General features: G+C 43.0%; 4 protein-coding genes across 6 annotated transcripts; 2 read left to right on the top strand and 2 right to left on the bottom strand.

Annotated features, from left to right (window-relative positions):
* Positions 1–35,575: 35,575 nt before the first annotated feature.
* LOC124290110 (adenomatous polyposis coli protein-like) lies at positions 35,576–131,976 on the bottom strand. Its single transcript, XM_046726805.1, is given in 16 exon segments — positions 35,576–37,902; positions 37,904–38,239; positions 38,242–41,342; positions 41,345–46,138; positions 53,057–53,158; positions 53,515–53,781; positions 58,423–58,540; positions 59,199–59,356; positions 60,365–60,569; positions 61,734–61,823; positions 63,651–63,836; positions 65,947–66,055; positions 66,663–66,825; positions 82,737–83,007; positions 122,384–122,413; positions 131,958–131,976. Coding segments are annotated over 14 exon segments (10,416 nt in total). The 5' UTR covers positions 82,978–83,007; positions 122,384–122,413; positions 131,958–131,976; the 3' UTR covers positions 35,576–37,356.
* A 16,536-nt stretch (positions 131,977–148,512) lies between these two features.
* On the top strand, positions 148,513–173,323 carry LOC124290111 (lysophosphatidic acid phosphatase type 6-like). Its single transcript, XM_046726806.1, has 11 exons — positions 148,513–148,818; positions 149,051–149,182; positions 150,396–150,526; positions 150,964–151,052; positions 153,435–153,593; positions 157,156–157,226; positions 160,802–160,902; positions 162,682–162,771; positions 168,784–168,952; positions 171,650–171,785; positions 173,212–173,323. The coding sequence occupies exons 1-11, from the start codon at positions 148,579–148,581 to the stop codon at positions 173,277–173,279; spliced, it is 1,386 nt and encodes a 461-aa protein (XP_046582762.1). The 5' UTR covers positions 148,513–148,578; the 3' UTR covers positions 173,280–173,323.
* Positions 173,324–187,833: 14,510 nt separating this feature from the next.
* On the top strand, positions 187,834–189,072 carry LOC124290112 (stress protein DDR48-like). Its single transcript, XM_046726807.1, has 3 exons — positions 187,834–187,943; positions 188,179–188,730; positions 188,814–189,072. The coding sequence occupies exons 1-3, from the start codon at positions 187,834–187,836 to the stop codon at positions 189,070–189,072; spliced, it is 921 nt and encodes a 306-aa protein (XP_046582763.1).
* Positions 189,073–198,676: 9,604 nt separating this feature from the next.
* On the bottom strand, positions 198,677–206,045 carry LOC124290109 (alpha-latrocrustotoxin-Lt1a-like). Of its 3 annotated transcripts, none has more exons than XM_046726802.1 (4): positions 205,456–206,045; positions 200,157–200,228; positions 199,634–199,774; positions 198,677–199,217 (listed from the first exon to the last, which is right to left on the bottom strand). In XM_046726802.1, the coding sequence occupies exons 1-4, from the start codon at positions 205,991–205,993 to the stop codon at positions 198,817–198,819; spliced, it is 1,152 nt and encodes a 383-aa protein (XP_046582758.1). In that variant the 5' UTR covers positions 205,994–206,045; the 3' UTR covers positions 198,677–198,816. The 3 variants fall into 3 exon arrangements, with proteins under 3 accessions (XP_046582758.1, XP_046582759.1, XP_046582760.1); XM_046726803.1 differs by having other exon boundaries at positions 199,694–199,774; positions 205,456–206,043; XM_046726804.1 differs by lacking the exon at positions 199,634–199,774 and having other exon boundaries at positions 205,456–206,044.
* Positions 206,046–250,087: the final 44,042 nt, after the last annotated feature.

Below are 250,087 nucleotides of genomic sequence, written 5' to 3'. Positions count from 1 at the left end.
ATTAGTTTTTCAGCTTTATTGAGACCCTGAAATGCATGGCGACATGTGTTAGACAATAAACCGCAGTCATCACCGACGGACAGCTGATACAATACATGGCTTCTGTGGGAAAAGTTCTTACAAGACTTTTTGTTGCTTCTGTAACATTTCTATCTAAACCCCGGCAAGCATGAAACATATATGAACGTTTCTCGCAATAATGAAAGAAAGACACATTGTCAGTTAATCACATGCAGTTTGACCTAGTCTCGGTCTGAATACCCTGTCTGATTCTTTTACCGTTGGAAGACACAGTCACGGTGGAAAGGCATTGTCACGGTGGGAAGACATAGTCACGGTGGAAAGGCATTGTCACGGTGGAAAGACATTGTCACGGTGGAAAGGCATTGTCACGGTGGTCACGGTGGAAAGGCATTGTTAGGGTGGAAAGGCATTGTCACGGTGGTCACGGTGGAAAGGCATTGTCACGGTGGGAAGACATAGTCACGGTGGGAAGACATGGTCACGGTGGGAAGACATGGTCATGGTGGGAAGACATAGTCACGGTGGGAAGACATAGTCATGGTGGGAAGACATGGTCATGGTGGGAAGACATGGTCACAGTGGGAAGACTTGGTCACAGTGGGAAGACTTGGTCACAGTGGGAAGACATGGTCATGGTGGGAAGACATGGTCATGGTGGGAAGACATGGTCACGATAGTAACACATCCTCATGGTGGGGAGACATGGTCATGGTGGGAAGACATGGTCACGATAGTAACACATCCTCATGGTGGGAAGACATGGTCATGGTGGGAAGACATGGTCACGATAGTAACACATCCTCATGGTGGGAAGACATGGTCATGGTGGGGAGACATGGTCATGGTGGGAAGACATAGTCACGATAGTAACACATCCTCATGGTGGGGAGACATGGTCATGGTGGGAAGACATAGTCACAATAGTAACACATCCTCATGGTGGGGAGACATGGTCATGGTGGGAAGACATAGTCACGATAGTAACACATCCTCATGGTGGGGAGACACATGGTGGGAGAGACATGGTCACGATGTAAGACATCCTCATGGGGGAGACATGGACATGGTGGGAAGACATGTCATGGTGGTACATATCACGATAGTAACACATCCTCATGGTGGGAAGACATGACATGGTCACATCCCTCATAGTAACACATCCTCATGGTGGGAAGACATGGTCATGGTGGGAAGACATAGTCACGATAGTAACACATCCTCATGGTGGGGAGACATGGTCATGGTGGGAAGACATAGTCACGATAGTAACACATCCTCATGGTGGGAAGACATGGTCATGGTGGGAAGACATAGTCACGATAGTAACACATCCTCATGGTGGGAGACTTGGTCATGGTGGGAAGACATGGTCACGATAGTAACACATCCTCATGGTGGGGAGACATGGTCATGGTGGGAAGACATAGTCACGATAGTAACACATCCTCATGGTGGGGAGACATGGTCATGGTGGGAAGACATGGTGGGAAGACATGGTCATGGTGGGGACACATCCATCATGGTGGGGAGACATGGTCACGATAGTAACACATCCTCATGGTGGGGAGACATGGTCATGGTGGGAAGACATGGTCACGATAGTAACACATCCTCATGGTGGGGAGACATGGTCATGGTGGGGAGACATAGTCACGATAGTAACACATCCTCATGGTGGGGAGACTTGGTCATGGTGGGAAGACATGGTCACGATGGGAAGACATCCTCACAGTGGTGGGGTCAGACATGGTCATGGTGGGAAGACATGGTCACGATAGTAACACATCCTCATGGTGGGGAGACTTGGTCATGGTGGGAAGACATGGTCATGGTGGGAAGACATGGTCACGATAGTAACACATCCTCATGGTGGGGAGACATGGTCATGGTGGGAAGACATAGTCACGATAGTAACACATCCTCATGGTGGGGAGACTTGGTCATGGTGGGAAGACATGGTCACGATTGGTCATGGTGGGGAGACATGGACATGGTCACGATGGTAACACATCCTCATGGTGGGAAGACATGGTCATGGTGGGAAGACATGGTCACGATAGTAACACATCCTCATGGTGGGGAGACTTGGTCATGGTGGGAAGACATGGTCATGGTGGGGAGACATGGTCATGGTGGGAAGACATGGTCATGGTGGGGAGACATGGTCATGGTGGGGAGACACACATAGTAACACATCATGGTGGGGAGACATGGTCATGGTGGGAAGACATGGTCATGGTGGGAGACATGGTCATGGTGGGGAGACATGGTGGGAAGACATGGTGGTGGGAGACATGGTCACGATAGTAACACATCCTCATGGTGGGAAGACATGGTGGGAAGACATGGTCACGATAGTAACACATCCTCATGGTGGGAAGACATGGTCATGGTGGGGTAGTAACACATCCTCATGGTGGGAGAGATGGTCATGGTCATGGTGGGAAGACATGGTCACGATAGTAACACATCCTCATGGTGGGGAGACATGGTCATGGTGGGAAGACATAGTCACGATAGTAACACATCCTCATGGTGGGGAGACATGGTCATGGTGGGAAGACATAGTCACGATAGTAACACATCCTCATGGTGGGGAGACTTGGTCATGGTGGGAAGACATAGTCACGATAGTAACACATCCTCATGGTGGGGAGACATGGTCATGGTGGGAAGACATAGTCACGATAGTAACACATCCTCATGGTGGGGAGACTTGGTCATGGTGGTCATGGTGGGAAGGTCATGGTGGGGAAGACATGGTCATGATAGTAACACATCCTCATGGTGGGAGACATGGTCATGGTGGGAAGACATAGTCACGATAGTAACACATCCTCATGGTGGGGAGACATGGTCATGGTGGGAGAAGACATGGTCACGATAGTAACACATCCTCATGGTGGGAAGACTTGGTCATGGTGGGAAGACATGGTCACGATAGTAACACATCCTCATGGTGGGGAGACATGGTCATGGTGGGAAGACATAGTCACGATAGTAACACATCCTCATGGTGGGGAGACATGGTCATGGTGGGAAGACATGGTCACGGTGGGGAGACATGGTCATGGTGGGGAGACATGGTCATGGTGGGAAGACATGGTCACGATAGTAACACATCCTCATGGTGGGAAGACATGGTCATGGTGGGAAGACATAGTCACGATAGTAACACATCCTCATGGTGGGGAGACTTGGTCATGGTGGGAAGACATGGTCACGATAGTAACACATCCTCATGGTGGGGAGACATGGTCATGGTGGGAAGACATGGTCACGGTGGGGAGACATGGTCATGGTGGGGAGACATGGTCATGGTGGGAAGACATGGTCACGATAGTAACACATCCTCATGGTGGGGAGACATGGTCATGGTGGGAAGACATAGTCACGATGGTAACACATCCTCATGGTGGGGAGACATGGTCATGGTGGGAAGACATGGTCATAGTGGGGACGATAGTAACACATCCTCATGGTGGGGAGACTTGGTCATGGTGGGAAGACATAGTCACGATAGTAACACATCCTCATGGAAGACATGGTCATGGTGGGAAGACATAGTCACGATAGTAACACATCCTCATGGTGGGGAGACATGGTCATGGTGGGAAGACATAGTCACGATAGTAACACATCCTCATGGTGGGGAGACATGGTGGGGAGACATGGTCATGGTGGGAAGACATGGTCACGATGGTAACACATCCTCATGGTGGGGAGACATGGTCATGGTGGGAAGACATGGTCACGATAGTAACACATCCTCATGGTGGGGAGACATGGTCATGGTGGGAAGACATAGTCACGATAGTAACACATCCTCATGGTGGGGAGACATGGTCATGGTGGGAAGACATAGTCACGATAGTAACACATCCCTCATGGTGGGAGACATGGTCATGGTGGGACGAGACACATCCTCATGGTGGGACTTGGTCATGGTGGGAAGACATAGTCACGATAGTAACATGGTGGGGAGACATGGTCATGGTGGGAAGACATGGTCACGATAGTAACACATCCTCATGGTGGGGAGACATGGTCATGGTGGGAAGACATGGTCACGATAGTAACACATCCTCATGGTGGGGAGACATGGTCATGGTGGGAAGACATAGTCACATCCTCATGGTGGGAAGACACATCCTCATGGTGGGGAGACATGGTCATGGTGGGAAGACATAGTCACGATAGTAACACATCCTCATGGTGGGGAGACATGGTCATGGTGGGAAGACATGGTCACGGTGGTAAGACATCCTCATGGTGGGAGAGACATGGTCATGGTGGGAAGACATGGTCATGGTGGGAAGACATGGTCACGATAGTAACACATCCTCATGGTGGGGAGACATGGTCATGGTGGGAAGACATAGTCACGATAGTAACACATCCTCATGGTGGGGAGACATGGTCATGGTGGGAAGACATAGTCACGATAGTAACACATCCTCATGGTGGGGAGACATGGTCATGGTGGGAAGACATAGTCACGATAGTAACACATCCTCATGGTGGGGAGACATGGTCATGGTGGGAAGACATAGTCACGATAGTAACACATCCTCATGGTGGGGAGACATGGTCATGGTGGGAAGACATAGTCACGATAGTAACACATCCTCATGGTGGGTAGACATGGTCATGGTGGGAAGACATGGTCACGGTGGGAAGACATGGTCACAGTGGTAAGACATGGTCACGATAGTAACACATCCTCATGGTGGGGAGACATGGTCATGGTGGGAAGACATAGTCACGATAGTAACACATCCTCATGGTGGGGAGACATGGTCATGGTGGGAAGACATGGTCACGATAGTAACACATCCTCATGGTGGGGAGACTGGTCATGGTGGGAAGACATGGTCACGATAGTAACACATCCTCATGGTGGGGAGACATGGTCATGGTGGGAAGACATGGTCATGGTGGGAAGACATGGTCACGATAGTAACACATCCTCATGGTGGGGAGACATGGTCATGGTGGGAAGACATGGTCATGGTGGGAAGACATGGTCACGATAGTAACACATCCTCATGGTGGGGAGACATGGTCATGGTGGGAAGACATGGTCACGATAGTAACACATCCTCATGGTGGGGAGACATGGTCATGGTGGGATAGACATGGTCATGGTGGGAAGACATGGTCACGATAGTAACACATCCTCATGGTGGGGAGACATGGTCATGGTGGGAAGACATAGTCACGATAGTAACACATCCTCATGGTGGGGAGACATGGTCATGGTGGGAAGACATAGTCACGATAGTAACACATCCTCATGGTGGGGAGACATGGTCATGGTGGGAAGACATGGTCACGATAGTAACACATCCTCATGGTGGGGAGACATGGTCATGGTGGGAAGACATGGTCACGATAGACATGGTCATGGTGGGAAGACATGGTCACGATAGTAACATCCTCATGGTGGGGAGACATGGTCATGGTGGGAAGACATAGTCACGATAGTAACACATCCTCATGGTGGGGAGACATGGTCATGGTGGGAAGACATAGTCACGATAGTAACACATCCTCATGGTGGGGAGACATGGTCATGGTGGGAAGACATAGTCACGATAGTAACACATCCTCATGGTGGGGAGACATGGTCATGGTGGGAAGACATAGTCACGATAGTAACACATCCTCATGGTGGGAGACATGGTCATGGTGGGAAGACATGGTCACGATAGTAACACATCCTCATGGTGGGGAGACATGGTGGGTGGGAAGACATAGTCACGATAGTAACACATCCTCATGGTGGGGAGACATGGTCATGGTGGACATAGACATAGTATGGTGGGATGGTGGGACATGGTCATGGTGGGAAGACATGGTCACGATAGTAAGACATGGTCCTCATGGTGGGGGAGACATGGTCATGGTGGGGAGACATGGTCATGGTGGGAAGACATAGTCACGATAGTAACACATCCTCATGGTGGGGAGACATGGTCATGGTGGGAAGACATAGTCACGATAGTAACACATCCTCATGGTGGGGAGACATGGTCATGGTGGGAAGACATGGTCATGGTGGGGAGACATGGTCACGATAGTAAGTACATCCCTCATGGTGGGGAGACATGGTCATGGTGGGAGAGACATGGTCATGGTGGGAAGACATGGTCATGGTGGGAACACATGGTGGGGAGACATAGTCACGATGGTCATGGTGGGGAGACATGGTCACGGGGTAGACATGGTCATGGTGGGAAGACATGGTCACGGTAGGAACACATCCTCATGGTGGGGAGACATGGTCATGGTGGGAAGACATGGTCACGATAGTAACACATCCTCACGGTGGGGAGACATGGTCATGGTGGGAACATGGTCATGGTCATGGTGGGAAGACATGGTCACGATAGTAACACATCCTCATGGTGGGAAGACATGGTCATGGTGGGAAGACATGGTCACGGTGGGAAGACATAGTCACGGTAGTAACACATCCCTCATGGTGGGGAGACATGGTCATGGTGGGGAAGACATGGTCACGATAGTAACACATCCTCATGGTGGGGAGACATGGTCATGGTGGGACATGGTCAGACATAGTCACGATAGTAACACATCCTCATGGTGGGGAGACATGGTCATGGTGGGAAGACATAGTCACGATAGTAACACATCCTCATGGTGGGGAGACATGGTCATGGTGGGAAGACATGGTCACGATAGTAACACATCCTCATGGTGGGAAGACATGGTCATGGTGGGAAGACATGGTCACGATAGTAACACATCCTCATGGTGGGGGGAGACATGGTCATGGTGGGAAGACATGGTCACGATAGTAACAGACATGGTCATGGTCATGGTGGGAAGACATGGTCACGATAGTAACACATCCTCATGGTGGGGAGACATGGTCATGGTGGGAAGACATGGTCACGATGGTAACACATGGTCATGGTGGGGAAGACATGGTCATGGTGGGACAGGTCATGGTCATGGTGGGGAGACATGGTCATGGTGGGAGACATGGTCACGATAGTAACACATCCTCATGGTGGGGAGACATGGTCATGGTGGGGAGACATGGTCATGGTGGGAAGACATAGTCACGATAGTAACACATCCTCATGGTGGGGAGACATGGTCATGGTGGGAAGACATAGTCACGATAGTAACACATCCTCATGGTGGGGAGACATGGTCATGGTGGGAAGACATGGTCACGATAGTAACATGGGGGGGAGACATGGTCACGATAGTGGGGACATCCTCATGGTGGGAAGACATGGTCATGGTGGGAAGACATGGTCATGGTGGGAAGACATAGTCACGATAGTAACACATCCTCATGGTGGGGAGACATGGTCATGGTGGGAGACATGGTCATGGTGGGAAGACATGGTCATGGTGGGAACATCCCTCATGGTGGGGAGACATGGTCATGGTGGGAAGACATAGTCACGATAGTAACACATCCTCATGGTGGGGAGACATGGTCATGGTGGGAAGACATGGTGGGAGACATGGTCACGTGGGATAGTAACACATCCTCATGGTGGGAAGACATGGTCATGGTGGGAAGACATAGTCACGATAGTAACACATCCTCATGGTGGGGAGACATGGTCATGGTGGGAAGACATAGTCACGATAGTAACACATCCTCATGGTGGGGAGACATGGTCATGGTGGGAAGACATGGTCACGATAGTAACACATCCTCATGGTGGGGAGACATGGTCATGGTGGGAAGACATGGTCACGATAGTAACACATCCATGATCATGGTGGGGAGACATGGTGGGAAGACATGGTCACGATAGTAACATCCTCATGGTGGGGAGACATGGTCACGGTGGGAAGACATGGTCACGATAGTAACACATCCTCATGGTGGGGAGACATGGTCATGGTGGGAAGACATGGTCACGATAGTAACACATCCTCATGGTGGGGAGACATGGTCATGGTGGGAAGACATGGTCACGATAGTAACACATCCTCATGGTGGGGAGACATGGTCATGGTGGGAAGACATGGTCATGGTGGGAAGACATGGTCACGATGGGGAGACATGGTCATGGTGGGAAGACATGGTCATGGTGGGAAGACATGGTCACGATAGTAACACATCCTCATGGTGGGGAGACATGGTCATGGTGGGAAGACATAGTCACGATAGTAACACATCCTCATGGTGGGGAGACATGGTCATGGTGGGAAGACATGGTCACGATAGTAACACATCCCTCATGGTGGGGAGACATGGTCATGGTGGGAGAGGTCATGGTCATAGTCACGATAGTAACACATCCTCATGGTGGGAGAGACATGGTCATGGTGGGAAGACATAGTCACGATAGTAACACATCCTCATGGTGGGGAGACATGGTCATGGTGGGAAGACATAGTCACGATAGTAACACATCCTCATGGTGGGGAGACATGGTCATGGTGGGAAGACATGGTCACGATAGTAACACATCCTCATGGTGGGGAGACATGGTCATGGTGGGAAGACATGGTCACGATAGTAACACATCCTCATGGTGGGGAGACATGGTCATGGTGGGAAGACATGGTCACGATAGTAACACATCCTCATGGTGGGGAGACATGGTCATGGTGGGAAGACATGGTCGATAGGTGGGATGGTGGGAGACATGGTCATGGTGGGGAGACATGGTCACGATAGTAACACATGGTGGGGAGACATGGTCATGGTGGGAAGACATAGTCACGATAGTAACACATCCTCATGGTGGGGAGACATGGTCATGGTGGGAAGACATGGTCACGATAGTAACATCCTCATGGTGGGGAGACATGGTCATGGTGGGAAGACATAGTCACGATAGTAACACATCCTCATGGTGGGGAGACTTGGTCATGGTGGGAAGACATAGTCACGATAGTAACACATCCTCATGGTGGGGAGACATGGTCATGGTGGACATAGTCACGATAGTAACACATGGTGGGGAGATCATGGTGGGAAGACATAGTCACGATGGGAGACATGGTCATGGTGGGAAGACATGGTCACGATGGTAAGACATCCTCATGGTGGGGAGACATGGTCATGGTGGGAAGACATAGTCACGATAGTAACACATCCTCATGGTGGGGAGACATGGTCATGGTGGGAAGACATGGTCACGATAGTAGAGACATCATGGTCATGGTGGGGAAGACATGGTCATGGTGGGAAGACATGGATAGTAACACATCCCTCATGGGAGAGACATGGTCATGGTGGGAAGACATAGTCACGATAGTAACACATCCCTCATGGTGGGGAGACATGGTCATGGTGGGAAGACATGGTCACGATAGTAACACATCCTCATGGTGGGGAGACATGGTCATGGTGGGAGACACATAGTCACATGGTGGTGGGGATGGTGGGAAGACATGGTCATGGTGGGAGACATGGTCATGGTGGGAAGACATGGTCCGATAGTAACACATCCTCATGGTGGGAGACATGGTCATGGTGGGAAGACATAGTCACGATAGTAACACATCCCTCATGGTGGGGAGACTTGGTCATGGTGGGAAGACATGGTCACGATAGTAACACATCCTCATGGTGGGAAGACATGGTCATGGTGGGAAGACATGGTCATGGTGGGAAGACATGGTCACGATAGTAACACATCCTCATGGTGGGGAGACATGGTCATGGTGGGAAGACATAGTCACGATAGTAACACATCCTCATGGTGGGGAGACATGGTCATGGTGGGAAGACATAGTCACGATAGTAACACATCCTCATGGTGGGGAGACTTGGTCATGGTGGGAAGACATGGTCACGATAGTAACACATCCTCATGGTGGGGAGACTTGGTCATGGTGGGAAGACATAGTCACGATAGTAACACATCCTCATGGTGGGGAGACATGGTCATGGTGGGAAGACATGGTCACAATAGTAACACATCCTCATGGTGGGGAGACATGGTCATGGTGGGAAGACATGGTCACAGTGGGGAGACATGGTCACGGTGGGAAGACATGGTCACGATAGTAACACATCCTCATGGTGGGGAGACATGGTCATGGTGGGAAGACATGGTCATGGTGGGAAGACATGGTCATGGTGGGAAGACATGGTCACGATAGTAACACATCCTCATGGTGGGAAGACATGGTCATGGTGGGAAGACATGGTCATGGTGGGAAGACATGGTCACGATAGTAACACATCCTCATGGTGGGAGACATGGTCATGGTGGTAACACACCTCATGAAGACATGGTGGGGAGACATGGTCATGGTGGGGAAGACATGGTCATGGTGGGAAGACATGGTCACGATAGTAACACATCCTCATGGTGGGGGAGACATGGTCATGGTGGGAAGACATGGTCACGATAGTAACACATCCTCATGGTGGGGAGACATGGTCATGGTGGGAAGACATAGTCACGATAGTAACACATCCTCATGGTGGGGAGACATGGTCATGGTGGGAAGACATGGTCACGATAGTAACACATCCTCATGGTGGGGAGACATGGTCATGGTGGGAAGACATGGTCATGGTGGGAAGACATGGTCATGGTGGGAAGACATGGTCACGATAGTAACACATCCTCATGGTGGGGAGACATGGTCATGGTGGGAAGACATGGTCACGATAGTAACACATCCTCATGGTGGGGAGACATGGTCATGGTGGGAAGACATGGTCACGATAGTAACACATCCTCATGGTGGGGAGACATGGTCATGGTGGGAAGACATAGTCACGATAGTCACATAACATCCTCATGGTGGGGAGACATGGTCATGGTGGGGAGACATGGTCACGATAGTAACACATCCTCATGGTGGGGAGACATGGTCATGGTGGGAAGACATGGTCACGATAGTAACACATCCTCATGGTGGGGAAGACATGGTCATGGTGGGAAGACATGGTCATGGTGGGAAGACATAGTCACGATAGTAACACATCCTCATGGTGGGGAGACTTGGTCATGGTGGGAAGACATAGTCACGATAGTAACACATCCTCATGGTGGGGAGACTTGGTCATGGTGGGAAGACATGGTCACATGGTGGGAAGACATGGTCACGATAGTAACACATCCTCATGGTGGGGAGACATGGTCATGGTGGGAAGACATGGTCACGATAGTAACACATCCTCATGGTGGGGAGACATGGTCATGGTGGGAAGACATGGTCATGATAGTAACACATCCTCATGGTGGGGAGACATGGTCATGGTGGGAAGACATAGTCACGATAGTAACACATCCTCATGGTGGGGAGACATGGTCATGGTGGGAAGACATAGTCACGATAGTAACACATCCTCATGGTGGGGAGACTTGGTCATGGTGGGAAGACATAGTCACAGTTGGGAAGACATAGTCACGATAGTAACACATCCTCATGGTGGGGAGACATGGTCATGGTGGGAAGACATGGTCATGGTGGGAAGACATGGTCACGATAGTAACACATCCTCATGGTGGGGAGACATGGTCATGGTGGGGAGACATGGTCATGGTGGGAAGACATAGTCACGATAGTGGGAACATCCTCATGGTGGGGAGACATGGTCATGGTGGGGAGACATGGTCACGATAGTAACACATCCTCATGGTGGGGAGACATGGTCATGGTGGGAAGACATGGTCACGATAGTAACACATCCTCATGGTGGGGAGACATGGTCATGGTGGGAAGACATGGTCACGGTGGGAGACATCATGGTGGGGAGACATGGTGATAGTAAGACATGGTCATGGTGGGAGACATGGTCATGGTGGGAAGACATGGTCATGGTGGGAAGACATGGTCGGTGGTGAAGAAGACATGGTCATGGTGGGAAGACATGGTCATGGTGGGGAGACATGGTCATGGTGGGAAGACATAGTCACGATAGTAACACATCCTCATGGTGGGGAGACATGGTCATGGTGGGAAGACATGGTCACGATAGTAACACATCCTCATGGTGGGGAGACATGGTCATGGTGGGAAGACATAGTCACGATAGTAACACATCCTCATGGTGGGAAGACATGGTCATGGTGGGAAGACATGGTCATGGTGGGAAGACATGGTCATGGTGGGGAGACATGGTCATGGTGGGGAGACATGGTCACGATAGTAACACATCCTCATGGTGGGGAGACTTGGTCATGGTGGGAAGACATGGTCATGGTGGGAACATGGTCACGATGGTAACACATGGGTGGGGAGACATGGTCATGGTGGGAAGACATAGTCACGGTCATGGTGGGAGACATGGTCATGGTGGGAAGACATAGTCACGATAGTAACACATCCTCATGGTGGGGAGACATGGTCATGGTGGGAAGACATAGTCATGATGGGGAGACATCCTCATGGTGGGGAGACATGGTCATGGTGGGAAGACATGGTCATGGTCACGATAGTAACACATCCTCATGGTGGGGAGACATGGTCATGGTGGGAAGACATAGTCACGATAGTAACACATCCTCATGGTGGGAGACATGGTCATGGTGGGGTGGGGAGACATGATAGTCATGGTGGGGTGACATGGGTCATGGTGGGAAGACATAGTCACGATAGTAACACATCCTCATGGTGGGGAGACATGGTCATGGTGGGAAGACATGGTCACGATAGTAACACATCCTCATGGTGGGGAGACATGGTCATGGGTGGGAAGACATGGTCACGATAGTAACACATCCTCATGGTGGGGAGACATGGGTGGGAAGACATGTCACGTGGGAAGACATAGTCACGATACATAACACATAGTCACGGTGGGGAGACATGGTCATGGTGGGAAGACATGGTCATGGTGGGAAGACATAGTCACGATAGTAACACATCCTCATGGTGGGGAGACATGGTCATGGTGGGAAGACATAGTCACGATAGTAACACATCCTCACGGTGGGGAGACATGGTCATGGTGGGAAGACATGGTCACGATAGTAACACATCCTCATGGTGGGGAGACATGGTCATGGTGGGGAGACATGGTCATGGTGGGAAGACATGGTCACGATAGTAACACATCCTCACGGTGGGGAGACATTTGTTATCAAGCTCAGAGTGTACGGTAACCCCACAGTGGTCAAACACTCGTCATGTTACACAGGAAAGGAGAATTTTCCTTAAACCGTGTGGGTACATGTCTGTTTAGATTATTTCAGGTAAATCTGTTTGCCGCCGGGTTGATACACCACATCAAGATTCCTTGTTTGTAGAGGAAGCTGATCAGCTGCATGGCCGCACCGGCCTTGCAGAGGAAGGTCAGCTGCAGCCACGTGACTGTCACCGGCCTTGTTTGTCAGCTGCAGGCAAGGATCAGCCGTGCAGGCAGCAGGCAGCACACGGGCAGATGCGGCCGTCATGGCCGTGACTACCGGCCGTTACACGGGCAGATGTCCGGCTTGTTTGTAGAGGAAGAATCAGCTGCAGGCAGCACACGGGCAGATGTCATGGCCGTGACTACCGGCCTTGTTTGTAGAGGAAGGATCAGCTGCAGGCAGCACACGGGCAGATGTCATGGCCGTGACTACCGGCCTTGTTTGTAGAGGGAAGGATCAGCTGCAGGCAGCACACGGGCAGAGTGTCATGGCCTCGACTACCGTGCCTTGTTTGTAGAGGAAGGATCAGCTGCAGGCAGCACACGGGCAGATGTCATGGCCGTGACTACCGGCCTTGTTGTAGAGGAAGTCAGAGGAAGGATCAGGCTGCCTTGTTTGTAGAGGAAGGATCAGCTGCAGGCAGCACACGGGCAGATGCCGTCATGGCCGTGACTACCGGCCTTGTTTGTGTTTGAGAGGAAGGATCAGCTGCAGGCAGCACACGGGCAGATGTCATGGCCGTGACTACCGGCCTTGTTTGTAGAGGAAGGATCAGCTGCAGGCAGCACACGGGCAGATGTCATGGCCGTGACTACCGGCCTTGTTTGTAGAGGAAGGATCAGCTGCAGGCAGCACACGGGCAGATGTCATGGGCAGATGTTGTAGAGGAAGGATCAGCTGCCGCAGCACACGGGCAGATGACTACCGGCCTTGTTTGTAGAGGAAGGATCAGCTGCAGGCAGCACGGGCACGGCAGATGTCATGGGCCGTGACTACCGGCCTTGTTTGTAGAGGAAGGATCAGCTGCAGGCAGCACACGGGCAGATGTCATGGCCGTGACTACCGGCCTTGTTTGTAGAGGAAGGATCAGCTGCAGGCAGCACACGGGCAGATGTCATGGCCGTGACTACCGGCCTTGTTTGTAGAGGAAGGATCAGCTGCAGGCAGCCCACGGGCAGATGTCATGGCCGTGACTACCGGCCTTGTTTGTAGAGGAAGGATCAGCTGCAGGCAGCACACGGGCAGATGTCATGGCCGTGACTACCGGCCTTGTTTGTAGAGGAAGGATCAGCTGCAGGCAGCACACGGGCAGATGTCATGGCCGTGACTACCGGCCTTGTTTGTAGAGGAAGGATCAGCTGCAGGCAGCCCACGGGCAGATGTCATGGCCGTGACTACCGGCCTTGTTTGTAGAGGAAGGATCAGCTGCAGGCAGCACACGGGCAGATGTCATGGCCGTGACTACCGGCCTGTTGTAAGGGGGGTTAATCTGAAGTTAATACGTGTACAGGAATGGCACCTTGTATAACTTTATACTAACTTATTTGGTAGATACATGCAGCGTTGTTGACCTGAATAGGTTGCTTCCAATCATATACATGCCTGTTAGGCGCTAGAAGGTTATAGTCACATGACTTTATCCAACCGGGTACCCATTTTCTGCTGGGTGAACAGAGGCAATTTGAACAAACTCACTTGCCTAAGGTGAGACCACATGTGTCACATGTGCTTCGTTGTGGGGCAGGACTGAAGTCCTAGAAACTCTCAGGAGTCAAGCTGCCAACACGGTCACCCATCCAAGGGCTGTCCGAGCTCGACGTTGCTTAACTTCAACTGATTCGTGACCTGAGCTCTGTACACGAGTTGTTTCAAAACGTATCTGAAAGCGGAGTTGTAAGATAAATGGTATCTGACAGAGACGAGTACAGTAATCTGTTTGTTGCACACCAAAACAATCTCACAACTTTGGATCAACTCGAGGCAGATTGCATCTTTTCTCATTGTAGTGGCGCAATGATACATAACAACGTTATGAATAAACTCAGTGACGTCACACGGCTTACTATTTAGTACACATACATACTGTAACCCTCCGCAAGAGAGTACCAGTCATGTTTGTGCTTTATTGAAGAGTGTTTGTCATTAAACTTAACCTTTGTGCTCGACTGTGACATTGCGGAGGTTACGTTTCACAGTTGAAGGGAAGCTGATGAGGCGGCTGACTTAAAAATTTGTGTGGTGGCGATTAGGTGCCTGTCTCTGAGTGTGTGGGTTCAAATCCCGGATGGGACTCAACCCAACAAAAGTACTAGAATCTGTACTTTACTCAAAAAGAGTAATCCCAAATATAACATATGTTACGCTTGACCACTTTCTAAATGGCATTGTGTAATCACACGCCGTAGTTTGATCTTTGTGCCATGTAAGCACGGCGTACTACGGTCAACACAACGGTGCAGTAGGGTCAGTTAGGGTCTACAAGTGAGAACTAGGATCAACCACGGTAACAGTAGGGTCTTGGCATTCAAGCTAACCATAGATATATTTTAAACATGTTGAAATTTGTTTGGTCTGACCAAGGCCAAATTATGGTTTGCTGAAGTTCAAAGTACGGTCATAACTACGGTGATCTACGTTGAACTACGCGTATATACGTCAATACGTCTAACCAATATACGTCAATACGTCTAACCACTATACGTCAATACGTCTAACTAATTATACGTCAATACGTCTAACCACTATACGTCAATACGTCTAACTACTATACGTCAATACGTCTAACTACTATACGTCAATACGTCTAACTACTATACGTCAATACGTCTAACTACTATACGTCAATACGTCTAACTACTATACGTCAATACGTCTAACCACTATACGTCAATACGTCTAACCACTATACGTCAATACGTCTAACTACTATACGTCAATACGTCTAACTACCATACGTCATTCTAAGATGCCTAGCGGTTAGAACAATCGAAAAAAATACATTATCAGACAATAAAGGTATAGTTTTTGATGACGTAACAATTGAATGACGTTATCCGTCACTGCGCCATTCCAGTGTGCCCCTCGTAATCGAACCATTTTACATTACGTCACAATGTAAGCGACGTCACGATGCATGTCAGTTGTCATCGCCTCGTACGGCCTCCTACAGTAAACTACACCGTTGCATCCAGTTTCTTGGTTTGCTGTTGCTTCACGCAGCTAACATCACTGGTGGAAACATTACGTTTATGTTTTTACGACGGTTAAAATGTGTCATTTCGACTCACAAGTTTTCAGCGACACGGTAACGTTCGTAATGTTTACATTCCCTATACAATGCAATTGTGGAATGTCGCTTGACTACTCAACTTCCTCTGGATGTACTGATCTAAACTTACGCTGGTAGTAGAAATGCAACGTTCATATTGCCCCATATGGTTTACGTTAATGACAGATGTAATTAAAATAATTCAGAGAAGATATTTAATCCGAAAGTAAACCGTCATCAAACTGTTATCATTTGTTTTTTCTGGTAACGTTCGTCTTAACGTAGGGGGCAGACACATCAATAGAACAGCGCGCCAGTTAGCCCTGTGCGAGGATTCTTAATTTAGGTCACCGACACCGTCGTTTGTTTTCTGCCTTAAATTAATCGTAATTATCTTTAGAAAGTATTAAATTTGGCATCTTAGAAAAGAAATACACTTCGCCCTACCACCATGTATAGTGTAATAAAACACACTTTCGCCCTGAACTATTATAACGTTAAAGCACTCGGACGCAAGCGTCCTCGTGCTTTAACTATAATAGTTCAGGGCAAAAGTGTGTTTTATTACACTATACATGGTGGTAGAGCGAAGTGTATTTCTTTAAATACGTTTAACTACGTTTAACGTTGTGACGGTGAGTGGTCCTCAGGTCACGAAGCAGTTGAAGTTAGCAACGTCGAGCTCGAACAGTCCTTGGATAGGAGACCGTGTTTGGCAGCTTGCCCCTTGAGAGTTTCTAGGACTTCAGTCCTGCCCCCACAACGAAGCACAAGGAAGCAAGTGAGTTTGTTCAAAATTGCCTCTGTTCACCCAGCAGAAAATGGGTACCCGGTTGGCTAAAGTCATGTGACTATAACCTTCTAGCGCCTAACAGGCAGCTTGGGTTATCCAGGGTAATAATAATCAGATTCTGATTACAGCGTCCAGTGAGATGGATACTAGGCGCTATATATTATAAAATGAATTATTATTATTATTAACTAAGGTGAAATACAGGTCTACTGCGGTCTACTCTACTGCGGTCTACTCTAATGCGGTGTACTACTGCGGTCTACTCTACTGCGGTCTAGTCTACTGCGGTCTACTCTACTGCAGTCTACTCTACTGCAGTGTACTACTGCGGTCTACTCTACTGCGGTCTACTCCGGTATACTCTACTGCAGTCTACTCTACTGCGGTGTACTACTGCGGTCTACTAGGTTCATCCTCCACTAGCCAACTACGTGCGTGTCTGTAAGATGTGACCGTCGCTTGATGTACTCGTCACTACTGAGAATACTATTCAACTTTTAACACTAAACAGAACGTTTAAACTAAATACTTTACTACGGTGTATAGTTTGCAACTTTGCCATTTGGTCCGTCGTTGGACCAACGTCGCGTGGCGGAACTTTTATTCAAGGGACGCAACTCCAAACCGTTAGCTTTTCCTCGAGGGCGCAATGCTTTTCATAAGCTGGTTCCCGGCTAACTTTGCGCGGGCTAACGTTCGACAAAGCTAGGAGCCGGTATAGGCTACCATTTAAAACGCTCTGCTCGTTTATTTGACGTCACATCCGGATTGGTCAAACTGGATTCCGTCGCGATTAAAGATCTGGGAATCATAAGACTTGAAAAGTGAATGTTGTGCGTGAATTGCGCTTACATGGTCCTGTATCTGCGTATGTCTATAAAATTACATAGAAATGTAGAATATTAGGTTTCCTATCCGTTGGTATAAATATAAGTGCACCTACCTCAGCGGTTTGAGAAATAGACACTGTTAAATTTTTGTTATGCGTTAAAAAGCAGTAAATATCTCCGCTTTTGATTGTGTATTGATGAAAGCACTGTGCTACGATTTTTTTAATTTGGCATCGTTACGGAAAGTGTGAGCGAAGAAAATACAGCCTGATATCCGAACGACATAAGTATATATGAAATGGGTTTGTGTGCTTATGCATAACGTTATACGATCAATCTTAAAAATGACTCGCAAGAAATGTCGAAAAAGGATTTTGTTCTATGACGTCAAACGACGACAGAGAGGCCATACACGTATAAAGATAAGGGGTCATACCTCCGACATGCTTAACACTAGGTCAATGTAACTCAGAATACTTGGAGAGAATTTGTTCTGGATACGGACGCTATATTTTCGTTATAGTTTGTTCACCATGAACCAAACTATACTAAGACAGAGTTCCACAATGTGAGCGGATATGTTTTGGTAGTTGCACAATTCATAAGGAAAGATGACAAAGCACTACATGAGAAAGCACGTAATAGCGATTTGGATGGCCCTATCTGATATATAATTTAGTTCTTAGATTCCCATATTCTCCTGTTTGTGCAGATGTATTTTGACTAGTTTTGCATCATTATTAATAAAGTACTAGCCATATCTTCAAATGTAAAGAAATTACTGAATTTAAAACCACTGGATGCGGAAGTATTTTGTGATGCAGTTTCATAGGATCTGAAAGGTGAACGTTGCATTGGATCTACGGTCCTTCAACCATAACATTATGTTCAGATGTAGAATACATTTAGATCTGCTGACACTTGTCTAAAGGTAGGAGATTTTGTTTTCAATTGCAACACTAACATTGTCAATTTCCTATTAAAAGTATGTTCAAACCAACTAATTATCAAACGTTCATAAATCTATAAACCACACAGTGTAAGATCTGAATTGTGATGATTTGTTTACATTTTAAACAAGTAGAGTTTGCTCCGCCTTCGTTTTCACACCTTATCTATATTGCTCAATTTCATATAACCACTTTGTATTGATGACAACCCCATATTGCTTAAAAAGCCTACCCATGTTGATTTTGGTGAAAATTGATGAACAAAGAGTTTGCCGCGGTGTTGATGCAAAGTTTTCTTGTTGCTGTACTAAAGTGTCTTCAGGACACATTCAGCATTTTCTAAGTGAATAATTCAATACTTATATATCGCCACAAAATATTATAAATTCATTTTTCGACTTACTACTGATTTTGTGCCAGTGTTGGGCCTGTTGGCACACCTACCCACTCTAAAACATGTATACCTTTCTAACGTCATCCGCGAGGAAAGTTTGGAATATTTGCATTACGAGATTTAATTTGTATCCCTGGCTCGACCGATGTCCACATGTATAAATTACCTGCATATTTGTCTTGTTCATACATCAGATATGATTTTATTCGCTCAGTTTTCTGACAAGCTTATAATAAAAATCTTTGTCGCATAGGGAAATTAGGGTGTGTATTTGAAAAGCGACGATCTGTTCACGCAAATAAAACGATTATTTACGTTTACTATTATTTCTCGTGAATATTGATATCAAATATGTACAATAAGAAAGTAAGAATTTTGAAAACGAAGTTTCCAAAAAATAAGAACAATTTATATTTTCAAAGGTCTTTCAAGCGCCTGCATGGCCGATTTTTTAAAACGATACAAAATGTGTTTTGGACGTCTTAAGATGAAGGACAGCGCGGCCGTCTAAAAATAGCAACTAATGGAAAATGACATAACATTGTCAATGTTGGCTTTTCGTAGGCCTTCTCAGCCATCGTCTCTTTGGCCTATACCGGCTCGTATATTGCGATATGCGAGACGGGGCCCAGCTTATGCTTTTCACACCTCCTTTCGAGCAGACGACGAAACATGATCACAAGCTGGGGCAGGAGGACAGGGTTCCACGAATATATAGCGGTAACTGTTTCATTATGTGTGTTTATTGTGTTCAATTCTATTTCCGAACTGTGCCCGTGGAAAAACAGCTATGGTTCTTTCAGAAATATCAACATGAATGATTATTTTCTTGAAATTGAAAACAATAAGTTCACGAACTTCATGACCGAACCCCAACAGGTATACCTGTCCATCAGTGGTCACAATGGTGTCTTGCAAAATGTAGCATTCCAACATCTAAAGAAATTCGAGTTTGTCAGTATCACTTAGTTCGTCGTGATCGGGAGAGCGTGTAAGTTCCAAGTTCCACACCCTACGCCGCGCGTTACAAGTGTAAAGTCCCGGGGGCGCGTTGTTCAGCAAAAGTTTGCAAGCTTCGCTGCGCTACGCTGCCTGCTTTCCCGTGCAACGGACTGCTGTGTGAGCGCTTCATTCAATATGGCGTCGTCCAATATAAACACATCACCGATACTAGCCACACTTTTGGCACACGAAGCTGCAGAAGATATTCCATGCAATGATTTTGAATTGTATGCGCAACATTAAAAACTTGTCCCTATTGGTCACAGAAGAGCAGACAAGTTTTCTCTGTTACCTTGCAGAATGACATGCCGTGACGCCATTTTGAATGTCGCTCGCTTACGCAGGAAGCACCTCTCTCAGTCGCTGCACGCCGAAGCGCTGCGATGCATGCAGCGAGGCGTTGTTCAGCCAATAGAAGCGCAGCGCTGCACAAACGTATCGGCTAAACAACGCCATCCGCCCGGAGCTTTACCGCAGTAAGCCGAATCGCGAGTTCATTTTTCGATCACCGAAGATTGGGCTTGGGGATCTTTTGGGGTTTATTTAAGGGCTTCATGACAAAATTAGTGTATTAACTTTAAGCAATATAAAATTACCACTGTGAGCGATGGTTTACACTCACGTTGTGCACTAGATCGATGAAGTCTGTCAGTCTACAAGTTATGAAAAATATATTCGGTCAATACTTTCTTTTCACATATCTAAGCTATCATACTTTTTAAATTTCCCGAACATCTAAATCATCACAAAGTTTTGCTGTATTGTATTCTATATTTAAATAACCAGTCAATTGACATACAATAAAGAGGTAAGTTTACTTTTATACATATCCTCTAAAACTGACACCAGTGACATCATACTCCCATAATGCCTACATTTGGCGTCCGTCATGGCGTCCAAACTGCCAACAAAAATATAATTTCCGTAGGCATACGTGCTGCCAACAAAAATATTGTAGGCAGCGTGTAGAATAATGGAACAGCCCAATTATCAATGAAGAAGAGGTGTGTCGTTTGGAGTAAGGTAGTAATAGTTATTTGCTTTATTTAATGTCGCACGCACAACTAAGGTATTGCAGCGACGGGGTTGTACACTTATTAAGAAATGAGGGGAACAAAAAATAGAAATTTTGAAAGAGTGGTGCTACTACAAAGAAAAAACCCAACAACTGAGTATTAAGGGAAATTTGAATTGGATGCTGAACTATAAAGGTACAAAAAAATATGAAATAGGTAAAGAGTATTAGAGATTTTGAATTTAATATAGATGTGGTGTAGTAAATGGCTATTGTTATTGTATTTTTTAACCAACCCATATTTAAAAACGTATTTATTAATGAATAATGATAAATATATATAAGGTTAAAAAATGAACTTGATAAAAAGAGAGAACTGATCTAAAAAGTTGAAAGAACATTTATACATATTTATAACAATGTTTAAAATGGTAAAAAGTGGTATTATTGTTTTTGTTGCTAGATTGTTTGGTATAATTTTGTATGAATGAGACATTTAGTGAGTGGTTTAATTACTTTGGGATTTGTTAGAATGTGCTTGCAAACAGAAGAGTACTACTGGTTTTGGTATCTACATACCCCAAAAAAGCCTTAAACAATCCTATAATCTCCCGGCAAACTCCAGTATCATCACAGCAGAACTCGCAGCCATAGTTCAGGCCTTGCAAACATCTGACCAAACAAACACTACCATCTGCATTTTTACGGATTCCTTAAGCTCCACACAAGCTCTCAAAAATTACTCTACAACAATAAGACCATAAGATCTAATAAATAACATATACAGAGAATACTATACCACCAAAACAAAAATAATCAAATACATTTTATCTGGGTTCCGTCACATATCTGAGTCCATGGCAACGAGGTGGACTTCCTTGTCAGTTGTGAGTAATTGTGAAACCAGTAAAAGATTTTTCATGATATATCCATGTCTCCATGATAAGACAGAATTCTCAGAATGAATAAACCAACCAACACTTGTCATTTTTATACTTCTGTAGGCACAAAGGGAAGACACCACAGAACAGGTCAGTTCATTAACCAAGTAACTGGTCAAGTTCATTTTAGCAGGGGGTAGAACAGGTCAGATCGGTGTATTCCCATTAACTTCACTTCCTGATCACTGGACCCTATCATGTAGTTTTAACCTGTAGGCAGTTTGGAACTGTAGGCAGTATGGGAATACACCTAAGTTCCTATTTCTTGCTACGATACTCTTCCCATGCATATTCCAAAGGTATTGAGCCATTGCAAGCAATGAATAGACGGATGAATGTTGGAAAATGTCATAAAATGCTACGCAGTGTAAAATCGAAATTTGTCTTTGTTTACATTTCAAACAAGCGCAGTCTTTCGAACACAGCGTTCGTTTTTACACCCAATGTTTCATCACATTTTATCTAGACAATTGGTATTGGTGACAAAGACCAGTTGCAATTTGATTCTAAAATGCATGGGGAATTCAGTGATGCATTTTTCGAAGCTGAATATGAAATATACGTGATGTAATAGGCGTCTCAATACCGGCCTTCGCGAAACTTGATTTTGTAAACACTATCCAATATGGCGGAAAGCGCTCTGCTGTGTTCGTGTAAGAGTATTTTAGAAAACATCCCAACCTATTCCAGATTCATCAGCAACGTTTCAGAATTATCATTAGCGATTTCTTGTAAAACTGATATCAGTGATCATGAATATGTTATTTTTGAAATTCAAACCTCCCAGTAATTATCTGATTTTCACATTTCAAAACATACAGCAAATAACCATGAGAATTGCGATTTCGTTCTGTGTCAAAATGGCGACATTTTCAATGAAGCCTATTTTGAAAGGTCATTTTCAGCCCTTGAGCTTTGTCTAAAATAATAGTGGATGGTATCAAGAAACAGGAAATTTCCCGCTGAATTCGAAACTGTGACGTGTATTTGTTTGCATGAGATATCTTGATTTGTATTGGACTTCAAAGTGAGGGTTGAAGGGGAGGGACATATATGTCCCTGTGGCACCCAGGGGGTTAATAGTGAGTGAGTTTAGTTTTTCACCGCACTCAGCAATATTCCAGCTATTAGGCGGCGGTCTGTAAATAATCGAGTCTGCGCAATTGGGAACCGATGACGTGTCAACCAAGCCAGCGCATCCTGACCACCCGATCCCATTAGTCGCTTCTGACGATAAGCATGGGTTACTGAATTCTAACCCGGTGTAACGGGTCATACTGTTAATACATGGGATTGTTCATTATTGATTATATTAAAAATGTGACAGTCTGTGCAATATTACCGGTATATACCGGTACAGTATCTCGCCATACGATTATCGCGATATGGTTCAGATTCTGCAATATATTGGGTCATCCAGAGTTAGCTCCATTTGAATTATCTGCCCTTGATTTCCGTAGCAAACAAATGTGCTCTAAAAGTGCCAAATATACTTTTATTTCTGTTGGTTTCATGTAACATTTTACAAGTGGAAGTGTCATTATAAAGGGCTCCAAAATTGCCAAATACTAGTAGTCTATCAAATACTTTACGTTTTGTGGGTTTGATTGGTTTCATTTGTAGGAATTAAGTGGCCTCAAATGGACCAATATTGATTTGGGATTTATTAGGACAGTTCACAGTATTTTGTTATTTTTGTTTGTTTCACAATGGTATGTCTATGATATCAATTTATCCTACAGGCCTGAGTCTTGTAGGACTGTATAATGACATTCCAGTCAAGGATCTTAGCTACTGGAGGTCACAGGGGTGGAAATAACTTTAAAATTGATAGTGTACTCCGGTACAGTGGCTCATGTAAAATCACTTGCCCTGATAATGTTTCCACTATACCGACCGTTTTCTTGCTGATTTTTTAAACAAACAACATAATTACCATTGAAAAGTCAACCGGACACCGGTACAGTGTGATATACAAATTTGCTTGCCCGACAGAAAAAAACACCGGACTTGGACGTCGGGCAATGGGTTATTTCCATCCCTGGGTCACATGCGATTTTAATCTCAAGTAGCTCAACTAAATCTTGTTTTTGTTTCATTTGGGAATAGTTCATGTCAACACACTGAATCTGAATGTATCACACACAGTAACAATAATTACATACTGCACTGAAGTACATTCTGTTTAAGCAAACAACACTGACTATGAAAATCATGTTATACTATTACCTTTATCATTATGTTCACAATACGTCGGTGCAACATATTCCACATTGAGGCTCTATAATATTTTATATATCTATAAACGATTGGCATACAGCCATACACAATGGGGACGGGGAGCCTGAAAGCATGGTGTAGTCTGTCTCACAGTCCCTGAACCACATTATTTTCCCTACTGCCAAGCCCTCACTGCAGTGCTAAAGCCCTAAATAAAGCAAGTCTAGATCTCCTCAGATTGAATCTCTGGTCTCCCTGGGGCTCCTTTTCAATTTAAATGGGCGTGTTTGTTACTATCAGTGAGTGAGCGAGTTGAGTTTTACGCCCTCAGCAATATTCCAGCTATATGGCGGCGGTCTGTAAATAATCGAGTCTGGACCAGACAACCCAGGAATCAACAGCATGAACATCGATCTACGCAATTGGGAAGCGATGACATGTGTCAACCCAGTCAGCGAGCCTGACCACCCGATCCCGTTAGTCGCCTCGTACGACAAGCATGGGTTACTGAAGGTTCATTCTAACCCGGACCTTCACGGGTCTTGTTACTATCAAAATTATATATATTCAGAGACTAAGCTATAGTCTAGTGACCTGGCTGCAGTGGAATGTTCTTGCCAACTGACCTTGTGAAGCCCCCCATATTGGACATACAGATGGCCCTGTTTCGTTGCGTAAGTCTTGGCATATCCATGGTGTTTGTTTGATTACTGCATGCTTGCTCTGTCCAACATCGGCTTAACTGCCACAATTGTACACATGCAATTGACCATTGTCCCTCAATTACGTTTTCGCGTTTTGAAAAATGCATAATTTGTTCGAGGTTTGCAGACAGCTGCGTCATCGGGGCCATGTCGCGTTTTCGTGAATGTTTTCTGCTTCTGTACCAGCGTTTTCATATTTCATACAGTTAATTAAAAAGCGATAACTTTCTCTTGCCCGGTAGTTTAGATGAGCACTATGTAAGATGAGACAGATATAATGCACTTGTATCTTTCGGGGGGAAAATGCAAGTCTTTAGAAGAAATACTTGTATAAATCATTGTTTGACATATTTTCAGGCAAATGCAAAACCAGATATTTTCTAAAATTAAACTAGCAGCGTAAATATATTTTTGTTTTAAATATACCGAGCAATGACACAAGGTTTTAATGTTTTTCTATAGTCTGATATTTTGAAGAGTATTCGTTAGTTTCAAGCATCTTTCCTTCAATATACACCTTGATCCTGGGACCCTCTGTGTTAACTAGAGTCAGCCAACAGCAGGGACCCTCTTGAGTAAACATGGAGCCAGCCACTAGCAGGGACCCTCTTGAGTAAACATGGAACCAGCCACTAACAGGGACCCTCTTGAGTAAACATGGAGCCGGCCAACAGTAGGGACCCTCTTGAGTAAACACGGAGCCAGCCACTAACAGGGACCCTCTTGAGTAAACATGGAGCCAGCCACTAGCAGGGAACCTCTTAGTAAACACGGAGCCAGCCACTAACAGGGACCCTCTTGAGTAAACACGGAGCCAGCCACTAACAGGGACCTTCTTGAGTAAACATGGAGCCATCCACTAGCAGGGACCCTCTTGAGTAAACATGGAACCAGCCAACAGCAGGGACCCTCTTGATTAAACATGGAACCAACCAACAGCAGGGACCCTCTTGAGTAAACACAGAGCTGGCCACTAACAGGGACCCTCTTGAGTAAACATGGAACCAGCCAACAGCATGGACCCTCTTGAGTAAACACAGAGCCGGCCACTAAGTGGGACCCTCTTGAGTAAACAGGGAGCCAGCCAGTCGCAGGGACCCTCTTGAGGAAACATGGAGGTAGTCATTAACAGGGACCCTTTTGAGTAAACATGGAGCTGGCCACTAACAGGGACCCTCTTGAGTAAATATGGAACCAGCCACTAACAGGGACCCTCTTGAGTAAACAAGGAGCTGGCCACTAGCAGGGACCCTATTGAGTAAACACAGAGCCGGCCACTAACTGGGACCCTCTTGAGTAAACAGGGAGCCAGCCAGTAGCAGGGACCCTCTTGAGTAAATATGGAACCAGCCAACAGCAGGGACCATCTTGAGTAAACAGGTGGCCGGCCACTAACAGGGACCCTCTTGAGTAAACATGGAGCTGCCACTAACAGGGATCCTCTTGAGTAAACATGGAGCCAGCAACTAGCAGGGACACTCTTGAGTAAACACGGAAGTAGTCACTAACAGGGACCCTCTTGAGTAAACATACAGCTGTCCACTAAGATAGACCCTCTTGAGTAAAGATGGAGCCAGCCACTAACAGGGACCCTCTTGAGTAAACATGGAGCCGGCCACTAACAGGGACCCTCTTGAGTAAACATGGAGGTAGTCACTAACAGGGACCCTCTTGAGTAAACATGGAGTAAGTCACTAACAGGGACCCTCTTGAGTAAACATGGAGCTGGCTACTGACAGGGACGCTCTTGAGTAAACACGGAGCCAGCCACAAAGAGGGACCATCTTGAGTAAACATGGAGTTAGCCAGAAACAGGGACCATCTTGAGTAAACATGGAGTTAGCCACTTACAGGGACCATTTTGAGTAAATATGGAGCTAGACACTAACAGGGACCCTCTTGAGTAAACATGGAGCTGGCCACTAACAGGGACCCTCTTGAGTAAACATGGAGCCGGCCACTAACAGGGACCCTCTTGAGTAAACATGGAGCCGGCCACTAACAGGGACCCTCTTGAGTAAACATGGAGCCAGCCACTAGCAGGGATCCTCTTGAGTAAACATGGAGTAAGCCACTAGCAGGGACCCTCTTGAGTAAACATGGAGTACCACTAGCAGGGACCCTCCTGAGTAAACATGGAGTAAGCCACTAACAGGGACCCTCTTGAGTAAACGTAAAGTCAGCCACTAGCAGGGACCCTCTTGAGTAAACATGGAGTCACCACTAACAGGGACCCTCTTGAGTAAACATGGAGTCAGCCACTAAGAGGGACCCTCTTGAGTATAGGCCACTGGAGGGACCCTCTTGAGTAAACTGGAGTAGGGACCATCTTGAGTAAACATGGAGTCCAGCCACTAACAGGGACCCTCTTGAGTAAACATGGAGTCAGCCACTAAACAGGGACCATCTTGAGTAAACATGGAGTTAGCCACTATACAGGGGACCCTCTTGAGTAAACATGGAGTCAGCCACTAACAGGGACCATCTTGAGTAAACATGGAGTCAGCCACTAACAGGGACCCTCTTGAGTAAACATGGAGTAAGCCACTAACAGGGACCCTCTTGAGTAAACATGGAGTCAGCCACTAACAGGGACCCTCTTGAGTAAACATGGAGCCAGCCACTAACAGGGACCCTCTTGAGTAAACATGGAGTCAGCCACTAACAGGGACCCTCTTGAGTAAACATGGAGTCAGCCACTAGCAGGGACCCTCTTGAGTAAACACATAGCCGGCCACTAACAGGGACCCTCTTGAGTAAACATGGAGTAAGCCACTAGCAGGGACCCTCTTGAGTAAACATGGAGTAAGCCACTAACAGGGACCCTCTTGAGTAAACATGGAGTCAGCCACTAACAGGGACCCTCTTGAGTAAACATGGAGTCAGCCACTAGCAGGGACCCTCTTGAGTAAACATGGAGTCAGCCACTAGCAGGGACCCTCTTGAGTAAACATGGAGTCAGCCACTAACAGGGACCCTCTTGAGTAAACATGGAGTCAGCCACTAACAGGGACCCTCTTGAGTAAACATGGAGTAAGCCACTAGCAGGGACCCTCTTGAGTAAACACAGGAGTAAGCCACTAACAGGGACCCTCTTGAGTAAACATGGAGTAAGCCACTAACAGGGACCCTCTTGAGTAAACATGGAGTCAGCCACTAACAGGGACCCTCTTGAGTAAACATGGAGTCAGCCACTAACAGGGACCCTCTTGAGTAAACATGGAGTACTAGCAGGGACCCTCTATGAGTAAACAGGAGTCAGCCACTAGCAGGGACCCTCTTGAGTAAACATGCCCTCTTGAGTAAACATGGAGTCAGCCACTAAGGGGACCCTCTTGAGTAAACATGGAGTCAGCCACTAACAGGGACCCTCTTGAGTAAACATGGAGTCAGCCACTAGCAGGGACCCTCTTGAGTAAACATGGAGTCAGCCACAGCCACCTCTTGAGCAGGGACCCTCTTGAGTAAGTAAACACAGGAGCCAGCCACTAACAGGGACCCTCTTGAGTAAACACAAGAGCCGGCCACTAGCAGGGACCCTCTTGAGTAAACACAGAGCCAGCCACTAACAGGGACACTCTTGAGTAAACATGGAGTCAGCCACTAGCAGGGACCCTCTTGAGTAAACATGGAGCCAGCCACTAGCAGGGACCCTCTTGAGTAAACATGGAGTCAAGCCACTAGCACAGGGACCCTCTTGAGTAAACATGGAGTCAGCCACTACCAGGGACCCTCTTGAGTAAACATGGAGTCAGCCACTAACAGGGACCCTCTTGAGTAAACATGGAGTCAGCCACTAACAGGGACCATCTTGAGTAAACATGGAGTTAGCCACAAACAGGGACCATCTTGAGTAAACATGGAGTCAGCCACTAACAGGGACCATCTTGAGTAAACATGGAGCCAGTCACTTACAGGGACCCTCTTGAGTAAACATGGAGTTGGCCACTAACAGGGACCTTGATCTTGAGTAAACATGGAGTTAGCCACTTACAGGGACCATTTTGAGTAAATATGGAGCTAGACACTAACAGGGACCCTCTTGAGTAAACATGGAGTTGGCCAGAAACAGGGACCATCTTGAGTAAACATGGAGTTAGCCACTAACAGGGACCCTCTTGAGTAAACATGGAGCTAGACACTAACAGGGACCCTCTTGAGTAAACATGGAGTCGGCCACTTACAGGGACCCTCTTGAGTAAACATGGAGTCAGCCACTAACAGGGACCCTCTTGAGTAAACATGGAGTAAGCCACTAACAGGGACCCTCTTGAGTAAACATGGAGTAAGCCACTAGCAGGGACCCTCTTGAGTAAACATGGAGTAAGCCACTAACAGGGACCCTCTTGAGTAAACATGGAGTAAGCCACTAGCAGGGACCCTCTTGAGTAAACATGGAGTCAGCCACTAGCAGGGACCCTCTTGAGTAAACATGGAGTCAGCCACTAACAGGGACCCTCTTGAGTAAACATGGAGTCAGCCACTAACAGGGACCCTCTTGAGTAAACATGGAGTCAGCCACTAACAGGGACCCTCTTGAGTAAACACATAGAGTCAGCCACTAACAGGGACCCTCTTGAGTAAACATGGAGTAAGCCACTAACAGGGACCCTCTTGAGTAAACATGGAGTCATGGAGTCATGGAGCCCACTAACAGGGACCCTCTTGAGTAAACATGGAGTCAGCCACTAACAGGGACCCTCTTGAGTAAACATGGAGTCAGCCACTAACAGGGACCATCTTGAGTAAACATGGAGTCAGCCACTAGCAGGGACCCTCTTGAGTAAACATGGAGTCAGCCACTAACAGGGACCCTCTTGAGTAAACATGGAGTAAGCCACTAACAGGGACCATCTTGAGTAAACATGGAGTCAGCCACTAGCAGGGACCCTCTTGAGTAAACACATAGCCGGCCACTAACAGGGACCCTCTTGAGTAAACATGGAGTAAGCCACTAACAGGGACCAAACATGGAAGCAGGGACCCTCTTGAAACACCCTCAGGGACCCTTTGAGTAAACATGGAGTCAGCCACTAACAGGGACCCTCTTGAGTAAACATGGAGTCAGCCACTAACAGGGACCATCTTGAGTAAACATGGAGTCAGCCACCCTAAAACAGGGACCACTCTTGAGTAAACACATAGTCAGCCACTAACAGGGACCCTCTTGAGTAAACACATAGTCAGCCACTAACAGGGACCCTCTTGAGTAAACATGGAGTCAGCCACTAACAGGGACCCTCTTGAGTAAACACATAGTCAGCCACTAGCAGGGACCCTCTTGAGTAAACACGGAGTCAGCCACTAACAGGGACCCTCTTGAGTAAACACAGAGCCGGCCACTAACAGGGACCCTCTTGAGTAAACACATAGCCGGCCACTAGCAGGGACCCTCTTGAGTAAACACAGAGTCAGCCACTAACAGGGACCCTCTTGAGTAAACAGGGACCCTCTTGAGTAAACACAGAGTCGGCCACTAACAGGGACCCTCTTGAGTAAACACAGAGCCGGCCACTAACAGGGACCCTCTTGAGTAAACATGGAGTCAGCCACTAACAGGGACCCTCTTGAGTAAACATGGAGTCAGCCACTAGCAGGGACCCTCTTGAGTAAACATGGAGTCAGCCACTAACAGGGACCCTCTTGAGTAAACATGGAGTCAGCCACTAACAGGGACCCTCTTGAGTAAACACATGGAGCCGGCCACTAGCAGGGACCCTCTTGAGTAAACACAGAGCCGGCCACTACAGGGGACCCTCTTGAGTAAACATGGAGTCAGCCACTAACAGGGACCCTCTTGAGTAAACATGGAGTCAGCCACTAACAGGGACCCTCTTGAGTAAACATGGAGTCAGCCACTAGCAGGGACCCTCTTGAGTAAACATGGAGTCAGCCACTAACAGGGACCCTCTTGAGTAAACATGGAGCCAGCCACTAACAGGGACCCTCTTGAGTAAACATGGAGTCAGCCACTAGCAGGGACCCTCTTGAGTAAACATGGAGTCCGGAGGCAGCCACTAACAGGGACCCTCTTGAGTAAACATGGAGCCAGCCACTAGCAGGGACCCTCTTGAGTAAACATGGAGTCAGCCACTAGCAGGGACCCTCTTGAGTAAACATGGAGTCAGCCACTAGCAGGGACCCTCTTGAGTAAACATGGAGTCAGCCACTAGCAGGGACCCTCTTGAGTAAACATGGAGCCGGCCACTAACAGGGACCCTCTTGAGTAAACATGAGTCAGCCACTAGCAGCCACTAACAGGGACCATCTTGAGTAAACATGGAGTCAGCCACTAACAGGGACCCTCTTGAGTAAACATGGAGTCAGTAGTCACTAACAGGGACCATCTTGAGTAAACATGGAGTCAGCCACTAACAGGGACCCTCTTGAGTAAACATGGAGTCAGCCACTAACAGGGACCATCTTGAGTAAACATGGAGTCAGCCACTAACAGGGACCATCTTGAGTAAACATGGAGCCAGCCACTAACAGGGACCCTCTTGAGTAAACATGGAGTCAGCCACTAACAGGGACCATCTTGAGTAAACATGGAGTCAGCCACTAACAGGGACCCTCTTGAGTAAACATGGAGCCCTCTTGAGTAAACATGGAGTACTAACAGGGACCCTCTTGAGTAAACATGGAGTAGTCAGCCACTAACAGGGACCCTCTTGAGTAAACATATAGCCGGCCACTAACAGGGACCCTCTTGAGTAAACATGGAGTAAGCCACTAACAGGGACCCTCTTGAGTAAACATGGAGTCAGCCACTAGCAGGGACCCTCTTGAGTAAACATGGAGTCAGCCACTAACAGGGACCCTCTTGAGTAAACATGGAGTCAGCCACTAACAGGGACCCTCTTGAGTAAACATGGAGTAAGCCACTAACAGGGACCCTCTTGAGTAAACATGGAGTAAGCCACTAACAGGGACCCTCTTGAGTAAACATGGAGTCAGCCACTAACAGGGACCCTCTTGAGTAAACATGGAGTCAGCCACTAGCAGGGACCCTCTTGAGTAAACATGGAGTCAGCCACTAACAGGGACCCTCTTGAGTAAACATGGAGTCAGCCACTAACAGGGACCCTCTTGAGTAAACATGGAGTCAGCCACTAGCAGGGACCCTCTTGAGTAAACACATAGTCAGCCACTAACAGGGACCCTCTTGAGTAAACATGGAGTCAGCCACTAACAGGGACCATCTTGAGTAAACATGGAGTCAGCCACTAACAGGGACCCTCTTGAGTAAACACATAGCCGGCCACTAACAGGGACCCTCTTGAGTAAACATGGAGTAAGCCACTAACAGGGACCCTCTTGAGTAAACATGGAGTCAGCCACTAGCAGGGACCCTCTTGAGTAAACACTAACAGGAGTCTTGAGTAAACATGGAGTAAGCCACTAACAGGGACCCTCTTGAGTAAACATGGAGTAGGAGCCACTAACAGGGACCCTCTTGAGTAAACATGGAGTCAGCCACTAACAGGGACCCTCTTGAGTAAACATGGAGTCAGCCACTAGCAGGGACCCTCTTGAGTAAACATGGAGTCAGCCACTAACAGGGACCCTCTTGAGTAAACATGGAGTCAGCCACTAGCAGGGACCCTCTTGAGTAAACACATAGTCAGCCACTAACAGGGACCCTCTTGAGTAAACACACTAGCAGGGACCACTAACAGGGACCCTCTTGAGTAAACACTTGAGTCAGCCACTAGCAGGGACCCTCTTGAGTAAACATGTAGCCGCCACTAACAGGGACCCTCTTGAGTAAACATGGAGTCAGCCACTAACAGGGACCCTCTTGAGTAAACACAGAGCCGGCCACTAACAGGGACCCTCTTGAGTAAACACAGAGCCGGCCACTAACAGGGACCCTCTTGAGTAAACACAGAGACGGCCACTAACAGGGACCCTCTTGAGTAAACACAGAGCCAGCCACTAACAGGGACCCTCTTGAGTAAACACAGAGCCAGCCACTAACAGGGACCCTCTTGAGTAAACACACAGCCGGCCACTAACAGGGACCCTCTTGAGTAAACACAGAGCCGGCCACTAACAGGTACCTCTTGAGTAAACACAGAGCCGGCCACTAACAGGGACCCTCTTGAGTAAACATGGAGTCAGCCACTAACAGGGACCCTCTTGAGTAAACATGGAGCCGGCCACTAGCAGGGACCATCTTGAGTAAACATGGAGCCAGCCACTAACAGGGACCCTCTTGAGTAAACATGGAGCCGGCCACTAGCAGGGACCATCTTGAGTAAACACATAGCCGGCCACTAACAGGGACCCTCTTGAGTAAACATGGAGTCAGCCACCCACTGTCACAAGTAATTTCTTGAAGGAGAAAAAAACAATTGTCTTAATATGGTCAATAAATAATTTATTTGCAAAGTTGATTCTAGTTCTAAAGTTGCCATGGTAACAACAGTAAACAGGATTGTATAATTTTACAGAATGTTTGTACAAAACTGGTGACAAGAAATCACAACACAGACCATACAAAACACCAGGCTGAACAGTAATCATGTTCATGCAGTTGGGCTAATGTTGCCATGGAAACAAGACCTCACTACCAGTGTTGATAACCAGACCTGGGTATAGAAGTGATCTCAACAGTCGGCATACACGGATAACACTTAGCGAAACTTGCAGGAAATGTCAACATGTTACAGCCACTGACTGGTGTCTCATGCATTCCCCATAGTGTATATACAGAACATGGAGGAAGGGGCGTTGGGAACACCTTATGTAAATTCATGCAATTCAAATAGAATAATAGGTTTTGGTGAGTTGTTCTCTTCAGATTTGATGTCAAGATTCTTGAGGGGGTCACCTTGGTATGAAGACTATTGTTAACCTGGGGACTTGGTATCAAGACAATTGTGAAAGTGGGGACTTGGTATCAAGACTATTGTTAAAGTGGGGACTTGGTATCAAGACTATTGTGAAAGTGGGGACTTGGTATCAAGACTATTGTGAAAGTGGGGACTTGGTATCAAGACTATTGTGAAAGTGGGGACTTGGTATCAAGACAATTGTGAAAGTGGGGACTTGGTATCAAGACTATTGTGAAAGTGGGGACTTGGTATGAATCTATTGTTAAAGTCTGGACTTGGTATCAAGACTATTGTGAAAGTGGGGACTTGGTATCAAGACTATTGTGAAAGTGGGGACTTGGTATCAAGACTATTGTTAAAGTGGGGACTTGGTATCAAGACTATTGTGAAAGTGGGGACTTGGTATCAAGACTATTGTTAAAGTGGGGACTTGGTATCAAGACTATTGTGAAAGTGGGGACTTGGTATCAAGACATTGTGAAAGGGGACTTGGTATGAAGACTATTGTGGTGGGGACTTGGTATGAAGACTATTGTGAAAGTGGGGACTTGGTATCAAGACTATTGTTAAAGTGGGGAAAGTGGGGACTTGGTATTAAGACTATTGTTAAAGTGGGGACTTGGTATCAAGACTATTGTGAAAGTGGGGACTTGGTATGAAGACTATTGTTAAAGTGGGGACTTGGTATGAAGACTATTGTGAAAGTGGGGACTTGGTATCAAGACTATTGTGAAAGTGGGGACTTGGTATCAAGACACCAGTGAAAGTGGGACTTGGTATGAAGACTTTGTGAAAGTGGGGACTTGGTATCAAGACTATTGTGAAAGTGGGGACTTGGTATGAAGACTATTGTGAAAGTGAGGACTTGGTTTTAAGACTATTGTTAAAGTGGGGACTTGGTTTTAAGACTATTGTTAAAGTGGGGACTTGGTATGAAGACTATTGTTAAAGTGGGGACTTGGTATGAAGACTATTGTGAAAGTGGGGACTTGGTTTTAAGACTATTATTAAAGTGGGGACTTGGTATGAAGACTATTGTGAAAGTGGGGACTTGGTATGAAGACCATTGTTAAAGTGGGGACTTGGTATGAAGACTATTGTGAAAGTGGGGACTTGGTATGAAGACTATTGTTAAAGTAGGGACTTGGTATGAAGACTATTGCACATGTACCCTGATTACTGATGCCCCATAATGACTGTAAACTGTAAATGCTGACCCCACACAAAACTAGAATCACTCACTTCTGCCCCTTTGTCGTACAAAATCAGAAACTAAAAGTACAATTCAAATACTGAATATTTCCAACTTGTTCTCTAAAACATCAAACCAGCAGCCTGTGAACATCCCCTGCCTGAACTGCTATCTCACTCCAGGACATTCTGGTGACAACACGGAGCTGCTACCTCACTCCAGGACATTCTGGTGACAACACGGAACTGCTATCTCACTACATCTTGTTGAGGAACCTTCACACCTACAGCAACTCTGGGGAGTTTTGTGAGTAACGACAAACTTGTCACAGCACTCATGTTAGAACAAGTTGAAGTGACGGCAGAAGCCGATGGTGACCAGAAAGAGGGGTGTGGGTGGGTCGGTGGGGCTGATGTCAAGTGACAGAGTGGGTATGGGGGCTGCATATTGAAATATTTGTGGGACTTGCCATCACTTAAACACAAACATTGACCAGAAATGTACACAGAAAATGCATAACTGTATTTATTGTGGGGAGACTAGGATCAGTTGTTATCTAGTGTACATCAGTAAAGAATGTGACAAATGGGTGTCAGGCTGGTTATTCTGTGTTGCTAAATGTTAGGTGTCTCGGGGACAAATTTTCACAACAAATATTTAACAAAGCAAAGACAATATTAATCCACAATGAACATCCTGATGTGACGCTCAGTGTCACAATGTTAAAAAGACTCAGGATTACACAATGTTACATGATCTGGGGATTCGTCAGCTAGATGTGTCACTGAGTGTTACAATGTTTCAAAATCTTAGGGTTCCTTCAGCGAGATGTGTCACAATGTTACATAGTCTTCAGATCAATTTGATTTTAGAACCTCCACAACACATAGCATATTAATTTGATCTCCAGACAGTGGATCTCCTGCCTTATTAATGCACAGGATCTCCGACCACATTAGCGCACAGGATCTCCGACCACATTAACGCACAGGATCTCCTGCTTTTAGCACAGCTGTCTCTCTTCAGGATAGCACCTTCATGTCAGCTAGTCTCACTACGTTCTTCACATGCAAACACAAGAGAATGACACTGCAGCTGTCACTTGTCACGGGTAAATACAGCTGTCACGTCACTACAGCTGTCTTATGTCACTACATCTGTCTCGTGACTACAGCTGTCTCAGATCACTACAGCCATCACGTCACTACAGCTGTCTCACGTCACTACAACTGTCTCACGTCACTACAGCTGTCTCACGTCACTACAACTGTCACTATACTACAGCCATCACGTCACTACACTTGATGAGGGCTCAACTACACACATTAAGGTGATAATGTACATGTTCAGGGTATATACACGGTTATATACAGGGTATGTACAGGGGCACACTATGTACACTTGGCCATTGTCCACCACGGTCACCATCACACAATAAATTAACACACGGAAGCAGCAAGCAGAAGGTCCTGGTGGCAGAACACATCATCAGGAAAAGCTGAAGCGTTGTCCTCCGAGACATCAGGGACTTATAAACAGCACAACACATGCACTAAAACACCACTTGATCATTTGTGTAATACATAAAGCCAGTAGCCGATCTGCCAAAGAATGTATCTGTCCACATAGCTGAGGACCACAGTTCCCACATTCTGCCTTATCTGTACATACAGCAGTCTACAGGCAGAGGCTGGCAATGTCATTCCACTGGCTAAGGCAATAATCAGCAGAGACACACAGTAACATACAGGTGTCCCTCAACTAGAGTGACCGTGTCAACAGGTGTCCCTCAACTTGAGTCACTGTGTCAACAGGTGTCCCTCAACTTGAGTCACTGTGTCAACAGGTGTCCCTCAACTAGAGTGACCGTGTCAACAGGTGTCCCTCAACTAGAGTGACCGTGTCAACAGGTGTCCCTCAACTAGAGTGACCGTGTCAACAGGTGTCCCTCAACTAGAGTGACCGTGTCAACAGGTGTCCCTCAACTAGAGTGACCGTGTCAACAGGTGTCCCACAGGCATTGAAGTATGTCACAGGTAACACAGTCACAGGTAACACAGTCACAGGTAATACAGTCACAACTTCACACAGTTGTCACCATACATGGTCTTTTGTTGTCATCCTCTACACTGTTTTCATCGATTTTCATTGAGTTATTCAGATATGACTGTCTTCGTCTTGCCAACAACATTTCAGTTTTGGTGGCGTGTTTAGAACCCAGAGTTGGAAGACCTGATCGTTTGTTGTCTGTGATCACGATGTCGGTAGTGACCTCTGACCTGTTGTTCTGGACCACTGGTTGTTGTTCTGGTTTTGGGGCAGCTGGTGGGCTGTAGTTAAATGGGGGAACTATTGCCGAGGGGCTGGTGCGGGACTCCTGCCAAAGAGTTCCTGCCTTGGGGTTTGCCAGCAGATTGCGACAGTTCTCTGTCAACTTGGCATCATCCTTGCTCTTCTTGTCCTTTCCCTGCTTCTGAGAACCGGAAGATTTTGCTAAGGCCTGGTTTCTTTCCAAACAGAGTTGACTTGATGCTTTGAGCAACAGACTTCCCTTCTTTCTTGGAGCTTTTGGATTTTGATTTTCCATCCTTCTTGCTGTCCCGCTTGACCCAGATCTGTGGCTCCCCTGTCGGGGCCGAGGTCATCTCGTCAGGGTACCTCCGCCACACGTTCCCCGGCATGCTGTCATCACAAGATTGGTTGACAATTGTGGACAAGGAGCTGGGCACAGACCGACAGGTTTCGTCTGCATTGGGGAGAGTAAGAGATCCTTCTGCTCGCTTCTTCTTCCAAGTTCCACTGTTCACAGGCAGGGAATGCATTGAGATGTCATCAAGAGAGTCGACAGAGCAGGAGAGGCTCGACATGCAGCTGTTATCGTACAGGAGGGTGGAGTCAGACTTGTCATTGATCCCATTGACAGCCACATGGATGCTGTCAGTCGTCTCGCAGTGGTTCAGCTGGGTCAGTGATGGACTTTCTTGGAAGGCCGTTTTAAATCACATTCAAGGTCATCCTCAACATCCACAACATCAGAGGAAGGGACACTGCCAGCATCCAGGTCTGCAGAGATTTTGTCATATGTGCTACTTTTAGTTATACCTTCTTTAGGAACTTGCTCAGTAGCAAGAGAGTCTGTTCGTTTGGGTGGTGGTGGCTTATTGGTTCTCGGCTTGCCACTAGGTGCTGGGAGGTTGCTGGGCTTTGGAGGGGAGCTCTTGGTCTTGGCTGCTGCTGCAGAAACAGGAAGTCTGGAAGCTGTTGCTGGTGGTGGAGAGTCTCCATCCTCTTTCTTCCAAAGAGTTGCAATCTTACTTGGCACCTGCTTCTTCCCGCCTACCGGTGGCTTCTTGTCAGAAGTGGGTGTGGCAACCTTCTTGTCTCCACCCGCTGAGAAAGTTTTGTTAGGCGATGCTCCCTCACTCTTCCTGCCTCCGACACTGGTGTTAGATGGACGTCGTCCAACAGGGGTTGTAGGTCTGGAATTAGTTTTCAGACTTGCATTACTGTCAGATTTCTTAAGTTCTGATTTGCTCTCTAGTCTCTTGAGGTTGGAGGCAGAGCCCCCACGGTTGAGGGAGCTTCCGCTGCTGGTTTTGCAGAGGCTGGACCCGCTCTGGGTTTTGGTGAGGCTTGTTCCACTGCTGGTCTTGCGCAGGTTGCCACCACTCCCAGACTTATTCAAGTTGCTCTTGCTGTTACTTCTTGGAGGAGTTGTCTGCCCCTGGACTGGACGAGCAAGGTTAGAAGGCTTCTTACCAGCCAAAGAAGTATTTGCTGTTCTTTTCACTGAGCCTGACCCATCATTTCCATTTCTCTGCATCTGAATTTGTTTGTACCGTGCATCATAACCATTTTCTTGAGGGGTGTCTACCATGAAGTTGAAACTATCCAGTGCTTTACTCCAAGCCTCGTTTTGGCTTCCTCCAGAATTCCTATTAGAACCTCCAGAATTACGCTGATTCTGAGATGGGGATGTTTTCTTTTCTCTCATCTTCACAGATTCTGAATTGGTCTTGTTGGCATTGTGGTCCATATCTATAGTAGGTGCACTCACAGATGCTGTGTCCTTAGTGAACGTCCCCTGTTTGATGAGAGGTTTTGGTCGGTCGGTCTTAGTCTTCGCTGCATTGTCTTTAGAAGACTGTAGCTTGGACTGGGGACTGGTTTTAGCCAGCGGTGACCTTGGAATGCTGGATGCTGAGTTGCTCCTGTTGGTAGCTGCTGGGCTGCGAGACTGACGTCTATTAGCAGCAGTTTTGTTGGGTGTGCTACTGGCACTTGGACCCTGGGTCTGAGATCGAGGAGACACTTTCTTTAACCCTGTGGTCTGGTTCTGAGGCTTGGCAGCTGGAGACCTGCTGTTGGTGACAGGGCGTGCACTGTGTGTGCTTACTTCTGATCTGGTTGTTGATGTCGATCTAACCGATGATGTAGACGACCTGCTGCTGTTGGTGTACAGAGGTTTTCTGCGTCCTCTCACAGCTGCCGTGTTCCCCTTGGGTGGTGTTCGGTTCAAATTCTCTTTGTCAGGTTTCACTATTTTTGGTCGTTTCTGTGATGCTACTGATCCCTCTGTCTGTGAGATGGTGGATCCTGAATACTCACTGACTTTCTCCGATGTGTTGGACCAGGACACAGACACCTCCGATGCTGTGTCCGAGGTGTAGTCATTAGACACAAGTGACATCGTCTCGTTCTCAATGAACATGTCATCATCACAGACACTACCAGACATCTGGTTGGTGGACAGTTCAGACACAATCAAGCTGGCATTTTCTTCAAGTAACAGAATATCTTCAGGTGAGATTTCTTCTTCAAATGAGCTGGAGGTGTCTCGATTGTTCATGATTGTCTCATCGGCCAGGACGTTTCTGACAACCGTTGTGTCTGCTTCGTTCCCTGACACCTCAGACTCGTCCATAATTCCGTCGTCTTCTGTATTGAGATCCTGCGGGAAGGAGGTGTCCATCACATCATCACAGCTGCCCTGGGACTGGGTCAGAGCCATCTTCATGATGAAGCTGTCGTTTAGATGGGACTTCTCACTGTCGATCTTCTCTGTCATGGAGTCGGTGACTGCTGAGTCACAGCTCGCCGTGAGCAGCTTCTCCCGCAACGCCCTCGCCTCCTCCAGCATGCGGTTATCATATGATACAGTCGTCTCCTCCAACGTGTCAGCAGACTCACGAAAGGGCCGGTTCATTTTGGCGATTTCACTGTTAGAACTGTCTTTCTTGGCCTTGACAAAGTATTCGCTGTCCTGTGAGTGGGACCGCTTCCAGCCGAAGCGTGAGTTGTGTTGTGAGGACTGCGTGTGCCAGGAGCTGGCTAGAGATTCCTGAGTGCTGGAGGAGTGAGACACCCGCTGTATTTCCCCAGCATCTGAGCAGCTGTAGGACATAGCCTTGCTCCCGGGCTTCTTGAACACACCCTCGTCCATCGAGTCATCGGACCTCATTTCCAGGGACGTACTCTTGGACAACTTCTTGTCACTCTTAACTTTACCCCCAATTGAACGTCTAAACTTGTCCTCCCCACGACTGATCCGACTCTTTGGCATGGCTGAACTGATACATTCATCTAGTAGCGCCTGTTCTGATGGCGTGGGGTCAAAGGCTGTGGATTCGATGCTGAGCTCACTAAGAGAGCTGTTCCGAGAAAACACAGTTGGAGTGTCCTCCACCTTGAAAGGCACACGCTGGTCTGTGATCACAGTGGTGTCTGATGTAGGTTTGTTGGGCTCGGGGCTGTGTAGAGAACTCAGTGAGGAGTTTCTGGAGAAACACATGGGAGTGTCTTCCATTGCATACCGCTTACAGTTATCCTCGCTGTCCTTGGTGTGGTCAATGATGACACTGCTCTCTTCACTGGACTGCCCCACAACATGTCTCTCTTTGGGGATGGAGCTGGAGCTGGAGCTGACTGTGTCGGAAACCTCATCATGCTTCTCCACCAGACCCTGCATGTCTCCGCTCAGCATGCTCAGCTCGCTCAGGGAATCGTTGCGTGAGAATACGAGAGGTGTGCCTTCTACCTGATACACTTGTGGAGAGTCCACCGAGTCCCCCTCCATAGAACACAGTCATCTATCTGACCTTGGCTAGCCGATGTCATATTGGAAACCTTATGTGTGTCAGACGCCCTGAACCTGGCTGTATCATCCACAGAATCAATAGTCAGATCGCTGAGTGACGTCGCATTCGAAAAGTTGAGAGGAGTCCCCTCAACAGCATAAGACTTCACGGTATCGGCCGCTTCACAGGACTTGGATGTCGCTTGTGGTTGAGTGGCAACACTTGATGTTCTCTGTGGTTGGAAGGTTGCGGGAGCACCAAGCAACTGTCGGACTGGAGCAACTTGAGCTGCTGGGATTTTAGAAGATGAGGAAGGTGGTGAGTGTTTGATGAGTGGGACAACTTGGGATGCTGGTTTTTGGTTGATATCTTCAGCACCTTCGGCCTGACGGTCCATGTCTAAACGTCGGGCTACTTTACTTTTCGGCATGGCTGCTTGAATGACCTGTGACACAAGCAACTCCTCAGTCTCCTCACAGAGGGAGCTGTTGTCAGATGTGATGTCAGAGGTTATGTCCTCCACTGCGGGTGCTGGGGACTGCTTTATGGAAGTATCGTCAAACGACAGTGAGCTCAGGTCACTCACTGAATTAGCATTGGAGAAGTTGAGAGGCGTTCCCTCTGTGGCGTATGTCTTGACTGTGTCAACGTTAAAGTCTGGGGAGTAACTGTCTATGTCTGCATGACTTGGCTGTCTGGGGGTGGACTGCTGCTGGGCATCGCTCACATACTGCAGGTGATGTGGTGTGGAGACAGTTGGCACAACAGGAGGCTTGTTGGGTGTGAGTTGAGGCCGAGCTTGAGGCCCAACAGAGTGGGGACCTCCTGTCTGGGGGGTCTGTGGAAGGCGATTGTTTTGAGGACCTCTAGGTGTTTGAGGTCCCCGATTTGGTCCTCCACGGGGAGTCTGTGGTGATCTGGGAGCAGGCTGAGCTAAATGTGATGCTAGTGAAGATTTAGTTGTGCTCTGAGCTATACGGGAACCAGTCTTCCTGTCTTCAGTTTTACTAGGTGTCAGTGGAATAGTCTTACCTGGAGGACTTAACTTCCCGCCAGGAGATTTTGGGTCTTTACGTGGGAGTTTGTTGACAGCTGTGGGAGATTTGGAAGCTTGAGCTGTGATATTTGTCACTTTCGTTGGAAGCTTGGATTTCGTGGCTGACCCAAGGTTATCAATCTTTGGCACACCAGACTTCTTCTTGATTGCATTGTCTGACGAGCTTTTCCTCATCTTGCGGCTTGAGTTATTTGGCACTGGCATAGCGGAGCTGATGCACTGAGCTAAGATGTCCTCTTCTCCCTCAGACACCTCCGACATGGAAGAATTCTCTTCATTTAAATGGTTGGAAGCCTTGGTGTCTTCAGATGTACTGTCATCCTGGTTGAGGTCGGTCTTCTTTCCTACAGCCTCGTCATCGATGGTCAGTGCACTGAGCATGCTGTGTGTGTCGGACATAGTGGGTGGTGTGCCTTCGTCTGCATATACCACCGGGGCCTCCATCTTGCTGACCACAGACAGGTTGTCAGCAGCTATCAGGGCTGCCAGGCTGGACACAGGTTGGGCAACATCAGAATCACAGACAATCTCCTCGGTGAAGTCTTCTGGTTTCTGCGCCAAGTCTGCCTTTTCTTCCTGTGGTTCTGGTTTTGGACTTGTAGGCATTGTTTCACTAGGGGAGTCAGGGAGTTCGCTGGGAGACACAACCTCGCTCGCCAGCCGACTGTACTCACTGATCACCGAGCTGTGCACAGATTGAGTATCAAAACTGCTGAGAGACCCCAGTGAGCTGCAGCGGGAGAACATGAGTGGAGTCTCCTCCACGTGATGGTGATCATCAAATGTCACTGTCTTGTGCTCCTTCTCCACAACTTCTGCCGTCCCTGGTGTGGTAGATCCGGCTGTTCCAGGAGTTGTAGATCCGCCTGTTCCAGGCGTGGTAGATGAAACTGTCCCAGATGTCTTGATTGTCTTCCTTGCCTCTGAGTTCTCGATCACTGACGCAGACATTGCCTCTCCCTTCTCCGATTCCTCTATGCTGGAAAGAACAAGGTGATGGCGGCCTCCATGGGACTCAGGCAGATCCCGAGCTTCACTGCTGTGCAGGCTGCTGAGAGAACTGACTCTGGAGAAGCAGACTGGTGTCCCCTCCTCGCAGTATGTCTTTGGCTGGTCCATGGGCACATCCCTGGATGTTGGGGAGTGGAAGGACTGCTCCAGTATCGCGTCTGCAGCCTCGCCACCGTCAGGGTTGGCACTGCTGGCGTCCACTGCCACCACAGTGGGCCCTGTCTCAGCAGGATTAGATGCACAATTCGGCTCTTCAAATGTGTTGCTGTAGTCCTTTGTTTCATCCTCTGCTTCTTCACACTCTTTCTTAGGCTCTGCTTCCTCTTTGTATTGAATCTTGCCAGTGAGATCTGTGAGTGACGTAGCCGTGGACAGGTAGGGTGTCCCTTCCGTGCAGAACGTCTTAACCTGGTCATCAGTGAAGAAACTAGGCATATACTCATCAAGTCTCTCATTGGTCCTGCGAGCTTCTTCCAGTTTGCAATCGGCACAGTGTGGGTCAGATTCCTCATATGGTGTGCTTGAATCTGTCTCAGCTTCCTGATATCGTACATTGTTTTCAGGCTGGTGATATCGTTGACTGGGATCTGCTTCTTGATATCGACCATTGTTTTCAGCCTGGTGATATCGTTGGCTGGGATCTGCTTCTTGATATCGACCATTGTTTTCAGCCTGGTGATATCGTTGACTGGGATCTGCTTCTTGATATCGACCATTGTTTTCAGCCTGGTGATATCTTTGGCTAGGGTCTGCCTCCTGATATCGTACACTGTAGTTAATTGGCTGGTCCTGGAAAGTTTCCTCTACATTCTCCGCATACCTGAGACTGAAGTTGGTGGGCTGATCATCCATGTCGATGTCAGTCTCAGCGTATGCTCCATACTGGGTGGGGATGCCCTGATGTGCTCCGACATTGCGGTGACGAGGCTCATAAACGTTGCGGGTGTTGTTGGGAGCTGGGAATCGGTTGTGCACCATGTTCGGCATAGCTCTTGGTACCATTGTGGAGCCAACAAAATTTCCAACTTTGACCTGAGGTCGATTATTAAGCTGGTCTCCACGACTACCGCCAGCACCAACATCCTGGTATTTTAGACTGTAGTTGATTGGCTGTTCATCCCCTTCGGCCCCTGTGTCACCCACGTCGACATTGTTCCTCTTGGGGCCGATATACATTTCCTTAGCATTCGGAAGGTAGTTGAAAGGCTTCTTACCAAATTGTTCAATGAGGCTTCTTTGAGGACCATTGAAGTTTCCTGCCTTGATCTGAGCCGACTGATATGCCAGAGCACGAACATTGCGAGGACTTTGTTGGGATTCAGGTTCCACCGTTGAATTGGCGGGTAGACCAGCATGCATTGCAACTTCCTGCATCACCTGGAGTATCCGACTGTTTGGTGCTCCGCCCACTCTGGTTCTATCCACAGCACCGCCGTCTGAGTTGAACCTGTGCAGTCCTCCTCCGTCCCGCTTCCTCTCCAGGCTGCCAGCCTGACGTTCGTGCAGTAGACGCGAGCTCTTGGCCAGCATGGTGTGTGCCCGCGAGCGGTCGTGGGAGATGTCGGAGTGGGTGCTTCCCACGCTATCCTGACTGCCAGATCGTGCAACCCGCTGCGGAGAGCGCAGTTTACCGTCCACTCCTGCACTGTCGGTACTTCCTGATCTCGGGAACATGTGACCTCGCATCATTGGTCGGCGAGGTTCTGTGTCAGCAACTGGGAAAACCACAACGTTGTCACCAGAGTAGCGGCGTGTGTAGGCGTTTTCCTTCTTGGTCTCAGTTGGACTGTTTCTCGGACTCTCGACATTCTCGCAGGTTTCTGCCAGGTTTTCATCCAACTCTTGTTCTAGCGCTCGGACTTTCCTGGCATGAAGGCCTGGACGGTTGGATCCCGAGATCCTGTCAAGATCCAGATTCTTCATAGCTGGCCGAGCTGAGAGCAGATTCTTGAGGGCAGCAGCACTTCCCATGGATATCATCTTGTGTTTGGAATGAACCAGGTTCCTCAGCATGCTGACCGCACCCATCTCCCACAAGGCTTGCTGGTCCTCCTGGCATCGAGCCGACAGGTTCCACAGGGTCCCACAAGCATTGCTCACAATCGTCAGACTCGTGGAACGCAGGTGCTTGAGCAGGAGCTGCAGGCAACTGTGTTGCCGTAACACCTTGCGGTAGTCCTCCCTCACGGCGATGTGGCTAGACACGTTGCGCAGGATTCCGCCGCCGTTCTCAATGATGGCGAGAGTCTTGGAAGGGCTCTTGTAGGTGAGCATACTGACCAGGAATTCCAGTGCCCCTGACACGGCACAGATGTCCGCCTTGTTCTCGGTGCAGTGAGCAGACAGGTTCCACAAGGCACTTAGAATACTCTTGAGAGTGGACTCCTTCTTCACTTGCATAGCTGCTGCCATCAGTGTGGTCACAGCGTTCACCTCACGGAGAGTCTTTTTACTGGCAAGGTCGGCACGCCAGGACAAGTTGCGCAGCACGCTGGCAGCTACCTGACACAGGTCTTCATTGGGTGAGCCAAGCTGGGCCACCAGGCCCTCCATCGCGCCCTTCATGGAGCACAGCAACGCCTTGTTGGTCCCATCACCGAATGTCAGGTTGGTCAGGGCCATGCATGCGTACCGCCTCATCGTGATGTTGTACTGCTCAGTGGTGGGGCCGTGGGCATCGTGATCCACCTCCAGCAACTCAGCTATAGCCTGTAGACCACCTGAAATAAAGACAGTAAATATAGAGGTGGAACCATCTGAGGAACAGATTACTGTAAAAACCATCTAGAAATTGTTTAAAGTAAAATTGATATTTTTATAAATTTTTCTCGTCATGGATCATTGTACAAAATTGCCACATAAATATAAATAGTACACATGTTTATCATTTACTAATACCCAACAGCTTTCTTATATTTGAAAATTTTCCGGACTCCACCAAAAAAGTTGTTTAAGAAACTATCATCATTGAAAACGCAAAAGTTGTTATCTGTCGCGGCGGGGTGAAACCGCAGAAACGGAACAGCCACTATCTCGTCGTGCACGGGATACACATGCCTGATGAAAAATGAAGTTGAATGCTGACGTGAAACAGTTGATGATTAAAGTGTACGATTTTTTCCGTGCTGAAGCCGAAAGGGGCAAACCATTTTATGCCATTAATAAATTCCGTAAGCGGGCAGCAAAAGCTTTAGGAGTATCAGCAAGGGTACTGACAAATGTTCTGGAACACAAACATTGTGAGGGTGATGCGAAGCAGGTAGGGGTCGTGTCAAAATCACACAAATTAAAACATTTGGACAACTTTCAAAAGAACCTTGTAAGGCAGTCTATCAACAAGCTCTATTCTGAAAACAAATACATGTCGCTGAAAATTTTTAAAAAGCATTTGAAGCAAGAACACAACCTCAGAGTATCAAAGTACACACTCTGGCGACTCTTACACTCTTTCGGGTATCGTTATAAGAAAATTTCGGGGGAGAATAGGTCAGTACTCTGTGAACGCCCTGATATCGTTCGCTTGAGAAATAATTTTCTCAGGGTTATAAAGAAGAAGCGCGAGGAAGGGTTCGAGCCAGTGTACTTGGACGAGACCTGGGTCAATGCCTCGCACACTGCCAGCAGTCAGTGGGTACCCGATGGGGGTGATAAGGGGTCACGTAGAAAGCTGCCTCTAGGGAAAGGAGAGAGACTAATCATTCTCCATGCTGGTTGCTCCAGCAAAGGCTTTCTCCCAGGCTGCGACTTGGTATTCAGGGCAAAGTCCACAGATAACAGAGACTACCATTCCGAGATGAATGGTGCGGTTTTCCTCGATTGGGTTAAAAACAAGTTGGTACCAGCTCTACCAGAGAAGTCTTTTATCGTAATGGACAATGCCCCATACCACAGCGTGCAGGACCCCGACAGTAAAGCCCCGACATCGAACAGTCGAAAAGGTGATATGATATCATGGCTCGACAAATTTCAGATCGCACGGCCTTCAAAGGCAACGAAGCCTCAGCTATATGAGATCATAAAAACCCACAAAGGTGAACCTTTCTACAAAGTTGACAGTTACATAAAAAGTAAGGGTCACGATATTCTGCGACTTCCACCCTATCACTGTGACCTTAACCCCATTGAAATGATATGGGGTATTGTCAAAGGAGATGTTGCCAGATCAAACACAACTTTTAGATTACGTGACGTAGAGGTTTTGGTTAAGGAATCCCTTAACAAAATCACGACTGAAACTTGGCAAAACTGTGTCAACAAGGTAGCTAACGTCATTGAACAAGGTTACTGGTCTCGGGATGGCTTACAACAGGCAACTGTGGCACCACTTGTCATCCCTTTAAGTCGTGACTATGACACTACGACGGACGAGGAACCGACAGGTCTCCCGGAATAGATTTTGAGATGTCCCCCGCCATGACTGGCTGTTCCGTTTCTGCGGTTTCACCCCGCCGCGACAGATAACAACTTTTGCGTTTTCAATGATGATAGTTTCTTAAACAACTTTTTGGTGGAGTCCGGAAAATTTTCAAATATAAGAAAGCTGTTGGGTATTAGTAAATGATAAACATGTGTACTATTTATATTTATGTGGCAATTTTGTACAATGATAAAATTTGCAATTCATCGGTCCGTTTCTGACTCAAACGGACTGCAAAAGCAGCCCTCCATAATTGCTGGTATAGAGCAATTTCCGTGCAGAGCCAGTGTTGACGCCAGTGCTCTGACTTTGTGTGGGTTGGAAGCTCTAGGAGGTTCTAGTCCTGCTGCTTTATAGGCTCTCAATATGACAGCTCTCATCCAGAACGATATCGTCGTTCTTGAGACTTCCGCTGATGTCTCTGTTGATAATGGGATGAACAGGTGCTTGAATTTTTGTCTCCTTGTCTCAGTCTTTTGAAGATATATCTTCAGGGCTCTGACCAGACACAAGGATAGGTCTTCTATATCCTCTGGGCTGAAGATTGCACATAGCCCTGGTATGTGGAACGGTCTATCTGGCTGACCAGGTAGTTGGTTCTTGGCAATGAAATCCCATCTAAGTCCTAGATGAACTGCAGCATGTTGCTCCGTGTCGAATCTGGTTCGACCAAAGTCCAGCGCATGTATCTCTGAAATTTGAGCTGCCGTGGTTAGCGCAAGCAGGAACAGAGTCTTCTGTGTCAGCAGCTCGAAGGTAGTCTTGTCTAGAGGTTCGTAGGCATCACTGGTAAGATGACGTAGAATTACATTCAGATCCCAGGCCGGAGCTCTGAACTTCTTTTGCTGGTCCTCCAGTTTAAAAGATCTCAGCAGAGCAAGTAATTCTGGTACTTTCGTCAACTTGATGCCTGTTTTCATGGTAATCACTGTACTGATGGCGGCGAGGTATGTAGATAATGTCGAACCTTTCAGATGTCTGGTCTGTCTAAGATGACACAGGCATTCCTACACTTGTGGATGAGTAGCTTTCATCGCAGTGAAGCCTTTCCGCCTTGCATAAGTCTCAAACTTCAGCCACTTGTCATCATACAGGTTATGAGTAGATCTGCGTAACGCTAGCATTACTGCCTTGGCTGCCCTGGCGGAGTATCCTCTTTTCTTCAAACATGTTCTGATACAGATGTATGAGTAGGTTAGGCCAATCTGTTAACTTGATTGTTGGACTTCCGAGATCTTCTATTAGGTCTAGGAACCATACTCTCGCTGGCCAGTATGGCGCGACCAAAGTCAGTTGTAGCACCTGTGTCTGTTTGATCTTCAACAGTACTTTCGGTAGTAATATCGGGGGTGGAAATGCATTAGCGTTTAGTCCTTCCCATGATATGTTCAGTGCATCTGTTGCCCAGGCTAGAGGATCTGGAACTGGTGAGACAAACGTCTGTAGTTGTTTGTTGAACCTCATGGCAAACAGGTCTATGCATGGGGATCCTATTTCCCTTATGATGAGCCGGAATGCTTCTGGATGGAGTATCCATTCCATAGGTGACGGGTGCAGTGGTCGGGAGAGAGCGTCTGCATGTACGTTCTTGGCTCCCGGGTATGTGACACGCCTTTATCCAGATGTTTGCTTCCTCCGTGATGGGGAACAACTGGAATGTGAGGTGTAGCAGGCTTGGAAACCTTGTCGATCCTTGCCGATTTATGGAGAATGCCACTGTAGAGTTGTCCGTGTGGACAATCAGCATTTTGTTGTTCCGTGAGCTCGACCATAGTTGTAAGGCGTTGATCACGGCTTTTATCTCCAGCAGATTGATGTGAAGATGCTGCTCTATTTTGGACCACCTTCCTGATGCAACTTGATTGTTGAGATGCGCACCCCAGCCCTGTATCGAATCGTCTACGTAGAGATGTGTGTAGAAGGCCGGCTCTTGTAAATAGGTCCCTCCACAAACGTTCAACCTGTGCGTCCACCACTGTAGATACCTCTTGAGGTTGTCTGGCAGCAAGATAGGGTCGACGCTGTCTAGATGTTTTGTCAGGAACCGTTGCAGCGGTCTTAGTTGTAACCTTCCTGTGCGAGTCAAGTCCTGCGCCGAGGTTAGTAGACCAAGTGGAACTTGCCATGATCGTAGTGTTAACGGAGCGATGACTGCTGGTGGAATCATGGCTTGTATTTTTACCCAACAATTGTCAGGGACGACAATACGATTCTGTGTTGTGATAAACCTTATCCCCAGAAAGTGCAAATCTTGTTTTGGTTCAAACTCTGAGTTCATAAGGTTCACCAGCCATCCTAGTTGAGTGAGCAATTTGATCGTGAAGTTCAGCTGTAGTCGGGAGTCGACTGGCATCTTGGTGAACCTGAATTCCATTGTCCAAGTAGAAGGCATTGCGTAGACCTCGATGATGTAGAGGACTATAGGCTTGGTTACTCGTGTGAATAGCCACAGAGCAGAAGATATTCCAAACGGTAGGACATTCCATTGGAAGTGCTGCCCTCTGAATAGGAATCGTAGATACTTTCTTGATTCCTGATGTATCGGGATGTGTAGGTACGCATCCTGCAGGTCTATGCTGGCCATGTAATCTGCTGGACCGACGAGTTGTCTGAGTTGAGGAAGGTGGATCATTCTGAACCTCTCTGGTTTCAGTAGATCTGAACTCCTCCTTGGAGTTCTTCTTGGGTACTAGAAAAATTGGGGTATATAATCCTGGAGTGAGATGATGCTGATCTATTATCTCTACTGCCTCCTTCATAAGTAGTGAGTTGATGGTTTCTTGTAGTTTGTCTGCCTGTTCCTCTGCATAGTTGAAGACCATTGGGCTGAGGGTTAGCGGAGGTGTGGCCTTGAGTTGTACTCTGTATCCTTCTCTCAGTACTTGGGAGACGTAGTCATCCTCTAGTATTCCCCAATTTTTCCAGTACCTTTGTAGACATCCACCCACTGTCGACGGTTTTACAGGAACGGCTGGGGGTGGAAGACTCCAGTCGTTCCAAACCTTGATATCAACATCTAGTTCCTCTGGATCCTGTGGGAGTGCAGCCTCTCCCTGAATTTCCTCTGTAATTTCCGGCTGGGCGACGAAAAGATCCTTTGCCGCCTCTGAAGCTGGGGTACTTCTTCTCCTTTGCTTTCTGTATGCCGGAATATTTGGACTTGCTGTTATACTTTTGCGAAGTATGACGGATGATGTTGGCCAGAGTATCTATGGATATTATCATCATAACTTCTCTAGAGTCGTGCGTAGCTTCTTTAGGTGCATCGTCTATTTGTCCTCCAAAGATAGTAGGCGCCTCCCATGGAGCTCTCAGCAGCGGTTGGGTGAATCTATCACTCCATGAACAGGACGCAAGTAGCCCTTGTCTGGGTCGTAAAGTGAGACCTGCAGATATAGATGCCAGATGGTCCGATAAAAAGTATTTGTCCTTCTGTGTTATGAGGGCCAAATATATCATTCTATCCTCTTCCGAACTTGAGTTCTGGAACTTATTGATCAATGCTTCATTGATGGCTCTGGACCTGGCCAACCCGAGTAGGATCTCCTTGTAGCAGTATCAAGTTGAGATAACTTTTTATCTTCCACTTTATACATCTTGTTTCGGGAGTCGTTGACTAACTTTATGTTATCATCCCATTCAGGCGCCTTTATAAATGGATCCATATGATGTAAGGGGAATCTCTTCACATTAAATGATGGCAGATGCTGACTCTGGTATTTGGATGCTTTCGCGAAAGCTGTGTGTAGGTTAGAGGGTACCTTGGATATAGGTTCAATCGGAGGGATAGTGACTGAGTCGAAGTCGTCGTTATGCATCACATAAGTGTAGACTTCATCTTTATCCTAAGAAGGAGACTCCAAGTTCAACCCGTTGGCAATCCACGCTGTAACCTCTGAGTCTGGGAAGACGAAGTCTGCTTGCTGATCCAGAGTCTCCTGATTATTAGAGCTAGGGCTCTGCGACTCATCCATCTGCGAACCTGTATCCCTTCTCGAACCTTCATCATCCTTTCGCGAACCTCTATCTGAAGATTCCTCCGTATGCGAACGTCTATCTTAACAGTGCTCTCTTAGCGAACCTCTATCTGTAGATTCATCTCTTCGTGAACCTCTGTGATGTGAGCTATCTCTTCGCGAACGTCTGTCGCTAGATGAATCCCTTTGCGAACTTCTGTGATGTGAGCCTTCTCTTTCGTGAACCTCGTGAAGAGTGACTTCGCCAACGTCTGTGAGAGATATGAGATCTTGATCTAGAGCGGCTATGTGTAGGAGATGGATCCTTCAATGTTCTCGAATTTACAATCGAATGTACAATTTTTTACATATAATACATAGTAGTTATTGCCAAATCCATACACAGCGTAATTTTGAAGAATAGGACCTAAATAAAAAGGACATAAAGCCGTATAAGGGACTCCAGTGCTCGCCCAAGTGGATGGGAGAGAGTGACAAGTAAGGCTGGTCACATGACTGTTTGCGTGGGAAAAGGGCAAAAGGGATGTAACTTGTGGGTGAGTGTATTTTTACGGATTCAAGTGTTCCACTACCATTCGAAAAGGAAAGGGAGATAAGCAAAAGATCATGAGTCAGGATAAGAAAAAAATTATACAATAAGACCATCTAAAAAGTTTAGTTAGACCACACAGAAAGTACAGAGAGATCATCTGGAATGTCATGTTGGACCATTTAGAATGTACATTTGGACCATAGAGAAGGTACAGTTGGGCCATAGAGAAGGTACAGTTGGGCCACATGGAAAGTACAGTTGGACCATCTGCAATGTACAGTTTGAATCATCTAGAGTGTACAGTTAGACCAAAGAAAATACAGATAGATCATCTTGAGTGAGTGAGTATGGTTTTACTCCGCTTTTAGCAATATTCCAGCAATATCACGGCGTGGAACACCAGAAATGGGCTTCACACATTGTACCAAAGTGGGGAAATGAACCTAGGTCATCAACGTGACAAACGAACGCTTTTAACCACTAGGCTACCCCAGCGCCCGAGATCATCTAGAAAATGGACAATGGACAATCCACAATGAACAGTTAGGCACAGTACAGAGGACCATCTGTGTTTACTCTGCGACCATGTGATGACTGACTGACTGAGGTTAGTTTTACGCCGCTTTTAGCAATATTCCAGCAATATCACGGCGGGGGACACCAGAAATGGGCTTAACACATTGTGCCCGTGTGGACCATGTGATGACCTTACCCAGAGTGCAGATAGCGTGGCGGTGCTCCTCATCAAAGGACAGCTTCATGAGTGCAGCTATGGCTGGGCCAGGATGGTGGTCAATGTCGGAGGCTCGTGCAGCTGCAGCAGGAAAAGAATGCATTGAAATGTCTACCCACAGGGGAATGTCTGCCAACAGGAGTATGACTACTGACAGGATCATTTCTACCAACTGGAGGATGTCTACCCAGAGAAGGATGTCTACCCACAGTAGGCCACCTCTCAACACAAGTAGCCCACCTCCAAACAGAGTAGTCAACACAAGTAGCCCACCTCCCAACACAAGTAGCCCACCTCCAAACAGAGTAGTCAACACAAGTAGCCCACCTCCCAACACAAGTAGCCCACCTCCAACACAAATAGCCCACCTCCCAACACAAGTAACCCATCTCCCAACACAAGCGGCCCATCTCCTAATACAAGTAGCTATAGCCTACCTCCACTTCCTGGCTTGTTGTTCTTTGGTTCGTCTTCCTCTTCAGAGTTATCTCCCCTTAATTGGTCACAGTGAGCTCGTATTTGTTCCAGAAGCCTCAGCACACGGGCTTCTCGCCGTCCGCGCTTGTCATCAGGGTGAGAATGAACAATGTTGTGCAGTGCCGCAGACGCACGTGCTCGGGCGGCTTTACTTCCTCTTGTGTTGCCGAGCAACCCGGAATCCTTGTCACTCCCATGCAGCAACTGTATCAACAACGGGAGACACCCTGGAAGCAGTAGAGCGTGAAATCAGCAACATCAACCGCAAGATCATACAGCAGCAGTAGAAGCTGAGAAGCCATCAGACAGCTGATGACAACTACAGCTGTTGACAACTACAGCTGATGACAACTACAGCTGATGACAACTACAGCTGATGACAACTACAGCTGTTGACAACTACAGCTGTTGACAACTACAGCTGATGACAACTACAGCTGATGACAACTACAGCTGTTGACAACTACAGCTGTTGACAACTACAGCTGATGACAACTACAGCTGTTGACAACTACAGCTGATGACAACTACAGCTGATGACAACTACAGCTGATGACAACTACAGCTGTTATTAGACTGAGGTCTCATGTTTAATGCTGACTGCCGTCCGAGTTGCACACTGTTCAGTTACTGACACAACAGTCACCCGACTATCTCACGGCTATACAGCTAGACTCTCCAGACTGTCTCATGGCTATACAGCTAGACTCACCAGACTGTCTCATGGCTATACAGCTAGACTCACCAGACTGTCTCACGGCTATACAGCTAGACTCACCAGACTGTCTCATGGCTATACAGCTAGACTCACCTGACTGTCTCATGGCTATACAGCTAGACTCACCCGACTGTCTCATGGCTATACAGCTAGACTCACCCGACTGTCTCATGGCTATACAGCTAGACTCACCAGACTGTCTCATGGCTATACAGCTAGACTCACCCGACTGTCTCACGGCTATACAGCTAGACTCACCCGACTGTCTCATGGCTATACAGCTAGACTCACCAGACTGTCTCATGGCTATACAGCTAGACTCACCCGTCTCATGGCTGTCTCACTGTCTATGGCTATACAGCTAGACTCACCCGACTGTCTCTCATGGCTATACAGCTAGACTCACCCGACTGTCTCATGGCTATACTAGACTCACCCTCGACTGTCTCATGGCTATACAGCTAGACTCACCCGACTGTCTCATGGCTATACAGCTAGACTCACCCGACTGTCTCATGGCTATACAGCTAGACTCACCCGACTGTCTCATGGCTATACAGCTAGACTCACCTGACTGTCTCATGGCTATACAGCTAGACTCACCCGACTGTCTCATGGCTATACAGCTAGACTCACCCGACTGTCTCATGGCTATACAGCTAGCTAGACACCCGACTGTCTCATGGCTATACAGCTAGACTCCCCAGACTGTCTCATGGCTATATGGCTATACAGCTAGACTCACCAGACTGTCTCATGGCTATACAGCTAGACTCACCAGACTGTCTCATGGCTATACAGCTAGACTCACCCGACTGTCTCATGGCTATACAGCTAGACTCCCCAGACTGTCTCATGGCTATACAGCTAGACTCACCAGACTGTCTCATGGCTATACAGCTAGACTCCCCAGACTGTCTCATGGCTATACAGCTAGACTCACCAGACTGTCTCATGGCTATACAGCTAGACTCACCCGACTGTCTCATGGCTATACAGCTAGACTCACCCGACTGTCTCACTGTCTCATGGCTATACAGCTAGACTCACCTAGACTCACTGTCTCTCATGGCTATACAGCTAGACTCACCAGACTGTCTCATGGCTATACAGCTAGACTCACCCGACTGTCTCATGGCTATACAGCTAGACTCACCCGACTGTCTCATGGCTATACAGCTAGACTCACCCGACTGTCTCATGGCTATACAGCTAGACTCACCAGACTGTCTCATGGCTATACAGCTAGACTCACCCGACTGTCTCATGGCATAACACAGCTAGACTCACCCGACTGTCTCATGGCATAACACAGCTAGACTCACCTGACTGTCTCATGGCTATACAGCTAGACTCACCCGACTGTCTCATGGCTATACAGCTAGACTCACCCGACTGTCTCATGGCATAACACAGCTAGACTCACCAGACTGTCTCATGGCTATACAGCTAGACTCACCCGACTGTCTCATGGCTATACAGCTAGACTCACCCGACTGTCTCATGGCTATACAGCTAGACTCACCAGACTGTCTCATGGCTATACAGCTAGACTCACCTGACTGTCTCATGGCTATACAGCTAGACTCACCCGACTGTCTCATGGCTATACAGCTAGACTCACCCGATTGTCTCATGGCTATACAGCTAGACTCACCAGACTGTCTCATGGCTATACAGCTAGACTCACCCGACTGTCTCATGGCATAACACAGCTAGACTCACCCGACTGTCTCATGGCTATACAGCTAGACTCACCCGACTGTCTCATGGCTATACAGCTAGACTCACCTGACTGTCTCACGGCTATACAGCTAGACTCACCCGACTGTCTCATGGCTATACAGCTAGACTCACCCGACTGTCTCATGGCTATACAGCTAGACTCACCTGACTGTCTCACGGCTATACAGCTAGACTCACCCGACTGTCTCATGGCATAACACAGCTAGACTCACCAGACTGTCTCATGGCTATACAGCTAGACTCACCCGACTGTCTCATGGCTATACAGCTAGACTCACCTGACTGTCTCACGGCTATACAGCTAGACTCCCCAGACTGTCTCATGGCTATACAGCTGGCACCCGACTGTCTCATGGCTATACAGCTAGACTCACCCGACTGTCTCATGGCTATACAGCTAGACTCACCCGACTGTCTCATGGCTATACAGCTAGACTCACCCGACTGTCTCATGGCTATACAGCTAGACTCACCCGACTGTCTCATGGCTATACAGCTAGACTCACCTGACTGTCTCACGGCTATACAGCTAGACTCACCCGACTGTCTCATGGCATATACAGCTAGACTCACCAGACTGTCTCATGGCTATACAGCTAGACTCACCCGACTGTCTCATGGCTATACAGCTAGACTCACCTGACTGTCTCATGGCTATACAGCTAGACTCCCAGACTGTCTCATGGCTATACAGCTAGACTCAGACTGTCTCACCAGACTGTCTCTGTCTCATGGCTATACAGCTAGACTCACCAGACTGTCTCATGGCTCTACAGCTAGACTCACCCGACTGTCTCATGGCTATACAGCTAGACTCACCCGACTGTCTCATGGCTATACAGCTAGACTCACCCTGACTGTCTCATGGCTATACAGCTAGACTCACCAGACTGTCTCATGGCTATACAGCTAGACTCACCCGACTGTCTCATGGCTATACAGCTAGACTCACCAGACTGTCTCATGGTTATACAGCTAGACTCACCCGACTGTCTCATGGCTATACAGCTAGACTCACCCGACTGTCTCATGGCATAACACAGCTAGACTCACCAGACTGTCTCATGGCTATACAGCTAGACTCACCTGACTGTCTCACGGCTATACAGCTAGACTCCCCAGACTGTCTCATGGCTATACAGCTAGACTCACCAGACTGTCTCATGGCTATACAGCTAGACTCACCCGACTGTCTCATGGCTATACAGCTAGACTCACCCGACTGTCTCATGGCTATACAGCTAGACTCACCCGACTGTCTCATGGCTATACAGCTAGACTCACCAGACTGTCTCATGGCTATACAGCTAGACTCACCAGACTGTCTCATGGCTATACAGCTAGACTCACCCGACTGTCTCATGGCATATCACAGCTAGACTCACCCGATTGTCTCATGGCTATACAGCTAAACTCACCCGACTGTCTCATGGCTATACAGCTAGACTCACCCGATTGTCTCACGGCTATACAGCTAGACTCACCCGACTGTCTCACGGCTATACAGCTAGATTCACCCGACTGTCTACGGATATACAGCTAGACTCACCAGACTGTCTCATGGCTATACAGCATGACTCACCCGACTGTCTCATGGCTATACAGCTAGACTCACCCGATTGTCTCATGGCTATACAGCTAGACTCACCCGACTGTCTCGTGGCCATACAGCTATACTCACCCGATTGTCTCATGGCCATACAGCTAGACTCACCCGACTGTCTCATGGCATAACACAGCTAGACTCACCCGACTGTCTCATGGCTATACAGCTAGACTCACCCGACTGTCTCATGGCTACACAGCTAGACTCACCCGACTGTCTCATGGCTACACAGCTAGACTCACCAGACTGTCTATGGCTATACAGCTAGACTCACCAGACTGTCTATGGATATACAGCTAGACTCACCCGACTGTCTCATGGCTATACAGCTAAACTCACCAGACTGTCTATGGATATACAGCTAGACTCACCCGATTGTCTCATGGCTATACAGCTAAACTCACCAGACTGTCTCATGGCCATACAGCTAGACTCACCAGACTGTCTCACGGCTATACAGCTAGACTCACCAGACTGTCTCATGGCTATACAGCTAAACTCACCAGACTGTCTCATGGTTATACAGCTAGACTCACCTGACTGTCTCATGGCTATTCAGAAAGACTCACCTGATTGTCTCATGGTCAATAGCTAGACTCACCTGACTGTCTCATGGCTATTCAGCAAGACTCACCTGATTGTCTCATGGCTATATAGCTAGACTCACCTGATTGTCTCATGGCTATTCAGCAAGACTCACCTGATTGTCTCATGGCTATATAGCTAGACTCACCTGACTGTCTCATGGCTATTCAGCAAGACTCACCTGATTGTCTCATGGTCAATAGCTAGACTCACCTGATTGTCTCATGGCTATACAGCTGTCCTGGGAGCTGGACATTGCTAGGAGGGTACGACTCATATCGTCCTTGTCATGTGTGCCCAGCATCGACAGTAGTGAGTACACCATCTCCACCTGGTGGCACAAACAAACGTGACATTCACGAAGTGACATTAACGAAGGTGACGTACACAAGATAATGTTTACCAAGGTGATGTGAAGGTGATGTGACGGAGATTGTTGCCATGCACAAAAGTTGGGGAAGTGATGTCTACCTTGGTGCCAAGTCTATGCTGGGGAAGTGATGTCTACCTTGGTGCCAAGTCTATGTTGGGGAAGTGATGTCTACCTTGGTGCCAAGTCTATGTTGGGGAAGTGATGTTTACCTTGGTGCCAAGTCTATGTTGGGGAAGTGATGTCTACCTTGGTGCCAAGTCTATGTTGGGGAAGTGATGTCTACCTTGGTGCCAAGTCTATGTTGGGGAAGTGATGTTTACCTTGGCGCCAAGTCTCTGATGGGGAAGTGATGTCTACCTTGGTGCCAAGTCTATGTTGGGGAAGTGATGTCTACCTTGGTGCCAAGTCTATGTTGGGGAAGTGATGTCTACCTTGGTGCCAAGTCTATGTTGGGGAAGTGGTGTTTACCTTGGTGCCAAGTCTATGTTGGGGAAGTGATGTTTACCTTGGCGTCAAGTCTATGTTGGGGAAGTGATGTCTACCTTGGCACCAAGTTGCTGATGGGGAAGTGATGTCTACCTTGGTGCCAAGTTGCTGATGGGGAAGTGATGTTTACCTTGGTGCCAAGTTGCTGATGCTGCTCGGTCCGGTCATCAGTGGGGGCAGCGGCAGAACTGTTTGTGCTGCTGGTGTTTGTGGAGTTGAAGCTCATGACGCTTGCAAGGTCATGACCTCTGAGGTCGGGGATCACTCCCTCTTCTCCATTCGGAAGCTCTGTAAGAAAAAGTGACAGATCTCAGACCTAATCAAATCCTTGAACAAACCCTTGTATACAGACACCAGTCGGAATCAGATCCCCGAACTGGCCACTGGATAAAGACACCAGACCTTAGCCACACCTGCAGATACAGACCTGGGACCCAAGCAGATCCTTGGACAGACCCCTGGAAACAGACCTAAGAGCCAATCAGATTCTTGGACAGACCCTTATATAGGTATATGGAAGACAAGGTGTATAACTTACCCTTCCTTATTGGCCGGGACCCGTGGTATATGAAAGACAAGGTGTATAGCTTACCCTTCCCTATTGGCAGGGACCTGTGGTATATGGAAGACTAGGTGTATAACTTACCCTTCCCTATTGGCCGGGACCCCATGGTACATGGAAGACAAGGTGTTAAACTTACCCTTCCCTATTGGCCGGGACCCCATGGTATATAAAAGACAAGGTGTTTAACTTACCCTTCCCTATTGGCCGGGACCCGTGGTATATGGAAGATAAGGTGTTTAACTTACCCTTCCCTATTGGCCGGGACCCGTGGTATATGAAAGACAAGGTGTATAACTTACCCTTCCCTATTGGCCGGGACCCGTGGTATATGGAAGACAAGGTGTATAGCTTACCCTTCCCTATTGGCCGGGACCCGTGGTATATAAAAGACAAGGTGTATAGCATACCCTTCCCTATTGGCCGGGACCCGTGGTATATAAAAGACCAGGTGTATAACTTACCCTTCCCTATTGGCCGGGACCCGTGGTATATGGAAGACAAGGTGTTTAACTTACCCTTCCCTATTGGCCGGGACCTGTGGTATATGAAAGACAAGGTCTATAGCTTACCCTTCCCTATCGGCCGGGACCCGTGGTATATGGAAGACAAGGTGTTTAACTTATCCTTCCCTATTGGCCGGGACCCGTGGTATATGAAAGACAAGGTGTATAGCTTACCCTTCCCTATTGGCCGGGACCCGTGGTATATGGAAGACAAGGTGTTTAACTTACCCTTCCCTATTGGCCAGGACCCGTGGTATATGGAAGACAAGGTGTTATTCTGGGAGATATTGGCCTGCAGGATGTCTGGATTTTCCTGGATGATGACGTCAGACGTCTGTGTTGCTATGCTGATCATGACAGACCCATGTGTCAAGCCAAACACGGACTTGTCACTCGTACGAGCGTTGTCGCTGCCAGGCTTTGGAACAAATATCTGAAGGAAACATTATCAGGACAGTCAACATAGGGAAAAACACTCAATTTCTCACACGAATTTCAATCACCAATTACTGGCAATCCACATCCACATGTGAGTTAAGGTTTTACATACGCCACATCAATATTATTTCAACCATATCAGCATTATTTCAGCCATATCAGCCTTATTTCAGCCATATAATGGCAAGACGTGTACACAAGTTCATCATTAACACAAAGTCACACACAGCAACTTCCACATACATACTCCAACATCTCAGTTCTATTTACAATTTGAAAGGGTAGGCTTCAACAACACTATTTACACGGGCCTAAAGCCCAAACTGAAAACAACATCCACTTCTAGTGATTAGGAGATACACATACTGTGTCGGAAAGTCAGAGGCAAATAACGAAATTATAATAGCTCTAAATTTGATCTAACACCAAATGCATAACGCAAGGTTTTTAATAAAATATTAAGTGCTATTATAATTTTGTTATATACCTCTGATTTTCTATAACAGTGAACACAAATTATACATAGGACAAAGGACATATTGGTAACAGTCAGCAGGCAGTGACGAGATAGAGAGGGCACAGGGCAGTCTTAGGACAGAGGGCAGTCTAAAGAGGACAGGACAGACTAAAGAGGACAGAGGACACAGAACAGTCACATGGCAGAGAGTAGAGGACAGAGGACACAGAACAGTCACCTGGCAGAGAGTAGAGGACAAACATTCCAAAGAACACAGGACTGACATGTGACAGAGGACAAAGGAGGGAAGACATAGGATACAGTTAAACACAGGTCACAGAGTCAGACAGAGCATAGAGCCAGACACAGATCTACGACACAGAACACAGAGTTACGACACAGAACACAGAGTTACGACACAGGTCACAGAGTTAAACCAAGAGTTAGACACAAGACCCAGAGACAGACAAAGGACTCAGAGTTAGATACAGGACACAGAGTTAGACCCAGGACACACGACACAGCGTTAGACTCAGGACACAGAGTTAGACCCAGGACACACAGTTAGACCAAGAGTTAGACCCAGGACACAGAGTTAGACCCAGAGTTAGACCCAGGACCCAGAGTTGGACCCAGGACCCAGAGTTAGACCCAGGACACAGAGTTAGGCCCAGGACACAGAGTGAGACACAGGTGACTTACCTCTCCACACAATGCTGTATTGGTGGCCACGTCCTTCACACAGCTGGGATTCTGACCCCGCTCCAGACTCAGCTGCTGCTGCTTGAGTAACTGAAACAATAGAGCTGTGCTCAACTGGCTTCATTCAACAAGAGATGTCAGTCGGTCACCATCTGGCTGGAACTGTCAGTCGGTCACCATCTGGCTGGAACTGTCAGTCTGTCACCATCTGGCTGGAACTGTCAGTCTGTCACCATCTGGCTGGAACTGTCAGTCAGTCACCATCTGGCTGGAACTGTCAGTCAGTCACCATCTGGCTGGAACTGTCAGTCAGTCACCATCTGGCTGAAACTGTCAGTCAGTCACCATCTGGCTGGAACTGTCAGTCAGTCACCATCTGGCTGGAACTGTCTGAGTGGCTGTCTGTATGCATGTCTGTCTGTCTGTCTGTCTGAGTTGCTGCTGTCTCTGACTGAGTGGGTGTCCGTATGTATGTCTGTCTGTCTGTCTGAGTGGCTGTCTGTATGCATGTCTGAAAAGGCTAGTTATGGGCTATATGTACTGATATGTGTGAAAGGTTTGACAGTGGTTTAATAATAATAATAATAATGCTAATTTTTGTGCCTAGGATCCAACGTAATGCTGTTCTCTGGCGTTACATTATTACTCTGACGGAATTGTACTTTCGCGCAACTGTATAGGTCCGTACACCCGCTTCTCAGGCACCCATTTTCAACAGCTGGGTGGACCGAGTACAATGTGGACGAAGTGCCTTGCCCAGGGACACAATACAGTATTAGACCCAGGTCACAAATTTTGGGGTCTCCACCAGGATTCGAACCCGGGCCTTTGGTGTGAGAGGCCAGCATGCTAACCACTACACCACTGTGCTCCATTATGTAGTGCAATTGTGCAAGAAGTTGTAAGGGCTGTGGCTGGGGGGTCGGGGGAGTCGTGTGCAAGACTGACTGACTGACTGAGTTTGGTTGTACGCCGCTTTTAGCAATATTCCAGCAACATCACGACGGGGGACACCAGAAATGGGCTTCACACATTGTAACCATGTGGTGCAAGATTGAGTGTGTGGTGACATGAGTGGGAATTCTGTGAGATATCTGTTGTGTTGTGTCTTACTCAGTGGTTGTGTATTGTGTAGTGCATGTTGTGTTGCATGTGTTGTGTGAGGTGAGGTGAAATTGGGTTTTACGTCGTGCTTGAGAATATTTCGCTCATATGACGACGTGCATGCTCGTGTATGTGTATGTGCGGCTGCTTGTACTAGCCCAGACTTATGCTGGTTTTATAGTGCTGGCCCACTGAGATACCATGCCGCAGTGAAGCATGAATACCCCACTCAGACACATTATACTGACTCCGAGCCGACCAGTCCTTGTTGTACCCATTAATGCCGAACGCCAGGCAGGGACCAACAAGTACCATATGTTAACGTCTTTTGGTATGGCGCGGTCAGGGATCGTACCCGCGACCTTCCGCTCCCCGGGCGGACGCTCTAACCACTACACCATGGAGGCGGTCGCATGTGTTGTGCATGTTGTGTTGCATTGTGGGTTGTGTTGTGTTGCTTGTGTTGTGTTGCATGTGTTGTGTGGTTGTGTTACATGGTGTGTGTTGTGTGGTGGTGGTGCTGTGTTGTGTGGTTGTGTTACATGGTGTGTGTTGTGTGGTGGTGGTGCTGTGTTGTGTGGTTGTGTTACATGGTGTGTGTTGTGTGGTGGTGGTGCTGTGTTGTGTGGTGGTGTTACATGGTGTGTGTTGTGTGGTGGTGGTGCTGTGTTGTGTGGTTGTGTTACATGGTGTGTGTTGTGTGGTGGTGGTGCTGTGTTGTGTGGTTGTGTTACATGGTGTGTGTTGTGTGGTGGTGGTGCTGTGTTGTGTGGTTGTGTTACATGTGTTGTGTGGTGGTGGTGCTGTGTTCACCTGCTGCTCTCGATGACGTTGCTGCAGCATCATCATCTCAGCCTCAATGTTGCGTATCCGCTGCAGCCTGGCTTCCTGTCGTTGAGCGATATGCTCACTTGTCCCAAACTTCTCCGTCATGGCTTCCTCCAGCTTCTTGGCTTCGTACTCCACCTGGCGGCGGGTCATGTCCGTCTGCAGGTTGTACTGAAAAATCAGGCATCACAATATTGTCTTATAAGATCAACACCATTTATAAGAGTAACCTCAAAATCTGTCTCTTTAGGACTTTCTATCACTTGTGAGAACCCATGAAAAAAACGCCCATGACGTTTTGAAGTGACTTCCTTTAGTTTGTAGCGCCATGACTAACCACTCTGAGTTAAGCGCAGTATAAGTGCACAGATTATTATTGTCTTGTAAGTGGACTGACTGACTGACTGACTGACTGACTGACTGACTGACTGACTGACTGACTGACTGACTGACTGAGTTTGGTTTTACGCCGCTTTTAGCAATATTCCAGCAACATCACGGCGGGGGACACCAGAAATGGGCTTCACACATTGTACCCATGTGGGGATTCGAACCCGGGTTATCGGCGTGATGAGCCAACGCTTTAGCCACTGGGCTACCCCACCACCCTGTAAGTGGAACACCCGGTATCGGTATTGTGGTGCGAGGTAAATGATAAATAGAATGATTTGTGATTGTTGAAATGAAACAAAAAACAACCGTTTCCTGTTATCAGAGCTACAGATAACATTTTGGGTCATTGAGTTATGTACTCGCTTGTGTTCATCTCAATTGGGTATCCTAATTTTCCTTTGAGTAACCAAATAAATTGTACTCACCTCACTCAAACTCAATTAGGTATTTTGCCATTTTCCATTAATTTTTAAAATATAATAAAGTTTAAATGTTAGGTCTTGTTATTTATATTTGATCTGTAATATGAGAAACGATAAGAAAGACTGCAAGTTGTCAAGTTCATGTCCTGAAATACAACCTCTCAGTATACCTCAGTTATATCTATCCACCAGTATGCAAGCTAAGATTTGACATTTTTGTACAAACACATGTAAGATCACATTCATTGAGTATTTACCAAAATTCAAGCGTACTTGTACGCAAAAGATTCAATAGCAATTGAGTTTTCACATAAATAATTGCGTAATTTACAAAGATAAGCAGCTTGTCTGTATCTGTGTGTTATCTAACTGTCATTCTGCGAACATGGTGTTCACACACCACTGAACAGTTTGGTTGACAACTGTATGATGACCCCTCTACACACATGGTGTTCACCACCACTGTTGTCCTGGTGTTGTTGACAACTGTATGTGATAACCCCTCTACACACATGGTGTTCACAACCACTGTTGTCCTGGTGTTGTTGACAACTGTATGTGATAACCCCTCTACACACATGGTGTTCACAACCACTGTTGTCCTGGTGTTGTTGACAACTGTAAGTGATGACCTCTCTACACACATGGTGTTCACCACCACTGTTGTCCTGGTGTTGTTGACAACTGTAAGTGATGACTCCTCTACACACATGGTGTTCACCACCACTGTTGTCCTGGTGTTGTTGACAACTGTAAGTGATGACTCCTCTACACACATGGTGTTCACCACCACTGTTGTCCTGGTGTTGTTGACAACTGTATGTGATGACCTCTCTACACACATGGTGTTCACCACCACTGTTGTCCTGGTGTTGTTGACAACTGTAAGTGATGACCTCTCTACACACATGGTGTTCACCACCACTGTTGTCCTGGTGTTGTTGACAACTGTAAGTGATGACTCCACTACACACACGGTGTTCACCACCACTGTTGTCCTGGTGTTGTTGACAACTGTAAGTGATGACACCTCTACACACATGGTGTTCACCACCACTGTTGTCCTGGTGTTGTTGACAACTGTAAGTGATGACCTCTCTACACACATGGTGTTCACCACCACTGTTGTCCTGGTGTTGTTGACAACTGTAAGTGATGACCTCTCTACACACATGGTGTTCACCACCACTGTTGTCCTGGTGTTGTTGACAACTGTAAGTGATGACTCCACTACACACACGGTGTTCACCACCACTGTTGTCCTGGTGTTGTTGACAACTGTAAGTGATGACACCTCTACACACATGGTGTTCACCACCACTGTTGTCCTGGTGTTTAAGAATGGAGGTTACTTCAGAGTGATATTCTTATCTATAACAGGGTCTTCTACTAGAACCAAGAGACATGGAGAGTAGGCAGGCACAGCTACATGATACGAGATTCTCCACAAGGTGTGTCAAACTTACCGTTTCCGAGAGTGGAAGACTCTCCAGTTTCTGTGACAATATCTCCAGCTGCTGGAAGAAACGCTCTCTGAGACTGTCTTCTGTCTGAATCTCCCGCATCAACGCATTCCTGCAAACATATCTCACTGTTCAACACATTCCTGCAAAGATATGCCACTGGTCAACACAATCATGCAAACATATCTCCCTTATCAACACATTCCTGTAAATATATCTCCCTAATCAACACATTCCTGCAAATACATCTCACTGATCAACACAATCCTGCAAAACAAATCCCACTATTCAATGTTTTCTTGCAAATATATCTCACTGTTCAACACATTCCTGCAAACATATCTTCCTGATCAACACATTCCTACAAACATATCTCACTGTTCAACACATTCCTACAAACATATCTTCCTGATCAACACATTCCTACAAACATATCTCACTGATCAACACACTCCTGCAAACATATCTCACTGATCAACACATTCCTGCAAACATATCTCCCTGATCAACACATTCCTGCAAACATATCTCACTGATCAATTATTGGTATAAAGATATCTCTCATAGCAATGCATTCCTACAATAATCTCAGACATGAACATTCCTGCACAAACATCTTACATGTCCAGGTATTCCTGAACATATGACAATAATGTGTAACTGCAATCATATTACATGTTTCATGTAATTAGAAATGTTGCTATTGTGATATATCTCACCTCTCTAGGTCGAGGTTGTGCAGCTGGGCGTAGATCTCGTGTTCTGCATGAGTGAAATGGCCGTTGGGGGAGTTGACCTCAGACTTGAGACATGTGACATTGTCCACGGCATCGGCCCAGCTCTCGTTGTCATCACGCTCACCAAGGTCGTCTGTACTTAAGTCTGGAAGGAGAGACAAACAAGCTGTAAACATCATCAATTCATGCATTACAGGAACAAGTATCCCAGATGCCGGAACATCAGATCCCCCCTTAGATTACAGGAACAAGTATCCCAGATGCCGGAACATCAGATCCCCCCTTAGATTACAGGAACAAGTATCCCAGATGCCGGAACATCAGATCCCCCCTTAGATTACAGGAACAAGTATCCCAGATGTCGGAACATCAGATCCCCCCTTAGATTACAGGAACAAGTATCCCAGATGCCGGAACATCAGATCCCCCCTTAGATTACAGGAACAAGTATCCCAGATGTCGGAACATCAGATCCCCCTTAGATTACAGGAACAAGTATCCCAGATACCGAACATCAGATCCCCTTAGATTACAGGAACAAGTATCCCAGATACCGGAACATCAGATCCCCCCTTAGATTACAGGAACAAGTATCCCAGATACCGGAACATCAGACCCCTCCTTAGATTACAGGAACAAATATCCCAGATGCCGGAACATCAGATCCCCCCTTAGATTACAGGAACAAGTATCCCAGATGCCGGAACATCAGATCCCCCCTTAGATTACAGGAACAAGTATCCCAGATGCCGGAACATCAGATCCCACTAGATGTCTGTTGAGACAGACCATGAGACCAACAGGACCATTCACTGTCTGGACAGCAATCCATCAATCTCTAGGATCTGTATCTATAGCTAGTTACTGATCGTAGTTTGCAGCAATCCATCAATCTCTAGGATCTGTATCTATAGCTAGTTACTGATCGTAGTTTGCAGCAATCCATCAATCTCTAGGATCTGTATCTATAGCTAGTTACTGATCGTAGTTTGCAGCAATCCATCAATCTCTAGGATCTGTATCTATAGCTAGTTACTGATCGTAGTTTGCAGCAATCCATCAATCTCTAGGATCTGTATCTATAGCTAGTTACTGATCGTAGTTTGCAGCAATCCATCAATCTCTAGGATCTGTATCTATAGCTAGTTACTGATCGTAGTTTGCAGCAATCCATCAATCTCTAGGATCTGTATCTATAGCTAGTTACTGATCGTAGTTTGCAGCAATCCATCAATCTCTAGGATCTGTATCTATAGCTAGTTACTGATCGTAGTTTGCAGCAATCCATCAATCTCTAGGATCTGTATCTATAGCTAGTTACTGATCGTAGTTTGCAGCAATCCATCAATCTCTAGGATCTGTATCTATAGCTAGTTACTGATCGTAGTTTGCAGCAATCCATCAATCTCTAGGATCTGTATCTATAGCTAGTTACAGATCGTAGTTTGCAGTAATCCATCAATTTGCAGGCTAGGCTACTCCACAGATTCAGCTTATCCTGTCACAATGTTGTGTACAAAAGTGGTGATATATCTAATGTTGTGTACCTATATAGTGATATATCTAATGTTGTGTACATATGTGGTGATATATCTACTGTTGTGTACCTATATTGTGATATATCTAATGTTGGGTGCCTATATAGTGATATATCTAATGTTGTGTACAAATGTGGTGATATATCTAATGTTGGGTGCCTATATAGTGATATATCTAATGTTGTGTACATATGTGGTGATATATCTAATGTTGTGTACCTATATTGTGATATATCTAATGTTGGGTGCCTATATAGTGATATATCTAATATTGTGTACATATGTGATGTTGTATCTAATATTGTGTTCATATGTGGTGATATATCTAATGTTGTGTGCCTATATTGTGATATATCTAATGTTGTGTACCTATATTGTGATATATCTAATGTTGTGTACATATGTGGTGATATATCTAATGTTGTGTGCCTATATTGGGATATATCTAATGTTGTGTACCTATATTGTGATATATCTAATGTTGTGTACATATGTGGTGATATATCTAATGTTGTGTACATATGTGGTGATATATCTAATGTTGTGTACCTATATTGTGATATATCTAATGTTGTGTACATATGTGGTGATATATCTAATGTTGTGTACATATGTGGTGATATATCTAATGTTGGGTGCCTATATAGTGATATATCTAATGTTGTGTACATATGTGGTGATATATCTAATGTTGTGTACCTATATTGTGATATATCTAATGTTGGGTGCCTATATAGTGATATATCTAATATTGTGTACATATGTGATGTTGTATCTAATATTGTGTTCATATGTGGTGATATATCTAATGTTGTGTGCCTATATTGTGATATATCTAATGTTGTGTATCTATATTGTGATATATCTAATGTTGTGTACATATGTGGTGATATATCTAATGTTGTGTGCCTATATTGGGATATATCTAATGTTGTGTACCTATATTGTGATATATCTAATGTTGTGTACATATGTGGTCATATATCTAATGTTGTGTACATATGTGGTGATATATCTAATGTTGTGTACCTATATTGTGATATATCTAATGTTGTGTACATATGTGGTGATATATCTAATGTTGTGTACATATGTGGTGATATATCTAATGTTGCGTACCTATATTGTGATATATCTAATGTTGTGTACATATGTGGTGATATATCTAATGTTGTGTACATATGTGGTGATATATCTAATGTTGTGTACCTATATTGTGATATATCTAATGTTGTGTACATATGTGGTGATATATCTAAGGCTGTGCACATATATTGCTTTATATCTAATGTAGTGCACATATATTGTGTTATATATGTTGTGTACCTATATTACGTTATATCTAATGTGTACATATTTGATGTTATATCTAATGTTGTGTACCTATATTGTGATATATCTAATGTTGTGTACATATGTGGTGATATATCTAATGTTGTGTGCCTATATTGGGATATATCTAATGTTGTGTACCTATATTGTGATATATCTAATGTTGTGTACCTATATTGTGATATATCTAATGTTGTGTACATATGTGGTGATATATCTAATATTGTGTACCTATATTGTGATATATCTAATGTTGTGTACCTATATAGTGATATATCTAATGTTGTGTACATATGTGGTGATATATCTAATGTTGTGTACCTATATTGTGATATATCTAATGTTGTGTACCTATATTGTGATTTATCTAATGTTGTGTGCCTATATTGGGATATATCTAATGTTGTGTGCCTATATTGTGATATATCTAATGTTGTGTACCTATATTGTGATATATCTAATGTTGTGTACCTAGATTGTGATATATCTAATGTTGTGTACCTATATTGTGATATATCTAATGTTGTGTACCTATATTGTGATATATCTAACGTTGGGTACCTGTATTGTGATATGTCTAATGTTGGGTACCTGTATTGTGTCGGGTACTGACGGCCTCCATCTTGTCACATCAGACATGGTGTATTCTCCCAGTATCCTCCCAGTACTCCCCAGTATTCGGTCTCTTCTCTCAGTAGCAAGCTATGTGTGTGTCCACAACTCCATGCTATACCATCCTTATCACACGGCGCCAGTATTACACCTGGACACAACTGCTAGCCTTAGTCATTCCTACCCTGGCATTCCTCTTAGAATATACGACCTTCACCTTGACCCCTGACCTGACAGTAAGCCAATGAAGAATGGCTGGGGCTAGTTCTGCTGCTACTGCTGTAATAGCCTGGCTGCTGGCAGTGTGAGTGAGCCACCATTACCTCGCTATAACGCTGGCACAGGCCAACAATAGATGCCCTGATATAGCACAGACTTAATGAGCAGAGGAGATGGAGACATCCAATATGGCTACACAAGAGATTTGTATTACTGCCTGTACTGGAGAAAGACATGGGTACAGTGACACCGCTGGTCTGGCCAACACTGCTGCTGTAGATCCAATATTAATCAGTGTGTGCAGCGTCCATCTGTCAGCCATATCTTCATGCTGCTACACTGACAATTGATTCCCTCTGCCACAGGGTAGGGGGGAGGGGGTGCTCTTTAGGTGAGGCTAACAATATAGGACAATCAGTGGCTCAGTGGAGGGGGCACAATCTGAGGGGAGGGGAATGTAAATACTACAAATTATATATTCAGTTGGTTGAGGGTAAAGGCAAGGTGTGAGATCTTTATTAGACTAACACCTAGTCTCTGAAATAAACATATTTCAGGGGGGGGGGGGTGTGGGTGTGTGTCATAGTGAAAGAAATAAATTATAATGAAAAGGAGCCCTGAGCCTTTCTTCAAGCTGTGGAAATCAAAACTTGCCACATTTTCTAGACTTGTATGGGCTTTCTTGGATATATTTGCTTCAGGGTCTGTACGACAGACTAGATGTTTATGTGATACCCACACAATCCACTAGGTCCATTGCAAAGTATATCATGAAAATCAGTGAAAGTCTGTGTATACATTTAGTAATCACCTTTAAGATGTTGTTTCTGTCAAAGTAGGTTGGCATTGATCACCAAATTATAAAAATGTCATGTCACCCTCCATCAAGATTAAATATCAAGTTATCATTGATCATTGAACAGTTGAAAATAGTGATATTACCTGCAGAGGGTCAACCAATATTCTTAATTATTGGTGAAGTATTTTTACAAAATTCATAATTTACATCACTTTTTTATTTTGGTTCAGCAATATTCAAACAGCTGATGTGTGTACATCACGTAAATCAAGTCTGGACCAGATAATCCAGTGACTAGGATCCATGGACATAGTTGGGATGTGATGGCATCAGTGAAGACACTAAGCCCCCCCACTGGAACCCATCAGGGGATGCTGAAGAGTAGCTCACACCTGGGTCTTCAAGCACAGGTTGTTCAGGGTTTTACGCGACACGGAAATGTGCATCCAGTACAAAAACGTATGGAGTAGACATGTGGATATATTGTGTCCCAACTCCTGCACAATGACATTCATTGTAGCAGATTCTCCACAAGAAATATAAAGTTTGTGCTATTAAAGTAGCTGTTACATCTTACAGTTCACTAAACCACTTAAAGCACTTAATGTTACATCTTACAGTACACTACACTAAACCACTTAATGTTACATCTTAAACACTAAACCACTTAATGTTACACTAAACACCCACTTCTTAATGTTACATCTTACAGTACACTAAACCACTTAATGTTACATCTTACAGTAAACCACTAAACTACACTAAACCACTTAATGTTACATCTTACAGTACACTAAACCACTTAATGTTACATCTTACAGTACACTAAACCACTTAATGTTACATCTTACAGTACACTAAACCACTTAATGTTACATCTTACAGTGCACTAAACCACTTAATGTTACATCTTTAGAATGTTACATCTTACAGTACACCCCACTTGATTTACAGTGCACTAAACCACTTAAGCACTTTAGAGGACCCCTTGATTTCCTGAAGGGACCCTTGACATTAGACCTGGGTATTCCTCTCCACCCACAGTTTTGTTGTGCAAGTAAACCCTGTGTTGATACCACTGAGTTAATGAGGCTAGGTTTATGTAACTTTTTCTGACTCTCTCATCTGGTAACCCATCATATATGCATTGATCACAAACATCAGTCGAAGCAGTGACAGCTGGAAAACAAATTGCCTGAATATGTCTAAAGTGTATCTAGAACTATTGATAATTTAACCCTTGCAATTTTTTTAATACAAATGTAATGTCATAAAGAGCAGACCAAGACCAATACTGATCATCAGTCTATACCATCAGCTGTGACCAACACACTGTCCTGGGATATTACACCATGTGACCCTGTACTGGGATTTAACATAAGTGACCTTGTACACTGTACTGGGATATAACACCATGTGACCTACACACTGTAGTGGGATATAACACCATGCGACCTACACACTGTACTGGGATATAACACCATGTGACCCTGTATACTATACTGGGATTTAACCATGTGATACTGACCCTGTATACTATACTGGGATTTGAGACCATCTGACCCTGTACACTGTACTGGGATATAACACCATGTGACCCTGTATACTATACTGGGATTTGAGACCATCTGACCCTGTACACTGTACTGGGATATAACACCATGTGACCCTGTATACTATACTGGGATTTGAGACCATCTGACCCTGTACACTGTACTGGGATATACCATCATGTGACCCTGTATACTATACTGGGATATGACACCATCTGACCCTGTATATAACTGTACTGGGATATACCATCATGTGACCCTGTATACTATACTGGGATATAAGACCATCTGACCCTGTACACTGTACTGGGATATACCATCATGTGACCCTGTATACTATACTGGGATATGAGACCATCTGACCCTGTACACTGTACTGGGATATACCATCATGTGACCCTGTATACTATACTGGGATATGAGACCATCTGACCCTGTACACTGTACTGGGATATACCATCATGTGACCCTGTATACTATACTGGGATATGAGACCATCTGACCCTGTACACTGTACTGGGATATACCATCATGTGACCCTGTATACTATACTGGGATATGAGACCATCTGACCCTGTACACTGTACTGGGATATACCATCATGTGACCCTGTATACTATACTGGGATATGAGACCATCTGACCCTGTACACTGTACTGGGATATACCATCATGTGACCCTGTATACTACACTAGGATATGAGACCATCTGACCCTGTACACTGTACTGGGATATACCATCATGTGACGCTGTATACTACACTAGGATATGAGACCATCTGACCCTGTACACTGAACTGGGATATACCATCATGTGACCCTGTATACTACACTAGGATATGAGACCATCTGACCCTGTACACTGAACTGGGATATACCATCATGTGACCCTGTATACTACACTAGGATATGAGACCATCTGACCCTGTATGTACTGACCCTGTGACACTGAACTGGGATATACCATCATGTGACCCTGTATACTACACTAGGATATGAGACCATCTGACCCTGTACACTGAACTGGGATATACCATCATGTGACCCTGTATACTACACTAGGATATGAGACCATCTGACCCTGTACACTGAACTGAGATATACCATCATGTGACCCTGTATACTACACTAAGATATGAGACCATCTGACCCTGTACACTGAACTGGGATATACCATCATGTGACCCTGTATACTACACTAGGATATGAGACCATCTGACCCTGTACACTGAACTGGGATATACAATCATGTGACCCTGTATACTACACTAGGATATGAGACCATCTGACCCTGTACACTGAACTGGGATATACCATCATGTGCCCTGTATACTACACTAGGATATGAGACCATCTGACCCTGTACACTGAACTGGGATATACCATCATGTGAGCCAGTAGAGAGACATCATGTCACCCTGTACACTGTACTGGGATATAACACAGTGACTGTACACTGTACTGGGATAAAGCACCATGTCACCCTGTACACTGTACTGGGATATAAGACCAAGTAACCCTGTACTGGAATATAACACCATATGACCCAGTACAGAGACACCATATCACCATGTACACTGTACTGGAATTTAACACCATATGACCCAGTACAGAGACACCATATCACCATGTACACTGTACTGGAATATAACACCATATGACCTAGTACAGAGACACCATATCACCATGTACACTGTACTGGAATATAACACCATATGACCCAGTACAGAGACACCACACCACCATGTACACTGTACTGGAATATAACACCATATGACCCAGTACAGAGACACCATATCACCATGTACACTGTACTGGAATATAACACCATATGACCCAGTACAGAGACACCATATCACCATGTACACTGTACTGGAATATAACACCATATGACCCAGTACAGAGACACCATATCACCATGTACACTGTACTGGAATATAACACCATATGACCCTGTACAGAGACACCATATCACCATGTACACTGTACTGGAATTTAACACCATATGACCCAGTACAGAGACACCATATCACCATGTACACTGTACTGGAATATAACACCATATGACCCAGTACAGAGACACCATATCACCATGTACACTGTACTGGAATATAACACCATATGACCCAGTACAGAGACACCATATCACCATGTACACTGTACTGGAATATAACACCATATGACCCAGTACAGAGACACCATATCACCATGTACACTGTACTGGGATATAACACAGTGACTGTACACTGTACTGGGATATAACACCATATCACCATGTACACTGTACTGGGATATAAAACCATATCATGTACACTGTACTGGGATATAACACCATATGACCCAGTACAGAGACACCATATCACCATGTACACTGTACTGGAATATAACACCATATGACCCAGTACAGAGACACCATATCACCATGTACACTGTACTGGGATATAACACAGTGACTGTACACTGTACTGGGATATAACACCATATCACCATGTACACTGTACTGGGATATAAAACCATATCATGTACACTGTACTGGGATATAACACCATGTGACTGTACACTGTACTGGGATATAACACCATGTGATGCTGTACATTGCTATGGGATACAAGTGTAGAAGTGAGCACAGCTCACATGTCCCCTGCTTCCCACTTTGGGACATGGAAATGACTGATATTGATATATATATAATGTGACAAGGATCAGCAGCTCACAAGACTTTCTCCTTGCCTCTACTAAATTTTATATACATGTTAGATAATAGTTTTGCCATGCACTGATTACAGTAATAATTTATGGAAACATGATTTTTTTGTGTTTTCCGTGGAAACCTGACATACAACTGAACTTGACTGTCTCATGTTGCACACAATGAAATAGACGTAGATGAAGATTGTTATTTTTTAGCACATGGCATATCTTACGGTCATGATTAACTTGTGTATTAAGTTTGGTGAACCTAGCATGTAAACTTTAAGAGATATGCTCCGGACAAAACCACCAAACACATTTGGCACTAAGTTGTGTTTCCATGGAAACAGCAAAAAAAACCAAAATTCTGAAAAATCTTTAAAATAGCAAAAGGCACATCAATGGGTAATGATTAACATATGTGTGAAGTTTGGTGGACCTAGCATGTAAACTTTAAGAGATATGCTACAGACAAAGTTTCAGGAAGGGCAGACGGATGGAAGGACAGAATAAACGCTGTATACCCCTATTACCTCATTGGGGGGTATAATAACACCATGATACCTACAGAGTGTACTGGGATATAACACCATGGCACCCTCACATTACACTGGGATATAACACAAAGTGATGCTGTACACTGTACAGGGATAAAGCACCAAGTCACCATGTACACTGAACTGGGATATAACACCATGTGACCCTGTACACTGAACTGGGATATAACATCATGTGACCCTGTACACCGTACTGGGATATAACACCATGTGACCCTGTACACTGAACTAGGATATAACATCATGTCACCCTGTACTGGGATATAACATCATGTGACCCTGTACACCGTACAGGGATATAACACCATGTGACCCTGTACACTAAAGTAGGATTTAACATCATGTGACCCTGTACACTGAACTGGGATATAACACCATGTGACCCTGTACACTGAACTGGGATATAACATCATGTGACCCTGTACACTGAACTGGGATATTACACCATGTCACGCTGTAAACTGAACTAGGATATAACATCATGTCACCCTGTACACTGAACTGGGATATAACACCATGTGACCCCGTACACCGTACTGGGATATAACATCATGTGACCCTGTACACCGTACGGGGATATAACACCATGTGACCCTGTACACCGTACTGGGATATAACACCATGTGACCCTGTACAATGTACTAGGATATAACACCATGTGACCTACACACTGTACTGGTATATAACACTATATGACCTACACAGTGTACTGGGATGATATAAATAACCGTATCCGTTGAAAGTCAGAGGTGTTATACGTTTGCCACTGCACCTGAGTGTAGTGTCCAATGAAGTAGCGTACATGTAGCAGACAAGAGAATAGCATTATCACATGGCATAAACTGTATATCTAACATATCATAAACACATAGCATAAACAAGTGGTAGAAAGTTGATATGAATAAATATAGATAGTTTGCAGTAATTATGTTAAATATGAGCAGAGGTGATACAGCCAGTGAACAGGGCAGGTGTCCCCGGGAGAATAACACAATATGACATACAGAGTAGAGTGAGTGAGTGTAGACAGCGCTCAACCCCCACCCAGCCACCCCACCCTGACTAACACACTGACATAAGAAGGGGAGGTGCAGGTGCCCCCAGTGAGACAAGAGGTGTCGGTGCAACAACAACAGCAGCAGCCTTAAACACGGCAGCCCACAGGCCGCCCAGGGGCAGGAGTGAGAGGAATTACCCACCATTACGATACCGCTCCACTTCCCCATCACACTCCACGTCCTCGTCCAGGGAACTGTCCGAGGAGGAATCGGAATCGGACATTACTGCAGACACTGATCTACATCATTCTTAGCCAATGACAACGCTCCTTACAAACCCAGCACGGCGCCACGGATCAATTACTGAGTGTTAAAGCTGAATGGGCAGTGAGTGAAGTAACGATGTAGTATGACACACAGCAGCGGCAGCACCGCATTGATTGGGGAGTGAGGCTTGCTTCCTCATTGTGGAGATCAATCCCAGCAAACTGTCTCCATCATCAACCTACATCTCCCTCATCAGCCACACCTCCCTCAGTCATCCCCCTCGGCAATCCACAGCTTCATTTAGAACACATATCTCCAACATAGTACGACACTAACACAGTATATCCACTAGCTAGTCACTGACATTAACACAGTATATCCACTAGCTAGTCACTGACATTAACACAGTATATCCACTAGCTAGTCACTGACATTAACACAGTATATCCACTAGCTAGTCACTGACATTAACACAGTATATCCACCAGCTAGTCACTGACATTAACACAGTATATCCACCAGCTAGTCACTGACATTAACACAGTATATCCACTAGCTAGTCACTGACATTAACACAGTATATCCACCAGCTAGTCACTGACATTAACACAGTATATCCACTAGCTAGTCACTGATATTAACACAGTATATCCACCAGCTAGTCACTGACATTAACACAGTATATCCATCAGCTAGTCACTGACATTAACACAGTATATCCACCAGCTAGTCACTGACATCAACACAGTATATCCACCAGCTAGTCACTGACATTAACACAGAATATCCATCAGCTAGTCACTGACATTAACACAGTATATCCACCAGCTGGTCACTGACATTGACACAGTATATCTGTTGGTAAGTCACCGATTTTAACACAATATCAACAATCCAAAAGCAAATCACTGATATCAATGATATATCTACGAGTCAGTCACTGATGACAATATATCCACCAGCAATCCATGGTATCAACAATATATCCACCAGCAATCCATGGTATCAACCATATATCCACCAGCAATCCATGGTATCAACCATATATCCACCAGCAATCCATGGTATCAACAATATATCCACCAGCAATCCATGGTATCAACCATATATCCACCAGCAATCACTGGTGTATCTACAGAATGCTGACTGTTCTGTCCAGATTCCTCCAGATAAGTTCCTGTGGCAGTACCGTACTGCACTGTGAACAATAGAACACACATCAATGATCAATATGTCTCTGTGATCTAAGTGTCACATCTGTGACTGTGTGATCTGTGCCAGGTGGAAGACAGGAAGAGCCTCCACTACAGCTAGGAGTGCCAGTGTGTGAGTTGTCCATGAGGCAACTGGCAACTTTCTACACCAGAATATACAGTGTGTGGGTTGTCTGTCTGATTCACCAGCACATGGAGCTGCCCAGCTCGGATTACACATATTGCACAAGCATCTGTCCAACTGTTAACAGATCATCAGCACACAGCAGTGCTCTACACAGAGAACACTCCACACACAGGAGGTAGTGCAGGTGTAATAGAATACTAACGTTATACACACCAGTAATACATCCTCTACATGGAAAATACCAACTTTATACACACCAGCAATATGTCCTCTACATAGAGAATACCACCACTGTATGTACACCAGCAATACATCCTCTACATGGAAAATACCAACTTTATACACACCAGCAATATGTCCCCTAAGTGGAGAATACAAATGTTATACACACTATTAATACGTCCTCTACATGGAGAATACCACCACTGTATGTACACCAGCAATATGTCCCCTATGGAGAATAGAATACCACCTACATGTATGTACACTGTATGTACACCAAATATGTCCTCTACATGGAGAATACCACCACTGTATGTACACCAGCAATATGTCCTCTACATGGAGAATACCACCACTGTATGTACACCAGCAATATGTCCTCTACATGGAGAATACCACCACTGTATGTACACCAGCAATATGTCCTCTACATGGAGAATACCACCACTGTATGTACACCAGCAATATGTCCTCTACATGGAGAATACCACCACTGTATGTACACCAGCAATATGTCCCTCTACATGGAGAATACCACCACTGTATGTACACCAGCAATATGTCCTCTACATGGAGAATACCACCACTGTATGTACACCAGCAATATGTCCTCTACATGGAGAATACCACCACTGTATGTACACCAGCAATATGTCCTCTACATGGAGAATACCACCACTGTATGTACACCAGCAATATGTCCTCTACATGGAGAATACCACCACTGTATGTACACCAGCAATATGTCCTCTACATGGAGAATACCACCACTGTATGTACACCAGCAATATGTCCTCTACATGGAGAATACCACCACTGTATGTACACCAGCAATATGTCCTCTACATGGAGAATACCACCACTGTATGTACACCAGCAATATGTCCTCTACATGGAGAATACCACCACTGTATGTACACCAGCAATATGTCCTCTACATGGAGAATACCACCACTGTATGTACACCAGCAATATGTCCTCTACATGGAGAATACCACCACTGTATGTACACCAGCAATATGTCCTCTACATGGAGAATAAAACCTACCACCACTGTATGTACACCAGCAATACATGTCCTCTACATGGAGAATACCACCACTGTATGTACACCAGCAATATGTCCTCTACATGGAGAATACCACCACTGTATGTACACCAGCAATACGTCCTCTACATAGAGAATACCACCACTGTATGTACACCAGCAATATGTCCTCTACATGGAGAATACCACCACTGTATGTACACCAGCAATATGTCCTCTACATGGAGAATACCACCACTGTATGTACACCAGCAATATGTCCTCTACATGGAGAATACCACCGCTGTATGTACACCAGCAATACGTCCTCTACATGGAGAATACCACCACTGTATGTACACCAGCAATACGTCCTCTACATGTGAGAAAGCCAACTTTTTGCAGGACATTATTGGGATCATGAAGGTGATTACTGGGATCACGAAGGTGATTACTGGGACCAGGAAGGTGATTACTGGGATCACGAAGGTGATTACTGGGACCAGGAAGGTGATTACTGGGATCACGAAGGTGATTACTGGGACCAGGAAGGTGATTACTGGGACCAGGAAGGTGATTACTGGGACCAGGAAGGTGATTACTGGGACCAGGAAGGTGATTACTGGGACCAGGAAGGTGATTACTGGGACCAGGAAGGTGATTACTGGGACCACGAAGGTGATTACTGGGACCACGAAGGTGATTGCTGGGACCACGAAGGTGATTGCTGGGACCAGGAAGGTGATTACTGGGACCACGAAGGTGATTACTGGGTCCACGAAGGTGATTGCTGGGACCACGAAGGTGATTACTGGGACCACGAAGGTGATTACTGGGACCACGAAGGGGATTACTGGGACCATGAAGGTGATTACTGGGACCACGAAGGTGATTACTGGGACCAGGAAGGTGATTACTGGGACCAGGAAGGTGATTACTGGGACCATGAAGGTCCTGTGTGGTGTCCTGGAGGACTCTATATATTTCGGGTCAATACTTCAGCACCTTGAAGATCAGGATGCAACCTTCAGGATAATATATAGTTTTTTTCACTTGAATTCCATTACAGTGCATACCGTACACACATTTCAGCATCACAAATAAACCCTATCGCACACAATGTGCACTAATGGAAATATCCATGTTTTCTCAAGGTCAGATGTCAAACAATAGGTCAAGGGCCCAACCATACCTGGCTGTTTCTCAAGGTATGATGTCATCAAAATAGGTGAAGGACCCAACCATACCTGGCTGTTTTTCAAGGTATGATGTCATCAAAATAAGTCAAGGACCCAACCATACCTGGCTGTTTTTCAAGGTACGTCATAAAAATTGGTCAAGGACCCAACCATACCTGGCTGTTTTTCAAGGTACGTCATAAAAATTGGTTAAGGACCCAACCATACCTGGCTGTTGCTCATGGCAAGGCTTGAGAGGTTAACCTATTTGCACCAGGTGTAACCTGAGGTAAAAACCTAGTTGCACGAGCCAAAATCCAATTGCAATGTAGTGTGTTAAAACGTCAGAGGTTTCGGTGCACATAAACATATTTCCATGATGTAGTACCCATGAAACCATAGCAACACAGAGACTCAGATGATCCCTGTTTACAAGAGCTGTCATAGCTGAAGCGTGTATATGAACAGCAATATTTCAGTGCCATCGCTATTCAAAGTTTAGAAGAAAACTGAGCTGACATATTTATGCTGATCATGTTAGATTTATTGTTGATTTATTTCTCAAAACTTGACTTCCACCTTGTGCAAGTTGAGACTCATAACTAGGTAAGGAACAGAGCACTAAATTGAGACCTGCAAGGTGAAATGTCATAAAAAAGGTCAAAAACCAAACAACGCCTGTCAGCTTCTCAAGGTCAGAGAGAGTGAGTTAGTGTCATCATTGCCATTGAACAGTATTTCAATCACTAGAGTGACAATAAGTTTAAAACAATATTCGCAGCAAAACATGCACATTCCCAATCTAATGTACCACCCTCCCCTCTGTGGAGTTAGAGCTGACAGAAAGGCTGTACTTGACCCCTCCACACCCTAGTATTCCTGTACTCACCCCCTCCACACCCTAGAGTTGCTGTACTCACCCCCTCCACATCCTAGTGTTCCTGTACTCACCCCCTCTACACCCTAGTGATGCTGTACTCACCCCCTCCACACCCTAGTATTGCTGTACTCACCCATCTACATCCTAGTGATGCTGTTCTCACCCCCTCCACACAATAGTGATGCTGTACTCACCCCCTCCACACCCTAGTGATGCTGTACTCACCCCTCCACACCCCTAGTGATGCTGTACTCACCCCCTCCACACCCTAGTGATGCTGTACTCACCCCTCCACACACCCTAGTGATGCTGTACTCACCCCATCCACACCCTAGTGTGTTGGCGCCTGCCTCACTCCACTGCTGTGCTCACCCATCCACATCCCTAGTGATGCTGTTCTCCACCCCCTCCACACCCTAGTGTTGCTGTACTCACCCCCTCCACACCCTAGTGTTGCTGTCTCACCCCTCCACACCCTAGTGTGTGTTGCTGCTGTACTTATCCAAACCTTAGTGTTGCTGTACTCACCCCTCCACACCCTAGTGATGCTATACTCACCCCCTCTACACAATAGTGATGCTGTACTCACCCCTCCACACCCTAGTGTTGCTGTACTCACCCCCTCCACACCCTAGTGATGCTGTACTCACCCCCTCCACACCCCATGTTGCTGTACTCACCCCCTAGGTTGGTGCTGATGCTGGCGCCTGCCTCACCCCTCCACATCCTAGTGATGCTGTACTCACCCCCTCCACACCCCATGTTGCTGTACTCACCCCCTAGGTTGGTGCTGATGCTGGCGCCTGCCTCACCCCCTCCACACCCTAGTGATGCTGTACTCACCCCCCAGGTTGGTGCTGATGCTGGCGCCTGCCTCACAGGGCTCCTCCCCCTCCTGGTACTCGCACTCACTGTCCTGCATGGCCAGCTGGATGTGGGAGAGGACATCCTTCATGTTGGATGCCTCATTCTCCAGCTTCGTCAGGTGACTCGAGTTGTCCTGCAGCTCTCGTCTCAGATGGGAGTTCTCGGACTTCAGACATTCCACCTGCTTCAGCAGCTCGTCATACGACGACAGTGACATGACGGCGGAGATATGACCTCGTATCACATGCTGAAATACACAGATATACCATACTGTCAGTCTAACATGGTGGAGATATGACCTCGTATCACATGCTGAAATACACAGATATCAAACACTGTCAGTCTAACATGGTGGAGATATGACCTCGTATCACATGCTGTAAAACATAGCTATCAAACACTGTCAGTCTAACATGGTGGAGATATGACCTCATATCACATGCTGAAATACACAGATATCAAACACTGTCAGTCTAACATGGTGGAGATATGACATCGTATCACATGCTGTAATACATAGCTATCAAACACTGTCAGTCTAACATGGTGGAGATATGACATCGTATCACATGCTGAAATACACAGATATCAAACACTGTCAGTTTAACATGGTGGAGATATGACATCGTATCACATGCTGTAATACATAGCTATCAAACACTGTCAGTCTAACATGGTGGAGATATGACCTCGTATCACATGCTGAAATACACAGATATCAAACACTGTCAGTCTAACATGGTGGAGATATGACCTCGTATCACATGCTGAAATGTACAGATATCAAACACTGTCAGTCTAACATGGTGGAGATATGACATCGTATCACATGCTGTAATACATAGCTATCAAACACTGTCAGTCGAACATGGTGGAGATATGACCTCGTATCACATGCTGAAATACACAGATATCAAACACTGTCAGTCTAACATGGTGGAGATATGACCTCGTATCACATGCTGTAAAACATAGCTATCAAACACTGTCAGTCTAACATGGTGGAGATATGACCTCATATCACATGCTGAAATACACAGATATCAAACACTGTCAGTCCAACATGGTGGAGATATGACCTCGTATCACATGCTGTAATACATAGCTATCAAACACTGTCAGTCTAACATGGTGGAGATATGACCTCATATCACATGCTGAAATACACAGATATCAAACACTGTCAGTCCAACATGGTGGAGATATGACCTCGTATCACATGCTGTAATACATAGCTATCAAACACTGTCAGTCCAACATCGTGGAGATATGACCTCGCAGATACACCACACTGTAATTTGATTTCGGATTATCTCATACATTGCAATACATTTTCCTGAACATTAAGAATTTACTGCCACAGAATCAATTTGCAAACATTATTTTGGGGAAGATATGTATGGGGATAGGTTCTTGTGTATTATCAGCTGGACTAAGGGCCAGGTTCATGTGTATCATCAGCTGGACTAAGGGCCAGGTTCTTGTGTATCATCAGCTGGACTAAGGGCCAGGTTCATGTGTATCATCAGCTGGACTAAGGGCCAGGTTCTTGTGTATTATCAGCTGGACTAAGGGCCAGGTTCATGTGTATCATCAGCTGGACTGAGGGCCAGGTTCTTGTGTATTATCAGCTGGACTAAGGGCTGGGTTCATGTGTATTATCAGCTGGACTAAGGGCCAGGTTCATGTGTATCATCAACTGGACTAAGGGCCAGGTTCATGTGTATCATCAGCTGGACTAAGGGCCAGGTTCATGTGTATCATCAGCTGGACTAAGGGCCAGGTTCATGGGTATCATCAGCTGGACTAAGGGCCAGGTTCATGTGTATCATCAGCTGGACTAAGAGACCAGGTTCATGGGTATCATCAGCTGGACTAAGGGCCGGGTTCATGTGTATCATCAGCTGGACTAAGAACCAGGTTCATGGGTATCATCAGCTGGACTAAGGGCCAGGTTCACGTGTCTCATCAACTGGACTTAGGGCCAGGTTCATGTGTATCATCAGCTGGACTAAGGGCCGGGTTCATGTGTATCATCAGCTGGACTATGGGCTTGGTTCATGGGTATCATCAGCAGGACTAAGGGCTGGGTTCATGGGTATCATCAGCTGGACTAAGGGCCAGGTTCATGTGTATCATCAACTGGACTAAGGGCCAGGTTCATGTGTATCATCAGCTGGACTAAGGGCCGGTTCATGTGTATCATCAGCTGGACTAAGAACCAGGTTCATGGGTATCATCAGCTGGACTAAGGGCCGGGTTCATGTGTATCATCAGCTGGACTAAGAACCAGGTTCATGGGTATCATCAGCTGGACTAAGGGCCGGGTTCATGTGTATCATCAGCTGGACTAAGAACCAGGTTCATGGGTATCATCAGCTGGACTAAGGGCCAGGTTCACGTGTCTCATCAGCTGGACTTAGGGCCAGGTTCATGTGTATCATCAGCTGGACTAAGGGCCGGGTTCATGTGTATCATCAGCTGGACTATGGGCTTGGTTCATGGGTATCATCAGCAGGACTAAGGGCTGGGTTCATGGGTATCATCAGCTGGACTAAGGGCCAGGTTCATGTGTATCATCAGCTGGACTATGGGCTTGGTTCATGGGTATCATCAGCTGGACTAAGGGCCGGGTTCATGTGTATCATCAGCTGGACTATGGGCTTGGTTCATGGGTATCATCAGCAGGACTAAGGGCTGGGTTCATGGGTATCATCAGCAGGACTAAGGGCCAGGTTCATGTGTATCATCAGCTGGACTAAGGGCAGGGTTCATGTGTATCATCAGCTGGACTAAGGGCTGGGTTCATGGGTATCATCAGCAGGACTAAGGGCCAGGTTCATGTGTATCATCAGCTGGACTAAGGGCAGGGTTCATGTGTATCATCAGCTGGACTAAGGGCTGGGTTCATGGGTATCATCAGCTGGACTAAGGGCTGGGTTCATGGGTATCATCAGCTGGACTAAGGGCTTGGTTCATGTGTACCATCAGCTGGACTAAGGGCTGGGTTCATGTGTATCTCAGCTGGACTAAGGGCCAGGTTCATGTGTATCATCAGCTGGACTATGGGCTTGGTTCATGGGTATCATCAGCTGGACTAAGGGCTGGGTTCATGTGTATCTCAGCTGGACTAAGGGCAGGGTTCATGTGTATCATCAGCTGGACTAAGGGCCAGGTTCATGTGTATCATCAGCTGGACTAAGGGCCAGGTTCATGTGTATCATCAGCTGGACTATGGGCTTGGTTCATGTGTATCATCAGCTGAACTAAGGGCCAGGTTCATGTGTATCATCAGCTGAACTAAGGGCCAGGTTCATGTGTATCATCAGCTGGACTAAGGGCCAGGTTCATGTGTATCATCAGCTGGACTAAGGGCCAGGTTCATGTGTATCATCAGCTGTATTGAGGGCCAGGTTCATGTGTATCATCAGCTGGACTAAGGGCCGGGTTCATGTGTATCATCAGCTGGACTAAGGGCCGGGTTCATGTGTATCATCAGCTGGACTAAGGGCCAGGTTCATGTGTATCATCAGCTGGACTAAGGGCCAGGTTCATGTGTATCATCAGCTGGACTAAGGGCCAGGTTCATGTGTATCATCAGCTGGACTAAGGGCCTTTTATCTACACTGATATACAAATAATTCATGTTATTATTTTGGGGAATCAAGGTATGTTGTGACAGGTTTGAGTGAATATGTTGATACTGATCAATCCAATGAAGGGCAACTATGACCCTCCATCAAGCAGTGAGTCAGCTCTTATGAATCTTGTGGTCCAAGGTAATTACTCTGTCAAGTCACCAAGTCCTGCTGGTAGTGGACATGTCAGGCCAGCCACCAGCCAATCACAGGGAGCGTTACAGACAGCTGGCCAATCAGAGTTGGTGAAGGTGGGATGGAGAGATAAGATGAAGGTGTTCTGACTGACAGTGTTATTCCCTTGGGTGCAGGGTGTGAAATGAACAATTTGACTCTCTGATGAAGAAACAGTGTGAGCTGATGCAGCAAGTGGGGGGCCATCTCAACAGCTGCAGCAACAAGTGGGGACCATCTCAACAGATGCAGCAACAAGTGGGGGACCATCTCAACAGCTGCTGGAACAAGTGCGGACCATCTCAACAGATGCAGCCAAAAGTGGGGACATACTCAACAGATGCAGCAACAAGAGGGGACCTATTCAACAGCTGCTGTTACAAGGGGAGGGGGGGGGGAGCAATCTTAGCAGCTACAACAAGAAGTGAGGGACCATCTCAACAGCTGTTGCAACATGTGGGGTACATTGCATTGAGTCATGTACCACCTTAACTAGTGAGTGAGTGGGCATTGTTTTACGCTGCTTTTAGCAATATTCCAGCAATATCATAGCAGGGGGCACCAGAAATGGGCTTCACACATTGTGGGGAATTGAACCCTCGTCTTTGGTGTGATGAGCGAACAGTTTAACACTAGGCTCCATCATGTCATTATCACAAAAAATGTGCAAACGTCATTGGTGAAAATGTAGTTTTGAGATGCCCCCCATAGTCTGGCTGAGATGTACAGGTCATCTGATGGACGGCCTGGCACCGGAAGGCTCATTCATCACAGGAATTCAACATTCATTTATACAGGGTAAAAACTCAAGTGAAATCTGTCAGTTTGGTTCACCATGGTCACTAGACATCAGTTCCGGTCTGATAATTCCAGGAATATAACGATTCTTTAAAACAAATACAACTGTTGAAAGGTCTGTGTTATACTGCATAACATTGTGTGAATCTGTAACTGTACACCATCGTGTAGATCTGTGTTATACTGCATAACATTGTGTGAATCTGTAACTGTACACCATCGTGTAGATCTGTGTTATACTGCATAACATTGTGTGAATCTGTAACTGTACACCATTGTGTAGGTCTGTGTTATACTGCATAACATTGTGTGAATCTGTAACTGTACACCATCGTGTAGATCTGTCTTATACTGCGTAACATTGTGTGAATCTGTAACTGTACACCATCGTGTAGATCTGTGTTATACTGCATAACATTGTGTGAATCTGTAACTGTACACCATCGTGTAGATCTGTGTTATACTGCATAACATTGTGTGAATCTGTAACTGTACACCATCGTGTAGGTCTGTCTTATACTGCATAACATTGTGTGAATCTGTAACTGTACACCATCGTGTAGGTCTGTCTTATACTGCGTAACATTGTGTGAATCTGTAACTGTACACCATCGTGTAGGTCTGTGTTATACTGCGTAACATTGTGTGAATCTGTAACTGTACACCATCGTGTAGATCTGTCTTATACTGCATAACATTGTGTGAATCTGTAACTGTACACCATTGTGTAGGTCTGTGTTATACTGCATAACATTGTGTGAATCTGTAACTGTACACCATCGTGTAGGTCTGTGTTATACTGCGTAACATTGTGTGAATCTGTAACTGTACACCATCGTGTAGGTCTGTCTTATACTGCATAACATTGTGTGAATCTGTAACTGTACACCATTGTGTAGGTCTGTGTTATACTGCATAACATTGTGTGAATCTGTAACTGTACACCATCGTGTAGGTCTGTGTTATACTGCGTAACATTGTGTGAATCTGTAACTGTACACCATCGTGTAGATCTGTGTTATACTGCGTAACATTGTGTGAATCTGTAACTGTACACCATCGTGTAGATCTGTCTTATACTGCATAACATTGTGTGAATCTGTAACTGTACACCATTGTGTAGGTCTGTGTTATACTGCATAACATTGTGTGAATCTGTAACTGTACACCATCGTGTAGGTCTGTGTTATACTGCGTAACATTGTGTGAATCTGTAACTGTACACCATCGTGTAGATCTGTCTTATACTGCATAACATTGTGTGAATCTGTAACTGTACACCATTGTGTAGGTCTGTGTTATACTACATAACATTGTGTGAATCTGTAACTGTACACCATCGTGTAGGTCTGTGTTATACTGCATAACATTGTGTGAATCTGTAACTGTACACCATCGTGTGTAGGTCTGTGTTATACTGCGTAACATTGTGTGAATCTGTAACTGTACACCATCATGTAGGTCTGTCTTATACTGCATAACATTGTGTGAATCTGTAACTGTACACCATTGTGTAGGTCTGTGTTATACTGCATAACATTGTGTGAATCTGTAACTGTACACCATCGTGTAGGTCTGTGTTATACTGCATAACATTGTGTGAATCTGTAACTGTACACCATCGTGTAGGTCTGTGTTATACTGCGTAACATTGTGTGAATCTGTAACTGTACACCATCGTGTGTAGGTCTGTGTTATACTACATCACATTGTGTGAATCTGTAACTGTACACCATTGTGTAGGTCTGTGTTATACTACATCACATTGTGTGAATGTGTAACTGTACACCATTGTGTAGGTCTGTGTTATACTACATCACATTGTGTGAATGTGTAACTGTACACCATCATGTAGATCTGTCTTATACTGCATAACATTGTGTGAATCTGTAACTGTACACCATTGTGTAGGTCTGTGTTATACTGCGTAACATTGTGTGAATCTGTAACTGTACACCATCGTGTAGGTCTGTGTTATACTACATAACATTGTGTGAATCTGTAACTGTACACCATTGTGTAGGTCTGTGTTATACTACATAACATTGTGTGAATGTGTAACTGTACACCATCATGTAGATCTGTCTTATACTGCATAACATTGTGTGAATCTGTAACTGTACACCATTGTGTAGGTCTGTGTTATACTACATCACATTGTGTGAATCTGTAACTGTACACCATTGTGTAGGTCTGTGTTATACTACATAACATTGTGTGAATCTGTAACTGTACACCATTGTGTAGGTCTGTGTTATACTACATCACATTGTGTGAATGTGTAACTGTACACCATCATGTAGATCTGTCTTATACTGCATAACATTGTGTGAATCTGTAACTGTACACCATTGTGTAGGTCTGTGTTATACTACATCACATTGTGTGAATCTGTAACTGTACACCATCGTGTAGGTCTGTGTTATACTGCGTAACATTGTGTGAATCTGTAACTGTACACCATCGTGTAGATCTGTCTTATACTGCATAACATTGTGTGAATCTGTAACTGTACACCATTGTGTAGGTCTGTGTTATACTACATCACATTGTGTGAATCTGTAACTGTACACCATCGTGTAGGTCTGTGTTATACTACATCACATTGTGGGAATCTGTAACTGTACACCATCGTGTAGGTCTGTGTTATACTGCGTAACATTGTGTGAATGTGTAACTGTACACCATCATGTAGGTCTGTCTTATACTGCGTAACATTGTGTGAATCTGTAACTGTACACCATCGTGTAGATCTGTCTTATACTGCATAACATTGTGTGAATCTGTAACTGTACACCATTGTGTAGGTCTGTGTTATACTACATCACATTGTGTGAATCTGTAACTGTACACCATCGTGTAGGTCTGTGTTATACTACATCACATTGTGTGAATCTGTAACTGTACACCATCGTGTAGGTCTGTGTTATACTGCGTAACATTGTGTGAATCTGTAACTGTACACCATTGTGTAGGTCTGTGTTATACTACATCACATTGTGTGAATCTGTAACTGTACACCATTGTGTAGGTCTGTGTTATACTACATCACATTGTGTGAATCTGTAACTGTACACCATTGTGTAGGTCTGTGTTATACTGCATCACATTGTGTGAATGTGTAACTGTACACCATCATGTAGATCTGTCTTATACTGCATAACATTGTGTGAATCTGTAACTGTACACCATTGTGTAGGTCTGTGTTATACTACATCACATTGTGTGAATCTGTAACTGTACACCATTGTGTAGGTCTGTGTTATACTACATCACATTGTGTGAATGTGTAACTGTACACCATCATGTAGATCTGTCTTATACTGCATAACATTGTGTGAATCTGTAACTGTACACCATCATGTAGGTCTGTGTTATACTACATCACATTGTGTGAATCTGTAACTGTACACCATTGTGTAGGTCTGTGTTATACTGCGTAACATTGTGTGAATCTGTAACTGTACACCATTGTGTAGGTCTGTGTTATACTACATCACATTGTGTGAATCTGTAACTGTACACCATTGTGTAGGTCTGTGTTATACTACATCACATTGTGTGAATCTGTAACTGTACACCATTGTGTAGGTCTGTCTTATACTACATCACATTGTGTGAATGTGTAACTGTACACCATTGTGTAGGTCTGTGTTATACTACATCACATTGTGTGAATCTGTAACTGTACACCATTGTGTAGGTCTGTGTTATACTGCATAACATTGTGTGAATCTGTAACTGTACACCATTGTGTAGGTCTGTGTTATACTGCGCGTAACATTGTGTGAATCTGTAACTGTACACCATTGTGTAGGTCTGTGTTATACTACATCACATTGTGTGAATCTGTAACTGTACACCATTGTGTAGGTCTGTGTTATACTACATCACATTGTGTGAATGTGTAACTGTACACCATCATGTAGATCTGTCTTATACTGCATAACATTGTGTGAATCTGTAACTGTACACCATTGTGTAGGTCTGTGTTATACTACATCACATTGTGTGAATCTGTAACTGTACACCATCGTGTAGGTCTGTGTTATACTACATCACATTGTGTGAATCTGTAACTGTACACCATCGTGTAGGTCTGTGTTATACTGCATAACATTGTGTGAATCTGTAACTGTACACCATTGTGTAGGTCTGTGTTATACTACATCACATTGTGTGAATCTGTAACTGTACACCATTGTGTAGGTCTGTGTTATACTACATCACATTGTGTGAATGTGTAACTGTACACCATTGTGTAGGTCTGTGTTATACTACATCACATTGTGTGAATGTGTAACTGTACACCATCATGTAGATCTGTCTTATACTGCATAACATTGTGTGAATCTGTAACTGTACACCATTGTGTAGGTCTGTGTTATACTGCGTAACATTGTGTGAATCTGTAACTGTACACCATTGTGTAGGTCTGTGTTATACTACATCACATTGTGTGAATCTGTAACTGTACACCATTGTGTAGGTCTGTGTTATACTACATCACATTGTGTGAATGTGTAACTGTACACCATCATGTAGATCTGTCTTATACTGCATAACATTGTGTGAATCTGTAACTGTACACCATTGTGTAGGTCTGTGTTATACTGCGTAACATTGTGTGAATCTGTAACTGTACACCATTGTGTAGGTCTGTGTTATACTACATCACATTGTGTGAATCTGTAACTGTACACCATTGTGTAGGTCTGTGTTATACTACATAACATTGTGTGAATGTGTAACTGTACACCATCATGTAGATCTGTCTTATACTGCATAACATTGTGTGAATCTGTAACTGTACACCATTGTGTAGGTCTGTGTTATACTACATCACATTGTGTGAATCTGTAACTGTACACCATCGTGTAGGTCTGTGTTATACTGCGTAACATTGTGTGAATCTGTAACTGTACACCATCGTGTAGATCTGTCTTATACTGCATAACATTGTGTGAATCTGTAACTGTACACCATTGTGTAGGTCTGTGTTATACTACATCACATTGTGTGAATCTGTAACTGTACACCATCGTGTAGGTCTGTGTTATACTACATCACATTGTGTGAATCTGTAACTGTACACCATCGTGTAGGTCTGTGTTATACTGCGTAACATTGTGTGAATGTGTAACTGTACACCATCATGTAGGTCTGTCTTATACTGCGTAACATTGTGTGAATCTGTAACTGTACACCATCGTGTAGATCTGTCTTATACTGCATAACATTGTGTGAATCTGTAACTGTACACCATTGTGTAGGTCTGTGTTATACTACATCACATTGTGTGAATCTGTAACTGTACACCATCGTGTAGGTCTGTGTTATACTACATCACATTGTGTGAATCTGTAACTGTACACCATCGTGTAGGTCTGTGTTATACTGCGTAACATTGTGTGAATCTGTAACTGTACACCATTGTGTAGGTCTGTGTTATACTACATCACATTGTGTGAATCTGTAACTGTACACCATTGTGTAGGTCTGTGTTATACTACATCACATTGTGTGAATCTGTAACTGTACACCATTGTGTAGGTCTGTGTTATACTACATCACATTGTGTGAATGTGTAACTGTACACCATCATGTAGATCTGTCTTATACTGCATAACATTGTGTGAATCTGTAACTGTACACCATTGTGTAGGTCTGTGTTATACTACATCACATTGTGTGAATCTGTAACTGTACACCATTGTGTAGGTCTGTGTTATACTACATCACATTGTGTGAATGTGTAACTGTACACCATCATGTAGATCTGTCTTATACTGCATAACATTGTGTGAATCTGTAACTGTACACCATCATGTAGGTCTGTGTTATACTACATCACATTGTGTGAATCTGTAACTGTACACCATTGTGTAGGTCTGTGTTATACTGCGTAAACATTGTGTGAATCTGTAACTGTACACCATTGTGTAGGTCTGTGTTATACTACATCACATTGTGTGAATGTGTAACTGTACACCATTGTGTAGGTCTGTGTTATACTACATCACATTGTGTGAATGTGTAACTGTACACCATTGTGTAGGTCTGTGTTATACTACATCACATTGTGTGAATCTGTAACTGTACACCATTGTGTAGGTCTGTGTTATACTGCATAACATTGTGTGAATCTGTAACTGTACACCATTGTGTAGGTCTGTGTTATACTGCGTAACATTGTGTGAATCTGTAACTGTACACCATTGTGTAGGTCTGTGTTATACTACATCACATTGTGTGAATCTGTAACTGTACACCATTGTGTAGGTCTGTGTTATACTACATCACATTGTGTGAATGTGTAACTGTACACCATCATGTAGATCTGTCTTATACTGCATAACATTGTGTGAATCTGTAACTGTACACCATTGTGTAGGTCTGTGTTATACTACATCACATTGTGTGAATCTGTAACTGTACACCATTGTGTAGGTCTGTGTTATACTACATCACATTGTGTGAATGTGTAACTGTACACCATCATGTAGATCTGTCTTATACTGCATAACATTGTGTGAATCTGTAACTGTACACCATCATGTAGGTCTGTGTTATACTACATCACATTGTGTGAATCTGTAACTGTACACCATTGTGTAGGTCTGTGTTATACTACATCACATTGTGTGAATGTGTAACTGTACACCATCATGTAGGTCTGTGTTATACTACATCACATTGTGTGAATCTGTAACTGTACACCATCATGTAAATCTGTCTTATACTGCATAACATTGTGTGAATCTGTAACTGTACACCATTGTGTAGGTCTGTGTTATACTGCGTAACATTGTGTGAATCTGTAACTGTACACCATTGTGTAGGTCTGTGTTATACTACATCACATTGTGTGAATCTGTAACTGTACACCATTGTGTAGGTCTGTGTTATACTACATCACATTGTGTGAATGTGTAACTGTACACCATCATGTAGATCTGTCTTATACTGCATAACATTGTGTGAATCTGTAACTGTACACCATTGTGTAGGTCTGTGTTATACTACATCACATTGTGTGAATCTGTAACTGTACACCATTGTGTAGGTCTGTGTTATACTACATCACATTGTGTGAATGTGTAACTGTACACCATCATGTAGATCTGTCTTATACTGCATAACATTGTGTGAATCTGTAACTGTACACCATTGTGTAGGTCTGTGTTATACTACATCACATTGTGTGAATCTGTAACTGTACACCATTGTGTAGGTCTGTGTTATACTACATCACATTGTGTGAATGTGTAACTGTACACCATCATGTAGATCTGTCTTATACTGCATAACATTGTGTGAATCTGTAACTGTACACCATCATGTAGGTCTGTGTTATACTACATCACATTGTGTGAATCTGTAACTGTACACCATTGTGTAGGTCTGTGTTATACTGCGTAACATTGTGTGAATCTGTAACTGTACACCATTGTGTAGGTCTGTGTTATACTACATCACATTGTGTGAATCTGTAACTGTACACCATTGTGTAGGTCTGTGTTATACTACATCACATTGTGTGAATGTGTAACTGTACACCATTGTGTAGGTCTGTGTTATACTACATCACATTGTGTGAATGTGTAACTGTACACCATTGTGTAGGTCTGTGTTATACTACATCACATTGTGTGAATCTGTAACTGTACACCATTGTGTAGGTCTGTGTTATACTGCATAACATTGTGTGAATCTGTAACTGTACACCATTGTGTAGGTCTGTGTTATACTGCGTAACATTGTGTGAATCTGTAACTGTACACCATTGTGTAGGTCTGTGTTATACTACATCACATTGTGTGAATCTGTAACTGTACACCATTGTGTAGGTCTGTGTTATACTACATCACATTGTGTGAATGTGTAACTGTACACCATCATGTAGATCTGTCTTATACTGCATAACATTGTGTGAATCTGTAACTGTACACCATTGTGTAGGTCTGTGTTATACTACATCACATTGTGTGAATCTGTAACTGTACACCATTGTGTAGGTCTGTGTTATACTACATCACATTGTGTGAATGTGTAACTGTACACCATCATGTAGATCTGTCTTATACTGCATAACATTGTGTGAATCTGTAACTGTACACCATCATGTAGGTCTGTGTTATACTACATCACATTGTGTGAATCTGTAACTGTACACCATTGTGTAGGTCTGTGTTATACTACATCACATTGTGTGAATGTGTAACTGTACACCATCATGTAGGTCTGTGTTATACTACATCACATTGTGTGAATCTGTAACTGTACACCATCATGTAGATCTGTCTTATACTGCATAACATTGTGTGAATCTGTAACTGTACACCATTGTGTAGGTCTGTGTTATACTGCGTAACATTGTGTGAATCTGTAACTGTACACCATTGTGTAGGTCTGTGTTATACTACATCACATTGTGTGAATCTGTAACTGTACACCATTGTGTAGGTCTGTGTTATACTACATCACATTGTGTGAATGTGTAACTGTACACCATCATGTAGATCTGTCTTATACTGCATAACATTGTGTGAATCTGTAACTGTACACCATTGTGTAGGTCTGTGTTATACTACATCACATTGTGTGAATCTGTAACTGTACACCATTGTGTAGGTCTGTGTTATACTACATCACATTGTGTGAATGTGTAACTGTACACCATCATGTAGATCTGTCTTATACTGCATAACATTGTGTGAATCTGTAACTGTACACCATCATGTAGGTCTGTGTTATACTACATCACATTGTGTGAATCTGTAACTGTACACCATTGTGTAGGTCTGTGTTATACTACATCACATTGTGTGAATGTGTAACTGTACACCATCATGTAGGTCTGTGTTCTACTACATCACATTGTGTGAATCTGTAACTGTACACCATCATGTAGGTCTGTGTTATACTACATCACATTGTGTGAATCTGTAACTGTACACCATCATCTAAATCTGTCTTATACTACATCACATTGTGTGAATCTGTAACTGTACACCATCGTGTAGGTCTGTGTTATACTACATCACATTGTGTGAATCTGTAACTGTACACCATCGTGTAGGTCTCTGTTATACTGCGTAACATTGTGTGAATCTGTAACTGTACACCATTGTGTAGGTCTGTGTTATACTACATCACATTGTGTGAATCTGTAAGTGTACACCATTGTGTAGGTCTGTGTTATACTACATCACATTGTATGAATGTGTAACTGTACACCATTGTGTAGGTCTGTGTTATACTACATCACATTGTGTGAATGTGTAACTGTACACCATCATGTAGATCTGTCTTATACTGCATAACATTGTGTGAATCTGTAACTGTACACCATTGTGTAGGTCTGTGTTATACTACAACACATTGTGTGAATCTGTAACTGTACACCATTGTGTAGGTCTGTGTTATACTACATCACATTGTGTGAATCTGTAACTGTACACCATTGTGTAGGTCTGTGTTATACTACATCACATTGTGTGAATGTGTAACTGTACACCATCATGTAGATCTGTCTTATACTGCATAACATTGTGTGAATCTGTAACTGTACACCATTGTGTAGGTCTGTGTTATACTGCATAACATTGTGTGAATCTGTAACTGTACACCATTGTGTAGGTCTGTGTTATACTACATCACATTGTGTGAATCTGTAACTGTACACCATTGTGTAGGTCTGTGTTATACTACATCACATTGTGTGAATGTGTAACTGTACACCATCATGTAGATCTGTCTTATACTGCATAACATTGTGTGAATCTGTAACTGTACACCATTGTGTAGGTCTGTGTTATACTACATCACATTGTGTGAATCTGTAACTGTACACCATTGTGTAGGTCTGTGTTATACTACATCACATTGTGTGAATGTGTAACTGTACACCATCATGTAGATCTGTCTTATACTGCATAACATTGTGTGAATCTGTAACTGTACACCATCATGTAGGTCTGTGTTATACTACATCACATTGTGTGAATCTGTAACTGTACACCATCGTGTAGGTCTGTGTTATACTGCGTAACATTGTGTGAATCTGTAACTGTACACCATTGTGCAGGTCTGTGTTATACTACATCACATTGTGTGAATCTGTAACTGTACACCATTGTGTAGGTCTGTGTTATACTACATCACATTGTGTGAATGAATCTGTACACCATTGTGTAGGTCTGTGTTATACTACATCACATTGTGTGAATGTGTAACTGTACACCATCATGTAGATCTGTCTTATACTGCATAACATTGTGTGAATCTGTAACTGTACACCATTGTGTAGGTCTGTGTTATACTGCGTAACATTGTGTGAATCTGTAACTGTACACCATTGTGTAGGTCTGTGTTATACTACATCACATTGTGTGAATCTGTAACTGTACACCATTGTGTAGGTCTGTCTTTATACTACATCACATTGTGTGAATGTGTAACTGTACACCATCATGTAGATCTGTCTTATACTGCATAACATTGTGTGAATCTGTAACTGTACACCATTGTGTAGGTCTGTGTTATACTACATCACATTGTGTGAATCTGTAACTGTACACCATTGTGTAGGTCTGTGTTATACTACATCACATTGTGTGAATGTGTAACTGTACACCATCATGTAGATCTGTCTTATACTGCATAACATTGTGTGAATCTGTAACTGTACACCATCATGTAGGTCTGTGTTATACTACATCACATTGTGTGAATCTGTAACTGTACACCATTGTGTAGGTCTGTGTTATACTACATCACATTGTGTGAATCTGTAACTGTACACCATCATGTAGGTCTGTGTTATACTACATCACATTGTGTGAATCTGTAACTGTACACCATCATGTAGATCTGTCTTATACTGCATAACATTGTGTGAATCTGTAACTGTACACCATTGTGTAGGTCTGTGCTATACTGCGTAACATTGTGAGAATCTGTAACTGTACACCATTGTGTAGGTCTGTGTTATACTACATCACATTGTGTGAATCTGTAACTGTACACCATTGTGTAGGTCTGTGTTATACTACATCACATTGTGTGAATGTGTAACTGTACACCATCATGTAGATCTGTCTTATACTGCATAACATTGTGTGAATCTGTAACTGTACACCATCATGTAGGTCTGTGTTATACTACATCACATTGTGTGAATCTGTAACTGTACACCATTGTGTAGGTCTGTGTTATACTACATCACATTGTGTGAATCTGTAACTGTACACCATCATGTAGGTCTGTGTTATACTACATCACATTGTGTGAATCTGTAACTGTACACCATCATGTAGGTCTGTGTTATACTACATCACATTGTGTGAATCTGTAACTGTACACCATTGTGTAGGTCTGTGTTATACTACATCACATTGTGTGAATCTGTAACTGTACACCATCATGTAGGTCTGTGTTATACTACATCACATTGTGTGAATCTGTAACTGTACACCATCATGTAGGTCTGTGTTATACTACATCACATTGTGTGAATCTGTAACTGTACACCATTGTGTAGGTCTGTGTTATACTACATCACATTGTGTGAATCTGTAACTGTACACCATCATGTAGGTCTGTGTTATACTACAACACATTCTGTGAATCTGTAACTGTACACCATCATGTAATTCTGTCTTATACTACATCACATTGTGTGAATCTGTAACTGTACACCATCATGTAGGTCTGTGTTATACTACATCACATTGTGTGAATCTGTAACTGTACACCATCGTGTAGGTCTGTCTTATACTGAATAACATTGTGTGAATCTATAACTGTACACCATCATATAGATCTGTCTTATACTGCATAACATTGTGTGAATCTGTAACTGTACACCATCATGTAGATTTGTCTTATACTGCATAACATTGTGTGAATGTGTAACTGTACACCATCATGTAGATCTGTCTTATACTGCATGACATTGTGTGAATCTGTAACTGTACACCATCATGTAGGTCTGTCTTATACTGCATAACATTGTGTGAATGTGTAACTGTACACCATCGTGTAGGTCTGTCTTATACTACATCACACTGTGTGAATCTGTAACTGTACACCATCGTGTAGGTCTGTGTTATACTACATTCCATTGTGTGAATCTGTAACTGTACACCATCATGTAGATCTGTCTTATACTACATCACATTGTGTGAATCTGTAACTGTACACCATCATGTAGGTCTGTCTTATACTTCATCACATTGTGTGAATCTGTAACTGTACACCATCGTGTAGGTCTGTCTTATACTACATCACATTGTGTGAATCTGTAACTGTACACCATCATGTAGGTCTGTCTTATACTACATCACATTGTGTGAATCTGTAACTGTACACCATCGTGTAGATCTGTCTTATACTGCATAACATTGTGTGAATCTGTAACTGTACACCATCATGTAGGTCTGTCTTATACTGCATAACATTGTGTGAATGTGTAACTGTACACCATTGTGTAGGTCTGTGTTATACTACATCACATTGTGTGAATCTGTAACTGTACACCATCATGTAGGTCTGTGTTATACTACATCACATTGTGTGAATCTGTAACTGTACACCATTGTGTAGGTCTGTGTTATACTACATCACATTGTGTGAATCTGTAACTGTACACCATTGTGTAGGTCTGTGTTATACTACAACACATTGTGTGAATCTGTAACTGTACACCATCATGTAAATCTGTCTTATACTACATCACATTGTGTGAATCTGTAACTGTACACCATCATGTAGGTCTGTGTTATACTACATCACATTGTGTGAATCTGTAACTGTACACCATCGTGTAGGTCTGTCTTATACTGCATAACATTGTGTGAATCTGTAACTGTACACCATCATGTAGATCTGTCTTATACTGCATAACATTGTGTGAATCTGTAACTGTACACCATCATGTAGATCTGTCTTATACTGCATAACATTGTGTGAATCTGTAACTGTACACCATCATGTAGATCTGTCTTATACTGCATAACATTGTGTGAATCTGTAACTGTACACCATCATGTAGGTCTGTCTTATACTGCATAACATTGTGTGAATGTGTAACTGTACACCATTGTGTAGGTCTGTGTTATACTACATCACATTGTGTGAATCTGTAACTGTACACCATCATGTAGGTCTGTGTTATACTACATCACATTGTGTGAATCTGTAACTGTACACCATTGTGTAGGTCTGCGTTATACTACATCACATTGTGTGAATCTGTAACTGTACACCATTGTGTAGGTCTGTGTTATACTACAACACATTGTGTGAATCTGTAACTGTACACCATCATGTAAATCTGTCTTATACTACATCACATTGTGTGAATCTGTAACTGTACACCATCATGTAGGTCTGTGTTATACTACATAACATTGTGTGAATCTGTAACTGTACACCATCGTGTAGGTCTGTCTTATACTGCATAACATTGTGTGAATCTGTAACTGTACACCATCATGTAGATCTGTCTTATACTGCATAACATTGTGTGAATCTGTAACTGTACACCATCATGTAGATCTGTCTTATACTGCATAACATTGTGTGAATCTGTAACTGTACACCATCATGTAGATCTGTCTTATACTGCATAACATTGTGTGAATCTGTAACTGTACACCATCATGTAGGTCTGTCTTATACTGCATAACATTGTGTGAATGTGTAACTGTACACCATCGTGTAGGTCTGTCTTATACTACATCACATTGTGTGAATCTGTAACTGTACACCATCGTGTAGGTCTGTGTTATACTACATCACATTGTGTGAATCTGTAACTGTACACCATCATGTAGATCTGTCTTATACTACATCACATTGTGTGAATCTGTAACTGTACACCATCATGTAGGTCTGTCTTATACTTCATAACATTGTGTGAATCTGTAACTGTACACCATCGTGTAGGTCTGTCTTATACTACATCACATTGTGTGAATCTGTAACTGTACACCATCATGTAGATCTGTCTTATACTACATCACATTGTGTGAATCTGTAACTGTACACCATCGTGGTAGGTCTGTCTTATACTACATCACATTGTGTGAATCTGTAACTGTACACCATCGTGTGGTGTCTTATACTGCATAACATTGTGTGAATCTGTAACTGTACACCATTGTGTAGGTCTGTGTTATACTACATCACATTGTGTGAATGTGTAACTGTACACCATCATGTAGATCTGTCTTATACTGCATAACATTGTGTGAATCTGTAACTGTACACCATTGTGTAGGTCTGTGTTATACTACATCACATTGTGTGAATCTGTAACTGTACACCATTGTGTAGGTCTGTGTTATACTACATCACATTGTGTGAATGTGTAACTGTACACCATCATGTAGATCTGTCTTATACTGCATAACATTGTGTGAATCTGTAACTGTACACCATCATGTAGGTCTGTGTTATACTACATCACATTGTGTGAATCTGTAACTGTACACCATTGTGTAGGTCTGTGTTATACTGCGTAACATTGTGGGAATCTGTAACTGTACACCATCATGTAGGTCTGTGTTATACTGCGTAACATTGTGTGAATCTGTAACTGTACACCATCGTGTAGGTCTGTCTTATACTGTGTAACATTGTGTGAATCTGTAACTGTACACCATCGTGTAGGTCTGTCTTATACTGCATAACATTGTGTGAATGTGTAACTGTACACCATCATGTAGATCTGTCTTATACTGCATAACATTGTGTGAATCTGTAACTGTACACCATCATGTAGATCTGTCTTATACTGCATAACATTGTGTGAATCTGTAACTGTACACCATCATGTAGATCTGTCTTATACTGCATAACATTGTGTGAATCTGTAACTGTACACCATCATGTAGGTCTGTCTTATACTGCATAACATTGTGTGAATGTGTAACTGTACACCATCGGGTAGGTCTGTCTTATACTACATCACATTGTGTGAATCTGTAACTGTACACCATCGTAGGTCTGTGTTGTTATACTACATCACATTGTGTGAATCTGTAACTGTACACCATCATGTAGATCTGTCTTATACTACATCACATTGTGTGAATCTGTAACTGTACACCATCATGTAGGTCTGTCTTATACTTCATCACATTGTGTGAATCTGTAACTGTACACCATCGTGTAGGTCTGTCTTATACTACATCACATTGTGTGAATCTGTAACTGTACACCATCATGTAGATCTGTGTTATACTACATCACATTGTGTGAATCTGTAACTGTACACCATCGTGTAGGTCTGTCTTATACTACATCACATTGTGTGAATCTGTAACTGTACACCATCGTGTAGGTGTCTTATACTGCATAACATTGTGTGAATCTGTAACTGTACACCATTGTGTAGGTCTGTGTTATACTACATCACATTGTGTGAATGTGTAACTGTACACCATCATGTAGATCTGTCTTATACTGCATAACATTGTGTGAATCTGTAACTGTACACCATTGTGTAGGTCTGTGTTATACTACATCACATTGTGTGAATCTGTAACTGTACACCATTGTGTAGGTCTGTGTTATACTACATCACATTGTGTGAATGTGTAACTGTACACCATCATGTAGATCTGTCTTATACTGCATAACATTGTGTGAATCTGTAACTGTACACCATCATGTAGGTCTGTGTTATACTACATCACATTGTGTGAATCTGTAACTGTACACCATTGTGTAGGTCTGTGTTATACTACATCACATTGTGTGAATCTGTAACTGTACACCATCATGTAGGTCTGTGTTATACTACATCACATTGTGTGAATCTGTAACTGTACACCATCATGTAGGTCTGTGTTATACTACATCACATTGTGTGAATCTGTAACTGTACACCATTGTGTAGGTCTGTGTTATACTACATCACATTGTGTGAATGTGTAACTGTACACCATCATGTAGATCTGTCTTATACTGCATAACATTGTGTGAATCTGTAACTGTACACCATCATGTAGGTCTGTGTTATACTACATCACATTGTGTGAATCTGTAACTGTACACCATCGTGTAGATCTGTCTTATACTGCATAACATTGTGTGAATCTGTAACTGTACACCATCATGTAGGTCTGTGTTATACTACATCACATTGTGTGAATCTGTAACTGTACACCATTGTGTAGGTCTGTGTTATACTACATCACATTGTGTGAATCTGTAACTGTACACCATCATGTAGGTCTGTGTTATACTACATCACATTGTGTGAATCTGTAACTGTACACCATCATGTAGGTCTGTGTTATACTACATCACATTGTGTGAATGTGTAACTGTACACCATTGTGTAGGTCTGTGTTATACTACATCACATTGTGTGAATCTGTAACTGTACACCATCATGTAGGTCTGTGTTATACTACAACACATTGTGTGAATCTGTAACTGTACACCATTGTGTAGGTCTGTCTTATACTACATCACATTGTGTGAATCTGTAACTGTACACCATTGTGTAGGTCTGTGTTATACTGCGTAACATTGTGGGAATCTGTAACTGTACACCATCGTGTAGGTCTGTGTTATACAGCGTAACATTGTGTGAATCTGTAACTGTACACCATCGTGTAGGTCTGTCTTATACTGCGTAACATTGTGTGAATCTGTAACTGTACACCATCGTGTAGGTCTGTCTTATACTGCATAACATTGTGTGAATCTGTAACTGTACACCATCATGTAGATCTGTCTTATACTGCATAACATTGTGTGAATCTGTAACTGTACACCATCATGTAGATCTGTCTTATACTGCATAACATTGTGTGAATCTGTAACTGTACACCATCATGTAGATCTGTCTTATACTGCATAACATTGTGTGAATCTGTAACTGTACACCATCATGTAGGTCTGTCTTATACTGCATAACATTGTGTGAATGTGTAACTGTACACCATCGTGTAGGTCTGTCTTATACTACATCACATTGTGTGAATCTGTAACTGTACACCATCGTGTAGGTCTGTGTTATACTACATCACATTGTGTGAATCTGTAACTGTACACCATCATGTAGATCTGTCTTATACTCCATCACATTGTGTGAATCTGTAACTGTACACCATCATGTAGGTCTGTCTTATACTTCATCACATTGTGTGAATCTGTAACTGTACACCATCGTGTAGGTCTGTCTTATACTATATCACATTGTGTGAATCTGTAACTGTACACCATCATGTAGATCTGTCTTATACTACATCACATTGTGTGAATCTGTAACTGTACACCATCGTGTAGGTCTGTCTTATACTACATCACATTGTGTGAATCTGTAACTGTACACCATCGTGTAGGTGTCTTATACTGCATAACATTGTGTGAATCTGTAACTGTACACCATTGTGTAGGTCTGTGTTATACTACATCACATTGTGTGAATGTGTAACTGTACACCATCATGTAGATCTGTCTTATACTGCATAACATTGTGTGAATCTGTAACTGTACACCATTGTGTAGGTCTGTGTTATACTACATCACATTGTGTGAATCTGTAACTGTACACCATTGTGTAGGTCTGTGTTATACTACATCACATTGTGTGAATGTGTAACTGTACACCATCATGTAGATCTGTCTTATACTGCATAACATTGTGTGAATCTGTAACTGTACACCATTGTGTAGATCTGTCTTATACTGCATAACATTGTGTGAATCTGTAACTGTACACCACTGTGTAGGTCTGTCTTATACTGGGTAACATTGTGTGAATCTGTAACTACACCATCGTGTAGATCTGTCTTATACTGCGTAACATTGTGTGAATCTGTAACTGTACACCATCGTGTAGGTCTGTGTTATACTGCGTAACATTGTGTGAATCTGTAACTGTACACCATCATGTAGGTCTGTGTTATACTGCGTAACATTGTGTGAATGTGTAACTGTACACCATCGTGTAGGTCTGTCTTATACTGCGTAACATCGTGTGAATCTGTAACTGTACACCACTGTGTAGGTCTGTCTTATACTGGGTAACATTGTGTGAATCTGTAACTACACCATCGTGTAGATCTGTCTTATACTGCGTAACATTGTGTGAATCTGTAACTGTACACCATCGTGTAGGTCTGTGTTATACTGCGTAACATTGTGTGAATCTGTAACTGTACACCATCGTGTAGGTCTGTCTTATACTGCGTAACATTGTGTGAATCTGTAACTGTACACCATCATGTAGGTCTGTGTTATACTGCGTAACATTGTGTGAATGTGTAACTGTACACCATTGTGTAGGTCTGTCTTATACTGCGTAACATCGTGTGAATCTGTAACTGTACACCACTGTGTAGGTCTGTCTTATACTGGGTAACATTGTGTGAATCTGTAACTGTACACCATCGTGTAGGTCTGTGTTATACTGCGTAACATTGTGTGAATCTGTAACTGTACACCATTGTGTAGATCTGTCTTATACTGCATAACATCGTGTGAATCTGTAACTGTACACCATCGTGTCGATCTGTCTTATACTGCATAACATTGTGTGAATCTAACTGTACACCATCGTGTAGATCTGTCTTATACTGCGTAACACTGTGTGACTCTGTAACTGTACACCATCATGTACGTCTGTCTTATACTGCATAACATTGTGTGAATCTGTAACTGTACACCATCGTGTAGATCTGTCTTATACTGCGTAACATTGTGTGAATCTGTAACTGTACACCATCGTGTAGGTCTGTCTTATACTGCATAACATTGTGTGAATCTGTAACTGTACACCATCGTGTAGATCTGTCTTATACTGCATAACATTGTGTGAATCTGTAACTGTACACCATCGTGTAGGTCTGTCTTATACTACATCACATTGTGTGAATCTGTAACTGTACACCATCATGTAGATCTGTCTTATACTACATCACATTGTGTGAATCTGTAACTGTACACCATCGTGTAGGTCTGTCTTATACTGCATAACATTGTGTGAATCTGTAACTGTACACCATTGTGTAGGTCTGCAACAAAACATTGGGTCGGTCTGCAAGTGTACAATATCGTGTGGGGCTGTAACTGTACAACACTGTGGGTCTGTAACTGTACAACATGGTGTGTGAATCTGCAACTGTACAACATTGTGTGGGGTTTCCAACTGTACAACATTGTGTAGGTTTGTAACTCTACAACATAGTGTGGGTCTGTAACTGTACAACACTGTGTGGGTCTGTAACTGTACAACACTGTGTGGGTCTGTAACTGTACAACACTGTGTAGGTTTGTAACTGTACAACATTGTGTAGGTTTGTAACTGTACAACACTGTGGGTCTGTAACTGTACAACACTGTAGGTTTGTAACTGTACAACACTGTGTGGGTCTGTAACTGTACAACACTGTGTGGGTCTGTAACTGTACATCACTGTGTGAGTCTGTAACTGTACAACACTGTGTAGGTCTGTAACTGTACAACACTGTGTGGGTCTGTAACTGTACAACACTGTGTGGGTCTGTAACTGTACAACACTGTGTGGGTCTGTAACTGTACAACATTGTGTAGGTTTGTAACTGTACAACATTGTGTAGGTCTGTAACTGTACAACACTGTGTGGGTCTGTAACTGTACAACATTGTGTAGGTTTGTAACTGTACAACATTGTGTAGGTTTGTAACTGTACAACATTGTGTAGGTTTGTAACTGTACAACACTGTGTGGGTTTGTAACTGTACAACATTGTGTAGGTTTGTAACTGTACAACACTGTGTGGGTCTGTAACTGTACAACACTGTGTGGGTCTGTAACTGTACAACACTGGGTCTGTAACTGTACAACATTGTGTAGGTTTGTAACTGTACAACACTGTAGGTTTGTAACTGTACATCATCATGTGGGTCTGTAACTGTACAGCACTGTGTGGGTCTGTAACTGTACAACACTGTGTGGGTCTGTAACTGTACAACACTGTGTAGGTTTGTAACTGTACAACATTGTGTAGGTTTGTAACTGTACAACACTGTGGGTCTGTAACTGTACAACAATGTGTGGGTCTGTAACTGTACAACACTGTAGGTTTGTAACTGTACAACACTGTGTGGGTCTGTAACTGTACAACACTGTGTGGGTCTGTAACTGTACAACACTGTGTGAGTCTGTAACTGTACAACACTGTGTAGGTCTGTAACTGTACAACACTGTGTGGGTCTGTAACTGTACAACATTGTGTAGGTCTGTAACTGTACAACACTGTGTGGGTCTGTAACTGTACAACATTGTGTAGGTTTGTAACTGTACAACATTGTGTAGGTTTGTAACTGTACAACATTGTGTAGGTTTGTAACTGTACAACACTGTGTGGGTCTGTAACTGTACAACACTGTGTGGGTCTGTAACTGTACAACATTGTGTAGGTTTGTAACTGTACAACACTGTAGGTTTGTAACTGTACATCATCATGTGGGTCTGTAACTGTACAGCACTGTGTGGGTCAGTAACTGTACAACACTGTGTGGGTCTGTAACTGTACAACACTGTGTGGGTCTAACTGTACAACATTGTGTAGGTTTGTAACTGTACAACACTGTAGGTTTGTAACTGTACAACATTGTGTAGGTCTAACTGTACAACACTGTGTGGGTCTGTAACTGTACAACATTGTGTAGGTTTGTAACTGTACAACATTGTGTAGGTTTGTAACTGTACAACACTGTGTGGGTCTGTAACTGTACAACACTGTGTGGGTCTAACTGTACAACATTGTGTAGGTTTGTAACTGTACAACACTGTAGGTTTGTAACTGTACAACATTGTGTAGGTCTAACTGTACAACACTGTGTGGGTCTGTAACTGTACAACATTGTGTAGGTTTGTAACTGTACAACATTGTGTAGGTTTGTAACTGTACAACACTGTGTGGGTCTGTAACTGTACAACACTGTGTGGGTCTGTAACTGTACATTTCAACACTGACAGATCCCCCCATACCCCACTGTAGGACAGATCATCCCACCACTGTAGTACAGACCACCCCTTCCACTGTAGGACAGACCACCCCTTCCACTGTAGGACAGACCACCCCCTCCACTGTAGGAGAGATTCTGTAAGATTCAATCTTCACAGACCACCCCCACCACTGCAGGACAGATTCAGTAAGATTCAATCTTCACAGACCACCCCTTCCACTGTAGGAAGATTCAATCTTCAGACCACCCCTTCCACTGTAGGACAGACCACCCCCTCCACTGTAGGACAGATTCAGTAAGATTCAATCTCTGTAAGATTCAATCTTTCAGTAAGATTCAATCTTCACAGACCAACCCACCACTGTGGGACAGGGCCACCCCCACCACTGCAGGACAGATTCAGTAAGATTCAATCTTCACAGACCACCCCCACCACTGTAGGACAGGCCACTCCCACCACTGTAGGACAGATTCAGTAAGATTCAATCTTCACAGACCACCCCCACCACTGCAGGACAGATTCAGTAAGATTCAATCTTCACAGACCACCCCCACCACTGTAGGACAGGCCACCCCCACCACTGTAGGACAGATTCAGTAAGATTCAATCTTCACAGACCACCCCCACCACTGTAGGACAGATTCAGTGAGATTCAACCTTCACAGACCATCCCCACCACTGTAGGACAGATTCAGTAAGATTCAATCTTCACAGACCAACCCCACCACTGTAGGACAGATTCAGTGAGATTCAACCTTCACAGACCATCCCCACCATTGTAGGACAGATTCAGTAAGATTCAATCTTCACAGGCCACCCCCACCAATGTAGGACAGATTCAGTAAGATTCATTTTTCACAGACCACCCCCACCACTGTAGGACAGACCACCCCGACCACTGTAGGACAGACCACCCCCACCACTGTAGGACAGATTCAGTAAGATTCAACCTTCACAGACCACCCCACCAAGGTCCCTCCACTATACATGATGACTGTTTGTTGAGATAAAGGAGACAGCAGACGATTCCACACAAAAATCAATACAAGTCATTATAAAGAAAGTCACATGACCTCCCTCTGGACCCCCAGCAGAGCACAATCAATACCACACAGCAGGCCAGTTGGAGTAACCTCCCTTTTCCCAACATCCCGTGAAATCAATACACAACATGACAGCTCGATTTACCTCCCTTTAAAGAGCACACACAGAGCAAACATCATGATGACATCATATCAGTATCACCCAGTATTCATCTGTATCACCCAGTATTCATCTATATATTCCACTATTCATCTATATCACCCAGTATTCATCAGTATCACATAGTATTCATCTGTGTCACCCTCTATTCATCAGTATCACCCAGTATTCATCTGTATCACCCACTATTCTTCAGTATCACCCAGTATTCATCTGTATCACCTAATATTTATCTGTATCACCAACTATTCATCAGTATCACCTAGTATTCATCTGCATCACCTAATATTCATCTGTACCACCTAGTATCCATCTGCATCACCCAGTATTCATCTCAATCACCCAGTATTCACCTGTATCAACCACTATTCTTCAGTATCACCCAGTATTCATCTGTATCACCCAGTTTTCATCTCTATCAACCGGTATTCTTCAGTATCACCCAGTATTCATCTGTATCACCCAGTTTTCATCTCTATCAACCGGTATTCTTCAGTATCACCCAGTATTCATCTGTATCACCCAGTTTTCGTCTGTATCACCCAGTTTTCATCTCTATCAACCGGTATTCTTCAGTATCACCCAGTTTTCATCTGTATCACCCAGTTTTCATCTCTACCAGCCGGTATTCTTCAGTATCACCCAGTATTCTTCAGTATCACCCAGTTTTCATCTCTATCAACCGGTATTCTTCAGTATCACCCAGTATTCATCTGTATCACCCAGTTTTCATCTCTATCAACCGGTATTCTTCAGTATCACCCAGTATTCATCTGTATCACCCAGTTTTCGTCTGTATCACCCAGTTTTCATCTCTATCAACCGGTATTCTTCAGTATCACCCAGTATTCATCTGTATCACCCAGTATTCATCTGTATCACCCAGTTTTCATCTCTATCAACCGGTATTCTTCAGTATCACCCAGTATTCATCTGTATCACCCAGTTTTCATCTGTATCACCCAGTTTTCATCTCTACCAGCCGGTATTCTTCAGTATCACCCAGTATTCATCTGTATCACCCAGTATTCATCTGTATCACCCAGTTTTCATCTCTACCAGCCGGTATTCTTCAGTATCACCCAGTATTCATCTGTATCACCCAGTATTCATCTGTATCACCCAGTTTTCATCTCTATCAACTGGTATTCTGCAGTATCACCCAGTTTTCATCTCTACCAGCCGGTATTCTGCAGTATCACCCAGTATTCATCTGTATCACCCAGTATTCATCTGTATCACCCAGTTTTCATCTCTATCAACTGGTATTCTTCAGTATCACCCAGTATTCATCTGTATCACCCAGTTTTCATCTCTACCAGCCGGTATTCTTCAGTATCACCCAGTATTCTTCAGTATCACCCAGTATTCATCTGTATCACCCAGTTTTCATCTCTAACAACTGGTATTCTTCAGTATCACCCAGTATTCATCTGTATCACCCAGTTTTCATCTCTAACAACTGGTATTCTGCAGTATCACCCAGTATTCATCTGTATCAGCCAGTATTCATTTGTATCACCCAGTTTTCATCTCTATCAACTGGTATTCTTCAGTATCACCCAGTATTCATCTGTATCACCCAGTTTTCATCTCTAACAACTGGTATTCTTCAGTATCACCCAGTATTCATCTGTATCACCCAGTATTCATCTGTATCACCCACTTTTCATCTCTATCAACCGGTATTCTTCAGTATCACCCACTATTCATCAGTATCACCTAATATTTATCTGTATCACCAACTATTCATCAGTATCACCTAGTATTCATCTGCATCACCTAGTATTCATCTGTACCACCTAGTATCCATCTGCATCACCCAGTATTCATCTCAATCACCCAGTATTCATCTGTATCAACCACTATTCTTCAGTATCACCCAGTATTCATCTGTATCACCCAGTTTTCATCTCTATCAACCGGTATTCTTCAGTATCACCCAGTATTCATCTGTATCACCCAGTTTTCGTCTTTATCACCCAGTTTTCATCTCTACCAGCCGGTATTCTTCAGTATCACCCAGTATTCATCTGTATCACCCAGTTTTCATCTCTATCAACTGGTATTCTTCAGTATCACCCAGTATTCATCTGTATCACCCAGTTTTCATCTGTATCACCCAGTTTTCATCTCTACCAGCCGGTATTCTTCAGTATCACCCAGTCTTCATCAGTATCACCCAGTTTTCATCTGTATCACCCAGTTTTCATCTGTATCACCCAGTTTTTACCTCTACCAGCCGGTATTCTTCAGTATCACCCAGTATTCATCTGTATCACCCAGTATTCATCTGTATCACCCAGTTTTCATCTCTATCAACTGGTATTCTTCAGTATCACCCAGTATTCATCTGTATCACCCAGTATTCATCTGTATCACCCAGTTTTCATCTGTATCACCCAGTATTCATCTGTATCACCCAGTTTTCATCTCTATCAACTGGTATTCTTCAGTATCACCCAGTATTCATCTGTATCACCCAGTATTCATCTGTATCACCCAGTTTTCATCTGTATCACCCAGTATTCATCTGTATCACCCAGTTTTCATCTGTATCACCCAGTATTCATCTGTATCACCCAGTATTCATCTGTATCACCCAGTATTCATCTGTATCACCCAGTATTCATCTGTATCACCCAGTATTCATCTCAATCACCCAGTATTCATCTGTATCACCCAGTTTTCATCTCTAACAACTGGTATTCTTCAGTATCACCCAGTATTCATCTGTATCACCCAGTATTCATCTGTATCACCCAGTTTTCATCTCTATCAACCGATATTCTTCAGTATCACCCACTATTCATCAGTATCACCTAATATTTATCTGTATCACCAACTATTCATCAGTATCACCTAGTATTCATCTGCATCACCTAGTATTCATCTGTACCACCTAGTATCCATCTGCATCACCCAGTATTCATCTCAATCACCCAGTATTCATCTCAATCACCCAGTATTCACCTGTATCAACCACTATTCTTCAGTATCACCCAGTTTTCATCTGTATCACCCAGTTTTCATCGCTATCAACCGGTATTCATCAGTATCACCCAGTATTCATCTGTATCACCCAGTTTTCATCTCTATCAACCGGTATTCTTCAGTATCACCCAGTATTCATCTGTATCACCCAGTTTTCGTCTGTATCACCCAGTTTTCATCTCTACCAGCCGGTATTCTTCAGTATCACCCAGTATTCATCTGTATCACCCAGTTTTCATCTCTATCAACTGGTATTCTTCAGTATCACCCAGTATTCATCTGTATCACCCAGTTTTCATCTGTATCACCCAGTTTTCATCTCTACCAGCCGGTATTCTTCAGTATCACCCAGTATTCATCTGTATCACCCAGTATTAATCTGTATCACCCAGTATTCATCTGTATCACCCAGTTTTCAACTCTACCAACCGGTATTCTTCAGTATCACCCAGTATCCATCATTATCTCCCAGGAAAGATACTGAGCACATGGTTTCAAATGATTTCCTCTCCTGTCTAAGGCACTTGGCGTTGCTTGGGCTTCACAAAATTAACAGATGTCAGAGGTAGCTATTGTAACAGTTAGGACATGCAAAAATCTAAGAAATCATTTTGTACTCAACTTTTCCGCGATAAAATTCATTAAAATGAAGTTTTTTGTGTCAGTGCTTGACAGCCATATTCCTAATAATAATAATAATAACAATAATAATGGCACTTATATTACGCTATATCTACGCCATGAAGGTAGTGCACAAATCTTGTGACACAGTTTGACATTTTTTACAAAATGTTTTTCCATAGAAAAAAAGGCCAAACCACACCAAGCACGTAGCTGTAACGTCATCAATTAAGATATGTTACAAAATGTCTTTTGAAAAACATGACAAAGACACACAAAAATATAAAAAATTGTAAATCGGCCTCCAGAGTTTTGGCACATGAAAACTGAGTAAAATTGGGGGTTTGGGGTTAAAATTAATATAAAAATATTTTTCCCAATTTTGTTATGTAAGAATAAACTAAGATAAATTGCTTACCATAAAAGAAAGATTGATTTTGACTTAAGTTTGTTGGGTACAAACATATAACAGAAATATGCACAAATCTGAGAATGACTCATCAACAATAACCGAAATTTATTGACATTATATCCAGAATGAGAAACAGAGATCTACTCATTTATTGACATTATATCCAGAATGAGAAACAGAGATCTACTGATTTATTGACATTATATCCAGAATGAGAAACAGAGATTTATTGACATTATATCCAGAATGGGTAACAGAGATTTATTGACATTATATCCAGAATGGGTAACAGAGATTTATTGACATTATATCCAGAATGAGTAACAGAGATCTACTGATTTATTGACATTATATCCAGAATGAGAAACAGAGATCTACTGATTTATTGACATTATATCCAGAATGGGTAACAGAGATTTATTGACATTATATCCAGAATGGGTAACAGAGATTTATCGACATTATATCCAGAATGAGTAACAGAGATTTATTGACATTATATCCAGAATGAGAACCAGAGATTTATTGACATTATATCCAGAATGGGTAACAGAGATTTATTGACATTATATCCAGAATGGGTAACAGAGATTTATTGACATTATATCCAGAATGAGTAACAGAGATTTATTGACATTATATCCAGAATGAGAAACAGAGATCTACTGATTTATTGACATTATATCCAGAGAGGGTAACAGAGATTTATTGACATTATATCCAGAATGGGTAACAGAGATTTATTGACATTATATCCAGAATGGGTAACAGAGATTTATTGACATTATATCCAGAATGAGTAACAGAGATTTATTGACATTATATCCAGAATGAGAAACAGAGATCTACTGATTTATTGACATTATATCCAGAATGGGTAACAGAGATTTATTGACATTATATCCAGAATGGGTAACAGAGATCTATTGACATTATATCCAGAATGGGTAACAGAGATTTATTGACATTATATCCAGAATGGGTAACAGAGATTTATTGACATTATATCCAGAATGAGTAACAGAGATTTATTGACATTATATCCAGAATGAGAAACAGAGATCTACTGATTTATTGACATTATATCCAGAATGAGAAACAGAGATTTATTGACATTATATCCAGAATGGGTAACAGAGATTTATTGACATTATATCCAGAATGGGTAACAGAGATTTATTGACATTATATCCAGAATGGGTAACAGAGATCTATTGACATTATATCCAGAATGAGTAACAGAGATTTATTGACATTATATCCAGAATGGGTAACAGATCTATTGACATTATATCCAGAATGGGTAACAGAGATCTATTGACATTATATCCAGAATGGGTAACAGAGATCTATTGACATTATATCCAGAATGGGTAACAGAGATCTATTGACATTATATCCAGAATGAGTAACAGAGATTTATTGACATTATATCCAGAATGAGAAACAGAGATTTATTGACATTATATCCAGAATGGGTAACAGAGATTTATTGACATTATATCCAGAATGAGTAACAGAGATTTACTGACATTATATCCAGAATGAGAAACAGAGATCTACTGATTTATTGACATTATATCCAGAGTGGGTAACAGAGATTTATTGACATTATATCCAGAATGGGTAACAGAGATTTATTGACATCATATCCAGAATGGGTAACAGAGATTTATTGACATTATATCCAGAATGAGTAACAGAGATTTATTGACATTATATCCAGAATATGAAACAGAGATCTACTGATTTATTGACATTATATCCAGAATGGGAAACAGAGATTTATTGACATTATATCCAGAATGGGTAACAGAGATTTATTGACATTATATCCAGAATGGGTAACAGAGATTTATTGACATTATATCCAGAATGAGTAACAGAGATTTATTGACATTATATCCAGAATGAGAAACAGAGATCTACTGATTTATTGACATTATATCCAGAATGGGTAACAGAGATTTATTGACATTATATCCAGAATGGGTAACAGAGATTTATTGACATTATATCCAGAATGGGTAACAGAGATTTACTGACATTATATCCAGAATGGGTAACAGAGATCTATTGACATTATATCCAGAATGAGTAACAGAGATTTATTGACATTATATCCAGAATGGGTAACAGAGATCTATTGATATTATATCCAGAATGAGTAACAGAGATTTATTGACATTATATCCAGAATGGGTAACAGAGATCTATTGACATTATATCCAGAATGGGTAACAGAGATCTATTGACATTATATCCAGAATGGGTAACAGAGATTTATTGACATTATATCCAGAATGAGTAACAGAGATTTATTGACATTATATCCAGAATGAGAAACAGAGATCTACTGACATTATATCCAGAATGAGAAACAGAAATCTATTGACATTATATCCAGAATGAGAAAAAGAGATTTATTGACATTATATCCAGAATGAGAAACAGAAATCTATTGACATTATATCCAGAATGAGAAACAGAGATTTATTGACATTATATCCAGAATGAGAAACAGAAATCTATTGACATTATATCCAGAATGAGAAACAGATCTACTGACATTATATCCAGAATGAGAAGAAATCTATTGACATTATATCCAGAATGAGAAACAGAGATTTATTGACATTATATCCAGAATGAGTAACAGAGATTTATTGACATTATATCCAGAATGAGAAACAGAGATCTATTGACATTATATCCAGAATGAGAAACAGAGATCTACTGACATCTATTGACATTATATCCAGAATGAGAAACAGAGATCTACTGACATTATATCCAGAATGAGAAACAGAGATCTACTGACATTATATCCAGAATGGGTAACAGAAATCTATTGACATTATATCCAGAATGAGAAACAGAAATCTATTGACATTATATCCAGAATGGGTAACAGAAATCTATTGACATTATATCCAGAATGGGTAACAGAAATCTATTGACATTATATCCAGAATGAGAAACAGAAATCTATTGACATTATATCCAGAATGAGAAACAGAAATCTATTGACATTATATCCAGAATGGGTAACAGAAATCTATTGACATTATATCCAGAATGAGAAGCAGAAATCTATTGACATTATATCCAGAATGAGAAACAGAGATCTACTGACATTATATCCAGAATGAGAAACAGAGATCTACTGACATTATATCCAGAATGCGAAACAGAGATCTACTGACATTATATCCAGAATGCGAAACAGAAATCTATTGACATTATATCCAGAATGAGAAACAGAAATCTATTGACATTATATCCGAATGGGTAACAGAAATCTATTGACATTATATCCAGAATGAGAAACAGAGATTTATTGACATTATATCCAGAATGAGAAACAGAAATCTATTGACATTATATCCAGAATGAGAAACAGAGATTTATTGACATTATATCCAGAATGAGAAACAGAGATCTACTGACATTATATCCAGAATGCGAAACAGAAATCTATTGACATTATATCCAGAATGAGAAACAGAAATCTATTGACATTATATCCAGAATGGGTAACAGAAATCTATTGACATTATATCCAGAATGAGAAACAGAGATTTATTGACATTATATCCAGAATGGGTAACAGAGATTTATTGACATTATATCCAGAATGGGTAACAGAGATTTATTGACATTATATCCAGAATGAGTAACAGAGATTTATTGACATTATATCCAGAATATGAAACAGAGATCTACTGATTTATTGACATTATATCCAGAATGGGAAACAGAGATTTATTGACATTATATCCAGAATGGGTAACAGAGATTTATTGACATTATATCCAGAATGGGTAACAGAGATTTATTGACATTATATCCAGAATGAGTAACAGAGATTTATTGACATTATATCCAGAATGAGAAACAGAGATCTACTGATTTATTGACATTATATCCAGAATGGGTAACAGAGATTTATTGACATTATATCCAGAATGGGTAACAGAGATTTATTGACATTATATCCAGAATGGGTAACAGAGATTTACTGACATTATATCCAGAATGGGTAACAGAGATCTATTGACATTATATCCAGAATGAGTAACAGAGATTTATTGACATTATATCCAGAATGGGTAACAGAGATCTATTGATATTATATCCAGAATGAGTAACAGAGATTTATTGACATTATATCCAGAATGGGTAACAGAGATCTATTGACATTATATCCAGAATGGGTAACAGAGATCTATTGACATTATATCCAGAATGGGTAACAAGAGATTTATTGACATTATATCCAGAATGAGTAACAGAGATTTATTGACATTATATCCAGAATGAGAAACAGAGATCTACTGACATTATATCCAGAATGAGAAACAGAAATCTATTGACATTATATCCAGAATGAGAAAAAGAGATTTATTGACATTATATCAAGAATGAGAAACAGAAATCTATTGACATTATATCCAGAATGAGAAACAGAGATTTATTGACATTATATCCAGAATGAGAAACAGAAATCTATTGACATTATATCCAGAATGAGAAACAGAGATCTACTGACATTATATCCAGAATGAGAAGAAATCTATTGACATTATATCCAGAATGAGAAACAGAGATTTATTGACATTATATCCAGAATGAGTAACAGAGATTTATTGACATTATATCCAGAATGAGAAACAGAGATCTATTGACATTATATCCAGAATGAGAAACAGAGATCTACTGACATCTATTGACATTATATCCAGAATGAGAAACAGAGATCTACTGACATTATATCCAGAATGAGAAACAGAGATCTACTGACATTATATCCAGAATGGGTAACAGAAATCTATTGACATTATATCCAGAATGAGAAACAGAAATCTATTGACATTATATCCAGAATGGGTAACAGAAATCTATTGACATTATATCCAGAATGGGTAACAGAAATCTATTGACATTATATCCAGAATGAGAAACAGAAATCTATTGACATTATATCCAGAATGAGAAACAGAAATCTATTGACATTATATCCAGAATGGGTAACAGAAATCTATTGACATTATATCCAGAATGAGAAGCAGAAATCTATTGACATTATATCCAGAATGAGAAACAGAGATCTACTGACATTATATCCAGAATGAGAAACAGAGATCTACTGACATTATATCCAGAATGCGAAACAGAGATCTACTGACATTATATCCAGAATGCGAAACAGAAATCTATTGACATTATATCCAGAATGAGAAACAGAAATCTATTGACATTATATCCAGAATGGGTAACAGAAATCTATTGACATTATATCCAGAATGAGAAACAGAGATTTATTGACATTATATCCAGAATGAGAAACAGAAATCTATTGACATTATATCCAGAATGAGAAACAGAGATTTATTGACATTATATCCAGAATGAGAAACAGAGATCTACTGACATTATATCCAGAATGCGAAACAGAAATCTATTGACATTATATCCAGAATGGGTAACAGAGATTTATTGACATTATATCCAGAATGGGTAACAGAAATCTATTGACATTATATCCAGAATGAGAAACAGAAATCTATTGACATTATATCCAGAATGGGTAACAGAAATCTATTGACATTATATCCAGAATGAGAAACAGAGATTTATTGACATTATATCCAGAATGGGTAACAGAGATTTATTGACATTATATCCAGAATGGGTAACAGAGATTTATTGACATTATATCCAGAATGAGCAACAGAGATCTATTGACATTATATCCAGAATGAGAAACAGAGATTTATTGACATTATATCCAGAATGAGAAACAGAAATCTATTGACATTATATCCAGAATGAGAAACAGAGATTTATTGACATTATATCCAGAATGAGAAACAGAGATCTACTGACATTATATCCAGAATGCGAAACAGAAATCTATTGACATTATATCCAGAATGAGAAACAGAAATCTATTGACATTATATCCAGAATGGGTAACAGAAATCTATTGACATTATATCCAGAATGAGAAACAGAGATTTATTGACATTATATCCAGAATGGGTAACAGAAATCTATTGACATTATATCCAGAATGAGAAACAGAAATCTATTGACATTATATCCAGAATGGGTAACAGAAATCTATTGACATTATATCCAGAATGGGTAACAGAAATCTATTGACATTATATCCAGAATGAGCAACAGAGATTTATTACACATGTGTTCTGATTGTTTATGAGATAATTTTGGTTATTTGGAACAGGTGTTGTGTAACCAGGTGAAAGTTATTCAACAAATGTTGTGAAATCAAACAAGGTTATTCAATGTTAGTGACGTCATAATGCCGAACTACTTTTACAATCAGCTGATCGAGTGCAAGTGACCTTTTTGTTGCCACCTCGATATCTTAAATTCACATTATAACTACTCAAGCAGTTTTTCTCCAAAACTGTAAACCAAACAAAACGTTAGGTTTGTGGATAATTACAATCCAATTTCTGTGTACTGGGGATTAGTATTATTTTTCAATTGAATATTTTAAATTATTTACTTTCATATATAAAGTAGTCGTGACAAAGTTATCTCCCCTTTTGTTTCCATCCGCCATCGTCTGCTTGACTTGTCATCATGAATTACAGTCTCAATGTAACTGACTTTGTTTCTATAGATGGGAAGGACCGGGGAAGAGTGGAATCAATAATTCAGCCTTAAGGGACTTACAGACTCTACAACATGAAACTGGTTTCAGGAGAAATTAGGCAAGTACCTCGATTTCGATGCATGAAAATAGCCGAGACTCGAAGTAAACCAATGTCGCCAGGTTCATCTACCCTCTGAAGTGCTAAGAGATTTGATGAACGATGACGTTTTCGAAGAGCCATACACTTCTGACTATACAAACATTGATACTTAATTCGCTGACAACAGAAACGTGAATACAGTAAAAAAACCAAAATGTGACATGAAGTGTCTAGGATCGTTCATGGAGAGCAAGGGGGATTTACGTCCTACTGAAACCAATCGCCAAACATGAACTTTGTAACATCCTATGCTGTTTCGTCATCGGTGTAACTAAAACTGACGGCACAAACCACGAGCACTGTTTGAAGTCGATGATTTCAAGCTTTGACAGACACCTGAAATGAAGGAACTACGGTGAATGGCTGTATAGTGATTCTGCAGTTTCTAAGCTGACTGATGTTGTGAAAACAATACAGAAGGTTCTCACGAGTGAGGGAAAAGGAAAGTACCTAAACGTTCAGAAGCCCTGCCTGATGAAGATGTTGACAAACTTTGGCAAACCGGACAACTTTAAGCGAGATATCCCGAAGATGTATTAAATTCACTTTGGGGGATCAATACAACCTTCTTCGGAATCCGTAGTGTGAAGCCACACTATGACATGAAGTGGGGTGGCGTCTCCTTGAAGACTGACCGGGATGGAACTGAATTTCTTGAATTTCAGGAAAGACAGTCCAAAACTTATCAGGGCGACAGCAAAGATGGTGTTCAAAACGTAAGTCCCAAAGCTTGGGCTACTGGTGATGAACGTTATCCGGTTGCACCGTTCAAGCGATATAGCGAACTCAACACATGTACAATTCTAGGTCAATACTCCACACAAGTACAATTCTAGGTCAATACTCTACACGTACAATTCTAGGTCAATACTCCACACATGTACAATTCTAGGTCAATACTCCAAACAAGTACAATTCTTGGTCAATACTCAACACATGTACAATTCTAGGTCAATGTTCCACACATGTACAATTCTAGGTCAATACTCCACACATGTACAATTCTAGGTCAATACTCTACACATGTACAATTCTAGGTCAATACTCCACAAACATACAATTCTAGGTCAATACTCCACACATGTACAATTCTAGGTCAATACTCCACATACGTACAATTCTAGGTCAATACTCCACACACGCTACAATTCTAGGTCAATACTCTACACGTACAATTCTAGGTACAATTCTAGGTCAGTACTCTACAAGTACAATTCTAGGTCAATACTCCACACACGTACAATTCTAGGTCAATACTCTACACGTACAATTCTAGGTCAATACTCCACACATGTACAATTCTAGGTCAATACTCCAAACAAGTACAATTCTTGGTCAATACTCTACACACGTACAATTCTAGGTCAATACTCAACACATGTACAATTCTAGGTCAATGTTCCACACATGTACAATTCTAGGTCAATACTCCACACATGTACAATTCTAGGTCAATACTCCACACATGTACAATTCTAGGTCAATACTCTACACGTACAATTCTAGGTCAGTACTCTACAAGTACAATTCTAGGTCAATACTCCACACACGTACAATTCTAGGTCAATACTCCACACAAGTAAAATTCTAGGTCAATACTCCACACACGTACAATTCTAGGTCAATACTCTACACACGTACAATTCTAGGTCAGTACTACTCACAATTCTAGGTCAATACTCTACAAGTACAATTCTAGGTCAATACTCCACACACGTACAATTCTAGGTCAGTACTCCAAACAAGTAAAATTCTAGGTCAATACTTCACACATGTACAATTCTAGGTCAATACTCTACACATGTACAAATCTAGGTCAATACTCAACACATATCCACAATTCTAACCCGGATCTTTACAGGGTCTCTACATCAGATATCCACACCAATTCTAAGGCAAAAATCCACACATATACAATTTTAAGGCAATAATGAACACATTTGGAATTCTAGGTAAATAAATCTATTGGTTAAACAAATGAAAATTATGAAACAGAATTACATGTGGTCACCTTACCTTTAGTGACTAGTCCAGCCAGACTGGCTCCTGTAACAGAGAGACAATCTCATGTCAGGACAACAATAGACTATGACAGGTTGAGTGAGTGAGTGAGTTTAGTTTTACGCCTTACTCAGCAATATTCCAGCTATATGGCGGCGGTCTGTAAATAATCGAGTCTGGACCAGACAATCCAGTGATCAACAGCATGAGCATCGATCTGCGCAATTGGGAACTGATGACACGTGTCAACCAAGTTAACGAGCCTGACCACCCGATCCCGTTAGTCGCATTTTACGACAAGCATAGTCACCTTTTATGACAAGAATGGGTTGCTGAAGACTTATTCTACCCTGGATCTTCACGGGACCATGAGAGGTTGAAGTTGCTGACAAATGTAATAGAGATGTTGGGTTTTGTAAATACATGCTCATTTTTTTGAGTATAACATTTTGCAAGCAACAGACATCATAACATGTCATGGGTACAACTATCACACCTGCCTGTCTGTGTAATTACATAATGTGACAGAGACAGAACTCTGGTGCACGAGCCATAAATCAATGCGTTTTGTTTATGGTGTATAGCCTGATAGGTGTCAAGTTCAAATTGCAAGTTGTCAGTGATCGAAGTTGTGTATTCAGTGTTCACGAATGGTGTTTCAAAGTCACAGGACATTCGGTCCTGTAAGTTTCAGATGTCTGTCTGACCAATTGAAAATGCACAGGACCCATGGAATAAAATTAGACACACATTTCAGATTTAACATTTCTTATAATTGACATTGAAATTATTAACAAACATAAGATTTATAAACAGCAAACAAGTGTCACATGTCACATAAAGCAACTTCAGTCAAAGTCATTGTGAAATATACGGTCAGACACTGGGGCCAACGGGTTGTAGACTTCTGTCTGACCGTTGGCGAATCTACCGGATTTGTCAGAGGGTCAGACGCTATTTGTGAACACTGGTATTGCATATTGTCATTAGCAGACAGGCAGGCAGACACATTTTCACTGCGCATGCGCCATGAGCGTAGTGCAGCCCAGCGCAGCACAGCTGTTTGTTGAAAAAACTGTTCACCCCTGCTGGAGGTGAATTTAGTGAATCGTTTGAACTCCGATTCCGCAAGGGGGTTATTATAAGTTGAATTTGCATTTTTGATCATTTGTCCATAGCTTAAGGTATCAGAATCTGCAAGGTTGTGTTTTCGATTGCATGTGACCTTTAACATATGTACTAGTTTTTATCATTTGATCACATACAAAATTATTTTATTTTCTAATTATTATTATTGGACATTTATATAGCGCACATATCCACACATGCTCAAGACGCTTTTGTATGTTGCAGTTATTAGTCATGGTCACTTCTTGTAACTCTGTAGATATTGCAGGAATGTAGTAGATTTGAATGCATATATCCAGATACACATACCCACTGTCAGTATCAGTGTGGACCGCCGCCGTGGTGTAGTGGTTAGAGCGTCCGCCCGGAGAGCGGAAGGTCGCGGGTTCGATCCCCGACCGCGTCATACCAAAAAGACGTTAAAATATGGTACTTGTTGGTCCCTGCCTGGCGCTCGGCATTAATGGGTACAACAAGGACTGGTCGGCTCGGAGTCAGTATAATGTGTCTGAGTGGGGTATTCATGCTTCACTGCGGCATGGTATCTCAGTGGGCTAGCACTATAAAACCGGCTTCAGTCTGGGCTGGTACAAGCAGCCGCACATACACATACACGAGCATGCACGTCGTCATATGAGCGAAATATTCTCAAGCACGACGTTAAACCTAATTTCACCTCACCTCACCAGTATCAGTGTGTGTAAGGGCTGGGACGAGTCCCAGTTTTCAATTCGGGTACCTCACTCCCAATTAGACTACCCTACCCTGATACCCGTTATGTTAATTCATGACATCAAATTTCTAAGAAATGACCATATCTTTCCGCACAGAGTCTCAAATTGGGTCCAATGTTTTGAGATATCGTGTGTACATAAGTTTGAAATGAGGGCAAAGTGTTGTGGAGACCTTGAAAATAAGGTCAAGGTCACCCAAACTGGTGTCTGTGTAATCCCCAACCCCCTCTGCTAATGTAGGCTGTCACCAAGTTTGAAGATATTGGGTACAACAGTTCATGAGATATATCCTGCACAAGAATCGGAACGCATACGTACGGATGTTGCTGAATTAAGAGATAAACATCATGTGTTGGCCAATTTCCGGGTGTTATTGAGTATTTGAAGCACGAGAATTCATTTGGAGCCGACATTGTAAACACAGACGTAAAGCAAAAGGTCCGCATGCGTTTTGGTGTCTGCACTCATTGACATCGTGTATGGGTACAGCAGTGAAATGTCATCAGTCGGCCGTTTCGGCTGTCTCCCATGGTAGCATCTGGAACTGCTCATTTGTGACGTCATTCGGACTTTACGTCACAATATGATTTGAATGACGTCATCACAGCTGACGACGTAACAATACAATGGTGTGGGCGATGTTTGTACGTATTAATAAGTAGCGAATTTCCGGGAAATGAATACCATTCGATCATGTTTTTCAACCAATCAGATTAAAGAACACAGTTACTTTTGGTTTACAATACTTAGTCCCCACCATTCATTGCTGCGGCCGGGGACAACAAGAGGAATCCCAGGGACACACCACCATCAAATACGACTTCCTTTGGCAAAACAAACCTCTCTCATCTAAAACAAACATATACAGTCAGACCTCGTTAATACGAACACTTTGGTTTTTTAAAAAGAACGTTCAGATAGTGAAACGTTCGTACTGCTGAAACCACAGTATATGCACCGAGTTACTTCCCCTTGATGTCTTTCCTTACTATCGATACGTGAAGAAATCAAAACAAAACATCATAGACAATCACTGGACTTAGTACACATTGTTTCACTCACACATTTTACTTACAAAAGTAGTCTTTAATGGTGGGCTGCTGCAAAGGTTGTTTTAAAGAATTGAGCATGTCCATTGCTTTATCTGCATTTCGATGTCACCCTGGCACTCGTAGTACGTAATGATGTTACCCAGGTACAGTCTCATGTCTGTTAAAGACGGAGAGGTGACCGTGTCGTCTGCTTCCTCTTCTTCACTTTCAGTCTGATCATCTGCAGCTGTCCCCATCTCTATGATGTTCTCTGAAGTCAGCGAATCACAAGTTTCTTCGTTATCATCAGCATCAATGAAATCATCAGGCGACATGTTTTCATCATCAGACGGGAGGCGTTGAAGTTGCTTTTTCAAGTCGGCAAGCACGATATCATCTTAGAGATCATCAGTTTCACCAGTCTGGGATTCTTAACTTGGCAGAATTTCGACATGCTTGAAACAGTTCTTGATCGTCTGACAGGAAACATCTGCCCATGCAGATTTCACGAATCGCAAGGCTTCTCTTAGGTTTATACACTGGGGTTTGTTGTATTCAGCACATGCGATGAAATGTCTCACTAATGATCTGTTGTAATAAATAGTGAGTGAGTTTAGTTTTACGCCACACTCCGCAATACCTCAGCTATATGGCAGCGGTCTGTAAATAATCGAGTCTGGACCAGACAATCCAGTGATCAACAGAATGAGCATCGACCTGCGCAATTGGGAACCGATGACATGTGTCAACCAAGCCAGCGAAACTGACCACCCGATCCCGTTAGTCACATCTTACGACAAGCATAGTCGCCTTTTATGGCAAGCACATGGGTTGCTGAAGACCTATTCTATCCCGGATCTTCACGGGTCTTGTAATAAATAAGCTTTGTATGTCCGAATAATATCAGCATCAAGTGGCTGAATCCGGGATGTAGTGTTGGGAGGAAGAGAGTGAACGTTGACATTTGTCAGCTTCACATGTTTGCAATTGTGGCTGGCTGTATTGTCCACGAGAAGTATCACACAACGGCCACGTGACCTACACTGTCTATCAAAAGTTCTCAGCCAATCACAGAACATGTCAGAGGTCATCCACGCCTTCTTGTTGAAACGGTACCGAGCATAGATTTCTGGATTGAAGTCTTTGTCAAAACCAGCAAGGTCTTGTAAGGTCTTACATTGGAGCATAATGCAACTGTCACACTTTCTTTCGACTTCTTCACACCAGGTGTTTTCTTAGAGGAAAGTGTGTGATTGGGTCCAAGCTTATAAAACAAGCCGGTCTCGTCAAGATTGAAGATGTCGTCTTCGTCGTAATTTTCCAAGACTGATTTCAAATCTTCTCTACCATCAACTACTGCATTCCTATCAGCACTGGCAGCTTCTCCCTCATAATTTTGTTTCTTAATTTGATGATGAGATTTGAAGCGGTAAAGCCAACCGCGAGAATACCCAAAATCAGTGATTCCTAATTTTGAGCCCAATTCCATGCCTTTCTCAGTTAACATTTGGTCATTCACTGAAGCATTTCTTGTGTTCATTTCTGTCATCCAAAGATAAAGCGCTTCCTCTGATTAGGCATGTTTAGTATTTCGGTTTTCTTGTGACAGATGGAGAATCTTCAGAAATATCTAGCCACTTATCCTTACTTTTCCAAATGTCCAAGACAGTAGTTTTGCTGAGAGAATGACCGAATTCTTCGCCAAAATGTTTACTTAAAAACTCGAAACTTGCTTTAGGATTTCTTTCTTTGTATAGGCAAATTTCCATTTTTTGAGCAGCAGTAATTTCGAAGCGTTTACGCTTAGCAGGCTGGCTAGCCATAGTGAAAATGCATTGCTTTGTGAAATGTTTACCCGTACATATTCATAGCGGAATATTTAACAACACACATTGACACTTTTCACTCAATATATTTGGAGTAAAAGTTGTTAAAGTGTTAACTGGACTGGTTAGGCTTTACGATAAAGGGATCAAAGGGATGAGTCGCTAAACAAACCACGTGTCACTGTGGGTGGACCAGTCAGCAGCGCGGTCAACTTCAATCGTTCGGATTAACGCAGCTGTTTACAACTTAATTAGTCCAATCCGTTCCGACTGACCAGCGTTCGGAGGCGGAAACTGAATCATCGGACTAACGAGGTGTCAATTACATACAATATATAGGGAGATGGTTTGGTGCCCAGTGAGTAGCGTTCGTTAGTCGGTGGATTCGGATTAACGAGGACGAGATTACCACAGCCTTTCTGTACCACACACAGCTACAGATAACTTTTTGGGTCATTGAGTTATGTACCCGCTTGTATTCATCTCAATTGGGTATCCTAATTTTTGTCATTTTCCATTAATTGTAAAAATATAATAAAGTTTAAATCTTATTTCTATTTGACCTGTAATGGGAGAAACAAAAAGAAAGACTGCAAGCCGCCAAGTTCATGTGTTCAAACAGAACCTCTCAATATACCTCAATTATTTTATCTATGCACCGGTACTCAAGCAAACATTTGACAATTTTGTGTGTACACATGAAAGATCAAATATATTGAGTTTTTACAAAAATTCAAGTGTACTTGTACACAATAGACTTAGTAAGAATTGAATTTTCACATAAATATTTGCATAATTTACGCAGATACGCAGCTTATCTGTACCTCTGCCACAACTTTAAAACCCTGGACAAACTCGCCCACACAGCAGGGAAAGAAATGTTTGAAAATTCCGCACCAGAGGTAATTAGTGGCCCTGTCAGTACTTCAAAATAGCATTCATAGATTTACTTAACTATCAATACAAACTTCACTGGCCTCCAGGACCGCTGCAAACTTATCATTTTGTGGTCCTGACGATATTTTACTAGCCAGGGACCACAGGACCAGCGTAAATTTTCCACACAGAATATCTCAGCTCTTCTGTACAACATTACCCCCACTGTACAAACTCACCCACACTGTACAGGTACCTAACAAACTCAGAACCTTACCCACACTTTACAACCTAACAAACCCAGTACAACCTTACCCATCCAGTACAACCTCACCCACCCTGTACAACCTCACCGAACCTGTACAACCTCATCCAACTTGTACCTCACCAAACCTTTACAACCTCACCCACAATGTACATCACCCATCCAGTACAACCTCACCCACACTGTACCTCACCCAACCTGTACAGCACTCACCCAACCTGTACATCACCCACCCTTTACAACCTCACCTACCCTGTAAATCACCCACCCTTTACAACCTCACCTACCCTTTACAACCTCACCCACACTGTACCTCAACCAACCTGTACAACCTCACCCAACCTGTAAAACCTCACCTACCCTGTACATCACCCACCCAACCTCCCTGTACATTACCCACCCTTTACAGCCTCACCCACCCTGTACATTACCCACCCTTTACAACCTCACCCACCCTGTACATTACCCACCTGTACCCACCCACCCTGTACAACCTCACCCACCCTGTGTACCCATCCTCACCCACCCTGTACAACCTCACCCATCCTGTACAACCTCACCCACCCTGTACAACCTCACCCACCCTGTACAACCTCACCCACCTGTACAACCTCACCCACCCTGTACAACCTCACCCCCCCACCCTGTACAACCTCACCCACCCTGTACAACCTCACCCACACCCTGTACAACCTCACCCACCCTGTACAACCTCACCCACCCTGTACAACCTCACCCACCCTGTACAACCTCACCCAACCTGTACCCACCCACCCCTGTACAACCTCACCCACCCTGTACAACCTCACCCACACTGTACATTACCCACACCTGTACACCTCACCCACCCTGTACAACCTCACCCACCCTGTACATCACCCATCCTGTACAACCTCACCCAACCTGTACAACCTCACCCACCCTGTACATCACCCATCCTGTACAACCTCACCCACACTGTACCTCACCCATCCAGTACAACCTCACCCAACCTGTACAACCACACCCACCCTGTACCTCACTCACTCAGCAGTATTTCTGTAGATTCAGTCTCAGCATATGAACTAGAATACTGCGTACAGGGGCAAGGTATCAGCTGGAGTGAGTGAGTGAGTTAATATTTAACGACACATCGGCAATATTTCAATCATATCGTGACGTATCAGCTGAATATGGGGAGGGAGGCCCTATGTGATGCAGTTGTCAGATCGCCATGACTTCTGTGAAACCAGCATGGACACACAACACTAGATGTTTTCACATGACCAAATGAGTGAGTGAACATTTCCACCACTTTTAGCAATATTACAGCAACATCAAGGCAGGGGACACCAGAAATGGGCTTCACACGTTGTACAGGGATTTACAGGACGCGAATTCCTGCATCCTACACACAGAAACATTTACAATTGACACAACATAAATATAAGCGCATCCACAGGGACGCAGAAGAAGTCCAAATACTTTTTGTAAAAATTCCGATCAAGTAACACTAAGTTATCAAAGAGTTTGCTTCTAGCTGGGTTACGGAATGATTTGCAATTCAATTACTGTAACAAATAATGTGATGATCATGATACACAACACAATAACAGTATTAATAATAATATCTAAGTCTCTGGGACCCCCATTTTGTTGTCCAGGACCCCCATGTTGTTGTCCAGGACCCCCATGTTGTTGTCCAGGACCCCCATGTTGTTGTCCAGGACCCCCATGTTGTTGTCCAGGACCCCATGTTGTTGTCCAGGACCCCCATGTTGTTGTCCAGGACCCCATGTTGTTGTCCAGGACCCCAATGTTGTTGTCCAAGACCCCAATGTTGTTGTCCAGGACCCCCATTTTGTTGTCCAGGAACCCTGGAATTCAAGAGTAAGTGTCCTAGGAACCCTCAAATACAGGACTCAAAGTAAATCCCTGCATTGTACCTATTTTGGGAATGGAAGCCAGGCCTTAAGTAAGAGTGACAAGCAAGCAAACGTTTTAACCATTAGGCTACCCCTGAAGATCCAGACATAAGTTACAGTCTCCCGTTTTGAACATAATACATGATTGCAATATTGAAAAACTCGAAATATTAGCCGCCGAGCTGCATATATTGCCATTTCTTTCAAAATTGATGTCAGGAATTACCATAACAGGTATCGAGTAGGTTAGGGTAATAGGGGGTGTCCCAGTCCTATTTTCTAGTGGATGTGTTAAAAAATTCTGTAAATTATCTCAAAATGAAGACCGACATGTTGTGATGGTGTACACCATGCATGCTGTGGAAATAGTTTCTCTCAGTTACTCTAATGCGAAAAATATGAGCAGGATAGGACTGCATTAACAAAATTTCACTTTCAGGCATCAAAAATGTATATTTGTTATAAAAAATCACTAAATCATATTTGCCATATTTTATTGTATTCCCTTTTCAGCAACTCATGTAGTTTAATGAGCATATAACCCAAATCTACCACTGATAAGGCCTAATAAAAAAATGTGGTTCCGATTACCCGGCCCACCCTTAAATTATGGTGCCGACCCTATTTTTTTTAGCAGTATGAATAAAATAACCATTCATATACCATTGTTTTTCCCCAGCATCAGCAGTTCTGATAAAAACATTGACATTATGACCGCAGGCTTGATTAGATAAACAATTACACATTGATAAATGTTTTATTTGTTTGGACTTTTCTTCTAAAAAAAATGTAAAAAAAATTCCCTACCTACCCTAAATTTGAACGAGCTGTAAACGGAACCACAACATTATTGTTATTTGGCCTAAACAACATTGTTATCATGTTTATAGTATCTACACAACGTAAAGAACTAAAATGACTGTTTCTGAAACTATGAAACTATTTCAATGGTAATGTATTCCAGTATACATCCAGACTAATATTAAATTGCATCTTTGGCCAGGGTTAAACCCTGAACCGGGAACACTGGAAACTCATGACCAACGTTACATTGACATGAATAACACCAGATAGAACATCGCAGAACATCTTAAAAAACATCAAGAGATTTAAATATGGCACAACAACATTGTTGTTGATTATCTCGTGCCCAAGTACACTATCAACTTATTTGCAGATTCTATGTTTATGTATAAATTTAGTTAACCTCTCTGTGGTGGAGGTTGCATGTAAGATTGATAAATACTGATTTGTTTTGTTAGCGGCCTTGATTTCAAGATTCTAAGTATCATCCAGTCAGTGCCTAGTTCTTCAACACCATCACATCTTCGGCTTATCCACGTTTCTGGCATACTGTAGGCCAACATTGACTGTAAAAAATCACTAAATGGATTTTAAAAGTACCCCCCCATGGCAATACAGAACAGTTTAACTGTTGTGGTGTGATACAAGTGTTGTTGGAAGATGTGTTTCTGGGAGAGTTGATTGTTGTTTGTAGAGAAACAACACACACATTTTTAAACAGCATGCATGTTCCAGTCGAGGTTCCCGGCATAATTTGGAATATCGCAAAAGTTTGTTGAGGAATGTCCTCAGCACTGCGCTCTCGCATGCCACCACATTCACATGCCGCCCGCCGTTCATTGTTGTGATGACCACATCGAGAGGATTTCCCTCTAAAACGATAGCTCGTGATTTAGCTGCCTCTGTTCTTAAAGTCCTACTGCAATGGTAGATAACGTAATCTGCCTACCATGCGGTCAATGCGGTTTAACCGTCGTACAACTCAACTCTGCGTGTGTGCGGAAGTTAAAATGAATTTTACCTTTATTTCTTTACATCGCTCTTCCGCCATTCAAGCTTAGCTATGACGTCACAGCCATCACTTCATTGGACTTCCGTAAAAGCGCACCTGTAGCCACGAGTTGTCTCCCTCTAACCAGCGCGCGACTGGAGTCCGCCGGGAGATCCATGTAACACACCACCCCGCCGTCTGCTCCTTTTCCCCCACACCATCCAGTCTCACAGGAATCCCTGGGTGCATGAACATTGTAGATAAGATGTTATTGCAAGGGAAAATCATATCTCACAACTGATTAGCACTATAAAAATATAAAGAGAGAATAAATGAGATTAAACATATATTACATATATAAGAGAACAAGACACTTATACTAACAGTGCGAGAAATAGTTTCCAAATTTTGCAAGACAGTCAGGCTAGCTATTCCTGAAAGTTACTAGCCCACAAATTAAATCACTAGCCCGAAAATTGAATGTAGAAACTGAGCAAAAGATTACAAAAATAGACTGACTGACTGACTGAGTTTAGTTTTACGCCGCTTTTAGCAATATTCCAGCAATATCACGGCGGGGGACACCAGAAATGGGCGTAACACAGTGTGCCCATGTGGGGAATCGAACCCGGGCCTTCGGCGTGACGAGCCAACGCTTTAACCACTAGGCTACCCCACCGCCCCTACAAAAATAGATGAGAATAAGATAACCTGTTAATATGATGAACATTTGTATCAGGCCATAACCTTGCATGATTTAATATTGTATTCTAACTTCAAAAGTCGGAGAGAGTGATATATTTACAAAATGACCCCATGGAAATTCACTATAGCTGGTTGGGCCATTCACTCTGGAGATTTACTGACCCGACTCGAGTTTAACTATAGGAACTTAATACCTCAAGGAACTTGTCTAGGACCAGTTTTGTTTCTCATCCATATCAACGATTTACCATCACGCGTAAAACCGCCAGTGCGATTATTTGCAGATGATTGCCTACTCTATAGAGCTATAAACACACTCGAGGACCACATCCAACTACAAGCGGATCTCAACTAATTGGAACAATGGGCCCAGGAATGGGGAATGTCCTTTAACGCCAAGAAGTGCTATATCCTCAGAGTATCCAGATCCAAGGTTTCAAGCACCTCTATGTATCAACTCTGTAACACCATTTTAGAAGACGTTAACAGTAATCCATACTTAGGAGTAATCACCAGTAACTCCCTCAAGTGGACTACACACATCAACAAAACTGTCAGTAAAGCAAACTCAACCCTCGGCTTTCTGAGGCGTAACTTACGTCAGTGCCCCAGGAGGCTAAAGATCACAGCTCATCAACCTCTTGTAAGATCGGTACTGGAATATTGCTCAACCATATGGGACCCCTATCATCAAGTCGACATTATATCTCTAGAGAGAGGACAGCGACGAGCAACCAGATGTATAACATCAGAATATTCACCAACTAGTAGCGTCACTAAGATGCTAGAAACATTGGCTTAAGACCCCCTCAAAGAACGACGTAGGGAACAAAGTCCTGTACTACTTTACAAGATAGTGAATGGGCTAGTGGCAATACCAAAAGATCAAACTCTGATCCCCAACACTTGAACTAGGAAACATAATACACTGAACTTTAAACACGTGCAGTGTAACACAGAGACGTTGAAGCAATCCTTTTACCCAAGGACAATACAAGACTGGACCCCAGTCCCTGACGAGACAGTACAGACACCTAGTTGTGATGTTTTCACAACAGTCATTAGACACTAACCAGCGCATGCGCACCACTCAACCCCCAGCATAATACTCAGAATTGTGTCCGCCTGAGAACCTATACAGATACAGGTAGGTACATGTTGTCTCCTCCCATTGAGGAGGAAACGCGATTCATCGCTGGAGCAAACACATCGCCAGTTCCACTGGACACGTCGTTGTCGATGTAGTCGTGTCAGGACACGTCCAGCGTTTGGTCGATATGCTCGAATTCCCACTTCTCTCACAAGACTTCTGATTCTTCGAAGACCAGACACCTGTCCTGCAGTGTCCGTTGTTGTAGCAAATCGGTGACGTAGATGAAACATCCGGATGATTCGGTACTGAGCAGGAGTGGTCACTCTTGGCCTTCCACTTCTTGGACGATCTTGAAGCGGGTTCTGTGGCAGGCTTTAAAGTATCTAGCTCACAACGACAGACTGGGACTCCCCTGCTTCCAAACGAAATGGCAATACTTCGGTCAGAAGCATTCAATCCTGTCATTTTTCATCTTCGTTTACGTCGTATATATTCGTAATGAAATGATGAATTTGGTTTTGCCTTTAATAGTGTATGTCTCTGTTTCTGTTTCCAACCCACTGCACGTGCATAACGTGGAACACTTTCTTCATGAAGTTTTCATGTATCGTTTTCTATTTTTATGACAAACGTTTACAAGCACTTTGGGATGCGTTTGTGCGCAGTACACAGCAAACAAGACAGGACTATCGCAACTATGGGGACATATTTAACGCAATTCAAACATAGAAATTGCCTTAATGACGATTACTGTAAAAACGAAAATATCGAAATATACTGCTCAAAACGCCTGTGCATACAAATGTCTATGTAACGTACATGACTTGTGACTGTTTTAATATCATTATTGGTATGATAAACGAATCAAATGTCTATGTAATGTACGTGACTTGTGAATGTTTTAATATCATTATTGGTATGATAAACGAATCAAATGTCTATGTAATGTACGTGACTTGTGAATGTTTTAATATCATTATTGGTATGATAAACGAATCAAATGTCTATGTAATGTACGTGACTTTGTGAATGTTTTAATATCATTATTGGTATGATAAACGAATCAAATGTCTATGTAATGTACGTGACTTGTGAATGTTTTAATATCAATATTGGTATGATAAACGAATCAAATGTCTATGTAATGTACGTGACTTGTGAATGTTTTAACATCATTATTGGTATGATAAACGAATCAAATGTCTATGTAATGTACGTGACTTGTGAATGTTTTAATATCATTATTGGTATGATAAACGAATCAAATGTCTATGTAATGTACGTGACTTGTGAATGTTTTAATATCATTATTGGTATGATAAACGAATCAAATGTCTATGTAATGTACGTGACTTGTGAATGTTTTTAACATCATTATTGGTATGATAAACGAATCAAATGTCTATGTAATGTACGTGACTTGTGAATGTTTTAACATCAATATTGGTATGATAAACGAATCAAATGTCTATGTAATGTACGTGACTTGTGAATGTTTTAATATCATTATTGGTATGATAAACGAATCAAATGTCTATGTAATGTACGTGACTTGTGAATGTTTTAATATCATTATTGGTATGATAAACGAATCAAATGTCTATCAAATGTCTATGTAATGTACGTGACTTGTGAATGTTTTAATATCATTATTGGTATGATAAACGAATCAAATGTCTATGTAATGTACGTGACTTGTGAATGTTTTTAATGATCATTATTGGTATGATAAACGAATCAAATGTCTATGTAATGTACGTGACTTGTGAATGTTTTAACATCATTATTGGTATGATAAACGAATCAAATGTCTATGTAATGTACGTGACTTGTGAATGTTTTAATATCAATATTGGTATGATAAACGAATCAAATGTCTATGTAATGTACGTGACTTGTGAATGTTTTAATATCAATATTGGTATGATAAACGAATCAAATGTCTATGTAATGTACGTGACTTGTGAATGTTTTAATATCAATATTGGTATGATAAACGAATCAAATGTCTATGTAATGTACGTGACTTCTGAATGTTTTAATATCATTATTGGTATGATAAACGAATCAAATGTCTATGTAATGTACGTGACTTGTGAATGTTTTAATATCAATATTGGTATGATAAACGAATCAAATGTCTATGTAATGTACGTGACTTGTGAATGTTTTAATATCATTATTGGTATGATAAACGAATCAAATGTCTATGTAATGTACGTGACTTGTGAATGTTTTAATATCATTATTGGTATGATAAACGAATCAAATGTCTATGTAATGTACGTGACTTGTGAATGTTTTAACATCATTATTGGTATGATAAACGAATCAAATGTCTATGTAATGTACGTGACTTGTGAATGTTTTAATATCATTATTGGTATGATAAACGAATCAAATGTCTATGTAATGTACGTGACTTGTGAATGTTTTAATATCATTATTGGTATGATAAACGAATCAAATGTCTATGTAATGTACGTGACTTGTGAATGTTTTAACATCATTATTGGTATGATAAACGAATCAAATGTCTATGTAATGTACGTGACTTGTGAATGTTTTAATATCATTATTGGTATGATAAACGAATCAAATGTCTATGTAATGTACGTGACTTGTGAATGTTTTAATATCAATATTGGTATGATAAACGAATCAAATGTCTATGTAATGTACGTGACTTGTGAATGTTTTAATATCATTATTGGTATGATAAACGAATCAAATGTCTATGTAATGTACGTGACTTGTGAATGTTTTAATATCAATATTGGTATGATAAACGAATCAAATGTCTATGTAATGTACGTGACTTGTGAATGTTTTAATATCAATATTGGTATGATAAACGAATCAAATGTCTATGTAATGTACGTGACTTGTGAATGTTTTAATATCATTATTGGTATGATAAACGAATCAAATGTCTATGTAATGTACGTGACTTGTGAATGTTTTAATATCATTATTGGTATGATAAACGAATCAAATGTCTATGTAATGTACGTGACTTGTGAATGTTTTAATATCATTATTGGTATGATAAACGAATCAAATGTCTATGTAATGTACGTGACTTGTGAATGTTTTAATATCATTATTGGTATGATAAACGAATCAAATGTCTATGTAATGTACGTGACTTGTGAATGTTTTAACATCATTATTGGTATGATAAACGAATCAAATGTCTATGTAATGTACGTGACTTGTGAATGTGTTTTAACATCAATATTGGTATGATAAACGAATCAAATGTCTATGTAATGACTTGTGAATGTTTTAACATCAATATTGGTATGATAAACGAATCAAATGTCTATGTAATGTACGTGATCATTATTGGTATGATAAACGAATCAAATGTCTATGTAATGTACGTGACTTGTGAATGTTTTAATATCATTATTGGTATGATAAACGAATCAAATGTCTATGTAATGTACGTGACTTGTGAATGTTTTAATATCATTATTGGTATGATAAACGAATCAAATGTCTATGTAATGTAAACGTGACTTGTGAATGTTTTAATATCATTATTGGTATGATAAACGAATCAAATGTCTATGTAATGTACGTGACTTGTGAATGTTTTAACATCATTATTGGTATGATAAACGAATCAAATGTCTATGTAATGTACGTGACTTGTGAATGTTTTAATATCATTATTGGTATGATAAACGAATCAAATGTCTATGTAATGTACGTGACTTGTGAATGTTTTAATATCAATATTGGTATGATAAACGAATCAAATGTCTATGTAATGTACGTGACTTGTGAATGTTTTAATATCATTATTGGTATGATAAACGAATCAAATGTCTATGTAATGTACGTGACTTGTGAATGTTTTAATATCATTATTGGTATGATAAACGAATCAAATGTCTATGTAATGTACGTGACTTGTGAATGTTTTAATATCAATATTGGTATGATAAACGAATCAAATGTCTATGTAATGTACGTGACTTGTGAATGTTTTAATATCATTATTGGTATGATAAACGAATCAAATGTCTATGTAATGTACGTGACTTGTGAATGTTTTAATATCAATATTGGTATGATAAACGAATCAAATGTCTATGTAATGTACGTGACTTGTGAATGTTTTAATATCATTATTGGTATGATAAACGAATCAAATGTCTATGTAATGTACGTGACTTGTGAATGTTTAACATCATTATTGGTATGATAAACGAATCAAATGTCTATGTAATGTACGTGACTTGTGAATGTTTTAACATCATTATTGGTATGATAAACGAATCAAATGTCTATGTAATGTACGTGACTTGTGAATGTTTTAACATCATTATTGGTATGATAAACGAATCAAATGTCTATGTAATGTACGTGACTTGTGAATGTTTTAATATCAATATTGGTATGATAAACGAATCAAATGTCTATGTAATGTACGTGACTTGTGAATGTTTTAATATCATTATTGGTATGATAAACGAATCAAATGTCTATGTAATGTACGTGACTTGTGAATGTTTTAATATCATTATTGGTATGATAAACGAATCAAATGTCTATGTAATGTACGTGACTTGTGAATGTTTTAATATCAATATTGGTATGATAAACGAATCAAATGTCTATGTAATGTACGTGACTTGTGAATGTTTTAATATCATTATTGGTATGATAAACGAATCAAATGTCTATGTAATGTACGTGACTTGTGAATGTTTTAATATCATTATTGGTATGATAAACGAATCAAATGTCTATGTAATGTACGTGACTTGTGAATGTTTTAATATCAATATTGGTATGATAAACGAATCAAATGTCTATGTAATGTACGTGACTTGTGAATGTTTTAATATCATTATTGGTATGATAAACGAATCAAATGTCTATGTAATGTACGTGACTTGTGAATGTTTTAATATCATTATTGGTATGATAAACGAATCAAATGTCTATGTAATGTACGTGACTTGTGAATGTTTTAATATCATTATTGGTATGATAAACGAATCAAATGTCTATGTAATGTACGTGACTTGTGAATGTTTTAATATCATTATTGGTATGATAAACGAATCAAATGTCTATGTAATGTACGTGACTTGTGAATGTTTTAATATCATTATTGGTATGATAAACGAATCAAATGTCTATGTAATGTACGTGACTTGTGAATGTTTTAATATCAATATTGGTATGATAAACGAATCAAATGTCTATGTAATGTACGTGACTTGTGAATGTTTTAATATCATTATTGGTATGATAAACGAATCAAATGTCTATGTAATGTACGTGACTTGTGAATGTTTTAATATCAATATTGGTATGATAAACGAATCAAATGTCTATGTAATGTACGTGACTTGTGAATGTTTTAATATCATTATTGGTATGATAAACGAATCAAATGTCTATGTAATGTACGTGACTTGTGAATGTTTTAATATCATTATTGGTATGATAAACGAATCAAATGTCTATGTAATGTACGTGACTTGTGAATGTTTTAATATCAAATGTCTATGTTATTGGTATGATAAACGAATCAAATGTCTATGTAATGTACGTGACTTGTGAATGTTTTAATATCATTATTGGTATGATAAACGAATCAAATGTCTATGTAATGTACGTGACTTGTGAATGTTTTAATATCAATATTGGTATGATAAACGAATCAAATGTCTATGTAATGTACGTGACTTGTGAATGTTTTAATATCATTATTGGTATGATAAACGAATCAAATGTCTATGTAATGTACGTGACTTGTGAATGTTTTAATATCATTATTGGTATGATAAACGAATCAAATGTCTATGTAATGTACGTGACTTGTGAATGTTTTAATATCAATATTGGTATGATAAACGAATCAAATGTCTATGTAATGTACGTGACTTGTGAATGTTTTAATATCATTATTGGTATGATAAACGAATCAAATGTCTATGTAATGTACGTGACTTGTGAATGTTTTAATATCATTATTGGTATGATAAACGAATCAAATGTCTATGTAATGTACGTGACTTGTGAATGTTTTAATATCAATATTGGTATGATAAACGAATCAAATGTCTATGTAATGTAAATGTCGTGACTTGTGACTTGTGAATGTTTTAACATCATTATTGGTATGATAAACGAATCAAATGTCTATGTAATGTACGTGACTTGTGAATGTTTTAATATCAATATTGGTGATGATAAACGAATCAAATGTCTATGTAATGTACGTGACTTTGTGAATGTTTTAATATCAATATTGGTATGATAAACGAATCAAATGTCTATGTAATGTACGTGACTTGTGAATGTTTTAATATCATTATTGGTATGATAAACGAATCAAATGTCTATGTAATGTACGTGACTTGTGAATGTTTTAATATCAATATTGGTATGATAAACGAATCAAATGTCTATGTAATGTACGTGACTTGTGAATGTTTTAATATCAATATTGGTATGATAAACGAATCAAATGTCTATGTAATGTGACTTGTGAATGTTTTAATATCATTATTGGTATGATAAACGAATCAAATGTCTATGTAATGTAATGTGACTTGTGAATGTTTTAATATCATTATTGGTATGATAAACGAATCAAATGTCTATGTAATGTACGTGACTTGTGAATGTTTTAATATCAATATTGGTATGATAAACGAATCAAATGTCTATGTAATGTACGTGACTTGTGAATGTTTTAATATCATTATTGGTATGATAAACGAATCAAATGTCTATGTAATGTACGTGACTTGTGAATGTTTTAATATCAATATTGGTATGATAAACGAATCAAATGTCTATGTAATGTACGTGACTTGTGAATGTTTTAACATCATTATTGGTATGATAAACGAATCAAATGTCTATGTAATGTACGTGACTTGTGAATGTTTTAACATCATTATTGGTATGATAAACGAATCAAATGTCTATGTAATGTACGTGACTTGTGAATGTTTTAATATCATTATTGGTATGATAAACGAATCAAATGTCTATGTAATGTACGTGACTTGTGAATGTTTTAATATCATTATTGGTATGATAAACGAATCAAATGTCTATGTAATGTACGTGACTTGTGAATGTTTTAATATCATTATTGGTATGATAAACGAATCAAATGTCTATGTAATGTACGTGACTTGTGAATGTTTTAATATCAATATTGGTATGATAAACGAATCAAATGTCTATGTAATGTACGTGACTTGTGAATGTTTTAATATCATTATTGGTATGATAAACGAATCAAATGTCTATGTAATGTACGTGACTTGTGAATGTTTTAATATCAATATTGGTATGATAAACGAATCAAATGTCTATGTAATGTACGTGACTTGTGAATGTTTTAATATCATTATTGGTATGATAAACGAATCAAATGTCTATGTAATGTACGTGACTTGTGAATGTTTTAACATCATTATTGGTATGATAAACGAATCAAATGTCTATGTAATGTACGTGACTTGTAGAAAACGTTTTGGGAATATCAATATTGGTATGATAAACGAATCAAATGTCTATGTAATGTACGTGACTTGAATGTTTTAATATCATTATTGGTATGATAAACGAATCAAATGTCTATGTAATGTACGTGACTTGTGAATGTTTTAATATCAATATTGGTATGATAAACGAATCAAATGTCTATGTAATGTACGTGACTTGTGAATGTTTTAATATCAATATTGGTATGATAAACGAATCAAATGTCTATCTAAAGTACGTGACTTCTGAATGTTTTAATAATATTATTGGTATGATAAACGAATCAAAGATGTTACAACTATGTACCTACTAGTAATATTTAACATTATGCTCGAAGAATGCAGCCTTCCTAGAAGCATGGGATACCGGTTTTATAATTCCACTGTACAAGGGTGGGGATCCAAAATTAGCAAATAATTACCGCGGTATCACATTACTTAGTATTTTTAGTAAAGTTTTCTTGTATATCATTAATAAAAGACTCGTTTTCTGGGCTGATTCGAAAGATAAAATTCACGAATCACAAGCGGGCTTTAGAGAGGGCTACTCCACCACTGACAATATGTTCATTCTTCAAAGCCTTGTACATCGTTATATCTCACGTAAAGGTGGTAAATTTTATGTTTTATTTGTAGATTTTGCCAAGGCATTCGACTCGGTTGATAGGAACAAATTATGGAAACTACTCACCCAGAACGGCTTGAGTAGCAAAATGGGAAAACTATTATGTAATATATATAACAATGTGAAAACATGTGTGCGTAGCAATGGTGTTATGTCATCAACATTTGATTGCAATATTGGTGTACGCCAAGGCTGTATACTAAGCCCATTTCTGTTCATTTTCTTTATAAATGAATTAGCGTCAGTTGTGTATCAAAATTGTACAGATGGTATTCAGTTGCACCCGGACATTGTTAAGGTATTTTGTTATTGTTTGCTGATGATGTCCTCATGTTCTCTCAAGTACAGTGAAGGGTCTACAAAACAAATTACCTTGCTGGAAAGCCATTGCCTTGAATTTAAGCTTAATGTAAATGCAAATAAAACGAAGGTTGTTGTCTTTAAGAAAGGCGTTAAATTGTCCAAATCAGAAAAATGGCTTTATAACGGAGACTACTTAGAAGTTGTTAAAGGATATAAATATCTAGGGGTCCATTTTGCCAATACGTTATCATGGTATCATCATGGTAATAGTGCTGATTTACAGGGACGGAAGGTTTTTATTGGCATTTACAGTAATTTAAAGAAATTGGGCAATGTAAATTTCAAAACATATTTCAAAATATTTGATACAAAAATTAAACCAATTTTGCTATATGGGGCAGAGGTTTGGGGTTTTCTCTCGGTTGGAAGCATTGGAAAAGGTTCACTTGTACGCATGTAAAAAGTCTTAGGAGTAAAATTAAATACCCCAAATGTGATGATCTATGGTGAATGCGGTCGCTTCCCACTTTATCTAGAAGCACAGATAAAAGTTATCAAATACTGGGTAAAGCTCTTGAATATGCCTGCATCAAGATTTCCTAAGAAATGTTATAACATGATGCATTTGTTTTGACACCAACGGTAAATCAAATTATTGTAACGAATGTTAGAAATTTACTAAATCATTGTGGTTTTAGTGATGTATTTTTGTCTCAAAAAGATTACCTGCCCGAAGTCATTTTATAATGCTTTATCGCAAAGATTAAAAGATATGTACATTCAGACCTGGAACTCATCTTTAATACAGTCGCCCAAATCCACTTTTTTACAGTACTTTTAAATCTTTTTTCCATACAGAGCAATACCTACACGATATCAATCTTAGAAAATTCCACGTTTCATTATCCAGATTTAGATGCTCTTCACATGATCTTATGATCGAGAAGGGCAGATATTATAATATTCCAAGAGATAACAGATTGTGCAAATTTTGTGCACTAAATGTAATTGAAGATGAGTTCCACATTTTGCTGGTATGTCCTTACTATGCTGATTTAAGGACAAAATATCTACCACAATATTACTATTCACATCCTACCATGTTGAAATTTAATTTGATAATGAACTCTAATAATACAACTTATATTCGTAAACTTGGTATGTATATCCACCATGCTTTTGAACAAAGAAAATAACGTTTGCAAACATTGTGATTGTATGCCATTATTGTTTTTATATTTTGTACTATAGGCCTGTGGCCTCTTCAGTAATGGAATAAAGAGATTTGACTTGTGAATGTTTTAATATCATTATTGGTATGATAAACGAATCAAATTCAGGGCTAAAAGATACTGTGCATACATGACATTCTCCAGACGAGTTTACCGAACAACTGACTGACTGACTGAATTTTGGTTTTACGCCGCTTTTAGCAATATTCCAGCAACATCACGGCGGGAGACACCAGAAATGGGCTTCACACATTGTACCAATGTGGGGATTCGAACCCGGGTCTTCGGCGTGACGAGCCAACGCTTTAACCACTGGGCTACCCCACAGCCCCAGTTTACCGAACAAACACCGTGGAACATTGCCCCTACATGTCCTGAAGATGCAATCCAGACTTGCTCTATCTGGTGCCCTAGGTGACAGACTTACCACCGTGAAGTGCCGTCTATCCTACAGAGACGTGTGTTACAGTGCCCTAGGAGACAGACTTACCACCGTGAAGTACCGTCACTCTTTCAGAGACGTGTGTTACAGTGCCGTGAGACAGACTTACCATCGTGAAGTACCGTCACTCTCACAGAGACGTGTGTTACAGTGCCGGGAGACAGACTTACCATCGTGAAGTACCGTCACTCTCTCACAGACGTGTGTTACAGTGCCGTGAGACAGACTTACCATCGTGAAGTACCGTCACTCTTACAGAGACGTGTGTTACAGTGCCCCGGGAGACAGACTTACCATCGTGAAGTACCGTCACTCTCACAGACGTGTGTTACAGTGCCGGGAGACAGACTTACCATCGTGAAGTACCGTCACTCTTACAGAGTCGTGTGTTACAGTGCCGTGAGACAGACTTACCATCGTGAAGTACCGTCACTCTTTCAGAGACGTGTGTTACAGTGCCGGGAGACAGACTTACCATCGTGAAGTACCGTCACTCTTACAGAGACGTGTGTTACAGTGCCGGGAGACAGACTTACCATCGTGAAGTACCGTCACTCTCACAGACGTGTTTACAGTGCCGGAGACAGACTTACCATCGTGAAGTACCGTCACTCTCACAGACGTGTGTTACAGTGCCGGGAGACAGACTTACCATCGTGAAGTACCGTCACTCTCTCACAGACGTGTGTTACAGTGCCGTGGAGACAGACTTACCATCGTGAAGTACCGTCACTCTCACAGACGTGTTACAGTGCCGGGAGACAGACTTACCATCGTGAAGTACCGTCACTTCACAGACGTGTTTACAGTGCCGGGAGACAGACTTACCATCGTGAAGTACCGTCACTCTCTCACAGACGTGTGTTACAGTGCCGGAGACAGACTTACCATCGTGAAGTACCGTCACTCTCTCACAGACGTGTGTTACAGTGCCGGGAGACAGACAGACTTCACTCTCACAGACGTGTGTTACGTGCCGGGAGACGAAGTACCGTCACCGTCACCTCAGACTCACAGACGACGTGTACAGTTCAGAGACGTGTTACAGTGCCGGAGACAGACTTACCATCGTGAAGTACCGTCACTCTCACAGAGACGTGTGTTACAGTGCCGGGAGACAGACTTACCATCGTGAAGTACCGTCACTCTTACAGACGTGTGTTACAGTGCCGGGAGACAGACTTACCATCGTGAAGTACCGTCACTCTCTCACAGACGTGTGTTACAGTGCCGGGAGACAGACTTACCATCGTGAAGTACCGTCACTCTCTCACAGACGTGTGTTACAGTGCCGGGAGACAGACTTACCATCGTGAAGTACCGTCACTCTCTCACAGACGTGTGTTACAGTGCCGGGAGACAGACTTACCATCGTGAAGTACCGTCACTCTTACAGACGTGTGTTACAGTGCCGTGAGACAGACTTACCATCGTGAAGTACCGTCACTCTTACAGACGTGTGTTACAGTGCCGTGAGACAGACTTACCATCGTGAAGTACCGTCACTCTCTCACAGACGTGTGTGTTACAGTGCCGGGAGACAGACTTACCATCGTGAAGTACCGTCACTCTCTCACAGACGTGTGTTACAGTGCCGGGAGACAGACTTACCATCGTGAAGTACCGTCACTCTCTCACAGACGTGTGTTACAGTGCCGGGAGACAGACTTACCATCGTGAAGTACCGTCACTCTTACAGACGTGTGTTACAGTGCCGTGAGACAGACTTACCATCGTGAAGTACCGTCACTCTCTCACAGACGTGTGTTACAGTGCCGGGAGACAGACTTACCATCGTGAAGTACCGTCACTCTCAGACAGACGTGTGTTACAGACTGCCGGGAGACAGACTTACCATCGTGAAGTACCCGTCACTCTCTCACAGACGTGTGTTACAGTGCCGGGAGACAGACTTACCATCGTGAAGTACCGTCACTCTCACAGACGTGTGTTACAGTGCCGGAGACAGACTTACCATCGTGAACCGTACCGTCACAGACTGTTACAGTCCGGGAGACAGACGTGTGTTCTACAGTGCCGGGAGACAGACTTACCATCGTGAAGTACCGTCACTCTCTCACAGACGTGTGTTACAGTGCCGGGAGACAGACTTACCATCGTGAAGTACCGTCACTCTCTCACAGACGTGTGTTACTCACAGACGTGTGTTACAGTGCCGGGAGACAGACTTACCATCGTACCGTCACTCTCTCACAGACGTGTGTTAAGTACCGTCACCGTCACTCACTCGTGTGTTACAGTCACAGACGTGTGTTACAGTGCCGGGAGACAGACTTACCATCGTGAAGTACCGTCACTCTCTCACAGACGTGTGTTACAGTGCCGGGAGACAGACTTACCATCGTGAAGTACCGTCACTCTCTCACAGACGTGTGTTACAGTGCCGGGAGACAGACTTACCATCGTGAAGTACCGTCACTCTTACAGACGTGTGTTACAGTGCCGGAGACAGACTTACATCGTGAAGTACCGTCACTCTCTCTCACAGACGTGTGTTACAGTGCCGGAGACAGACTTACCATCGTGAAGTACCGTCACTCTCTCACAGACGTGTGTTACAGTGCCGGGAGACAGACTTACCATCGTGAAGTACCGTCACTCTCTCACAGACGTGTGTTACAGTGCCGGGAGACAGACTTACCATCGTGAAGTACCGTCACTCTCTCACAGACGTGTGTTACAGTGCCGGGAGACAGACTTACCATCGTGAAGTACCGTCACTCTCTCACAGACGTGTGTTACAGTGCCGGGAGACAGACTTACCATCGTGAAGTACCGTCACTCTTACAGACGTGTGTTACAGTGCCGTGAGACAGACTTACCATCGTGAAGTACCGTCACTCTTACAGACGTGTGTTACAGTGCCGGGAGACAGACTTACCATCGTGAAGTACCGTCACTCTCTCACAGACGTGTGTTACAGTGCCGGGAGACAGACTTACCATCGTGAAGTACCGTCACTCTCTCACAGACGTGTGTTACAGTGCCGGGAGACAGACTTACCATCGTGAAGTACCGTCACTCTCTCACAGACGTGTGTTACAGTGCCGGGAGACAGACTTACCATCGTGAAGTACCGTCACTCTCTCACAGACGTGTGTTACAGTGCCGGCCGGGAGACAGACTTACCATCGTGAAGTACCGTCACTCTCACAGACGTGTGTTACAGTGCCGGGAGACAGACTTACCATCGTGAAGTACCGTCACTCTCTCACAGACGTGTGTTACAGTGCCGGGAGACAGACTTACCACCGTGAAGTACCGTCACTCTCTCACAGACGTGTGTTACAGTGCCGGGAGACAGACTTACCACCGTGAAGTACAAAGCCGTCTTAGCCCGAAGGTGATCTTAACTCCCAGATCTTAACTCCCAGATCTTAACTCCCAGATCTTAACTCCCAGATCTTAACTCCCAGATCTTAACTCCCAGATCTTAACATAGACTTACGACTGCCGTAGCGCTATGTGTGTTTTGTACAAGGCACCCTGGTGCTTAAAGGGAAAGGTACGGGTTCGATTCTCCACAAGGGTAGGATGTGGGAAATTCACACCTTGTGGAATATTGCTGTAATATAGCTCAACATGACATAAAACCGAACTCACCCTCTCAATTGTTTGACAAAGATACGTACACATTGATTGATCGACCTTCACTAAGTAGATCTGAGGGAAATGTCATCCTAAATAAACTGATATGCATATATCTCTGTGACAACCAGTAGTAAACTGTCATCACTCTTGGTCTGTGGTCAACATCACAGTACTTGGGTCAGTGAGCATATATACCGTAGCTAACTTTTCCTAATAGGGGGGCACTATCCACGATCGAGGCTCAAAGAGCCGAGGATCTAGGCGGGTTTGTGGCATGCTCCCCTGTGATTCTTTCAAAAATATATGCTCTCAGGTACAATTTCCTGCTGAAGGTAAATGACTCTATTTATGTAATCTCCAATTTTGTATGAAATATTATTTTTTTCATGTTTTTCAAATGTTTTCATGTTTTTTTAAAAAAAAAGTTTCTTTGTTTTAAATTGCAGCATCTGTACATAATGTTCTTAACTAAACTTTGTGAATATGTTTGGACATATCTGTATATGTATGCAAAACAACAACAGTTTCGTTCAGTTTAAGTATTAATACACAATAGTTATATATATATATATTATTGAATTAAGTTGACAGTACAGGAACTGCACTTGAAACGTATATCATATTTATAATATCTGCAGGTTTGTTCAATATTTTGTCGTCATGTGGACTGAATATCCCTTTTCTAATTAAGTCTTTTCTTCGTTATTTATCATTAGGTATTGCACAATATGCCTTCAGTTTATAGAGTTCCTGGTAGTCTAGATCATTGCCCTGGATTCCTTACTCTATTTGTTAATGGTTGTTGTACTCATGTGTAATTAGGTGGATCATTCTGGTACCGATCATCTGTCAGCTGGACTGCCCTCAATCAACACTTTGATGTACCCAAAATTATCTGTAAAAAAATTCCGGGCTATCTGCGGCCCTGATACAAGTACAAGTTTAGTGGCGAGTGCGTCTAAAAATAGCTGACCACATGACCACCAAGATGGGAATTCCCCGGAAAGGCAATGTCATACAAGGGGAGACAACTGGTGATGTAGCTACAGGCTGGCGGATGTGGCACACTACTGATCTAACACAGCATCATTAGTGACGACAGTGTACTGTATGATGGGGTGGTGGAGATTGAGACGTGTGACCGGGTACCTGGGGGCGGTTGTAGTGTGCGGGGGATGCGTAGCGCGCACCTGTCTCACGGATGGGGTCATTGATAAAATCGACAGATCGCCACATGGATCGGGGGATTCTGAGGAAATTTCAAGGAGAGGTCTGACGCTTCAACAGGTTCAGGTGTTCTTCAGACATGGTGCGCGGACCCCCATACACCTCACCCCCAACATAGAACAGGTGAGTTCTGTACACAGACCCCTATACACCTCACCCCAACATAGAACAGGTGAGTTCTGTACACACACACCCATACACCTCACCCCAACATAGAATAGGTGAGTTCTGTACACACACACCCATACACCTCACCCCAACATAGAACAGGTGAGTTCTGTACACACACACCCATAGACCTCACCCCAACATAGAACAAGTGAGTTCTGTCTATGGGTTACATCATGTGTTCCAGGCGACATACCGAGCTGATATCCACAACCGAGTCCTGCCTCACACAGACTTCAAGCTCACCCTGAAAAGCCTGGCTGGGGATACAATAGAGAAATCTCTCTATGAATTGCACTACAGCAAAACTGTGTTACGGGTAAGTGTCTGAGTGCTATTCCACTAAGTCTCTTGTGTCTCAGCAGGTCCTGGTTGCCTAGGTAACAAAGTCTCTTGTGTCTCAGCAGGTCCTGGTTGCCTAGGTAACAAAGTCTCTTGTGTCTCAGCAGGTCCTGGTTTCCTAGGTAACAAAGTATCTTGTGTCACAGCAGGTCCTGGTTGCCTAGGTAACAAAGTCTCTTGTGTCACAGCAGGTCCTGGTTTCCTAGGTAACAAAGTCTCTTGTGTCACAGCAGGTCCTGGTTTCCTAGGTAACAAAGTATCTTGTGTCTCAGCAGGTCCTGGTTTCCTAGGTAACAAAGTCCCTTGTGTCTCAGGAGGTCCTGGTTTCCTAGGTAACAAAGTCTCTGGTGTCTCAGCAGGTCCTGGTTTCCTAGGTAACAAAGTCCCTTGTGTCTCAGCAGGCCTTGGTTTCCTAGGTAACAAAGTCCCTTTTGTCTCAGCAGGTTGTAAGTTCTCAGGAATATGTTCGAAAGTAATCCCGGTCTTGCACGTCAAAGGCTGTCATGTGTATGCGGCTTGTGAACACCAGTTTCTCAGTCATGTGACCAGTGTCTTGTGCAGTGAAAAACTGGAGTCACCCAGCACATGAGCTATATGAGTTATCTCCCTTGCGACACATCTCTTGTGTGTTGCAAGTCGTCTTTTAGCAAGGTATTTTCTCTCAGTATCATGGCATAAATTGTGTAATGTGATTATATACTATCAAACTAATAATGATTAAAACATAACTTGGCCACAATATGTGCTAGGAGTGATGTCCAGAGGTTTAAGTAAACTGGAATCACCCAGCACATGAGCTATATGAGTTATCTCCCTTGCAACACATCTTGCAAGTCACCTCTTTGCAAGGTATCAGAGCTAATATAATTTAGTCTTAAGGGCAACTTTGTCAAAATCATTGCATATTCGTTGTTTATGTAAGGTATAATATACTGTATTTCTAAGTCCATGGATTGGTTGGTCATGATACCTGCAATAAAGATTTATGGCGTTAATTGTGTATTGTGACATGTGCAGGGTGTGACAGAGGTTCGAGTAAAGCATCAAATTAAAATAATATTTTAAAGTGGCTGTTGATTACTTCAGGCTAGAGGTAATGTAGCTTGTTTAGGGTGGATGTTGTTTACTTGTTGGGGATGTTTATTTGGGGTGGATGTTGTTTACTTCAGGGTGTATGTTGTTTACTTCAGGGTGGATGTGTTTCTGGTAGTTTGACGACACTTGGCCAGCAGCAGATGTTTGAGTTGGGTCAGCGGCTACGGTCAGAGTACGTCAGACAGTGGGCGCTGCTTGATCCGACCTTCAAGAAGGAACACGTGTAGTAAGTACCATGTGTGTGGTGAGTTGGGTCAGTGGCTCCGGTAAAAGAGTACGTCAGACAGGGGGCGCTTCTTTGGCAATAGTGGGACTGAACAATTAGGTTCTTTTTGTCAATGTTATTCTTTTTATCTTCTTCTAATCGATTCTCCCTTAATTCATGGATCTGATGTTGAAGATGTTTTGTTTGTTTGTTGTTTAAAGTGGCTCTCAGCGATATTCCAGCTATATGGCAGTGGTCTGTAAGTATTACAATCTTGATCAGGCAACCCAGTGATCAACAGAATGAGCATTGATCTACACAATTGGGATGACTATCCAATCCCACTAGTTGCCTTTTATAACTTACGTGGGTTGATGAAGACCAATTCTAACCTTGATCTTCACGGATCCGTTGAAGATGTGGAGACTTGTGACTGATGAGAAGATGTTGTGTTTCAGTGCCAGGTCAACCAACATAAATCGCACAATTGCCTCTGCTCGGTGTGTACTAGCTGGTATATTTGGCGCAGATGAACTCAATAACTCAGGTGAGGTTCCAGATCTCTGTTTCTGACTGCAAGACTCGCTGATTATATCTCTGACCTTGGCTGATTTACTCTGCTATTGAATCTCCCCAGTATTTGCCTAACTGAGTGACATTGTATCTGCCTAAATGAGTGACATTGTGTTTCAGGGAGTGCCAGCATCAGTATCTCCCCACAGAAGAATGAGGTCCTCCTTCCTGACCCTCACATCTGGCTAACTGACTGACATTGTGTTTCAGGGAAAACCAGCATCAGTATCTCCCCACAGAAGAATGAGGTCCTCCTTCCTGACCCTCACATCTGCCTAACTGACTGACATTGTGTTTCAGGGAAAACCAGCATCAGTATCTCCCCACAGAAGAATGAGGTCCTCCTTCCTGACCCTCACATCTGCCTAACTGACTGACATTGTATCTGCCTAACTGAGTGACATTGTGTTTCAGGGAGTGCCAGCATCAGTATCTCCCCACAGAAGAATGAGGTCCTCCTTCCTGACCCTCACATCTGCCTAACTGAGTGACATTGTATCTGCCTAACTGAGTGACATTGTGTTTCAGGGAGTGCAAGCATCAGTATCTCCCCACAGAAGAATGAGATCCTCCTTCCTGACCCTCACATCTACCTAACTGAGTGACATTGTATCTGCCTAACTGACTGACATTGTATCTGCCTAACTGAGTGACATTGTGTTTCAGGGAGTGCCAGCATCAGTATCTCCCCACAGAAGAATGAGATCCTCCTTCCTGACCCTCACATCTACCTAACTGAGTGACATTGTATCTGCCTAACTGACTGACATTGTATCTGCCTAACTGAGTGACATTGTGTTTCAGGGAGTGCCAGCATCAGTATCTCCCCACAGAAGAATGAGATCCTCCTTCCTGACCCTCACATCTACCTAACTGAGTGACATTGTATCTGCCTAACTGACTGACATTGTATGTGCCTAACTGAGTGACATTGTGTTTCAGGGAGTGCCAGCATCAGTATCTCCCCACAGAAGAATGAGGTCCTCCTTCCTGACCCTCACATCGGCCTAACTGAGTGACATTGTATCTGCCTAACTGAGTGACATTGTGTTTCAGGGAGTGCCAGCATCAGTATCTCCCCACAGAAGAATGAGGTCCTCCTTCCTAACCCTCACATCTGTCTAACTGAGTGACATTGTATCTGCCTAACTGAGTGACATTGTATCTTTCAGGGAGTGCCAGCATCAGTATCTCCCACAGAAGAATGAGGTCCTCCTTCCTAACCAGCATCAGTATCTCCTAACAGAAGAATGAGGTCCTCTTCCTGACCCTGACATCTGCCTAACTGAGTGACATTGTGTTTCAGGGAGTGCCAGCATCAGTATCTCCCCACAGAAGAATGAGGTCCTCCTTCCTGACCCTCACATCTGCCTAACCGAGTGACATTGTATCTGCCTAACTGACTGACATTGTATCTGCCTAACTGACTGACATTGTATCTGCCTAACTGACTGACATTGTATCTGCCTAACCGAGTGACATTGTGTTTCAGGGAGTGCCAGCATCAGTATCTCCCCACAAAAGAATGAGGTCCTCCTTCCTGACCCTCACATCTGCCTAACTGACTGACATTGTGTTTCAGGGAAAGCCAGCATCAGTATCTCCCCACAGAAGAATGAGGTCCTCCTTCCTGACCCTCACATCTGCCTAACTGACTGACATTGTGTTTCAGGGAAAGCCAGCATCAGTATCTCCCCACAGAAGAATGAGGTCCTCCTTCCTGACCCTCACATCTGCCTAACTGAGTGACATTGTGTTTCAGGGAAAGCCAGCATCAGTATCTCCCCACAGAAGAATGAGATCCTCCTTCCTGACCCTCGCACCTGCCTAACTGAGTGACATTGTATCTGCCTAACTGACTGACATTGTGTTTCAGGGAGTGCCAGCATCAGTATCTCCCCACAGAAGAATGAGGTCCTCCTTCCTGACCCTCACATCTACCTAACTGAGTGACATTGTATCTGCCTAACTGAGTGACATTGTATCTGCCTAACTGAGTTACATTGTGTTTCAGGGAGTGCCAGCATCAGTATCTCCCCACAGAAGAATGAGGTCCTCCTTCCTGACCCTCACATCTGTCTAACTGAGTGACATTGTATCTGCCTAACTGAGTGACATTGTGTTTCAGGGAGTGCCAGCATCAGTATCTCCCCACAGAAGAATGAGGTCCTCCTTCCTAACCCTCACATCTGCCTAACTGACTGACGTTGTATCTGCCTAACTGACTGACATTGTATCTGCCTAACTGAGTGACATTGTGTTTCAGGGAGTGCCAGCATCAGTATCTCCCCACAGAAGAATGAGGTCCTCCTTCCTGACCCTCACATCTGCCTAACCGAGTGACATTGTGTTTCAGGGAGTGCCAGCATCAGTATCTCCCCACAAAAGAATGAGGTCCTCCTCCCTAACCCTCACATCTGCACCCTCGTCCGTGACATTAATCGTGCTGCCATGATCCATTTTGACAACATCTCCGGCATACAACAGGACCGACTACATCTCGAAACAATTCTAGGTGAGACTGTATGAGACTTGGTTTGTGTAGGACTCCATGAATCCTGACTTTTGTAAGACTATCCAACCTGATTTTTGTTTGGTGAGACAATCTAAAACTTGGAGAGGTTGTGATAGAACTTGGCTTATGCTATACTGTATTACAGTCTCCTTGTCTCACAATCAGAAATGACCTCCATGTGGGAGGGGTAAGAGGCTAGTATAAAGAGCCACACATACACATGCAATGGTGTATTCACCTGGGGGGATGTATAGGTGTATTCACCTGGGATGTATTGGTGTATTCACCATGGATGTATTGGTGTATTCACCATGGGATGTATAGGTGTATTCACCTGGGATGTATAGGTGTATTCACCTGGGATGTATTGGTGTATTCACCTGGGATGTATAGGTGTATTCACCTGGGATGTATAGGTGTATTCACCTGGAGTGTATTGGTGTATTCACCTGGGATGTATATGTGTATTCACCTGGGATGTATAGGTGTATTCACCTGGACTGTATTGGTGTATTCACCTGGGATGTATAGGTGTATTCACCTCGAGTGTACTAGTGTATTTACCTGGGATGTATTGGTGTATTCACTTGAGATGTATAGATGTATTCACCTGGAGTGTAATGGTGCATTCACCTGGGATGTATAGGTGTATTCACCTGGAGTGTATAGGTGTATTCACCTGGGATGTATAGGTGTATTCACCTGGAGTGTATTGGTGTATTCACCTGGGATGTATTGATGTATTCACCTGGGATGTATAGGTGTTTTCACCTGGGGTGTATAGGTGTATTCACCTGGGATGTATTGGTGTATTCACCTGGAGTGTATTGGTGTATTCACCTTGAGTGTATTGGTGTATTCACCTGGGATCTATTGGTGTATTCACCTGGGGTTATTGCTGTATTCACATAGAGTTATTGCTGTATTCACCTGGGGTGTATTGGTGTATTCACCTAGGGTGCATTGGTGTATTCACCTGGAGTGTATTGGTGTATTTACCTGAGATCTATAGGTGTATTCACCTGGGGTGTATAGGTGTATCCACCTGGGATGTATAGGTGTATTCACCTGGACTGTATTGGTGTATTCACCTGGGATGTATAGGTGTATTCACCTCGAGTGTACTAGTGTATTTACCTGGGATGTATTGGTGTATTCACTTGAGATGTATAGATGTATTCACCTGGAGTGTAATGGTGCATTCACCTGGGATGTATAGGTGTATTCACCTGGAGTGTATAGGTGTATTCACCTGGGATGTATAGGTGTATTCACCTGGAGTGTATTGGTGTATTCACCTGGGATGTATTGATGTATTCACCTGGGATGTATAGGTGTTTTCACCTGGGGTGTATAGGTGTATTCACCTGGGATGTATTGGTGTATTCACCTGGAGTGTATTGGTGTATTCACCTTGAGTGTATTGGTGTATTCACCTGGGATCTATTGGTGTATTCACCTAGGGTTATTGCTGTATTCACATAGAGTTATTGCTGTATTCACCTGGGGTGTATTGGTGTATTCACCTAGGGTGCATTGGTGTATTCACCTGGAGTGTATTGGTGTATTTACCTGAGATCTATAGGTGTATTCACCTGGGGTGTATAGGTGTATCCACCTGGGATGTATTGGTGTATTCACCTCGAGCGTATTGGTGTATTCACCTGGGATGTATTGGTGTATTCACCTGGGGTTATTGCTGTATTCACCTAGGGTTATTGCTGTATTAACCTGGGGTGTATAGATGTATTCACGTAGGTTGCATTGATGTATTCACCTGGAGTGTATTGGTGTATTCACCTGAGATGTATAGGTGTATTCACCAGGAGTATATTGATGTATTCACCTGGGATGTATTGGTGTATTCACCTGGAGTGTATTGGTGTATTCACCTAGGGTTATTGGTGTATTGACCTAGGGTCATTGGTTTATTCACCTGGAGCGTATTGGTGTATTCACCTGAAGTGTATTGGTGTATTCACCTGGAGAATATTGGTGTATTCACCTGAGATTTATAGGTGTATTCACCTGGAGTGTATTGGTGTATTCACCAGATGTGTATTGGTGTATTCACCTGGAGTGTATTGGTGTATTCACCTGAGATGTACAGGTGTATTCACCTGGAGTGTATAGGTGTATTCACCTGGAGTGTACAGGTGTATTCAGCTGGGGTGTATTGGTGTTTTCACCTTGAGTTTATTGGTGTATTTAACTGGAGTATATTGGTGTATTTACCGGGAGTGTATTGGTGTACTCACCTGAGATGTAGAGGTGTATTCGCCTGAAGTGTATTGGTGTATTCACCTGAGATGTAGAGGTGTATTCACCTGGGGTGTATTGGTGTATTCTCCTGAGATGTAGAGGTGTATTCACCTGGAGTGTATTGGTGTATTCTCCTGGAGTGTATTGGTGTATTCACCTGAGATGTAGAGGTGTATTCACCTGGAGTGTATTGGTGTATTTACCTGGAGTGTATTGGTGTATTCACCTGAGATGTAGAGGTGTATTCACCTGGAGTGTATTGGTGTATTCACCTGGAGTGTATTGGTGTATTCACATGAGATGTAGAGGTGTATTCACCTGAAGTGTATTGGTGTATTCACCTGAGATGTAGAGGTGTATTCACCTGGGGTGTATTGGTGTATTCTCCTGGAGTGTATTGGTGTATTCACCTGGAGAGTATTGGTGTATTTACCTGGAGTGTATTGGTGTATTCACCTGAGATGTAGAGGTGTATTCACCTGGAGTGTATTGGTGTATTCACCTGGAGTGTATTGGTGTATTCACATGAGATGTAGAGGTGTATTCACCTGAAGTGTATTGGTGTATTCACCTGAGATGTAGAGGTGTATTCACCTGGGGTGTATTGGTGTATTCTCCTGGAGTGTATTGGTGTATTCACCTGGAGTGTATTGGTGTATTCACATGAGATGTAGAGGTGTATTCACCTGAAGTGTATTGGTGTATTCTGAAGTGTATTGGTGTATTCACCTGAGATGTAGAGGTGTATTCACCTGGGGTGTATTGGTGTATTCTCCTGGAGTGTATTGGTGTATTTACCTGGAGTGTATTGGTGTATTCACCTGAGATGTAGAGGTGTATTCACCTGGAGTGTATTGGTGTATTCACCTGGAGTGTATTGGTGTATTCACATGAGATGTAGAGGTGTATTCACCTGAAGTGTATTGGTGTATTCACCTGAGATGTAGAGGTGTATTCACCTGGGGTGTATTGGTGTATTCTCCTGGAGTGTATTGGTGTATTCACCTGGAGTATATTGATGTATCCACCTGGAGAGTATTGGTGTATTCATCTGAGATGTAGAGATGTATTCACCTATGGTGTATTGGTGTATTCTCCTGGAGTGTATTGGTGTATTCACCTGGAGTATATTGATGTATCCACCTGAAGTGTATTGGTGTATTCACCTGAGATGTAGAGGTGTATTCACCTATGGTGTATTGGTGTATTCTCCTGGAGTGTATTGGTGTATTCACCTGGAATGTTTTGGTGTTTTCACCTGGGGTGTATTGGTGTATTCACCTTCAATGTTAACTTTCAGGTGTAGACTCCAGCACATCAGGACACAAACTGAACTTTATAGACGTCCGAGATGATATGATTGCAAGACAGGTGACACTGTTTCTATTCACCTGTCTGTCTCCCTTTCTCACTTGGTACATGTGTCAGTGTCTCTGCTTGTATGGCTCCCTGTGTGTACTTCTACAAATCTTTCTGTCTTCCTAAATGTATGTCTATCTGTCTGTCTGTCTGTCTCACTTGGTACATGTGTCAGTGTCCCTGCTTGTATGCCTCCCTGTGTGTACTTCTACAAATCTTTCTGTCTTCCTAAGCGTCTGTCTATCTGTCTGTCTGTCTGTCTCACTTGGTACATGTGTCAGTGTCTCTGCTTGTATGCCTCCCTGTGTGTACTTCTACAAATCTTTCTGTCTTCCTAAGTGTCTGTCTATCTGTCTGTCTGTCTGTCTCACTTGGTACATGTGTCAGTGTCTCTGCTTGTTTGCCTCCCTGTGTGTACTTCCACAGGGGCTTGTATTGCTGAAAATAATACGTCCTGGGTCCTACAAGCGTACACTGATATCCATATACATAGGGTCCTTCTTTATATGTATATGGATATGAGTGTACGCTTGTAGGACCCAGGACATATTATTTTCAGCAATACATGCCCCTGTGTGTACTTCTGCACAGCTTTCTGTCATCCTAACCGTCTGTCTGTCTGTCTGTCTGTTGTCTGACTCGGACATGTATCTGTTTGTTGGTTGCATGCATGTCTGTACTTCTGTTTGTGTCTGTCTGTGTATCTATGTGTCTGTTTGTACGCCTTCGTGTATGTTTTTGTCTCTTGTCTCTATCAAAATGAATGTTTGCATGATTGTATTGGTACCTTTTTGTGTCTATCTGTATGTCTGTTTGTCTTTATATCTGTATGTCTGTGTGTCTGTATGTCTGTATGCTGTTTATTTGTATGTCTGTTTTCTGTGTATCTGTATGTGTATGTGTGTCTCTATGTATATCTGTATGCCTGTCTGTGTATCTGTATGCCTTTGTATCTATGTATGTTTGGCTGTGTATCTGTATGTCTGTGTCTGTATGTATGTATGTCTGTGTGTCTGCATGTCTATATCAGTATGTCTGTGTATTTGTATGTCTGTTTGTCTGTGTATCTGTATGTCTGTCTGTGTATCTGTATGTATGTGTATCTGTATGTCTGACTGTGTCTCTGTATGTCTCTGTAGCTCTATGTCTGGCTGTGTATCTGTATATCTGTATGTCTGTGTATCTGCATGTGTGTTTGTATGTATGTAGGTATGTCTGTATGTCTGTGTATCTGTATGTCTGTTTGGTTGTGTATCTGTGTATTTGTATGTCTGTGTATTTGTATGTCTGTGTGTCTGTCTGTCTGTGTATCTGTATGTCTGTGTATCTATGTCTGTTTGGCTGTGTATCTGCATGTCTGTATCTGCATGTATGTATGTCTGTGTATCAGTATGTCTATGTATCTGCTTGTCTGTTTGTCTGTGTATCTGTATGTCTGTATGTATGTCTGTGTATCTCTGTGTCTGTTTGGCTGGGTATCTGTGTATCTGTATGTCTGTGTATCTCTATGTCTGTTTGGCTGTGTATCTGTATGTCTGTTTGTATGTCTGTGTATCGCTATGTCTGTTTGTCTGTGTATCTGTATGTATGTTTGTCTGTGTATCTCTATGTCTGTTTGTCTGTGTATCTGTATGTATGTATGTTGGTGTATCTCTATGTCTGTTTGGCTGCGTATCTGTATGTCTGTATGTATGTATGTCTGTGTGTCTGTTTGGCTGTGTATCTGTATTTCTGTATGTCTGTGTATTTGTATGTCTGTTTTTCTGTGTATCTGTATGTGTGTGTGTCTATGTATGTCTGTATGTCTGTCTGTGTATCTATGTCTGTGTATCTCTATGTACGTTTGGCTGTGTATCTGTATGTCTGTATCTGTATGTATATATGTCTGTGTATCTGCATGTCTGTATGTCTGTGTATTTGTATGTCTGTTTGTCTGTGTATCTGTATGTCTGTTTGTCTGTGTATCTGTATGTGTGTTTGTGTATCTGTTTGTCTGTGTATCTGTATGTCTCTGTGTCTGTATGTATGTCTGTTTGTCTGTGTTTCTCTATGTCTGTTTGTCTGTGTATCTGTATGTCTGTTTGTCTGTGTATCTGTATGTGTGTTTGTGTATCTGTTTGTCTGTGTATCTGTATGTCTGTCTGTGTATCTGTATGTGTGTTTGTGTATCTGTTTGTCTGTGTATCTGTATGTCTCTGTGTCTGTATGTATGTCTGTATGTCTGTGTATCTGTGTATATGTATGTGTGTGTTTCTCTATGTCTGTCTGTGTATCTGCATGTCTGTATATCTATGTATGTCTGTGTATGAGTATGTATGTTTGTCTGTGTATCTGCATGTCTGTATGTCTGTATATCTGCCTGTGTATCTGTGTGTCTATATCTGTATGTCTGTTTATTTGTATGTCTGTATGTCTGTGTATCTGTATGTGTGTGTATCTGTATGTCTGTTTGTCTGTGTATCTGTATCTGTGTTTGTGTATGTTTGTCTGTGTATCTGTATGTCTGTTTATCTGTGTATCTGTATGTCTGTTTATCTGTCTGTGTATGTGTATCTGTATGTCTGTTTGTTTGTATGTCTGTATGTCTGTCTGTATGTGTGTATGTCTGTGTGTGTGTGTCTGTGTGTCGTGTATGTCCTGTGTTTGTCTGTGTATGTCTATGTCTGTGTGTCTGTGTATCTATGTCTGTGTATGTCTGTGTATCTGTATCTATATGTCTGTGTATCTGTATGTCTGTGTATCTATGTATGTATGTGTATCTCTATGTCTGTCTGTATGTGTATGTATGTGTATCCGTATGTGTCTTCTGTGTATCTGTATGTCTGTTCCTGTATGTGTGTGTATCTGTATGTCTGTTTGTCTGTATGTCTGTATGTCTATGTCTGTGTGTGTGTCTGTATCTGTATGTTTGTATATCTGTATGTCTGTTTGGCTTGTGTATCTGTATGTCTGTGTATCTGTATGTGTGTTTTGGTTGTGTATCTGTATGTCTGTGTATCTATGTCTTGTCTGTGTATGTATGTGTATCTGTATGTATGTTTGGCTGTGTATGTATGTCTGTTTGGATGTCTGTATCTGTATGTCTGTTTGTCTGTTTGGCTGTGTATGTCTGTTTGTGTATGTCTGTGTATCTGTATGTCTGTTTGGTTGTATCTGTATGGTTGTGTATCTGTATGTCTGTTTATCTGTATGTCTGTGTAACTCTATGTCTGTTTGGCTGTGTATCTGTATGTCTGTATCTGTATGTCTGTTTGGTTTGTATCTGTATGTCTGTGTATCTGTATGTCTGTTTGGTTGTGTATCTGTATGTCTGTGTATCTGTATGTCTGTTTGGATGTGTATCTGTGTGTCTGTGTATTTGTATGTCTGTTTGGATGTGTATCTGTTTGTCTGTATATCTGTATGTCTGTGTATCTGTATGTCTGTTTGGTTGTGTATCTGTATGTCTGTGCATCTGTATGTCTGTTTGGCTGTCTGTGATTTGGCTGTGTTGTGTTGTGTGATGAGTCTGTAGTTGGATGCTAGTATAAGTACATCAGTTGCCGGTTGGTTTGAAACATGACATGTAGATGTTTGTATGTCCACAGGCTCACGGCCTTCATGTTCCAGACAAGCTACTATCAGTGCAGTCCATGATAGAGAGAAACGCTACCAGGATCATGTATCACGCCTTCTGTGGACAGCATCAGTGAGTAACTCTGTTCTATGCCGTTTTGTACATTGTTACCATGTGTTTTGTGTTGTGAGTCTGTACGGTTGTGTACATTGTTAACAAGTGTTGTGTGTCGTCAGTCTCTACCAATCTGTACATTGTTACCAAGTGTTGTGTGTTGTGAGTCTGTACCAATCTGTATGTTGTTACCAAGTGTTGTGTGTCTTGAGTCTGTACCAATCTGTATGTTGTTACCAAGTGTTGTGTGTCATGAGTCTGTACCAATCTGTACATTGTTACCAAGTGTTGTGTGTCTGTACCAATCTGTAGTCTGTTACCAATCTTGTGTGTCATGAGTCTGTACCAGTCTGTGTTGTTACCAAGTGTTGTGTTCGAGTCTGTACCAATCTGTATGTTGTTACCATGTGTTGTGTGTCTTGAGTCTGTACCAATCTGTACGTTGTTACCAAGTGTTGTGTGTCGTGAATCTGTACCAATCTGTATGTTGTTACCGAAGTGTTGTATGTGTGTCTGTACCAGTCTGTACATTGTTACAATCTGTATGTTGTTACCAATCTGTATGTTGTGTGTCATGAGTCTGTACCAATCTGTATGTTGTTACCAAGTGTTGTGTGTCTTGAGTCTGTACCAATCTGTATGTTGTTACCAAGTGTTGTGTGTCATGAGTCTGTACCAGTCTGTAAGTTGTTACCAAGTGTTGTGTGTCGTGAATCTGTACCAATCTGTATGTTGTTACCGAGTGTTGTATGTCGTGAGTCTGTACCAATCTGTACATTGTTACCAAGTGTTGTGTGTCGTGAATCTGTACCAATCTGTATGTTGTTACCGAGTGTTGTATGTCGTGAGTCTGTACCAATCTCTACATTGTTACCAAGTGTTGTGTGTCGTGAATCTGTACCAATCTGTATGTTGTTACCGAGTGTTGTATGTCATAAGTCTGTACCAATCTGTATGTTGTTACCAAGTGTTGTGTGTCATGAGTCTGTACCAATCTGTATGTTGTCACCAAGTGTTGTGTGTCATGAGTCTGTACCAATCTGTTTGTTGTTACCAAGTGTTGTGTGTCTTGAGTCTGTACCGATCTGTATGTTGTTACCAAGTGTTGTGTGTCGTGAGTCTGTACCAATCTGTATGTTGTTACCAAGTGTTGTGTCGTGGGTCTGTACCAATCTGCATGTTGTTACCAAGTGTTGTGTGTCATGAGTCTGTACCAGTCTGTATGTTGTTACCAAGTGTTGTGTGTTGTGAGTGTGTACCAATCTGTATGTTGTTACCAAGTGTTGTGTGTCTTGGGTCTGTACCAATCTGTATGTTGTTACCAAGTGTTGTGTGTTGTGAGTGTGTACCAATCTGTATGTTGTTACCAAGTGTTGTGTGTCTTGGGTCTGTACCAATCTGTATGTTGTTACCAAGTGTTGTGTGTTGTGAGTCTGTACCAATCTGTATGTTGTCACCAAGTGTTGTGTGTCGTGAGTCTGTACCAGTCTGTATGTTGTTACCAAGTGTTGTGTGTCATGAGTCTGTACCAATCTGTATGTTGTTACCAAGTGTTGTGTGTCGTAAATCTGTACCGATCTGTATGTTGTTACCAAGTGTTGTGTGTCGTGAGTCTGTACCAATCTGTATGTTGTTACCAAGTGTTGTGTGTCGTGAATCTGTACCGATCTGTATGTTGTTACCATGTGTTGTGTGTCGTGGGTCTGTACCAGTCTGTATGTTGTTACCAAGTGTTGTGTGTCGTGAGTCTGTACCAATCTCACTTGTGTGTCATGTACAAGGTACTGTGTGTTGCAGGGCGGAGCTGGAACTTGCAGTGAGGATGACGGCAGGACCTGCCCTGACGATGGCTGTCAAAGAGATGAACGCTTGTATTCAGGGGTCAAGGTTAGAGACGTCAGAAAGAAACATATCAAATATACACGTCTTGGGTTCAAACACACAAGCACATCACACATGTAATAACTCAGACATACATCACACACACATCATACACACATCACACACATCAGATATTGCCGTACACAACTATCTAAGCAAACCTTGTCACACACGTCACACATACACCACATATGATACACACATCACACATACACTACACACGTCAGACAGATGTCACACATACACCACACACGTCAGACAGATGTCACACATACACCACACACGTCAGACAGATGTCACACATACACCACACATCGTCAGACAGATGTCACACATACACCACACACATCACACAGATGTCACACATACAACACACACGTCAGACAGATGTCACACATAAACCACACACGTCAGACAGATGTCACACATACACCACACACATCACACAGATGTAACACATACACCACACACGTCAGACAGATGTCACACATACAACACACATGTCAGACAGATGTCACACATACACCACACACATCACACAGATGTCACACATACAACACACACGTCAGACAGATGTCACACATACACCACACACGTCAGACAGATGTCACACATACACCACACATGTCAGACAGATGTCACACATACACCACACATCACACAGATGTCACACATACACCACACACGTCAGACAGATGTCACACATACACCACACACGTCAGACAGATGTCACACATACACCACACCGCGTCAGACAGATGTCACCACATACACCACACACAAGCACATCACACAGATGTCACACATACACCACACACATCACACAGATGTCACACCACACCACACGTCAGACAGATGTCACACATACACCACCACGTCAGACTATGTCACATACACCACACACCACTCACACGGATGTCACGCACATACACCAATAACGTCACACAGATGTCACACATACACCAATACCACATCCAGACAGATGTCACACTGCCACACTCGTCAGACAGATGTCACACATACACCACAATCATACAGGATGTCACATGTTGTACACCATCAGAACACAGATGTCGCACATACACCATGTCACTAATATGATGTCATACACACATGTCAGACAGATGTCGCATACACACACACATCACACAGATGTCACAACACCACACAGCATGTCAGACAGATGTCACCACAATACCACGATCAGACCAGATGTCACACATACAATCACACATGGCGCACATGTCACAACCACACACACTACACAAATGTCACACACACAACATACATGATACACGATGCGTCATACACGCCAACATGTCACATTACAACACATACCAACGTCATATCATTGATGTAATGAACATGCATGATACACACATCACACATACACCACGCACGTGTCAGACAGATGTCACACATACACCAATACATGTCAGACAGATGTCACACATATACAACACATGTCAGACAGATGTCACACACCGCACTACACCCACGACAGACGGATGTCGCACGCCGACCACATGTCAGATGTCACATACACCACGCACATCCGGACAGATGTCACGCATAATCAACACAGACGTCAGACGGATGTCACGCACACGCCACACAGATGTCAATCGCACATACACATCACACACAGATGTCACACACCACCACACATCAGATTAATACACACATACACCAGTCGCTTTGCATGCCATACCGATCAGACAGATGTCGCATACACCACACCCACACCAGATGTCACACATCACACGGATGATGCACATCCGCACACACAGATGCACCGGATGTCACACATGTCAGACAGATGTCCGCACATACAACACACATGTCAGACCTGAGATGTCACGCGATACACGCTGTACATCACACAGATGTCACACATACACCACGCGTCGGACGGATGTCGCACATACCCCACGTCAGACTGATGTCACACACATACACCACACATCGCAGATGTCACACATGTCCACACAGATCACACATACACCACACTCGTCAGACAGATGTCTGTACACCACACCGTGTCAGACAGATGTCACATACACCACACACGATCGCACAGATGTCACCACATGCAGATTGTGATGTCACACATACACCACTGCACACATGACACAGATGTCACACATGTACAACACACATGTCAGACCAGATGTCATTACGGCACGGATCATAACGGTCACACATGGTCACACGCGTCACACACGCACATGCCACACCACATCGCCAGACGGATGTCGCACGCGCACCACGCTGGCACACACGGCAACACACTACACAAATGTCACACACACAACATACATGATCGCGCATTGCACATACACCACGGATGTCACGTACAACACACACCACACAAATGTCACATAATTTTGTGCGCTTGATACACACATCACACATACACATGTCAGGACGGTGTCATTAATATACACCACACATGTCAGACAGATGTCACACGTTAACACACATGTCGATTAGATCACATACACCACACACATCACACAGATGTCACACATACGTCACTAATAATCCAGACGGATGTCACATATACACCACACAATAATCGCCGACGGATGTCACACATACACCACAATACATCACACGGATGTCATTAATATACACCAATGTCACAATCACACAGATGTAACACATACACCACCGCGTCGGACAGATGTCACACGCCACAACACATCGCACAGATGTCACATTCACACATGGCGCACAGATGTCCGCATTCACCACACATCACACAGATGTATGTCACACATACACCACACATATCGGACAGATGTCACACCATACACTACACACCTCACACAGATGACGCACACATACACCACACACATCACTCAGATATCACAATATACACCACACTCGATCGGACAGATGTCACACATACTGACACACACGTCACACAGATGTCACACATACTACACACATCACACAGATGTCACACATACACCACATGTCAGACACATGTCACATGTACACCACACACGTCCGGACAGATGTCACACATACACCACACCGTTAAAAGGATGTCACACATACACCACTAATGGTCCAGATGGATGTCACATACAGCATCAACACGTCAGATGTGATGTCACACATACACCATATATGTCCGATGTCACACATGCACCACTACCACGATCGGACAGATGTCACTAACGCCACCACACCGTCGGTGTCATACCGCCACACCACCGCGTCAGACAGATGTCACACGATACACCACACATGTCAGACAGATGTCACACATACACCACCACACAAGTCAGATGTCACACATACACCACCTCGTCAGACAGATGTCGCACATACAACACCACGTGCATCACACAGATGTCACACCGCCACACCACACATGTCGACAGATGTCACATACACACACCACCTCAGACAGATGTCCACACATACACAACGGTGGCGTCCAGATGTCCACCGCCACACCACGCCTGCGTCCGACAGATGTCACACATACACCACACCGTCCAGATGTCACACATACACCACCGTCAGGATGTCACACATACCACACCCGATCAGACAGATGTCACACATACACCACACCGCGACCCATGTCGGCCGCTTCCACCACACCGTCCAGATGTCACACATACACCACCACACGCAGACAGATGTCACACATACACCACACGCGTCAGATGTCGCACATACACCACCGTCCGTTCAGACGGGCGTCACATATACCACGTCGCTGACAGATGTCACACATACATGCCGGCGATCCGGATGTCACGCATACACCACAGTTCGTCAGATGTCACACATACACCACACATGTCCACACAGATGTCACACATACACCACACCGTCAGACAGATGTCACACACCACACATCAGATGTCACACATTACACCACACACGCGACCAGATAATCACGCATACACCACCACATGATCAGATCATCTACACACCACGCCACATGTCACACAGATGTCACACATACACCACACCGTCAATACAGATGTCACACATACACCACACCGCGTCCAGATGTCATTAACCCACCACACCAGTCAGATGTCAATATGCCGCACACATGGCACACATACACCATACACACTTACACAAATGACACACACACAACATACATGATGTCGCACATCACACAGATGTCACCACAATTCATGTCACACTAGATGTCACACATACAACACACACCACAGAAATGTCACACACACAACATGTATACATGATGCACATCACACATACACCACACATGTCAGACAGATGTCACACATTCACACCACCACGGCATACGGACAGATGTCACACATACACCACCATCGACGGACAGATGTCACACATACACCACACACGTCAGACAAATGTCACACATACAACACACACATCAGACAGATGTCACACCTACAACACACACGTCAGACAGATGTCACACATACACCACACATGTCAGACAGATGTCACACATACACCACACACTTCACACAGATGTCACACATACACCACACACGTCAGACAGATGTCACACATACACCAAACACATCACACAGATGTCACACATACAACACACACGTCAGACAGATGTCACACATACACCACACATGTCAGATGTCACACATACAACACACATGTCTGACAGATGTCACACATACACCACACACATCACACAGATGTCACACACCCACCACACATCACACAGATGTCGCATTATACACCGTCACACGTCAGATAGATGTGCACATACAACACACCGCACGTCAGACAGATGTCACACCGATTACAACACACCGTCAGACAGATGTCACACATACACCACACACGTCAGACAGATGTAACACATACACCACACACATCACACAGATGTCACACATACACCACACACATGTCAGACAGATGTCACATATACACCACACACATCACACAGATGTCACACATACACCACACATGTCAGACAGATGTCACACATACACCACACAGATCACACAGATGTCACACATACACCACACACGTCAGACAGATGTCACACATACACCACACATGGCACACATACAACACACACCACACAAATGTCACACACACAACATACATGATACGCACATTACACATACACCACACACGTCAGACAGATGTCACACATACAACACACACCACAGAAATGTCACACACACAACATACATGATACACACATCACACATACACCACACATGTCAGACAGATGTCACACATACACCACACACGACGGACAGATGTCACACATACACCACACACGTCAGACAGATGTCACACATACAACACACATGTCAGACAGATGTCACACATACAACACACACGTCAGACAGATGTCACACATACACCACACACGACGGACAGATGTCACACATACAACACACACGTCAGACAGATGTCACACATACACCAAACACGTCAGACAGATGTCACACATACACCACACACGTCAGACAGATGTCACACATACACCACACACGTCAGACAGATGTCACACATACACCACACATGTCAGACAGATGTCACACATACACCACACACGACGGACAGATGTCACACATACAACACACACGTCAGACAGATGTCACACATACAACACACATGATACACACATTACAACACATAATAATGCTGACACACATCACACATAATAATGCTGGCACACATCACACACACATCAAATGTATAATAATGCTGACACACATCACACACACATCAAATGTATAATAATGCTGACACACATCACACACACATCACATAATAATGTTGGCACACATCACACACACATCAAATGTATAATAATGCTGGCACACATCACACAAACATCAAATGTATAATAATGCTGACACACATCACACACACATCACATATAATAATGCTGGCAGATATCACACAAACATCAAACGTATAATAACCCTGGCACTCATCACACATTCATATCTCACAAACACACATATCAGAAATCACTGTACACGACTGTCTAACTGGTGATTGTTTTGTCAGCCAGCAGCGCATTTGTCTCTACTCTGTCCACGACTCACTGATCCTTCCACTTACGGTCATCCTGGGAAACTATGATGGAAGATGGCCACCCTTTGCAGCAGACATACGCTTGGAGCTGTATGTCGACAAGCAGGGAGCACACTGGGTGCGAGCTCGATACTGTGGGAAGGTGAGTGTAACAATATAACATACACACACTGTACATTAACCAGCAGGGAGCACACTGGTTGCGTGCTCGATACTGTGGGAAGGTGAGTGTAACATTATAACATACACACACTGTACATTGACCAGCAGGGAGCACACTGGATGCGTGCTCGATACTGTGGGAAGATGAGTGTAACATTATAACATACACACACTGTACATTGACCAGCAGGGAGCACACTGGTTGCGTGCTCGATACTGTGGGAAGGTGAGTGTAACATTATAACATACACACACTGTACATTGACCAGCAGGGAGCACACTGGATGCGTGCTCGATACTGTGGGAAGATGAGGTTCCCTGATATAGACACTGTTATAGTGAAGTGTGTGATATAGACACTCCTGTAGTGAGGTGTGTGATATAGACACTGTTATAGTGAGATGTGTGATATAGACACTCCTATAGTGAGGTGTGTGATATAGACACTGTTATAGTGAGAAGTATGATATAGACACTGTTATAGTGATCGTGAGGTGCGTGATATAGACACTGTTATAGTGAGGTGAGTGAGATAGACACTGTTATAGTGAGGTGTTTGATATTGACACTGTTATAGTGTGATGTGTGATATAGACACTGTTATAGTGTGATATGCGATATAGACACTGTTATAGTGAGGTGTTATATAGACACTGTTATAATGTGATGTGTGATATAGACACTGTTATAGTGAGGTGTGTGATATAGACACTGTTAAGAAGAGGAGGATTTTCTCCGGGCTGACAATTTTGGGGTAGAGGTGTGTGATATACACACTGTTATAGTGAGGTGTGTGATAAAGACACTGGTATAGTGAGGTGTGTGACATAGGCACTGTTATAGTGAGGTGTGTGATAAAGACACTGGTATAGTGAAGTGTGTGACATAGGCACTGTTATAGTGAGGTGTGACCGCCTCCGTGGTGTAGTGGTTGGTGACCGGACAAAATCCATCTGGACAAAATCTACCCCAAAATTGTTACCCCGGAGAAAATCCCCCTCTTCTTAACAAAAAATAGTGTGATATGGACACTGTTATAGTGAGGGGTGTGATATAGACACTGTTATAGTGAGGTGTGTGATATAGACACTCCTATAGTGATGTGTGTGATATAGGCACTGTTATTGTGAGGTGTGTGATATAGACACTGATACAGTGAGGGGTGTGATATAGACACTGTTATAGAGAGGTGTGTGATAAGGACACTGTTGTAGTGAGATGTGTGATATAGACACTGTTATGCTGTAGTGTCTGATATAGGCACTGTTATAGTGAGGTGTGTGATATAGACACTGTTATATTGAGGTGTGTGACATAGACACTGTTATAGTGAGGGGTGTGATATAGACATTGTTATAGTGTGATGTGTGATATAGACACTGTTATAGTGAGGTGTGTGATATAGACATTGTTATAGTGAGGTGTGTGATATAGACACTGTTTTAGTGAGGTGTGTGATACAGACACTGTTATAGTGAGGTGTGTGATATACACACTGTTATAGTGAGGTGTGTGACATAGGCACTGTTATAGTGAGGTGTGACCGCCTCCGTGGTGTAGTGGTTGGTGACCGGACAAAATCCATCTGGACAAAATCTACCCCAAAATTGTCACCCCCTCTTCTTAACAAAATAAAAGTGTGATATGGACACTGTTATAGTGATGTGTGTTATATAGACACTGTTATGATGAAGTGTCTGATATAGGCACTGTTATTGTGAGGTGTGTGATATAGACACTAACAGTGAGGGGTGTGTTATAGACACTGTTATAGAGAGGTGTGTGATATGGACACTGTTATAGTGAGATGTGTGATATAGACACTGTTATGGTGAAGTGTCTGATATAGGCACTGTTATAGTGAGGTGTGTGATATAGACACTGTTATACTGAGGTGTGTGACATAGACATTGTTATAGTGAGGGGTGTGATATAAACATTGTTATAGTGTGATGTGTGATATAGACACTGTTGTAGTGTGATGTGTGATATAGACTCTGTTATAGTGAGGTGTGTAATATAGACACTGTTATAGTGAGGTGTGTGATATAGACACTGTTTTAGTGAGGTATGTGATATAGACACTATTATAGGGAGGTGTCTGATACAGACACTGTTATTTTGAGATGTGTGATAAGGACACTGTTGTAGTGAGATGTGTGATATAGACACTGTTATGCTGTAGTGTCCGATATAGGCACTGTTATAGTGAGGTGAGTGATATAGACATTGTTATAGTGTGATGTGTGATATAGACACTGTTATAGTGTGATGTGTGATATAGACACTGTTATAGTGAGGTGTGTGATATAGGCACTGTTATTGTGAGGTGTGTGATATAGACACTGATACAGTGAGGGGTGTGATATAGACACTGTTATAGAGAGGTGTGTGATAAGGACACTGTTATAGTGAGGGATGTAATATAGACACTGTTATAGTGAAGTGTGTGATATAGACACTGTTATAGTGCTGTGTGTTATATAGGCACTGTTTTAGTGAGGTGTGTGATATAGACAATGTTATAGTGAGGTGTGTGATATAGGCACTGTTATAGTGAGGTGTCTGATATAGACACTGTTATGGTTAAGTGTCTGATATAGACACTGTTATGGTGAAGTGTCTGATATACACAATGTGTTGTGGAAGATTCGTACTGTTTCATTGAATGTTTCAGGTACTAAATATACGAGGTTGTGATGGGAGTTTCTGTAAATACTCTGACTTCATGAAGAATATTTCTCAGTTCTTGGTAGAAGAAGAGGATTACAAGAGGATATGTTCATCAAACATCCTGAGGAAAATAGCGAAAGGTGAGATGTTCCACTTTATGGACACTCTGGGGAGGAATGTCAACACTTGATGGACACTGTGGAGAGGGATGTCAACACTTGATGGACACTGTGGGGAGGGATCTCAACACTTCATGGACACTGTAGGGAGGAATGTCAACACTTGATGGACACTATAGGGAGGGATGTCAACACTTGATGGACACTGTGGGGAAGGATGTCAACACTTGATGGACACTGTGGGGAGGGATGTCAGCACTTTATGGACACTGTAGGGAGGGATGTCAACACTTGATGGACACTGTAGGGAGGGATGTCAACACTTGATGGACACTGTGGGGAGGGATGTCAACACTTGATGGACACTGTGGGGATTTATGTCAACACTTGATGGACACTGTGGGGAGGGATGTCAACACTTGATGGACACTGTGGGGAGGGATGTCAACAACACTGTGATGGACACTGTGGGGAGGGATGTCAACACTTGAGTGGACACTGTGGGGACGGATGTCAACACTTGATGGACACTGTATGGACACTGTAGGGACACTGTAGGGATGTCAACACTTGATGGACACTGTTTGGAGGGATGTCAACACTTGATGGACACTGTGGGGATGTCAACACTTTATGGACACTGGATGTCAACACTTTATGGACACTGTGGGGAGGGATGTCAACACTTGGACACTGATGGACACTGTGGGGAGGGATGTCAACACTTTATGGACACTGTGGGGAGGGATGTCAACACTTGATGGACACTGTGGGGAGGGATGTCAACACTTTATGGACACTGTGGGAGGGATGTCAACACTTTATGGACACTGTGGGGAGGGATGGCAACACTTTATGGACACTGTGGGGAGGAATGTTAACACTTTATGGACACTGTGGGGAGGTCAATGTTAACACTTTTGATGGACACTGTGGGAGGGATGTCAACACTTGATGGGGAGGGATGTCAACACTTGATGGACACTGTGGGGAGGGATGTCAACACTTTATGGGGAGGGATGTCACTGTGTGGGGAGGGATGTCAACACTTTTATGGACACTGTAGGGAGGGATGTTAACACTTTATGGGCTTTATGTCAACACTTGATGGACACTGTGGGGAGGGATGTTAACACTTTGTCAACACTTGATGGACACTGTGGGGAGGGATGTCAACACTTTATGGACACTGTGGGGAGGGATGTTAACACTTTATGGACACTGTAGGGAGGGATGTTAACACTTTATGGACACTGTGGGGAGGGATGTCAACACTTTATGGACACTGTGGGGAGGGATGTTAACACTTTATGGAAACTGTGGGGAGGGATGTTAACACTTTATGGACACTGTAGGGAGGGATGCTAATGCATATGTTGTTTTAAACTTTAGTGTTTTTTCAGGGTTTAGTGTTGTTTTGTGACACTGAATGGTTTTGTTGTTTCAGATCTGCTAGTTCATGATAGCAAAGAAGAGGATGATGACGGAAGATCTGACACGCCTGCTGGACTGTGATCATATATGCTCCAGACATACCCAATGCTTAAGACATAACCAACTCTCCAGATGTAACCAACTCTCCAGATGTAACCAACGCTCCAGAAATAGGCAACGCTCCAGACATAACCAACGCTCCAGACATAGCCAACACTCCAGACATAACCAATGCTCCAGACATAGGCAACCCTCCATACATAGGCAACCCTCCATACATAGGCAACGCTCCAGACATAACCAACGCTCCAGACATAGCCAACACTCCAGACATAACCAATGCTCCAGACATAGGCAACCCTCCATACATAGGCAACGCTTCAGACATAGCCAACACTCCAGACATAGGCAACACTCCAGATATAGCCAACACTCCAGAAATAGGCAACACTCCAGACATATCCAACGCTCCAGACATAGGCAACACTCCAGATATAGGCAACACTCCAGACATAGGGAACACTCCAGACATATCCAACGCTCCAGACATAGGCAACACTCCAGATATAGCCAACACTCCAGAAATAGGCAACGCTTCAGACATAGCCAACGCTCCAGACATAGGCAACACTCCAGATATAGGCAACCCTCCAGACATAGGCAACACTCCAGACATAGCCAACGGCTCAGACATAGGTGGCAACCCTCCAGACATAGGGAACACTCCAGACATAGGCAACCCTCCAGACATAGGCAACACTCCAGACATAGGCAACACTCCAGACATAGGCAACACTCCAGACATAGGTAACACTCCAGACATAGGCAACACTCAGACATCCAGACATAGACATAGTCAACACTCCAGACATAGGCAACACTCCAGACATAGCCAACACTCCAGACATAGGCAACACTCCAGACATAGGCAACACTCCAGACATAGGCAACACTCCAGACATAGGCAACACTCCAGACATAGGTAACACTCCAGACATAGGCAACCTCCAGACATAGGCAACAACACTCCAGACATAGGGTAACACTCCAGACATAGGCAACACTCCAGACATAGGCAACACTCCAGACATAGGCAACACTCCAGACATAGGCAACTCGGAACAGACATAGCCAACACTCCAGACATAGGCAACACTCCAGACATAGGCAACACTCCAGACATAGGGCAACACTCCAGACATAGGTAACACTCCAGACATAGCCAACAGCTCCAGACATAGGCAACACTCAGACATAGGTAACACTCAGACATAGGCAACACTCCAGACATAGGCAACACTCCAGACATAGGCAACACTCCAGACATAGGGAACACTCCAGACATAGGCAACACTCCAGACATAGGCAACACTCCAGACATAGGCAACACCTCCAGACATAGGCAACACTCAGACATAGGCAACACTCCAGACATAGGCAACACTCCAGACATAGGTAACACTCCAGACATAGGTAACACTCCAGACATAGGCAACACATAGACATAGGTAACACTCAAGACATAGGCAACACTCCAGACATAGGGAACACTCCAGACATAGGCAACACTCAGACATAGGTAACACTCCAGACATAGGCAACACTCCAGACATAGGCAACACTCCAGACATAGGCAACACTCCAGACATAGGCAACACTCCAGACATAGGCAACACTCCAGACATAGGTAACACTCCAGACATAGGTAACACTCAGACATAGGTAACGCCCAGACATAGGTAACACTCCAGACATAGGCAACACTCCAGACATAGGTAACACTCCAGACATAGGGTAACACTCCAGACATAGGCAACACTCCAGACATAGGTAACACTCCAGACATAGGCAACACTCCAGACATAGGCAACACTCAGACATAGGTAACACTCCAGACATAGGTAACACTCCAGACATAGGCAACACTCCAGACATAGGTAACACTCAGACATAGGTAACACTCCAGACATAGGTAACACTCCAGACATAGGTAACACTCAGAGACATAGGGCAACACTCCAGACATAGGCAACACTCCAGACATAGGTAACACTCCAGACATAGGTAACACTCAGACATAGGCAACATCCAGACATAGGCAACATAGACATAACCAACAGACATAGGCAACACTCAGACATAGGCAACACTCCAGACATAGGGCAACACTCCAGACATAGGCAACACTCCAGACATAGGTAACACTCCAGACATAGGCAACACTCCAGACATAGCAACACTCCAGACATAGGCAACAGGTCCTCCAGACATAGGCAACACTCAGACATAGGCAACACTCCAGACATAGGCAACACTCCAGACATAGGCCAACACTCCAGACATAGGCTCCAACATAGGCAACCAGACATAGGCAACACTCCAGACATAGGCAACACTCAGACATAACGGCTCCAGGACACTAGGCAACACTCCAGACATAGGCAACACTCCAGACATAGACATAGGCAACACTCCACACTCCAGACATAGGCAACACTCCAGACATAGGTAACACTCCAGACATAGGTAACACTCCAGACATAGGCAACACTCCAGACATAGGCAACACTCCAGACATAGGCAACACTCCAGACATAGGTAACACTCCAGACATAGGCAACACTCCAGACATAGGTAACACTCCAGACATAGGTAACACTCCAGACATAGGCAACACTCCATAGGCAACACCTCCAGACATAGGCAACACTCCAGACATAGGCAACACTCCAGACATAGGTAACACTCCAGACATAGGCAACACTCCAGACATAGGCAACACTCCAGACATAGGCAACACTCCAGACATAGGCAACACTCCAGACATAGCCAACACTCCAGACATAGGCAACACTCCAGACATAGGCAACACTCCAGACATAGGTAACACTCCAGACATAGGCAACACTCCAGACATAGGTAACACTCCAGACATAGGTAACACTCCAGACATAGGTAACACTCCAGACATAGGTAACACTCTCAGACATAGGTAACACTCCAGACATAGGCAACACTCCAGACATAGGCAACACCTCCAGACATAGGCAACACTCCAGACATAGGCAACACTCCAGACATAGGCAACACTCCAGACATAGGCAACACTCCACTGACATAGGCAACACTCCAGACATAGGCAACACTCCAGACATAGGTAACACTCAGACATAGGCAACTCAGACATAGGCAACACTCCAGACATATAGGTAACACTCCAGACATAGGCAACACTCCAGACACATAGGCAACACTCCAGACATAGGCAACACTCCAGACATAGGCAACACTCCAGACATAGGCAACACTCCAGACATAGGCAACACTCCAGACATAGGCAACACTCCAGACATAGGTAACACTCCAGACATAGGCAACACTCCAGACATAGGCAACACTCCAGACATAGGCAACACTCCAGACATAGGCAACACTCCAGACATAGGTAACACTCCAGACATAGGCAACACTCCAGACATAACCAACACTCCAGACATAGGTAACACTCCAGACATAGCCAACGCTCCAGACATAGGCAACACTCCAGACATAGGCAACACTCCAGACATAGGCAACACTCCAGACATAGGCAACACTCCAGACATAGGCAACACTCCAGACATAGGCAACACTCCAGACATAGGCAACACTCCAGACATAGGCAACTCCAGAGACATAGGCAACACCCAGACATAGGCAACACTCCAGACATAGGCAACACTCCAGACATAGGCAACACTCCAGACATAGGCAACACTCCAGACATAGGCAACACTCCAGACATAGCAACACTCCAGACATAGGCAACACTCCAGACATAGGCCAACACTCCAGACATAGGCAACACTCCAGACATAGGCAACACTCCAGACATAGGTAACACTCCAGACATAGGCAACACTCCAGACATAGGCAACACTCCAGACATAGGCAACACTCCAGACATAGCCAACACTCCAGACATAGGCAACACTCCAGACATAGGTAACACTCCAGACATAGGCAACACTCCAGACATAGGCAACCTCTCATAGGCAACACTCCAGACATAGGCAACACTCCAGACATAGGCAACACTCCAGACATAGGCAACACTCCAGACATAGGCAACACTCCAGACATAGGCAACACTCCAGACATAGGGAACACTCCAGACATAGGCAACACTCCAGACATAGGTAACACTCCAGACATAGGCCAACACTCCAGACATAGGCAACACTCAGACATAGGCAACACTCCAGACATAGGCAACACTCCAGACATAGGGCAACACTCCAGACATAGGTAACACTCCAGACATAGGCAACACTCCAGACATAGGCAACACTCCAGACATAGGCAACACTCCAGACATAGGCAACACTCCAGACATAGGCAACACTCCAGACATAGGCAACACTCCAGACATAGCCAACACTCCAGACATAGGCAACACTCCAGACATAGGCAACACTCCAGACATAGCCAACTCTCCAGACATAGGCAACACTCCAGACATAGGCAACACTCCAGACATAGGCAACACTCCAGACATAGGCAACACTCCAGACATAGGCAACACTCCAGACATAGGCAACGCTCCAGACATAGGCAACGCTCCAGACATAGGCAACGCTCCAGACATAGGACATATAACACTCCAGACATAGGCAACACTCCAGACATAGGCAACACTCCATAGACATCCAGACATAGCCAACACTCCAGACATAGGCAACACTCCAGACATAGGCAACGCTCCAGACATAGGCAACACTCCAGACATAGGCAACACTCCAGACATAGGCAACACTCCAGACATAGGCAACACTCCAGACATAGGGTAACACTCCAGACATAGGCAACACTCCAGACATAGGTAACACTCCAGACATAGGCAACACTCCAGACATAGGCAACACTCCAGACATAGGCAACACTCCAGACATAGGCAACACTCCAGACATAGGCAACACTCCAGATATAGGCAACACTCCAGACATAGGCAACACTCCAGACATAGGCAACACTCCAGACATAGGCAACACCTCCAGACATAGGCAACACTCCAGACATAGGCAACGCCCAGACATAGCCAACACTCCAGACATAGGCAACACTCCAGACATAGGGTAACACTCCAGACATAACCAACGCTCCAGACATAGCCAACACTCCAGACATAGCCAACACTGCCCAGACATAGGCAACACTCCAGACATAGGCAACACTCCAGACATAGGCAACACCCAGACATAGGTAACACTCCAGACATAGCCAACACATCAGACATAGGCAACACTCCAGACATAGGCAACATAGCCAACACTCCAGACATAGCCAACACTCCAGACATAGGTAGGCAACACTCCAGACATACTCCAGACATAGCCAACACTCCAGACATAGGTAACACTCCAGACATAGGTAACACTCCACACTCCAGACATAGGCAACACTCCAGACATAGGCAACACTCCAGACATAGGTAACACTCCAGACATAGGCAACACTCCAGACATAGGCAACACTCCAGACATAGGCAACACTCCAGACATAGGCAACACTCCAGACATAGGCAACACTCCAGACATAGGCAACACTCCAGACATAGGCAACACTCCAGACATAGGCAACACTCCAGACATAGGCAACACTCCAGACATAGGCAACACTCCAGACATAGGCAACACTCCAGACATAGGCAACACTCCAGACATACAGGCAACACTCAAGACAGACATAGGCAACACTCCAGACATAGGCAACACTCCAGACATAGGCAACACTCTATACATAGGCAACACTCCAGACATAGCCAACACTCCAGACATAGCCATCACTCCAGACATAGCCAACACTCCAGACATAGGCAACGCTCCAGACATAGGTAACACTCCAGACATAGGTTACACTCCAGACATAAGCAACACTCCAGACATAGGCAACACTCCAGACATAGGCAACACTCCAGACATAGGCAACACTCCAGACATAGGCAACACTCCAGACATAGGTTACACTCCAGACATAGCCAACGCTCCAGACATAGGTAACGCTCCAGACATAGTCAACACTCCAGACATAGGCAACACTCCAGACATAGGGAACACTCCAGACATAGGCAACACTCCAGACATAGGCAACACTCCAGACATAGGGAACACTCCAGACATAGGCAACACTCCAGACATAGGCAACGCTCCAGACATAGGCAACACTCCAGACATAGGGAACACTCCAGACATAGGCAACACTCCAGACATAGGGAACACTCCAGACATAGGCAACGCTCCAGACATAGGTTACACTCCAGACATAGCCAACACTCCAGACATAGGCAACGCCCAGACATAGGAACACTCCAGACATAGTCAACACTCCAGACATAGGCAACGCCAGAGACATAGGCAACACTCCAGACATAGGGAACACTCCAGACGCATAGGCAACACTCCAGACATAGGCTCCAGACACCCAGACATAGGCAACACTCCAGACATAGGCAACGCTCCAGACATAGGTAACACTCCAGACAAAGCCAACACTCCAGACATAGGTAACACTCCAGACATAGGCAACACTCCAGACATAGGCAACGCTCCAGACATAGGTTACACTCCAGACATAGCCAACACTCCAGACATAGGCAACACTCCAGACATAGGTAACACTCCAGACATAGCCAACACTCCAGACATAGGCAACACTCCAGACATAGGCAACACTCCAGACATAGCCAACACTCCAGACATAGGTAACACTCCAGACATAGGCTCCAGACACTCCAGACATAGGCAACACTCCAGACATAGGCAACACTCCAGACATAGGTAACACTCCAGACATAGGCAACACTCCAGACATAGGTAACACTCCAGACATAGGCAACACTCCAGACATAGGCAACACTCCAGACATAGGCAACACTCCAGACATAGGCAACACTCCAGACATAGGCAACACTCCAGACATAGGCAACACTCCAGACATAGGCAACACTCCAGACATAGGCAACCACTCCCAGACATAGGCAACACTCCAGACATAGGCAACACTCCAGACATAGGCAACACTCCAGACATAGGCAACACTCCAGACATAGGTAACACTCCAGACATAGGACATAGGCAACACTCAGACATAACCAACACTCCAGACATAGGCAACACTCCAGACATAGGCAACACTCCAGACATAGGCAACACTCCAGACATAGGCAACACTCCAGACATAGGCAACACTCCAGACATAGGCAACACTCCAGACATAGGCAACACTCCAGACATAGGCAACACTCCAGACATAGCAACAACACTCCAGACATAGGCAACGGCTCCAGACATAGGGTAACACTCCAGACATAGGCAACACTCCAGACATAGGCAACACTCCAGACATAGGCAACACTCCAGACATAGGCAACACTCCAGACATAGGCCAACACTCCAGACATAGGCAACACTCCAGACATAGGCAACACTCCAGACATAGGCAACACACTAGACATAGGCAACACTCCAGACATAGGTTCCAGACATAGGTAACACTCCAGACATAGGCAACACTCCAGACATAGGCAACCTCCAGACAACACTCCAGACATAGGCAACACTCCAGACATAGGTAACACTCCAGACATAGGCAACACTCCAGACATAGGCAACACTCCAGACATAGGTTACAACACAGACAGACATAGCTCCAGACATAGGCTCCAGACATAGGCAACACTCCAGACATAGGCAACACTCCAGACATAGGCAACACTCCAGACATAGGCAACACTCCAGACATAGGTAACACTCCAGACATAGGTAACACTCCAGACATAGGCAACACTCAAGATATAGGCAACACTCCAGACATAGGGCAACACTCCAGACATAGGCAACGCTCCAGACATAGGCAACACTCCAGACATAGGCAACACTCAGACATAGGCAACACTCCAGACATAGGCAACACTCCAGACATAGGCAACACTCCAGACATAGGCAAGACATAGGCAACTCCAGACATAGGCAACACTCCAGACATAGGGCAACACTCCAGACATAGCCAACACTCTCAGACATAGGCAACACTCCAGACATAGGCAACACTCCAGACATAACCAACGCTCCAGACATAGCCAACACTCCAGACATACTGCTCCAGACATAGGCAACACTCCAGACATAACCAACCCTCCAGACATAGCCTAACACTCCAGACATAGGTAACGCCTCCAGACATAGTCAACACTCCAGACATAGGCAACACTCCAGACATAGCCAACACTCCAGACATAGGTAACACTCCAGACATAGGCAACACTCCAGACATAGGCAACACTCCAGACATAGGCAACACTCCAGACATAGGCAACACTCCAGACATAGGCAACACTCCAGACATAGGCAACACTCAGACATAGGCAACACCTCCAGACATAGGCAACACTCCAGACATAGGGAACACTCCAGACATAGGCAACACTCCAGACATAGGACATAGGCAACCCTCCAGACATAGGGAACACTCCAGACATAGGGCAACACTCCAGACATAGGCAAACACTCCAGACATAGGTAACACTCCAGACATAGGTAACGTCTCCAGACATAGGCAACACTCCAGACATAGGCAACACTCCAGACATAGGGCAACACCTCAGACATAGGCAACACTCTATACATAGGCAACACTCCAGACATAGCCAACACTCCAGACATAGCCATCACTCCAGACATAGCCAACACTCCAGACATAGGCAACACTCCAGACATAGGTAACACTCCAGACATAGGTTACACTCCAGACATAAGCAACACTCCAGACATAGGCAACACTCCAGACATAGGCAACACTCCAGACATAGGCAACACTCCAGACATAGGCAACACTCCAGACATAGGTTACACTCCAGACATAGCCAACACTCCAGACATAGGTAACGCTCCAGACATAGTCAACACTCCAGACATAGGCAACACTCCAGACATAGGGAACACTCCAGACATAGGCAACACTCCAGACATAGGCAACACTCCAGACATAGGGAACACTCCAGACATAGGCAACACTCCAGACATAGGCAACGCTCCAGACATAGGCAACACTCCAGACATAGGGAACACTCCAGACATAGGCAACACTCCAGACATAGGGAACACTCCAGACATAGGCAACGCTCCAGACATAGGTTACACTCCAGACATAGCCAACACTCCAGACATAGGCAACGCTCCAGACATAGGGAACACTCCAGACATAGTCAACACTCCAGACATAGGCAACGCTCCAGACATAGGCAACACTCCAGACATAGGGAACACTCCAGACATAGGCAACGCTCCAGACATAGGTTACACTCCAGACATAGGCAACACTCCAGACATAGGCAACGCTCCAGACATAGGTAACACTCCAGACAAAGCCAACACTCCAGACATAGGTAACGCTCCAGACATAGGCAACACTCCAGACATAGGCAACGCTCCAGACATAGGTTACACTCCAGACATAGCCAACACTCCAGACATAGGTAACACTCCAGACATAGGTAACACTCCAGACATAGGCAACACTCCAGACAAAGCCAACGCTCCAGACATAGGTAACACTCCAGACATAGGCAACACTCCAGACATAGGCAACGCTCCAGACATAGGTTACACTCCAGACATAGCCAACACTCCAGACATAGGTAACACTCCAGACATAGGTAACACTCCAGACATAAGCCAACACTCCAGACATAGGTAACACTCCAGACATAGGCAACACTCCAGACATAGGCAACGCTCCAGACATAGGTTACACTCCAGACATAGCCAACACTCCAGACATAGGTAACACTCCAGACATAGGTAACACTCCAGACATAGGCAACACTCAAGACATAGGCAACACTCAAGATATAGGCAACACTCCAGACATAGCCAACACTCCAGACATAGGCAACGCTCCAGACATAGGTAACACTCCAGACATAGGCAACACTCCAGATATAGGCAACGCTCCAGACATAACCAACACTCCATGCATAGCCAACACTCCAGACATAGCCAACTCTCCAGACATAGGCAACGCTCCAGACATAGGTAACACTCCAGACATAACGAACACTCCAGATATAGGCAACTCTCCAGACATAACCAACACTCCATACATAGCCAACACTCCAGACATAGGCAACACTCCAACACTCCAGACATAGGCAACGCTCCAGACAAAGCCAACACTCCAGACATAGGTAACACTCCAGACATAGGTTACGCTCCAGACATAAGCAACACTCCAGACATAGTCAACACTCCAGACATAGGCAACGCTCCAGACATAGGCAACACTCCAGACATAGTCAACACTCCAGACATAGGCAACACTCCAGACATAGTCAACACTCCAGACATAGGGAACACTCCAGACATAGGGAACACTCCAGACATAGGGAACACTCCGGACTCAGCCAACACTCCAGACATAGGTAACTCTCCAGACATAACCAACACTCCAGACATAGCCAACACTCCAGACATAGGCAACACTCCAACACTCCAGACATAGGCAACGCTCCAGACAAAGCCAACACTCCAGACATAGGTAACACTCCAGACATAGGTTACACTCCAGACATAAGCAACACTCCAGACATAGGCAACACTCCAGACATAGGTAACACTCCAGACATAGGCAACGCTCCAGACATAGCCAATGCTTCAGACATAGGTAACACTCCAGACATAGGTAACACTCCAGACATAGGTAACACTCCGGACATAGCCAACACTCCAGACATAGCCAACACTCCAGACATAGGCAACACTCCAACGCTCCAGACATAGCCAACACTCCAGACATAGGCAACGCTCCAACGCTCCAGACATAGGTAACACTCCAGACATAGCCAACTCTCCAGACATAGCCAACACTCCAGACATAGCCAACTCTCCAGACATAGGTAACACTCCAGACATATGTAACACTCCAGACATAGGCAACACTCCAGACATAGGCAACACTCCAGACATAGGTAACTCTCCAGACATAGGTTACACTCCAGACAAAGCGAATGCTCCAGACATAGGTAACACTCCAGACAAAGCCAACACTCCAGACATTCCAGAGCCAACACTCCAGACATAGGTAACACTCCAGACATAACCAACACCTCCAGACATAGGTAACACTCAGACATAGCCAACACTCCAGACATAGCCAACACTCCAGACATAGGTCCCAGACATAACCAACATAGCCAACTCCAGACAGACATAACCAGACGCCCAGACATAACCAACACTCCAGATATAGGTAACACTCCAGACATTCCAACATTCCAGACATAGGTAACACTCCAGACATAACCAACACTCCATGTTCCAGAGACATCCAGACATAGCCAACACTCCAGACATATCCAATGTTCCAGACATAGGCAACACTCCAGACATATCAATGTTCCAGAGATTCAGACATAGGCAACACTCCAGACATATCCAAGAGCTTCCAGACATAGACCAACGCTCCAGACATAGCCTACTCTCCAGATATAGCGCCCAGATTTTAAGGCTATCTAGAGAAATTGCCTTGCAGTTTGATTTGTGCCATAGAAGAACACTTATTTTTATTATTATATACAACCAACACTCCAGACATACATAACCAGACATAGCAACTCCAGACATAGCCTACACTCCAGACATAGGGAACATTCCAGACATAACCAACGCCTCAGACATAGCCAACACTTCAGACATAGCCAACCCTCCAGACATATCAACGCACTTCAGACATTCCAGCCAACACTTCAGACATAGGCAACACTCCAGACATAGCCCAGACATAGCCAACCCTCCAGACATATCCAATGTTCCAGAGATTCCAGACATAGCCAACCCTCCAGACATATCCAATGTTCCAGAGATTCCAGACATAGCCAACCCTCCAGACATATCCAATGTTCCAGAGATTCCAGACATAGCCAACACAGGCATTCAGGTATTTCAAATTCTGTTAAGACACAACGAATGCCATTCACATAGGTGATGATCTGGACAATTAATTAAGACGCAAAGGATGCATCAGGTGAGTTGACTGGCAGCCAACTCTGACCATCTGAAGCCAACCCAAAACTCTGACGATCTGAAGCCATCTCCAATCTCTGAACATCTGAAGCCATCTCCAATCTCTGACCATCTGAAGCCATCTCCAATCTCTGACCATCTGAAGCCATCTCCAATCTCTGACCATCTGAAGCCATCTCCAATCTCTGACCATCTGAAGCCATCTCCAATCTCTGACAATCTGAAGCCATCTCCAATCTTTGACCATCTGAAGTCATATCCAATCTCTGACAATCTGAAGCCATCTCCAATCTCTGACCATCTGAAGTCATATCCAATCTCTGACCATCTGAAGCCATCTCCAATCTCTGACCATCTGAAGCCATCTCCAATCCATTCTCTGACCATCTGAAGCCATCTCCAATCTCTGACGAGCTGGAGCCATCTCCAAATGCTTGAACCATCAGTGAAGTGTTGGACAGCCATTCGTATGTTCATGTCAAGCAAGGTTGATCTGCAACATGATTTGTTTTGCTTGCTTGTGAATTCAGATTGTATGAGGAAAGTGTTAGGCAACAAATCAAATAAATATGGAGTCCTAAAAAAATATAATTTGTGATCTGGAGTCTATTGACAACTATTCATGTACAGGAGGGAAACCTAAGTTCTATGGATAGTCAACTTCTTTATTACAATGAGTGCGACGATTCGGTGTTGGTACTAGCACCGTTATCAAGCAAGTGATATCAAGAAGTTGACTATCCATAGAACTTAGTTTTCCTGCATCTTCACAACTTCTAAAATGCCTCTCAAAGAAGTATTCATGTTGTAAAATATTTTAGAGATTGAGCTGGCATGAAGTCACGCATCCATCCCTCCATCCCTCCGTCCATCCCTCTCCCATCCTCATGTCACCCTCCAAACTTAAGTCCATCCTTCCAAATTTGAGAAAACCATGCATTTTCCAAAATAAACTGAAATCCCTATTAAACTCCATGACTTTGATTTCATAGATTACCTAAGTTGTTCTTTTTATTTAAAAATGCAGTGTTCTTAGCTGTTTCAGAACAAACTCAGTTTGAAATTTGGTAAAACTTAAGTTTGTTTCGAACACGCCTGGCTGACGCGAGGACGGTCGCCCGAACACGCTTGGCTGACGGAGGAGGACTGCTGACGTCAGGAGCCTGGGATGGTGTATACGAACTGTGGGTTCGTACTGACAGAGGTCAAGGATTGATGCCAAACACGGACACTGTTACCATGTTGCCATAGTAACCATCATTTAAATGTAACACTATGTACATGTACATGCACTTTATATCAGTTGTAATTGTACAACAGTGTCGATGAGTGTTTAGATAAGTGATGGAGGGGATGTGTGCAGGTGAATATACTAAACTCCAAAAGAAACGTTACCCTCCTTCCTTAGTGACGGAGGTTGTGGTGTTGTGATTCGTGGACGTCCACTTCTTGGTCTGTCTACGGTGACCCCAGTCTGTCTGAAGCCTTGAATAAGTCTTATAACCGTGATAAGGTGGTTTTCGAGAACGTTGACAACAGCATTGGATGTCGACCCCATCATTACAATGGCTCTTTATCTTTCTTCAGCTGCTAATCGTGGCATATTTTCGTAATTGTATATCATATCATGCATTCTAGTATCACTTTATACCCTATAGAATCATTCGATACAAACACTGCTTGAATATTGCCTCGCTTTGGCCAATGATATTGCTATGTGTAAACAGAAAATGGAAAAAGGTGTTCCTTGCAAGCAAAAATGTTATCAAAGATAATTTTAGATGTTCCTTAACAATGTTTCAGTATAACAAAGACACGTTTTACTTGTTTTACCAATGCAAATCAGCAGAAAATGTTTTAAAAGACTGAAATCATAGCAATGATTCTTTCACAATTCTACACACTCTACAACAGTTGTTTCTTGTGTTAACAGTTGAAAGATGGTGACTTTAAATGGTTTATTTCTGTCTTAAAGCAGAATTTTATTTGAACCCTTCTTTTTGACATCTAAGTCACTGTTATTTGTGTATTTCGGCATGGTCGAAAATAGGACAATTTAACTCTTCTGAAAAAGATGCATTTCACCTATATATTAATGCATTTGGGAATTTCTTTTCGTGATTTGCATAAAGCTGTGTTGTTAAGCTTTCTTCGAACACATCTTTGATCGTTTTTAAGTAATTCATAAAGGTAGGAGGGTAACGTTTCTTTTTGCGTTTAGTGTAAGTGTGTATCATAGTTTGAGTATATCTGGGTGAGGACTGAAAAGTTGAGACATATGTCACTGTTTTGTATGGAATGAATGTGTGTATGACAGCATGTATGACAGCGTGTATGACAGCGTGTATGACAGCGTAGGCGGTATGGCAGCGTGTTGTGTAGTGTGTATGACAGCGTGTATGACAGCGTGTATGACAGCGTGTATGACAGGGTGTATGACAGGGTGTATGACAGCGTGTATGGCAGCGTGTATGACAGCGTGTATGGCAGCGTGTATGACAGCGTGTATGGCAGCGTGTATGACAGCGATAGTTTATGACAGCGACAGCAGCGTGATGGCAGCGCGTGTTGTGTAAGCGATGTATGACAGCGTGTATGACAACGTGTATGGCAGCGTGTATGACAGCATGTATGACAGCGTGTATGACAGCGCGTATGGCAGCGTGTTGTGTAGCGTGTATGACAGCGTGTATGACAGCGTGTATGACAGCGTGTATGACAGCGTGTACGACAGCGTGTGTCAGCGTGTATGTCAGCGTGAATGACAGCGTGTATGACAACGTGAATGACAGCGTGTATGACAGCGTGTATGACAACGTGTATGACAGCGTGTATGTCAGCGTGTATGTCAGCGTGTATGACAGCGTGTATGTCAGCGTGAATGACAGCGTGTATGACAGCGTGTATGACAACGTGTATGACAGCGTGTATGGCAGCGTGTTGTGTAGTGTGTATGACAGCGTGTATGACAGCGTGTATGACAGCATGTATGGCAGCCTGTATCACAGCGTGTATGACAGCATGTATGGCAGCGTGTATGACAGCGTGTATGACAGCGTGTATGACAGCGTGTATGGCAGCGTGTATAACAGCGTGTATGGCAGCGTGTATGACAGCTTGTATGGCAGCATGTATGACAGCATGTATGACAGCGTGTATGACAGCGCGTATGGCAGCGTGTTGTGTGGCGTGTATGACAGCGCGTGTATGACAGCGCAGTATGACAGCGTGTATGGCAGCGATGTATGGCAGGCGTGCATGGCAGCGCAGTATGGCAGCGTGTATGACAGCGTGTATGGCAGCGTGTATGACAGCGTGTATTACAGCATGTATGACAGCATGTATGACAGCGTGTATGGCAGCGTGTATGACAGCGTGTATGGCAGCGTGTATTACAGCATGTATGACAGCGTGTATGGCAGCGTGTATGGCAGCGTGTATGACAGCGTGTATGGCAGCGTGTATGACAGCGCAGTGTATGGCAGCCGCAGTATGGCAGCGTGTATTACAGCATGTCTGACAGCATGTATGACAGCATGTATGACAGCGTGTATGGCAGCATGTATGGCAGCGTGTATGACAGCGTGTATGACAGCGTGTATGGCAGCATGTATTACAGCGTGTATGACAGCGTGTATGACAGCGTGTATGGCAGCGTGTATGACAGCATGTATTACAGCGTGTATGACAGCATGTATTACAGCGTGTATGACAGCATGTATGACAGCATGTATGGCAGCGTGTATGGCAGCGTGTATGGCAGCGTGTATGACAGCATGTATGGCAGCGTGTATGACAGCGTGTATTGGCGTGTATGACAGCGCGTATGACAGCATGTATGACGCATGTATGACAGCGTGTATGACAGCGTGTATGGCAGCGTGTATGACAGCATGTATTACAGCGTGTATGACAGCATGTATGACAGCGTGTATGACAGCGTGTATGACAGCATGTATGACAGCGTGTATGACAGCGTGTATGACAGCGTGTATTACAGCATGTATGACAGCATGTGTACACGCCGCAGTATTACAGCGTGTATGACAGCGTGTATGACAGCGCAGTATGGCAGCGTGTATTACAGCTTGTATGACAACGCGTGTATGACAGCATGTATGGCAGCGTGTATGACAGCGCGTATGACAGCGCAGGTATGACAACGCAGTATGACAGCGTGTATTACAGCGTGTATGACAGCGTGTATGGCGGCGATGTATGACAGCGTGTATGGCAGCGTGTATGACAGCATATATGACGGCGTGTATGCAGCGTGTATGACAGCGTGTATGACAGCGTGTATGACAGCGTGTATGACAGCGTGTATGGCAGCGTGTATGACAGTGTGTATGGCAGCGTGTATGACAGCATATATGACAGCGTGTATGACAGCGTGTATGACAGCGTGTATGACAGCGTGTATGTCAGCGTGAATGACAGCTTGTATGACAACGTGAATGACAGCGTGTATGACAGCGTGTATGACAACGTGTATGTCAGCGTGTATGTCAGCGTGTATGACAGCGTGTATGACAGCGTGTATGTCGGCGTGAATGACAGCGTGTATGACAGCGTGTATGACAGCGTGTATGACAGCGTGTATGACAGCGTGTATGTCAGCGTGTATGACAACGTGTATGACAGCGTGTATGTCAGCGTGTATGTCAGCGTGTATGACAGCGTGTATGACAACGTGTATGACAGCGTGTATGACAGCGTGTATGTCAGCGTGAATGACAGCGTGAATGACAGCGTGTATGACAGCGTGTATGACAGCGTGTATGACAACGTGTATGACAGCGTGTATGTCAGCGTGAAGGACAGTGTGTATGACATGCGTGTATGGCAGCGTGTATGGCAGCGTGTATGACAGCGTGTTGTGTAGTGTGTATTTGGGGGTTGGTTCAATAAACGTTTGGAACCTAATCTTTTGTTCTGAATGTGACACCTCCCTCCATTCCTCCATTTGTCCATCCCTCCATCGCTCCCCTCTATTCCTCACTCCATCTTTCCACCATTCCATCCATTCATTCTATCACCCATCCCTCCTCCCTTACACTGAACTGAAAACGTGTCATAAACATTTTCAAAGAATGATTTTTACATGTCATTGGGAACACAATAAAGTTTTCATTAGCTCATTTTCAAGATCAGGGGCGTAGCTGCTATACAGGCAAAAAGGCAGTTGCCTACACATAATTTTGTACAATAAAATATTAAAAAAGGGAAATGATAAATTTGAAAGAAAAATGTTACAGGTGAATATATTTCAACATGCTGAAAGCATGGATATGTACGTATAAAAATTGCATTCTAAACCTTTTGCCTACACATAATAATTGGCTCAGATACGCCCCTGAAGATACGTTTCATCCTTAGCAACACTCTTCCCTGGAACCGATGGACATCTTAAGTCGCCTGGTTGCCTCCATCCATCCCTCCATCTTTCCATCCATTGCGCCATATATCTCTCCATTCCATCCCATCCCTCCATCTTTCCATCCATTGCTCCATGTATCTCTCCATACCATCCCATCCCTCCATCTTTTCATCCATTGCGCCATGCATCTCTCCATATATAAAATGAATTGTCCTAAGGTCTACTGGTGATATATAATATGTGTTGCCCTAAGGTCTACTGATAATATATAAGATGTTTTGCCCTATGGTCTACTGGTGATATATAATATGCGTTGCCCTAAGGTCTACTGATAATATATAAGATGTGTTGCCCTAAGGTCTCCTGGTGATATATAAGATGTATTGCCCTAAGGTCTACTGGTGATATATAAGATGTGTTGACCACAGGTCTACTGATTGTATGACGTGTTGTCTTAAGGTCTACTGGTGATATATAAGATGTGTTGCACACAGGTCTACTGGTGATATATATGATGTGTTCCACAAGGTGTACTGGTGATATATATGATGTGTTGCCGACAGGTCTACTGGTGATGTATAAGATGTGTTGCCCTAAGGTCTACTGGTGATATATATGATGTGTTGCCCTAAGGTCTACTGGTGATATATATGATGTGTTGCCCTAAGGTCTACTGGTGATATATATGATGTGTTGCCCTAAGGTCTACTGGTGATATATATGATGTGTTGCCCTAAGGTCTACTGGTGATATATATGATGTGTTGCCCTAAGGTCTACTGGTGATATATAAGATGTGTTGACCACAGGTCTACTGATTGTATGACGTGTTGTCCTAAGGTCTACTGGTGATATATAAGATGTGTTGCACACAGGTCTACTGGTGATATATATGATGTGTTCCACAAGGTGTACTGGTGATATATATGATGTGTTGCCGACAGGTCTACTGGTGATGTATAAGATGTGTTGCCCTAAGGTCTACTGGTGATATATATGATGTGTTGGTCTACTGGTGATATATATGGTCCCTAAGGTCTACTGGTGATATATATGATGTGTTGCCCTAAGGTCTACTGGTGATATATATGATGTGTTGCCCTAAGGTCTACTGGTGATATATATGATGTGTTGCCCTAAGGTCTACTGGTGATATATATGATGTGTTGCCCTAAGGTCTACTGGTGATATATATGATGTGTTGCCCTAAGGTCTACTGGTGATATATAAGATGTGTTGCCCTAAGGTCTACTGGTGATATATAAGATGTGTTTGCTTGTAACTTGATCGCGATTGTGAGGTCTCGTGTCATGTTGTTTCTTAGCCGAGAGCCGCGATGTGGTCCTATACAGGCAAGACATGACCCTGCATCGCGGCCGAGAACACCACCTTCATTAATCCTATTCAGATTCTAGTGGCCGATTACCCCTCGTATTTCCTGTGGGTTTTTGACTGATACTCCCAGATAATTTTCCTTTACATACATGTAACTGTCATATTTTTGTGATCATATATTTAGATATTAATGGGCCTGAAACCCGTTGAGGTCTTGTTTTAACGATAACGAGCTGACATGTTGACATGTTGTGTGCATGCGACAAATTTCTATAGTCAGTATCGGAGGACATTCTTCATTAGCGGTACGCAATACTCACTCTTGCCTTCCGTTTCGCGCGCTCGTACTTTGGGTGAATCACACTTAATGTATGTTAAATTTATCTGCTTTTATGTCATAATTTACAGATTTTCCTTGCAGAGAGGATTCCATTCATATCTCTACAAAAAGATGTGTCCATGAAATCAAGCAGATTTATTAATATACAACGTGGTGCAAAGGTACTATTATGGAGATAATTTTTTGTGTATACGTAATGTTTGTTGCAAGGTATATGCAATTCAGACGTGATTACATTTTTTTTCTTTAAATCAAAAAAATGATGTGATTCTATTCTACTTTTAGTTTAGTACCGGATTTATTTTCTGTCTATTTTATAAGGTTGTGTCTCAATAGTTTTACCTGTGTACATTCAAATAACAAACGAATGATATTTTCAGTTGCAGCACAAAGAATACAGAAAATATGCTACAATTTTATGTATGAACATGTTTTTATCTGTTGTCTATGAATAATATGGTGTTGGAATTATCTTAACTTTGTCTTATTCGTTTGTTCTTAACGGTAAATAGTTTTCCATCCAATTATATTTCGATATTTCAGTATAGATATCAGTTTGCCATTGTTATTGACTATTTTTTCCCTTTAAGGCAATATCTATTACACAACAGCATAGATTAATCTGCATACTTTTCCCTCCATGTATAAAGTTCTGAGGTTACATGGATAGAATGGTTCTTCCAATATGCTATCAAATGATACAGATTCTTTCCATATATTGTTTTATAGATTTGATAAGATCTGTATGTTCTCAAAGGAATATAATTTAAAGTATATATTAGTACAACAGAATGTTTTACTTTAGGAAAGTTATTAATATATGTTTAAATGTATATACATACATATTTAAAAGGAATTATCATGGTTATGAAATATATTATATCTTTTTATTGACAATGGTGTTTAATGATTCACTAGGTGCGCGCTTGTCACAAACGTTTAACGATATACTCGTTTTGTTTTTTTATAATATACACGGCGTAATCACTATATATTGCCAATAATCCCATGACATGATATTAAACTGTTCACTTTATTTCTGCAAGAACTGTACCAAAAAATAAAAAAACATGACATGTCCTCATTTTGCCCAATCGCAAGCATCCCTCTGATAGTTCCGTACCAAAGGAGTATTTATGAGTTCACCTTTCTTCGTATAATTATGAAGAGAGTAGCCACATGATAATGAAGAGAGTAGCCACATGATAATGAAGAGAGTAGCCACATGATAATGAAGAGAGTAGCCATATGATAATGAAGAGAGTAGCCACATGATAATGAAGAGAGTAGCCATATGATAATGAAGAGAGTAGCCACATGATAATGAAGAGAGTAGCCACATGATAATGAAGAGAGTAGCCACATGATAATGAAGAGAGTAGCCACATGATAATGAACAATCAGAGACCCGACCCGGTCATAATATTGGAACATAAATATTATATTTTGAAATATTTTCTTTGATTTTCGCGAAACCGAAGCGAAACAAGTGCGCGCGTTGTACACAGTAAGATACATGGTAAACTATCCAATCGTTTATCTATCCAGGACATTATTCAAATGGTGAGTGAGTGAGTAAAGATTATAGTCACACGGGCAATATTTTAGCCATATCGTGACTAAAACAATTCATTTATCACTCCCAACCCAACCCAAGGCATGTAATTTTGTTTCCAGAGTCTTAATTAAAAAACCGTTCAATATTTTTCAACAAGAAGAAGATCATTTGACAGCTAATTAAAGTCCAACTTGATTTTCTTTTAGACTAAGTCAGAATCGTTTACATGGAAACCGGGAAAAATATGAATGTCCAAAATCCGCAAATAGAAAAAGGAACCACTTTCGGGTATGTCTCATATATCTAATAAGTTCTGTTGAAAGATATTGGACGGTTTTCGAGTTGTGTTCAGGAAACGAAGCGCACCCCTCCTTTTGAGACAAAGTTCGAATCGTTTCCATGGAAACCGCGAAACATAAAAATGACAAAAAATTGTAAGTAGCAAAGGGCACCACTTTAGGTTCTGTTTAATATACCTACCAATTTGGGTTGAAAAATATTGAACGGTTTTTGAGTTATGCTCCGGAAACAAAATGATTTCGGACGGACGGACGAGACGTCGACTATATAAAAAATGCATATACATGTATCTACAAAACAGATCAATCAAACTTTATCAATCAGGTCAATTTCTTTTATAACATCAATAAATAAATGACAGTTAACATTATAAAAGAGATCTTTAACTGTTTTGGCACTGAAATATTTATCCTTTGTGATGGAAAAATAAACAGTCAAGCAGGTCATGTTTGGCTGCGATTCTTTCATCACGAGGGACACTAAGCGGAGGATCCTCACCTTTTAGTAAATATTAATGCGTATATCTTGTGTGGCCAATACGACATCTTCGCATAATAACCTCGTCAACCGATAGTTGGTTTTATTGAATGTAATTTATTGATACCTACTTCAGTGCACATGTCCAACTTATTCTGCCACAATGTGGGAAACCCATTTCTGGTGTCCCCCGCCGTGATATTGCTGGAATATTGCTAAAAGTAGCGTAAAGCAATACTCACTCACTTCTTCTCCATCAGATTACGAATATAAGATCTAATGATAGCTAAAAACATTTGATACTATGATAAACCGAGATTTCTATACCTTGAACGGAAATTAGGTGAGATATATACTAAACAATATACAGATGTCATCTTTCTCCGGCGTTGCCAAAAAATTTACAACATGCAACTATTGTGGTGTCGTATTTTCAGAAATTTCATTACATTTGAGGCTCGATCCCTGTTAATAAGGATGCAACGTATGTCAAAATACATCTACATAATCAAGAGAGTTTGGGAATCTAACAACTAATTTCTATGTAGATAGGACCATCCATTTAGCTATTACCTCGTTTCTCATGTGCGATTTCCTAATTCTTTATAATTTGTGATAATAACAAAACTTATCCGGTTACAATGTGGATTTTTGTATTGAAAAAGATTGGATCATCGTGTATATATGTGTGTGTGTTTGTGTTTGTGTGTGTGTGTGTCCTCTCTGTCGTCGCTTCACGTCATAGGAGAATCAACTTTCGTCAAGCCATTTTTCACATTGAACGTAGAAAGTTATACATAAGCATACAAAAATCCATGTCATATGTTTTTATGTCGTTCAGAGATCACGCAGTATTTTATGCGCACAAAGTTTCATTAAAGATGCCAAATAAAGAAATCGTCGCGCTGTAAACGAAGACATTTACTGCTGTTCAACGCATAGCAAAATTGCGGACAACCTTTAACAAAGTCTACTTTCCAAACCACCTGTGTATTGGTGCTTCAAATTTACATCACCGGATAGGAAATTAAATACTTTACATATCTGTGTTATAGCCGTAGCTAGAAGCAGTGCATCACTAACGCAATTGTCGCTCAACGTTCATTTTTCACAACTTAAGAGAAAATAAACCTTGGTATCCATGGGGTTAGTCTTCTGTGCACTGCGTTGTATATTAATAAATCTACTAGATCCCATGGACACATCTTTTTGTAGAGATATGAATGTAATCCTCTCTGCGAGGAAAATCTGTAAATTATGACATAAATACAGATAAATATAATATACATAAGTGTGATTCACCCAAAGTACGAGCGCGCGAAACGGGAGTCGAGAGTGAGTATTGCGTACCGCTAATGAAGAATGTTCTCACTATGTCCGGACAATAGAAATTTGGCGCATGCGCAACATGTCAACATGTCAGCTCGCTATCGTTGAAACAAGACCTCAACGGGTTTCAGGCCCATTAATATCTAAATGTATGATCACAAAAATATGACAGTTACATGTATGTATAGGGAAATTATCTGGGAGTACATCGATATCGACTTTTCAGTCAAAAACCCACAGGAAATATATTTTAAAAATCTCAAGAAAATACGAGGCGTAATCGGCCACTAGAATCTGAATAGGATTAATGAAGGTGGTGTTCTCGGCCGCGATGCAGGGTCATGTCTTGCCTGTATAGGACCACATCGCGGCTCTCGGCTAAGAAACAACATGATACGAGACCTCACAATCGCGATCAAGTTACAAGCAAACAGTTTCTTCCAGTTGCGAAATCTTGAAATAGATTGTGTCATGTGACATGCATCGCCTTTGATACAATGGTACATGCTGATGTTTTCAACCAAACATTTCCCATAGCTTTGTGCTGCCAAGTCGCCTCATGTAGTGCGCGAAAACTGTAGCAAACGGGATCCGATTTGACACAAAACGTGAACGGGCCTTCTTGTGAAACGTGAATTCAATGTATTTACAGATTTTTACAATGTTATTTTGATCGAAGAAGCAAATGTTTTAAGTATTTAAACGTGTTCTTGGTGGCACATTAGTCTTGTCTGTTAGCTCCCACAATATCTATCGACATTATTGAATTATTAGCTAAGTGTTTATTTCGACGTTGCCGCTTTTGAACTTTCACGTTTTTGACGCACAGGAGCGTGAAGGCAAATCGTCGAAAGGTACTGCGAGCGAAACAGTGATGTTATGGCGAACACTTAACGATGTGTATATTTGAAAAAAACTGTACAAAACCTAATAGCATATATCTAGACAATAATTTCTCCATTGTTTATTTCTGAACATATATCCAGATGTTAGAGAATTTTATAGAAAACCCCGTGTCGCCGAAAGGTCGCAGACGTTATATACATGATATTTTTTTTTTTTCAATAACATCACTGCAGTTTTATATAAGTACAAAAGAAGCACACCCGAAGGTCCTGAGACGACCATCTTTCCAACCATCCACTTTGGGATAGTTATTAAGGAAAATGAACATAAACTTTAGACAGCACTTAGTAGGGTTTATTTGTGCAAGCCGGTTCAGTATCTACAGTAAGTATTTGAATTTATACCATCGGGTTGGAAATTGAATTGAATATTCTACATTTCTGTATAATTTTATCGCCCAAGATAGATGTAGGGCTGCGTGAGCACGATTCTCACCAAACGTTCACTCTTCAGACAAAACCCGTCATCCAGGGTGTTAATATCATCAACACTATTTGAACGTCATCCAGGGTGTTAATATCATCAACAATATTTGAACGGCATCCAGGGGGTTAATATCATCAACACTATTTGAACGGCATCCAGGGGGTTAATATCATCAACACTATTTGAACGTCATCCAGGGTGTTAATATCATCAACACTATTTGAACGGCATCCAGGGGGTTAATATCATCAACACTATTTGAACGGCATCCAGGGGGTTAATATCATCAACACTATTTGAACGGCATCCAGGGAGTTAATATCATCAACACTATTTGAACGGCATCCAGGGGGTTAATATTATCAACACTATCTGAACGGGTAACAAAGACCATCAGTCATTTGATTTTTAAATATGTGAAGAATTCAGGGATGTGTGTGTTGCAACTGAATGTTAAACACGTGCGATGTAATGGGCGTTTCATGAAGACCTCTCGTGAAACAGGATTTTCTAAACACTGTCAAATAGGGCCGAATGGGTAGCTTTGTGGTTGAAGCGTTCGCTCGTGACGCCGAAATCCCGGGTTCAATTCCCCACATGAGTACAATGTGTGAAGCCCATTTCTGGTGTCCCCGGTCGTGATATTGCGGAAATATTGCTAAAAGGGGCGTAAAACTAAGCTAACTCACTCACTATTAAATATAAAGGAAGGCTTACTCCGGCGTTTGTGTTTGCCTGCCCCCAAGACGATTTAAAGGTTACTCCAAGGTTATAGGCTAGGTTCCAGCATAATCATTGGCGACTTGACAAACACTTGCCAATGATCAGTAATTAGCTATTTTTCAAATTCAGTTCAACGGGTAAATATCCGATATTTACATTTACAACATACAGTCACTGTAGAAGGGGTGCATGTCCCTGTGGCACCAAAAGGGTTAAATCTCAGCAGTAATCAGCTACATATGTCCATTCTTCCTTTGTTAAACGACACCGACCACATGGTATTTGACTAACACTGTGTTTTGTGTTGTCTGGCATGAAGCCAGCATTGCGCCGCTCTGGCTGAGAAGACGGCCGGGCACCTCAGTGTATACCTGTGACGTCACCAGCAGTGTGACGTCACTGTCACTGTACAAATGGCGCCATGTCAGCTCAGTCTGAGGTCACAGAGTGTAGCGACATGTAAACAAACAGTTTGTTGTTGTCGGTTTCACAATTCGCGATATTCTCAGAACAAAATTAACACAGAATTATGTTAAAACGGGTGACGTTTACGTACAATCACTCACCGTTCATGTTTACACTCACTTCACAATTTTCTTACCTGATCCTGCGAGGTTCCAAACACAACAAATGACAAAATGTCTGAAAATACATTCAACAAGTTTTATTTATATTCAGGAAGAAAAAAGGAAATCACGTGAATCGTGACACACGACAACATGGACGGCACACACTGCGTCAGTGTCAGTAACGACATGTGCACCGTCACCGTCCACACCGACACCGACTTCAGTGTCCACCACGTGACACCAGGAAGTCCGCCACTCGCTGATGTCCCTGGAGTCTCGCCCAGTCGACCGCTGTCTTCCTGTCGTTGTTCCTGGCGTTGATGTCCAGCACGTTCTGTGACAGGATCAGCTTCACGATCTCCAGGTCTCCACCCCAACAGGCGAAGTGAAGGACGTTGTTACCGTCACTGTCCACCAGCGACACATCAGCCCCTCTACCCACCAGGAACTCCACCACATCGCTGTGTCCCCTCACTGCTGCCGCCATCACCGGTGTGCTGCTGTAGCCTCCTCTCGTGTTGACGTCCACGTGACCCGCTGCCAGGATCCGCTTCACTGTCTCCAGGTCACCGTTGTAGCTGGCGGAGTAGAGGCGGCGGCCTGCTGCTGGTGATGGAGTCGCTGCAACACAAAGTAAACATCAGACATCTGTGTCACACATCTACAATGTCTTCATCATGTTGATACGTGACTCGGACATTGCTGCATCGTTTAAACAATTCCATCATGGCTGACAACAATACAACATGGCGGGAATGTCAACATGTGGTTTCTGGGATAAACGATGGTGTGTTTAATACAGAACTTTCTGTTAGAGCCAGAAGTTGTAGCAATATCTTGTGTTCGGCTGGAGAGTGTTGATGTTTGTTGAACTTTACAAGTAGCGCAGTACAACTGTTGTTTGGTTTTAGGGTAATAAGATATAACGTTGGTTTATGTCACAGTGTTTTGGTTGGTGTTTGACGCCACACTCAGCAGTATTCCAGCTGTCTGATGGCGACCTCAGCATAATAATCTGGTTCAAGGAATCCTGTGACTGACAACATGAACGTCGATCGACACCACTGAGCTTCTTGTCTGCTGGGTTTTCCACCTACCGTGGGAGTCTTGTGTCGTCACTGGCGTGGGTGGAACCGTCTTGCTCGGTGTCAGATCATCACTCACGTCGGTTGTCGAGGCTGAAACAGGGAATATGTTGTTCAGAAAACTATACATAGCACATCAGCATTTCTACTGCTGGCTCAGTTTTCGCCTTTCCACATAATGCTTCGCCTTTCAGTATTATGTATGCTTAAATTCTAAATACATATCTTATGAAAGAAGTATTAAATATATATCGTTCAATTTAACTGAGATAATTCTCCATCGAGACCGCATGTCTATGCAGGAAAAGAGTAACACTCCCTAAATTATTTTTAACAGTTTGAAATCCTTCCTTAAGTGGCAGTTTGAAATCCTGTGACCTCAAGTCAGAATCTCCACGGGTATATATACTCCACTCTGTTAAATGGACGGAGAATTAAGGACTGACGTCCCTGTCTGCTGGGTTTTCACACCTACCCTGTAGATCAGAGTCTTGTGTTGTCACTGGCGATGGTCGAACCGTGTTGTTCTGGGTCGGGTCAGTGGAGGCTGAAACAGGGAATATTATATTCAGAAAACTATGCATAGCACATAAGCATTGTTATTACTACTGGCCTCAGTTTTCGCTTTCCACAATGTTTTGCCTTTCAGTATTATGTGTGGATAAATTCCAAATACATCTGTTATAGCAGAAGTATTAAATATATATGGTTTGGTTTGATTGAGATACCCGTTCATCAAGACCCCGTGTCTCTGCAGGAGAGAAAAAGAACATTTCCTACATATATTTTTACAGTTTGATTCAGTAAGTGTAATAAGCGTTGCACTGACTGTGTCCCAGCAGCTGAGATGCTCCTCTTTGTTGAAATGTAGTAACTGAATAGATTGTTATGCTGTTTTGAAATATAAACATGAACAGTGTAACTAAAGGATCTGTTTGTCCTCAGGGTTAGGTTAGGGTTAGGCTAGTGTCAAGCAAATTCTACGGCTACTTTCAGTATAAACATATTTACATTATTACATTGAAAGAAAACAATAAATAAACAAACAAAAACATCTGCACTTATACCTAATTATAATTCCTCTTTCTGGAATGACCACCTTTTTTTAAGTTTGAATTCATTAACCGTAACTGGAATTTCAAAAATGCCTTTCCTTGATGTCCCCACCCTAGTTGTTTATTTTTGTACATGGTATTTTAGGCAATTCCATAAATTCTAATGTGAAGCAGATTTAAAGTTTAGTGTTCAATGGCGGGTACACTCTCTCATCACATTGGGCACAAATTTGAAACTAAACAAAATTTGAAACGTTGTCGACAAAAAATCACAGATATCTGACGAAAGAAATATTCATAAATACAATTTAAGCATCACATATTGATACAAAATGCTTGAAATAGTTACTACATAGTGAAACAACAGCAAACGACACGAACCACTAATAATGCGGTTTCGCCTTTTGACTTCCTGTTTGTGCAACACAGTTTTAATTTAGTCACAAAGTGTCAGGCAAACTTTGTCAAGCGCGCAGAAAATGTCAGCATACCGAACGATGGCGGCAGTGCAATTCTCACACAACTACTACCTGAGGCGGAAACTGCAGCTGACACAGCCGTACTTGTCGATGGAAGCAATGTGCTTTGATAAACAACAAGGGTACAAACACGTGAAAGTGTGTGGTGGTCAAGATAGACTTGTCGCTGTCGGAGTGACATTCTCCGTCTGTTTCAATATTAGAAATAACGAGAATAAAGCGTACTTGCCCTTCCATAATTTATTGCTTTTTAAAAAAAATGTTGCAGAAATGCATGTGTTCCACATTTAAGGTTTCATTGTTAAAAAAGGCAACTCTACAGGTCTTCATTGTAAACCGATTTTAACTGATACGTTTCACCGTGTGCTATATAGCGGGGTGTATTTCAATGCAATGCAACTATTCATTGACGCAGAATAAAAAGAAATGAAATTACAGTGTAAATTAAATATTTGACTGGAAAGATTTCAAACATTCTCATAAAGTCTTCCGTGACAGAGGTAAATGCAATCAGGTCAAAGCATAGCGCTAAGAAAGAGCACATCATTTGATCAAATATAACAAGTCTATCAGGCGTTGTTATGTTTACCATGACCTTCCATCGTCCCCCGCAGGTGACAAGCTAAACACAGGTCTGGTGTAAACATTGTGTGAAGCAAGCACTTGGTTCCTACAACATTCATACAGCTTTACAGTAGACGTACAATGTACATTTACACTATTTCATCAAATTTCCTAAATCAGTTAAAAAAGTAGAAACTGAGAACTTACCCACCAATAACGTCCTAACACGAGCGACACATCTCACTGCTAGCTATGAAATGCCTTGACTGGCGACACCACGACCGCAAAGCTGCCAGCTATGACGTCATTGTGACGTGTCAGGTTAGGAGCATGGCAACGTTTGGCGCTCGACTGCTTGTACTTATCAACAACTCTATATGGAAATATTTCTAATCGTCCCATACAACACATTTCGTGTTACCTGTGGCATGACATGGACGACAATTGTATTATAAGCATATCGGATGCTTCCCTGGAAAGAGTTCCTTCCGTTCCCCCAACCCTAAACCTAACTAAGTTATGGACTTTTAGTCATTTTTGTGATTTCTAAAGTAATTGTTGTGTTAGGTTTTGTTAATAATTTTAGTATATATTAATTAATAAATATTATTCGGGATGGGGGAAAGGGAGGAACTGTTACCGCCTCCTTAAATTGTAGTAATTCTCCGATTGTTTGTATCACAAAACTCCCAATATTTGTTTACAAAAATATATATGCCCCCTTTGAAAACACGTCATATGTGGATATCATTAGACGTCACATGCTTAGATGTAAATAGCTGCGATCATTCTGTGAAAGTACTTACATTGAGCTTATAATGAAAGACAAACTGTGTTTTTCTGAGCCTGTTGTGCTAAGTGTAGACAGGTATTCCCCAACTCAGTCTAGGTGTGAAATAGATACCGAGATATTTATGTTCAGACACAGTGTCCATAAGTCATAAGCCTATTCAGAATACCATATGGGAATATGGGAGACCATTGTATGTATCTGGAAAGTTGGGGGTCAATCAAGTCGGGTATTATAGTTTGGGGCTATATAAGGACTGATTTGAAAGTTGGGAGATTGCAACCAATTGCGTGTGTGTGTCAGGTTGGCTGGTTTTCCTGGATATTCAGCTGGTGTGAGCATTATAACATTATGATATGTTGTAGTTAAAATATGTGAATGAATTGTTTATACAGTCGAGCACCTTTGTGTCGAACACTGATAACCCGATATCTCGGATGTGTCGATATAACATCTCGGTCCCTGCAAAATCCTTCATATTTTATCATTCAAGCTCTTTTAACTTGATACGGATGTCTCGATATTTCGGACATCTTGATATAATTTCATGGTCCCAACAAGAAAAATTACCCTTTTAACTCGATATTAATAAAAAATTCGGTATTCACCTACCTTTCATGGGCAAGTATCCCTCTGAACTGAGGTTGTTTCTACATGTTTACACACGGTGCGGCATCAATCACAGAGATGCGGTAGTGTAAACTAATTAGGGCAATTTGAGTTGAAGGTGTCACTTGATTAATTAGGTTTAATTAAGAAGGAATTAATTAGGAAGTACTCACTGTTACGACTAAACACTGCTGATAACGGATTATAGTTTCCAATCAAAACATACCGAGAAGCAATGAGGGGATTGTGCAATCACATGACTAGCATGTGATTGTTGAGTTGTTTCTAAATTGCGGACTGAGAAATACGGATTAGGAGTCAATGACAGTGACGAACCAGCCCCACCCTTGCCAACCCTTCTCCAAGCCACCGAGACCCTGGGTGCGTTCACAAGATTTGTGGAATCGAGAGATGGAGGGCGACTGTTACAAGCACTTGTCATGTATCGACAGTGACATTGATAGTGACGAACCAGCCCCACCCTTGCAGACCCTTCTCCAAGCCACCGAGACCCTGGGTGCGTTCACAAGATTTGTGGAATCGAGAGATGGAGGGCGACTGTTACAAGAACTTGTCATGTATCGACAGTGAAATTGATAGTGACGAACCAGCCCCACCCTTGCCAACCCTTCTCCAAGCCACCGAGACCCTGGGTGCGTTCACAAGATTTGTGGATTCGAGAGATGGAGGGCGACTGTTACAAGTACTTGTCATGTATCGAGAGTGATTATCTACTCTCGCTTTCATGCAACCACCAAATACATTGAGATTTAATGACATTTTACCTCAAAATATGTAACCTTATCTCAGATTCAATATATTTCTGATCATTTGTGAGGTTAGTAATACGATGGAATTGTAATTTATATGACATCATTTTTTTTGATAATGTAACTAAGATAGTGTAGTAATTAAGAAATACAGTTCGTAGAGCAAACTGAATTTCTTTTCTAAGATGCTAAATTTAATACTTTCTAAGGATAATTACGATTGATTTAAGGCAGAAAACAAACTACGGTGTCGGTGACCTAAATAAAGAATCCCCGCACAGGGCTAACTGGCGCGCTGTTCTATTGATGTGTCTGCCCCCTACGTTAAGACGAACGTTACCAGAAAAAAAACCCAAATGATAACAGTTTGATGACGGTTTACGTTCGGAATAAATATCTTCTCTGAATTATTTTAATTACATCTGTCATTAACGTAAACCACATTGGGCAATATGAACGTCGCATTTCTACTACCAACGCAAGTTTCGATCTGTACATCCAGATGAAGCTGAGTAGTCAAGCGACATTCCACGATGGCATTGAGGGAATGTAAACATTGCGAACGTTTCCGTGTCGCTGAAAACTTGTGAGTCGTAAAACATAAACGTAATGTTTCCACCAGTGATGTTAGCTGCGTGAAGCAAGTGCAAACCAAGAAAGGGGATGACACGGTGTACTTTACTGTAGGAGGCCGTACGAGGCGATGACAACTGACATGCATCTTGACGTCGCTTACATTGTGATGTAATGTAAAAAGGTTCGATTACGAGGGGGCACACTAGAATGGCGCAGTGACGGGATAACGTCATTCAATTGTTACGTCATCAAAAAACTTTACCTTCATTGTCTGATAATGTATTTGTTTTCTGATTGTTCTAACCGCTAGGCATCTTAGAATGTAATATAATAATCAGTCAGCAGATCACGTGTCGTGTATTGTGGTAGTGTTATGTATTAAATGCCCTTCCAAGCCCTACGTTGTCCCCTTTTGACATAACCAATAAACTCTATGCAGGTCATGCACCATTGGCATGTCCTGTTAACCTTTTGTTCAGATGCCCAATTCAGTCTCCGCTGAGATACACAATAACCTATATGTACACACACCCAATAAAATATATGTCCAATCAACACTATCTTACATGACCAATAAACAATGTGCTTGAGCAAATAACCCAATGTTGACATGTTATGTTAATCCTGTGTTGACATGTCCTGTAATGACAACCTGTGTGTTCACACATTTTATTGGTCAAGAAGCATTTGAAATAAGAGTAGTTTAACACTGTCATATTCGGAAATGAAAGGTCTCCACTAAAAATACAGAAAGTTTACCTCCAACATATTGTTTCAAAGCAGAAGACAAAACTTAGTACGTATGCAGTATGACTGTAAAAAACATTGGCTAAATTCAAACGAAATAATCATGTTAATATTCTCATATCTTCCGGTTGGAATGTCAAGAGGGAACGTTAATTAAGCGACTAATCTTTACTAAATCTCTCACCTGCTGTAGTTCCAGGATACGTGGTGGTTCTGGCATCACGCAGATCAGCAACTGTCTGGTTCACTTGCTGCTGTAATACACGGATGTCTTCGGTCAACCTTCCACGTAGTTTTCCAAGACTTTTCCTGTATGTATCTCTTTCCTGTTCAACACTTCTCAACCTTTGTGCCAGTGCCTTGATTTCTATCTTTGTGTTTTGTACTTTTGTTTTCAAACTTTGAACCTCCTCGAGAACATGCCCGCTGATCATGTTCCCGATGTAATCTTCATTCATGATGTCGGTAATGGCTTGTTTGACGAGGGGCTTTATTAGGGCAGGGACGAAAGTTCTGGTCAGTTCTTCTTTTAGTGACGACTCCAAGTCTTTAAAGCGGTCAAACATTTTACCCACAAGATTACCAACTGTACCTTTCCAAGCGTTGATTTCCATTTCCATCACTCTCACCCGGTCAGACAAGGTCCCACGCTTGCGAACAGCCTGCACGTCACTGACAGCAGTCAGCACAAGAATGAGGAATACCAGTGTTGATAGCTCCATTGTTCAATCCAACTGTACAGCACGCAGCTTGGTAGACGACTGCCTCGCCGCCGGGTAAACGGCTTTAATATAGCCCGACTCAAGTGTTTGGTACAATGCCAGCTCGGGGAGCCACACGCTACACCAGTAGTGTGCGTACACGTGGCGTCATTGCAACCGACATGGCGGATAACTACATGAGATGGATATGCAGTGCCATGTACCTAGCAAGAACAACACTGCTCGGTGTATTGTCAAATATATTGTAACACTTGTTGTAGTAAAGTACAGATTCTAGTACTTTTGTTGAGTTGAGTGGACAGAAGGGTACACAGAGTGTATTGATAGCTTTCGGTCGTTGGAGTCGTGATAATTTTCACTTATCAGAGGGGTGCACATGTTCCAAGGCCTAGGGTACCAATTGTACGACTTTCAATCTTGAGGAAGCAGCGATAGGTGAGTGGGTTAGAGGGGTGACTATGTGTACTGGCGATTAGGTGCCTGGCTATGTGTACTGGCGATTAGGTGCCTGACTATGTGTACTGGCGATTAGGTGCCTGACTATGTGTACAGGCGATTAGATGCCTGACTATGTGTACTGGCGATTAGGTGCCTGACTATGTGTACTGGCGATTAGGTGCCTGGCTATGTGTACTGGCGATGAGGTGCCTAACTATGTGTACTGACGATTAGGTGGCTGACTATGTGTACTGGCCAATAGATGCCTGACTATGTGTACTGGCGATTAGGTGCCTGACTATGTGTACTGGCGATTAGGTGCCTGACTATGTGTACTGGCGATTAGGTGCCTGACTATGTGTACTGGCGATTAGGTGCCTGACTATGTGTACTGGCGATTAGGTGCCTGACTATGTGTACTGGCGATTAGGTGCCTGACTATGTGTACTGGCGATTAGGTGCCTGACTATGTGTACTGGCGACTAGGTGCCTGACTATCTGTACTGGCGATTAGGTGCCTGACTATGTGTACTGGCGATTAGGTGCCTGACTATGTGTACTGGCGACTAGGTGCCTGACTATGTGTACTGGCGATTAGGTGCCTGACTATGTGTACTGGCGATTAGGTGCCTGACTATGTGTACTGGCGATTAGGTGCCTGACTATGTGTACTGGCGATTAGGTGCCTGACTATGTGTACTGGCGATTAGGTGCCTGGCTATGTGTACTGGCCAATAGATGCCTGACTATGTGTACTGGCGATTAGGTGCCTGACTATGTGTACTGGCGATTAGGTGCCTGACTATGTGTACTGGCGATTAGGTGCCTGACTATCCTGACTACTGGCGATTAGGTGCCTGACTATGTGTACTGGCGATTAGGTGCCTGACTATGTGTACTGGCGATTAGGTGCCTGACTATGTGTACTGGCGATTAGGTGCCTGACTATGTGTACTGGCGATTAGGTGCCTGACTATGTGTACTGGCGATTAGGTGCCTGACTATGTGTACTGGCGATTAGGTGCCTGACTATGTGTACTGGCGATTAGGTGCCTGACTATGTGTACTGGCGATTAGGTGCCTGACTATGTGTACTGGCGATTAGGTGCCTGACTATGTGTACTGGCGATTAGGTGCCTGACTATGTGTACTGGCGATGTGCCTGGCGATTAGGTGCCTGACTATGTGTACTGGCGATTAGGTGCCTGACTATGTGTACTGGCGATTAGGTGCCTGACTATGTGTACTGGCGATTAGGTGCCTGACTATGTGTACTGGCGATTAGGTGCCTGACTATGTGTACTGGCGATTAGGTGCCTGACTATGTGTACTGGCGATTAGGTGCCTGACTATGTGTACTGGCGATTAGGTGCCTGACTATGTGTACTGGCGATTAGGTGCCTGACTATGTGTACTGGCGATTAGGTGCCTGACTATGTGTACTGGCGATTAGGTGCCTGACTATGTGTACTGGCGATTAGGTGCCTGACTATGTGTACTGGCGATTAGGTGCCTGACTATGTGTACTGGCGATTAGGTGCCTGACTATGTGTACTGGCGATTAGGTGCCTGACTATGTGTACTGGCGATTAGGTGCCTGACTATGTGTACTGGCGATTAGGTGCCTGACTATGTGTACTGGCGATTAGGTGCCTGACTATGTGTACTGGCGATTAGGTGCCTGACTATGTGTACTGGCGATTAGGTGCCTGACTATGTGTACTGGCGATTAGGTGCCTGACTATGTGTACTGGCGATTAGGTGCCTGACTATGTGTACTGGCGATTAGGTGCCTGACTATGTGTACTGGCGATTAGGTGCCTGACTATGTGTACTGGCGATTAGGTGCCTGACTATGTGTACTGGCGATTAGGTGCCTGGCTATATGTGTACTGGCGATTAGGTGCCTGACTATGTGTACTGGCGATTAGGTGCCTGACTATGTGTACTGGCGATTAGGTGCCTGACTATGTGTACTGGCGATTAGGTGCCTGACTATATGTACTGGCGATGAGGTGTCTGATTATCCTGACTATTTGTACTGGCGATTAGGTGCCTGACTATGTGTACTGGCGATTAGGTGCCTGACTATGTGTACTGGCGATTAGGTGCCTGACTATGTGTACTGGCGATTAGGTGCCTGACTATGTGTACTGGCGATTAGGTGCCTGACTATGTGTACTGGCGATTAGGTGCCTGACTATGTGTACTGGCGATTAGGTGCCTGACTATGTGTACTGGCGATTAGGTGCCTGACTATGTGTACTGGCGATTAGGTGCCTGACTATGTGTACTGGCGATTAGGTGCCTGACTATGTGTACTGGCGATTAGGTGCCTGACTATGTGTACTGGCCAATAGGTGCCTGACTATGTGTACTGGCGATTAGGTGCCTGGCTATGTGTACTGGCGATTAGGTGCCTGACTATGTGTACTGGCGATTAGGTGCCTGACTATCTGTACTGGCGATTAGGTGCCTGACTATGTGTACTGGCGATTAGGTGCCTGACTATGTGTACTGGCGATTAGGTGCCTGACTATGTGTACTGGCGATTAGGTGCCTGACTATGTGTACTGGCGATTAGGTGCCTGACTATTTGTACTGGCGATTAGGTGCCTGACTATGTGTACTGGCGATTAGGTGCCTGACTATGTGTACTGGCGATTAGGTGCCTGACTATGTGTACTGACGATTAGGTGCCTGACTATGTGTACTGGCGATTAGGTGCCTGACTATGTGTACTGGCGATTAGGTGCCTGACTATGTGTACTGGCGATTAGGTGCCTGACTATGTGTACTGGCGATTAGGTGCCTGACTATGTGTACTGGCGATTAGGTGCCTGACTATGTGTACTGGCGATTAGGTGCCTGACTATGTGTACTGGCGATTAGGTGCCTGACTATGTGTACTGGCGATTAGGTGCCTGACTATGTGTACTGGCGATTAGGTGCCTGACTATGTGTACTGGCGATTAGGTGCCTGACTATGTGTACTGGCGATTAGGTGCCTGACTATGTGTACTGGCGATTAGGTGCCTGACTATGTGTACTGGCGATTAGGTGCCTGACTATGTGTACTGGCGATTAGGTGCCTGACTATGTGTACTGGCGATTAGGTGCCTGACTATGTGTACTGGCGATTAGGTGCCTGACCTGATTAGGTGCCTGATTATCCCGACTATTTGTACTGGCGATTAGGTGCCTGACTATGTGTACTTGCGATTAGGTGCCTGACTATGTGTACTGGCGATTAGGTGCCTGGCTATGTGTACTGGCGATGAGGTGCCTAACTATGTGTACTGACGATTAGGTGGCTGACTATGTGTACTGGCGATTAGATGCCTGACTATGTGTACTGGCGATTAGGTGCCTGACTATGTGTACTGGCGATTAGGTGCCTGACTATGTGTACTGGCGATTAGGTGCCTGACTATGTGTACTGGCGATTAGGTGCCTGACTATGTGTACTGGCGATTAGGTGCCTGACTATGTGTACTGGCGATTAGGTGCCTGACTATGTGTACTGGCGATTAGGTGCCTGACTATGTGTACTGGCGATTAGGTGCCTGACTATCTGTACTGGCGATTAGGTGCCTGACTATGTGTACTGGCGATTAGGTGCCTGACTATGTGTACTGGCGATTAGGTGCCTGACTATGTGTACTGGCGATTAGGTGCCTGACTATGTGTACTGGCGATTAGGTGCCTGACTATGTGTACTGGCGATTAGGTGCCTGACTATGTGTACTAGCGATTAGGTGCCTGACTATGTGTACTGGGGATTAGGTGCCTGGCTATGTGTACTGGCGATTAGATGCCTGACTATGTGTACTGGCGATTAGGTGCCTGACTATGTGTACTGGCGATTAGGTGCCTGACTATGTGTACTGGCGATTAGGTGCCTGACTATATGTACTGGCGATGAGGTGTCTGATTATCCTGACTATTTGTACTGGCGATTAGGTGCCTGACTGTGTGTACTGGCGATTAGGTGCCTGACTATGTGTACTGGCGATTAGGTGCCTGACTATGTGTACTGGCGATTAGGTGCCTGACTATGTGTACTGGCGATTAGGTGCCTGGCTATCTGTACTGGCGATTAGGTGCCTGACTATGTGTACTGGCGATTAGGTGCCTGACTATGTGTACTGGCGATTAGGTGCCTGACTATGTGTACTGGCGATTAGGTGCCTGACTATGTGTACTGGCGATTAGGTGCCTGACTATGTGTACTGGCGATTAAGTGCCTGACTATGTGTACTGGCGATTAGGTGCCTGACTATGTGTACTGGCGATTAGGTGCCTGGCTATGTGTACCTCAAGATTAGGTGCCTGACTATGTGTACTAGCGATTACGTGCCTGACTCTCTGTACTGTCAATCAGGTGCCTGACTATGTGTACTGGCGATTGGGTGCCTGACTATGTGTACTGGCGATGAGGTTCCTGACTATGTGTACTGACGATTAGGTGCCTGACTATCTGTACTGGCGATAAGGTGCCTGACTATTTGTACTGGCGATGAGGTGCCTGGCTATGTGTACTGGCGATGACGTGCCTGACTATGTATACTGGCGATTAGGTGCCTGACTATCTGTAGTGACGATGAGGTGCCTGACTATGTGTACTGGCGATTAGGTGCCTGGCTATGTGTACTGGCGATTAGGTGCCTGGCTATGTGCACTGGCGATTAGGTAGCTGACTGTGTGTACTGGCGACTAGGTGCCTGACTATGTGTACTGGCGGTTAGGTGCCTGACTATGTGTACTAGCGATTAGGTGCCTGACTATGTGTACTGGCGACTAGGTGCCTGACTATGTATACTGGCGATTAGGTGCCTGACTATCTGTACTGGCGATTAGGTGCCTGACTATGTGTACTGGCGATTAGGTGCCTGACTATGTGTACTTTCGATTAGGTGCCTGACTATGTGTACTGGCGATTAGGTGCCTGGCTATCTGTACTGGCGATTAGGTACCTGACTATGTGTACTGGCGATTAGGTGCCTGACTATGTGTACTGGCGATTAGGTGGCTGACTATGTGTACTGGCGATTAGGTGCCTGACTATGTGTACTAGCGATTATGTGCCTGACTCTCTGTACTGTCAATTAGGTGCCTGACTATGTGTACTGGCGATCAGGTGCCTGACTTTGTGTACTACTGGCGATGAGGTGCCTGACTATGTGTACTGGCGTTAGGTGCCTGACTATCTGTACTGGCGATTAGTTGCCTGACTATGTGTACTGGCGATTAGGTGCCTGACAATGTGTACTGGCGATTAGGTGCCTGACTATGTGTGCTGGCGATTAGGTGCCTGACTATGTGTACTGGTGATCAGGTGCATGACTATGTGTACTGGCGATTAGGAGCCTGACTATGTGTACTGGCGATTAGGTGCCTGACTGTGTATTGGCGATTAGGTGCCTGACTATGTGTACTGGCGATTAGGTGGCTGACTATGTGTACTGAAGACTAGGTGCCTGACTATGTGTGCTGAAGATTAGGTGCCTGACTATGTGTACTGAAGATTAGGTGCCTTGCTATGTGTACTGGCCAATAGATGCCTGATTATGTGTACTGGCGATTAGGTGCCTGACTATGTGTACTGGCGATTAGGTGCCTGACTATGTGTACTGGCGATTAGGTGCCAGACTATATGTACTGGCGATGAGGTGCCTGATTATCCCGACTATTTGTACTGGCGATTAGGTGCCTGGCTACCTGTACTGGCGATTAGGTGCCTGACTATGTGTACTGACGATTAGGTGCCTGACTATGTGTACTGACGATTAGGTGCCTGACTATGTGTACTGGCGATTAGGTGCCTGACTATGTGTACTGGAGATTAGGTGCCTGGCTATGTGTACTGGCCAATAGATGTCTGACTATGTGTACTGGCGATTAGGTGCCTGGCTATGTGTACCTGAAGATTAGATACTTGACTATGTGTACTAGCGATTATGTGCCTGACTCTCTGGACTGTGAATTAGGTGCCTGACTATGTGTACTGGCGATGAGGTGCCTGACTATGTATACTGGCGATTAGGTGCCTGAGTATGTGTACTGGCGATTAGGTGCCTGACTTTCTGTACTGACGATGAGGTGCCTGACTATGTGTACTGGGGATTAGGTGCCTGGCTATGTGTACTGGCGATTAGGTGCCTGGCTATGTGCACTGGCGATTAGGTACCTGACTGTGTGTACTGGCGACTAGGTGCCTGACTATCTGTACTGGCGGTTAGGTGCCTGACTATGTGTACTAGCGATTAGGTGCCTGACTATGTGTACTGGCGACTAGGTGCCTGACTATGTATACTGGCGATTAGGTGCCTGACTATCTGTACTGGCGATTAGGTGCCTGACTATGTGTACTGGCGATTAGGTGCCTGACTATGTGTACTTACGATTAGGTGCCTGACTATGTGTACTGGTGATTAGATGCCTGACTATGTGTACTGGCGATTAGGTGCTTGATGAAGTGTACTGGCGATTAGGTGCCTGAATATGTGTCCTGGCGATTAGGTGCCTGACTAGGTGTACTCGCGATTAGGTGCCTGACTATGTGTACTGGCGATTAGGTGCCTGAGTATATGTACTGGCGATTAGGTACCTGACTATGTGTAGTGGCGATTAGGTACCTGACTATGTGTACTGGTGATTAGGTGCCTGGCTATCTGTACTGGCGATTAGGTGCCTGACTATGTGTACTGGCGATTAGGTGCCTGACTATGTGTACTGACGATTAGGTGCCTGACTATGTGTACTGGCGATTAGGTGCCTGACCATGTGTACTGGCGATTAGGTGCCTGACTATGTGTACTGGAGATTAAGTACCTGGCTATGTGTACTGGCCAATAGATTCCTGACTATGTGTACTGGCGATTAGGTGCCTGACTATGTGTACCTCAAGATTAGGTGCCTGACTATGTGTACTAGCGATTACGTGCCTGACTCTCTGTACTGTCAACCAGGTGCCTGACTATGTGTACTGGCGATTGGGTGCCTGACTATGTGTACTGGCGATGAGGTTCCTGACTATGTGTACTGACGATTAGGTGCCTGACTATCTGTACTGGCGATAAGGTGCCTGACTATTTGTACTGGCGATGAGGTGCCTGGCTATGTGTACTGGCGATGACGTGCCTGACTATGTATACTGGCGATTAGGTGCCTGACTATGTGTACTGGCGATTAGGTGCCTGACTATGTGTACTAGCGATTAGGTGCCTGACTATGTGTACTGGCGACTAGGTGCCTGACTATGTATACTGGCGATTAGGTGCCTGACTATCTGTACTGGCGATTAGGTGCCTGACTATGTGTACTGGCGATTAGGTGCCTGACTATGTGTACTTTCGATTAGGTGCCTGACTATGTGTACTGGCGATTAGGTGCCTGGCTATCTGTACTGGAGATTAGGTACCTGACTATGTGTACTGGCGATTAGGTGCCTGACTATGTGTACTGGCGATTAGGTGGCTGACTATGTGTACTGGCGATTAGGTGCCTGACTATGTGTACTAGCGATTATGTGCCTGACTCTCTGTACTGTCAATTAGGTGCCTGACTATGTGTACTGGCGATCAGGTGCCTGACTTTGTGTACTGGCGATGAGGTGCCTGACTATGTGTACTGGCGTTAGGTGCCTGACTATCTGTACTGGCGATTAGTTGCCTGACTATGTGTACTGGCGATTAGGTGCCTGACTATGTGTACTGGCGATTAGGTGCCTGGCTATGTGTGCTGGCAATTAGGTGCCTGACTATGTGTACTGGTGATCAGGTGCATGACTATGTGTACTGGCGATTAGGAGCCTGACTATGTGTACTGGCGATTAGGTGCCTGACTGTGTATTGGCGATTAGGTGCCTGACTATGTGTACTGGCGATTAGGTGGCTGACTATGTGTACTGAAGATTAGGTGCCTGACTATGTGTGCTGAAGATTAGGTGCCTGACTATGTGTACTGAAGATTAGGTGCCTTGCTATGTGTACTGGCCAATAGATGCCTGATTATGTGTACTGGCGATTAGGTGCCTGACTATGTGTACTGGCGATTAGGTGCCTGACTATGTGTACTGGCGATTAGGTGCCAGACTATATGTACTGGCGATGAGGTGCCTGATTATCCCGACTATTTGTACTGGCGATTAGGTGCCTGGCTACCTGTACTGGCGATTAGGTGCCTGACTATGTGTACTGACGATTAGGTGCCTGACTATGTGTACTGACGATTAGGTGCCTGACTATGTGTACTGGCGATTAGGTGCCTGACTATGTGTACTGGAGATTAGGTGCCTGGCTATGTGTACTGGCCAATAGATGTCTGACTATGTGTACTGGCGATTAGGTGCCTGGCTATGTGTACCTGAAGATTAGATACTTGACTATGTGTACTAGCGATTATGTGCCTGACTCTCTGGACTGTGAATTAGGTGCCTGACTATGTGTACTGGCGATGAGGTGCCTGACTATGTATACTGGCGATTAGGTGCCTGACTATGTGTACTGGCGATTAGGTGCCTGACTTTCTGTACTGACGATGAGGTGCCTGACTATGTGTACTGGGGATTAGGTGCCTGGCTATGTGTACTGGCGATTAGGTGCCTGGCTATGTGTACTGGCGATTAGGTACCTGACTGTGTGTACTGGCGACTAGGTGCCTGACTATCTGTACTGGCGGTTAGGTGCCTGACTATGTGTACTAGCGATTAGGTGCCTGACTATGTGTACTGGCGACTAGGTGCCTGACTATGTATACTGGCGATTAGGTGCCTGACTATCTGTACTGGCGATTAGGTGCCTGACTATGTGTACTGGCGATTAGGTGCCTGACTATGTGTACTGGCGATTAGGTGCCTGACTATGTGTACTGGCGATTAGGTGCCTGACTATGTGTACTACTGGCGATTAGGTGCCTGATGATGTGTACTGGCGATTAGGTGCCTGAATATGTGTACTGGCGATTAGGTGCCTGACTAGGTGTACTCGCGATTAGGTGCCTGACTATGTGTACTGGCGATTAGGTGCCTGACTATATGTACTGGCGATTAGGTGCCTGACTATGTGTACTGGCGATTAGGTGCCTGACTATGTGTACTTGCGATGAGGTGCCTGACTATATGTACTGGCGATTAGGTGCCTGACTATGTGTACTGGCGATTAGGTGCCTGACTATGTGTACTGGGGATTAGGTGCCTAACTATGTGTACTGGCGATTAGGTGCCTGACTATGTGTACTGGCGATTAGGTGCCTGACTATGTGTACTGGGGATTAGGTGCCTGACTATGTGTACTGGCGATTAGGTGCCTGACTATGTGTACTGGGGATTAGGTGCCTGACTATGTGTACTGGCGATGAGGTGCCTGACTATGTGTACTTGCAATGAGGTGCCTGACTATATGTACTGGCGATTAGGTTCCTGACTATATGTACTGGCGATTAGGTGCCTGACTATGTGTACTGGTGATTAGGTGCCTGACTATGTGTACTGGCGATTAGGTGCCTGACTATGTGTACTGGCGATTAGGTGCCTGACTATGTGTACTTGCAATGAGGTGCCTGACTATATGTACTGGCGATTAGGTGCCTGACTATGTGTACTTGCAATGAGGAGACTGACTATATGTCCTGGCGATTAGGTGCCTGACTATGTGTACTTGCAATGAGGTGCCTCACTATATGTACTGTCGATAAGGTGCCTGACTATGTGTACTGGCGATTTAGGTGCCTGACTATCCTGACTATCTGTACTGTCGATTAGGTGCCCGACTATGTGTACTGGCGATTAGGTGCCCGACTATGTGTACTGGCGATTAGGTGCCCGACTATGTGTACTGGCGATTAGATGCCTGGCTATGTGTACTGGCGATTAGGTGCCTGGCTATGTGTACTGGCGATTAGGTGCCCGACTATGTGTACTGGCGATTAGATGCCTGACTATGTGTACTGGCGATTAGGTGCCTGACTATGTGTACTGGCGATTAGGTGCCTGACTATGTGTACTTACGATGAAGTGCCTGACTATGTGTACTGGCGATTAGGGGCCTGGCTATGTGTACTGGCGATTAGGTGCCTGACTATGTGTACTGGCGATTAGGTGCCTGACTATGTGTACTTACGATGAAGTGCCTGACTATGTGTACTGGCGATTCGATGCCTGACTATGTGTACTGGCGATTAGATGCCTGACTATGTGTACTGGCGATTAGGTGCCTGACTATGTGTACTGGCGATTAGATGCCTGACTATGTGTACTGGCGATTAGATGCCTGACTATGTGTACTGGCGATTAGGTGCCTGACTATGTGTACTTACGATGAAGTGCCTGACTATGTGTACTGGCGATTAGGGGCCTGGCTATGTGTACTGGCGATTAGGTGCCTGACTATGTGTACTTGCAATGAGGACACTGACTATATGTCCTGGCGATTAGGTGCCTCACTATGTGTATTGGCGATTAGGTGCCTGACTGTGTGTACTGGCGATTAGGTGCCTGACTATCTGTGCGAGCTATTAGGTGCTTGACTATGTGTACTCTCGATTTGGTGCCTGACTATGTGTACTTACGATGAAGTGCCTGACTATGTGTACTTGCGATTAGGGGCCTGGCTATGTGTACTGGCGATTAGGTGCCTGACTATGTGTACTTGCAATGAGGAGACTGACTATATGTCCTGGCGATTAGGTGCCTGACTATGTGTATTGGCGATTAGGTGCCTGACTATGTGTACTGGCGATTAGGTGCCTGACTATCTGTGCGAGCTATTAGGTGCTTGACTATGTGTACTGTCGATTAGGTGCCTGACTATGTGTACTGGCGACTAGGCGCCTGACTATGTGTACTAGTAATTAGGTTCCTGACTATGTGTACTGGCGATTAGGTGCCTGACTATGTGTCCTGGCGACTAGGTGCCTGACTATGTGTACTTTCGATTAGGTGCCTGACTATGTGTACTGGCGATTAGGTGCTTTACAGAAGCAAGACGCCTTCTCGTTCGGCACGCCCATAGGGCAGCGGCCAAGGCCCGGTTATTATCTCACAAGGACCTATCGACTATGACACCGCAAGTACTAACTCCGAGAGTGATCTCGTGACTAACAATACCACTCTCTCCCTTTTGTGTTGGAACGTTAACGGTTTGAGGGACAAAGTAAACGACTGTGAATTTTTAGTATATCTTCGGAAATTCAAAATAATATGCCTTGTTGAGACGTTTGTTATCGACATGTCAAATATGAATTGGTTGGACGGTTATGACGTTTTCTATAGCCCAGCAGTAAAGCTATCTGGTTGTGGTAGACTTTCTGGTGGTGTATGTGTTTGTATCTACCGTTCTATAAGCAAAGTGTGCACTTTACTATCCCCAGAAGTTGACAATTTGATCTTCTTGAAACTGCCTAAAAAGTTATTTTCAGTTGCAAAAGATATCAACTTACTGTGCACTTATATCCCACCCCTGGGTTCCCCGTACTATTCTAACAGAGATTATAGATGTAACATTGAACAAATCGAACAGTTTCTTATAGAAACCCTTCCAGAAATCAGTGATTCAATCACAATACTCTGTGGAGATATGAATGCTCGCACAGGCGTGCGAAATAACCATTACGTTAGTTTTGATGATGACATCGGAAATGAGCATCTAAAATATAGTGAAGAAGGGGATACCCCACTCGATGACCGCAAATCGCATGATAAAGTTGTAAATAGTTTTGGTCGTATTTTATTAGATATGTGTTATGCACTTCAATTGTTTATTGTCAATGGCAGAGCTTTTGGAGATAGGCTTGGAGAATATACCTTTTGTAATCATCAGGGCTCGAGCGTGAACGATTATATCATCTGTTCACGGGTTTTTTTTTCCAGTATATTGAGATGTTTAACATTGGAGATCGCATTGACTCAGACCATTTCCCCACTGGAGTTGACTTGTAAATTTCCACATGTACACAATGAAAATGAACTGACCGATGGTTGTTATGATAAAGAAAAGATTGTTTGGAATGATTCGCTATGTAAATACTTTGTCGATAATTTATCTGATAAAATGTTGTCCTGTTGTCAACATTTACATACAATGCTTGATATTGACATTGATGGTGCTATTGATGAATTTGTACATATGATTTTAATCTCGTCCGAGCGTATGAAGAAAAAGGTTAATGTTAAACATGCTAACAGTAATAGAACGCCCCAACTGAATGCGGAATGCAAATCAGCGAGGCGTGATGCCCGTAAGGCCCTCAGAGCATTTCGGTGTAAACGCACAGTTTCGAATAGAACGCAATATTGCAAAATGAGAAATAAGTTTAAAAATTGCTGTAGGAGATTTAAATCTAAATATTGCAAACAAAGGCAAAACAGACTCAACAGTTCGATCAAATGTCCTTCTAAATTCTGGAGAGAAATACGCTTCTTACAAAACCGACCGCACCATCAAAATTCTATTCCCAAAACTGAATGGTTAATGCATTTTAAGAAAATATTCTCAAACGAGTCTGTATTTGATATCGATCAAGATAACGATGTTTTAAATGACATGGTTAGTTCACCATCAGAATGTTACACTGATGTGGATAAATTTATTCTAGAATCACCAATATCAGAAAATGAAATATCCAATGCTATATCACATTTAAAAAACGGGAAAACGGCGGGTCCTGATCATGTCATCATAGAAATGATAAAATGTTCGGAATTCGTAATCATGCCATTTCTCACAAAATGTTTCAATAGACTGTTTGATAATGGTATGTTTCCAACTAGCTGGTCTTCTTCAATTATTGTTCCTCTTCATAAGAAGGGGAAATTTGATGATCCTGACAACTATAGAGGCATCTCACTTATGAGTATTCTGGGCAAAATATTCACAACTTTATTAAATAATAGAATAACAAATTGGGCAAATATGCGGGACTTAATCCCAGAAACTCAGGCCGGTTTTCGAAAAAACTATTCTACTTCAGATCACATCTTTACATTAAATGCAATAATTCAAAAACGTCTTTCACGCCGAAAACACAAATTGTATGTAGCGTTCGTCGATTTTAAAAAAGCTTTCGATTCTGTTGATCGTTCTAAATTATGGTATTGTCTGCTAAAGACCGGATTACGAGGGAAAATGTATTCTGTTTTAAGGTCTATGTATTCTAATATAAAATCATGTGTGCGATGTGGTGATGATTTTACAGATTATTTTGATTGTCCAGTCGGATTAAGACAAGGATGTATTTTAAGCCCAATGTTATTTTCATTTTTCATTAATGAATTGTATTACGATATTGCTAAAAATGGAAAACATGGTATTCAGATGTTCCCAGATATGACTGAAATACTAATGTTACTTTTTGCTGATGATGTCATTTTAGTTTCAGACACTATTGTAGGACTACAAAATCAACTTAATATCTTGGGACGTTACACAAAAGAATGGAAGTTATCGGTTAATTACGACAAAACAAATATTGTCATTTTCAGAAGGGGTGGTTCGTTATCCGTAAATGAAACGTGGGTACTAAATGGGATACACCTTAAGATTAATAGTCATTATAAATATCTTGGTCTTCTGTTTACCCATACAATGAACTTTTCTAAAAGCATAGAAGATTTAGTATCAAGAGCAAAGAAAGCCCTATTCAACGTTATGTCTGTTTCATATAAAATTGGAATTACCTCACCTAATATATTTTTTAAACTCTTTGATTCGCAGATACAACCAATAATGTTATATGGATCTGATATTTGGGGTTATCAAAGATACGATTGTTTAGAAAAACTTCACCTTTTAGCATGCAAAAGATATTTATCCGTTGGATTATCTACACCAAACTGTATGATTTACGGCGAATGTGGAAGACACCCAATATATATCAATTCTCAGATTAGATGCTTGAAATATTGGATAAAGCTTATTGGTATGCATGAAAATAGAATTCCAAAGCTGGCTTATAATATGCTTTTACATTTAGACAATATCGGTAAAATTACATGGGCATCCCACGTAAGAAACATTTTGTTCTCTCATGGTTTTGGTTTTATTTGGATGAACCAAACTATTGGGAATGTCAGTCTCTTTTCATATAATTTTAAACACCAAGCCATTGATATGTTCTATCAGAATTGGCATTCTACCCTTCACGACAGCTCAAGGTATGACTGCTACAGGACATTTAAAAGTTTACTCCAGCCTGAAAAATATTTGTCTGTTTTATATTCTAAAGATTTAAGAAATATTTTTATCAAATTTAGACTTGGTTTGTTAGATTTAATGATAAATGAAGGCAGGAAAATGTCCATAGATAAGAACAGGAGAATTTGTCCGCTATGTAAATCCGCAGTTGAGAATGAAATCCACTTTATGCTAGTCTGTCCATCCTACTCCATTCTAAGAAGCAAATATATTCCACACCCGTTTTTGTCAAAATCTCCTGCTCTTGCTTTCTCATCCTTGATGTCTTCTCAAAATGATAATGTTATTCTTAATCTGTCATTATTTATCAAATATAGTATGAGACTAAGAAATGTACTGTTAAACAGTTTAAAACGCAAGAACGAAATTTCACAATAGATTGTCATCTTGTTCTCTCCACTATTATATATGGTATTCTGTATATTATTTGCAAATGTATATTTGTATGTGGGCCGGAGGCCTTAAATACAATAAACTCTTTTGACTTTGACTTGACTAACCTTCTACTCTACTGTAAAGGATTTACATTACATGCATTACATTACTGGGAACTGTAGGGTACCCTAATGGTTAAACCCTCCACTCTACTGTACAGGATATATATTACATGCATTACATTACAGGGGCTGTAGGGTAACCTGATGGTTAAACCTTCTACTCTACTGTACAGGATATATATTACATGCATTACATTACAAGGGGGCTGTAGGGTAGCCTAATGGTTAAACCTTCTACTGTCCACGATATACATTACATGCATTACATTAAAGTGGGCTGTATGGTAGCCTATTGGTTAAACCGTCTACTCTACTGTACAGGATATAAATTACATGCCTTACATTACTGGGGGCGGTAGGGCAGCCTAATGGTTAAACCTTCTACTCTACTGTACAGGATATAAATTACATGTATTTCATTACAGGGGGCTGTAGGGTAGCCTAATGGTAAAACCTTCTACTCTACTGTACAGGATATATATTACATTACAGGGGCTGTAGGGTAGCCTAATGGTTAAACCTTCTACTCTACTGTACAGGATATAAATAAATGCATTACATTACAGGGAGCTGTAGGGTAGCCTAATGGTTAAACCTTCTACTCTACTGTACAGGATATAAATAAATGCATTACATTACAGGGAGCTGTAGGGTAGCCTAATGGTTAAACCTTCTACTCTATTGTAAAGTATATTCATTCCATGCATTACATTACAGGGGACGGTAGGGTAGCCTAATGGTTAAACCTTCTACTCTACTGTACAAGATATACACTACATGTATTACATTACTGGGGCTGTAGGGTAGCCGAATGGTTAAACTTTCTACTCTACTGTACAGGATATACATTACATGTATTACATTATAGGGTTGTAGGGTAGGCTAATGGTTAAACCTTCTACTTTACTGTACAAGATATACATTACATGCATTACATTACAGGGGGCTGTAGGGTAGCCTAATGGTTAAACCTTCTACTCTACTGTACAGGATATACATTACATGTATTACATTACAGGGGGTGTAGGGTAGCCTAATGGTTAAACCTTCTACTCTACTGTACAGTATATACATTACATGTATTACATTAGAGGGGGCTGTAGGGTAGCCTAATGGTTAAATCTTCTACTCTACTGTACAGGATATACATTACATGTATTACATTAGAGGGGGCTGTAGGGTAGCCTAATGGTTAAATCTTCTACTCTACTGTACAGTATATACATTACATGTATTACATAACAGTTGCTGTAGGGTAGCCTATTGGTTAAACCTTCTACTCTACTGTACAGTATATACATTACATGTATTACATTACAGGGGGCTGTATGGTAGCCTAATGGTTAAATCTTCTACTCTACTGTACAGGATATACATTACAGGAATTACATAACAGGGGGCTGTAGGGTAGCCTAATGGTTAAACCTTCTACTCTACTGTACAGTATATACATTACATGTATTACAATACAGGGGGCTGTATGGTAGCCTAATGGTTAAACCTTCTACTCTAGTGTACAGGGTATGCATTACATGTATTACATTACAGGGTGCTGCAGGGTAGCCTAATGGTTAAACCTTTTACCCTACTGTACAGGATATACATTACATGTATTACATTACAGTTCCTGTAGGGTAGCCTAATAGTTAAACCTTCTACTCTACTGTACTGGGTATACATTCCATGCATTACATTACAGGGGGCGGTAGGTTAGCCTAATGGTTAAACTTTCTTCTCTACTGTACAGGATATACATTACATGTATTACATTACAGGGGCTGTAAGGTATCCGAATGGTTAAACTTTCTATTCTACTGTACAGGATATACATTACATGTATTACATTACAGGGGCTGTAGGGTAGCCGAATGGTTAAACTTTCTACTCTACTGTAAAAGATATACATTACATGTATTACATTACAGGCTGACGTAGGGTAGCCTAATGGTTAAACCTTCTCCTCTACTGTACAGGATATACATTACATGTATTACATTAAAAGGGGGCTGTAGGGTAGCCTAATGGATAAACCTTCTACTCCACTGTACAGGATATACATTACATGTATTACATCACAGTGGATGTAGGGTAGCCTAATGGTTAAACCTTCTACTCTACTATACAGGATTTAAATTACATTACAGGGGTTATAGGGTAGCCTAATGGCTAAACCTTCTACTTTTCTGTACAGGATTTACATTACATTACAGGGGCTGTAGGTTAGCCTAATGGTTTAAACTTCTACTCTACTGTACAGGATATACATTACAAGTATTACATTAAAAGGGGGCTGTAGGGTAGCGTAATGATTAAACCTTCTACTCCACTGTACAGGATATACATTACATGCATTACATTACTGAGAGCTGTAGGGTAGCCTAATGGTTAAACCTTCTACTCTACTGTAAAGGATTTACATTACATGCATTACATTACTGGGAACTGTAGGGTACCCTAATGGTTAAACCCTCCACTCTACTGTACAGGATATATATTACATGCATTACATTACAGGCCTGTAGGGTAACCTGATGGTTAAACCTTCTACTCTACTGTACAGGATATACATTACATGTATTACATTAAAAGGGGCTGTAGGGTAGCCTAATGGTTAAACCTTCTACTCCACTGTACAGGATATACATTACATGTATTACATAACAGTGGATGTAGGGCAGCCTAATGGTTAAACCTTCTACTCTACTATACAGGATTTAAATGACATTAAAGGGGGCTGTAGGGTAGCCTAATGGTAAAACCTTCTACTCTACTGTACAGGATATACATTACATTACAGGGGCTGTAGGGTAGCCTAATGGTTAAACCTTCTACTCTACTGTACAGGATATACATTCCATGTATTACATTACAGGGTTGTAGGGTAGCCTAATGATTAAACCTTATACTCTACTGTCCAGGATATACATTACATGCATTACATTACAGGAGGCTGTAGGGTAGCCTAATGGTTAAACCTTCTACTCTACTGTACAGGATATACATTACATACATTACAGGGGGCTGTTTGGTAGCCTAATGGTTAAACCTTCTACTCTACTGTACAGGATATGCATTACATTTATGACATTACAGGGGGCTGTATGATAGCCTAATGGTTAAACCTTCTACTCCACTGTACAGGATATGCATTCCATGTATTACATTAAAGGGGGCTGAAGGGTAACCTAATGGTTAAACCTTCTACTATACTATACAGGATATACATTCGATTACAGGGGCTGTAGGGTAGCCTAATGGTTAAACCTTCTACTCTACTGTACAGGATATACATTCCATGTATTACATTACAGGGGCTGTAGGGTAGCCTAATGGTTAAACCTTTTACTCTACTGTCCACGATATACATTACATGCATTACATTAAAGTGGGCTGTATGGTAGCCTAATGGTTAAACCGTCTACTCTACTGTACAGGATATAAATTACATGCCTTACATAACTGGGGGTGGTAGGGCAGCCTAATGGTTAAACCTTCTACTCTACTGTACAGGATATAAATTACATGTATTTCATTACAGGGGCTGTAGGGTAGCCTAATGGTTAAACCTTCTACTCTACTGTACAGGATATACATTACATGTATTACATAACAGTGTCTGTAGGGTGGCCTATTGGTTAAACCTTCTACTCTACTGTACAGGATATACATTACATGCATTACATTACAGGGGGCTGTAGGGTAACCTAATGATTAAACATTCTACTCCACTGTACAGGATATAAATCACATTTATTACATTAAAGGGGGCTGTAGGGTAGCCTAATGGTAAAACCTTCTACTCTACTGTACAGGATATACATTACATTACAGGGGCTGTAGGGTAGCCTAATGGTTAAACCTTCTACTCTACTGTACAGGATATACATTCCATGTATTACATTACAGGGTTGTAGGGTAGCCTAATGATTAAACCTTCTACTCTACTGTGCAGGATATACATTACATGTATTACATTAAAGGGGGCTGAAGGGTAGCCTAATGGTTAAACCTTCTACTCTACTATACAGGATATACATTACATTACAGGGGCGGTATGGTAGCCTAATGGTTAAACTTTCTACTCTACTGTACAGGATATACATTACATTACAGGGGGCTGTAGGGTAGCCTAATGGTTTAACCTTCTACTCTACTGTACAGGATATACATTCCATGTATTACATTAAAGGGGGCTGAAGGGTAGCCTAATGGTTAAACCTTCTACTGTACTATACAGGATATACATTACATTACAGGAGCTCTAGGGTAGCCTAATGGTTAAACCTTCTACTCTACTGTACAGGATATACATTCCATGTAGTACATTACAGGGGCTGTAGGGTAGCCTAATGGTTAAACCTTCTATTCTACTGTACAGGAAATACATTACATGTATTACATAACAGTGTCTGTAGGGTGGCCCATTGGTTAAACCTTCTACTCTACTGTACAGGATATACATTCCATGCATTACATTACAGGAGGCTGTAGGGTAGCCTAATGGTTAAACCTTCTACTCTACTGTACAGGATATACATTACATACATTACAGGGGGCTGTTTGGTAGCCTAATGGTTAAAGCTTCTACTCTACTGTACAGGATAAGCATTACATTTATGACATTACAGGGGGCTGTATGATAGCCTAATGGTTAAACCTTCTACTCCACTGTACAGGATATGCATTCCATGTATTACATTAAAGGAGGCTGAAGGGTAGCCTAATGGTTAAACCTTCTACTATACTATACAGGATATACATTACATTACAGTGGCTGTAGGGTAGCATAATGGTTAAACCTTCTACTCTACTGTACAGGATATACATTCCATGTATTACATTACAGGGGCTGAAGGGTTGCTTATTGGTTAAACCTTCTAACTCTACTGTACAGGATATACATTACATTACAGGGGCTGTAGGGTAGCCTAATGGTAAAACCTTCTACTCTACTGTACAGGATATACATTACATACATTACAGGGGGCTGTTTGGTATCCTAATGGTTAAAGCTTCTACTCTACTGTACAGGATAAGCATTACATTTATGACATTACAGGGGGCTGTATGATAGCCTAATGGTTAAACCTTCTACTCCACTGTACAGGATATGCATTCCATGTATTACATTAAAGGAGGCTGAAGGGTAGCCTAATGGTTAAACCTTCTACTATACTATACAGGATATACATTACATTACAGTGGCTGTAGGGTAGCCTAATGGTTAAACCTTCTACTCTACTGTACAGGATATACATTCCATGTATTACATTACAGGGGCTGAAGGGTTGCTTATTGGTTAAACCTTCTAACTCTACTGTACAGGATATACATTACATTACAGGGGCTGTAGGGTAGCCTAATGGTTAAACCTTCTACTCTACTGTACAGGATATACATTCCATGTATTACATTACAGGGTTGTAGGGTAGCCTAATGGTTAAACCTTCTATTCTACTGTACAGGAAATACATTACATGTATTACATAACAGTGTCTGTAGGGTGGCCCATTGGTTAAACCTTCTACTCTACTGTACAGGATATACATTACATGCATTACATTACAGGGGGCTGTAGGGTAACCTAATGATTAAACATTCTACTCCACTGTACAGGATATAAATCACATTTATTACATTAAAGGGGGCTGTAGGGTAGCCTAATGGTAAAACCTTCTACTCTACTGTACAGGATATACATTACATTACAGGGGCTGTAGGGTAGCCTAATGGTTAAACCTTCTACTCTACTGTACAGGATATACATTCCATGTATTACATTACAGGGTTGTAGGGTAGCCTAATGATTAAACCTTCTACTCTACTGTGCAGGATATACATTACATGTATTACATTAAAGGGGGCTGAAGGGTAGCCTAATGGTTAAACCTTCTACTCTACTATACAGGATATACATTACATTACAGGGGCGGTATGGTAGCCTAATGGTTTAACCTTCTACTCTACTGTACAGGATATACATTCCATGTATTACATTAAAGGGGGCTGAAGGGTAGCCTAATGGTTAAACCTTCTACTGTACTATACAGGATATACATTACATTACAGGAGCTCTAGGGTAGCCTAATGGTTAAACCTTCTACTCTACTGTACAGGATATACATTCCATGTAGTACATTACAGGGGCTGTAGGGTAGCCTAATGGTTAAACCTTCTATTCTACTGTACAGGAAATACATTACATGTATTACATAACAGTGTCTGTAGGGTGGCCCATTGGTTAAACCTTCTACTCTACTGTACAGGATATACATTCCATGCATTACATTACAGGAGGCTGTAGGGTAGCCTAATGGTTAAACCTTCTACTCTACTGTACAGGATATACATTACATACATTACAGGGGGGCTGTTTGGTAGCCTAATGGTTAAAGCTTCTACTCTACTGTACAGGATGGCATTACATTTATGACATTACAGGGGGCTGTATGATAGCCTAATGGTTAAACCTTCTACTCCACTGTACAGGATATGCATTCCATGTATTACATTAAAGGAGGCTGAAGGGTAGCCTAATGGTTAAACCTTCTACTATACTATACAGGATATACATTACATTACAGTGGCTGTAGGGTAGCATAATGGTTAAACCTTCTACTCTACTGTACAGGATATACATTCCATGTATTACATTACAGGGGCTGAAGGGTTGCTTATTGGTTAAACCTTCTAACTCTACTGTACAGGATATACATTACATTACAGGGGCTGTAGGGTAGCCTAATGGTAAAACCTTCTACTCTACTGTACAGGATATACATTACATACATTACAGGGGGCTGTTTGGTATCCTAATGGTTAAAGCTTCTACTCTACTGTACAGGATAAGCATTACATTTATGACATTACAGGGGGCTGTATGATAGCCTAATGGTTAAACCTTCTACTCCACTGTACAGGATATGCATTCCATGTATTACATTAAAGGAGGCTGAAGGGTAGCCTAATGGTTAAACCTTCTACTATACTATACAGGATATACATTACATTACAGTGGCTGTAGGGTAGCCTAATGGTTAAACCTTCTACTCTACTGTACAGGATATACATTCCATGTATTACATTACAGGGGCTGAAGGGTTGCTTATTGGTTAAACCTTCTAACTCTACTGTACAGGATATACATTACATTACAGGGGCTGTAGGGTAGCCTAATGGTTAAACCTTCTACTCTACTGTACAGGATATACATTCCATGTATTACATTACAGGGTTGTAGGGTAGCCTAATGGTTAAACCTTCTATTCTACTGTACAGGAAATACATTACATGTATTACATAACAGTGTCTGTAGGGTGGCCCATTGGTTAAACCTTCTACTCTACTGTACAGGATATACATTCCATGCATTACATTACAGGAGGCTGTAGGGTAGCCTAATGGTTAAACCTTCTACTCTACTGTACAGGATATACATTACATACATTACAGTGGGCTGTTTGGTAGCCTAATGGTTAAAGCTTCTACTCTACTGTACAGGATAAGCATTACATTTATGACATTACAGGGGGCTGTATGATAGCCTAATGGTTAAACCTTCTACTCCACTGTACAGGATATGCATTCCATGTATTACATTAAAGGAGGCTGAAGGGTAGCCTAATGGTTAAACCTTCTACTATACTATACAGGATATACATTACATTACAGGGGGCTGTATGATAGCCTAATGGTAAAACCTTCTACTCTACTGTACAGGATATACATTACATTACAGGGGCTGTAGGGTTGCTTATTGGTTAAACCTTCTACTCTACTGTACAGGATATACATTCCATGTATTACATTACAGGGTTGTAGGGTAGCCTAATGATTAAACCTTATACTCTACTGTCCAGGATATACATTCCATGCATTACATTACAGGAGGCTGTAGGGTAGCCTAATGGTTAAACCTTCTAATCTACTGTACAGGATATACATTACATACATTACAGGGGGCTGTTTGGTAGCCTAATGGTTAAAGCTTCTACTCTACTGTACAGGATAAGCATTACATTTATGACATTACAGGGGGCTGTATGATAGCCTAATGGTTAAACCTTCTACTCCACTGTACAGGATATGCATTCCATGTATTACATTAAAGGAGGCTGAAGGGTAGCCTAATGGTTAAACCTTCTACTATACTATACAGGATATACATTACATTACAGTGGCTGTAGGGTAGCCTAATGGTTAAACCTTCTACTCTACTGTACAGGATATACATTCCATGTATTACATTACAGGGGCTGAAGGGTAGCCTAATGGTTAAACCTTTTACTCTACTGTCCACGATATACATTACATGCATTACATTAAAGTGGGCTGTATGGTAGCCTAATGGTTAAACCGTCTACTCTACTGTACAGGATATAAATTACATGCCTTACATAACTGGGGGCGGTAGGGCAGCCTAATGGTTAAACCTTCTACTCTACTGTACAGGATATAAATTACATGTATTTCATTACAGGGGCTGTAGGGTAGCCTAATGGTTAAACCTTCTACTCTACTGTACAGGATATACATTACATGTATTACATAACAGTGTCTGTAGGGTGGCCTATTGGTTAAACCTTCTACTCTACTGTACAGGATATACATTACATGCATTACATTACAGGGGGCTGTAGGGTAACCTAATGATTAAACATTCTACTCCACTGTACAGGATATAAATCACATTTATTACATTAAAGGGGGCTGTAGGGTAGCCTAATGGTAAAACCTTCTACTCTACTGTACAGGATATACATTACATTACAGGGGGCTGTAGGGTAGCCTAATGGTTAAACCTTCTACTCTACTGTACAGGATATACATTCCATGTATTACATTACAGGGTTGTAGGGTAGCCTAATGATTAAACCTACTACTCTACTGTGCAGGATATACATTACATGTATTACATTAAAGGGGTCTGAAGGGTAGCCTAATGGTTAAACCTTCTACTCTACTATACAGGATATACATTACATTACAGGGGCGGTATGGTAGCCTAATGGTTAAACTTTCTACTCTACTGTACAGGATATACATTACATTACAGGGGGCTGTAGGGTAGCCTAATGGTTTAACCTTCTACTCTACTGTACAGGATATACATTCCATGTATTACATTAAAGGGGGCTGAAGGGTAGCCTAATGGTTAAACCTTCTACTGTACTATACAGGATATACATTACATTACAGGAGCTCTAGGGTAGCCTAATGGTTAAACCTTCTACTCTACTGTACAGGATATGCATTCCATGTATTACATTACAGGGGTTGTAGGGTAGCCTAATGGTTAAACCTTCTATTCTACTGTACAGGAAATACATTACATGTATTACATAACAGTGTCTGTAGGGTGGCCCATTGATTAAACCTTCTACTCTACTGTACAGGATATACATTCCATGTATTACATTACAGGGGCTGTAGGGTAGCCTAATGGTTAAAACTTTTACTCTACTGTCCACGATATACATTACATGCATTACATTAAAGTGGGCTGTATGGTAGCCTAATGGTTAAACCGTCTACTCTACTGTACAGGATATAAATTACATGCCTTACATTACTGGGGGCGGTAGGGCAGCCTAATGGTTAAACCTTCTACTCTACTGTACAGGATATACATTACATTACAGGGGCGGTATGGTAGCCTAATGGTTAAACTTTCTACTCTACTGTACAGGATATACATTACATTACAGGGGGCTGTAGGGTAGCCTAATGGTTTAACCTTCTACTCTACTGTACAGGATATACATTCCATGTATTACATTAAAGGGGGCTGAAGGGTAGCCTAATGGTTAAACCTTCTACTGTACTATACAGAATATACATTACATTACAGGGGCTCTAGGGTAGCCTAATGGTTAAACCTTCTACTCTACTGTACAGGATATACATTCCATGTATTACATTACAGGGTTGTAGGGTAGCCTAATGGTTAAACCTCCTACTCTACTGTACAGGAAATACATTACATGTATTACATAACAGTGTCTGTAGGGTGGCCAATTCGTTAAACCTTCTACTCTACTGTACAGGATATACATTCCATGTATTACATTACAGGGGCTGTAGGGTAGCCTAATGGTTAAACCTTTTACTCTACTGTCCACGATATACATTACATGCATTACATTAAAGTGGGCTGTATGGTAGCCTATTGGTTAAACCGTCTACTCTACTGTACAGGATATACATTACATGTATTACATTACTGGGGCTGTAGTGTAGCCTAATGGTAAAACCTTCTACTCTACTGTACAGGATATACATTACATGCATTACATTACAGGGGGCTGAAGGGTAGCCTAATGGTTAAACCTTCTACTCTACTATACAGGATATACATTACATTACAGGGGCTGTAAGGTAGCCTAATGATTAAACCTTCTACTCTACTGTACAGGATATACATTCCATGTATTACATTACAGGGTTGTAGGGTAGCCTAATGATTAAACCTTATACTCTACTGTCCAGGATATACATTACATGCATTACATTACAGGAGGCTGTAGGGTAGCCTAATGGTTAAACCTTCTACTCTACTGTACAGGATATGCATTACATTTATGACATTACAGGGGGCTGTATGGTAGCCTAATGGTTAAACCTTCTACTCCACTGTACAGGATATGCATTCCATGTATTACATCAAAGGGGGCTGAAGGGTAGCCTAATGGTTAAACCTTCTACTATACTATACAGGATATACATTACATTACAGGGGCTGTAGGGTAGCCTAATGGTTAAACCTTCTACTCTACTGTCCACGATATACATTACATGCACTGCATTAAAGTGGGCTGTATGGTAGCCTAATGGTTAAACCGTCTACTCTACTGTACAGGATATAAATTACATGCCTTACATTACTGGGGGCTGTAGGGCAGCCTAATGGTTAAACCTTCTACTCTACTGTACAGGATATAAATTACATGTATTTCATTACAGGGGCTGTAGGGTAGCCTAATGGTTAAACCTTCTACTCTACTGTACAGGATATACATTACATGTATTACATAACAGTGTCTGTAGGGTGGCCCTATTGGTTAAACCTTCTACTCTACTGTACAGGATATACATTACATGCATTACATTACAGGGGCTGTAGGGTAACCTAATGATTAAACATTCTACTCCACTGTACAGGATATAAATCACATTTATTACATTAAAGGGGCTGTAGGGTAGCCTAATGGTAAAACCTTCTACTTTACTGTACAGGATATACATTCCATGTATTACATTTCAGGGTTGTAGGGTAGCCTAATGATTAAACCTTCTACTCTACTGTACAGGATATACATTACATGTATTACATTAAAGGGGGCTGAAGGGTAGCCTAATGGTTAAACCTTCTACTCTACTATACAGGATATACATTACATTACAGGGGCTGTAGGGTAGCCTAATGTTAAACTTTCTACTCTACTGTACAGGATATACATTACATTACAGGGGGCTGTAGGGTAGCCTAATGGTTTAACCTTCTACTCTACTGTACAGGATATACATTCCATGTATTACATTAAAGGGGGCTGAAGGTAGCCTAATGGTTAAACCTTCTACTGTACTATACAGGATATACATTACATTACAGGGGCTGTAGGGTAGCCTAATGGTTAAACCTTCTACTCTACTGTACAGGATATACATTCCATGTACTACATTACAGGGGCTGTAGGGTAGCCTAATGGTTAAACCTTCTACTCTACAGTATAGGAAATACATTACATGTATTACATAACGGTGTCTGTAGGGTGGCCTATTGGTTAAACCTTCTACTCTACTGTACAGGATATACATTACATACATTACATTACAGGGGGCTGTTTGGTAGCCTAATGGTTAAACCTTCTACTCTACTGTACAGGATATGCATTACATGTATGACATTACAGGGGGCTGTATGGTAGCCTAATGGTTAAACCTTCTACTATACTATACAGGATATACATTACATTACAGGGGCTGTAGGGTAGCCTAATGGTTAAACCTTCTACTCTACTGTACAGGATATACATTCCATGTATTACATTACATGGGGTGGTAGGGTAGCCTAATGATTAAACCTTCTACTCTACTGTACAGGATATATATTACATGTATTGCATTAAAGGGGGCTGAACCCTAATGGTTAACCCTTCTACTCTACTGTACAGGATATGCATTACATGTATGACATTACAGGGGGCTGTATGGTAGCCTAATGGTTAAACCTTCTACTCTACTGTACAGGATATATATTACATGCATTACATTACAGGCTGCAGTAGGGTAGCCTAATGGTTAAACCTTCTACTCTACTATACAGGATATACATTACATGTATTACATTAAATGGGGGCTGTAGGGTAGCCTAATGGTTAAACTTTCTACTCCACTGTACAGGATATACATTACATGTATTACATAACAGTGGCTGTAGGGTAGCCTAATGGTTAAACCTTCTACTCTACTATACAGGATTTACATTACATTACATTACAGGGGCTGTAGGGTAGCCTAATGATTAAACCTTCTACTCCACTGTACAGGATATACATTACATGTATTACATAACAGTGGCTGTAGGGTAGCCTAATGGTTAAACCTTCTACTCCACTCTACTATACATTACATACAGGATAGCCTAATGGTTAAACCTTCTACTCCACTGTACAGGATTTACATTACACAGTGGCTGTAGGGTAGCCTAATGGTTAAACCTTCTACTCTACTGGTTTGCAAACCTTGTAGGGATATGCCTAATTACATTAAACTACTATACAGGATTTACATTACATTACAGGGGCAGGTAGGGCAGCCTAATGGTTAAACCTTCTACTCTACTATACAGGATTTACATTCCATGCATTACATTACAGGGGCTGTAGGGTAGCCTAATGGCTAAACCTTCTACTCTACTGTACAGGATATGTATTGCATTACATGTATTACATTATTAATGGGGCTGTTAGGGTACATTACATTACAGGGGCTGTAGGGCCTAATGATTAAACCTTCTAATTGTTAAACCTTCTACTCTACTGTACCTAATGGATGTACATTACATGTATTGCATTACATTAAGGGGGCTGTAGGGTAGGCTGTAACCTAATTGTTAGGGTATATACATTCAAAGTATTACATTACAGGGGGTGGTAGGGTAGCCTAATGGTTAAACCTTCTACTCTATTGTACAGGATATACATTCCATGCATTACATTACAGGGGGTGGTAGGGTAGCCTAATGGTTAAACCTTCTTCTCTACAGTACAGGATATACATTACATGTATTACATTACTGAGTTGTAGGGTAGGCTAATGGTTAAACCTTCTACTCTACTGTACAGGATGTACATTACATGTATTGCATTACTGAGTTGTAGGGTAGGCTAATGGTTAAACCTTCTACTCTACTATACAGGATTTACATTACATTACAGGGGCTGTAGGGTAGCCTAATGGCTAAACCTTCTACTCCACTGTACAGGATATACATTACATGTATTACATAACAGTGGCTGTAGGGTAGCCTAATGGTTAAACCTTCTACTCTACTATACAGGATTTACATTACATTACAGGGGCTGTAGGGTAGCCTAATGGCTAAACCTTCTACTCTACTGTACAGGATATGCATAACATGTATTACATTACTGGGGGCTGTAGGGTAACCTAATTGTTAAACCTTCTACTCTACTGTACAGGATGTACATTACATGTATTGCATTAAAGGGGGCTGTAGGGTAGGCTGTAGGATATACATTCCAAGTATTACATTACAGGGGGTGGTAGGGTAGCCTAATGGTTAAACCTTCTACTCTATTGTACAGGATATACATTCCATGCATTACATTACACGGGGTGGTAGGGTAGCCTAATGGTTAAACCTTCTTCTCTACAGTACAGGATATACATTACATGTATTACATTACTGAGTTGTAGGGTAGGCTAATGGTTAAACCTTCTACTCTACTGTACAGGATGTACATTACATGTATTGCATTACTGAGTTGTAGGGTAGGCTAATGGTTAAACCTTCTACTCTACTGTACAGGATGTACATTACATGTATTGCATTACAGGGGCTGTAGGGTAGCCGAATGGTTAAACCTTCTACTCTACTGTACAGGATATACATTACATGTATTACATTACTGAGTTGTAGGGTAGGCTAATGGTTAAACCTTCTACTCTACTGTACAGGATGTACATTACATGTATTACAATACAGTGTCTGTAGGGAAGCCTAATGGTTAAACCTTCTACTCTACTGTACAGGATATACATTCCATGTATTACATTACTGGGGGCTGTAGGGTAGCCTAATGGTTAAACCTTCCACTCTACTGTACTGGATAAACAGGGGGTGGTAGGGTAGCCTAATGGTTAAAGCTTCTACTCGTCACGCCGACGACCCAAGTTCGATTCCCGACAAGACCATAATATAATAATGATAGTTTGTTAAGTAACTTTAGTTCCTTTGGAGTCAAACGTTATGAAATTTGGTCAGATGTTTTCCTTACATTCTGCGTTAAATGAATGTTTGATCATTATTTGATTGATCGGTATTATTGTGACCCAAACAGACTATAAGTTAGAGAACACATGCCTTTTTAAAAATTTAATTTCACTGTACCTGTTGTTTTTTGGATCAAAGAATATGTGTAAAGTGTAGGCAATCATTGTTCAGGTATCAGGTGCTCTTCAACAGTATAAAGAACAGAAATGCTTAAGCAAGGCAACAACTTGGGACAAACAACGTTCTAAGCACCATGGCTGTGTTGCCTCCTGGAATGGTGTCCAACCTACTTTGATCATCAAATAAATACAACATCATCTCTAGAAACGTTATCTATAGCATGGAACCGGGGAGATTGTCGACGTCTGAATACAACATCATCTCTACAGACGTTATCTATAGCATGGAACCGGGGAGATTGTCGACGTCTGAATACAACATCATCTCTAGAGACGTTATCTATAGCATGGAACCGGGGAGATTGTCGACGTCTGAATGCAACAAGACAGCCACATAGGGAGAACTATACACCAGCGGTTGACGGAACACAACATCTGGCACCTACATCCAGAGATACCACCAATGTTGCGTCCACGTTACTGCCAGATAAATCTAGTTTGTTGAAGACAGTACCTCAGTTCAGAAGATGAGACTGGGGCGGTATATTTCAGACTCATATTGATCTCCTTATTGAGATCTATGAGCCATATTTGAAGATGATACCATCATAACTCTACAAATAATGCAAATGACATTACCGGGGGTATAAACGTGGTGTCATGAAACACCAGGTGAAAGGCCATCAAGGGTCTTCAATACAAACAACAAAACCCTTCCCACATCCACAAGAAATCACTGCCAAGAGCAGGGTCGATTAGGACTCACTATCAAACAGTATTGACACCAGGTGTTCACGAGACGGGGAGTGCATCCTGTCCCATCGGTGGCATACGCCATATACACAGGCAGGGGCAAATCAGTTGTCCAGCTGAGAAGAGACCTGGAACTTCTGGTACAAGTCAAAATAGGAGATTGTATCGGACACCATGTTTGTCACTGGTGTGTCAGATTTGGGCATGTCTGCCACTGGTCTACTATACAGCTTGTTGAATGCTTTACTGGGGGCTTTGATGTTGTAGCCTTGATCCCTCTGGGTAGGAGTGGTATGGAGCAATTTGAAATCTTGGTAAAAGAACATGTTCGAATGTGCCTGAGTGGATCTGAAATTTAAACGGAAAACGCTGGAGCTGTTGGAGTATTTGTTCGCGAATGACTCTTGGCAAGAATACAGGTAGGTTTTGCCAGACTGGCATCAGAATGCATGTAAGACGTAGTTGTTCTTGTCAGAATGCCAAGACATTGGAATGGAGGCGGTAAGAATAGTAACGCTGTATGTGAAGATGCATAAATCAATGAAACGACTCTTACGTTCAGCACATTCCATCTTATACATGTTTAGTATTTTAAATCTCTGTTCGAACACTAAAGTGTATGATACTACTAATAGTTATTGTATATGCAGAAGATCTACACATTTTTCTGTTCAAAGTACACTGCACTGTTCCTGTATACACTATACACATCGTGCACATGCACATGCTTCCGTAATGTAAAGCTACAGCTACAGGGGGAAAGGCTACCTTTAGTTAGGTAAAGCTACAGTTACAGGGGGAAAGGTTAACTTTAGTTAAGTAAAGCTACAGTTACAGGGGGAAAGGCTAACTTTAGTTAGGTGAAGCTACAGTTACAGGGGGAAAGGCTAACTTTAGTTAGGTAAAGATACAGCTACGGGGGGAAAGGCTAAATTTAGTTAAGTGTAGCTACAGTTACGGGGGGAAAGGCTAACTATAGTTAAGTGAAGCTACAGTTACAGGGAGAAAGGCTAACTTTAGTTAGGTGAAGCTACAGTTACAGGGGGAAAGGCTAACTTTAGTTAGGTAAAGCTACAGCTACAGGGGAAAGGCTAATTTTAGTTAGGTGAAGCTACAGTTACAGGGGGAAAGGCTAACTTTAGTTAGGTGAAGCTACAGTTACGGGGGGAAAGGCTAACTTTAGTTAAGTGAAGCTACAGTTACATGGGGAAAGGCTAACTTTAGTTAGGTAAAGCTACAGCTACAGGGGGAAAGGCTAACCTTAGTTAGGTAAAGCTACAGCTACAGGGGGAAAGGCCAACTTTAGTTAGGTAAAGCTTCAGTTACAGGGGAAAAGGCTAACTTTAGTTAGGTGAAGCTACAGTTACAGGGGGAAAGGCTAACTTTAGTTAGGTAAAGCTACAGCTACAGGGGAGATGCTAACTTTAGTAAGGTGAAGCTACAGCTACAGGGGGAAAGGCTACCTTTAGTTAGGTAAAGCTACAGTTACAGGGGGAAAGGTTAACTTTAGTTAAGTGAAGCTACAGTTACAGGGGGAAAGGCTAACTTTAGTTAGGTAAAGCTACAGCTACAGGGGGAAAGGCTAAATTTAGTTAAGTGAAGCTACAGTTACGGGGAAAAGGCTCACTATAGTTAAGTGAAGCTACAGTTACAGGAAGAAAGGCTAACTTTAGTTAGGTGAAGCTACAGTTACATGGGGAAAGGCTAACTTTAGTTAGGTAAAGCTACAGCTACAGGGGAAAGGCTAACTTTAGTTAGGTGAAGCTACAGTTACAGGGGAAAGGCTAACTTTAGTTAGGTGAAGCTACAGTTACATGGGGAAAGGCTAACTTTAGTTAGGTAAAGCTACAGCTACAGGGGAAAAGGCTAACTTTAGTTAGGTAAAGCTACAGCTACAGGGGGAAAGGCTAACTTTAGTTAGGTGAAGCTACAGTTACAGGGGGAAAGGCTAACTTTAGTTAGGTGAAGCTACAGTTACAGGGGGAAAGGTCAACTTTAGTTAGGTAAAGCTACAGGTACAGGGGAAAGGCTAACTTTAGTTAGTTGAAGCTACAGCTACAGGGGGAAAGGCTAACTTTAGTTAGGTGAAGCTACAGTTACAGGGGGAAAGGCCAACTTTAGTTAGGTAAAGCTACAGCTACAGGGGAAAGGCTAACTTTAGTTAGGTGAAGCTACAGTTACAGGGGAAAGGCTAACTTTAGTTAGGTAAAGCTACAGCTACAGGGGTAAAGGCTAACTTTAGTTAGGTGAAGCTACAGCTACAGGGGAAAGGCTAACTTTAGTTAGGTAAAGCTACAGCTACAGGGGAAAGGCTAACTTTAGTTAGGTGAAGCTACAGTTACAGGGGAAAGGCTAACTTTAGTTAGGTAAAGCTACAGTTACAGGGGAAAGGCTAACTTTAGTTAGGTGAAGCTACAGTTACAGGGGAAAGGCTAACTTTAGTTAGGTAAAGCTACAGTTACAGGGGAAAGGCTAACTTTAGTTAGGTAAAGCTACAGCTACAGGGGAAAGGCTAACTTTAGTTAGGTGAAGCTACAGTTACGGGGGAAAGGCTAACTTTAGTTAGGTAAAGCTACAGCTACAGGGGGAAAGGCTAATTTTAGTTAGGTGAAGCTACAGTTACAGGGGGAAAGGCTAACTTTAGTTAGGTGAAGCTACAGTTACAGGGGGAAAGGCTAACTTTAGTTAGGTAAAGCTACAGCTACGGGGGGAAAGCAAACTTTAGTTAAGTGAAGCTACAGTTACAGGGGGAAAGGCTAACTTTAGTTAAGTGAAGCTACAGTTACAGGGAGAAAGGCTAACTTTAGTTAGGTGAAGCTACAGTTACAGGGGGAAAGGCTAACTTTAGTTAGGTAAAGCTACAGCTACAGGGGAAAGGCTAACTTTAGTTAGGTGAAGCTACAGTTACAGGGGAAAGGCTAACTTTAGTTAGGTGAAGCTACAGTTACAGGGGAAAGGCTAACTTTAGTTAGGTAAAGCTACAGCTACAGGGGGAAAAGGCTAACTTTAGTTAGGTAAAGCTACAGCTACAGGGGAAAGGCTAACTTTAGTTAGGTAAAGCTACAGTTACAGTTAGGGAAACAGGGGGAAAGGCTAACTTTAGTTAGGTGAAGCTACAGTTACAGGGGAAAGGCTAACTTTAGTTAGGTGAAGCTACAGCTACAGGGGGAAAGGCTAACTTTAGTTACGTGAAGCTACAGCTACAGGGGGGAAAGGCTAACTTTAGTTAGGTGAAGCTACAGCTACAGGGGGAAAGGCTAACTTTAGTTAGGTGAAGCTACAGTTACAGGGGAAAGGCTAACTTTAGTTAGGTAAAGCTACAGCTACAGGGGTAAAGGCCAACTTTAGTTAGGTGAAGCTACAGCTACAGGGGAAAGGCTAACTTTAGTTAGTTTAAGCTACAGCTACGGGAAAAGCTACAGTTAAGTACAGGGGAAAGGCCAACTTTAGTTAGGTAAAGCTACAGCTACAGGGGTAAAGGCCAACTTTAGTTAGGTGAAGCTACAGCTACAGGGGGAGAGGCTAACTTTAGTTAGTTGAAGCTACAGCTACAGGGGGAAAGGCTAACTTTAGTTAGGTAAAGCTACAGCTACAGGGGGAAAGGCTAACTTTAGTTAAGTGAAGCTACAGTTACAGGGGGAAAGGCTAACTTTAGTTAAGTGAAGCTACAGTTACAGGGAGAAAGGCTAACTTTAGTTAGGTAAAGCTACAGTTACAGGGGAAAAGGCTTACTTTAGTTAGGTGAAGCTACAGTTACAGGGGGAAAGGCTAACTTTAGTTAGGTAAAGCTACAGCTACAGGGGAGATGCTAACTTTAGTTAGGTGAAGCTACAGCTACAGGGGGAAAGGCTACCTTTAGTTAGGTAAAGCTACAGTTACAGGGGGAAAGGCTAACTTTAGTTAGGTGAAGCTACAGTTACAGGGGGAAAGGCTAACTTTAGTTAGGTGAAGCTACAGTTACAGGGGGAAAGGCTAACTTTAGTTAGGTAAAGTTACAGTTACGGGGGGAAAGGCTAAATTTAGTTAAGCTACAGTTACAGGGGAAAGGCTAACTTTAGTTAGGTGAAGCTACAGTTACAGGGGAAAGGCTAACTTTAGTTAGGTGAAGCTACAGTTACAGGGGAAAGGCTAACTTTAGTTAGGTAAAGCTACAGCTACAGGGGAAAGGCTAACTTTAGTTAGGTGAAGCTACAGTTACAGGGGGAAAGGCTAACTTTAGTTAGGTGAAGCTACAGTTACAGGGGGAAAGGCTAACTTTAGTTAGGTGAAGCTACAGTTACAGGGGAAAGGCTAACTTTAGTTAGGTAAAGCTACAGCTACAGGGGAAAGGCTAACCTTTAGTTAGGTAAAGCTACAGCTACAGGGGAAAGGCTAACTTTAGTTAGGTGAAGCTACAGTTACAGGGGAAAGGCTAACTTTAGTTAAGTGAAGCTACAGTTACAGGGGAAAGGCTAACTTTAGTTAGGTAAAGCTACAGCTACAGGGGAAAGGCTAACTTTAGTTAGGTGAAGCTACAGTTACAGGGGAAAGGCTAACTTTAGTTAGGTAAAGCTACAGCTACAGGGGAAAGGCTAACTTTAGTTAGGTGAAGCTACAGTTACAGGGGGAAAGGCCAACTTTAGTTAGGTAAAGCTACAGCTACAGGGGGAAAGGCTAACTTTAGTTAGGTGAAGCTACAGTTACAGGGGAAAGGCTAACTTTAGTTAGGTAAAGCTACAGCTACAGGGGGAAAGGCTAACTTTAGTTAGGTGAAGCTACAGCTTACAGGGGAAAGGCTAACTTTAGTTAGGTGAAGCTACAGCTACAGGGGAAAAGGCTAACTTTAGTTAGGTAAAGCTACAGCTACAGGGGAAAGGCCAACTTTAGTTAGTTAGGTGAAGCTACAGTGAAGCTACAGGGGGGAAAGGCTAACTTTAGTTAGGTGAAGCTACAGCTACAGGGGAAAAAGGCTAACTTTAGTTAGGTAAAGCTACAGCTACAGGTAGTTAGGTGAAGCTACAGCTACAGGGGCTAACTTTAGTTAGGTAAAAGGGGGAAAGGCTAACTTTAGTTAGGTGAAGCTACAGTTACAGGGGAAAGGCTAACTTTAGTTAGGTGAAGCTACAGTTACAGGGGAAAGGCTAACTTTAGTTAGGTAAAGCTACAGTTACAGGGGAAAAGGCTAACTTTAGTTAGGTGAAGCTACAGTTACAGGGGGAAAGGCTAACTTTAGTTAGGTAAAGCTACAGCTACAGGGGAAAAGGCTAACTTTAGTTAGGTGAAGCTACAGCTACAGGGGAAAGGCTAACTTTAGTTAGGTAAAGCTACAGTTACAGGGGAAAGGCTAACTTTAGTTAGGTGAAGCTACAGTTACAGGGGAAAGGCTAACTTTAGTTAGGTGAAGCTACAGTTACAGGGGAAAGGCTAACTTTAGTTAGGTAAAGCTACAGCTACAGGGGAAAGGCTAAATTTAGTTAGGCTAACTTTAGTGAAGCTACAGTTACAGGGGGAAAGGCTAACTTTAGTTAAGTGAAGCTACAGTTACAGGGAGAAAGGCTAACTTTAGTTAGGTGAAGCTACAGTTACAGGGGAAAGGCTAACTTTAGTTAGGTAAAGCTACAGCTACAGGGGGAAAGGCTAACTTTAGTTAGGTGAAGCTACAGTTACAGGGGGAAAGGCTAACTTTAGTTAGGTGAAGCTACAGTTACAGGGGAAAGGCTAACTTTAGTTAGGTGAAGCTACAGTTACAGGGGAAAGGCTAACTTTAGTTAGGTAAAGCTACAGCTACAGGGGGAAAGGCTAACTTTAGTTAGGTAAAGCTACAGCTACAGGGGGAAAGGCCAACTTTAGTTAGGTAAAGCTTCAGTTACAGGGGGAAGGCTAACTTTAGTTAGGTGAAGCTACAGTTACAGGGGGAAAGGCTAACTTTAGTTAGGTAAAGCTACAGCTAGAGGGGGAGATGCTAACTTTAGTAAGGTGAAGCTACAGCTACAGGGGGAAAGGCTACCTTTAGTTAGGTAAAGCTACAGTTACAGGGGGAAAGGTTAACTTTAGTTAGGTGAAGCTACAGTTACAGGGGGAAAGGCTAACTTTAGTTAGGTGAAGCTACAGTTACAGGGGGAAAGGCTAACTTTAGTTAGGTAAAGTTACAGCTACGGGGGGAAAGGCTAAATTTAGTTAAGTGAAGCTACAGTTACGGGGGGAAAGGCTAACTATAGTTAAGTGAAGCTACAGTTACAGGGAGAAAGGCTAACTTTAGTTAGGTGAAGCTACAGTTACAGGGGGAAAGGCTAACTTTAGTTAGGTAAAGCTACAGCTACAGGGGAAAGGCTAATTTTAGTTAGGTGAAGCTACAGTTACAGGGGGAAAGGCTAACTTTAGTTAGGTAAAGCTACAGTTACAGGGGAAAGGCTAACTTTAGTTAAGTGAAGCTACAGTTACAGGGGGAAAGGCTAACTTTAGTTAGGTGAAGCTACAGCTACAGGGGAAAGGCTAACTTTAGTTAGGTGAAGCTACAGCTACAGGGGAAAGGCTAACTTTAGTTAGGTGAAGCTACAGTTACAGGGGAAAGGCTAACTTTAGTTAGGTGAAGCTACAGTTACAGGGGGAAAGGCTAACTTTAGTTAGGTAAAGCTACAGCTACAGGGGGAAAGGCTAACTTTAGTTAAGTGAAGCTACAGCTACAGGGGAAAGGCTAACTTTAGTTAGGTAAAGCTACAGCTACAGGGGAAAGGCTAACTTTAGTTAGGTGAAGCTACAGCTACAGGGGAAAGGCTAACTTTAGTTAGGTGAAGCTACAGTTACAGGGGAAAGGCTAACTTTAGTTAGGTGAAGCTACAGTTACAGGGGAAAGGCTAACTTTAGTTAGGTGAAGCTACAGTTACAGGGGAAAGGCTAACTTTAGTTAGGTAAAGCTACAGCTACAGGGGGAAAGGCTAACTTTAGTTAGGTAAAGCTACAGCTACAGGGGAAAGGCCAACTTTAGTTAGGGAAGCTACAGTTACAGGGGAAAGGCTAACTTTAGTTAGGTGAAGCTACAGTTACAGGGGAAAGGTTAGGTGAAGCTAGCTACTTTTAGTTAGGTGAAGCTACAGTTACAGGGGAAAGGCTAACTTTAGTTAGGTAAAGCTACAGCTTACAGGGGAAAGGCTAACTTTAGTTAGGTGAAGCTACAGTTACAGGGGAAAGGCTAACTTTAGTTAGGTGAAGCTACAGTTACAGGGGAAAGGCTAACTTTAGTTAGGTAAAGCTACAGTTACAGGGGAAAGGCTAACTTTAGTTAGGTAAAGCTACAGCTACAGGGGAAAGGCTAACTTTAGTTAGGTAAAGCTACAGCTTACAGGGGGAAAGGCCAACTTTAGTTAGGTAAAGCTACAGTTACAGGGGAAAGGCTAACTTTAGTTAGGTGAAGCTACAGTTACAGGGGAAAGGCTAACTTTAGTTAGGTAAAGCTACAGCTACAGGGGAAGAAGCTAACTTTTAGTTAGGTGGGGAAGCTACAGTTAGGTGAAGCTACAGGGGGAAAGGCTAACTTTAGTTAGGTAAAGCTACAGTTACAGGGGAAAGGCTAACTTTAGTTAGGTGAAGCTACAGTTACAGGGGAAAGGCTAACTTTAGTTAGGTGAAGCTACAGTTACAGGGGAAAGGCTAACTTTAGTTAGGTAGCTTACAGCTACAGGGGAAAGGCTAACTTTAGTTAAGTGAAGCTACAGTTACGGGGGAAAGGCTAACTTTAGTTAAGTGAAGCTACAGTTACAGGGGAAAGGCTAACTTTAGTTAGGTGAAGCTACAGTTACAGGGGAAAAAGGCTAACTTTAGTTAGGTAAAGCTACAGCTACAGGGGGAAAGGCTAACTTTAGTTAGGTGAAGCTACAGTTACAGGGGGGAAAGGCTAACTTTAGTTAGGTGAAGCTACAGCTACAGGGGGAAAGGCTAACTTTAGTTAGGTGAAGCTACAGTTACAGGGGAAAGGCTAACTTTAGTTAGGTAAAGCTACAGCTACAGGGGAAAGGCTAACTTTAGTTAGGTGAAGCTACAGTTACAGGGGAAAGGCTAACTTTAGTTAGGTGAAGCTACAGTTACAGGGGAAAAGGCTAACTTTAGTTAGGTGAAGCTACAGTTACAGGGGGAAAGGCTAACTTTAGTTAGGTAAAGCTACAGCTACAGGGGAAAGGCTAACTTTAGTTAGGTGAAGCTACAGCTACAGGGGGAAAGGCTAACTTTAGTTAGGTGAAGCTACAGTTACAGGGGGAAAGGCTAACTTTAGTTAGGTAAAGCTACAGTTACAGGGGAAAGGCCAACTTTAGTTAGGTAAAGCTAGTTACAGGGGAAAGGCTAACTTTAGTTAGGTGAAGCTACAGTTACAGGGGAAAGGCTAACTTTAGTTAGGTAAAGCTACAGTTACAGGGGAAAGGCTAACTTTAGTTAGGTGAAGCTACAGTTACAGGGGAAAGGCTAACTTTAGTTAGGTAAAGCTACAGCTTACAGGGGAAAGGCTAACTTTAGTTAGGTAAAGCTACAGTTACAGGGGAAAGGCTAACTTTAGTTAGGTGAAGCTACAGTTACAGGGGGAAAGGCTAACTTTAGTTAGGTGAAAGCTACAGTTACAGGGGGAAAGGCTAACTTTAGTTAGGTGAAGCTACAGTTACAGGGGAAAGGCTAACTTTAGTTAGGTAAAGCTACAGTTACAGGGGGAAAGGTTAACTTTAGTTAGGTGAAGCTACAGTTACAGGGGGAAAGGCTAACTTTAGTTAGGTGAAGCTACAGTTACAGGGGGAAAGACTAACTTTAGTTAGGTAAAGTTACAGCTACGGGGGGAAAGGCTAAATTTAGTTAAGTGAAGCTACAGTTACGGGGGGAAAGGCTCACTATAGTTAAGTGAAGCTACAGTTACAGGGAGAAAGGCTAACTTTAGTTAGGTGAAGCTACAGTTACATGGGGAAAGGCTAACTTTAGTTAGGTAAAGCTACAGCTACAGGGGGAAAGGCTAATTTTAGTTAGGTGAAGCTACAGTTACAGGGGGAAAGGCTAACTTTAGTTAGGTAAAGCTACAGCTACGGCGGGAAAGCTAACTTTAGTTAAGGTGAAGCTACAGTTACAGGGGGAAAGGCTAACTTTAGTTAGGTGAAGCTACAGCTACAGGGGGAAAGGCTAACTTTAGTTAGGTGAAGCTACAGCTACAGGGGGAGAGGCTAACTTTAGTTAGTTGAAGCTACAGCTACAGGTCGAAAGGTTAACTTTAGTTAGGTAAAGCTACAGCTACGGGGGGAAAGGCTAACTTTAGTTAAGTGAAGCTACAGTTACAGGGGAAAGGCTAACTTTAGTTAAGTGAAGCTACAGTTACAGGGAGAAAGGCTAACTTTAGTTAGGTGAAGCTACAGTTACAGGGGAAAAGTCAACTTTAGTTAGGTAAAGCTACAGCTACAGGGGGAAAGGCTAACTTTAGTTAGGTGAAGCTACAGCTACAGGGGGAAAGGCTAACTTTAGTTAGGTGAAGCTACAGCTACAGGGGGAAAGGCTAATTTTAGTTAGGTGAAGCTACAGTTACAGGGGGAAAGGCTAACTTTAGTTAGGTGAAGCTACAGCTACAGGGGAAAGGCTAACTTTAGTTAGGTAAAGCTACAGTTACAGGGGAAAGGCTAACTTTAGTTAGGTGAAGCTACAGTTACAGGGGGAAAGGCTAACTTTAGTTAGGTGAAGCTACAGTTACAGGGGAAAGGCTAACTTTAGTTAGGTGAAGCTACAGTTACAGGGGAAAGGCTAACTTTAGTTAGGTAAAGCTACAGCTACAGGGGGAAAGGCTAACTTTAGTTAGGTGAAGCTACAGTTACAGGGGAAAGGCTAACTTTAGTTAGGTGAAGCTACAGTTACAGGGGAAAGGCTAACTTTAGTTAGGTGAAGCTACAGTTACAGGGGAAAGGCTAACTTTAGTTAGGTAAAGCTACAGTTACAGGGGACAACAGGCTAACTTTAGTTAGGTGAAGCTACAGTTACAGGGGGAAAGGCTAACTTTAGTTAGGTAAAGCTACAGCTACAGGGGGAAAGGCTAACCTTAGTTAGGTAAAGCTACAGCTACAGGGGGAAAGGCCAACTTTAGTTAGGTAAAGCTTCAGTTACGGGGGAAAGGCTAACTTTAGTTAGGTGAAGCTACAGTTACAGGGGGAAAGGCTAACTTTAGTTAGGTAAAGCTACAGCTAGAGGGGGAGATGCTAACTTTAGTAAGGTGAAGCTACAGCTACAGGGGGAAAGGCTAACTTTAGTTAGGTAAAGCTACAGTTACAGGGGGAAAGGTTAACTTTAGTTAGGTGAAGCTACAGTTACAGGGGGAAAGGCTAACTTTAGTTAGGTGAAGCTACAGTTACAGGGGGAAAGACTAACTTTAGTTAGGTAAAGTTACAGCTACGGGGGGAAAGGCTAAATTTAGTTAAGTGAAGCTACAGTTACGGGGGGAAAGGCTCACTATAGTTAAGTGAAGCTACAGTTACAGGGAGAAAGGCTAACTTTAGTTAGGTGAAGCTACAGTTACATGGGGAAAGGCTAACTTTAGTTAGGTAAAGCTACAGCTACAGGGGGAAAGGCTAATTTTAGTTAGGTGAAGCTACAGTTACAGGGGGAAAGGCTAACTTTAGTTAGGTAAAGCTACAGCTACGGCGGGAAAGCTAACTTTAGTTAAGTGAAGCTACAGTTACGGGGGGAAAGGCTAAGTTTAGTTAGGTGAAGCTACAGCTACAGGGGGAAAGGCTAACTTTAGTTAGGTGAAGCTACAGCTACAGGGGGAGAGGCTAACTTTAGTTAGTTGAAGCTACAGCTACAGGTCGAAAGGTTAACTTTAGTTAGGTAAAGCTACAGCTACGGGGAGAAAGGCTAACTTTAGTTAAGTGAAGCTACAGTTACGGGGGGAAAGGCTAACTTTAGTTAAGTGAAGCTACAGTTACAGGGAGAAAGGCTAACTTTAGTTAAGTGAAGCTACAGTTACAGGGGAAAAAGTCAACTTTAGTTAGGTAAAGCTACAGCTACAGGGGGAAAGGCTAACTTTAGTTAGTTAGGTGAAGCTACAGTTAGGTGAAGCTACAGCTACAGGGGAAAGGCCAACTTTAGTTAGGTGAAGCTACAGCTACAGGGGAAAGGCTAACTTTAGTTAGGTGAAGCTACAGTTACAGGGGAAAGGCTAACTTTAGTTAGGTAAAGCTACAGCTACAGGGGGCTAAGGCTAACTTTAGTTAGGTGAAGCTACAGTTACAGGGGAAAGGCTAACTTTAGTTAGGTAAAGCTACAGCTACAGGGGAAAGGCCAACTTTAGTTAGGTAAAGCTACAGTTACAGGGGAAAGGCCAACTTTAGTTAGGTGAAGCTACAGTTACAGAGGGAAAGGCTAACTTTAGTTAGGTAAAGCTACAGTTACAGGGGAAAGGCTAACTTTAGTTAGGTAAAGCTACAGTTACAGGGGGAAAGGCTAACTTTAGTTAGGTGAAGCTACAGTTACAGGGGAAAGGCTAACTTTAGTTAGGTGAAGCTACAGCTACAGGGGAAAGGCTAACTTTAGTTAGGTAAAGCTACAGTTACAGGGGAAAGGCTAACTTTAGTTAGGTAAAGCTACAGTTACAGGGGAAAGGCTAACTTTAGTTAGGTGAAGCTACAGCTACAGGGGAAAGGCTAACTTTAGTTAGGTGAAGCTACAGTTACAGGGGGAAAGGCCAACTTTAGTTAGGTGAAGCTACAGCTACAGGGGGAAAGGCTAACTTTAGTTAGGTGAAGCTACAGCTACAGGGGAAAGGCTAACTTTAGTTAGGTGAAGCTACAGCTACAGGGGGAAAGGCTAACTTTAGTTAGGTAAAGCTACAGCTACGGGGGAAAGGCTAACTTTAGTTAAGTGAAGCTACAGTTACAGGGGGAAAGGCTAACTTTAGTTAAGTGAAGCTACAGTTACAGGGGGACTTTAGTTAGGTGAAGCTACAGTTACAGGGAGAAAGGCTAACTTTAGTTAGGTAAAGCTACAGTTACAGGGGAAAAGGCTAACTTTAGTTAGGTGAAGCTACAGTTACAGGGGGAAAGGCTAACTTTAGTTAGGTAAAGCTACAGCTACAGGGGAAAGCTAACTTTAGTTAGGTGAAGCTACAGTTACAGGGGAAAGGCTAACTTTAGTTAGGTAAAGCTACAGTTACAGGGGAAAGGCTAACTTTAGTTAGGTGAAGCTACAGTTACAGGTTAGGTGAAGGAAAGGAAAGGTTAAGTTTAGTAACTTTAGTTAGGTAAAGCTACAGCTACAGGGGAAAGGCTAACTTTAGTTAAGTGAAGCTACAGTTACAGGGGGAAAGGCTCACTATAGTTAAGTGAAGCTACAGTTACAGGGAGAAAGGCTAACTTTAGTTAGGTGAAGCTACAGTTACAGGGGAAAGGCTAACTTTAGTTAGGTAAAGCTACAGCTACAGGGGAAAGGCTAACTTTAGTTAGGTGAAGCTACAGTTACAGGGGAAAGGCTAACTTTAGTTAGGTAAAGCTACAGCTACAGGGGAAAGCCTAACTTTAGTTAAGGTGAAGCTACAGTTACAGGGAAAGGCTAACTTTAGTTAGGTGAAGCTACAGCTACAGGGGAAAGGCTAACTTTAGTTAGGTGAAGCTACAGCTACAGGGGGAAAGGCTACAGGTGAAGCTACAGTTACAGGGGAAAGGCTAACTTTAGTTAGGTGAAGCTACAGTTACAGGGGAAAGGCTAACTTTAGTTAGGTAAAGCTACAGTTACAGGGGAAAGGCTAACTTTAGTTAGGTAAAGCTACAGTTACAGGGGGAAAGGCTAACTTTAGTTAGGTGTTAAGCTACAGTTACAGGGGAAAGGCTAACTTTAGTTAGGTGAAGCTACAGTTACAGGGGGAAAGGCTAACTTTAGTTAGTTAAAGCTACAGTAACTTTAGTTAGGTGAAGCTACAGTTACAGGGGGAAAGGCTAACTTTAGTTAGGTGAAGCTACAGTTACAGGGGGAGGCTAACTTTAGTTAGGTGAAGCTTTAGTTACAGGGGAAAGGCTACACTTTAGTTAGGTAAAGCTACAGTTAGAGGGGAAAGATTAACTTTAGTTAGGTGAAGCTACAGTTACAGGGGAAAGGCTAACTTTAACTTTAGTTAGGTGAAGCTACAGTTACAGGGGAAAGGCTAACTTTAGTTAGGTAAAGTTACAGCTACGGGGAAAGGCTAAATTTAGTTAAGGTGAAGCTACAGTTACGGGGGCTAAAAGGCTAACTATAGTTACAGGGAAAAGCTACAGTTACAGGGGGAAAGGCTAACTTTAGTTAGGTGAAGCTACAGTTACAGGGGGAAAGGCTAACTTTAGTTAGGTAAAGCTACAGCTACAGGGGGAAAGGCTAATTTTAGTTAGGTGAAGCTACAGTTACAGGGGGAAAGGCTAACTTTAGTTAGGTAAAGCTACAGCTACGGCGGGAAAGCTAACTTTAGTTAAGTGAAGCTACAGTTACGGGGGGAAAGGCTAAGTTTAGTTAGGTGAAGCTACAGCTACAGGGGGAAAGGCTAACTTTAGTTAGGTGAAGCTACAGCTACAGGGGGAGAGGCTAACTTTAGTTAGTTGAAGCTACAGCTACAGGGGGAAAGG

This window comes from Haliotis rubra, unplaced genomic scaffold (genome assembly GCF_003918875.1).
Source record: "Haliotis rubra isolate DU_JTF1 unplaced genomic scaffold, ASM391887v1 Scf457, whole genome shotgun sequence".
Taxonomy (NCBI): domain Eukaryota; kingdom Metazoa; phylum Mollusca; class Gastropoda; order Lepetellida; family Haliotidae; genus Haliotis; species Haliotis rubra.
Note: the sequence above shows the minus strand (reverse complement) of the source record. Positions and strands in the feature narration are given on the sequence as shown.

Coding starts and splice junctions, on each gene's coding strand:
- LOC124290111 (XM_046726806.1), top strand. CDS start 148,579: ATGATGGGGTGGTGGAGATTGAGACGTGTGACCGGGTACCTGGGGGCG. Junction 157,227..160,801: donor ATGATATGATTGCAAGACAG/GTGACACTGTTT, acceptor GTATGTCCACAG/GCTCACGGCCTTCATGTTCC. Junction 160,903..162,681: donor GCCTTCTGTGGACAGCATCA/GTGAGTAACTCT, acceptor TGTGTGTTGCAG/GGCGGAGCTGGAACTTGCAG.
- LOC124290112 (XM_046726807.1), top strand. CDS start 187,834: ATGTATGACAGCGTGTATGACAACGTGTATGGCAGCGTGTATGACAGC. Junction 187,944..188,178: donor TGTAGCGTGTATGACAGCGT/GTATGACAGCGT, acceptor CGTGTATGACAG/CGTGTATGGCAGCGTGTTGT. Junction 188,731..188,813: donor AGCGTGTATGACAGCGCAGT/GTATGGCAGCCG, acceptor CGTGTATGGCAG/CATGTATGGCAGCGTGTATG.
- LOC124290109 (XM_046726802.1), bottom strand. CDS start 205,993: ATGGAGCTATCAACACTGGTATTCCTCATTCTTGTGCTGACTGCTGTC. Junction 199,775..200,156: donor ACAAGACTCTGATCTACAGG/GTAGGTGTGAAA, acceptor TCCCTGTTTCAG/CCTCGACAACCGACGTGAGT. Junction 199,218..199,633: donor GATCGACGTTCATGTTGTCA/GTCACAGGATTC, acceptor TTTGTGTTGCAG/CGACTCCATCACCAGCAGCA.